Here is a 288,358-nt window from a genome sequence, read left to right on the forward strand (position 1 = left end):
CTGGCAAGAAGCTCTGAGGCTATGGGAGAGAGTTCGTGAGAGAAGAAACTGAGATCTTATTAGAAATTGGCAAAGAGCTCAAAGAGAGATGGCCCCATAGGATTCAGTGTTACAGAGTATATCCTCAACATCAGCAACAGAGACACCTAATATTAAAATATACTAACTTATGTGACACTTTCTATTGGACATTTAATTTGCATCCCAAGTCCATAAGATAAAGTTTCTAACTCATTGTATTTACATTTTCTAACTATAATTGAAACCCAGTCTAAACATTTTTATACTTTATTTCTTGGCAGAATATTTTCTATTTTAAAAACCCTTATAATTAAGACTAGATCTCATTCTTTCTCCCATATGCCATGAATTTATTTGATCTTCAAGATTATTTAGATTATTACTTAGGTTTCTTGGCATTTCTGTGCATTTCTTTACAGCTGCTCAGTGTGAAGTCTGAGTCAGGGTCACCCTGCTCTACAGGGCACAGAATGTCTAAATGTCTACTTTTTGCCAGGTTCAGATTGGGTGGGAAGTTAAAGCCACACATGTCTCTAGCATCCATCAGTTGATGCTAGTCAAATTTGTTAAGCTGGGAAATATGTTTCCCAGAAACTCCTCGCCTGTGTGGGTCCAGGTTAGAAATTTGAGTAAGATCTAGAAAGCAGACATGAAACGGATCTCTTTTCAGTCAGATGTCTTCAAGGACAGATTTAGAGATTCCCATCAGGCCCAGTTTATCCTCTCTGTCCTCTGTTCTGTGTTCAGATCTTCCCTACTTCAGGTCCTACTGACCAACAGTGGCTTCAGGACAACTACCAGATGCACTTGACCATGACCCCACAGAGAAGGTAGCTGTAGAAGAGCTTTCTATAGACCTAGCCACAAGCTCTCACTGAGGGGACTTGCTTTAGCAGCTGGATAGACTTGGCTTCTAGAGTAACTGATTGGCAACTCCCTCCTTTATCCTCCAATTCTACATTCCAGACCTTCATTTCCCAACTCCTCCCACAATTGACTGAGATATAATAACTATAATAAGTTTTCCATGACACTCATTGCATCTCTGCTACCTCCACTGATGAACTGTAAACAATAAAATGGGAATTGGCCCATCTTCATTTTTTGAAAAATTGGCTCTCACTGTCATAACTCTTTTCTCATTCTCTTCTCTGTTTCTTTGGTATTTAGATTAGTCTTTGTGATGCCTCTTATACAAACTTTTCTGAGAGTTAACTCCATGATACTAAAAGAACAGCAATAATAACAACAACAAAAACTTTAATGAAGTTTATGCCTATTATGTGATGATTAAAATTTTCTTTACAAAAAGGTTTAAGGTCAGAGTTCTGTTGATTGATCCATATGATACTTTGACTAGTATGAACCAGTTACTGAGAGAGAAAATAGTGACCGAGACAGACATAATCATTACTCTCATGAAATTTAAGTTCTAGTGATTGATTACTGGTAATTAAATAGTCAATAAAATGCCATGTAAAATGTGTAACTACAGTGAAGTTAAAGGAGAAGAGTAGCATCCCAGACCAGTGGAAGGATGGGTCAAAAATATTTACTAAAAAAAGTGAGATCTAGCTTGAAATACATATATTCCAGGGAAAAGAAACAGAATATTCAACAGCCCAAGATAAGAGGGAAATGGTGAGTTCCTTAGAGAAACTAAATGTGTTTAGTATGCTGAGAACACTGTCTGAGTGGTAAATAGTAACTAAACAGGAAAATGGAGAGTTAAGCAGGGACCTTTCAAGCTGTATTATTCTAATAGGGACTGATTATAGGACATTAATCAAAGAAATCATACAATTGTATTTTCTTGTAGAAATATCACTGTCTGCAGCATGAAAAATTAGTTAGAATAAAGGGTGGATTAACTAGGGATGAGAATAAAGACAAAGCAATCAGTTAGGGAACTACAGTAATAATCCTGTGGATGGTAGCCCCAAACTAATAGATATTCAGAATAGAAAATGTATAGGACTTTATGATTCATTGAATGTAGGGGAAAGTAGAAATGAATGATGACTTCCAGCTTCCTTACTTGGGCAAATGGAGAGATGGTGGTACCATCCACTGTGATAAGAAACATATGAGGTCATGACATTTGCAAGGGAGGTAGAAAGGTAATGTGTACAGCTTTTTATATCTCAGGCTTGAGGTGCCTATGGAATACCCAAGTGACATTATCTTCAAGACATAGGCATAAGAAGAGATCTTTGTAGTAGATACAGATTTTGGATTTGTGATGGACACTTTTTTTTTTTTTTGGCCCACCTGAAACCTATTCTCCCTGGCAATGGAATCTCCATTTCTTTCTGAGAAATCACCACTACTCCAATCTTAATCCATATAATTCAAATAGACTGATAGCATTCACAGGCTTCAAGGGTGAAGACATGACCCACACCTGGGTTATTATAGTCATAATGACTGGTTCTGGAATGGGCAAAGGGCTTGACTGATCCAACAAAAATCAGTGTAGAACTTCTAATAAAACACTGGCATTATTTATTTATTTGCTAATTATAAGTGACATGATATCAGAGAGTGTTGTTTATTTAGTTCACTTTTCTATCCCTAATCCTCAAATATTGCTTGGCTTACAATAATTTTTCAATAAAAAATTGTTAAATGAATGAATACATTGAGCACCTTAATAATAACTATGCCTAGATTTTTCAGTTGTGTGAGTCAATAAATACCCTTCTTTGAAATTCACTTGGTTTAATTTGAGTTTCTGCCACTGGCTTCTAAACAAGACCTGATCAAATGAGGAGTTGTTATCAAGTACAGCAGTCCCCAACCTTGTTGGCATGAGGGACTGGTTTCGTGGAAGACAATTCTTCCATCGGGGTTGGGGGTGGTGGTGTTAAGGCCCTAATGCGAGTGGGGCGGCGGGGGGAGGTGGTTCAGGCGGTAATGCGAGTGATGGAGAGCCATGGGGAGCGGCAGATAAAGCTTTGCTTGCTCGCTGCCACTCACCTCCGGCTGTGCGGCCCGGTTCCTAACAGGCCACAGACCGGTACCGGTCCACGACCTGGGGGTTGGGGACCCCTGATCAAGTAGATGGAATCTAAAGTCAAACAACAGAACAGTCTATCCCTGGGAGAGTCTGCAGACTATGAAGGAGAGAGGATCCAAGTCCCTGAAAAACATCAAATTTTCCAGGCAGAAGGATATCAGAATGGGAGCCTGGATAGGAGATCAGTATTATAGAAGGCAAAGAGAACAGAATATTTCAAGACAGAGGGCATGAAAAACAGTGTTGTATTTTATTTGACCTTTTGATAAAATCTAAGGAAGAACTGACTAAATTTTCATCTTGCACCTGCTTGCTTAGTGTGTTGTTTTTTCTTTTCCTTTGTGAGTGTTGTTTCAGGGCTCCTTCTCTCGAATATAAAATTAATTTTATAATTTGTTTTCTAATTGCCCGCATCCTTTCCACACTGGGATTGAACCCCTCCAAGGAACTTCTGTGCTTTGCATCATTTTCTTGTAGACAATCCATTTGGATTGGAACACCAGTGGAATGGTACAATTACAGAGACTAGAATCACTTCCCCATAACCTAGCTCGCACTTTTTTTCATGTAGTTTTGGAGCCTGATCCATGAACAAAAATCATCCACCTCAGTCACTTACAATGACTTTGGAAAGAGTTTCTTCTTTTGGTAATTTAGAAACCATAGGGACCATGTAAGGACTCTGTAGATGAATACCACAAATTAAAAGAAAGAGGAAAACAGTGCAAAAGCCACTTCATAATGCAAAGTGTTAGCTTTTAAAGATAAGCAGCTGGAAGTTCCGTATCAGGCAATCAGAGCAAAACCCCTATGTATTAGTGCACTAATCCTTTCTAAAGATTTTTAAAAGTGTTTTACGATGGGTTGTGCATGTTCTCTCCCTTGTCTGAGAGCCTTCAGGTGCATAATTTCTAATAAAGATGACCGTGGCTCACTCTTCCTCATACTCAAGGAAATAGTTCTGCTGAATAACATTTCTCAGCTTATTCATCATTTCTCCTTGAGGACTCTGATACGAAGGGTGCACATGAAATTATTCTGTCTTTCCAAGTGATAAATTTTATGTTCCTTTGTGTTCCCCAAAGATAGCATTAGGCTTTGAGAAGGACTCCTTCAAAACCTGAGTCCACTGCAGTCAGAGGTCAGACTGAAACTAGGGTCCCGGCCACTACTTCTCCAGAGGTGACCACCAGAGTTCCTTCCACTCATTTAGAGATGAAGCCTGTCAGTAGGAAGGAAAAAATGTGTCCCCATGGCCCATTTCCACCCTGAGTCTTTTTAAAATAGAACAAAGACTGCCAGTTGGACCAAAGTTGAGGTCCTTTAGTTATGTGCTGGGAACTCGAATTCCCTGGGAATAGTGCCAAGACCACCAGACTCATTGAACTCACAACTTTTTACCATCACATTATCAGAATGGATTACACTCCCTCTGGTCAATATTAGATTCTCACCAATGTGAGTCAGGTGAAAGGTTACCAACTTAAAAATTATTTTGTGTTTTTGGATTTTTTTTTTCTTGGTCTCCTTCTGACCCCTCCCCATTGTCCAGGTAATTAACTTGTGTTTATCACTTCTTTATACAAGTTTATGTGTCACCATATACTGGATTCCAGGCTACTGGTTGACAAATGTCTGTTTGTCTCTATATGGTTATAATAATTTTTTTTAACATCTTTATTGGAGTATAATTGCTTTACAGTGTTGTGTTAGTTTCTGCTGTATAACAAAGTGAATCAGCTATATGCATACGTATATCCCCATATCCCCTCCCTCTTACATCTCCCTCCCACCCTGCTTATCATGGTATATCTCTTCATCTCTTTGTATCATCTTTAATTACTTTCATCAGTGTCTTATAGTTTTCTGCATACAGGTCTTTTGTCTCCTTAGGTAGCTTTATTCCTAGGTATTTTATTCTTTCTGTTACAATGGTAAATGGGAGTGTTTCCTTAATTTCTCTTTCAGATTTTTCATCATTACTGTATAGAAATGCAAGAGATTTCTGTGCATTAATATTGTATCATGCTACTCTACCAAATTCATTGATTAGCTCTAGTAGTTTTCTGGTAGCATCTTTAGGATTCTCTATGTATCATATCATGTCATCTGCAAACAGTGACAGTTTTACTTCTTCTTTTCCGATTTGGGTTCCTTTTATTTCTCTGATTGCTGTGGCTAGAACTTGCAAAACTATGTTGAATATTAGAGGTGAGAGTGAGCAACCTTGTCTTTTTCCTAATCTTAGTGGAAATGGTTTCAGCTTTTCACCATTGAGAACAATGTTGGCTGTGGGTTTGTCATATATGGCCTTAATTATGTTGAGGTAGGTTCCCTCTATGCCTACTTTCTGGAAAGTTTTTATCATAACTTGGTGTTGGATTGTGTCAAAACCTTTTTCTGCATCTATTACAATTATTATATGTTTTTTTTAAACATCTTTATTGGACTATAATTGCTTTACCATGGTGTGTTAGTTTCTGCTGTATAACAAAGTGAATCAGCTACACATATATCCCCATATCTCCTCCCTCTTGCGTCTCCCTCCCACCCTCCCTATCCCACCCTTCTAGGTGGACACAAAGCACCAAGCTGATCTCCCTGTGCTATGTGGCTGCTTCCCACTAGCTATCTATTTTACATTTGGTAGTGTATATATGTCCATGCCACTCTCTTACTTCATCCCAGCTTACCCTTCCCCCTCCCTGTGTCTCAAGTCCATTATCTATGTCTGCATCTCTTTATTCCTGTCCTGCCCCTAGGTTCTACAGATCCTTTTATTTTTAGATTCCATATATATGTGTTAGCACCTGGTATTTGTTTTTCTCTTTCTGACTTACTTCACTCTGTATGACAGAATATAGGTGCATCCACCTCACTACAAGTAACTCAATTTCATTTCTGCTTATCGCTAAGTAATATTCCATTGTATATATGCGCCACCTCTTCTTTATCCATTCATCTGTCGATGGACACTTAGGATGCTTCCCTGTCCTGGCTATTGTAACTAGAGCTGCAATGAACATTGTGGTACATGCCTTTTTTTGATTATGGTTTTCTCAGGGTATATGCCCAGTAGTGGGATTGCTGGATCATATGGTAGTTCTATTTTTAGTTTTTTAAGGAAACTCCATACTGTTGTCCATAGTGGCTACATCAATATACATTCCCACCAGCACTGCAAGAGGGTCCCCTTTTCTCCACACCCTCTCCAGCATTTATTGTTTGTAGATTTTTTGATGATGGCCATTCTGACCGGTGTGAGGTGACACCTCATTGTAGTTTTGATTTGCATTTCTTTAATGATTAGTGATGTTGAGCAACCTTTCATGTGTTTGTTGGCAATCTGTATATCTTCTTTGGAGAACTGTCTATTTAGGTCTTCTGCCCATTTTTGGATTGGGTTGTTTGTTTTTTTGATATTGAGCTGCATGAGCTGCTTGTATATTTTGGAGATTAATTCTTTGTCCGTTGCTTCATCTGCAAATGTTTTCTCCCATTCTGAGGGTTGTCTTTTAGCCTTGTTTATGGTTTCCTTTGCTGTGCAAAAGCTTTTAAGTTTCATTAGGTCCCATTTGTTTATTTGTGTTTTTATTTCCATTTCTCTAGGAGGTGGGTCAAAAAGGATCTTGCTGTGATTTATGTCATGGAGTGTTCTGCCTATGTTCTCCTCTAAGAATTTTATAGTGTCTGGCCTTACATTTACGTCTGTAATCCATTTTGAATTAATTTTTGTGTATGGTGTTAGGGAGTGTTCTAATTTCATTTTTTTACATGTAGCTGCCCAGTTTTCCCAGCACCACTTATTGAAGAGGCTGTCTTTTCTCCATTGTATGTTCTTGCCTCCTTTGTGGTAAATTAGGTGCCCATATGTGCATGGGTTTATCTCTGGGCTTTCTATCCTGTTCCATTGATCTATATTTCTGTTTTTATGCCAGCACCATACTGTCTGGATTACGGTAGGTTTCTAATATAGTCTGAAGTCAGGAAGCCTGATTCCTCCAGCTCCATTTTTCTTTCTGAAGGTGCTTTAGATATTCGGGGTCTTTTGTGTTTCCATACAAATTGTGAACTTTTTTGTTCTAGTTATGTGAAAAATGCCATTGGTAATTTGATAGGGATTGCATTGAATCTGTAGATTGCTTTGGATAATATGGTCATTTTCACAATGTTGATTCTTCCAATCCAAGAACATGGTATATCTCTCCATCTGTTTGTATCATCTTTAATTTCTTTCATCAGTGTCTTATAGTTTTCTGCATACAGGTCTTTTGTCTCCTTAGGTTGGTTTATTCCTAGGTATTCTATTCTTTTTGTTGCAGTGATAAATGGGAATGTTTCCTTAATTTCTATTTCAGATTTTTCATCATTAGTGTATAGGAATGCAAGAGATTTCTGTGCATTAATTTTGTATCCTGCTACTCTACCAAATTCACTGATTAGCTCTAGTAGTTTTCTGGTAGCATCTTTAGGATTCTCTATGTATCGTATCATGTCATCTGCAAACAGTGACAGTTTTACGTCTTCTTTTCCAATTTGGATTCCTTTTATTTCTTTTTCTTCTCTGATTGCTGTGGCTAAAACTTCCCAAACTATGTTGAATAATAGTGGTGAGAGTGGGCAACCTTGTCTTGTTCCTGATCTTAGTAGAAATGGTATCAGTTTTTCACCATTGACAATGATGTTGGCTGTGGGTTTGTCATATATGACCTTTATTATGTTGAGGTAAGTTCCTCTATGCCTACTTTCTGAAGGGTTTTTACGATAAATGGGTGTTGAATTTTGTCAAAAACTTTTTTGTGCATCATTCAGATGATCATATGGTTTTTCTCCTTCAATTTGTTAATATGGTGTATCACATGGATTGATTTGCATATGTTGAAGAATCCTTGCATCCCTGGGATAAATCCCACTTGATTATGGTATATGATCCTTTTAATGTGCTGTTGGATTCTGTTTGCTAGTATTTTCTTGAGGATTTTCTCATCTATGTTCATCAGTGTTATTGGCCTGTAGTTTTCTTTTTTTGTGACATCTTTGTCTGGTTTTGGTATCAAGGTTATGGTGGCCTCATAGAATGAGTTTGGGAGTGTCCCTCCCTCTGCTATATGTTGGAAGAGTTTGAGAAGGATAGGTGTTAGCTCTTCTCTAAATGTTTGATAGAATTCGCCTGTGAAGCCATCTGGTCCTATGCTTTTGCATGTGGAAGATTTTTAATCACAGTTTCAATTTCAGTGCTTGTGATTGGTCTGTTTATATTCTCTATTTCTTCCTCGTTTAGTCTTGGAAGGTTGTGCTTTTCTAAGAATTTGTCCATTTCTTCCAGGTTGTTCACTTTACTGCATATAGTTGATTGTAGTAGTCTCTCATGATCCTTTGCATTTCTGCAGTTTCAGTTGTTACTTCTTTTTCATTTCTAAGTCTGTTGATTTGAGTCACCTCCCTGTTTTTCTTGATAAGTCTGGCTAATGGTTTATCAATTTTGTTAATCTTCTGAAAGAACCAGCTTTTAGTTTTATTGATCTTTGCAATTGTTTCCTTCATTTCTTTTTCATTTATTTCTGATCTGATGTGATCTTTATGATTTCTTTCCTTCTGCTGACTTTGGGGTTTTTTTGTTCTTCTTCCTATTTGCTTTAGGTGTAAGTTTAGGTTGTTTATTTGAGATGTTTCGTGTTTCTTGAGGTAGGATTTTATTGCTATAAACGTCCCTCTTAAAACTGCTTTTGCTGCATCCCATAGGTTTTGGGTCGTCGTGTTTTCATTGTCATTCGTTTCTATGTATTTTTTGATTTCCTCTTTGATTTATTCAGTGATCTCTTGGTTATTTAGTAGTGTATTGTTTAGCCTCCATATGTTTGTATTTTATGCAGTTTTTTTCCTGTAATTGATATCTAGTCTCATAGCGTTGTGGTTGGAAAAGATACTTAATACGATTTCAATTTTCTTAAATTTACCAAGGCTTGATTTGTGACCCAAGGTATGATCTATCCTGGAGAATGTTCCATGAGCACCTGAGAAGAAAGTGTAATCTGCTGTTTTCGGATGGAATGTCCTATAAATATAAATGAAGAACATCTTGTTTAATGTATCATTTAAAGCTTGTGTTTCCTTATTTATTTTCATTTTGGGTGATCTGACCATTGGTGAAAGTGGGGTGTTAAAGTCCCCTACTATGATTGTGTTACTGTCAATTTCCCCTTTTATGGCTGTTAGCATTTGCCTTATGTATTGAGGTGCTCCTATGTTGGGTGCATAAATATTTACAACTGCTATGTCTTCTTGGATTGATCCCTTGATCGTTATGTAGGGTCTTTCTTTGTCTCTTGTAATAGTCTTTATTTTAAAGTGTATTTTGTCTGATATGAGAATTGCTACTCCAGCTTTCTTTTGATTTCCATTTGCAAGGAATATCATTTTCCATCCCCTCACAGTCTGTATGTGTCCCTAGGTCTGAAGTGGGTCTCTTGTAGACAACATATATACAGGTCTTGTTTTTGTATCCACTCAGCCAGTCGCTGTCTTTTGGTTGGAGCATTTAATCCATTTACATTTAAGGTACTTATCCATATGTATGTTCCCATTACCATTTTCGTAATTGTTTTGGGTTTGTTACTGTAACTCTTTTCCTTCTCTTGTGTTTCCTGCCTACAGAAGTTCCTTTAAAATTTGTTGTAGAGCTTGTTTGCTGGTGCTGAAATCTCTTAGCTTTTGCTTATCTGTAAAGGTTTTAATTTCTCCATCGAATCTGAATGAGATCCTTGCTGGGTAGAGTAATCTTGGTTGTAGGTTTTTCCCTTTCATCACGTTAAATATGTCCTGCCACTCCCTTCTGGCTTGCTGAGTTTCTGGTGAAAGATCAGCTGTTAACCTTATGGGGATTCCCTTGTATGTTATTTGTTGCTTTTCTCTTGCTGCTTTAAATATTTTTTTTGTATTTAATTTTTGATAGTTTGATTAATATGTGTCTTGGTGTGTTTCTCCTTGGATTTATCCTGTATGGGACTCTTGGTGCCTGGAGAGAGTTCCTGGACCTGTTTGACTATTTTATTTCCCATATTAGGGAAATTTTCAACTATAATCTCTTCATATATTTTCTCAGTCCCTTTCTTTTTCTCTTCTTCTTCTAGGACCCCTATAATTCAAATGTCAGTGCGTTTAATGTTGTCCCAGAGGTCTCTAAGACTGTCCTCAATTCTTTTCATTCTTGTTTCTTTATTCTGCTCTGCAGTAGTTATTTCCACTGTTTTATCTTCCAGGTCACTTATCTGTTCTTCTGCCTCAGTTATTCCGCTGTTGATTCCTTCGAGAGAATTTTTAATTTCATTTATTGTGTTGTTCATCATTGTTTGTTTGCTCTTTAGTTCTTCTAGGTCCTTGTTAAACGTTTCTTGTATTTTTTCCATTCTATTTCCAACATTTTGGATCATCTCTACTATCATTACTCTGAATTCTTTTTCAGGTAGACTGCCTACTTCCTCTTCAGTTGTTTACCTTGCTCCTTCATCTGCTGTGTGTTTCTCTGTCTTCTCATTTTGCTTAAGTTACTGTGTTTGGAGTCTCCTTTTCACAGGCTGCAGATTCGTAGTTCCTGTTATTTTTGGTGTCTGCCCCCAGTGGCTAAGGTTGGTTCAGTGGGTTGTGTAGGCTTCCTGGTGGAGGGGACAGATGCCTGTGTTCCGGCGGATGAGGCTGGATCTTGTCTTTCTGGTGGGCAGGACCGCATCTGCTGGTGTGTTTTGCAGTGTCTGTGACCTTATTATGATTTTAGGCAGCCTCTCTGCTAATGGGTGGGTTTGTATTCCTGTCTTGCTAGTTGTTTGGCATAAGGTGTTCAGCACTGTAGCTTGCTGGTCATTGAGTGGAGCTGCATCTTTGCACTGAGATGGAGATCTCTGGGAGAGCTTTCGCCATTTGATATTATGTGGGGCCAGGAAGTCTCTGGTGGACCAGTGTCCTGGACTCGGCTCCTCCACCTCAGAGGCTCAGACCTGACACCCGGCCAGAGCACCAAGACCCTGTCAGCTACACAGCTTAGAAGAAAAGGGAGAAAAAAAGAAAGAAAAATATAAAATAAATTAAACTTATTAAAATAAAAAAGTTTTTAATAATTAAAAACAATTTAAAAGGAATTTAAAAAAGAAAGAAAGAAGAAAAGCAATCAAACAAAAAAACAAATCCACCAATGATAACAAGGGCTAAAAAGTATAATAAAAAACCCAAAAAAACCAAAGAAATGGACAGACAGAACCCTAAGACAAATGGTGAAAGCAAAGCTATACAGACAAAATCACACAAAGAAGCATACACATACACACTCACAAAAAAAAAAGGAAAAGCATATAGAGAGAGAGAGAGAAGGGAGAAAGCAACCTAATCAATAAATCTACCGATGATAATAAACTCTAAATGCTAAACTAAGATAAACATAAAACCAGAAACAAATTAGATGCAGAAAGCAAACCCCAAATATACAGTTGCTCCCAAAGTCCACTGCCTCAATTTTGGGATGATTCGTTGTCTATTCAGGTATTCCACAGATGCAGGGTACATCAAGTTAATTGTAGAGATTTAATCCACTGCTCCTGAGGCTGCTGGGAGAGATTTCCCTTTCTCTTCTTTATTCACAGCTCCTGGGGTTCCGCTTTGGATTTGGCCCCACCTCTGCATGTAGGTTGCCTGAGGGCGTCTGTTCTTCTCTCAGACAGGATGGAGCTAAAGTAGCAGCTGATTAGGGTGGTCTGGCTCACTCAGGCCGTGGGCAGGGAGGGGTATGGTATGCGGGGTGAGCCTGCAGCGGCAGAGGCTGCTGGAACATTGCAGCATCCTGAGGTGCACCGTCTGTTCTCCCGGGGAAGTTGTCCCTGGATCACAGGACCCTGGCAGTGGCAAGCTGCACAGGCTTCTGGGAGGGGAGGTGTGGATAGCACACAGGCTTCTTGGTGGCTGCAGCAGGAGCCTTAGTGTTTCATGTCCGTCTCTGGTGTCCGCACTGATAGCTGTGGCTCGTGCCAGTTTCTGGAGCTCATTTAGGCAGTGCTCTGAATCCCCTCCTCTTGCGCACCCTGAAACAATGGTCTCTTTCCTCTTAGGCAGTTCCAGACTTTTTCCTGGACTCCCTCCCAGCTAGCTGTGGCGCACTAGCCCCCTTCAGGCTGTGTTCATGCCAACCCCAGTCCTCTCCCTGGGGTCTGACCTCCGAAGCCTGAGCCTCACCTCCCAGCCCCCTCCCACCCCGGTGCGTGAGCAGACAAGCTTCTCAGTCTGGTGAGTGCTGGTCAGCACTGATCCTCTGTGCGGGAATCTCTCTGCTTTGCCCTCTGCACCCCTATCGCTGCACTCTCCTCCGTGGCTCCAAAGCTTCCCCACCCTCCACCCCCTGTCTCCGCCAGTGAAAGGCCTTCCTAGTGTGTGGAAACTTTTCCTCCTTCACAGCTCCCTCCCAGAGGTGCAGATCCCATCCCTATTCTTTTGTCTTTGTTTTTTCTTTTGCCCTATCTAGGTATGTGGGGAGTTTCTTGCCTTTGGGAAGTCTGAGGTCTTCTGCCATCGTTCAGTAGATGTTCTGTAGGAGTTGTTCCACATTTAAGTGTATTTCTGATGTTTTTGTGAGGAGGAAGGTGAACTCCACGTCTTACTCCTACGCCATCTTGAAGGTCTCCTCCTAAAACTTTACGTTTTTTAAAAAGAACCTTTGGAATGGATCAGTGAGTGGTATCCAGTTGAATGGATCTTTGCTGGGGAAATCCAGGCACTGTGGTTCCATGCCAGTCCCTTCCTCCATAACATTGCCTTAACCACCCATTTGCTGAAAGGTGGGTCTTGTCCACAGAACTGTGGACAAGAACTGATGTGTAGAAAAGGTCCAAGAGGTAGAAAGCAAAGCTCAACATGAAACGACCCAGCTGAAAATGTTGGCTCAAACAGGTTCTCCTGAGCCCTTAACCATGGTTTGGAAGGTGAAAAGTCCCGAAATCTGCTGTCTGTAAGGTGGAGAAGCAGGAAAGCTGATGGGATGATTCAGGCTGGGTTCAAATGCCTTTTCTGTGGAAACTCCAGAGAAAATTTTCGTAGATCTTGGTACTATACAGGTTCTGCTTCTTCTCCCAGAAGCCAGGCCTCATCTTAGAGAAACACCAACAAGGATATCAATCTGGTCCACCTGGGCTCACCTCCATCACGAAGAAGTTCACTAAGCTTGTGTGCAGAGCGTAGAAGCCACCTTATCCTATCATATGGTTTTTGTCCTTCAATTTGTTAATATGGTTATCACATTGATTGATTTACGTATATTGAAGAATCCTTGCATTCCTGGGATAAACCCCACTTGATCATGGTGTATGATCCTTTTAATGTGCTGTTGGATTCTGTTTGCTAGTATTTTGTTGAGGAATTTTGCATCTGTGTTCATCAGTGATATTCGCTTGTAGTTTTCTTGTTTTGTGACATCTTTGTCTGGTTTTGGTATCAGGGTGATGGTGGCCTCATAGAATGAGTTTGGGAGTGTCCCTCCTTCTGCTATATTTTGGAAGAGTTTGAGAAGGATAGGTGTTAGCTCTTCTCTAAATGTTTGATAGAATTCGCCTGTGAAGCCATCTGGTCCTGGGCTTTTGTTTGTTGGAAGATTTTTAATCACAGTTTCAATTTCAGTGCTTGTGATTGGTCTGTTTATAATTTCTATTTCTTCCTGGTTCAGTCTCTGAAGGTTGTGCTTTTCTAAGAATTTGTCCATTTCTTCCAGGTTGTCCATTTTATTGGCATATAGTTGCTTGTAGTAATCTCTCGTGGTCCTTTGCATTTCTGCAGTGTCAGTTCTTTTTCATTTCTAATTTTGTTGATTTGAGTCTTCTCCCTTTTTTTTCTTGATGAGTCTAACGATTTATCAATTTTGTTTATCTTCTCAAAGAACCAGCTTTTAGTTTTATTGATCTTTGCTATTGTTTCCTTCATTTCATTTTCATTTATTTCTGATCTGATCTTTATGATTTCTTTCCTTCTGCTAACTTTGGGGTTTTTTGTTCTTCTTTCTCTAATTGCTTTAGGTGTAAGATTAGGTTGTTTATTTGAGATGTTTCTTGTTTCTTGAGGTAGGCTTGTATTGCTATAAACTTCCCTCTTAGAGCTGCTTTTGCCGCATCCAATAGGTTTTGGGTCGTCGTGTTTTCATTGTCATTTGTTTCCAGGTATTTTTTGATTTCTTCTTTGATTTCTTCAGTGATCTCTTGGTTATTTAATAGTGTATTGTTTAGCCTCCATGTGTTTGTATTTTATACAGTTTTTTCCTGTAATTGATAACTAGTCTTATAGCATTGTGGTCAGAAAAGATACTTGATATGATTTCAATTTTCTTAAATTTACCAAGGCTTGATTTGTGACCCAAGATATGATCTATCCTGGAGAATGTTCCATGAGCACTTGAGAAGAAAGTGTATTCTGTTGTTTTTGGATGGAATGTCCTATAAATATTAATTAAGTCCATCTTGTTTAATGTGTCATTTAAAGCTTGTGTTTCCTTATTTATTTTCATTTTGGACGATCTATCTATTTGTGAAAGTGGGGTGTTAAATCCCCCTACTATGATTGTGTTACTGTCGATTTCCCCTTTTATGGCTGTTAGTATTTGCCTTATGTATTGAGGTGCTCCTATGTTGGGTGCATAAATATTTACAATTTTTATATCTTCTTCTTGGACTGACCCTTTGGTCATTATGTAGTGTTCTTCTTTGTCTCTTGTAATAGTCTTTATTTTAAAGTGTATTTTGTCTGATATGAGAATTGCTACTTCAGCTTTGTTTTGATTTCCATTTGCATGGAATATCTTTTTCCATCCCCTCACTTTCAGTCTGTATGTGTCCCTAGGTCTGAAGTGGGTCTCTTATAGACAACATATATACAGGTCTTGTTTTTGTATCCACTCAGCCAGTCAATGTCTTTTGGTTGGAGCATTTAATCCATTTACATTTAAGGTAATTATTGATATGTATGTTCCTATGCCCATTTTCTTAATTGTTTTGGGTTTGTTATTGTAGGTCTTTTCTTTCTCTTGTGTTTCCTGCCTAGAGAAGTTCCTTTAGCATTTGTTGTAAAGCTGGTTTGGTGGTGCTGAATTCTCTTAACTTTTGCTTATCTGTAAAGGTTTTAACTTCTCCATCGAATCTGAATGAGATCCTTGCTGGGTAGAGTAATCTTGGTTGTAGGTTTTTCCCTTTCATCACTTTAAATATGTCCTGCCACTCCCTTCTGGCTTGCAGAGTTTCTGCTGAAAAATCAGCTGTTAACCTTATGGGGAGTCCCTTGTATGTTATTTGTTGCTTTTCCCTTCCTGATTTCAATATTTTTTCTTTGTATTTAATTTTTGATAGTTTGATTAATATGTGTCTTGACGTGTTTCTCTTTGGGTTATCCTGTATTGTACTCTCTGTGCTTCTTGTACTTGATTGACTGTTTCCTTTCCCATGTTGTGGAAGTTTTCGACTATAATCTTTTCAAATATTTTCTCCGTCCCTTTCTTTTTCTCTTCTGTTTCTGGGATGTCTATAATTTGAATGTTGATGCTTTTAATGTTGTCCCAGAGGTCTCTGAGACTGTCCTCAATTCTTTTCATTCTTTTTTCTTTATTCTGCTCCCTGGCAGTTATTTCCACCATTTTATGTTCCAGCTCACTTACCCGTTCTTCTTCCGCAGTAATTCTGTTATTGATTCCTACTAGAGTATTTTTAATTTCAGTAATTGTGTTGTTCATCACTGTTTGTTTGCTCTTCAGTTCTTCTAGATCCTTGTTAAATGTTTCTTGTGTTTTCTCCATTCTGTTTCCGAGATTTTGGATCATCCTTACTACCATTACTTTGAATTCTTTTTCAGGTATGTTGCATATTTCGTCTTCATTTATTTGGTCTTGTAGGTTTTTACCTTGCTCCTTCGTCTGTAACAAATTTTTTTGTAATTTCTTTTTTTTTTTTTTTTGATGGGTGGTGCTGTATTCCTGTGTTTCTGGTCGTTAGGCCTGAGACGTTCAGCACTGGAGTTTGCAGGCACTTGGATAGAGCTGGGTTTTTGTGCTGAGATGAGGATCTCCGGGAGGCCTCACTCTGACTGATATCCCCTGGGGTTTGAGATTCTGTGTTAGTCCAGAGGTTCAGACTTAGAGCTCCCACCATGGGAGCTTGGCCCCGACATCCGGCCTGGGAACCAAGATCCCACAAGCTTTGTGGCATGGTAAAAATAAAAAAGGAAGAAAGAAAGAAAAAAAGGAGCAGTACAATATCAAAGGGTAAAAAACATAATAAAATTAGAAAGATAAAAAATGTATTAGGAAAAATAAAACTATAATTGAAACAACTGCAACAAGGCAAAATAAAACCACAACAGAAAAAAGAAAAAAAAGGGAGGGGGGCAACAAGGCAAAAGGAGAGATCACTAAGAAAGTATAAAGAATAAAATAAAATTAGAAAAATAAAGATTTATTAGCTCTAATAGATAAAAATTTATTTTAATAAATATTTATTAGATTTATTTATTTTCTTTTTTAAAATAAAAATATAAAAGAGTCAACAACTGTGAATCAAGGTAAAACAGAACCTCAATCTAAAAGAGGAAAAAAGAAAAGAAGAAAAAAATAAAAGCCTTGGCTGTGGGTGTGGAGTTTAGACAGGGGGTGGACCTTAGGCAGGGGCGGGGTTTAGGGTGGGGCGGGACCTATGCCGGTGGGGGTGACGTTTGAGCATGGGGCGGGGCATCTGCTTAGGACCTGCCCAGAAGGGGAGAGGCAGCACTTCAAAAGGAGGGCCTCTGCAGTGTGCAGTTCTGGAGTTTGGACGTAGGGCCCTGGGTGAGGGTGTGTGGGTGGGCCTTAGGCCCAGCTCATTGGAGGGGGTCTCTGAGTGTAGAGGTAGGGCCCCGGGTGGGGGTGTAGTGGCGGGGCTTGGGTTTTGCGTGGCAGGAGGGAGACTCCAAGGGCAGAGAATGAGGCCCAGGAGCCCAACAGGCTCCCGGTGCCTAAGTGGACAGGGAAGGCACTGGCCCCGTTCCCTTCTGTTCCTTTGCACCCCTCCCACACCATCTCCCCCAGGGTCTCCCCTGTCCCCGCTGGACCCCTAACCATGGGTGGGTCCCACTGGGTGTAGGAACTCCTCCCCACCCCCAGCCACCTCTCAGGGGTGCCCTCCCAGAGGTCCGGCCTTTACTTTTACTCCTCCCCTTCCCTCCCTCCCACTCCCTCAGGACCCGCACGGCTGGAGGATCCTCGGTGGGCAGAGGATCAGGCCCGGGATCTCAGCAGGTTCCTGGGGGCCCAAGTGGGCAGGGGAAACCTGGCCATGCTCCCTTTTGATCCTTTTCCCTCCCACTGGTTCCCCAGTTTCTACCTTCGGGCATGGGATCCCTTCCCCCCCAACCCCCCAGCCGCCCCTCGGGGGCGCTTGTCCTGTTCCACCTCTGCTTCTCCTCCCCCTTCACTCCCCGCACGCCCCATGCCCTACCCCCTCGCTGGGGGTTCCTCCCATCCCCTTAGGTGTCCGTGGTCCCCCACGGTGCCTGGTAGGTGCCCTAGTTGTGAGGAGATGCGAGTTCCATGTCCTCCTAGTATGCCATCTTGACTCCACCCCCTTGGTTATAATTATTTAAGTTGAAAAATTGTAAGACTTATTTAAGAAGGGTTAGTTTATAGGGAAACTTTACAAATAAGAATAAAAAGTAACTTTAAAACCTAACTCTCATGCTGCATTTTTATAAGGAAAAATTTCTGACTCCTCCTTTGGGTCTTGCCTTTTTGAAAAATTAAAACTTAACACAGTGGCTTCATTACCTTGGCTAGTTATGTCAATGGAGAATAGCTATGCAGGATGGGAAAGTAAAATCACGTTGAAGGACATACTCAGTTCAATATACAGCACCTATGCCTGCATGAGTAATGATATATCTCAAAATATTTTTGCAGCAGATGTTATCAAATTATTCTTCAGTATCACATGAATTACCCCCTTCTCTCTAAAGATGCATTTTTTTTCCAAAAAAAAAAAAAAATGAGCATGGGAAATAGTCATCCTTCACTGGCATGGGTTTTGACAAGAATTTTCATTATTATAGTCAACAAATATTTGTTGAGAACCTGTTCTGAGCTGGAAATACAGATGGAAAACTAATTATGTTTTTATTTTAACTGAATGATGCTAAGCTAAACCCTGCTGGTAGATTGAGGGGCACAGAGAAGACATAGTGGGGGATGTACTGAAGCTCTCAGATTCCAAGGTCTGAATAAATTCAGAATATTCAAGCTTTAACAGTACCACCTAAAGCAGCTACCCAAAATACCTAATTCAACTCACAGCAACAAAAATTTATTAATTCCTCAAAAGAAAAAGTGAATTTTTTTTGCCTGATGTTCATAAAGTTTCACAGTGGGGTTTTTGTTCATTTGTTTTGTTCTGTTTTGATTTGTTTTATAGGTCAAGGAATGTGTTTGGGATTTTCCAGACAGAGTGGCAGTTCTCCAGTCTTTAATTCTCTGTTTTGAAATAAGAAAATTGCCTCCATATTACTATCAAACATGGAGCAGGATCATCTCTGTGTTGATAGAAATAGTTACTCAGCAAAGGTCACACCTGCCTGAAACCACTGTGCAGGGATCTGAAAGGGCGCTCACTCGGGGCTGAGGAAGCCCCAGCCATCCTCCCATTAGCCAGATTATCAGCCTGCTCCCAGAGGGAGCTTTCTTCCTCGAAGAAACAGGCCTAATGTTTTCTAGTTGGAACACTTCACAGAGAGCCAGGGCGTCTGGCTTCTATTCCCAGCTGCACCATCAGATCATAGAGTGACATTCTGTAAGTGAACGTCTTTGTGGTGATGTGGAGATGGTTATCCTTGTGCAGGGAAGAGTTAGGATGCATGGTAAATGCTTACTGTGAGCATCTTGCCTGAAAGGTGTTGCATGCTCTTTGAAAGAGGAAGGTTACTGCATGATGTCATTGCTTCCAACATATGCTCAGATGTTAAAAAAAAAAAAAGAAGGGAGGTTAACGAAAGCAATACTGTTGTCTTGGAGGGTGTTTCAGGGATTGTAGGAGGGATGCACAGATAAGTAGGTGGCAGATTGTTTTCCTACCATAAAGCACAACTTTTGCATCATGTCACTCTGACAAGTGGAATTTAAAAGATATTTCCAGCAAGGTGTGATGTACACTGGAAATGTCTGATGAAAGAACATGGGGAAGTGATTGGGGACCAGGAAATATGGACTTGATTTGAACCTTTGGATGAAAATCCTCTTTTCTGGTTTGTTTTCATGACTTGTAATATTACAGTGATGACATTTGCATTCTCCAGCTCAGGATTAGCTAGAGAGGAAGTAAGGGCTCAATTGCTTTAGTGAGCACATAAACCATGACCTCTCCTGGAAGATAATTGTAATTAAGGGATAGTAAACCCTCAGTCCATTTGCTTCTCAACATGGGTAACAGAATTATACACAATTGTGACATTTGCCTGAATACGAAGAGGAAATTTTTCTTCATCATCATCTGCATTCTGGTTTTGGGTTGAAAGAAATCATAATTTTCACATGGTGATGTCAGATCCATTCCCACAACAGAGATTAGACAATACCACAAACACAGATTTATGGTTTCATAGGAGAAATCTCCTGTTTTCAAACATTTATCTTTAACAATAGGCTACTGGCAGGGAGGGAAGGCCACCAGTTGCATATGAAAGGTATGGTATTCTGTTGTCAATGATGAACGATACACAGCCACAGACACTGGTTGCTTCTGTTGTCCCTGCTCCCACTCACGACCCCCATTTCTCCAGCATATTTAACATCAGCCATTATAGATTTAGCACACAGAAGATCAGTGGCATCACAGCTCATTTATGTAAGAGAATTATCAAACGTTCATCACCGTCAACAATAAAAAATATGATAAAATACCTTCTGTTTCTATCAAGGTAATTTCTATTTTCAAGGACTAAAGGAATCTTTTAAAAAATATTCAGTAGTTGAGGAAGCTGAAAGAAAACATGACTTCACTTTCCTCCTCTCTAAAAAGATGACGACTAAAACACCAAAACTTCTTCTAAGTTTAAAATTATTCCATTTTACAATTTTTTAACTTGCTAAAAGTTTCAGATTCTCTAATAGTATCATGACGCTGCACTTAGTAATTTCAGAATAATTACTTAAAAAAAAAAAAAAACTACAGCCCCCATCTTAGCATTTTATGGCCATTTATTGCTTTTTCGTTTGTTTCTTTAAATACTGTCTTGTTCCAGAAAAGACTTAAGGGGATTTGTAAGTATGTTCACAGTATAGTAAGATGAAATAAATAGGTGATAAAAGTAAGGCAAAGAAAAACTAAGGGATGCAGTTAGAATGAGGATAGTGCTAACACTTACATAAAGTTCACTCCATTTCCCAGAGATGAGTGATTTGGATCTCCACTTTCCAAAACCCAAATGAAATGGGGAAATAGTGCCAATTATAGATTTTAGTTTCCCTAAAGCAGTAGTTCTCAAAATGTCATCTGAGTACACCTAAGTGTCCCTTAGATCCTTCAGGGGCTGCAAAGTGAAATTATTTTCATAATAAAACAAAAACATTATTTGCCTTTTCTATCTTATTCTCTCTTGATCACATGGTGGAATTTTTTCCAAAGACCACATGACCATCATTCTGATGCTGCCATTACTTTTAAGGCTAATGGAATGTGTGCTTGTGTATGCTTGCATTTTAAAATTTTTTGTTTCAATTCCTAATGTGGTAAATATTCATAGATACATTCCACATAACAAAAGCACTTTGGTGGCCTCAGTCATTTTTAAGAGTGTGAAAGAGTCCTGTTCTAAAATATGAATAATTTTGTTTCTTTTCACTTTCCTTATATTAAAACCTGAAAATTGTCATTCACAGAAATTTAATATTAGTTATTCTATCTGATCATGGGCAAATGAATAACTTTCAGGTTATTTATGATGTACTGTAATCATCAGGAGAGCAGTGGATCTTATTGACCTCTTGTTTTGAGGGTATTGGTCAAAGCTCCCTTGAGGAACTGATGAAAGCCATGAACCCTCTCAACTAAATACAACAATAGAAACACAGAATTTTAATGTCTTCAAATTGCTTTAAAATACAGTTTTAAGGTAAATTTGAGTAATAAGATACAGAGAAGCTTAATGAATAGTGGTTCCTTTTTATCCTCTCTCTCGTCATCTTTGTTTCTCCCCAGAGTATAAATTAAGGTAAAGTATTTCTAGTTATACTGTAACTCATTCTACACCAGAAAGGAATATTGTTTCTGGTCATGTTGATGAATGGAAGGTTTTATAAGCTCAGCTTTCCTTCCTTAGATCCTAAAAATAATAACCTCAACTACATAGCATAAATCTATTTCCTTGGAATATTCTGATGATCTCAAAAATAGAAATGCTGAAGTCTCATAGATTTAAAAAACTTGGCTACATGCAGCTAGGTGAGCTGATGTAGGACTGTAGAGACTCTCATTAGGACGGTTTACTTCCAACTACAGCTTCTGAATTTGCTAGCATGTATTTATTGAGTGCCTCCCATAATATAGACCTGGGCACTATAGGGACTGTTTGAGTACAGTATGACATTTGGCTGAGACTCAGCTAATGCATCAGATGTAATTCATTTATGAATAGACATTTTATATGTGGGAGATCGTGTAACATGATCAAGCAGAATGGTTAAAAAGAATGTTTCTAAATTCAGAAATCTTGGTGGGTGATAACATTTATTGGCTGTATGACTTGAGCAAATATTTTAATCTGGTCTGTTGAACTGGCATAAAGAGCATTCCTGATACATAGAGTTATTGTGAGAATTAAATTTAGTAATGCATATAAAGTGCAGAGGAGTGTGTGTCATATAACAAGTGCTCAATAAATGTTATTACAGAAAGTGCTGTGCGATGTGGTGCAATGAAAAACGCAATATGAATTTGGAGAAGGAAAGGATCACCAGAGGTCAGAAGGGTCTGAGGGGGAGTTCATGAAAGAGGTAAGACTTCAGCTGTGGGGCTACTAAGTGGAGTGGGGAGTTATAAAGTTCTTGGTGCACCATAAATTTAAAATCTAATGGAGGAGAGAGGATCAGCCCCAGTGCGTATAAGCACAAGTGTCAGAAACATGGAAAGAATGCTTAGGTCTCTAGAGATATACATAGAAGTGCTAAAACACAGGCAAGTGAAAAGGATAAAGAGTGGGTGTGAGTTATTAAAATGACTGGAATACAGCTAAGTACATTGCACCACTTATGGGACCATACTATTCCATTCATCCCTCCCAAATTAAATTTCACTTTTCTCGTAGGAATCTTTTGTGGTTAATGATTCCAAAGGGAGGATTTATCTTTTATTTTATTTATTTCTGAGCAAACACACCTTATGCACACACAAAATACACACACATGCACACCCAAACCACAAAAATGAAGCACCAAAACTCTGTGACTTTTAGACATTTATACTTTTTGTCTCTTCATTCAAAAAATTTTTTAAAATATGGAAGGAATTTTGGAAAAGGCTCACAAGTACATGTTAATGGGAACAGATATTTCTATAGAAAAATTTCAAGGCTATTCTAAAGTAATGGCTTTGCCGATTTTTTTAATGGTCATGATGTATCCTGGCTTTGTTAGTACACTTTTCCTGATTAAGTACCCCCGTTACTCTAATTAAAATAACATCATCTGGTTTTAATACTGCACAATAACTCTTCTACCCCTTAATCCCAGGGCTGAAACAACATTCAGTCTGGACCAAGCAGAAGTCATGCAGTATTAGTTTACTTGCTGCTACAATTTATGGATTTGTTGGTGGAGGATCCTGAGAGATAGTGGTGCTGGAGATTTTAAAAAGTAGGTAGAGCATCCAGAAGAAAGAACAACATACTAGAGTTGTGTGCATACATGCTAGATTCTCCTTTCAAAATGGATACTTCAGGTTCTAGAGAGAAGACCTTTTTGAAGAGATAGCATTGAATGGACCTCTATGAATTAAGGAAGCAAGCCATTTGAACGTCACGTGGGAGTGTGGCTATGGAAACTACAATAGGCAAAAGGACCGAAGGAATGGTGGGTTTGATGAGAACAACCTTGATGAGTTCGCGGAATAGGGAAAAAAATAAATAAGCTTGGCTGGAGTGGAGTGCAAGAAGGGGAGAGAGACGGGAGACAAGGTCAAGAAGATAGGCAGAGGCCAGACCATGTTGGATTTAGAGGCTATTCTGAGGGTAATGAGAGACTGGAGTATTTGTAGCAGAGAAATGTGTGATATTTCATTTTTTTTCTAAATATACAACAAGAAAAGATCCCAAGCTCAATTAAAAAAATAGCAACTGATATGCAGATGTGGGAGTGGTGGGAATTGAAAAGAGTAAGACTCCAGCTCCCCTAGGCTCTAATCAATTGCTGCGAGGCAGAAATGCAGGCCCAGCATTTTCCTATAGTTCAGGGTGTTTATGCTTTGTTTCGTTTTTCATGAGAATCTAGAAGTCCAGATTTTTTTGGCGGGGAAGGCGGTGGGTGGAGACAATATAGTTTTAATTTTATACTACTATTGCTTTAATATTTTTACACAAAAAATTACTTGTAAAGGCATAGCTCTACCCTTTTATGAGCATATGAATAATGAATACTCCTTTTACATACCATTAGCAATTAGGTTTTCAGATAAGTTAGCTGTCATATTGAAAAGAGCACAGATATCAGATTATGGGATGCTAAGCAGATAAGAATAAATGCTGGACACATCTTCACAAAACATTAGTGGTTCAGTGGGTTGTCCTGGAAACATGAGTAACAGAGTGAAAGAGGAAGGAAACAACCCTAACCAACAAGGACCTACTGTATAGCACAGGGAACTCTGCTCACTATTTTGTAATAACCTAAATGGGAAAATAACCTAAAAGGGAATAGATTCATGTGTATGTATAACTGAATCACTTTGCTGTACGCCTGAAACTAACACAACATTGTTAATCAACTATACCACAATATAAAATTTTACAAAGGTATGTTTAATTAAAAAGTCAAGCTGTATCACATGTAGATGGAGTGAGAATTCTGAAAAAAGTTTTTTAAAAATTAAATTTATGTATAATGTGCTAGAAGTCCAGGTCTTTATGTAAAAAACTTTGTTTTCTAAATGCTAGCAAATAATACACATTTTCCTAAAATCAGTATACAAGCCAGTGTGCTAGATACAAGTGGTTAGTAGACAACAGTAAACAAACTTGGAAGCCATATGAAGCCCTGGCCTTGATGATTCACCATCTTTATGATGTTACATCTTGGCTTTCATAGACTATGAGGGAGAACAGTGAAAAGGAAAAGCAGATTATCATTTAGACCTGGGTCAGGTGTCAGTCAGGGTCCTGGCAGGAAGCAGATGGCAGACAGAGACAGATCATTGAGTAGAGGTTGATGAAGTACTATTTATAATAGTGTGGGCAGTGTTAGGAAAAAGCAACAAGGAATGTTAGTGTGCTCAGGGCTAGGATCAGCATGAGTTAACATCGCTATGCCTGAAGGAGTCATTCCTGAAACCCGGAGAGGAGTTAGGAGAAGGATGCTCGTCCCTGCCTGTGGCTTTTGGTTGAGGAATACAGCCACTACCAGGCTCTGCCACGTCAGGGCAAGAGCCAAGAGGAGATCTATGAGCCTTCTATTCTCATTCCCAGACCTTCCTCAGGTGTCTCCCAGTGGCCAGACCCAGAAAGGAGCTAGAGATTTAGGGAGCCCACCGACTGCAGTTGATGTTGGTCAATCCTGTGGGACACAGGAGGACCAAGACCATCTAGCACAGTCAGGCACTTCTTTTAAAAAGTGATTTCAAATACTTTACAACCTTTAATAATTATTTCAATCCAATAAGCAATAAAGAGCTTTCCAGCTTAAGATATTTTTGAAGTTGTGGCTTTTTTTTAAGACTAGCAAATTGTGGTCATTATACACAGTCTTTTATTACCTGACCCTGATTCTTCAAGTTTTTGCTTTTCTTCAAGGAAAGAAATGCTTCTCAACAGTAAGCATTTCATATTCCGGTGAAAATTACTCATCCAGCCCAGGGTTTTTAAGAAAACAAAATCTGAACTCACAATCAGCCTTACTTTCCTATTTAAGGAGCCAAACGTAATGAATGATTGAATGAGTGACTGAAGAGAGGGAGGGAGGGAGTGAAGGCAGGCATCTGTGAAGCACTGTTTATAATACAGGAAATCACCATTCTTCCAGAAGCTGTTAAATTCTCTAGGCCACACTAGGCAAAGAAACAAAAAACTGTAGTAATATTTTAAAAGAATACATAAAAGAACTTGGCCCACAAGTAAAGCACAGGTGTCAAGTCAAAGCATATTGGACATAGTTTGGGCAAATCTCCACCTTCACTTCCTCTGGCCCCCAACCCAGTGACGTTGGCAAGTCATTTGGTTCAGTTTGTATTTCCATTTCCCTGACAGATGATTGGACCTTCTTTGAATATATGCAGTCAAAGACTGATTAACACATTTGTATCATGTTTAGTAATTCTGTGTATTATCTAAATAGAGATAATGTTTTGGTATAAGGGAAATAGAACAGAGTATAAGCTCAGTGGAATCTTAAACTGAGTTTTTTACAAAATAGCAAGATGTTCAAAGAAGTGATGATTATTTTTCTGATATGAATTATGTTTCACAGCAGAATGTGAGGTGAGGTGGGATGGAGATTCAATCACTATTTTAATGTGTTAGTCATACCAAAGCTAATTTCAGCCATATATTCTCCAAATCCTGCTTTGAAAAATCCCATTCCTGCTTTCCATTCTTATTGTGAAATTTTGAACATTTAAATTACCTTTCAATTGTCCACCTATCAAGTGATAGATCATTTATTTGTAAACTTTATAAACTGTTACATAGCCATAAGCTGTTCTTGGTAACATTGTCCAAAATACTAGACAGATTTGTCCCCTGAAAGGAAGTCAGTGGGAAGGAATATCTGCTGGGGAGAAAATGATGATATTCTCCAGTTAGCCCAAATTCCAGCACTGACTACTATGATTTCAGGGGAAATAAGGAAACTGCTTTAGGAAGTACCCAGCAAATCTTGGAGTGAAGAAATGGTTATGAAAGGCATCCTTTAGCATCAACGCTGATACTTAAGAGCTCTGTGACAGTAGGCAAGCCACAGAATCCCCCATAATCCTGAAAGGGGTCATTATTTCCAAATGGAGGCAGCATAGGCTAATTGATAAGACTGCAGAGTCTGGCATCAGAGAGTCAGAGTCTCAAATCTTGGTTCCACCCCTCTTTGCTGTAGAGTGATTGCACACTACAACCACTGTGATGATGGAGACACATCACTGAGCCAGAGCCTGAGCCATAGTCAACATTCAAAAGAGACCGGAGTTGCAAGCATATTGTAGGGAATCAAGCGTAGTAACACATTTGATGACATTTCTGAAGCAAAGTAAGAAGTGCTACGTAAATAGTAACGATTATTATCATCACTATCGTGTATGTCTCCTGTGGGAGAATCCTTATGAACACTCTTCTTTGCCAATTGACGATGAGGTAATAGCTGGATTCTCAGTAAGATGACCTGAAGCATCAGAAAGGAATGTTGGACTAGCACAATGTTCTTTTTGGATAGTCTCTTCAAATCACTGTTTTTTCTGTGAAGGCCCTGCCTGTAACAGCCAGTTTTCACCCAGTCAGTCCTTCTCTTCAGGTGCTCCTTTGACTTATTTCAAGGCTACCAGAACAAAAGTTTATCCAAGGAAAGTTCACATACCTCCTGCTCCCTGAACATTTTCTTGAATTGCCTCTGCCTGTCTCTTTCTTCCATGTGGTCACTCTCTTCAGCCTATCCCACTCTTAACACTGAGTAGGTTTTTTTCCTGGTTTTTCCCTGTTAAATAACAGATACCCACTCTGGTCTGTAACTTTAAAACAGTGTTTTGAGTGACTTCACACTCATTTACGAAATAAATACTGTTTTCAAGGGTTTTTTTTACCACTTTTATTTTAAGGAAAGTTTGCACAGCATCCCCAATTTTGTCCTTAGCTAACGTTGATTTTTAACAGTCCCAAACTGAAGTCCATAGTGTATTGGGACGTTTACTCCCCATAGAGAACACAAGATCCCTTGAAATGTAAAATACACGGTTTTGCTGTGTATTCCTCTCAGACATTATAAAAGGCAGCGTCACTATATTTGGGTCTTAGAAAGTTATAAGACGTGGACGTATGTTAAATAGCTTGAATGTTTCTATGAAATTTCCATAGACATTGCTTAGTCTTCCTGTTATCTAAATAAGCTTTAAGTAATGGCATACAATTGGGCACAGAATAAATAGCTATTGGAACAGGCAAAAAACACAGTTGCCAGGAGCAATAGGCAAGGTAGAGAAAGAAATGGAAGATGAAATGATCTCCATTTCAAAGTCTGCCTGAAAAGCTTAAGTAGGACTTAGAATATTTTATATGCACTAGCTGATCTGATGTTCTCCATCTGTTACTAGGCCCTGGAGGCTGACTGGCCATTAAACACAGAATGATGACTGGTGTAGCAGGTGCAGTGAAGTGGGAAGGTGTGGAACAAATAAAACAAGTTCATGACATCTGTAAGAAATGTTGACCCCCAGGAAAATTTAAAAGGTCGTGCACTGTGGTATTCATGACGTATGTGTGAGAGGTATGATGGCAAGTGTATTTCTCATGAAAGCACTTCAATTACTTGCATATTGTTATTTCTTTAGAATCCCCAGGTCCTATACTATACAACTACTTAAGACTCAAAGAGAACTATGACTTGCTTTGATAAATTGCCCTTTAATGCAATGCATTGGCCCAGTGTCAATAGGAGTGTTGCCTCAGCTACACCCTTTGCTAAAATAGTTTTGTAAACCTACTGCTGTGAGTCAACTATTCTCTTCCTGTAACTTTTCCTTGGCACCCTTTGACATCTGCATCAAATTGGAGCTTCTTATTAGCACCCTTTAGGATTTCCAGCATGCCTCTCGATGCATCTCTTTCTTATACTCTCTCTCCTCAGTCTCTGGCTCCTGTTTATTCCCTTTTCTATATCTTCCTGATGCCCCCTCATTCTTCCATTTGTCTGCAACTGCTTCCTTTAGTGCATCCAACAAGTTCTCTCTTTTTGTTGATGCAACCCCTCCTTCATATAATTTTTTCTTAAGTTCTCAAGATGGCTGGTGAGAAACTTACAGAGGGCAGTTTTCTAAAGAATTGTCAGTATTCTACTGAGGGAAATTCTTTCTTAACGACAACAGCACTGTACAAGAAAGAGGTGGTTTTTTTAAACCTTTGTTTTCCCATCAATAATTTCTCTATGTTTTTGATGCTCATGTGAAGCTAAAGAGGTTTACTCTTTCTCTCACAACCCTCATCCAGTTCAGCAGCATATCCAGTTGCCTCTACCTCTAGCATATCCTAAGTCCGATATCTGCCAGGACCTCTACCTTACCTCACCAGTTAAGTCACCAGCAGTTCTTGCCTAGAGGCCCTAGTCTCTTCTCCATGCAGCAGCTTACGTGATCCTTTCAAAGCATGTCAGCTCATGCTACTCCCCTGCTCAAAAGCTCTTGCCAACTTCATATCTCTTTCAAAATAAATGTCAATAAGGGTCTTCATAATCTGACTCAACTCTGTCTGACCTCATCTCCTTTCTCTCCCCCCCTTACCCATTCGATACCAGTCTCCCCCTCAACTTCTTCCCATTGTCAAATGTTTGCCCTTGCTCTTCCTGTGCCACTGTTTCTTCAGACCACCCCTCATTTCATTCAGGTTTCTACTGATATTTGCTTCCACTAAGAGATCTTTCCTGCCTGCAAAGTCTAAAACAGTGCTACTTGTCTCCCTCTGTTCCTTTACGCTGCTTCAGTTTTCTTCATTGGGCTCATATCTGTCTCCTGTAGTATTTATACAATGGTTATTTAGCAATTTTCTGCCTCCTAGCTATTGTCCTGAAAAATAACTGGAGGGCGAAAACAATGAATGGATGAACTTCATTGGTTTGGTTCTGTTTCTGCCCACTGTGTCTACAAAGCTGCCCAGCACAGTAGATGTTCCTCTTTGTGAGTTCGTGTTGAGTGAAAGAATGTTAAGTTGGGATTGTCTTCTCTGCCCCTGGGCACCCTTCGCTAAAATCATTTTCAGAAGTATCTGTAGCATTTTAATTTCAGGAATGTGTTGGTGTGCTTCTACGATTAGAACAAATGCAGGGTTGAGGGAATAATTCCACACCAAGTGGAAGCAGCCACTCTGGTCACCCCTAAAAAAGGTCAGCTTGCAAGATACTGTGGAGGCCACATTGCCCAACCAAACCTATTCTCAGTTAAGCACTGGTGATGCTTTGAACATGCTGGGTGCATAAGAAAGAAGCCACAATGGGGCTTACACCATGGCGAATTTCTAAACTTGACCAGTTTTACCTGAAGGCAGCAATGCCTCAAATACCACTCACTCTCTCTAAAAGTAGAGGGAGAACATAGCTGGATTCTCCCTGCCTCCTGACCCTACTTGATGGTAAAATATACTGCAGTAGCTAATGTCTTGGTGGGACATTTTTCCCAAGTAAGTTTTTAAGTATATAGGTCATGGGTTCCAGACAACTAATTTGGATTGGTTAACATTTTCAGCAAAGCAAAAACAAAGATTTTTCTCCATCCATCTTCCTTCACTCAGATTCCAAGCATCTTTGCTATGGTCTTTGACAACACCATGTCCTAGATGTGTTAATAGCACATTGCCTGAGATACCTGCTCTATGAAGTAGAGATAGGCTTATTTTCTAAATGTGGTGACAGTTTTTACTTAATCTTGTGCATCCTAAAGATTTATTGGATTTCATTAGAAGTGAAAGTCTGTCATTCCAGTGAGACACTGTCCAGGCCATAGCTGTTGAAGGAGTCCCACTTCACCCAGGCATCAAGAACTTCTCTGGCACTCACAGACTTAGAGAATGAACATATGGTTACCAGCGGGGAAGTGTAGCGGAGAGGGATAGATTAGGAGTTTGGGATTGCCATGTATACACTGCTATATTTAAAGTAGATAACCAACAAGGACCTACTGTAAAAAAAATTTTTTTTAATTAAAAAGTGAGTTAATTTACAGTGGAAAAAAATAAAGAACTCATCTGGCTGAGACAGAGCAGAATATGGAATGAGGGAGAAATACTTTAGCTAGTAACTTGAGAATTCTGAATTTTGATTTGCTTTGACTCCTTATTCAGAAGAGGAAGATAGCAAATGTATAGTATCATATCATCTGCAAACAGTGACAGTTTCACTTCTTTTCCAATTTGGATTCCTTTTATTTCTTTTTCTTCTCTGAATGCCATAGCTAGGACTTCCAAAACTATGTTGAGTAAAAGTGGTGACAGTGGACATCCTTGCGTTGTTCCTGATCTTAGAGGGAATGCTTTCAGCTTTTCACCATTGAGAATGATGTTAGCTATGGGTTTCTCATATATGGCCTTTATTATATTGAGGTAAGGTCCACAATGCCCACTTTCTGGAAAGTTTTTATCATAAATGAGTGTTGAATTTTGTCAGAGGCTTTTTCTGAATCTATTGAGATGATCATATGGTTTCTTTTTTTTTTAACATCTTTATTGGAGTATAATTGCTTTCCAAGGGTGTGTTAGTTTCTGATTTATAACAAAGTGAATCAGCCATATGCATACATATATCTCCATATCCCCTCCCTCTTGTGTCTCCCTCCCACACTCCCTATCCCACCCCGCTAGGAGGTCACAAAGCACAGGGCTGATCTCCCTGTGCTATGCGGCTGCTTCCCACTAGCTATCTGTTTTACATTTGGTAGTGTGTATATGTCAGTGTCACTCTCTCACTTCGTCCCAGCTTACCCTTGCACCTCCCTGTGTCCTCAAATCTATTCTCTACATCTGCATCTTTATTCCTGTCCTGTCCCTAGGTTCTTCAGAACATTTTTTTTTTAGATTCCATATATATGTGTTAGCATACGGTATTTGTTTTTCTCTTTCTGACTTACTTCACTCTGTATGACAGTCTCTAGGTCCATCACTACAAACAACTCAATTTCGTTTCTTTTTATGGCTGAGTAATATTCCATTGTATATATGTGCCACATGTTCTTTATCCATTCATCTGTCGATGGGCACTTAGGTTGCTTCCATGTCCTGGCTATTGTAAATAGTGCTGCAATGAACATTGTGGTACATGTATCTTTTTGAAATATGGTTTTCTCAGGGTATATGCCCAGTAGTGGAATTGCTGGGTCATATGGTAGTTCTATTTTTAGTTATTTAAGGAACCTCCATACTGTTCTCCATAGTGGCTGTATCAATTTACATTCCCACTAACAGTGCAAGAGGGTTCCCTTTTCTACACACCCTCTCCAGCATTTTTGCTTGTAGATTTTTTGATGATGGCCATTCTGACTGGTGTGAGGTGATACCTCATTGTAGTTTTGATATGCATTTCTCTAATGATTAGTGATGTTGAGCATGCTTTCATGTGTTTGTTGGCCATCTGTATATCTTCTTTGGAGAAATGTCTATTTAGGTCTTCTGCCCATTTTTGGATTGGGTTGTTTGTTTTTTTGATATTGAGCTGCATGAGCTGCTTGTATATTTAGGAGATTAATCCTTTGTCCGTTGCTTTGTTTGCAAGTATTTTCCCCCATTCTGAGGGTTGTCTTTTTGTCTTGTTTATGGTTTCCTTTGCTGTGCAAAAGCTTTTAAGTTTCATTAGGTCCCATTTGTTTATTTGTGTTTTTATTTACATTTCTCTAGGAGGTGGGTCAAAAAGGATCTTGCTGTGATTTGTGTCATAGAGTGTTCTGCCTATGTTTTCCTCTAAGAGTTTTATAGTGTCTGGCATTTAGGTCTTTAATCCATTATGAATTAATTTTTGTGTATGATGTTAGGAAGTGTTCTAATTTCATTCTTCTACATGTAGCTGTCCAGTTTTCCCTGCACCACTTATTGAGGAGGCTGTCTTTTCTCCATTGTATATTCTTGCATCTTTTATCAATGATAAGATGACCATATGTGCATGGGTTTATCTCTGGGCTTTCTATCTTGTTCTGTTGATCTATATTTCTGTTTTTGTGCCAGTACCGTACTGCCTTGATTAATGTAGCTTTGTAGTATAGTCTGAAGTCAGGGAGCCTGATTCCTCCAGGTCCGTTTTTCTTTCTCAAGATTGCTTTGGCTATTCAGGGTCTTCTGTGTTTCCATACAAATTGTGAAATTTGTCGCTGTAGTTCTGTGAAAAATGCCAGTGGTAGTTTGATAAGGATTGCATTGAATCTGTAGATTGCTTTGGGTAGTATAATCATTTTCACAATGTTGATTCTTCCAATCCAAGAACATGGTATATCTCTCCATCTGTTTGTATCATCTTTAATTTCTTTCATCAGTGTCTTATAGTTTTCTGAATACAGGTCTTTTGTCTCCTTAGGTAGGTTTATTCCTAGGTATTTTATTCTTTTTGTTGCAGTGGTAAATGGGAGTGATTCCTTAATTTCTCTTTCAGATTTTTCATCATTAATGTATAGGAATGCAATAGATTTCTGTGCATTAATTTTGTTTCCTGCTACTTTACCAAATTCATGGATTAGCTCTAGTAGTTTTCTGGTAGCATCTTTAGGATTCTCTATGTATCGTATCATGTCATCTGCAAACAGTGACAGTTTTAATTCTTCTTTTCCGATTTGGATTCCTTTTATTTCTTTTAGTTCTCTGATTGCTGTCGCTAAAACTTGCAAAACTATATTGAATAATAGTGGTGAGAGTGGGCAACCTTATCTTGTTCCTGATCTTAGTGGAAATGGTTTCAGTTTTTCACCATTGAGAACGATGTTGGCTGTGGGTTTGTCATATATGGCCTTTATTATGTTGAGGTAGGTTCCCTCTATGCCTACTTTCTGGAGGGTTTTTATCATAAATGGGTTTTGAATTTTGTCAAAAGCTTTTCTGCATCTGTTGAGATTATGTATGGTTTTTATCCTTCAGTTTGTTAATATGGTGTATCACATTGATTGATTTACGTATATTGAAGAATCCTTGCATTCCTGGGATAAACCCCACTTGATCATGGTGTATGATCCTTTTAATGTGCTGTTGGATTCTGTTTGCTAGTATTTTGTTGAGGAATTTTGCATCTGTGTTCATCAGTGATATTCGCTTGTAGTTTTCTTGTTTTGTGACATCTTTGTCTGGTTTTGGTATCAGGGTGATGGTGGCCTCATAGAATGAGTTTGGGAGTGTCCCTCCTTCTGCTATATTTTGGAAGAGTTTGAGAAGGATAGGTGTTAGCTCTTCTCTAAATGTTTGATAGAATTCGCCTGTGAAGCCATCTGGTCCTGGGCTTTTGTTTGTTGGAAGATTTTTAATCACAGTTTCAATTTCAGTGCTTGTGATTGGTCTGTTTATAATTTCTATTTCTTCCTGGTTCAGTCTCTGAAGGTTGTGCTTTTCTAAGAATTTGTCCATTTCTTCCAGGTTGTCCATTTTATTGGCATATAGTTGCTTGTAGTAATCTCTCGTGGTCCTTTGCATTTCTGCAGTGTCAGTTCTTTTTCATTTCTAATTTTGTTGATTTGAGTCTTCTCCCTTTTTTTTCTTGATGAGTCTAACGATTTATCAATTTTGTTTATCTTCTCAAAGAACCAGCTTTTAGTTTTATTGATCTTTGCTATTGTTTCCTTCATTTCATTTTCATTTATTTCTGATCTGATCTTTATGATTTCTTTCCTTCTGCTAACTTTGGGGTTTTTTGTTCTTCTTTCTCTAATTGCTTTAGGTGTAAGGTTAGGTTGTTTATTTGAGATGTTTCTTGATTTTCTTGAGGTAGGATTTTATTGCTATAAACTTCCCTCTTAGAACTGCTTTTGCTGCAACCCATAGGTTTTGGATCGTCGTGTTTTCATTGTCATTTGTCTAGGTATTTTTTGATTTCCTCTTTGATTTCTACAGTGATCTCTTGGTTACTAAGTAGTGTATTGTTTAGCCTCTATGTGTTTGTATTTTTTGCAGTTGTTTTCCTGTAATTGATGTCTAGTCTCATAGCATTGTGGTCGGAAAAGATACTTGATACAATTTCAATTTTCTTAAATTTACCAAGGCTTGATTTGTGACCCAAGATATGATCTATCCTGGAGAATATTCCGTGAGCACTTGAGCAGAAAGTGTATTCTGTTGTTTTTGGGTGGAATGTCCTATAAATATCAATTAAGTCCATCTTGTTTAATGTATCATTTAAAGCTTGTGTTTCCTTATTTATTTTCATTTTGGGTGATCTGTCCAGTGGTGAAAGTGGGGTGTTAAAGTTCCCTACTATGATTGTGTTACTGTCGATTTCCCCTTTTATGGCTGTTAGCATTTGCCTTATGTGTTGTGGTGTTCCTATGTTGGGTGCATAAATATTTACAATTGTTATATCTTCTTGGATTGATCCCTTGATCATTACGTAGTGTCCTTCTTTGTCTCTTGTAATAGTCTTTGTTTTAAAGTCTATTTTTTCTGACATGAGAATTACTACTCCAGTTTTCTTTTGATTTCCATTTGCATGGAATATCTTTTTCCATCCCCTGAATTTCACTCTATATGTGTCCCTAGGTCTGAAGTGGGTCTCTTGTAGACAACATATATACAGGTCTTGTTTTTGTATCCATTCAGCCAGTCTATGTCTTTTGCATTTAATCTGTTTATATTTAAGGTAATTATCGGTATGTATGTTCCTATTACCATTTTCTTAATTGTTTTGGGTTTGTTATTGTAGGTGTTTTCCTTCTCTTGTGTTTCCTGCCTAGAGAAGCTCCTTTAGCATTTGTTGTAAAGCTGGTTTGGTAGTGCTGAATTCTCTTAGCTTTTGCTTGTCTGTAAAGTTTTTAATTTCTCCATCGAATCTGAATGGGATCATTGCTGGGTAGAGTAATCTTGGTTGTAGGTTTTTCCCTTTCATCACTTTAAATATGTCCTGCCATTCCCTTCTGGCTTGCAGAGTTTCTGCTGAAAGATCAGCTGTTAACCTTTTGGGGATTCCCTTGTATGTTATTTGTTGCTTTTCCCTTGCTGCTTTTAGTATTTTTTCTTCGTATTTAATTTTTGATAGTTTGATTAATATGTGTCTTGGTGTGTTTCTCCTTGGATTTATCCTGTATGCGACTCTCTGCACTTCCTGGACTTGATTGACTATTTCCTTCCCCATGTTAGGGAAGTTTTCAACTATAATCTCCTCAAATATTTTCTCAGTCCCTTTCTTTTTCTCTTCTTCTTCTGGGACCCCTGTAATTCGAATGTTGGTGCATTTAATGTTGTCCCAGAGGTCTCTGAGACTGTCCTCAATCCTTTTCATTCTTTTTTCTTTATTCTGCTCTGTGATAGTTATTTCCACTATTTTATCTTCCAGGTCACTTATCCGTCCTTCTGCCTCAGTTAATCTGCTATTGATTCCTTCTAGAGAATTTTTAATTTCATTTATTGTGTCGTTCATCATTGTTTGTTTGCTCTTTAGTTCTTCTAGGTCCTTGTTAAACGTTTCTTGTACTTTTTCCATTCTACTTCTAAGATTTTGGATCTTCTTTACTATCATTACTCTGAATTCTTTTTCAGGTAGACTGCCTATTTCCTCTTCATTTGTTTGATCTGGTGGGTTTTTACTTTGCTCCTTCATCTGCTGTGTATTTCTCTGTCTTCTCATTTTGCTTAACTTACTGTGTTTGGGGTCTCCTTTTCACTGGTTGCAGGTTCATAGTACCCATTGTTTTTGGTGTCTGCTTCCAGTGGGTAAGGTTGGTTCAGTGGGTTGTGTAGGCTTCTTGGTGGAGTGGACTGGTGCCTGTGTTCTGGTGGGTGAAGCTGGATCTTGTCTTTCTGGTGGGCAGGACCACATCCAGTGGTGTGTTGTGGAGTGTCTGTGAACTTAGTATGATTTTAGGCAGCCTCTCTGCTAATGGGTGGGGTTGTGTTCTTGTCTTGCTAGTTGTTTGGCATGGGGTTTCCAGCACTGGAGCTTGCTGGTCATTGAGTGGAGGTGGGTCTTGGCATTGAGACGGTGATCTCTGGGAGAGCTCTCACCTATTGGTATTACGTGGGATCAGGAGGTCTCCGGTGGTCTGATGCCTGAACTTGGCTCTCCCACCTCAGAGGCTCACGACTGACACCTGGCTGGAGCACCAAGATCCTGTCAGCCACACAGCTCAGAAGAAAAGGAGGAAAGAAAGAAAGAAAGAAAAATAAATAAGGTTATTAAAATGAAAAATAAAATTATTAAAATAAAAAAATTAAAAAGTAATAAAGAAAAGAGAGGAGAACAAGCAAACCAATAAACAAATCCACCAATGATAACAAGCACTAAAAACTATACTAGGATAAACATACAAATCAGAAACTAGTCAGTCGCATACAGCAAACCCCAAGTCTACAGTTGCTCCCGAAGTCCACCGCCTCAATTTTGGGATGATTCATTGTCTATTCAGGTATTCCACAGATACAGGGTACATCAAGTTGATTGTGGAGATTTAATCCGCTGCTCGTGAGACTGCACAGAGAAATTTCCCTTCCTCTTCTTCGTTCACAGCTCCTGGGGTTCAGTTTTGGATTTGGCCCCGTCTCTGCGTGTAGGTCGCCTGAGGGCGTCTGTTCCCCTCAGACAGGACGGGGTTAAAGCAGAGGCCAATTAGGGAGTTCTGGCTCACTCAGGCCAGGGTGAGGGAGGGGTACGGAATGCTGGGTGAGCCTGTGGTGGCATAGGTTGGCGTGACATTGCAACAGCCTGAGGCATGCTATGTGTTCTCCCGGGGAAGTTGTCCCTGGATCACAGGACCCTGGCAGTGGTGGGCTGCACAGGCTCCCTGAGGGGTGTGGATGGTGACCTGTGCTTGCACACAGGCTTCTTGGTGGCTGCAGCAGCAGTCTTAGCGTTTCATGCCCGTCTCTGCTGTCCACACTGATAGCCGTGGCTCACACCCATCTCTGAAGCTCGTTTAGGCGGTATTCTGAATCTTCTCTCCTTGCGCACTCCGAAACAATGGTCTCTTGACTCTTAGGCAGTTCCAGACTTTTTCCCGGGCTCCCTCCTGGTTAGCTGTGGCGCATTGTCCCCCTTCAGGCTGTGTTCACGCCGCCAACCCTAGTCCTCTCCCTGGGATCTGACCTCCAAAGCCCCAGCCTCAGCTCCCAGCCCCCATCTGCCCCAGCAGGCAAGCAGACAAGCCTCTCAGGCTGGTGAGTGGTGGTCAGCACCGATCCTCTGTGCGGGAACCTCTCCGCTTTGCCCTCTGCGCCCCTGTTGCTGCGCTCTCCTCTGTGGCTCTGAAGCTTCACCCCCGCCTCCCCCTGCCCCCCGTCTCAGCCAGTGAAGGGGCTTCCTAGTGTGCGGAAACTTTTCCTCCTTCACAGCTCCCTCCCAGAGGTGCAGGTCCCGTCCCTATTCTTTTGTTTTTGTTTTTTCTTTTTTCTTTTGCCCTACGCAGGTACGTGGGGAGTTTCTTGCCTTTTGGGAAGTCTGAGGTCTTCTGCCAACGTTCAGTAGGTGTTCTGTAGGAATTGTTCCACATGTAGATGTATTTTTGATGTATTTGTGGGGAGGAAGGTGATCTCCACGTCTTACTCGTCTACCATTTTGAAAGTCAATCATATGGTTTTTATTCAGTTTGTTAATGTGGTGTATCACACTGATTTGTGGATGTTGAAGAATCCTTGCATCCCTGGGATAAATCCCAATTGATCATGGTGGATGATCCTTTTAATGTTTTCTTGGATTCACTTTGCTAGTATTTTGTTGAGTATTTTTACATCTTTGTTCATCAGTGATATTGACCTGTAATTTTCTTTTTTTGTGATACCTTTTTCTGGTTTTGGTATAAGGGTGATGGTGGCCTCGTAGAATGAGCTTAGGAGTGTTCCTTCTTCTGCAGTATTTTGGAAGAGTTTCAGAATGATAGGTGTTAACTCTTCTCTAAATGTTTGATAGAATTCACCTGTAAAGCCATCTGGTCCTGGACTTTTGTTGGAAGTTTTTAAATCACAGTTTCAATTTCAGTACTTGTGAATGGTCTATTCATATTTTCTATTTCTTCCTGGTTCAGTCTTGGAGAGTTGTACCTTTCTATGAATTTGTCCATTTCTTCTATGTTGTCCATTGAAGATAGCAAATATAGAATAATTTCTCTGGACTTCAACTTGCTTTTAACATGCAAGAAGGTTTAAATTTTGTACTTTCATTTCTTCCAGGGATTTTTTAATGGAAGAGGATTTATATTCAAAAGTGTGGCATGTCTGTTTTGTCAGAATTTTATGATGGAAGTGCTTTTATACATTTTAATATCAGATATGCATGTGTTGTGTAATCTCACTACAGAACCTCTGATTGACTGTACTGGATAATATGATGGACATAATTTTGATGGCAAAAAGAAAGAGGAGGTTGTTGGGTTTTTTTGTTTGTTATTTTTTTTTTCAGTCCTGAGTGTAGTGTGATCCTAGGGTTGACTGAATTAGTGAACTATTTTCATCCATTTTATAATTTTCTAGGGATAAAATCTCAATTGCTTGCCACTGGTCCTGAGAGGATCCATAAGTAAGGAATGTTGGCATTGGGGAAATGACCTTATCACGTACTACCCTAGTAGATAGCTTCTCAGATTTTGGTTAAAACCCATATCTTCACCATAGACAAAGGGTTATGTACAATTGATTAAGAATATAAAGATCTGGGGAATAATATGGGGAGTGGGTCTTCTTTTCTAATCCTTCATGTTAGTTTAATGTGGAGTGTATAATAATCTTTGTCTCAACTTCATCCCTCACTCACTCCTTTCATGTGGTATGAATTATACAGTTTTAGAGAATTTAAAATGAGATTCTTGGATGAGAAATGCATAGTTCTGTCCTTTCTCTACTCTTAGTCTTTGGCACTAACTTCCAGAAGAAAGTGTATCATTCTGTTGTGCCCATCCAGATTGTAAGTTTTACAGGGGCAGTTCCAACAGGTAGAACTGATGTTGTCTAGTATTGCCTGAGAAGGGGCACAGAATCTGTCTCTTTCTGGTGTCCTCTTGCCCACAGATACATGCCACACTTTCCAATATTAACTTTATCAGCCATAGGGTAATCTGTCATCTGCCTTTCTTTCTTAACCTTTTTCTCAAATGGTCTGAATTTGGGGAAGGAGAAGGGTGTAATGGATTGTTTCACCTCCTCAAATCCTGAGGCTATGATAGGGTATTTTGTTTCTTGGCTAAAAAAGGAAATCAGGACAATTCGTCACTTCTCAGAGCATCTCACTGAGCTCAGTGGAAAAGAAAAATATCACCGATATGATTGTTATAATCTAAAAATACACTGTAGCTTGGAAATATAAATGTTCTCGATTTGAAGAAATGGATAACTATTTAATAATATACTAAGTGACTAATTAGAATAATGTGGGGAATTATTTCACCAGTGCTTGAGATGTCTTCAACCAGGACCTCTAGCTATGGGACTGTTTTAGTGTCATTAAGCTGCCATAGCTGTACTCAGTCCATTCCACTATGTCACAGAATGTTTATTTTCCACATTTCCAGCCCATTAACATCTCTAATACAACATGGACTCTTGCAACTACTCCTGGTCTCATAATTGGTGAATAATGTTTGTGAAACACTCCTGACATCTTTGTATTCAGGAAGCAAAGAAAAGACCTTCCTAGGAAGTAGATTTTAGGTCATGCAGGGCCAGTCTATAGCTATATAGGGATAAAGATATTTTGTATTTTCTTTGTGCCATAGAGGAATGAACCAATACCCTAAGCATGTTGGCATCTCTATTGTGGGAAATTTTAAACTGGAGAGAAGATTATAGGAAATATGGTAGGTGACTTCAAGTGTTTTAAAGAGGTTTGTGGAGAGTTTGTGTTCTAAAATGTTCCAGAAGGCAAAGTAAGAATAAATGGGTGGTAAGCACAAGCTGGAATACTTTAGTTTAATGAAAAAAGAACTTTCAAACAAACAATTACAGCTTTCCTGCCATGAAATAAGCACCTTCAGTAATAGTAAAACTGCCTTGGATCATCTCATGGTGATGTCATCCAAAGGATTTCAACTAAGACTGCAACATCAGACCCAGTCCACCTGAACTCACAGAATCTATGATTCTGTAAAAGTTTTTCCCATAAGCAAAACACAAGGAAGTTTGAATTCCACTTTTGGAGGAGAAAAATTTAATATATTTTATCTTATTATACATTTCCCCTAAATTACAAAGTCAATAGCTGCAAATATATTCTGCTACAGAGCTTTCTGTAAGAAATATCTCTATAAGAAAATACATCTCATTAACATTTCCTGTAAATAAATTACTTCAAATAATAATTTTTGAAGGGATGTACATAAGGAAAAAAAATGCAGAAACCAGATTGCTATATAAGAAATGTTTGACTAAAATGTTCCATTTTCATGTCGCCAAGCTTATAAAAACCTGCTTGTGTACAGACTTTGGTTCTTGGATAGATTAGCTAATAAGTTTTAACAGACATGTGGGGAATATGTAAATCTTAATCATACTTGTAAATGTATGTGGGAAGCTGAAATTCTTAATAGACATGCAGGCTCAGGTTGAGTTTCTACTGGGAGAACTTGAATGTGAGACTGCAACTGGGATTTAAGTAAAAGAAAATTAAGGAGTGACTTAAGGTCTATAGAAGAAAAGGTCAAAAGTAACAACTATAAGATAACTTTTTTGCTTTAGACATAATATTTAGAACTGAGTAACGTAAAAAAGTAATAAAATGGATTCAAAGAATTTAGAACCTGTGGTTTCTATAGATTAGCAAAATGTACATTTTACAAGTTATTCCATTTATAGTTTTTTAATCTCAATGACTGCAGAAAACAGAAACTGTATCTTTGGCAAAGAAACAGCTGTTGCAGAGAGAGGCTGGTGCAGAAAAAAATCAGATGGTGCCAGCCAGTTAGAAAGAAGCTTACCGAGGGCAATGGAAGCTTACTATCCTACCTGTCTTGGAGTCCATTTAATGAGACCTCCTCATATTAAGATTATTTTAGGACCTCAAAAATAGAAAATAAATATTTTGAGGTCAAGTAGTTAACTCACGCTGAACTCATCTGCGTAGTAAATATTGTGATAGCAAATCCCATGGAAAACTTCCATTTAGGTTGTGCAGCCTTGGGCTTCAAATATGAAAAGTGAGTTTGTGCTTCAGACATACGATCTATGTGTTGCCAAAACCTGGACACTTGACAACGTTTTCCCTATTTATTTCCTTGCTGTGCTTCAGTGCAGGACACATGTAGCTCGTCTCTTTTATCAGCTTTACCCTACTATACTGCAGAGTATGTAAAGAATAAATGTCCAATTCTATCAAAAATAGGGAATGCCAAAGCTTTAAAATATGTGATCTAGTAACTTTTATTTTGGGCATCTTAAAACTTTTACAATCTGAAAATTCTGCTCGGTGCTATTCACAAATAACGTGTATAATATAGAGAATAAAATGGGTAGGAATCACATACAATCAAGAGAGATGCAATTTAGATCCTTTATAATCTGAATGGATTATTTTTGTCTTATTATACTGGTTCTTATTAATTATAAGTGAAATTAAAGTTTTGAAAAATGTAAATAAGCAGTCTGAGGAAAAATGAGTTTGTTTTTTTCTGAAGGACTAGACAAAAGACCTGTGATTATTTTGATATTATTTGGAAAATATCGACTGCTTTTTTTCTTATCTATCTACGAAGGTCTTTAATTGAGTGGTAAGAAGTAGTGCTCCAAATTAAAAGGTGATTCTGTGTTGCAAATTAACTCTGCTCCACGCTTTCGTTTCCTATTTAACAACCCCTCTTTTCATGTTTTAGAGTCTATTGTATGCCAGGATATATGGGGAGTATTTTGTTGTTAAAGTAAAGTATAACTTTAAAGAGAAATATGGCTTTCAGGTTATTTTTATAGGCAATCAATCAATCACCAATGTGAAGGAAACTGATCCTCTAGCACAACCTAAACTGCTGGAAAGTCACATGGTATTCGTCAGTAATTTCACTTTTTTTTTTTTTTGAGTCATAGCATTTTCACAAATGTATACATTATTTACATAAACAAGGTGCATGGTGGAAACACACTGATTGTACCACACTTGTCACCCTTTCTAATCTGCTCCATTTTCTTTCTCTTTCTGTGATCTATCATCTTGTGACACTCCTCATTTTAGCCCTTCTGAAATCGCCATGCTATAATGTATTATATACACAGATTCACAGTCTGCTAGTGATGCTCCCTCAGAGGTGGTCATATTTTCTGGCACACGTGGAGTCTGGCTTTGGAGGAGTAGGTGGCATCTTTCCATACTTTACAAGACAGGCCTTTTGCGCAGTCACACCGCTGGAAGATTTCCAGCCCGTGAGAGCCCTTCTTGCGCTGCTTGGTACAGACTTCTCCCTGATGGAGCACCGGTTTGCAGATTTTGGTCCAGAAGTGACGAGCACAGCAAAACCCTTCAGTGCAGTCTGATGATCGTAGACAGGGGTCTCCTTCATGCCCTACGGAGAGGATGACCAAAAGATTTTACCATGACACTTTAGAAAAAAATCTTCTCTTTACTTTGGCATGGTGTGCTTTTAGATATTTCTCTGTTCTTTTTTTGTTTACTAGGTGAGTGAAAATAAGTAAACAGAATTGCTTCCAAATTAATTAATTTGGTACCTTCTTGGAAAGAGTAAACAAACTGATTCAAGGAGAAGGCTGTAATTGTCTGGGACTCCTAAAGACCATGTATCAGTTAAAATCTAGCCAGGAACACAGAATCTCTGAGTATTCAAAAGAGAAGATATTTAATGCAGAGAACTGGTCACATAGGTAGTGAGTGGCAGGGCTAAGAAGTCCCAGAGGATGGTAAAGCAACACAACAGGAAGCCACTACCACATTTAGTCTGGAGGATCCAAAGGAGCCGGTGGTATCTGAGTGGGGCAAGGGCAGGAACTGGAATTCCAACAGGCCCACCTGGCAGGAGCTGAGGCCCCAATGAGGTACAGCTCTGCCAGAAACACTGCCTGAGGCAGAGAGAATCTGTTGGCTCTTCCCTTCCTCTACCTCTCAGTCTCACCACAGCCAAACCCATGTGGTCGGAAGCCATCTGACGGGGAGCCCAGGAAATGAAGTCTATAAAAAGCTGAGATACAGAGTGGAGCAGAGCAAGGGCAGATAGCCCCAGGGTCAACCAAGAACCCATCATAAAAATGACGTAGGAGCACAAATCTGGGTATTTAATTCAGAAAAACAAGTCAGCAAAGAACACCCACACGTCACAGCTGGGTTGATGTGTAATCTTTATAAAAAAGTACTAGTCAACAAGCTTCTTTGTGACCTGCCAGACTGTAAATACTTTAAACTTTTTAGGCCATGTGATCTGTGTCACAGCTCCTCATCCTGCTGTTGTATCATAAAAACTGCCACAGATAATGCCTAAGTGAATGGGCAAGTGTGTGTTACAATAAAAGGTTATTTACAAAAATGGCGGCAGGACAGACTTGGCTCACAGGCCATAATGTGCCAAGCCTGTTCTAAAAGGTTAGCTGTCATCACAGATGTCACCAGCTCCACTGTGTGATGTGGATGCAACTCACTAGCTGAGCTGTATAAGATTCATCACTGGCTGCCATCAGAAAACTCCACATATAATTAGATAAAAGCAATAAATTTGAAACCGTACTGTGACATAGATATCTGTCAGAATAAAGAAGGATACTCACGTACTAACAAATGCATGTGAATTTGGTGGACTAGAAATAGGAGATGTGGGTAAAGCACTTAGGCCTTCAGGGAGTGTAGACAAGGGATAACTGAAGAGGAATTGTCAGTCTCTTTAGCCCTATTGATTTGACCATTAGTATTCCAGGTTGGACTAATAGGTCAGATATTCTCTAGGATACTAGCTCTGCAGAAGGTGAAAATGTGGGGAAATGGTTTTGCGGGCAAGTAAACCAGGGAAATACAATGTTTAAAAAAGTTAACCAGTTTTCCTCATTGCTGGACTTCAATATATCAATGTTTATTATAAAGTCCCAGAAATGGGGAGATACCTTATTACAAAACTCTTGAACACAGGGCTCTTTCATTCACAGAACGTCTTGAAAGAATAGTGCTCCACAGAATACACTTGCAAAAACTTCCTTTAAAAAATACGTATTTCAAAACAAAAAAATATAGGTATTTCTATTTTTCAAAATTTTACTATTAGTAACTGGGTTCAATAATTTCATACTTTAAAATTTTACTATTAGTGATTAGGCTTCCCAAATATTTTGACACAAGGAAGGGCATTTTATGGGCATATGTAATCTCAATTATGTTTGGTAAATTGGTTTATGCACAGTATATTATCTGGTTGTTAAGTGAAATACAATTTTTGAATCTGCAAAGATGAGAAAAAGACTCTAAATCTTAGTGATTTAATCATATGGCAGCAAACATTTTCCCATTTATTTTTTGGAATGCTTTATGCTTGAATATGGAAGAGAAATGCTTGTATAAAAGATGTATTCTAAACATCCTGTAAAAAGGCAGGACTGTTTAGAAAATGGCATGGTTAATTGGGGGTACTGCAAGTCTTGTAATATGTATTTTCTAACAATTTAAGATCTCTAAGAAACCTCTAGCATCCTCAAAATTAAGAATTAAGAAATTCAGTTAAAATCTTGCTATTAAAGTAACTTCCCAATATTTTTTTTCAAATTGCACACAAAACCAATGGAATTAATTATCGATATTTTTCTTTTACTTCATTATAAAACAAGAAAAAGTAAACATAGAGCTACAGATATCCCTACCTTTTATATGTGACATCTTAGTGTGTGTTCTTCCTAGATTCTGCCATCCCAAGTCGTGGTTTGAGTAGTGACCGTGGTTTCCATCTCTGTGCCGAGTGCCGTCCAGAGCTGGGATGTGAGCAGTTAAGATGCTCTCAGTGACGGGGATACAGATGCCTGGAGATGGTCAGGTAATCAGTTAGACTTATTCAGTTCTCTAAAGTGTGATTCTTATCCAAGTATTCTCCTGATGTGAGGTATGAAGCCATTTATCTATCATCTATCTATTCATTTATTTACATATTTGTCCAGACTGAGAATTGAATAGTTTGGTCCTGAGCCAGGCTTTCTTGATTTGAATCTTGCCACCCTCAAGACCAAGTGACCTTGGGCAAAAATCAGGATGAAAACAGAATTCATTTCACTAAATTACTGTGAATACATGTGAAGTGCTTAGAATAGTGACATAGTAAAGTATTAAATTATGATTGGCTCTTAATACCTTAAAATTGTCTAATCAGACATCTGATCAGAAAAAGATCAAGGTTCCTTTTTCAGTCAACAGTATAATCCTTGTCTACACTGTAAACGCCTCTAATGGTGTGAGGTCTTCTTGCCTTCACCTCTTCTTGTCCAGGGCACTTCCAATAGGACTGTGCCCAGAGGCCAGGAATAAGTATATGAGCCTGATTATGTTGTTTTGTATGACTAAGTGTATGTTTCTGATCACCTTCTGCAATTATTTAATGGTTTTACCATGTGTTGTTGGTGGTTCTTCATTTTATCATTAATGCTGAACTGTCTGCCTCTAAGCTCATTGAGATTGGGTGAAGGCCAGGGAATAGACTCCTGTGTCTCCTTTGGGAGGAAACAATCACTCCATCAGCATTTGTGCATGCCACGGGGTAGGGCCTTCAAAACAGGACACCTTGAGTATAAGAGTAAAAGTATGAAACTAGTATGGAAATGGAAAGCAGATTCACAAGTGTCTTGCTAAATCATAGCATGTTCCTTTCTTTGGTTCCTTTGCACATATTTGCTTAAGTGTTCAGTGGAATAGAACATCTAGCTATTTATATGCAGCATTTCAATATGGCAAATCCTAGATCAGCATAGATTATAAATTATAGGAGATGATCAGAGCCCAGGAAAACTAAGATTTGAGAGGGAATCCAGGTAATCTTATACATATCTAAACCCTGATCCCATTCCTGCCTATTTTGAAAGGCTCCTTACATTTCAGGAGTCTGACTAAGGGGAAGGCAGCCTAACTTGGTAGCCAGGCCTCCTACATGAAAGGAAAGAGGCCCTTCAACACTGAGCAAGACCTTTACCATTATTGCAGCGGGCGCCAGGACAACACATGCCATCTCTGTGGCAGCGCTTCTTTTTCCTTCGACACACCATGCAGGCCGAAGACCCTTGGTGGGGACTGTGGCAGTATCTCCCAACTTCACATTCCTTATCACTGCTACAAGGGTAGGCCTGTCGTGAAGTGGAACAACACCACCAAAAGCAAAGATTAGATCTTGTAACAAGTTACTGCACCAAATCATGATGGAAAATCAATCACAATATATCCCTCCTCAAAGGAAATATACCATTGTAATAATGTGCTCAGCAGAGATACTACGTAGTAACGGTTACTTAATTGAGGACTTTATAAATATTTACTGTTGATGGTGATGAAGATAAAGTTGACACTATTCATATATTTTCATTGACACAAATTAGGGGTTAGGATTTAGACTTTATGTTGATTAGTAGAGCCCTAAAGGGTGACTCTGGGAGCTCAAAACCAGTTCTGAATGTTATATTGCCACTATTTAAGGTGTAAATGAAACAGCCTAGCCACTCCGTTTTTTATCCACTAAACTAGGATGAGGAGAAGGTTAAATAAAGCAACAAAGGGCTGTGGTAGCAGCTAAAACACATCTCCTGCCCAATTATGGAACAGATAGAGGAGCAAAGAGGGGAGACGCTTCTAAGAAGAGTTGGAAGCAATGAACCTTGTGGCACAAAGAAATCAAGGAGCAGCATCTTCATTCCAAACTCAGTGGTGAGCAGCAGCAGAGCTCTGAGTGGTCAGAGACGCTGAACTCCAATTATTGATACAGCATCATGTTCTCAGGAAACAAGAAAGCAGGCTCTTAACATGCAAAAACAGCCCTATGATTTACTGTACCTTCAACTTATACAGAAAGGACTTCTGTTCCTACATTTCTCTACCAAGTTGTATGTTCAGAAGGCTACTTAAGCAGTGTCATATATTATCTCAAAAAAAAAAGAATATATATATATATAAACACACACTCCAGTTATATACTCCTTGTCTCTTGCAAGTTACTGGAACACTTAAAATGTCCCTGTTTTCAGAGACTGAGAGTTGAGAAACTGAAATATCACACCACACATCAAACTTACAGTACTCACATTTTGAGGCATGTTGATAGGGAAAATTATTTGTAAGTCCTTTTTTTTTTTTTTTTTTGTAGTTCATTTTATTCCCTGCTTTTCAGAGTAATGCATTTTTTTAAAATTGAAAAATACAAAAATATAAAGAAGCTATGTAGTTGTTTTTAAGCAAGCATAAATGATATGACTATAAAACTATGGGATAAAATTTTTGTGACGCTAAAATAAGTAGTGTGGTTTGAGCGCTTCACTTTTGAAATGAGGCTTGATGACCTCACCCCTGCATGCATTGCTTATTCTTTCCCCCCTCTCTCGTTCTCTCTCACTCTGTTCCGTCGCCTTTTCTCCCTGTGCCCTTCTCCTGCATACGTGTGTATGCATTCTGCCCCCTGTGTTTTCCATTTAGATCTGTTCATCTTAGAAAGAGGAAATAAATACGAAGTTGATATGTGACTCTGAAAACCTTACATTGTTGTTCTATGAAAAAAAATACACTTTTAGCATCATGACAATTTACTGTTTACCCTCAGAAGAGAATAGAAAATAGAAAAACCTCTAACTTCAAACTGAAAGTGCTTTTGAAAAATTGCACAGTGGCAATGTTTGACGCCCACATTATAACTGGAGCCAGATAAAGCTATAAAATTAATTTGAATACTATTGTCCCATTTTATAACTCCATCATTAGACTTAAGAGAGACTCTGAATGAGGTTGAATTCAGAGTATTAGGCCATTTTCAAGAGTCTAAGACAGATGAAAACAAAACAAATGTCACTTCCCGACTTGCTACACTCTTTCCCCCCTGAGCGCTTTACTGCCTTCATATTTAAACCCATTAATTTTAACTGAAATACAATTCACATGTTTCTGATTCATTTACATTTATTTCACCAAATTGTTTTGCAAGAAACATCTGATGTCTCACAAGTTTCTTTTCCTTCCTCAAAAATAGGACATGTTCTTTCAATGGAAGTAAACACATGCCACCTAAAACATCATGTGCAATTCAACTCAAACAATGACTCTTCAAGGGATTCTGAATATAGAATAATACTTGATTCCATTCCTAAAAAATAGCCTGTATGGTAGAAAGCAAGTTGTTTGCTAAAAGTAGCAGTTCATTTATGCAGAAAATTGTGGAAGGCACATCATAGTCTTCCCGTTCTCAGTTGGTGGGAAATGGAAAATATTGAAATGGAAAATACTTGAGATGGAAAATATTTGATGCTATTACAAAAAGTAATATGCACAGTAGTACTTTGTGAATGGGATCACAGTAAAATTCTCACCAATTTTTAGAGGGAAGAGAGAAAAAATATCAGTTACTTTTATTATGTTCCAATATATCTTTTAATTGGCTTGAAATATAAATGATATAGGCAGAAAAAGTATGCAGGATTTTTTTTTAAATTGAAGGTTATGGTTAATGTGAACTTGTCCTTGGAATGGAATCCCAGAACATAATATTAAGAGGAGTGCTATGACAAAAAAAAATAAATTTTAATAACTGAAATGAAAGGTTATATTACACAGCTTCTAGTATGCTTATGGAACTCCTGGCTCCAAAAAACAGCCTTTATATATGAATAAAATCAAGAATGGATGAGAAAAATTGATTGAAACAAGTTTAGGGAAAGCAAGTGATATTTCAGAAACATCTGAAATCTGTGTTCCCCCAGGATGGATCTAGTCAGCCATAAAGTTTCCCTTGGTGTAACCATTAGCAAGAGAATACAGAACAGGAGAAAATGTGATTCTGACCCATTAATACCAATTCTCATGTTTTCAGCCTAATGCATTATTTTTTAGTAAAGAGTTTTCAACTCAAGTATGAGGCTCTGCAGCTTGCTATTGGGTTTTTCCTACGTTAACCCTTTTAACATGTCTGGAAATGGTATCATATTAGGCGAGGGAGGGAGATTGGGAGAGAGACAGAGATAGAGACGGGGAAAAAAGCACATAGTTAAAGTAGTTATGGAGAATCCTGAAGAAGTGACCTGTGGCAATTAACAGACCACTGAAGGGAATTATATACATTAATAAAAGTGTCATTAAGAAGCTTTCCCATGGAAAAATACTTTCCCTTTACTTTGGCCTCCAAAGGTCCCATTTAATGATGATTTTTACATTTGAGTACCTTAGTCTAAGTTTCCATTTAACAAAAATAATAATATGCTTCCCTGGTACTTATTTTATAAATGAATAAGACTGATTTTCTTAACCTGCTATGGAAATTATTTATTAATAGTTAATTTTTATGGTTCTTCATTTACTTGAGTTTAGGAACAATGACAGTCTGTGTGGAAGACTGGAAATCAAGTGAAAGAATTAGGGAGAGACTTTATACATGCCTATCCTGTACTAAAAGTTCCAAAACTAAATCAGAAATTTGGTTGCCTGAGCATCCAGTAATACTCGCCTTCATGCAGAATCATTCATGACTTAGCTTTAGTCACACTTAGGGGATAAGTTCATTTGCAATATCTAATAATAGCAGATGATGGGCCATAAATTAAGAAAACATGAGAGCTGTCCATGATCAGGCCAAAAAACAGAGAAGTTTTGCCCAACCCCCTTTCTAGGCTAAAAATACAGTGGTTCCCATAAATAGCAGTGCTAGTTATCATTACCACCATGACACGGACTAAAATAAGAGTGAACACATTGGACACAGCTTGAAAATAAGTCTGTCAGAAGTAAGCATTTCTTTTTTAGTATAAAGGATATTTTTGCTAATCTAGAACCTTTATTTATTACAGTTTTAACAATGAAGTGAAGAGAGATTAAGTAACTTCTGCAGATAAATCACATGTGCTCAGCGGCAGAACACTTGGGGATCAGAGCCCTGCCCTGGCTTTTAGGCCTCATTGTAAGGTGTCGTGACTGAGAGCATTTAATAATGACTATTAATGCACACATAGAAAAGGTGTTTGAGTGGTGACCTATGTGCTGAATTTAGAGATCAGGAAAATAAACTTGGCCACTTCTCTTTCTAGAAGCCTCCAAATACCAACAGCATGTCCTGCTGCAGCTGTTGGAAAAAACAGAATACTGGCGGAAAACACAAGACTGTAAACAACATCTTCTCATTCCATTTTTGTGACAACAGTTTTATGTCCACTTAAACTCAGTGTAATCAGAGTTATAAGCAAAATCCCATCATGCAAATAATGATAAATAATATTCTAGTGAACAAAATAAAATGTTACTGCATCTTATTTAAACTAATTGAGCCTTTTTTTTTTTTTCAATTATTCTTAAAACTGCAGGGAGAAAAGGCCTGTTAAATCAAGACTTAGATTTAGGCCTGAATTTATTCTTATTTTCCAATTACTGCCCATCCCTTAGAACCCCCCAGTGCAACAGTGAAGTGATTATGAAATGAGAAAAAGTGTTTCAGGTATCTCAGCAGCACTGACTATTCAATAGACCTTTGGCCACAGCTAAAACCTTAGTTTAACTCCCAAGCTTTCAAAACAATGACATGTTCCTGTTTAATGATGGGGGGAATGAAGAGAGAAACAACATAAAGTGTTCATGTCGGCTACCCACCCATTTGGATTCTTGCAAGACTGTCTTAGTTTTGTTGTTGTTGTTGTTTTAATTGGGACAATCCTTTGTCCCCTGTAAGCACTGTTTGTAACAATCTCGGAAGTTTTCTGGAGCCAGAAAAACGTCATCAGCTGGGCAGGCAGAAGAAAGCCTGCAGGGGGACAACCCAGCTGTGGGAATGAAAAACATTTGAGGCAAGTGGATAGAGGGAGGTAGCAGCAAAGGGCTGGGGATTGGAACATGTCTGGGGTCTTAAAGAGAGCACAGCAAAGGGTTGGCAATTACATTTGGGAAACCAGATCACACTGGTGTCCTCTAGGTTCTTAAAGATTAATTTCCCTTGTCATGACATTCCACATGATAGATCTGTATTTCAGTGAGCATGCAAAATACGCTATCCTTTAAGGTGGTCATTTCAAACTCAAACCCTAACATTGCAACTGCAGGAGGTGCAAGGAAATATAACTCAATCTGGCTAATGTGCAGTTGTACACTTCATGCCAAAGGCTATGCAATTTGATCTTTTCCTTTGTCCACAATTACCTCTAGGGGATAGGGGTTTAATAGATGCATCTTTGAGGATTCCTGAACCTAAGGCCAGGAGAATTGAGCTATATTAAATTTGAGAGGAAATCTTCAGATATTTCATGGTGTTCTGGATCTGTGCCATAGGTTCTTAGGGTGGCTGCTTGGGTATTCATTCAGTATTCAATAATTATTTATTCAGCTTTTATTTATTGAACACCAGCTATGATCCAGACACTAACAACTATGTTCTATGATCTACAAATGTTTTGCCTGCATTACCCCTAAACTAATTTTAAAAAACATGTATCATCGCATTTGACACGTAAAATGTTTCCGTATAAGTTTAAGTTTGTTTTATTAATACGATATATAACATTACACATTTTATAAGGTGAAGTTCACAGTAATTTGTCATGATTCAATAAAATATTGATCAGCGCAGCCTGATCCTAAATGCATCCTGATCCTAAAATAAATCACAACATATTTACCAATAGATATTCTTCCTTGAACAAGTTAGTCTTAGAAGACATTCAGTTAAATTTTAAAATGCACAAGTCATAACAGCTATTTTGAATGTTCTATATCCAGAACTTTCCAACTGGGGCCAAGATTCACTTTTTAAAAATTAGTAATAAGAGAAGGATATTTGAAGTGATGAAAAGGAAAAACCTACAACCAAGAATATTCTATCCAGTAAGGCTCTCATTCAGATTCAATGAAGAAATCAAAAGCTTCACAGATAAGCAAAAGCTAAGAGAATTCAGCACCACCAAACCAGCTTTACAACAAATGCTAAAGAAACTTCTCTAGGTGGAAAAAAAAGACCACAACTAGAAACAAGAAAATCACAAATGGGAAAGCTCACCAGTAAAGGCAAACATACAGTAAAAGTAGGAAATCATCCACACACAAGTATGATATCAAAACCAGCAACCATGAGAAGAGGAGAGCACAAATGCAGGAAATGGGAAATGGATTTGAAATTAAGAGACCAGCAACTTAAAACAACCTCGTATATATATAGACTGCTATATCAAAACCTCATGGGAACTTCAAACCAAAAAATGACAACAGATACACACACAAAAAAGAACAAGCACTCCAAACACAACACTAGAGATAGTCATCAAATCACAAGAGAACAAAAGAGGAAGGGAAGAAAAAAAGACCTACAAAAACAATCCAAAACAATTTTAAAAATGGCAGTAAGAACATACATATTGATAATTACCTTAAATGTAAATGGATTAAATGCTCCAACCAAAAAACATAGACTGGCTGAGTGGATACAAAAACAAGACCTGTATATATGCTGTCTACAAGAGACCCATTTCAGATCTAGGGACACATACAGACTGAAAGTGAGGGGATGGAAAAAGGTATTCCATGCAAATGGAAATCAAAAGAAATCTGGAGTAGCAATACTCGTATCAGAAAAAATAGACTAAAGACTGTTACAAGAGACAAGGAAGGATACTACATAATGATCAAGGGATCAATCCAAGAACAAGATAAGGGAAGGAAATAAAGTGCCTTTGTACATTTAGGATGCCCTGATCAACCATTAAGAATATCTTTGTCGGGCTTCCCTGGTGGTGCAGTGGTTGAGAATCTGCCTGCCGATGCAGGGGACATGGGTTCAAGCCCTGGTCTGGGAGGATCCCACATGCTGCGGAGCAACTAGGCCCGTGAGCCACAACTACTGAGCCTGCGCGTCTGGAGCCTGTTCTCCTCAATAAGAGAGGCCGTGATAGTGAGAGGCCCGCGCACCGCGATGAAGAGTGGCCCCCACTTGCCGCAACTAGAGAAAGCCCTCGCACAGAAACGAAGACCCAACACAGCCAAAAATAAATATAAAAAATTAATTAATTAATTAATTAACTTAAAAAAAAAGAATATCTTTGTTAAAACCAATATTCCAAATTCTATTTTAGTTTTTCATCCCAAAGTGGATTTTATACCTCTGGCTAATGCAATATATCAAGATTTGGAATGCGTGACGGTTTTGCTTTTTTTCCCCACATAAAATAGCAAAAGACTTATTGTAAACACAGGCATATTCCAGACAATTCTAAGAAAAAGAACCATGGAAGTTGAGGATCTGGAAATTGAGTCCCTAAAACAATTCATGCTGTGCACACCGTGGAAAACCTTTGAATGCCTTTTATACATATTCATTTCAAGGCTAAGTTTGTTAGACATTTGATTTTTGATATACAAGTTCAAAATTGAGAGAATTTCTACTAATACTGCCTGGATTATAAATTAGGAATGACAGATTTCTGCCAGGGGTTCATTAACCTCCCCAATGTATTCAGAAAGCCTCATTTAAATCCTAAGAAACAATAATTCTGTGAAATAAAGGCAGGGTCCTCTCCAACTTTAGTTGCTTCACCCTGTTCTCTGTATGTCATTAAGCAGAAAAGAGATTCCAGGGAATTCTCTACTTTGAACATAGACCACCTTCTCAACTGTAACATGTCCATTACTGCTGTTGATCACGGGGTGAATGGGAAGAGGAACCCTTCCCATATGGTCTCAGCACCTAGAGAAATCTAAACAGTACATGGCTTTTTATTTTTGCTTGTTTTTGACCATTTCCCCCTCATTTGGAATATATAGGACAGAACACTTCTATCCCATGTTCAAAAAGCATTTCCAGAGTGCTTTGGCAGCAGTGGTTGGAGCCCTTTATACTCCGCATATAATTATGAAGCCCTTTATAATTCTGCAGTTGGTTCAGTATAACTGTCCTAACCAAAACAGAGGAAGAAACTACACAATTTTACGTTTTCTTTTAAATCCAGAATTGAATGTCTATAATATAGAATTTTCATTGTAGCCTTACAAATTTGCTTGACCTCATGACCTGCAGCAAGGTAACATGGTAGGAAGAAATTTGGAGTTATATTGCAATCTGAATTATGCCTTCACAGTTAATTTGTTGTACGAGTTACTTAACTGAGTCTCCGTTTCCTCCTTGATAAAATGGGTATAATACTACCTTCAGCAGCATTTCCCTCCTTACCTAATCTTAAAAATCTCATGAGGTGTCTTTAAAAACTACTTATTCACAGGCTTCTCATAGAGACTAATTCTGTAGGCCTGGATGTGGTCCAGGGATCTATATTTTTTAATGAATCCTATCCTGGTGATTATATGATAAGGTAAGACAGGGAAATACTGCTTTATAGAATTGTTGCAAAGATTAAAGATGCTCTTATACATTTATTATACAGACAGTGTCTGGTCTACATGAGATATGAACTCCGTAGTACTTCCCAGATAGACATGGGTCTAAGGGGGGGATTGGTTCCCTAACATCAATATGAGTCTAAGAGACTCACTGACAACAACTATTTCCAGGCAGGTTCATCTTCACTCCTAGTACTTAGCCACTGTGTTTAGGGGTGGGCTTGAGGATTTCTAAAACAAATAAAAAAGTAAAGTAACACATAACAAACACACCAGTGCACTTTGGGAGAAACACAGTGTGGATTCATAGCTGTCAACACACCCATTACTGCTGGCTTGTTTCATATCCTCGTGTGGTGTACACCTGTGTCGTGTTGGCAGTGCATAGCTTTGCAATTTTCTTTGCATCGTGTATCCTGTTGGTCTTTACAAAACAAGTACTCTTCCTCCCTGTATCAAGTATGATAAATAGAGGATGTATGATTTTATTATTTTCTATTCTTTGTATAGCATCAAATTTTCCTTTCCAATGAAAAGCACATTGAAAATTCAAATACTGATGTACAGGTAGATATGAAAACTTAACATACTTTCAAACTGCTGTTTAGAAGACCTTCTTTATGATTATAGAGTAGGTCAATGTTGGTAAAGATTTCTGTGCCCAAACGTAAACACTTATGAATTTGAAATGTTTCATGAGTTGGAGTAAGTTTTCACTTATAGTATCATGGGTTTAGAAATGAGAACATGAGAACCCCACGAAGATGTGTGTGGCGTGTGTGTGCGCACGTGGAACACACCGACACGGAACCCACCGACACAGAGGCTCGACTGTACTAAGCCATTCCACCTAAGGGACTTGAGCATCCTTGAATTTTGGCAACAGTGGGGGTTCCTGGAACCAATTCCCTGTGGACGCCGAGGGACAACTTTAATATTATGAGATTGAAAGTGAAATTTCTTATTACTTGCTAATTTTATGCCTCATGGTTTTCATATTAGGAAGGCTTGGAAGAACGTGGGTTTCCTGGAGACAGGGCTTCTTGCAAGTGTATCAAGAATACAGATTGAAGTTTCATGATTAAAAATTCTCTTTTGTTTCATAAATGTCACCTTATTAGCAGAATAAGACCATCAATGCAACATTCAAATGATATATATATACACACACACATATAAACAATCCATTGTTCCAACAGTTATTTAATTGAGCTAATGTTTATTGTTTTGGCTGATTTCATTTAGTATAAAATGTACAAACTTTATGCTTCTCTAATCTCATTTAATTCTCTTTTACTTCTTCTAAGAATTAGGCTAGACTAATAGACAAATGGCCTCTCACCATATTCTAATCTGATTTTTGAGGAAACAATTGATGGAAGCTGATAAAATTGAAAATATTGCTCTTTTATAGTTGGGAAGATGGAAAAAAGCACAGCAAAATATAGCCCTCAATATTCATTTGCAGTGAAAAAAACTCAATTTCTGTTTAAGAAAGAACTACTTTAAGCCCTGTGTAAATATTGCTTGAGAATATAAAATGTACCATTTAAATTTAGAGTCATAAATAAGAAAGCAGGCAGCATTTTATCCTCTAGGTGTGCTGGGAGGAGAAGCAAACATTTGAGATGAAGCACGGTCCCAAAAGATCACCCAGAAGGTTGGAGCAAGAGGTTTACGCAATAGCAATAGCCACAGAGATTGAATCAAAACCTAAGAAACCTTTTGATTAAAAAAAGTAGGGTGAAGAGGTGGTTCACAGTTCTAACACAGAACTCTGCCTAAGTAACTCAATCTATTTCTGCCTTTGCCATTTGGAGGAAAATAAACAGTAAGTCCGTGAAGAGTCATGGACTAGAATCATTACGCTATTACACACTCCTGAGATACAGAGGGGCAAGAGGCAAGTTACATGTGTGACAGGAGGAGGCACTTCAACTCCTGAACTCTGGATGAGTTACTAAGAGAGAAGTTTGCGTAAGTTACTAAGCTTGTCTGTTACCAAGAGAAAGGAATAGGAGTTATCTCATATAATCAGTTATTTTACCATCCTTATTCTTTCCTATTTTCCAGTTTGATTCCTTCCCTAGGTATTTTAAGCTGATATTTATATAACCTGTAAAATAGGTAGGGACCTATGCTACATGCCTGTGTTTCATTTTTATTTATTTGGAATGTTCAGTTGATAAGGCAGATCTCACACAGGAGTTCTTCATGCAAAGAGCACTCTAAGTACACCTGTGTTGTCATTTCCGGGTTCCAAAGATCAGGACAATGTTTGAGAGAGTTTGAATCAGTCTCAGAGTCTCTAACATAATTACGGGTTTAAAGCATCCAGGGGAATTACTGCCTGACTTCCTGACAGATGAAATTAAAATATCCAAGGCTACTCATTTATTTCAGGTATTCACAAGACGATTGGGTTGAAAAGCCCCAACCTGGAGAGTATTTTTATTTTTAGTGTCAGATAATAGCAATTATATGACCATATGTTGTTTATTAAAATAAAACATTTTTTCCAAAAAATAATCAATATCTTGATACACATGTGGTCTTACTTCTCAGCCTCCTGCCCCCATGAACAAATTTAAATTCTTATTGTGTAGAAGGAGGAAGGGACGGTCAGCACATAAGGACAAAGAAAATTTACTTCTAGTGAACAATATAGCATAGAGAAAGACATCACTCATTGGCTTATAATCTACTTCTATCAAAAAATTCTATTTAAATGCTTTGCTAGAGGATTGGAAAGGAAGGAAGTTATGAGCCAGATGACAGATACGTTGGTTTGTGTGACCTTGGTATTCAAATCTCAGCCTCAGAAATGTGGTTCATTTAGGATGACATATTCAATGTGTTAATAATCTCAAAGAAAACACATAGAAGACATCGGTCCCCCACACCACCCACATCTCTGTATATCTGCTTGCTGTGGTGACCAGGACACTCTCAAAAGTGAGAGAGAGATCAGATGATTTGTTACTAGATGAAAAAAATGAAATCATGTCTCAGGGCTTAAGCCACTTCATCCCATTGGTCCTTCCAGACCCTGCAAAGAGTATGCTCCTCTGTATTTCTGCTACTCCTTTTCTTGGCCCTTGTTCATTCCTAAGGATCCCCAGATGTACTGGCATTGGACTCTTTTTAACACCTCTGTGTCTGGCCTCACATTCCAGCAGAATTTTCAGCAAATATGGGGCTTTAAAATGTGAGATGTGGGAGGGAGAGTAGGAAAGAGAAGTGGAGTGCAGCTAAGAAAGCAAGGATCACCCCAGGGATTGGGGTAGATATGTCCTGCCTCAACACAACTCAAGTGCTGTTTTGGTCAAAAGGAAGTCTAGGCAAACAAATCAAACAAAATTCATCAACCAAGTTGTTAATAAAGGTTTTAATACAACTTTACTAGCGTCAATCTGAAATCCTATACTTTTTTCAAATTTTTTTCCCTCACATCCAGCAGTAAAGTGTTTCTGGAACTATGTTTGGGATGCTATCTGAAATCTATCCCATTTGTTTTTGTTTGTTTTAATCAAAGAAGGCAATTTTGTAGCAATAAAGATGAGCAGAAAATATTAGCATGGCATATGACCCCTGTCTGCCCGCCCAGCCAGCACTGCATTATATATTCCAGTGATAGGGGCTGCTTGCACATCCCTCAGTCAGCCACACACCCTCATGTCTATGGATCTGCAGACACTTTTCCTCTGCCACAAATACCTTTCCTCCATTCACTTCATCATCAGAATAATTCCAACTCATTCAGAGATTATATCAAATAACTTCACTTTTTGGAAATCTTCTGGGCTAGTTCCTCACTCCTAGCTGATTTGGATGTCCAATTTAACCTGCATTCTGCTAACACCTCATGCTTATTTGTCCCATGACACAGACCATGTTCTGTTAAATTCTTCCTCTGCCTTCTTTATACTCTTTGATTATGGAAATCATCTTTCATGTCGATATTCTCCAATGGTCACGTGGAATAAGTTAGCATTCCACATTTTGTCCAGTAATGAATTAATGAATGAGATATTGTTGCAACAGTGGTTTGAAATTTGTACCATCGATTTGATAAAAATGCTCATACAAGTACCCATCAGCAGATGGTAAAAAGAATGAACTTGAAAATCAAGAGATGATTTTGTATATATTTTGAAATACATTTTAAAAAATCAACTAAGTCCTACATAAATCATTTGTAACCTGTAACTGTTTAACTTAGGACGCCATATGTGTTTAAAAAAAGAAAGAAAATTGATGGATGAGTAATTTTCCAACCAGCAACTTGGCTGCAAATATTTCATGTTGAGCTTCAGATTCACGTTTTCAAGTGCTATCATCAGCTCCTTTACATTACATTCCTATAACTGATGATATTTTTCACATATAAATTATCTAAAGTGAAAAGTAGGCTCTTTATATCTAAGTGGTATTGATGGTCTCTGCCACAGCAGTAATGCTGTCCTAGCAGCCATTCATAGTAATGACTCTGTATTTCATCTCTTTCCTAACTGTCCTCAGGAAATTGTTTAAGCCTCTTGGTGGGTGGGAGCTATGACACTGGGTACTTCTGAGGATCAGATGAACCTGTTGACATTCCACCCTAAATACTTCTTTCTAAATTTTCTTTGCCTTTGTCTCTCAATATTTTTCTTATTGGAGGTCATATCTGATAGTGTTCCTAGTTAACCTCCACCACTATGAGATATTTTTGTAAAGAAGCAAAAAGGTGAGCAACTAATGATGGCTTCCTTTAAACATCCTAAAGGTATGTAGGTGGAATACTAAAGGGATTCAATTTCTTGATACACCTTAGTCACTGCAATATAACAACCAGCACAAAACAACTAATGCTTTCCAAATGCTCACCCCATGGAATGCCACCACCAAAACATTTATTTAATGTCTAACTTGTTTATGATCTTAAACAAATTGAGTTAAACAAGGTTCTCACCATGTTAAATTAGTTAAATCTCATTGGCATGTCAATTTTTATCCCAAAATGTGGACAGCGTGTCTATGTTATGAACCAAATTCATTTCAAATCATGTCTACCATTCTTACACACACCTAACAACTCCCCTCATTATGCCCACACATCAGAATTTTGGGGACACCCATACGTTTTTCAGGCCCTGCTCCCAAGTTTAAGAACTTAGAGAAATTTGCAAAGAACTTATTCAGCTTAAACTAGATTCATATTTGGTATTTGTAGAAAGATTCTATGAGCCTATTGCGTGCGCAAAAAGGAAAAAAATAAGAACTCTACCTTCTAGGTCAAATTTCCTAAGTGAAATGTTTGTTACATGTTTTGAGTCCAAGCAGAGATGTCACTGTGTGTTTGAAAAGGTTAAGTCTTTATAAGACTCCTGTACAGTTTAGCTGCACAGTCTAGAGACTAGAGTGATTGGATTCCCTTGTTCTGTAGGAAAAGGAAAGACACAGCCACACCTGGGCACAGCAGGTAGCAGATAGGATGGATTACAGTCTGACTATAACATTTTCAGGGTTTAAATGAGATCACCAGAACTTTATTCACACAAACAAATCAAGTTGTTTCCACATTAACGTTGGATGAGGTGATTTTTATTACAAAACCCAGCACTCGCCAGGCTCTTTTCTGAGGGCGGATCAAAAGCATAAGGACCTGGTCATGTGCTGCTTTTCATCTCCTCTGCGTGAGCACAGCACTGACTAGCACACACTGATCAAATTCTGCCTACGATTTTAAACAGGACGCTTTGGAAAAGCCAAGAACGAGCTCTTGAAATAATACTGTTTATCCCATAGTAACGAGAATTGGAGCTGTACTTTTATAAATGGTACACTGAAAGCTGTTTACAACTTGCAAATGATGATTCCAAGAAACATCAGGATGCCTTTCTTATACTTAGACATTAATAAATAACAGCAAATTTGCTAAAAAGTCCAGTCCTGCTTTTTGGGAACCTTCCAAAAAGAAATCACAGTTCTTTAAAACACAGTTTCATAGAATGAATCAGTTAAAAGAGTAATCAGCCAGTTACTGATTATATAATAATAGTTATTATTAATATTTAACAGTAACTGTGCATAGAGCTATTTGTCTTCAAAGCAGTGAATTTCTTAAGTATTAACAAATTAACTCTCTCTGTCACAACTGCCAACATGTGTTTGGAGAGCTCTACAGAGAAGTTCATTTAACATCTATATGTCTTGTCCTCGTAATGTCTACAGGAGGTCTTTCCATTGTTAGATAAACCTGTTTGGATGTACAGAGATGGGGTAATTATACACACCCATGTCCTGCTGTCTGGCTGGTTCAATGCCAAGTTCTCAACCAATACCCAATCACAGGCAAAAAATGTATTTCCAGTGATAGAGCCAGGATGGTTTTCACTGAGGACAGACTTTGCCGAAAATAACACAAAAATTGTCTGGGAATTTGGATGCATTACCTGGGTGTGGTGAGGATGAGTTCAGCACTCTCCACATAACCTCAGCCCAGCCGTAGATCCTTAAATTCACCATCTCACCAGCCAAAAAGACTCCTCCTGCTAACAGATGCCACAGTTGCTAGAGCTTCTCTACAAACTGCACGTATTTTCATGAGACCCTGAAAATAACAGGCTCCTGGAAACTACAGATATTTTGCAGATGTGCTTTTTACAAAATGATTTCACAATTTGCCTAAGCACTTTATCGATGTGTCACTTTACAGACAAAGACCAAGCACTGGTCTTCATTACAGATTACAAATTTCAATTGTAATCACTTTTCCTTGATAATTTCCAAAATTGTAAACATTCAAGAATTCTACTTATTGGATATTTAATGATATTAAGGAATTATTTTTAACTCTAAGTTTTGATAATATTAATAGTATTGCAGTTATTTTTCCAAAGTTCTTTTCTCTTAAAGAAACAACTCCTCAACAAAATACTACCAAACCAAATCCAACAATACATTGAAAGGATCATACACCATGATCAAGTGGGATTTATCCCAGGGATGCAAGGATTCTTTAATATCTGTAAACCAATCAGTGTGATACACCACATTAACAAACTGAAGAATAAAAACCATATGATCATCTCACTAGATGCAGAAAAAGCTTTTGACAAAATTCAACACCCATTTATGATAAAAGCTCTCCAGAAAGTGGGCATAAGAGGGAACCTACCTCAACATAATAAAGGCCATATATGACAAATCCACAGATGACATCATTCTCAATGATGAAAAGCTGAAAGCATTTCCTCTAAGATCAGGAATAAAACAAGGATATCCACTCTTGCCACTTTTATCAAACATAGTTTTGGAAGTCCTAGCCACGGCAATCAGAGAAGAAAGAGAAATAAAAGGAATACAAATTGGAAAAGAAGAAGTAAAACTGTCACTGTTTGCAGATGGCATGATACTATACATAGAAAATCCTAAAGATGCCACCAGAAAACTGCTAGAGCTCATCAATTAATTCAGTAAAGTTGCAGGATACAAATTAATACACAGAAATCTGTTGCATTTGTATACACTAACAGTGAAAGATCAGAAAGAGAAATTGAGGAAACAGTCCCATTTACCATTGTATGAAAAAGAATAAAATACCTGGGAATAAACCTACCTAAGGAGGCAAAAGGCCTGTATTCTGAAAACTATAAGATGATGAAAGAAATTGAAGATTTCACAAACAGATGCAAAGATATACCATGGTCTTGGATTGGAAGAATCAGTATTGTCAAAATGACTAAACTACCCAAGGCAATCTACAGATTCAGTGCAATCTCTATCAAGTTACCAATGGCATTTTTGACAGAACTAGAACAAAACATTTTAAAATTTGTATGGAAACATAAAAGACCCTGAATAGCCAAAGTAATCCTGAGAAAGAAAAACAGAATGGAGGAATCAGACTCCCTGACTTCAGGCTATACTACAAAGCTACAGTCATCAAAGCAGTATGGCACTGGCACAGAAACAGAAATAAAGATCAATGGTACAGGATAGAAAGCCCAGAAATAAACCCACACACCTATGGTCAATTAATCTGTGAAAAAAGAGGCAAGGATATACAATGGAGAAAAGACAGTCTCTTCAATAAGTGGTGCTGGGAAAACTGGACAGTTACATGTAAAAGAATGAAATTAGAACATTCTCTAAAACCATACACAAAAATAAACTCAAAATGGATTAAAGACCTAAATATGAGGCTGGACACTATAAAACTCTTAGCGGAAAACATAGGCACAACACTCTTTGACACAAATTGCAGCAATATCATTTTGGATCCACCTCCTAGAGTAGTGAAGAGGAAAACAAAAATTTAAAAAATGAGACCTAATTAAACTTAAAAGGGCAAAGGAAACCATAAACAAAACAAAAAGACAACCCACAAAATGGAAGAAAATATTTGCAAACAAAGTGATAGACAAGGGATTAATCTCCAAAATATACTAAGAGCTCATGCAGCTCTATATCAAAAAAGCAAACAACCCAAGCAAAAAATGGGCAGAAAACCTAAATAGACATTTCTCCAAAGAAGACATACAGATGGCCAAAAGGCACATGAAAAGATGCTCAACATCACTAATTATTAGAGAAATGCAAATCAAAACTACAGTGAGATATCACCTCATACCAGTCAGAATGGTCATCATCAAAAAGGCTACAAACAATAAATGCTGGAGAGAGTGTGGAGAAATGGGACCCCCCCACACACTGTTGGTGGGAATGCAAATTGGTACAACCACTATGGAGAACAGTATGGAGGTTCCTTAAAAAGCTAAAAATAGAACTACCATATGATCCAGCAATCCCACTCCTGGGTGTATATCCAAAGAAAACCATAATTCGAAAAGATACATGCACCCCAATGTTCATTGCAGCAGTACTTACAATAGCTAAGACATGGAAGCAAACTAAATGTCCATTGACAGAGGAATGGATAAAGAAGATGTGGTACAGATGTACAATGGAATATTACTCAGTCATAAAAAAGAATGAAATAATGCCATTTGCAGCAACATGGATGGACCCAGAGATTATCATACTGAGTGAAATAAGTCAGACAAAGACAAATATCATATGATATCACTTATATGTGGAATCTAAAAGAAAAATGATACAAATGAACTTATTTACAAAACAGAAACAGACTTAAAGACTTTGAAAACAAACTTATGGTTACCAAAGGGGAAACATGGGGGGAGGATAAATTAGAAGGTTGGGATTAACATATACATCCTACTGAATATAAAATAGATAATCAACAAGGACCTACTGTATAGCACAGGGAACTCTACTCAATATTCTATAATAATCTATATGGGAAAAGAATCTAAAAAAGAATAGAGGGACTTCCCTGGTGGTCCAGTGGTTAAGACTCCACACTCCCAATGCAGGGGGCTCGGGTTCGATCCCTGGTCAGGGAACTAGATCCCGCATGTCGCAACTAAAAAGATTCCACATGCTGCAACAAAGACCCGGCAAAGCCAAATAAAGAAACACTTTAAAAAAAAAAAAAAAGAAAGAAAGAAATATGTGTATGTATAACTGAATCAGTTGTACACTTGAAACACAACATTGTAAATCAACTATACTCCAATATACAATAAAAATTAAAGTTAAAAAAAGAACTGAAATACTTGTGGATGAAATAACATGCTGTGTAAGATTTATTTTAAAATGCTCTGCAGAAAGTGAGGATGAGTTGGGGTATGTGGATGAAGCAAGGTTAGCCATGAGTTAAAAATTGTTTAATCTATGGGATGGGCACATGGGGGTTCACTCATACTATTCTCTCTACCTTCATGTATGTATAAAAATTTCCATGAAAAGAACATTAAAGAATTCCTGCAACATAGGCAGAACTCTAAAACTAATCTTTAAGGAGCAGCCAACTACAAACGTAATCTGAAATCACTCGGTTCCACACAAAAAGCACAGGCAGCATCTTGACAACATGGAATCAAAATTTTTTCCTTCTCCTGATTCCATCCTCGCCTTGGAGGAGCTGAAAAGGCCACCTCAGATCAGACTGCATTAGGCTGACAAGACCTCTGATAATGTGAGTAAACTTCTGAGCTTCTATAAACTGGATTATTCACAATCTACCATATGGTGGTAGCCATGACATCACTGAATTTATAAATTAGTGCTTTAGCCTCTGGTCCTCAAATCTCTGTAGTGAAAACTTGTCCCAGGAGCCCTACAGGAAAACATCCATTTCAAGCCATTGTCATACATTGACATTTACTAAAGTGCTACTAATGTAGGCATTTTAGGGGTGGTAAAGATGCATAAGACATGGTCACTGCCCTCGAGAGACTCATATAGGATAGAAACAAGCCATTGCTTTTGTGAGTAGTCAAAACTCAGGTAGTGGCAGTACACATACTCTCAACTCATCTTTTCAGGGAGCACACAGGAACTCCATTATCTTGGAATGAGCAAACAAAGGAGAAGAGAGTTGATATCAGACTGAGTGAAAAGTTTCTTTCTAAGTACATTCGTGTACTTTCGGTTTTGGAATAACTGGGGTGCATGTATGACCTGGAGGTGTAGGACTGTATCTGTTGATACTAACCACATCAGCTGCAGCTGGTGTTCCCCTCTGCCTACCTCAAATTCACCCCTTGACAGTTGTTTGAAAGGTACCATAAAAATAAAATGTTTTCTTTAAAATGCCACATTGTTTGGCAACACTTGCTAAATGTCTATCTAAATGACAGGGCTCTCTGTTTCTCAGGAAAAATAAAAGTACCTGAGGAAAGTTACTTTCTGAATGGCCTTCCTATAAGCCCACATCTGTATAGCACCTTCTGATTGGCAAAGAGCCTTCATGCACATTCTTTCATTCAGTTGGGAAGTGAGTTGAATAGGATTTTTAAAATAATTTATTGATGTGAAATTCATGTAACAAAATTAAACATTTTTTTAAAAGTAAGTCAGTGGCATTCAGTACATTCACAGTCTTGTGCCACCACTACCTCTATCTAATTCCAAAACATTTTCATCACTCCAAAATACCCCTCCTCTGCCCACCATACAGATTAAGCAGTGTGGGTAGGCATTATCAACTTCAGCTTTGTAGGTAAGGAAGCCTAATCAGAGACTGTTAAGTGGCCTGCAGTTAGTAAGTGCTAGAGCCTGAAACAGAACCCATTTTTTGTAACTCTAAATTCTTTACCAGACCAGTTGTTCTCAAACTTTAGCCTGCATGGAATCACCTAGAGGTGATTGCATGGCTCCAGCCTCAAGGATTCTGGTTAAGTCTAGAGCAGAGCCTGAGCGATTGCATTTCTAATAAGCTCCCAAGTGATACTGACGTTGCAGGAGACCACACTTTGAGAACCATCATGCTAGACTGAGTTGCCTATTCGCCTATTTTCTAATTATAGGTTTTGCTAATTCAACCAAGGACCGTTGTATATTTAAACAAAGTAGGCTTATAGGAGGTGTCCACTTTCTCTACATCACAGGTTTATTGGCTGGATCAACATCAAAATGAAAATGTGTAGGTAAAAGCAGCTTTAAAATAATTATGTATCAGCTTTAAAATAATTATGTAAATTAGTCTTATTCCTTGCTGAAGATCAGTCCTCTTACTTAACTAGTTAAGCTCTTCCAGCCTGTCTGAGGAAACTACTAAACTGTTTCAATTTGTACTTCCAAAATGCCAGAACTAGAGGTGTCTCCTGTCTTGGGTCTGACACACAGTGCCTGGCATGGTATAGTCATTAATGTTGAATGAATTAGTTTGCTTAAAATCAAAGGTAACAGGGCTTCTTTTAGTATTACTTGAGGCACTTACTAGATATATAGCTTCAAGCAACCTGTCTGATTGACATGATGGACACAGGTCAATCCTTACCCATAAGGTTTCCTGCCAGTGTCCTAGTCTGTGTGCACCAAAAGGTCTTAGAAGCACCGATAAGGGCATCCACTCCTCTCCTGCATCTCTGCAGGAGTCGATGCCAGTGTTTTAGCATCAACCCCCAACCACTTTCTTTGCCCTACCCCATGTGTGTACATGTGTATAGATGACAACTGGCAATATAGCCAACATATATTCCAACATCTGCCTACCAGATCTGTGCACGCTCTCCAGGTCACTTTGCTTGGGGTTGAGTGTGGACGAGCATTGTTGGGGGGTAAACGGTAGAGCTGACAATGTCTTGTTTCTAAAGTGCTGGGATCCTTTAATCTTCTTTCTTCCTTTGATGTCTGAGATTTCCTTCTTTATGCACTGACACTGGGACTAAATGAAACACCAGGAAACCATTTACCAGTAAAGGGTGTGTGTTACAAACACCTGCAGAGCCCATTGTACCAGGTGACTTGAATTACACATTTCTAGAGCTCTGCTCTGCGTGGGGGGTGGCTATTTGGACTCTTATTTTGGGTAAAAAGATGACAGCTCTGGTCACATTTTTATGACTTCTATTTATTTTCTATCCATACATAAAGGCACAAACAATGGAGAACGGGACCTTTTTGTCTCTGATGAATATAAAAGCAGCTGCTTGAAAACACATAGAATCTTTGTACAAATGGCTTTTGGATTCAAACAAAAGAGATAATATTGTTGTGGTCCAAATAGCTGAGCACTGGGAGGTGGAATTCTGGGTTCAAGTCCTGACTCTTGCATATCAGCATGTACACTTTGAACACATCACTTAACATCTGTGGGCTTCTGGTTTCCATCTACATAATGAAGGAAATCACCTTTAAAAAGCTTTGTTTTGTTTTTTGTTTTTAAAAAGCTATTTGTTGCAACTAATTAAAAAATTGCCCATTTTCCAGGGGCTACTTGTCATTAACCTGTTTCTTTAGCATTACAGAAATAATATGATTACCTCCTTTTATTGTTTGTTTCCATCTAGTAGAACAAACTAGAGATCTAGACAAAACCTTTGATAAATATGAAATAGCATCAACCTCTCAACAACCTGACACTACAAAAAATTCTAATAATAGCTAATATTTATTGAGTGTTTACTATGGACCATGGGCTGTGTTAAGTGCTTTACAAGCAATAACTTGGGTGTGAGCCTTCCGCACAGTGTAAAACATGTCTTGAATTGCAAAACTTCAGTTCATTTCCAAATTGGAATGTCAAAAAGGTCCCAGTAGGTAATATGTTTTGTGAAAATCAATATAGGTAGGGATGATCCTTTGGAGATCTTCAAAAAAATATTACAAATGCTATTCTATTTCTTTTTCACAGAAGTCCTCCCCATCTCAGTAAATGGCAAGTCTATAATGGCAGTTGTCAGGCCAAAACCTTGTTGCCATGCTGTATTCCTCTCTTTCTCTTAACTTCATATCGATCACCAAATCCATTGAGCTCTACCCTCAAAGTGTTTTTGGAATCCAGTCTTTTCTCACCATCTGCACTGCTCCACTCCACTCCATGCCTTCCATCTTTGCTCTGCCATCCCAGAATTCTCCTACACCATTTTATTCTCAACACAGCGGCCTTAGTGGGCCTGTTGAAATGGAAGATCAATCCTGTGAGTTGCTAACTAAAAACAGTCCGCTGGCTTTGCATCTCCACACAAAAGCCTGAACCCCTTCTGTTTGAGATGAGCTGGCCCTGTGCTTCTTTGTCACTACTCACCCCACTCCAACCATGCTGACCTCCTTGCTGTAATTCCTACACACCAGACATCTTCCAACTTCGGACCCAGCACCAGCTCTTCTCTTTGCTGGAAGGCTCTTCCTTAGAGAGCCACCTGGCCCGCTCTCTCCTCTCCTTCAAGTCTTCGCTTACTTTACTATTGAGGCCCCCGTGACATCTCGCTCTACTGCTCCCTCAGCTCCTTTACCACTTTATTTTTCTCTATAGCATTTCTCACCCTCTGACATGCTGCTTATTTTAATCATTTGCTTGTTTATTGTCTCTCCCCTCACTGAAGTTTAAGCACCATGAGGGCAGGGATTTTTTATTTTGCTTAGTTTATGACTGTATCTCCAACATCTAGAACTGTGCCTGGCATATAATATATGCTTAAAAATGAGTGAATGAATGAATTGATGTATTTTATAAACATAGTTTTGCACATCTAGCATTAACGGGGTCCTTTTCCCTCCTGCTCTCTCTTTTAGGGTCTGTAGACTCTTATTTCTCTAATCTTTTTAAGTTTCTCTTGTAAAAGTTTGGCCCACTACCTGAATATATTGTTTTCCTGAGTTTGACTAGTGAGAGTTTAGTTAGAGTAGTGTATCTTTAGTTCTCCCTGTCTACTAGCAAACTGTCTTTCCCTAGCAAAATTCTCTTATTAAAACCAAAATCTCTAACTATGCTCATTCTCTCTTTTATTGGTAAATTTCTTGAAAGAGTAGTTTACACATGTAGTCTTCTCTTTCTGGCTGCTAATCTATTCCTTAATTCATCATTTAACCTGAGATCTGACGTTACCAATGTGCAGAAACTCTCATTCACCCCTGGTCATACTTCACCTTTTAAGAGCTCGATTCAGAGGGTTATCCTTGATCATGTCATTCTCTTTCTGAAGGAAATGATTGTCCTCTATGGACAATGATTTTCTCCTTAGCTTCTAGCACTCATCATCCTGGTTCTTCACCTTATCTTAAGTGGGTCCTCTTCATTCACTCACCTTTCTAACACAGTAATCCTAAACATCTCTGGTCTCAGATTTTAAAATTTTTTTGTAGAATCTTTCACTCCAGAATTCTGTCCACTTCTGTGGCTGACTGTCTTCTACAGATAGCATTCTCAACAATAATGACATTTCCCATTCACTGCCTAACATCTTCTGGGTCTCTTCTGGCATCCTAAATGTTGCATATTTACATCTGCACTCACTAGGGTTCAATCAAAACCATCTCTTCCTCATGACTTTCCTATTTCTCTTTAAACGTCCTCTAAAAATGTGAAAATTTGGAGTGGTTCAAAAATTCGAAAGGAGACCAACAGAACCTTGTAACTAAGGGAGTAGAGGATGAGATTATAGAGGGAGGGAAGGGAAGCAGTGTTCAGAGCATTCTTAATGATAAAGTTAAACCTGTTAAACTCTAACGTTTAATGTTTAATCACATATGGAAAAACTTTAAAAGCTCTTGATTCTGAGTGGTGGAAGTCAGAGACTTAATTATTCTTTTAAATTATTAGTGTTTTAAAATTTTCTCCAAAAATATGGCTCTTAAGAAAAAAATAATTGATATGTCTATCATTTGGGAAAACATTTTTATTAAATAGAAAATAATGCAGTCAATAATTTGCTTATTTTTTCTAAATGCCATTAAACAAAAATGCATGTTTGGAAATAACTACATGTTTGGTGTGGTGTTGACTAAACAACAAAAGTAAATCTTAGATTTGGATGTGAGTGTAGCCCTTATTTAACTCAACATGAATCTTTTATTCAGCATCTCATCCAGCTTTGGCTCCAGTGAGGGAATGATGACCTCAAGGGGCTGTCTATTCCATTTTGGAAACGAATTCCTAAACTGTTCTTCTCTACATCAAGTAAAAGTCTAATTCCCTTTCCAATCCTATCCAGTTGTTCTGGTTCTGCCTATTAAAATCTACTCAGAATAAGTTTTACACTCTTATTAGCCCAGTTTTATTTAACTGTGATTATCTTAAACCACAAGAAAGTCTCTGCTTAGCTTTGGCCAGTTTCCTTATAGGAAAGGAAGGACCTATCTCTATTTCAAATATTCTCATATCACCCAGTATGAGAGTAGGTATAGCAGAAATTTTTTTAACTATAGTAATTGAGAATTTAATTAACTTTCCAACTTAAGAGATGAAGGTGGAGAGCTATCACTATGACTCTGTTAACAACTTTTTTGTAAATAATCAGACCCTGTGCCCTTCAAAATGAAGAGTAATATTGATGCCAAAATTCTTTATTTGTATTAACATTATGATTTATCAATGGGCCAAATAAGTACTACATCAGTGTCAATATGTACTCAGTGAGTCCATAAAAAACTACCTTCTCAAAAATAAGAATAGCCTCAAATCCTTTGAATATAATGATAACGTGTAATTCTATGAATAGAAATGAGAAGTTAAAAGCTATTGATCAACCACTTCTAGGAGAAATCCTGAGTATTTTCTCATCTTCAAACACTTTACCAAGAATTCTCAAAAGGTTTAACTGCACTAAGATTTCCACTTCTGTTAGGATTTATAGAGAGTTCAAAAAAACAGCCTGTTAGGCCATATTCTCCAAAATTTAATCTTGACCTTTCATGTTTCCAACATGTCAGTTTGCTTATAAAAATAATGCAGAACTTAAAACAAAATCTTCATTTTATTTTTTCAGGATAACATTATCTTTTATCCATTTTTTAATCCCTGATATTTCTCTCTGTGTTTTGCAAGTTGCATCTAATTTCCTGCTTTAGCTTAGTTATTTCTTGGTATTCCTCCTAGGTAACTACTTTTATTTTATGGTATTCCCATTTGTGTTTCAACTCCTTGTTCAAATTTTTCTGTAGACAACCAGCTGTTAAACTTAAGAACACCAGATGTTAGTGTAAGATTTGAGATGCTGTTACCAGGACAACCAGCACTGAGTGCTGGCCTTCCCATCACTATGTTCACTGCTCCAAAGGGGGGATTGAGCTTCACCTTTCTCTATGGAAATAAAACAGACAAAAACACACTTGTAACACAAATTTAAAGAGGTGGCTAGATACCCTTCTGGTATAAACTCTGTTCATACCTTTCCAGTGGTTTTGCTCTACATAAAAAGAACAAAGTAACAAATGTTTAATAAAGAAAAATGTGAGACAGAGAAGGCTTTAACCCATTACCACTTAGAGGATCAATTACATTTTGATGATTTTTCAAGGTTATAGATGAGTTGCCTCATTCAGTAGATAAAAGGGAAAACTTTGAGACTTCCCATCTTTCTTCCTTTCCCTCAGAAGCTCAGAGGTTAGTGAGATTTTTTTCCCCCTGGGTTCATGTGAGGCAGTCCCTCACAAAAACAGAAATCCTACATTTAAGTCACTACATAGCCCAGTGAAGAGTGGAGTGAGAGATTCAGAGTGTTCCCTGCAGAAAGGGGAATACTTTAGCCTCCTTCTGACATTCCAGAATCACAGAATAATGGGACATAGAACTTATGATAATGTAGCACAACCCTATCAGTTTCAGGTAATAAAATCAAATATTTTAGACTTCAAATCTGTACTCACTTTATGATTCTAGTTCATTTATCTTAAGCTCTTGACATCTAGTTTTCTTAGGCTGTGGAAGTCCTGCTATGCGTTATGGTGAGGAAAATCCAAGTTATGGATGAGTGTGAGTACCATCTTTTGCAGATTATCAGCCAAGCCTCAGTTTCCACAAATACACAATGAGTATAATGATAACTACTATTCTATTTGCTACACCACTGAGTGGTCAGATGAGATAACCTGTTACTTAAAGTACATTGTAACTGTTGTAAAGTGTGATTATTTTCATTGATTTACGTAAAATCCCTAAAATAGAGAAGAACCTGCATGATGAAAAGTTGTCTCCTCCTCCGTATATAGCCAAAGTCACCACTGTGCCAGCTAAAATTTCACAGACGCAAGATTTAGACAGTTAGCTATTATCTAAAAGTCCTAGGACTGTGCATATGAATTTTGAAGTTTTGAGTTGTTTTGTTTGTTGATTCATTTTGCCTAATATTATCATCACTTCCTTATATTTTCTATTTGGACTACCTACAAATTTATTTTTATCATAGCAAAATAAGAGAGGAAAGAGAGATGGCTTCTGTAATTGCATCTTAAGGAACAATACATTCTTTAATATACCACTCCATTATTTCAATGACAGTCTAAATCAGATTTGAGAAATGTTCATTTTTATGAGACAGAGAAAAGCAGGTATCTGGCAGTTCATGGTGTACAGAAACCACCATCAGTGTTAGATGGCCATGTCTGTAGAGACTGGAATGGAAACACTTCCAGACAATGTGGAGAGATTTCCCCATTATGGAATATGACCCCATAAGTTCATAATTAATAACACTGCTTTGTTTCAATTGGAGAGACTTGGGAAATTGCACAGTGAGGCAACTTTGCTTCTCAGTGGAACTTCTCAATGGAAATTTTTTTATTCATAAATAATAATGAACAAGACGCTAAATTAGTGTACTAAATTCTAATGTTAATTATCTCTTAAAATAGCAACTTACTGGAAATGTAATGGGTTTTATTTTCTGTTTTAATGTTATACTCATGCCTTTCTCCAAAATGAAGGCTGAGTGGCTTTTTTTGCTTCTCTTTCTTACCCATATTTCTTACCCATCCTTCTAAAGTCAGAAAGGTAAACTTTCTCTATAGCTGAAACTCTCTGAAAGTAAATGTAAGGTGAACACATTTTTAAAATAGGCTCATTGCTGGCTCCACTTACTAGGCTTGAGCATGACACCTGGGGAGGTTTTATAGGGCTGGCAAGGGAACCACCACACCAGACTGTGTCTGTGGGATAAGTGTTTTCTCTCCTATGGAATCACGCCTAGTAGAGTATCAACACACCACCCATGAATTCACCACCACTCATCTTCTGACGCTTAACAATACAAAAGGAGAAGCAAATTATTACTTTTTTCCAATAAAGGTCAACAAATATCTGATGTACCATGGAAACCTTTGGTGAATTGCAGCTAACCCTAGATATGCAAAATGGTTTTATTTGCCATAATCAGAAATACAAAGGGAGCAAATGAAGAACACTGCTGGGTAGTAAGCTATTGTTATTAACTACAGAATACCGATAAAAAGGGAAATCCTACATTTAAGTTATGACATGGCCCAGTGAAGAGTTAAGTGAATATTACCCCTCTGGTGGAGCCCTTTCCTTGATGCCCTCCTCCTGCACCCCAACCCCAGAAACAGAACGCCCACCCCTGTTCTCAGTAGAGCTCATTTCCCTTTATTGCAGCATTTATCACAACCTACTTATTGTTTAGACATTTCCCTAAGAGCAAGTAAGGTGTTTAGCTCATCTCTATGTGCAAGTTCACGTAGTTTCTGGTACATAGAGGAGGATCAGTGAATAATTATTGAATACAGGAATTCTGAACTCCAGAGACAATTTAATCTAAGGAGTAAGAGAATGTAGTCCATATTTGTTAAGATGGTGATCTACTAGCATTTAAAAAAAAGAACGAGAACTCTTCAAAAAATTTAGCTGACCACTTCTACTGAAGTAAAAGAACTGAGAATTGATTCAGAATTGTCTGCATGGCAAAACTTTATTTTTGCAATTTCTGTGACCTGGGATAGAAATGATTGATAACATGACAATGTATATTAAAAAGGTATATTAGATATATAAATTATATACAGGGTTCTTGGAATGGACTGTTGTACTATCTTTTATCTTTGTTGAGAGTTTTATTAACAAAATACTAATTATCCCAAGCTCAAGTATCAATACTAATCTCAATCCTTTTTAAAAGGATCAATCAAAAACAGATGCAAACCTGAGATCTATGAGAATATGCTTAGATTGCACATTACTTATACTTTACAAGATTTGCACCTGTAGTCAAGAAACAAGGGTGATATTGTCACTCTTAATCTCCCATTTATGTTATACCTCCCCCGAAACCAGACATATAAACTAAAAAAAAAAAGTCCTACTGTACTGAATATATGGTAGGCACTGTGAAGGAAGTCTAAATTCATGGACACATGGCTAGCATCATTTTTAAAGGATATAATTTGGTAAAATTTTAATTAAGCAAGAAGGGCAAAAATTATGTGCTTGAGCACAGCTGCTTTTAATTTTTGGTATCCAGTTCAACCAGTTGCCCTCCTGCCTAATAGATTCAATTTTCCTTATGTTCTCCCCATTCCTTAAATAAAACAAAATGAATCAGAAAGGTTATTATTAAAAAATTAAGAAATGAAAAAATGACATTAAATACAGACACATGTTTATATTTCTTTTCTTTATAGTTGATCATATCAAGCAGACAATATTTTGGAAAACCAAAAAACATGCCCAATCACTGTATTTGACTTTCACAAAATGTCTAAAAAAAGATTTTATTTGTCTGTGTGGAAAAATATTCCAAACATATAAAAGGATTTTCCTGGTGGATAGAAATTAAATTTCACAAGTATCCACACCACAAAATTTCATTACATTAAGCCGTTTTTATGAGTGCCTGATTGCCTCCCATAAGTTTATGTTCTTGATTGATCTCACTCTTCTTTCTCAGGGACTCTAGAAAATTGGTCTTTGGTGGCATTAAGCAATGGTTGGCTTGCAGTACTCAATGCAAGGAAATTACCCCTTTCCCTGTCATATAAATCTCTTCAGTTTTCTGGGAAGTCTACTTGATTCTTTATGCCTATTTTTTCAAAGGTTTCTTAAGAGGATACAGAGATTAAGTGGGACCTAGACCTACAATTGGTAAAATTCCCATAAGTAACTTCATTCCTAGAACATAATAGTCAGATTTTAATGGGAATTTCAATTTTGTTTTTAACTACGGAATATGCATAATAAAGAATAAGCACAAAATATGCACAAATCTATGACAACAGTAAGGATATTGTCAAAAGTGAAGGATATTGAAAAGGTTATCGTTGACAGAAGTTCACTTTTAGTCACTCATTCATTCATTCATTCAACAAATATTTTTTGCCCCTTGTGAAACCAATTTGCCCTTCCTACCATAGAGTGCATAGATATTCAATTAAGCTCAAACTCAATGAAGCTCAAGTAATTTTTAAAATGCTTAAAATCTGAGTTTGCTCAAGATGTCATCAATTTATAAAACAATTTGCTCACTGGCATGAAAACTGAACTGAGGGGGCATGAACTTAGAAAAAAAAGGATAAAACTAATCGTGCATAGAAAGAAGAACTTAGATGTCTAGATATCCATTATAAATTTATTTTGTAAACAGTGATTTATGTCTCACTAAATATATGGTCAACTAGCCTTAAGACATACCGCCTGAAGTTTCAGGATGTTTCATATTAGCATTCATATTATTTTAAAATGTGCAAACTTTCCTTCTAGTTATAATTAGAAAAAATGCTTACAACTAATTAATTAAATTCTCTTTTTCAATTGAGTCTTAGCAATAATTATTAAACTGTAAAGGAACAATGAAGTGGACAGGTTTATATTTTTCCTATTTTCTTCTTTCCTACTGGTTTGTCCATTCTATTGTCATACGCCTGCTCTACTTGAGGAAAATAGTTTAATAATATGGTCAATGATATTTATTATTCATTATAATTATGCATATTTGGGGGATCCAAGCATCTGATTTTTTCTCTCTTTTTATCCAAAGTTTTCTCTTTTGCCAAGTTAATATATGAAGAGGTTAATTCCATTTAAATAATTCATCTACTTGTTAGAAGCTTAACTAATATTTTGATAAAAGAGAAGGTTTATATTAATATTAAATACTAAGTTTGGCTTGACACTGCATATGAATCCTCATGCCATCTCATCTCCCCTTTCTCTGGAAAATCAAGAGTTGGCTCAGTTTCTGTGTGTTCTAAAATAGTAATCCTAAATTCATTAAATCTTTCAGAAAAAAAAAAGTGTTTTGACCCTGTTGAAAAGTTGGTACATATTGTGGGTTTTCTCTTTTGCAAAATTTTTAGAGTTGAAAAATATTTAATACTTAATTATAATAGCCATGTTTTAACACCATGTTAATTTTCCTAAATTTTTAATCTTATTAAAACTTCTAAGACCTTGACATTTTCACAACAGAGTGGTTCCAGAATTCCTAAAGAGTCAAACAACCACACAACAATAAATTTTAAAATGTTTTAACCTTATAAAGAAATTTCAAACTCTAATGTTTGTAACCACCAACAGCTTGTACTAAAAAAAATAAAGAAAAAGAAAAAGAAAAAAATCTGGTAAGAGTTAACAGTCACAGACTTTCTTCGTAAGCATGAGTTTTCCCTTTCTTGTGCTTCTGACATTAACAATTTAGTTTCAACAATTTATAAATTAGACAATAAAAACCCCCCTATGCAAATTTATAGATACTTAAAATATGTTTCATAACTTTTTCTACTGGAAAAAAAAAGTCTCACATAATCCTGCCCTTCCATCATTTGCCACAAAACTCAGGCAAATACAAAGAAACCAGTTGTTATATAGCTCAATAGTTAAAAGACCATGATGGCCTGGCTCTATCACTTACAAAATTGTGCGACTTTAGACAAATTACTTCACATCTCTGTGCCTCTGTAAAACCTTACCTCATAAAGTTTTTCTAAGAATGAGGTGATGTGACATATTTAAAGCACTTAAAACAATGTCTGGCACTTACTAATTGCTGTAAGTGTTTAGCTATTGCTATTATTCTTTTCATCAGGACAAAGCTTGAGAAATTAAATCCATAGGTAATCTCCAAGTCTCAGTTGATTAAACCATCTTTTTTTTTTTTTTTTTTTCCTCATCAAACAGTGGACTGGTTCTTAACCAGAGGTCTCTGAACTTGGTTGGGAAAGCATGACATCTTTATTTTCACTAATCTCCAACTCCATGTCCTTGAATTGTAAATGTACACATGGATCACGGTGGCATTAGCAGTATCTGTGACTTTGTCAACAATAGAAATCACAGATATCTTCATATCACATTACAGTCATTTCTGGATCTCAAAATACTGTTTCATCACCATTTTAAAATTATGGGACAGGGACTTCCCTGGTGGCACAGTGCTTAAGAATCTGCCTGCCAGTGCAGGGGACATGGGTTCCATCCCTGATCCGGGAGGATTCCACATGTTGCAGAGCAATGAAACCCGTGCACCACAACTACTGAGCCTGCACTCTAGAACCCGCGAGCCACAACTACTGAGATCGCGTGCCACAACTACTGAAGCCTGCTCACCTAGAGCCTGTGCTCCACAACGAGAATCCACCTCAATGAGGAGCCCGTGCACTGCAACGAAGAGTAGCCCCCACTATCCACAACTAGAGAAACCCTGCGCGCAGCAACGAAGACCCAAAACAGCCAAAACAATTAATTAATTAAATAAAATTGTGGTACCTATTAAACCTACAGCTAGATCTTATTATTTAATATATAAACACATATATTGTTATATAACAACGTTGGTTAATCATATTTAAATATAAATGGTATGCCTTTTAGTTCTATTTATTTTTTTAACATATTTATTGGAGTATAATTGCTTTACACTGGTGTATTAGTTTCTGGTGTATAACAAAGTGAATCAGTTAGACATATACATACATCCCCATATCTCCTCCCTTTTGCTTCTTCCTCCCACCCTCCCTACCCCACCCCTCTAGGTGGACATAAAGCACCAAGCTGATCTCCCTATGCTACGCTGCTGCTTCCCACTAGCTATCTGTTTTACATTTGGTACTGTATATATGTCCATGCCACTCTCTCACTTCATCCCAGCTTATTCTTCCCCCTCCCCATGTCCTCAAGTCCATTCTCTATGTCTGCATCTTTATTCCTGTCCAGCCCCTAGGTTCTTCAGAAACATTTTTTTTTTAGGTTCCATATATATGTATTAGCATATGGTATATGTTTTTCTTTCTTACTTCACTCTGTATGACAGTCTCTAGGTCCATCCACCTCACCACAAATAACACAATTTCGTTTCTTTTTATGGCTGAGTAATATTCCACTGTATATATGTGCCACATCTTCTTTATCCATTCATCTGTCGATGGACACTTAGGTTGCTTCCATGTCCTGGCTATTGTAAACATAGCTGCAATGAACATTGTGGTACATAACTCTTTGAATTATGGTTTTCTCAGGGTATATGCCCAGTAGTGGGATGACTGGATTGTATGGTAGTTCTATTTTTAGTTTTTTGAGGAACCTCCATACTGTTCTCCATAGTGGCTGTATCAATTTACATTCCCACCAGCAGTGCAAGAGGGTTCCCTTTTCTCCACACCCTCTCCAGCATTTATTGTTTGTAGACTTTTTGATGATGGCCATTCTGACTAGTGTGAGGTGATACCTCATTGTAGTTTTGATTTGCATTTCTTTAATGATTAGTGATGTTGAGCAACCTTTCATGTGTTTGTTGGCAATCTGTATATCTTCTTTGGAGAACTGTCTATTTAGGTCTTCTGCCCATTTTAGGATTAGGTTGTTTGATTTTTGATATTGAGCTGCATGAGCTGCTTGTATATTTTGGAGATTAATCCTTTGTCAGTTGCTTAGTTTGCAAATATTTTCCCCCATTCTGAGGGTTGTCTTTCTGTCTGGTTTATGGTTTCCTTTGCTGTGCAAAAGATTTTAAGTTTCATTAGGTCCCATTTGTTTATTTTTGTTTTTATTTCCATTGCGCTAGGAGGTGGGTCAAAAAGGATCTTGCTGTGATTGATATCATAGAGTGTTTCTGCCTATGTTTTCCTCTAAGAGTTTTACAGTGTCTGGCCTTACATTTAGGTCTTTAATACATTTTGAATTAATTTTTGTGTATAGTGTTAGGAAGTGTTCTAATTTCATTCTTTTACATGTAGCTGTCCAGTTTTCCCTGCACCACTTATTGAGGAGGCTGTCTTTTCTCCATTGTATATTCTTGCCTCCTTTATCAGAAATAAGGTAACCATATGTGTGTGGGTTTGTCTCTGGGCTTTCTATCCTGTTCCATTGATCTATATTTCTGTTTTTGTGCCAGTACCATACTGTCTTGATTACTGTAGCTTTGTAGTATAGTCTGAAGTCAGGGAGCCTGATTCCTCCAGCTCCGTTTTTCCTTCTCAAGATTGCTTTGGCTATTCGGGGTCTTTTGTGTTTCCATACAAATTGTGAAATTTTTTGTTCTACTTCTGTGAAAAATGCCATTGGTAGTTTGATAGGGATTGCATTGAATCTGTAGATTGCTTTGGGTAGTATACTCATTTTCACAATGTTGATTCTTCTAATCCAAGAACATGGTATATCTCTCCATCTGTTTGTATCATCTTTTATTTCTTTCATCAGTGTCTTATAGTTTTCTGCATACAGGGCTTTTGTATCCTTAGGTAGATTTATTCCTAGGTATTTTATTCTTTTTGTTGCAGTGGTAAATGGGAGTGTTTCCTTAATTTCTCTTTCAGATTTTTCATCATTAGTGTATAGGAATGCAAGAGATTTCTGTGCATTGATTTTGTATCCTACTACTTTACCAAATTCATTGATTAGCTCTAGGAGTTTTCTGGTAGCATCTTTAGGATTCTCTATGTACAGTATCATGTCACCTGCAAACAGTGACACTTTTACTTCTTTTCCGATTTGGATTCCTTTTATTTCTTTTTCTTCTTTGATTGCTGGGGCTAAAACTTATAAAACTATTTTGAAAATAGTGGTGAGAGTGTGCAACCTTGTCTTGTTCCTGATCTTAGTGGAAATGGTTTCAGTTTTTCACCATTGAGAATGATGTTGGCTGTGGGTTTGTCATATATGGCCTTTATTATGTTGAGTAAGTTCCCTCTATGCCTACTTTCTGGACAGTTTTTTATCATAAACTGGTATTGAATTTTTTCGAAAGCTTTTTTTCATCTATTAAGATGATCATATGGCTTTTCTCCTTCAATTTGTTAATATGGTTCATCACATTGATTGATTTGCGTATACTGAAGAATCCTTGCATTCCTGGGATAAACCCCACTTGATCATGGTGTATGATCCTTTTAATGTGCTGTTGTATTCTGTTTGCTAGTATTTTGTTGAGGATTTTTGCATCTATGTTCATCAGTGATATTGGCCTGTAGTTTTCTTTCTTTGTGACATCTTTGTCTGATTTTGGTATCAGGGTGATGGTGGCCTTGTAGAATGAGTTTGGGAGAGTTCCTCCCTCTGCTATATTTTGGAAGAGTTTGAGAAGGACAGGTGCTAGTTCTTCTCTAAATGTTTGATAGACTTCACCTGTGAAGCCATCTGGTTCTGGGCTTTTGTTTGTTGGAAGATTTTAAATCACAGTTTCAATTTCAGTGCTCGTGATTGGTCTGTTTATATTTTCTGTTTCTTCCTCATTCAGGCAGAATGTAGAATGTAGAACAGAATGTAGAATGTAGAATGTAGAACAGAAAGTTGTGCTTTTCTAAGAATTTGTCCATTTCTTCCAGGTTGTTGTCCATTTTATTGGCATATATTTGCTTTTTGTAATCTCTCCTTTGTATTTCTGCAGTGTCACTTTTTACTTTTCCTTTTTCATTTCTAATTGTATTGATTTGAGTCTTCTCCCTTTTTTTCTTGATCAGTCTGGCTAATGGTTTATTAATTTTGTTTATCTTCTCAAAGAAACAGCTTTTAGTTTTATTTCATTGCTTTTTCATTTATTTCTGCTCTGATTTTTAGGGTTTCTTTCCTTCTGCTAACTTTGGGGGTTTTTGTTCTTCTTTCTCTAATTGCTTTAGGTGTAAGATTAGGTTGTTTATTTGAGATGTTTCTTGTTTCTTGAGGTATGCTTGTATTGCTATAAACTTCCTTCTTAGAACTGCTTTTGCTGCATCCCATAGGTTTTGGGTCGTTGTGTTTTCATTGTCATTTGTTTCTAGGTATTTTTTGATTTCCTCTTTGATTTCTTCAGTGATCTCTTGGTTGTTTAGTAGTGTATTGTTTAGCCTCCTTGTGTTTGTATGTTTTACAGTTTTTTTCCTGTAATTGATATCTAGTCTCATAGCGTTGTGGTCAGAAAAGATACTTGATATGATTTCAGTTTTCTTAAATTTACCAAGGCTTGATTTGTGACCCAAGATATGATGTATCCTGGAGAATGTTCCATGAGCACTTGAGCAGAAAGTGTATTCTGTTGTTTTTGGATGGAATGTCCTATAAATATCAATTAAGTCCATCTTGTTTAATGTGTCATTTAAAGCTTGTGTTTCCTTATTTATTTTCATTTTGGGTGATCTGTCCAGTGGTGAAAGTGGGGTGTTATAGTCCCCTACTATGATTGTGTTACTGTCGATTTCTCCTTTTATGGATGTTAGCATTTGCCTTATGTATTGAGGTGCTCCTATGTTGGGTGCATAAATATTTACAATTGGTATATCTTCTTCTTGGATTCATCCCTTGATCATTATGTAGTGTCCTACTTTGTCTCTTGTAATAGTCTTTATTTTAAAGTCTATTTGTCTGATATCAGAATTGGTACTCCAGCTTTCTTCTGATTTCCATTTGCATGGAGTATCTTTTTTCATCCCCTCAATTTCAGTCTGTATGTGTCCCTAGGTCTGAAGTGGGTCTCTTGTAGACAGCATATATACAGGTCTTCTTTTTGTAATCATTCAGCCAGTCTATGTCTTTTGGTTGGAGCGTTTAAGCCATTTACATTTAAGGTAGTTATCGATATGTATGTTCCTATTACCATTTTCTTAATTGTTTTGGGTTTGTTATTTTAAGTTTTTTCCTTCTCTTGTGCTTCCTGCCTAGAGAAGTTCCTTTAACATTTGTTTTAGAGCTGGTTTGGTGGTGCTGAATTCTCTTAGTTTTTGCTTGTCTGTAAAGGTTTTAATTTCTCCATCGAATCTGAATGGGATCCTTGCTGGGTACAGTAATCTTGGTTGTAGGTTTTTCCCTTTCATCACTTTAAATATGTCCTGCCACTCCCTTCTGGCTTGCAGAATTTCTGCTGAAAGATCCTTATGGGGATTCCCTTGTATGTTATTTGTTGCTTTTCCCTTGCTGCTTTTAATATTTTTTCTTTGTATTTAATTTTTGATAGTTTGATTAATGTGTGTCTTGGTGTGTTTCTCCTTGGATTTATCCTGTATGGGACCCTCTGCTCTTCCTGGACTTGATTATTTCCTTTCCCATATTAGGGAAGTTTTCAACTATAATCTCTTCAAATATTTTCTCAGTCCCTTTCTTTTTCTCTTCTTCTTCTGGGACCCCTATAATTCGAATGTTGGTGCGTTTAATGTTTTCCCAGAAGTCTCTGAGATTGTCCTCAATTCTTTTCATTGTTTTTTCTTTATTCTGTTCTGCAGTAGTTATTTCCACTATTTTATCTTCCAGGTGACTTATGTGTTCTCTTGCCTCAGTTATTCTGCTATTGATTCCTTCTAGAGAATTTTTAATTTCATTTATTGTGTTGTTCATTATTGTTTGTTTGCTCTTTAGTTCTTCTCGGTCCTTGGTAAACGTTTCTTGTAGTTTCTCCATTCTATTTCCACGATTTTGGATCATCTTTACTATCATTACTTTGAATTCTTTTTCAGGTAGACTGCCGACTTGCTCTTCATTTGTCTGGTCTGGTGGGTTTTTACCCTGCTCCTTCATCTGCTGTGTATTTCTCTGTCTTTTCATTTTGCTTAACTCTACTGTATTTGGGGTCTCCGTTTCGCAGGCTGCAGGTTCTTAGTTCCCGTTGTTTTTGGTGTCTGCTCCCAGTGGGTAAGGTTGTTTCAGTGGGTTCTGTAGGCTTCCTGATGGAGGGGACTTGTGCCTGTGTTGTGGTGGGCAGGACCACGTCCAGTGGTGTTTTTTGGGATGTCCGTGAACTTATGATTTTAGCCAGCCTCTCTGCTAATGGGTGGGTTTGTGTTCCTGTCTTGCTAGTTATTTGGCGTAGGGTGTCCAGCAGTGTAGCTTGCTGGTCGTTGAGTGTAGTGGGTATTAGCATTGAGATGGAGATCTCTGGGAGACCTTTGCCTCTTTGATATTACGTGGGGCTGGGAGGTGTCTGGTGGACCTTCCACCTCAGAGGCTCAGGCCTGACACCCAGCCAGAGCACCAAGACCCTGTCAGCCACATGGCTCAGATACATGGGAGAAAAGGAGAGAGAGAGAGAGATAGAGAGAGAGAGAGAGAGAGAGAGAGAGAAGAAAGGAGGGTGGGAGCAGGGAAGAAAGTTATTAAAATAGAAAAAAATTCTTAAAAATTAAAAAATTTAAAGTAATAAAAAAAAGATAAAAGAGAAAGAAAGAAAGAAGAGAGCAACCAAACCAAAAAACGAATCCACCAATGATAACAAGTGCTAAAAACTATACTTAAAAAAAACCAAAAAACAACAACAAAAATAAGGACAGTCAGAACCCTAGGACAAATGGCAAAAGCAAAGCTATACAAACAAAATCACGCAAAGAAGCATACACATACACATTCAGAAAAAGAGAAAAAGGAAAAGAATATATATATATATAAAAAATAAAAAAGAGAGCAACCAAATCAATAAAGAAATCTACCAATAATAAGCTCTAAATAATAAACTAAGATAGATAAACATAAAACCAGAAACAAATTGGATGCAGAAGGCAAACTCCAAGTCTACAGTTGCTCCCAAAGTCCACAGCCTCAAGTTTGGGATGATTCATTGTCTATTCAGGTATTCCACAGATGCAGGGTACATCAAGTTGATTGTGGAGATTTAATCCGCTGCTCCTGAGACTGCTGGGAGAAATTTCCCTTTCTCTTCTTTGTTTGCACAGTTCCTGGCATTCAGCTTTGGATTTGGCCCCGCCTCTGCGTGTAGGTCACCTGAGGGCATCTGTTCCCCACTCAGACAGGACGGGGTTAAAGTAGAGGCTAATTAGGGCGCTCTGGCTCACTCAGGCCGGGGGGACGGAGGGGTACAGAATGCGGGGCAAGCCTGCGGCAGCAGAGGGTAACATGACATTGCAACAGCCTGAGGCATGCTGTGTGTTCTCCTGGGGAAGTTGTCCCTGGATCACGGTACCCTGGCAGTGGCGGGCTGGACAGGCTCCCAGGAGGGGCGGTGTGGAGAGTGACCTGTGCTCGCACACAGGCTTCTTGGTGGCTGCAGCAGCATCCTTAGCGTCTCATGCCTGTCTCTGGAGCTCGTTTAGGCGGTGGTCTGAATCCCCTCTCCTTGCACATTCCAAAACAATGGTCTCTTGACTCTTAGGCAGTTCCAGACTTTTTCCTGGACTCCCTCTGGCTAGCTGTGACACACTCGCCCCCTTCAGGCTGTGTTCACGCAGCCAACCCCAGTCCTCTCCCTGGGGTCTGACCTCCGAAGCCTAAGCCTCAGCTCCCAGCCCCCGCCTGCCCCGGCGGGTGAGCAGACAAGGCTCTCAGGCTGGTGAGTGCTGGTCAGCACTGGCCCTCTGTGCGGGAATCTCTCTGCTTTGCCCTCCGCACCCCTGTTGCAGCACTCTCCTCCATGGTTCCGAAGCTTCCCCCTGCCACCCCTCGTCTCCACTGGCAAGTGGCAGATAAAGTTGGAGATTAATAAGCAACTTGGTGTCTGTGATGGTTTGTTTTATGTGCCAGCTTTGGTAGGCTAATGTACTGAGTTATTTAATCAAACATTGATGTGTCTGAATGTTCCTGTGCAGGTATTTTGTAGATGTGGTAGCATCTGCAATCATTTGACTTTAAGTAAGAGAGATTACCCTCGATAATGTGGGTGGGCCTCATCCAATCAGTTGAAAGGCCTTGAGAGCAAAACCTGAGGGTTCCCAGAGAAGCAGAAATTCGGCCTAAAGACTGCAATGTCTACTCTTTATGAGTTTCCAGTCTACAGATTTCAGATTTTCCTGTCCCACAATCATGTGAGCCAATTTCTTTTAAAAGCTAGATAGATAGATAGATAGGGAGATAGATAGGGAGATAGATAAATAGATAGAGCCAGATATATATCTATCTATATATATATAGATAGATAGATATATCTATCTATATATATATAGATAGATAGATATATAGACATATAGATCTATGTATCTATCTATATCTATAAGTATATTACATCTCTCTCCTATTGGTTCTGTTTCTTTGGAAAACCCTAACTATTCATTTTCACTCAACCTAACTTGATTTCAAATAGAATAAAAGTAAAAGAAGAAATCTTTCTCCTTCCACATTTTTCTTATATTCATGTACTTTATGTCTTATAAATTTCATTTCTTGACATTTAAATACCACTTAAGCAGTTTTGAAGACATAAAATAGAAATATACCTTTATCTTGTTTAGCTAATATCCAGATAGTATTTCTTTCTTGTTTCTTGGCATAGGTAATATCAGCCATTGTGTTAAAGCTACAGCAACATATCTTTTTGTGAGCCTAATGAGTTATTTCTAAAAGTTTGGCAGGAATAGGTTTCCCAAGAATGTCAAAGCCAAGAGTTATACAGGTATTCCCAATTAGAAAGGAATAAAAACTGTTTGGAGCATCCCACCAAAAATATGATTTAATATATGTAACCTACTTGACTTGCTTTTAATTGTTTATATAATTCTTTCAATTTTCTTCCAAAATATATTAATACCACTGAGAAGTTCTTGGTTATATTTGAAGTCCAGTGAAAAATCCAGTGATACACATAGTAATTTAAGATATAAAAATAATTTAGGAAAACGTAAAGGATTTTACATACATAATTTCAAATGAAGTTGGTTTAGATGTTTGTAGTAAGTCATGGATAATTTATATTCTAAGATGATTAAAATTATGACTTAATGACCAAGTAGTAATTTAACACAATAATTCACCAAAAAACAGTAGCCAACATAATGTCTCCAGTAAAAGTTGGCTTTTGTGACATAATATCAGACTCTGAGTTTAAAGAAAATCATGCAATTCATTCATTTTTTTCATATGCCTTTCACACAATGGAAGTTATGTCAGTATATGCATTATAGGCCAAAATTTATGTAGCATTACTCTCAACTCCAGTCATAAAAGCTGCAACTGAATACCAACCTAATCAATTTCCTGGGGGTTTTCTCATTAGCAGCCAACTCTCCATCTCTTCTAAATTCTCAACCATTTTAATTTTCCCAAGAATGTATGTGTGTTTTTTATTTAAACCTCATCTGTTTGTTAGGAAGTAAACTAAATGTCTTGCCCATTGTTCGCAAATAGTCGTGTTTGAAAGAGCATATTGTAAGCCTCTGGGGTTCTTCCTTTCTTTAAACAATATGCATCTTAATGAAGAGCCTGGAAGTCATAATTCTCTGGAGGCTGTCTCAGAAGTACCCGGCTTTTCAGCTGCAGGTTTCTGGTTAATAATAGATTACAAGTAGAAGAAAGGTCACAATAAGGCACTGTCTTCAAAGAATTATCTTCATTATTATAGTCCATTTGTATAATAGAGAAGTGCACAATTATTTTTTTTTTAATTTAGAGGAGGGACTGCTTTATATAAAGCTTTACAATAACTGATTGATAGGGACAAGAACTGAGGACAGTGAAGTTCCTTAGTGGATTCACTCACTCATTCATTCATTCAAATAATAAATATTGAGCACTTATCACAGGTCGGGGATTGTGGGAGGCTCTGGCTTCCCAGTGGTGGAAGTAAACAGACACAGTGTTTGCTCTTAGGGAGCCTGCTGCTTGGTAGAGTAGAGAGTAATAAATACGATAAGCTTAGATAAGTAAATGTGGCACAGTGCTATAGAAGCACACAGCAAAAGAGCCTCATCCAGATGAAGGGTCAGAGAAAGTTCTTCTGAGGAGCTGAAGGGCTGAAGGGTGCCTGTGAGTTAACAAATTGAAGGGAGAGCCATGCTGAGGAAAAGCTTTAGAAAATGGAAATGGTTTGTGTAAAATCCCTGTGGCAGGAGACTGCATGGTGACAAAGAAGGCCGAAGTGTCCAGAGAGGTGAGAACAAGATGGCAGTGGAGTGAGATGCGGCTTGCTAAGCCATGACCCAGATACTGGTCTCTGTTGTAAAAGTACTAGGAAGTTACATAAGGATTTTAAAGAGGAGGATGCATCCATCTTAGGGCACAGATCTTTCTTCTCTGCTGGGGATTCTGTTAATTACCTCGAACACAATAGATAGCACTTTAGTTGATAAATACATATTAAGAAAGGAAGAAGAGAGGAAGAAAGGGATGGAGGGAGGAAAGAAGGGAAGGAAGGAAACCTCAGAGAGTGAGACGTATTAGAGGTCCAAGATTTGGAGATACCTCAGTCAAATAGAGCCCCCATCCACGGTGGGGCGCCTCAACTTTTTACAGAGCTTGTCTCATTTTGGTTGTTATTGTCATTTTTATAGATGGGGATAATAAAGCTAGGATAGTTTAGCGACTTACTTAAAGTGATTCAACCATACCCGCCCTCTCTCTAGCATATTAGTGTGTGTGTGTGTGTGTGTGTGTGTGTGTGTGCGTGTGCACATACACATAAATCTTTTTTTTTTCTCTCCTCTAAGGAGGTCTTGATTGTGATTAAGATTTAAAGTAAGAGTCTAAATAATGGGACCTTGCTTCGTATTCTTAAATTTATTGCAAATATTATATTTACTTTTAATTAAAGTTGTTGTGAAACACAGTGTGCCCACCAGATAGCAGAAATACATAATGCATAAAATGCTCTGCATAATGAGGTCACTGAGTCTCCATTTTCCATATGGCTTTCTGGGCAGTTTGGCTTTGAATGTGTTGGCGGGATTCCCGAACGCTTGTCACATGTGGGATTTACAGAAAATTGAAGAGCTGGCTCTGGTTGTAGTTCCTTCAGGTTAAGAGAAAAGGAGTTAATATTATTGACTCCCCCACTGAAGAGGAGATAAAAAGACACTCCCTCAAGATATACGGTCATATTCTTCCTCCCTTTCCCATGTTGCCAATTTGGATTTCACAGAAGCATGACTGGTCAACTTAGAGACACTCCCAGAGTAAAACAAAAGTACTCAAGAAGAATTTCAGCATTTGACCTAAAACAAATCCCAACTCCTTTCTGGAATTAACTTGAGTGCTAGGTTCCTGGAGGATGAGGCTGATTTATGCTTTTTTTTTATTCTTTTTTTCTTCAGGCGTCAATTACTGCAAAGAAGCAGTTTCATGATCTTTGCTGAGAACCGAAGCCTGGCTTTCCTTCCTCTGCCTTTGCTCAAACTTTTAGGCTCCGGTTTGGGACCCCTCTTCCCTCTCGTCTCACACAGCCTGGAGGCATCCCACGTGCTCCCACTTCTCCTTCTCCAGGACTATTTCCCTGAGCTCCATCACTCCTGGGACCTACTCTCTCTGTAGTGCTAAGGCCTCCCTTTCCTCATATATCTGTTCCCACGTGTCCCAGCCTTCCCCTTAGAAATTCAGCATCATGCTGACTCCAGAATTACACACCAAAAAAGCTTTACTCTGAAAATCAATTACATAACTTGGACCAATCGTAGTGTTTAAATGATGGGGTGGGGAGGGGAAAGGATAGTTTTAAAAAAAGAAAGGAGGGATATGTTTTCCTTTCTGACATACTTTCAACCTGTTTCTTTCTGCCCCCTGGCAATAGAAACTTTAAAAGTTTTTGATACGGGCTTCCCTGTTGGCGAACTGGTTAAGAATCCGCCTGCCAGTGCAGGGGACACGGGTTCAAGCCGTGGGCCGGGAAGATCCCACATGCCGTGGAGCAACTAAGCCCGCTACTCACAACTACTGAGCCCACGCACCAGAACTACTGAAGCCTGTGCGCCTAGAGCCCGTGCTCCGCAACAAGAGAAGCCACCACAGTGAGAAGCCCGCGCACCGCAAGGAGGAGTAGCCCCAGCTCGCCGCAACTAGAGTAGCGACGAAGACCCAACGCAGCCAAAAAAAAAAAAAAAGAAAAAGTTTTTGATACACTTTGCTTGCTTTAGGTGTGAGAAATATTCTACTGGCTTCTGAAGTAAGGGGAAATAAAGCAACTTGGAATTTACTGGTGGTAGCAAAGGACAGGAGCCGACAAGAGGAAGACAGGGAGTCCTCGAGAGAACAGAAATATCCCCAGGAGTGTAAACTGGTCAGAAATCTCCTTCACTCTCATAATTCCAACTTTCCTCTGGAATCTACTATGTGGGACCCCCCCCCCCCGCCCCAGGGGCATAAGACCTGGAGAACTTCCTGTTTCTACTGCAGAGCCGGATGTGAAATAAAGGAGGGGGATGCATCCCATACAGTTTCAGGGATATTGACTTGGATGGGACTTTATGAAAATCCAACCACTATCGTTATTTTCCTTAGAACATGTGTTTTTGAGTTTGGGTTAAACTTTAGTGTGCTTGAGCCAGGTGGCTTGGGTTTGAATCCCAGTTTTACCACTTTTGAGCTGCATGACCTTCAACAGTTTATTTAACCTCAGTTTTCACATTTATGAAATAGGGATCATGTTGCTATCGACTTCACAGAAAACATTTTCTGGCACTATATAAGATTGTTAAATTAAGACTATAAACAAACATTTTGGAAGCTTTCTGAATATGTGTATAACTGCAAGCATGCAGTTGTAGTCCGTTTAGAAAAGAGGGACGGTTACCTATGCTAGGACTGTGGCAGAACAGGCAATGCTGATCGTTGGGAAAGTCCTTAAACCATGCAGTGCAGTTCCAGGATTGCAGGCCAGCTCTGAACACCCATGTGGCCGCCTTGTGCCTAAAGAGGGAGAAACTGATGGCCAAGATTTACATTTGACAATGTCTCTTAGGAAATCTTGCTATAAAATGCAATTGACCACTTCTTTGAGAAGGATCAGAAAGGTAAATGTTCCAAAATGTTAACACAACTATTTGGAAACGGAAGAAAGGAATCAAGTAAGTGTTGTTGTTATGTTTCAAACTTTTAAAATACCCAATTAGGTTTTGTTTTGCTTTGCTTTGCTTTACAGAAGTAAACATTTGTTTGGGTGGCCATTTTAGAATCTGTTCTAGCACTGACTTTTGTCACAGTGTGCAAACATTTTCTTGCTTCGTATTTTCTCTGGGTAAACATACAGAGAATCTGATTTTCCATATGTACTCTGTCATTTGCATTGCTTTGGGGGATTTGATTAGTCTGAGATATACAAGGTCGCTAAGTCAGGATAAACCCAGCCACTAACTTTCTAAGTGATATTGAGTTATTCACTCTAGACATGCAATTTCTTTGTATTACAGATTTACCTCTCCTTAAAAAAAAAAAATACCATGATATGTTCCTCCTCATGTTTTTTATATTATTAAAGCAATAGTGGTTGCAAATTCAATTTAACATATTTCAGAAATAATTCTTAAACAACCTATACCTATACTCTGCTTAGTGCTGGAAGAAGAAAGAACCAGAAGATTAATGGCGCACTCATGAGACAGGGCAGAGGAAACTCCTGCCCTCCAGATCATCAAAACCAAAGACGTGTACACAACTACCTATAATGTAGGCCAGACCACATAAATGTTAAGCAGTGCTTTAAAGTCTTCTGAAAAATAATGCCCTAACTAAACGAAATCACCCTGAACTCTGAGTATGAATGATGCTGTTATTACTTATTTCTACTGTCTTCCATCTATTTTATGGTGTTCTTTGATCCATTCTTTGCATTCTTCTTGTCTGAAAGTAATATTCTTGATATGTTTAATAAGGAGACCCCCTCCTTTGTTCCTAGATGCCTTGGCTGCTGACCAACAAAAGCCATTGAAAGACTTAATGCTCTAAGCTTGGCACCACATCAGTCTGGAAATAGTTTACATGCAGAGTCCTTTGGAGTAAATACTCATTAGAGGTTCCGTTGGCTTATTTGGTCACCCACATTTTGCAGTGGGTGGCCCAGTTGGTATCCTCATTATTTTATTTTCCACCCGTGAAAGCCATCCAGATGTAGCGACCTGACACGACTCCCTTTGGTACTCTAAGTCCATTGTAATGCAGCGTCCATTCCTTTGTGATGCTGGTTAATAGGTTCAGAGAAGTAAGGGTCTCAGACTGGTCATGCCATAATAAATTTTTTGCTAATACACCTTTTTTCAGTGCAGCTCCTGAAATGCAATCTGAGTACTTCAAGAGTAATTCGCCAGTAATCTCGAACACCTGAGGATTCAGAGAACTGTCATCTCCCTTCCTCCCTCCCTCCTCCCCTTCCTCCCTCTCTCTCACTCTTTCTCTGCCTGCCCCCCACCCCACCTCTCCACCCCATCTCTACATAAATGAACAAACCAGTTCACAAGGTTTGAACTTTATCAAGGTTATTCACAAATTACAAAGCAGGACTCTTGCTTTTTCGCTTACTAGGTAGATCTTTACTGCTTAGAGCTTCTTGGTTAGTACTTGGATCAGGGAAATGGAGTCTCTATACTGTCATCGTTCTGGGTTTAGCAGTGAAAGTTCTCAAGAAAGAAAAATCAACTAATGTTTCTTGACTGCGTATTAAGTGCAGAGCAAAGTAACATTAAAATACAAGGTGGTTGTTAAACATGCCTTCCTCTTGCCGAGCTTGTATTCTTGTAATAAGGCCAATATAAGTACGTTGGTACTTTCTTCCTCATGATTGTTATGATAAGCATATGCAGAATGCTTAGGATAATATCTATCTACCAGATGGGGTATTTATTAATGTATGGATTAATAACATACATAAAGTTCTTAGAACAGTTGCTGGCTTTTTCTTATAGGTACCAATATCTCCGAAGCTATTGCATTCTTTTTTTATGAATCAGCATCAATTTTCAACAGGAAAGCATTCAAAGTTTTTACTTTGAAAATTTATAAAACTCTTAAGATTTTTTTCTTCGTTTCCCCTTGGACGATAGGAAATGGAAAGGAGGTGTGATGTTGAAGGATGAGGGAGTGTGAGCATCTAATAGATGCTGGGTGTTATATTGAAGGTTTGCATCCATTATCCCATTTAATACTCAAAATGACCATACAAGGTGCATATTGTTCTGTCTGTTGTACAAAAAGACTAAAACTTGGGCCAAAAAAAGCTAAATAAAGAGCCAGGATTTGAAGGCAAGTTCATCTGGCTCAAAAACTCACGTTTTTCCCATTCCTCGAGTTCTGATTAGACTACTTAATATCATTTTTTCAAAGACAGGAAGAGTGTAGGAAGCATCCTGTCATCTTGTGTAAAGTCATACAGTATCCTGGATTTTAACTGCCGCTAAGATTTAATAACTCTGGGAAAAAACAACCAGCAAGGTATCCTCCTGTGTACCATAAATAGGCCACTCCATGGTAAATTACACACTTGTGACTTATCCTAGAAGGAGCTCCATATCACTGTTGGACACTGTTGCTGACCAAAACCGTGAGGATTTGCACGTGTTCAGGATCTGCTCTGCTAAGTGTGTAACACACTCAGCAGATGCCGTGCTGTTCGCAGACTTACTACCGACGTAAACTCACTGCACTCGTGCACAGATGCAGTTTCTGTCTTTTCTCATACATCACAGTATCCAGGTGTTTGTTTGTTTGTTAAACCTGGACATTTAACCACATAAGACTTTTACAAGTGGTCAAATAGATTCATAAGGGGACAATACATAAAACTAGTCACTTTACTACCACAAGTCTTAAATTACTCATCCACAAACCTACACATAAAATTTCATTTTGGTTGTTGTATTACAGTTTCTGCTACACCAATCTATATTACATAAAGCTTCTCCCATATAGAATGCAGTAAGAGATCTGGAATAAAATTTTAATTTTAACAACATAATTGCTGTATAGCTATACATGTTTATTTTGTTTCACTATCAATGTGATTTGAAACTCAGCACATTCTGAGGCACTAGCAGTATTATATTAATTTCAATTTAGACCATATGGTTGTATATCTATAATATCTATACATCTACATATTTACATATATAGGTATATACTTATAGATATATTTGTGTTTATATATATACACACACATGTATATAATCATGTTATCAAAAATTAAGTTTAAATATTTAGTTTAAATTTAAACTTCTTCACTTTTCTGCATGTTATATACTGACTATATTATATCTTCTTAAACATAAAGTGAAGCCAGTAGAACACATGTAATTTGACTTTTATTCAGCATTACACTAGATATATCATCCCAGAAGTATAACGAGTAATAATTCTGTGAGTGGTTTTTTCTTTGACACAAGTAATATGACTTTTCTATTCTGAATGGTTCACTATGATTAAACAGAATAATTACATAATAAATTCTTTATAAACAAGTTCATAGAACATTCATTTGTTCATCAACAAACGTAAAAACAGACTCTATGTATACAGGCAAATAAATGTACTGTGGTATTGTTGCTATTTTCAATAATGCTACTGAGAGTAAATAGGTGCCGTGTGCCGGGTACCACAGCAGGCACTCGGGGAATGCAAAGATATATGAAGCGCAGTCTAAGCCATCATGAAGTTTATTATCTAATAATATTAAATTTGTACTATACCAATTTTTTAAAAAATTCACATACCTGGTCTCCTTTTATCCTTACAACAACAACATGATGTAAACATTATTATTATTAAGTGACACGAGCAAGGATTCAATACAGGTCAGGACTCCAACTCTTTAACATGCTGCCCGATTGAAAAAAGCAACAGGGTGAGAAGGATCTGCTCATAATTTTGCTGATGCAAAATATATTGTAATATATATCGTAATAATGGATGGAATCAGAGTAAAGCAAAATTGTGCCCTGTGGATTCATGAAGGTATGGTCTGAATTTACTTTTTTAAGTAAATTGAAATAACAGTCAAATTACTGTGATTTCATGTTGACACATTAGTTAACTATTTCTAGCCTTTCATTGGAAAAATAAATTTTTTTTTATAAAACATTACACTTTATTCATTATTCAGTCTAAAATCTTAAAAGCTATTACACAAATGGAAACAGTCTTCCATCCTCTTTAAAGCCTGAATCTTTGTTTGAATTCTTTTATAAGCTGTTGTGAGTATAGGGTCAGGGTACAAATAGACATCTCTCCACTAGCATTCAAAATGCATTGCCATGCATTTGTTCCCTTTGTATTTGAATCTCCTACTTTTTAAACTATGATGTCAAACCGGTCATTTCTGAAACAGAGGAATCGTGTTTTCTCTCCATGCTGATCCTTTCTTAGGGCCATCATTCCATTACCCTTTGCCTCCTACATGGTCTTTGACTGCTTGAAATCCTGTCTTCCTTTAAGGTTGGCTGCAAAGCCCAGCTTTACGATGTTGCCTACCCATGCTTTTCCATGATTATTCCCAAGGGAAGGGACTGTTCCTCTTCACTGAACTCTTGTCATTTTTTACCTTCATGTATCATTCATTCTCTTTATATGACACTTGTTTATGTATATTCTTATCTCCTCAGCTAAATTATAAATTCTTGGAAATCAAAACATATGAAGTTTTTTTCTTCGGGATTATAGCAGCAACTAGAACAATGCTGGTACACACAATAAATATTGGACAAATCAATAAAATAGTGTCAATGAATCAAAACATATGACTCTAATGACACATTTTGTCATTCTATTATCACAGTCAACACAACTAATATTTGAATGTTTGAAGTATTTCAGTGTATGACAATGATAAAACCTTATAAAATGGCATTCATTCTAATCCATGATTATTTAATCTATTTACTTGTCTTCTTCCTCCGTCACTAGGATAAAAACCTCTATGAAAGCAAAGACCTGTCTATTTTGTGTAACATATTATTCCCAGTTATTTATTAACTATTCATAGGAGGAAGGAGGGAGGGAGGGAGGGAGGGAAGAAGGAATGTATAGGATCTATTTGCATAAATTACTGCTCTCAGCACCACTTTTGCTAACTACAAAGTCACCTGTGCCTCATTCCCAAGTTCCTGGTGCTCCTAATACACCAGAACAGAAATAAACCCAGATGAACTGAGGCTGCCGACAATGAGTACACTGTACAGCAAAGAGAGGACTGGAATGTCTTACCCGTCTCCATCTTTCTTTTGCTCATTAATTAACATGACGATTATGAAAGTACAAAAATGGGCTAGCAAAATGCTGATTTAGGTGTTTTATAAATATATAGGAGAATATGAATTTGTGCCTTCCATATACACAGTCATCAAACTTCATAGCATGAAGGTGCCAAAACTTCTGTTTACAGAAAGAAAACCAGCTACAGTGAAGATACTGTTGATAATGTAAAGCAGTGGCCAAAAAGAGAAAGAGGGAGGGAGGGAGGGGGGAAGGAAGGAAGAAAAAGGCATTATTTCAGGGTTACTTAAAAAATTTGATGGAGAAAGGATACTCTTTTCAACAAATGGTGCAAAAGCAATTGGTTATCCATAAGGAAAATAATAATAATCTTGACCTAAATTGCATACCTTATACAAAAATTCACTCAAAATAAATCATGGGTTTAAATGTAAATGTAAAACTGTAAAATTTTTAGAAAAAAAAAGGAGGAGAAAACTTTGGGATCTAGGACTAAGCAAAGAGTTCTTAGACCCGACACAAAGAAAATATTATCCACAAAAAGAAAAAATGATAAATCAGACTTCATCAAAATTTAAAACTTTTGCTCTATGAAAGATGCTGTTAGAAGGATTAAAAGACAGGTGACAGAGTAGTAGAAAATGTTGGCAAACTACATCTCTGACAAAGGTCTAGTATGTAGAATATGCAAAGAGCTCCCAAAAGTCAACAGTAAAAAAGCAAACAATACAACTAGAAAGTAGGCAAAAGACATGAAGGGATATTTCACCTAAGAAGATATATAAATTGGCAAAATGCATCTGAAGAGATGTTCAATGTCATTGGTTATTAGGGAAATGCAAATTAAAACCACAATGAGATACCAATACACACCTATCAGAATGATTAACATTTTTTAAAATATTAGTGACAACACCAAATTTTGGTGAGGATGCAGAGAAACTGGATCACTCACACATTGGTGATGGGAATTAAAATGCATAGTACTCTGGAGAACAGTTTGGCATTTTCTTAAAAAACAAAAATGTAACTATCATACAAACCAACAGTTGCACTCCTGGACTTTCATCCCAGAGAAATTAAGACTTATGTTCATACAAAATCCTATGCACAAATGCTTATATATTCTTTTTTTAAAATTGCGGTAAAATATACATAACATAAAATTTACCATTTTTAAGTGTACAATTCAGTAGCATTAAGAACATTCACAATATTGTGCAACCATCACCACTATCCATTTCCAGAACTTCTTCATTATCCAAAACAGAAACTTCATACTCATTAAATAACTCCCCATTTCTCTCTCTCCTTCAGCCCCTCATAACCTCTATGCTACTTTCTGTCTCTGTGAATTTGCCTATTCTTGGTAATTCATATAAGTGAAATCATACAATGTGTCCTTTTGTGTCTGACTTATTTCACTTAGCATAATGTTTTCAAGGTGCATCCATGTTGTAGCATATACAGAATTTCATTCCTTCTTAAGACCGAATAATATTCCATGCGTATATATATATATATATATACCACATTTTGTTTATCCATTTATCTGTTGATGTGCATTTGAGTTGTTTCTGCCTTTTGGTTATTGTGAATAATGCTGCTATGAACATTGAAAGCAAGCTTCTGTAGCATATGCAAGCTTCTGTAGCAGCTTTATTCTTAATAGACAAAAACTGGAAACAAACCCAGATGTCTTTCAACAGGTGAATAGTTGAACAAACTGGTATATCCATGCCATGGAATTCTACTCAGCAATAAAAAGGATGAACTATTGATACACACAACAGCTTGAATGAAGTTTCAGAAAATTATGCTGAGTGAGAAAAGCCAATCTCCAAAGATTATATACTGTATGACTCCATTTATGGAACATTCTTGAAATGACAGAATTAGGGCAAGAGAGAAGTGGATGTGACTATAAAAGGGAACATGGTAGGTCCCTGTGGAATGGAAATGTTCTATACCTTGACCTATATCAATGTCATTATCCTGGTTGTGATATTGTACTATAGTTTTGCAAGTTGTTACCACTGGGAGAAACTGGGCAAAGAGTACAGCAAATCTATGTTATTTATTATGACTGTTTGTGAATCTATAATTATCACAAAACATTAAGTAAAGAAAGGAAGGAAGAAAGGGAGGGAGGGGGAGAGGAAGGAAAGAAGGAAGTGAGGAAGGTGGGAGGGAATGAGGAAGGAAAGGAATCTCACTCAGATATTCAAATATACAATACAAAATCCACCTGAGTCTTTGATCAGGACTCAGTTTAGATCCCGGCTGATGCTGGATCAGAAAGCAGCCAAGATGGCAGAGCAGAAGGACCCTGTGCTCACCTCCTCTCACGAGCACATCAAAATCACAACTATGCGCAGAATAACCATTGATGATAAAGACTGGAACCTACCAGAAAAGATCTACAACTAGAGACATAAAGAAGGGACCAGAATGAGGGGGGTTCTGGCTCCAGAAGATCTGGCACCAGGAAGATGAGCCCCCAGAGCATTTGGCATTGAAGGCCAACAGGTGTTAATTGCAGGAGCCCCACAGGATTGGGGGAATTAGAGACTTCACTCTTAAAGGGTACACACAAAATCTCATGCACACCAGGACCCAGGGCAAAATCAGTAATTTGATAGGAGCCTGCACCAGACTTACCTGCTGGTCTTAGAGTCTCCTGGAGAGGTGTGTGTGGCGGGGCTGCAGCTCACCTGCGGGACACAGACACTGGTGGGAGACATACTGGGGAACATTCAAATGCGAGAACGCTCCTGGCAGCTGACATATTGGCTCATGAGTGCCAAGACCTGGACCCACTCAACAGCCTGTAGACTCCAGTGCTAGGACACCTCAGCCAAACAACTAACTGGGTGGGGACACGGTCCCTCCCATCAGCAGACTGGCTGCCTAAAGATTAAAGAGCCCACAGCTGCCTGCGGACATGCCCCTAGACATGGCCCAGCCCACCAGAGGGCAAAGACCCAGCTCCACCCATCAGTGGGCAGGCACCCTCCCGACAGGAAGCCTGCATAAGCCTCTAGACCAGCCTCACCCACCAGGGGCAGACACCAGAAGCAAGAAAACTATGACCTGCAACGCAGGCCAGACCATACCCTGGGACTAGCTGGGCCCTGGCCAACCTCACAACCTTCGGGACACCCCAGACCTCATACCCAACTGTGTCAGGAACCCCCCACCCCAATGAGCTGAAACAAGCTCTGGGATCTCTGGGTCCTGTAGCCAGACTCCAGGAACCAGCTCTGCCTGCCAGTAGACTGGCACTAATCCCACGCTCTGGCTTCACCTGCTAGTGGGTGGGCAATACCCCTGCAGTGGGTCTTCGGGCACCCTGACTCTGCCCACTGGTGAGCGAGCACTAGCCCTAGGGCCCCCTAGGATTCTGCAATCAGCCACCTTGTAACCAGACTCTGGTAAACAGCAGCCAGCAGTATCCATACAAGACAGGGCCTGGCAACCAACCAGACTAGGAGCCAACCAAGCCTATCAGACTGCCCACAAAGTCAGCCTGCCACCACAGAAGGACCCACACATCTTAGGGGAAACCCCTAGAACTTGGGTGACCAGAGGGGAGTGCACAGCTGGGACCCATAGGGCACCTCCTACAGAGGACCACTTCACCAAGGTTGAGAAATGTAACCAACCTACCACATACGTAAAAATACCAATAGCAACTTAGACGAAATGAGGTGGCAGAGGAATATGTTCCAGATGAAGGAACAAAATAAAACCCCAGAAGAAGAACTAAGAGAAGTGGAGGTAGGCAGTCTACCCAAGAAAGAGTTCAGAATAAGGATCGTAAAGATGATCAAAGAACTTGGGAAGAGAACGAATGTACAGAGCCAGAAGTTAGAATTTTTTAACAAAGAAAATATAAAGAACAATCAGAGAGGACAAATACAATAAAATGAAAAATACACTGAAAGGAATCAATAGGTCCCAGTTAGCCAAGCTTCCTCCACATTGCCCCCTAATGGTAGCTCAGAGTCACTGTGTGAATGTTAAGATATTTCCAGAATAGAAAGGGTGATTTCAATATCAAGAGTGTACTGCACACAGTACAATTATAAAATGGCACAATTTAAAATTTCCTTCAACCCATATTTATTTGCAGAAGTCCCTGAAAAGTTTTGACAGGCATTATATCTTGACACTATGTAGTAGTGCAGCAGGAGTTTCTCTTACTAGAGGTGTGTTATAGAAGCAGAGGGCATTCTCTGGTTCCTCTTGATATTGAATGAATATTTTGATTTTTACTAAAAATTTCCAATGAGGGAAATAACTTCGAGTCTTACGTTAATTGTTTGAGGCCTTGCTTTAAGGATGCTAATCATTTAGTTTTAATGGAAGACATTATTGTGAAGTGAAAGCAGAAGTTTGAAAAAAAATAATAAATACAGTTGGTTCCTTTTAAGTTCCTGGCACTTTCGTTCAGTTCGTAAGCAATTTCAGGCCAAGTGTAAATAGAATCTCTCTTAATGTTCTTTAAAAAGTTACAAATTTCAACGTAGATACGCAATCTTAGTGTGGGATAGCAGTTTACCACAGAATATTTTCCTCTGTAGACTGATAGTTCAGGGAAGTGTTCTAGACGTTCTGTTTGCATATAGCTGGAAAGACTTATTCTCTCTCTCTCTCTCTCTCACACACACACACACACACACACCCATCAATGAACCCACGTCAGAAGAGTCTACAGTCTCTCTAATTTGAAGCAGCTGGTGCATTCTAAATATGGAGAGCACAAGCTTCTAGAATCATCAGTACCATCATTAAGAATCAGAATCCTTGATTTAAATGTTCTTTATTATTCTCTTTATAGGGGGTTTTACATCACATGGCTGTTAGCTCTTCCCCTATTGTTCCGAGACTGTCATGCATAAATGTCAACAAGAATGTATTTCATTCATACTCTAAAATTAAATCCTTTATCCCACGATTAGCCATAATCACGACCACATATGACTATGATTTACCATAACTAAAATAGATGGCATGGGATTTATTGTTGGCTTATGTTTGAAAAAGTGAAGGCAGATTTTTTAATTAAATAATTGCATGCTAACTATTTGGGACATAATTACTACTTATTTTGTTTTCCATATATATCTATCTAGTTAGCAAATTGTTAAAATGCCCCCGTTAGTAAGATCTAAGGGACTGCTCTGTTTGTGTGCGTGTGTGTTTAAAATATGCTCTGAGAGCATAATGAGAAGAATAAACTAAATTATGAATTTTTTCTTATTGATAATTTTTAAAAATTATCTTTATTGACAATTTATATGTACTGTTACTGTGTGTACCTATGTCAGTGATCTCATTTGAACGGTATAATGACTCTATATAAGTCAAGAGAATATAAAATACTTCATTTCTTTTGCTTGTCCAGCACCCATATCCCTTTCCTTGGTAACACCACCCTGATGTTTTATTTAAGAAATCAGCCTCCCTCATTTACTACAGTTTGTCAGTGGGGGCACCCTTCCTTCTCCTGCCCTCCCTTCATCAAGGAAAGGAAGGCAGGACCTCAACTAGGCCACTCAGACTCTTTCTGGGAATTTGCATCTTGAGTAAAAAATCCAAAGGATGAAATCTTATAAGAGGTCTTTTATTTTGGCTGAGGTGCCCTAATAAGGCCCCAAAGGTCTTGTTTTCTAGAACCCTGGAGTGCCATGGGTTCATGCTCTTCTGAGGCTCAGTTCATTCCTTCATTTGATTATTTCAGCTTTCTCATATCCTTACAATAAATTCCTTTTTAAAAAATATTTTGTATAGGTTGCTTAAGAGTTGGTTTCTATTGCTTATACCTGAAGAACTCTAACTGCTATGCTGTTACCCTCTTCTTGCAGACAAGGAAATGGAGGTGCAGAGAGGTATAGGAACTAGGCCACAGTCACACAGCATCTAGGTAACACAGCTGAACTCAGGTCTGCCTGCTTCCAAGCTCTCTTTTAATCCCCAAGTAACACTGCCTCTGTTTTCAGTTTTGGAAGAATTTAGATGAGAGCGTGTCTAGATGGTCACACAGTCATATTAGATCAGACCAAAAATATAAAATGGATAAAGGAAGGAGCATCCCTTTCTTTGTTACATTTAATCAGATAGTCACTATTTATTATGCACCCAAAGAATTCCTTGCACTAAATAAGGAGTACAAAACCATGACCAATTTTGCAGTGATTCTGGCGGTTCCTGTAATTCCCTTTTTAGTGTTTAATGTCACACAGCTGTGCACAATTCCAGAATTAACATGGGTTCAAGTACAGTCCCTACCTGCATTTAAAAACACATTTTTATTTCACACCCATTTAGCTAGGGAGGATACAGTGAAGTCCAAAGCAACAAGTGCTAACATGTGTGTAAACATCACTTTAAAACTCCCATGAAGAATTACAGTGTAGGTCAGAGTCAAATGCAGGAGGATCAAATTATGCATAGATTGAAAACAAGAATGGGAGGCAGCACTATGATGTTTTCAACCCCAAGCTCAAGGACCTTCGTCCCTTGTGTGATTTGGGTACAGTTTACATCTCTGAGCCTCTCTTTACATCCTTTCCCAGTGTCATTAAAGGGAAGCAAGACTGCCTAATGGTCCACGTAGCACTCTGATTAAGGATGGGGTGAGACTGCGCTGGGGTTGGCGGTGGGCTCAGCAGAACGCAGCCTGCCCAGACCAGCTTGATTTATCCCACCAAACCTCTCTCTGCCTTCCTGCAAGTGACCTGACAAGCCTCCACTAGAAGCTCCTTTTCATGGAATTTGTGAGCTATGGTCTTTTCTAGGTCTGTTTGAAAGTGTTACCCGTGGGGCTGTGGAAGAAATGGAATGTGGTCTGGGAGATTGGATAGATTGGATAATCTATCAAAAAACTTTCTGGCATCTGATAGCTGCTTAACAATATTAATACTTCCTTCCATTCGGGAAACATTTTTGAGGATTACTCTACTAGAGCACACTGTAAAAATTGTTTAGGAAACATCTTTAAAAGCCAAGTGTCGCCAAGCTAATAGTGCCTACTGAATATATGTATCCCCCTCAAAGAAGCCTATTTTTTTTCTCTTTAAAAACAGAGTGGTGATTTAACTCACAAGAAATAAAATTAGTCACAGTTTTCTGGTTTTTTTTTTTTTTTGGTTTTAGTGGAATCAGGGTTCCAACAGTCAAAACTGACGGCATATTTAAGCTGTGTATTTGAAGAGTATAAAGGGGCTATTTACAGTAGTGTGGGCAAGATTTACAGCAGGAATGTCCATTAGTGGGAGCAACATACTAATTTAGAATTTTCTGTTAACTGCATTAAAAAAGTGAAAAGAAACAGGCAAAATTAATCTTAATGATATACTTAGTTTAACCCAACCTATTCAAAATATCATTTTAATATGTAATAAATATAAAAAAAGGTTAGGAAGTTTTTTTTTCATAGTAAGTCACTGAAGGACTTCCCTGGTGGTGCAGTGGTTAAGAATCCATCTGCAAATAAATGCAAGGGACACAGGTTCTAGCCCTGGTCCAGGAAGATCCCACATGCCGCGGAGCAACTAAGCCTGTGCTCCACAACTACTGAGCCTGTGCTCTAGAGCCCACGAACCACAACTACGGAGCCCATATGCCACAACTACTGAGCCCGTGTGCTACAACTACTGAAGCCTGCGTGCCTAGAGCCGGTGCTCTACAACAAAGAGAAGCCACTGCAATGAGAAGCCCACGCACTCAAACGAAGAGTAGCCCCTGCTCACAGCAACTAGAGAAAGCTTGCACGCAGCAGTGAAGATCCAACACAGCCAAAAATAAAATAAATAAAGTCACTGAAATCTGGTGTGTATTTTACATTTACAGTCCATCTCAGTTTAAATAATAAATTCTCAAGTAAAATATAGTCCTACCAAAATAATAAAGCTGTGTTTAATGGGAAAATGTTTTATACTGTCTCTGGCTTTTTAATTTAAATTTAATTAATTTTAACTAAATAAAATAAAAAATTCAACTCATCAGTTACACTGTTATGTTAATCACATCATCAAGTGATCAATAGCCACATGTAGCTGGTGGCTACCATGTTAGATGGTACAGGTTTACAGAAACAAAAGAGGAAGTGCAGTAATCTGAGGTGAGCAAGGCAGGAAACCGTTATGTCTCTTAAGCCTGAAGACGAAGTGGTGGTCGCAGGAACCTGAACAGTGATGCTATGTGGAGAGTCCCCTCCATACACCTTTGGTTAAGGTACACAGCCGGCCTAGGTGGCCAAGTACAGAGGGGACAAAAGGCGTAAGTGCCTGGAACCACACGCCTCTAGGAGCATGCAGGTAACCCGGCTTTCCAAAAATGAAAGCCCTGATTTGTAACATGTGCTCATGGCCATGGTATAAATTCTCCAATCACACCTGAATGAAAGCTAACAACATGATGTCACTGAAGGCAGAGTGGGGCCAGGGGAATGTCTCCCACAAACCACAGCATCTCCTCCTACCACGCAGTCTCCTGACTGGTCTCTTCTGATGGCCAGGCTCAACTGGGAACCAAAAACGAGGGTACCCCTGACATATTTCTTGTAGGTCAGCCTCCTGGTGCAGTAAACAGGTTGGAGAAGGATCAGGAAGCGCACATGGAAAATATACTCAATGTTCAAAATAAAGATCTGTCTTTTTCTCTTTTCCTTCTGCACATATAGAAGAAAATGACCACGAGGAAGCTGAAATCTATGGCATAGACTTTGAAGGCAGGATGTTAAATAGAATAGGCATCAGATTATCTCCTTTTTAGATTAAAAAGTTTTGTTCTCTGTGAGTATAGAATTTATGCAAAGGAAGAATGCCCTTCCAATATCAATCCATGGTGGATATCACTTGGGAAAAATAATTAATATAGTCTCACAAATTATGAGAGAGCACATTTCAGTTTTTTGCCATGGATTAGGAAAAAATTCTGTGAAAATAATTTTTACAGTTATTGAAATGGCACTTTTTTGGTATGAGACAATGTGTTTATACTAATAATTATTCAGTGTATTGACCAAATTGATGTGCTGCATAGATAAAATGTGGTTCAGAGTTAGTTATTTCAACCTCCGTTTCAGGGATCACCCAGGTTTGTATGCCCATATTCTTCTACAGCTGTCTTCACCCTTATACTTCATAATCCTTCCAATCCCTCCTTCTGGCTCCATTCCACTGCAGTACGAATCCAGGCCCTCAGCCTGCTGCACCCCATGCCTCTGTATGGCCCTCTGTCTCCTCCCTTTCTTTCCAGATTACCCCGCCTAGCACCACTGGATGATTCTTGCTAAGACACCACTTCTGATGTCATCCCACTGCTCAAGAACCTTCAAGGCTCTCTTTTGACTACCAAGACAAGTCCAAATTCTTGGCCTGACCTTCAGAGAACCCCATAACTTGAATTTAACCTACATTTCTAAAGTTTCCTATGAGCACTGTCATGCAGCCAGATCAAGTTCTTGCGACCTTCAGAACACGGGCCCAATTTGCCACAGTTCTTTTTTCCATACTGACTCCTTATTTTCTTCTGGCTTCCAATACACACATGTACAGATGCACATACACACATGTGTATGTCAGAATACGACTCTTCTTCATCTGTATCTTTCCAAATCCAACCCATCAATGAGGTTCCTCATCGGGGCTCAAACTTTTGAAGGCTTCATGACCATTCATTCTACATCCTCAGCTTCAAAACCTGAACTCCAGTGATAGTTCATTCCCTTACTCATTTTGCCACTTGGATCCTCTAACTCCAGTTGTTTGCATGGCCAACCTTGCATGGCTCCTTTTGGTCTCCGTCCTGATGCTAAACTCTAAAGTGATCCCATGGAGCCAGAAAGGTGATGGGATTTTGAATCTAAATCACTTGCTAAACCTTTCCCCAGAGTCCTGAGTTAAACAGCAGGCTGTGAAATACCAACAATTTTCACAAGTAAATGTAACAAGATTACCTCTGCTTGAACAGACTTATCCTATTATCATCAGTTACATTCATGGTGCTAGTCTGCCCTAAGCCATGGAATCACCAGATCATTAGATGAAAGATTTGCATTAGGAAATAGCAGAAATGCTCAAAGGTTTGGGTCGAGTGCCAACCTGTAGTTAAGCGCCAGACTTTCCCTCTATGTATCTCTGCATTGGCAAACAACTTTCTGATTGGCACGTGGAATGCAGCTTTGCTCACCTGAGCCCAGTGTCCCTGGTGTGGTCTATAGAATCACTGGAGTAACACCCCTCTCCACCTGCTGCCCCCCTCCCCACCTCCTAGCCGTTAAAGATTTGTCCATGGCTTTGTTTCTGAATTCAGGCTATTACTGAAGATCTGGAAGAGCAATCCTCAATCTGTACTCTGTGACATGTCAATAGGTGTTAGTGGCGATAGGAGTATATATTAAAATAAATTTTGAATACTCTGGCTAGAACAAAGATAAGTTTCGTTACTGCAGAAATTCTCAGAGCCTTTACTAGGCTAATGTGAACTATGAATCATTAAAAAGAGAATACAGTAGGTAGCGTTTACACATATATTTGAGTAGAAAAATCTCCTACCGACCCCCACTGAACTCTGGCCCCAGAACATGAGAATTTACCTCATAGGGTTGCTGTGAAGATGGAATTGAGATACTGCATGGAAAGCACTTAGAACAATGCCTGACAGACGAAAGCTCTTTGGGCTTATTGCTGTCATTGTTATCACATAGCTGTTTCAGTGAGACCTCACCAGGTGTTCCTGTGCCCTCTGAGAAGGAAAGAGTTGCATATGGATTGAATGGGGATCTTTTCAGGAGCTATGAATCTCTCACATGGATACTGCACAGAACCAGTATGGATCTCTCTTTGGGTTCCTTTCAATCAGAAAACGGTTCAAGTGCAAAGAAGTTTATTCTTTTCCGTTCTTCCCAAAGCCTGGCTAAGCAGGGTTCAATTAAATAGCATGGAGTAGCAAGGGTTCAGAGCATAGCCTTCAGAGTCTTGCTTAAATCTTGACTCTTCCATTGGTGACCATGTACCCTTGGGCAAATTGATTAAAGGAGCAACACCCAAAAATCTGTAAAATTTTAAAAATAATGTTTATCTCTCTGGTTGTTGTCAGTAATTCAAGAGATTGTGTCTATGAAGTACTTAGCCCATGCCTGATACATGGTAAAATATGCTCAATAAATGGAGGTTCCTAATCATTCTACTAACAGACTAATTTCTCTAGTTTATTGAAACTGTGAAATTCTAGTTAACTTTGCCCACGTAATCATTGCCCCAGTATCTATGAGGACCAATTTGCTTCACACCTGATCGATATTGAGTAAGTATATTGTTGGCCACTTGGATTGGTGACTGATTAGATTGCTGGATTAGGCCCATGAAGCCTCTTGGGTAGCTCCGTGACGTTAGGAATTGAAGGGGGACGCCATATAAGCTCTCAGGGATCGCTGCTTCGGGCAGCTAAAACAGGCAAGCTAGATTTCTTTGAAATCTCTGAAGCAATTCTGGTACCCCTTTATTTTTTAAAACCTATAAATAATTTCTAATATCATAAAGATTTTTAGTTCCTAGGTAAAATAAAAAGTATTCCCAAGTTCACTGCTTTGATTAGGAAGGTTGTGAATAATATCAAAGTTATTCACAATCCAGTGAAGCTCTGGGAAAAATAATTTTAATTTTAGATGTTTCATGCAACGCTGCAAATGTTACCTCTCCTGTTTGGGCAGGGAGAAAACTGGCAAGCATTGTGAGATGGGGAATTTATGTGAATTAATGGAAATGTTGCGGCTGACCAACAAAGGAACTTCCCCAGCCAAAATCAAAACAAAGATATTAACTTGGAAGGGGGAAAAAAGGCTGCAGCATAATAATATCATGCATTGAAACCTTATCTAGCAGTTGAAGTAATTTGGTTTGAAGAACTTAAAGAGCATTTCGTGGTTTATGGAAACGGCCAGCAGACACTGTGTTTAGCAGCCTCTCCACTATTAAGTTCTCATACCATCCTCTCCTCTCACCAAGTGGGGCCATTTAGCTTCCTTTATCCCTGGATTGTTACCAACCTAAGACCTCATGAGGATAAAAGCCAAGCTATGAGAGTTTGCCATGCAATGCCCTTGCGTTGCAGACTATTTCCAAAGACCAATGTGGCCACAACAGATCTGAAAGTTTGCTTACATTCACTTAAGATAAATTTTCTGAGTTCATTTACACAATTTCAGTCCAAGTTTTAGACAGATCCATCCCTCTTCCAAAACAATCTCCCTCTCTCTCTCTCTCTCTCTCACACACACACACACACACACACACACTCACTCACAGATGATCCTCATAACAAGTTCACAATTAAAGTTTATAATAATTCTGAATTAGATAAGAGTGGGTTATACTGAGTGAACCAGATACTGCAGAAGAAAAATAATTTGAGGGTTAGAGACCAATTCTTTTTCTCTTATAATTCAGCACCATGACTTTTTTGTGTAAATAATAGAAAAGCTGCCAGGGAAGAAGACACTTTGCTAACGAAATTACCAAATTAACCCTTTCGTGGCTACCGCTCGCCCCATCTGGCCCGCAGCTGCTCTCCTTTGAAGTCGCAGTGCTCCTCTGAGGACCGTCTTGCTGACTAACACAAGAGCAAGTACTACAAGGGCTCTTGTTTGACCAACACATGGACACATGCAGTTAACTGCTCAAACAGCTTAAGACAGTAGGAGTTATTTCCTCATTTATTTTTTTAGAAAAATATGCTGTTATTCTACCATGGAAAACTTCTCAGGATTGGTATATTATTTTATCAAAAAATCTGGCTTCATTTGTTATAGATAATATTATTAATACTATAATATTATAATACTATTATAATTAGTACATTAACAGTACTAATTATATGTAAACTAAAATTATTACCTAAAATATTAATTTCCTATAATCCAATTTGTTTCCTTTTTTGTTTCCAGAATTTCATAATATTAAATATTATATTGAGATTCATTATAGTCCTAATGTCATTTTCTAAGACAACGTTTTTGAGAATTAACAAGTCAGCAATTAAAATGTATAGTATTTTTGTTAATCCTTTTATTTCACTTTTCTTTAGCTATAGACATTGTTGTAAATATACTGACCAGAGTTCTGAAATTCTTTTTCCTACTTCAAGTACTTTAGATAAAAATTTATAATTTAAAATTAAACTTTACTCAGAAATTTCACCAGTGTTCCACTCATTGACATTTTTTTTCACTTTCAGATTAGATAAAAGCCTCAATGGATGTTCTATTATTTTTCATGAAATAAGAATGAATGAATTCATTTTCCTCTTGCTTGTTCACGTTTTGCTGAAGAAATTTTTAAAAAACAAATTCACCAATACGAATTTTCATGATCCTACATAATGTAGGAGAGAAAACAAATCATTCTCATGTGCAGAATAAGGTCACTATGGAACAGGATTCTATGTACCTTTAAGTACCCTTTAGCCATGAGAAATGCAAAAGAAATTTTACTTCCATATTTTTACTTAATTAGCCATCTGTCCCAATCTCTTAATTCTGTGATATTCCTTAAAGTGGGGGAAAAGTGCTGAAGAATAAAAAACCAAAAAAGTCTACTTTGGAAAGCTTTCATTTGTAATGAAAATCAAATAGAATGTATAGAGACAAAGTTTATTTGTCATTCCAGATCTTCAGAGTCACAGACTCTCTTAAATGATAAGTGTTCAGATACAAAGCTGGCCCCAACTGCAACGATTTATAGATCAGCTTTGAAAAACAGTCTATGATTCAATTTATGGAAGACACAGAATATGCAACTATAAGGAAAAAAGTATAAACTTAGAGATCTCTTGTTTCCAGTGCTCTGATCAGGATTCCCTTCTATTTCCAGGAAAGGTAACTGAGCACCTCTCATTTTAAGTTTGTAAGATTGTAAATTTAATATGCTATCAAGGAAAGTTTTTGAATGAAGTTCTTTCGAGCCCAGAATTCTATGGTAAACTATGAAATCAGGTGGATGTTGAAGTTGACAGATCTTGGAGGCCACAACTACCCTCACCCTCTAAGACATCAAAGAAAGGGCAGGATCTAGTGATTAACCTCACACACAAAATTACTGGGCCATGGGATGCAGACAGGTTTTCAGAGGTCCTTCGGTGGCCTGTTTTTTGTAGTCTAAAAACCAGTGAGATGAGGAAAAACAGCTGCACAAGATTGGTCCTTTCCTTTCTAAGGCAGTTGTGACAGGAATACAACTAGTAGGTTTCCCTGCTTCTCTGAAAAGTGTCTGACACCTAGTTTAGCTTTTTTCTGTAGGCCAAGGTTAACTCTGAGTTAACTTTGACTAATAATAAATTACATATGATTTTGAAAAGAAATCACTGAGTTGAGAGGAAACGTAGGAAGTTTCGCCATATTTATATACTAATATATATTAAATATTCCCTACAAATTGGCACACAATTACCTTTAGAACATTCCTAGAGTTCTATAACACAAAACAGCCCATTTACTTTCATAAAATCTCTGACTTTTAGAAAATTTTACCTTAAACAAAATTCAAGTTTAATCTCTGTAATGCCTACCTAACCATTAGTCCCAGTTCTTTCTTTCAGTTACAAAGAATAACTGTTTCCATCGTACTAGCTATATAATACAAGAACTCTTTCTGTAGCCTCACCATCTAGCACAGGGTCCGAACATGTAGCACCTCCACATCAGCACTTAAAATATTGCTAGACATTCTTCCCAGGTTAAAAGTTTCAATTACTTTATTTGTGCATCCTCTGAAACGGTTTTCAGATTTTTTATCAGCCAAATGCCACATGTTTTGGTGGGAATATATAGATCATATTTATGCATATAATGTCAATATGCAAATAGATTCAATTCCTCCTGAAATATAGGAAATTACCAAGAGTATCAACAAGTTTATCTGGGGCCAATCAGCTATCCAGACACTCAAGAGATACATTTTTTAATTTCCTTAGCGTTCAATTCTTCCTTTACCATGCCAATGAAAAATCTTCCTTGTAATTTCATACAGAAGAAAATTATTGGACGACAGGAAGACAGCAAGTCCACAAACCAAAACATCCATTATAAAGGTCCTGGTCCTAGCTAAATACTGATATTTCTTCTCAGAACTTTCCAAGACTCAGGTGTATTGAAATAAATATTCATGTCTGCAATTATGTATTATGTGTAATCAGTTACTCAGACACTTTTCAATGGGCATTAATATCAATACTTGTCCTTCTCATTTTAAATAGTTTCTTCTTTTTCTCTTTTATGGTCTACCAAACTGCATCTGACTAAATGTACATATTTAGTGAAAATGGAGTGTAATGTTACCCAGCTATTGTTTTCTTCGGGAGGAAATAATGGAGAGCATGTCCAGATGCTTAGTATCAGGCTCCTGTTTCTAGAATTACAGTCTTAAAGATGTCAGGACTGTTCAAGAACAAGGATGGTCCAGAGATTGTTCAGCATATGAAACACCCTTTTTGTGAACATTTAAGCAGGTGAGGGAGGAGAATGCTAAACAACTGGCAGAGAGAACTTGAAATATTTAAGCAAAGGACTTTTCTTCCTTCTCAGCTGTCAAGACATCCTGTTTTTCCATGAAATAAATGAATCATATTTTCTGATCTATTTTGAATGTACTGAGTTTTTCTGGTCCATTCTGTTTCAGTCTCACAATGTTGTAGCCCTCCGTCTGGCCACAAACAAGTTATTTTGCTTGCATCTTTTCTGGAAGAAGAGTACATTAAGTGTACCCACATTTTCCTGACAAAGTACTGTAATCACTTTGGTTATGCAAGGGCATGAAGGTATGTTTACCTCCCTTCCTTTACTCCAGTAAAGGGCAGCTCTCTGAGATGGATGCCACCAAGCAGTTTACAGTAAATCTCGTTTAACACAGTAGCTCTAGTCAAAAGAGAACAGTGATGTAATTCTAAAAGAAACTCTTCAATGTATTCTCATGTAAAGGGAACAGTTCTACAAAATATTAATAATACTTTTCACAAGTGTATGTTCAATAAATTTGTTGTCAAATTTTCTTAAGATGAGCCATATACAAATAGCTATAGCTAATCAGAAAAACTGTCCTAATGTCTTATTTAGAGAGAGAAATCTGTTTATTTGTACTAATTACAGAAAGCATTAAATAGTACTTCAAACTGATGACCATATTAGAAAGCTTACATTTGAGGCAGTAAATCCCAAGTATAATCACATAAATTGATTATGTGATTTTGCAGCTGATAAAAATAGCTTCCTGAATACTATGGGAGAAACTTTCAGAGGAACAACTGAAGCATTAAAAATGAGGGTCACTGAGTTAACCAAGATGCATAAAGTAACTCTTTAGAGTCATCTACTTTAAGTTTCTTTAGGGTAAAAAAAGCAGGAGTTGGCTTCAGGGAAAGCATACCAACTTTGGAATCAGAAAGACCTGGATTAATAACCTGACCTCAGAGTTTAGCTTTTGTGTCCTTAGGCAAGGACACAAAAAAGGTTACTTTACTTCCCTGATGATAATCCTAAGCCTACCTTCCAGAGTTGCTATGAGAATCACAACTGAAATACGTAAATCACCTAGCACAAGGCCTGGGCCACTGCATGTTTTAGGGTTTTAAGAATGCATTAGATGTGACCCTACTTTATAAAGAAAATCTTTAAATATATATGTGTGTATGTGTATGTGTATACATACATATATATGTTTGTATCTTTTTTTTAGAGGACTTCTTTTTCTAATTCAATCTTTATTTCTTTAGTTCGAAAGTATATGGCTACATAAAAAACAAAAAGCTTGTTTAAAAAATCTAAGTCAAATTTTCATATTTTTTCATCTTCTTACTTTAATAGGGTATAGACATATGTAAATTTTAAGTATAAACTGGAGTATTTTCAATTGGTAAGAGTTCAGCTCTTCAAATAATTCTGGTAGAAAGAAGTGTGCCTGTGAAAGGAAGGGGAATGTTTTGAAACCTTATCACTATGAAAATTGATAAATGTGATAATGAAATATGTAATATGAAAAGAAATACGTAAAGAGATAAGAGCAGACATATTTGCAGAAAAGGAAAGTGTGTAAAGGGTGATAAAATGAAAATATAAACATCAGCAGGCCAAAATATTTTAAAACAATGCATAAGTTTTATAAATAATCAAAGATAAAAACCCACTAAAACTTACTTATTGGACTTAAGATTTGCTATATATCTAATAAATTCTTACTTTTAAGAAGAATGGTCCTTGATTAATGGCAAATTTGCTTTTACTATGGAGTTTTCTTTGCTAGCATTAACAGAATGGAAAACCACAGTTTAACAGTTTTGAAGTGATGTTAACGGCTAGAGATTAAGTTACAGTGTTTCTGTTTAATTCATCAAAAATATAGCACTCATTTCAATGAGAATAAAGAATGCTGTTTATAAGATTTAGACAAAATGATTATGGATTTTTAAGTCTAAGCAAAACTTGCACCATCCATTTTTTTTTAAGTGTAAAGGGTTTTTTTTAATTATGTGTAACACAAAGTTATTTAAGTCAATAAATTTTTAAGGAATTTCACATGTTCCGATTCTTTCCACTGCCAATCACCTTAGTTCCTCCAAACTCATAATCTTCAAGATAAAATAGCCCTTTCAAAAAGAAGTTATCGTGTGAGTCAGCCCACAATTCTTTTAGTTAGGCTTCTTTGATCTCCAATGAAATATGGACACACTTCAAAATTCCCCACCTGTAATCTTTGGGATCCAATTTCCTCAAGCAATCTACTTTAGGACCATGTTTAGGGTCAGGCAATGGATCTGCCTGGTTCTGAATTTGACACCCTCTAAAAATGTATTAGGTTCAAATCATATTCACTCCTAAGCCATCACACCCTAGAACAGTACAGGTCATTGGGATATGCCAATACCTAAGATAAAAAGTTTATTAGGTTTTTCATCGTTTACTTGGCAGCTCTGTCTTGTAGTTCTTTCCCACAGATCTAACAGGTAGTTCTAGGAGTAAAGGAAACCACACAGTTAATCTATGAGGCGTTTCCAACGATGTAGGTTTACAGAAACAGCCCCATCGGGATAGACCTCAACTGCCCTATCCATTTTGCAACACTGGACACTAAACTGCTTTTAGCACCTGAGACTTGACTCAGGATGGAGGCTTCTATTCAAGGAGAAAAAGGGCAGTTTCTACCTGCGTACCTCAATTTGTTATTTGGTAACTATTCGGTGTCTTTCTGTATGCTAGTCTTTTTTCATCTGACTATTTTTCCTATTTCATATGCTAACAGAGGTGGCCTTGTACCAGATTTCCTAAATTGTGACCCCTTTGAGATAGAGTGCACCCACATAAGTCAAAGGACAAAGAGAACGAATGGTCCATTATCTGCCAGACTCTTCAAATGTACTGTCTCATAAAATCCTCTTGCACTGAATATTATCTCAGTTTTACAGATGAGGAAACTGAAATTTGAATTCAGTCTCTTGTCCATGGCCATACAGCTAGGAAGTTTAGATCTCACTACCTTCAAAATCTGTGAGAGTTGAGGTAAGTAGTTATTCTCCGTTTCACAACTACCTGACATGTACTAACTGCAGCTGGTTCTAAGATTGTAGATGTGAAGCTTCCTGGGAGAGAAAACCCAGGTATGACTGGTCTGAGGATTGACCTCTTTTGATTTTTCCCCATATCATATGGACAGGGCTCTTCTCTCTGCTAAAAACAAAACAAAACAAAACAAAACAAAAAACCTACCCTCTGTTTAGAAATATAAAGCCCCAGTGCAACCAGGTTTTACAACTCATACAAAGCTCATACAACATACAAAGCTAAGGAATGCCAAGGATTGCCAATAGCCATCAGAAGAGGTGAGAGAGAACCCTTCCCTATAGAGCCCTCAGAGGCGGAATGGTTCTGCCAGCGCCTCAGTTTCAGGCATCTCCCATACAAACCTGTGAGAGAATAAATTTCTGCTGTTTTAAGCCACTCACTTTGTTAAAGCCGCCCTAGGAAATTAATAGAGATCTTGGTAATCCTAAAGGCTTTCCTTTTCTAAGAATTTTCTAAATAAGCAGCTTAACTCTTATATGATGATATTCGTGCTTTCAAGACTAGATTAAGGAAATAGGTTTTTTAAGGCAACAGAACTGGGGTTTAAATTAACTGGTACTGATTGCTGTGAAGATTAAATAATATCGTTAAAGCTCTTAGCCCCAAACCTGGGAGGTATCTCTTGCTCAGTAGGAACCGTACCTTCTCTTTCTTTTTCTTCCTTCTTATCTTAGATTATCTGCAGGTTTTAAGACCACACAGGGCAGAGAATCATGGCTTGCCACCTTTCACACCATTTGGTGCTTGTCTTGTGTGTTTACAAAAGAATGGACTGTTATTTTTTTAACCTAACAGAATGAAAAGTTATTTGTTTTCCATAAGGAAAAGCATATAACAATGCATTAAAGAAATTTTCTGGAACAGTTAGGAAAAAATAAACATTTTAATTCACAACAGAGAAAAATCATTGTCCTTTGGAATGTGAAAGCCTTATCATTACATCATTACCTTCAGTGGATTACTGCAGACCTCAGCCCTGGAAAACCCTCTGGTCTTTGCTGACAAGAAATATACTCACCCAATCAAAGATAAGCAGTAAGTGAAATGTTACCTACCATGAAAATCTTACTCTGCACTTAATTTTTTGCACTTGGTACATAATGACTTTTCCATCTTGCTTCAAAGAAAAAAAAAAAATCTTTGATTTCAAAACCATGTGTTGGAGAAAAAAAAAATCTGTCCTGAATTATATCATTCTGAACTAGCTACAAGACACTGTTTCTTCACAATGCCTGATTTCACAGTGCATAGATATGCAAACAAATTGTTCAGATCTTTTAAGTCTACATTTTTGTATCCTGGAACTCAGAGTATCACCGTGTGGCTATATAGTTAGCAGACCTACTGGTCTTCTCCCTGCCTTTTACTTGCTTTTTCCATAAGCAGAAGCTGGATCTAATTTCCAAATGAAAGACCTCTTCACCAAAAATTTATTTTTATGAAGGAATGGCTTTACAGTGTTTGCCATTTGGGTTCTTTTATTTGGCTTTTTTAATTCTCTTCAAAATGTGAATGGAAAATGTTTATCTGCTGGAGGGCTTCACATGCTTCTGCTTTGCTGGCTCAATGACTTCTACTGCCAAAAAGAAAAAGAAGAGAAAAAAGAAAGAGAGAAAAAGGAAGAGAAAAACCACTAGTCATCACATAAATGTTGAGCCAAAAGCAAATCTGGCATGCCCTAAAAATGGTATGAAAAATTAAAAATCAGTCTCATTCTAATAGTCTAACTTCTGGACCTGGGGTTCTGGATCTACTCCTTGTTGAAACAGTTACCATAGCACAGTGATTAAAATTACAGGATCTAGATTAACGTAGATGTGTTTGACTTCAACTGTGCCACTTACAAACTATGTAATCTTGAACAAATCATTTGACTTTCCTCAGCTTTCACTTCCTTTTCTGTAAAATGTGTATAATACCCATCTCTTGTCACCATTGTGAGAGTTAAATTAGATACATAAATAAAATGCTTAGCATAGTGTCAGATAAGTTATCACATTCCATAAATGATTAATAGTACCTAATTCATGGCACCTCCTACAGGATTAGGGACAGATTGATAGTGAGCTCTTCCATAGCTCAAGTCCACTAAAACCTTGTTACTTAACAGGTAGGGGCTGTTCAGAGAGCACCTTCTGAGGTTGCTGAGGGAGAATTTGTTCCTTGTCTTTTCTGATGGTTGTTGACAATCTTTAGCCGTCCTTGGCTCATAGATTGCTGCCTTCCTCTTCACATGGCACTCTCCGTGTGTGTCTGCTACCCTGACAGAAACTTCAGAGGGAACGAGCTCCTGGATGGCTTAGTCCTTCTCTCCTGCAGGCAAGTCAGAAGAGGGTTCTGCACAGGACAGTTACGGATCTCCACCAGAGCTTCCTCAGGCTTCATTCTGCCCAGGCATAGTTTACCATCATTCTAGTCCTAACAAATGTGCTCATGCTCCCAGTGTTCCCTGAGCTGACTAGAGAGGCCTCGGGATCCCAGCCCAGCAGCCTTCATTGTCATTGAGCCAAAGGCTACAGGAGGCTCGAGCCTCGGTGGCACTGCCCTAAAGCTCGGCCTTGGCAGGATTCTGACTTAGAGGCATTCAGTCATAGTTCCACAGATAGTAGCTTGGCCCCCTTGGCTTCTCGGCCAAGCATATACGCCAAATGCCTGAACCAGCAGCTTCCTTTCCTGCTGGTGGGGTTACCATGGCAACAACAAATCATCAGCAGGGTACAACTAAGCTGTCTCAGACCAGGTCCATCATCATCACATCACCTGGGACCTTGTTAAAATGCAAAATGATAGGCTCCACCCCAGATTTGCTAAAGCAGAAACTGCATTCTAATAAAATGCCCAGGTAATTTGTATGCACATTATAACTTGAGACGCTCGCTCTAAGAAGTTGGGTGTGTAAGTCTTGCATTCCAAACTGAACTACAAGATGGCGGAAAAAAATGCATAGGGATGGAATTCATATTCCCTATTTGTTTTACTTATTTATTTTCTTATGAGGGATGGTCAAAATTAGAAGTGATGAAGCAACATGGTTCAGCGTAACTTACATTCATAATACTATGTGGATTGGGAGAAAGAGAGCAAGAATCTATAAAATAGAGTGCAAGAGAGAGAACAATTTTAATTAAGCCCACCATTCCAAATTGTAGAACAGAGTGAGTGAGGGATTGGGTATATGAATATGCTACTGAATTACTCAGTTTTAGAGTGCTTCTTACATTGTGATATCGTGGTATTTCACTTCACTGTGATTCAAGGGTTTAGAGAAATACATTTTTCATCTATTAACTACTGTATCTGATGCTCATACACATCACAATTCTAGTGATCCCTTCCAGTAATGAAGAAAAAATGGATTGTATTGGTTTTTATTGATAGACCTATGCTAGGGTTCACAATGATGTCTGCCTAAGAAATTTTCAAGGGTGATTTAGACCAAAGCCCCAATTAAGAATCTATTAACATCTATTCTACCATTAACCACAAGTCATCTGCAGTTGCCAACAAATTCTTTTACTAAAGTTTTAAAATTGACCTCACTCACTATATACTACTATAATTTAATAAACTTATAGAAGATGGGGTGTACAAAACAACTGCCTAAAAGTCACACATATTATAGGAGGAATAATGTCCCCCCAATGATGTCCATATCCTATAACCCCTGGGACTTGTGAGCATGTTGTCTCACATGACACAAGAGACTTTGCAGATACTAGACCTTGGGATGGGGAGATTAGTCTGGAATATCTGGGCCGGCCCAATCCAGTTACATAGATCTTTAAAACTGGAAAAGGTTTCAGAGTGATGCAATGTGAAAGGATTCAACCGTCTGTTTCTGGCTTTGAAGATGGAAGAAAGGGGTCCAATGAGCCAAGGAATGTGAGAAACCTCTAGAAACTGGAAAAGTCCAGGAAATGGATTCTCCCCTAGAGCTCTAGAAAGGAACTCAGGCCTGCTGACACCTTGATTTTAGCCCAATGAGACCAGTGCTGACCTGCTGACATATAGATCTATAAAATAATTAATTTGATTGATTTAAACCACTAAGTTTGTGGTAATTTGTTACGGCAGCAAGAGAAAACAAAAATTAGAAAATTTTAAAATGTGCAATGGCAGAAAGACCTAGAAGATCTGTTTCTTCCTTCTTGATGCCTTCAACACAGTTCTCCCCAAAATATGTGGAGATATTTTGATTCTGCTCTAACATCATTGCATTCTTTGTTTTCTCTATGGTATGTGATGTGCACCATTCTCTTAGTTCACCTCTACACCTCTTGTAGCCTATTTGCATTATTATTCTGAACTTGCAATTAAGAGGTAGAAGCTGTTTTCAAGCATTTTTTAAGTGGGAGGGTAAAATACAGAGATTTTAATTTTATTTTGGTTTTAGTTTCTAATGGGCTCAGACACTCTCTGTTAGACAAATTATATTATGATCTTACAATTATCAGTAGAGTTTCACTGGTTATGCTACACTAGTTAACAAGAAGTTTTTCAATCTCACTTAATAAATACTTTTGTTTCTAGAGCAGTGAGTTCCCACATCTGGCAGCTTACCAGAATCACTGGGGAAACTCCTCAGAGAAGACAATGGTCTCCTGTTTTAAAACAGCATAACTATACAGAAACTAGAATTGTAATGCCAATGGGAATTTAAAATAAATAACACCCTTCTGTGTAAAACTCAGTCATGGCTTCAAAGACAATTCCACCATTTAAGAAAACGTTGGAAATAAAAACTAAAGAGCTAAGAAAGTAATCAAAGAGCTAGAATGTAGCTAATGAGTTGGAAGGTAAATGTCGGAAATAAAAATTAAAGGGCTGGAGGGTAATGGTTTGAGGGCTTGCATTAAAATGACTTAAAAAAAAAAAGCAGCTTTTTCTGTGTTATTAATGATCATCATGGCTGAATATATAAGTTTGATAATGTGGGTAGGGTGTTACAGCATGATTCAGAAGGAGGAATTCCAACATAACAACGTTTCAAAGCAGTCCACTTTTCTATACACCTAACTAAACCCCGGGGAGGGAGTCCTCCCTGGTCTCAGCTCCTCTTTCCATGCTTAGCAGCACCTGGTTGTAGGAAAAAGAATACCTTCGGCAAACAATCTTTTGGTAACCAAGAAGGTTTGTTTGTCTGAATCAAATTTCTAGAGTCTGGTTGAAATCTTTAGTGACTCCAAGATCATGTTAAGTGCACAGTATTTGTCAAGTGTTAAATTCTGTGTGATTCATTTGATGGCTGAATTGAGGGCAGGTGGTTTCCCCTTTTTTGTTTACTCTCTGCTCATCCCCTCCCTGCACTTACCCTCTCTACCTCCCAATTTGACTTCGGTGAAAGAAGTGAAAAGGCAAGTGACAATCTCTGGCTTGTGTCCTGTTTCTATACAAAGCAAATAAAGTGAAAATTAAGGAAACATACAACTGTTACATAAGAACCTTTTGGCAAAAATATTGTTCTCAAATTTTGAATGGGAAGTATAGTGTTTTGAGAGAAAATTGAAACAAAATTTTAACCTTCCTTGGTTATAAGTAAAATGCAGCTATTTTGGAGGAGAAAGTGAAGGGAAATAAGGAGTGTTAATAAGACAAATACATCAAACATTGATAAACAGTGAAAACTTTTCCAAAGGGTAGTGTTTTAGATGTTATAAAGATAAGACGTTCTTTAAAATAGAACTTCAAATTTTCAGAGCTAATGGATAAAATAAATGGGTGCATATATCTTGAAAGAGCAACTATCACAGTAACTTTGCTTTTTTAGGTTAATGAATGATAGAATGATCCTGAATTCATTTTAAAAAGACAGAAGATTTGTGCTTTTTTTTTCTTAAGTTTGTGCTTAAATTTAAGCTCCTGCATGGAACTTTAATATGCCCTCTGTGTCAATGGACTCAAAAGTAATGGAGGCTCTGTTTTCTCTTTATATGGTCATGAAAAATTTAAGTTCTTTTTTTCAGCAGAGGCTTAAGAAAGGTAAGAAAACAGGTTATTTTTTCATATGTATTAATGATCTTTTCTTGCCAAAGTAGTCATTTATTTCAGCACTCCTGAAAATAATGAGAGTGACACCATTAGTATTTTTAAATAAACAGAGTTTTAAATTATACCACTACAAAATAAGAAATGTTTTGAGAAGAAATCAAATATTTGAAGTATGGTGGTGCTATGGCTCACAACTTGAGGTGATTTTCTAACCCAAAGATGCCCTTCCTTGAGCATGCTCATAGAGTTTAATATAATTCTAAATCAATAGTTCTGTTGTCATCTTCAAGTACAGTGGATCTCAAGTTGGCTGCACAATGGAATCACCTGAAGAGCTTTAAAAACTAACCATGCCTGGATTTTACACCAGGAGATTTAATTGTTCTGAGGTGCAACCGGGGCATCTGGTGATTCTAGTATGTAGCTAAGTTTAGGAGCTGGTATACTAGTTGATGAAGTCATGCTGTATGGCAAGGATAGACATATAATGACATACTTGATATTGCTAAGACTCAGGTAAACAGTGGGAGGTGATTGCATGTCATTATACAGGTTTGCTGATTCCTTGGGAAATATCAACTCTCAGAATGAGAAACTGCCCCAACTAGACCCCCATCTCATCTCCTGACCCTTACTCCTTTCCTGGCTGCACCTTGTTTGATTCAACTCCAATGTTCTCTACTAGTAATCGCCCTGCTTATGTTTCAGCCTCTGATAAAACAGGATAAAAGAAAATAGGTATTCTCTAATTACCGCTAATAAAAACTAAGTAGACTACATAAAAAGCAACATGGAATCACGTTTCATGTTTGAGAGACACTTTAAAAGATTTATAATTCAACACTTATTCATTCATTCAAGTAATATTTACTACACGTCTACTCTGTGTCTGTACTAGACACTAGATACACAATGGTGAAAAATAGGATTTTCAGTTTGAGTAGAAATGGGGACTGAGGGGTACTACTGACCAAAAATATTTACAGTAGCAACAATTATAATGAGAGTAAATACAGGGTGCTATTGGAACACGTAGGAATCTTATTTTGTCTTGAGAAGTTCAGGAAAGTCTGCAGGATGAGCAAGAGTTACGCAAGTAAAATGTGTAATGGGAAAAAGAAGAAGCACCATGTGTTAGGCAAAGATAAGCACTCTTGTAAGTCATGGACTTGTAAGTCATGTTAAAGCAGTTAGACTTTACCTTAAAAGGGAGAGACACCATCAGATTTGCAATTTTGAAAGCTCACTCCAGCCAGAACGTGGAGGAGCAAAGGGAGAGGCCAAAAGCTCCTTTAATGTCTCATACACACAACATCTTACACACACACACACGTGCAAACTGAACACTCTCTACACTTCAAGTTATTTATTTAGTGTCAAGTAAGACTTATACTTGTTTCCAAGTTTTAGGGTTTAGTAGTCTAAGAAAATTATAAGTCATATAAAATTGTTACTAGTAGTAATAACATAGAAGGGTTTCCTAGACTTGATATTTTACTAAACAGACATTTTCAAGAGTGTTTAGAAAGATGATGAACAAATATAATCAAAACTGGATTGCATAACAGATATATCAATTCATTACTCTGTGATCAGGAATATTTGATTATTTGTAATGTATTTTCATAAAATGCCAAATAACAGAGAATTTTCTGTTCGCAATCTGATAAATGAAAACGAACATGAGCATCAAGGATTATCAAAGTAGAACCAAATATATCTTCTCAACAACTGAAATGCTTTTATATACGTAACATTTTTAACATGAAGGAATTCTAGATTACCTACTAAAGGATCAGTTCAAAAGGTAGGATGTCTATCATCTTCAAGCATAGAAAAAAAATTCTCCTTAGTTTCAATACTAGAAAGTTATAACATGCCCTTCCTTGGCTAATGCTCATTTAGTAATGTTTTCAGGACTGGAGAATTCAAAAATAAAAATAGTGGAATTAAAAAGTAATGTTGCAACTGAGGAAGGGCCTGGGCTAATCTCCACTGGCAACAATCAGAACCACTGAGAGTCAGGACAACAGTGTGGGTTTGGAAAGACGTACCAGAGAATCTGAACTTGTTCTGTATTTATGAGATATTACTACAAACAAAAAGCTGAAAAAACCATGAAGGGCTAGAAATCTGCAGCTGGAAGAATAGAGGGGAGAAGATGAGTTCTTATTTTCAACATATGTGTTAATTATTGCACAAAGCAGGGTAGGAGTTTGCAGCTGGAAGGGGTAGAGCAAAGGAAAAAAGAAATTTTATTTCAGAATAATTTTATGAAATCATGGTTCAACAGGGGATCTTGCAGCTGGGGGAGGGCAAAGGGACAGCAACATTTTTCAAGTAAGTCACTTTAATATGCAAGCCCTCACTTTGACAGCATTGGAAGGGATGTTCTTGAATCAGTATCAAAGTGGACTAAGACATTTTGTTATGCAAAAAAACAATTTTAGGCTCCTTGGATAACAGAGATTTTTCTTTAAATGAGTACTTGCTAACCAGTTTCTAAATCTCTGTAATTCTGTGGGAATTCTTCTCGAATTACAGAGAATAAGATTTTGGCCCCAGGTGACTGTTCCTCAATTCTTCAAGTTTGTACTTCAAAAGGATTTATTTTCCTCTAAGGATCCCAAAGCATTTTGCCATCTGTGAAGTGTACCATCACTTTATCGCTTTAAATGAGATGTTTTTTACACACACACACACACACACACACAAAGGCAAAGAAAAGAAAAAACCATGTAGGTTTTTTTTTCCCTCCATTTAAATGACTTGATTTACCTGCAAGTAGGCTACCTTCCTACAAGGTGGGAAACGAATAACGATACAACATCTATACTCACTTGTGTGCTTTTAGTTGGTTAAAGCCTCCTCAACTAAAAACTATAAACTATCTAATGATTCCCTTTCCAAGTATAGGTTAACCCTGTATTAAGACACCTAAATATGAGAGTCATTAGGCAATAAAAATACATAAAACTTCTATTTCTATTTTTAAAACTGAAATATCTACTAAATTGTGAAGGAATGAATAAAATGGAGCCTGTAATGCCAAGAGAGCACTAAAATGGAGCCGGGAGGCCATTGGGAAGCGGACCTATGCATGTCTCCACCTGGATGGAACATGAACTTTGAACTGGGCCACAGTATCCTGAAAGAACACTTACACAGCAGACTCTCAAATAATAACAACCCTAGCAACCAATCAAGTATAGACAAAAATGGTTCCAGTCAGCCAGCACCAATCATAATTCTTGCAATATGACTTATGTCAGATTCCTGCTTTTTCCATTAAAAATCCTTTGGCTTTCAACCCTCCTGAGAGTACATTTGGGTTTCTACCAGATTCTGTGTCTCCAGAATTGCAATTCTTAAGACCCCAAATAAATGCTTTTGTTGCATTACAGCAATGGTCTTATTTTTCGGTTGACAAAATACACATCATTACTGTCACACAATCTTTCACTGTTATCAATTTAAGCTAAATCCAATATCTAATTTAAATAACATTTCTAAGAGAGGACAGGGGCATTTGTCTTTTCTCTATATTCCCAGTTCTAGGACAATACTTGTCATATAAAATGCTCTCAAAAAATATTGGTTAAAGAGAATAAATGTTGGGTTCAATTTTAGTAAGAGGTGATAAGTCTCAGAACTTAAAGAGAGTGGATCAAGTTGCCTTTCTAGTTCTGTTAAGTTCTAAAACTCCTGAAAGTTTTCTATTTACTTTGCTCCTAACCACTGGAAGAGAAAGACCAAGAATTTGCAAAAGAGAATTGTCCTCAAACTTTTGAGTCTAAGGACCCTATTAGAATTTTAAAAACTATTGAGGGCCCCCCAAAAGCTTTTCTTTATGCTTGTGATATCTATCCATAATGACCATATTAGAAGTTAAAACTTTTTAAAATATATTTATTAGTTCATTACAAAATAATAATATAACCCCATTATATGTTTATGAAAAATAACTATATTTTCTAAAACAGAAGAAAAATGTAGTGAGAAGCATGGAATTGTTTTATATTTTTGAAAATCTCTTTAATGTCTGACTTAGTAGAAGACAGCTAGATTCTCTTATCTGCTTCTGCATTTAATCTCTTGTGATATGTTGTTTTGGTTGAACTAGATAAAGAAAATCTGGCTTCACACAGGTATGTAGTTTGAAAGGGGAGGAATATTTTAATAGCTTTTTCATATAATTGTGAATATTCTTCTTTGATTACTACACCAAAACTCAACAGATGGTAGTTTCTTAAAGGTTAGTTGCAGTATAGAATCCAAAGCCATATTAATGAAACTTTCATACTCTATTACACTAAAATCCTTTGGTCTACTTTGCACTATCATTCTGCAACATCATCCATTGATCACTTAGGAAATGTTGGTTCGTAAAGTTATATAGACCTTGAAAGCTCATATCTTATCGTGGCAACAAATATCATGAACTGTTTTCCTTGAACTAACAGGTTCACTTTGTTCTTTCTGAGAAAACACTTGCTAAATAACTTGGTAAGTCTGAATAACTACAGCTTGTTTTTCAGTCATTCTTTCGGGTAAAAAAAAAACAAAACAAAAAACTGCTGTCCCTGAAAAAAAAGCAGCAAATTCAACTTGCAACTCAAGTATTGCAGTCATATAATGAGATTCAACAAAAGTGCTTTATGCATACTTACTATTACATTTTACAGAATGCTTAAAAGATATGTACTCAAGATGTAATCAAATTAATTAATTTTTACTGCTTCATCAAGGACTCTCTTAAGGGAAAGTGGCATACATATGTATGTATGTATAATTTTATTATGAGTATGTTGGTGAAGAATACAATGGCTACTAGCAGTTTGGTGCCACTACACTGATTCATGTTAAGGCACCAGCAGTTTTACTCACCATTGTTTTTTGCACCATTGATAACATAATAAAAGAAAGGCAAATAACATCTTAGTGTTATTATGAAAAGAGTTTTGAATTTTTAGACTTCTTGAAAGGGTCCTGGACATACCCAAGAGTTCATGGACCAAATTTTAATAACTACTGGCATAAGGCGATTTTTCATGTCAATAAATTAGAAAAACTAATTTTCTCTTTTGCTCTTAAAGAGAAGAGTTACAGCACCCACCCCTATTCTCTTTAGAACAGGAAGTTGCTAACCAGATATAACTTACCATTCACATAATAAAAATCATTTTAATCACACTCTCCAAATGCAACAGGCAAAATGCATCCAAAGCTGAACGGCTGAAGTATCTCATATCCCATATAAATAATATTGCTGAAGGGAAAGTTTAAACACAGATTTTAAAGATATTTCAACCTGTTTTAGTACAGCTTAAGAATTATCACCTACTTTACAAGCAAGAAACCCACGAAGCAAATAGATTTAATAAAATTCCCAGTAGAACAGTTCAGCAAAAATTTTTTGTAAATGTGATTAAATTCATCCAATATTTATGTCAGCTTCAGTGTTGAGACCTTAAAATTATTATTCTCTTCATTTATAATAAGTAATTTCATCTCTATCAAATCTCCTAGGAAGTTACAGTAACAAGATAGAGACATGTTTTGCAGAAGGGGTTGCTTATTGAAGCCATGAAAGCTTTTCTAAAAGAAAAAAAAAAATGTTTCTACATTAGGGTTAGATAGAAAATACCCCCAAATCATGACATTTTCAGAGATGGTGAGTAAGCAGAGGGATATCCAGGTTCATAGATCAAGGGAATATGCCGGAAGGTGGGGATGTGTGAGAATGGGAAAGAGGTTCATCACTGGTTAGGGAGGAAACTCATAAAAGCTTTAACTACATTCTCTAAGGTCTGAGTCCTATTTTTACTCAACTTTCCCTAATACTGTTTATCATAGTGTCAACATACGACCTCTAAACATCACTTTTAAAATGATAATCTCAGACTATATGCTCAGAGATATTTACCTCTCTCTTAACACTCATCTGCAGATATCTTACCTGAATGGATGATCCCTAAGCTATACAAGAATTTTCAGAGCTCTCTTCTGTATTACCTTTTAATTTTTATTTTTTAAATATATTAAAATATATTTGATACATGCAAAATATATTTAAATATTTTAAAGTTGGCAAGCACAACTATGAACCCACCATCCAACCCAAGAGCTAGAACAATATCAATAACTTGCCTCAATTTAGTATACCTCCTATATCCCAACCCTCTTGACTCCCTCTAAAATTAACAGTATCCTCCATAATATTTATATATTATAAATATAATATTAACATAGATTAAAGAAAATAATATATAAATAATATAACTGTTACATTTCAAAGCTTCATTTGTGCTCACTTCTAGCTATAGTTCTAGCTAGTCTAGCTAGCTAAACTATAGCTCACTTCTAGCTATAGTTTATTTTTCACTGCTCCATAGTACTCCACAGTATTACTCTACTATAATTTATATATACGTTCTTTTGTTGATGAACTAGGTTGTTTCCTGGCTTTTTATACTACAAGCCATGCTGCTATAGCCCTTTTTATACATATCTTGCGGTACACGTAAATAAACACTTCTCTGGGTTATATCCTTAGGAGTAGGATTGCTAGGTCAGAGAATATAGGAAAGTTCAGAATTACAAGATATTGTCAAGTGGTTGTAGCAATTACACTCCCATGAAAAATATATTAAAATTCCACATATTCTCTTACACACTTGGTAGTATCAAGTTCTTAATTTTTCATCATCCAATATGTGTAAAATGGAACGTCAATATCTTAATTTGCATTCTCTTTATTACTAATTAATACTGAAGCTCTATTCAAATTTTTATTGGCCATTTTATTACCCTTCTGTCAAGCACCTGTTCCTGGGTTTTTTTCCCATTTTTATGGATTGTGTACCTCAGTTTTAATTTCTTATTGATTCGTAGGAATTTGTTGAATATTCTGGACACTAATCCTTAGTCATACAAGATTTGGGTTGGCTACATGTGCTGTGTACATCTCCCAGTTAGTGACCTGTTTTCTACTTTCTTTATGGTATCATTGGGTAGGCCAGTATTACTTTAAATGTAGTCAAATTTATCATCTATTTTCTGGTTGGTGCCTTACTTAAAAAATCATTTCTTTCTCAAGATTTGAAAGATATTATATTTTCTTCTAAGTGTTTTTCAAATTGTTTTCTTTTTGCATAAAAACACTAATTCATTTAGAATCGATCTTTGTATATAGTAGTGTTACAGTATCAGTTTTTTCCTTATGGATACTCAATTTTTCCAACATCAGGTTTTAAACAGTTCCTTCTTCTCTTAATGATCAATGTTTCAATCTTTTTTTGGCTCTCTAGTCTGTTTCATTGGTTAATTGGTCAATACCACAGCATCAATTAATATAGCTTTATATTTTTCATCTCTCTTGAGACAAAATATTTAGTTCTGTAAATGGGATTACAGAATAACCTGAAACTTTGGCAAAATAAAATACTTTTAGTAGCTAAAATAAAATACACTTTTTCTCAAATGTCTACGTACCAGTATGACAGATAAATCATATCGGTAACATGAGTAAACACCAAAAGAGAGAAATCTAATACTCATGATAAAAATTGAGACCATGATAAATGGCATAATAACAATATCATAATACCTCTTGTGTGATATCATTTCCCCTTCCTTTTTTTAATTAATTTTACTTTATTTTATTTAATTTATTTTTTTGGTTGCATTGGGTCTTCGTTGCTGCATGCGGGCTTTCTCTAGTTGCGGCCAGCGGGGGTTACTATTCATTTCAGTGCGCAGGCTTCTCATTGCAGTGGCTTCTCTTGTTGCGGAGCACGGGCTCTAGGCACGTGGGTTCCAGTAATTGCAGCATGTGGGCTCAGTAGTTGTGGCTTGTGGGCTCTAGAGCACAGGCTCAGTAGTTGTGGCGCACAAGGTTAGTTGCTCTGCAGCATGTGGGATCTTCCCGGACCAGGGCTTGAACCCGTGTCCCCTGCATTGGCAGGTGGATTCTTAACCACTGCGCCACCAGGGAAGTCCCATTTCCCCTTCCTTTAAACAATAAATAAAGCTTGCCCTTCCAAAGAGTCAAGTTAGAGCAAAGTTATTTGAAAATTTGAGGTTGGGAAACTAAGTCACATCTCGATATAAGACTATTAGAGAACATAATGGCCAATCTAAGAAATCATTTTCCTTATCTGCTAGCTATGTATGTACTATAACATAAAGAAAAATTAAAAGAAGACCCCCCCCAAAAGGAAAAAAAAAACCAAAACCAAAAAACATTTGGAAAGTATCAAGAAAGCACAGCTAATACATGGGTTTGGTGTTGTCTGGTCACTAAAAAAATGATTGAGGGATCCAGTCTAACAAATAACAGGATTTTCAAAATGCTTTTGTTTTTATAGGGTATGGTCAATAAATGCTTCTTGATTAATTTTTCCTGCTCTGGCAATGGCAGACTTGATGATTGAATTGGTTTTTAGGATACCAAATTCTTTAATACTCTAAATGTATACAGATGAAACACTTCCTAGACTATAAAATGAATATGTTTCTCACGTTTGTGTGAAGGTATTTTCTTAGGAAGGTCTGTTCTGCCCTGTACGTATCTTGTCCTGCCTCAGTTAAATTCCTAAGTCATTTTTCTGTGAGCTACTGTTCACTCATACTTTTGTAGAAATGCCTGTTTTGATCTATGGATATGTTTTTAAGACAGAGCTAAGGGGCTTTCCTGAGGGGCTGGATGTGAGTGTAAGGGAAAGAGAGAAGTTACACATGAATCCAAGCCTTTTTGGTTGAGCAATTAGAAAAAGAGACTTACCATCAAATGAGATGAAGAAATCCATGGGTGCAATAGGTTTGGAAAAGGGAGAAGATGATTTTGATATGGTCAGTATGAAATATCTATTAGTGGAAATGTTAGGTTAACACATTATTCTTATTATTCTGAAGTTCAAGAGAGAGGTATTGCTGAGAGATATAAATATGGGAGTCATTGGCATATAGTGGTATTTAAAGCCAAAAGATCATTAACTCACAAAGAAAATGGCTATAAATGGCAAGGACTAAATATCATACTGGTATTAGACCAGTTCCCATGCTCAAGAAATAATAAAATTAGTTTGTCGTGATTTATTCTAAGTAAAGCTGTGTTTTTTCCTTGGGTAAATCTATTTCCCTAAGTACCTAATTTTATAATCTGCTTTGTAATGTAGTCCACATTCATCATTCTATAGAATAAACCTCCACTTTTTTGAAAATCAGAATATCTCTTCCATATTATATTATTCCTTTTAGATCCATGGCGATAATTGAATTATCTTAAGACAGTGGGATAAAATCACTTCTGGGTAATAAATTTTTCCTTCTTGAGCTGAGCCGAGTAATCATATCTGCTTATCTAAATGCAGACCCAACCAAGTTTGTAGAACCTACTAGAGTGAAAATGAGTAGCTTTTAATAAATAAGATATCAGTTTCAAAATTATGTTTTGTGAGAGAGAATCAAGAGTCAGGGCAAGAACACAATCTATAGCTCTAAATTATGATACCACCTACTTCCCTCATTATTTCCCCTTATGTTTTTCCTACTTAGACATATTCATTATAAGCAGGTGTTAGAGGCAGCTGTTACTAAGATGGAAAGGAATGGGAAAGTTCTTAAATATTGCTTTCTTTATAAAAAAAAAAAATGCAGAACATCTGGGTTCTGGACTTCCCTGGTGGCGCAGTGGTTGAGAATCCACCTGCCAATGCAGGGGACACAGGTTCGAGCCCTGGTCTGGGAGGATCCCACATGCCACGGAGCAACTAAGCCTGTGCGCCACAACTACTGAGCCTGCGTGCCACAACTACTGAAGCCTGTGTGCCTAGAGCCTGTGCTCTGTAACAAGAGAAGCCACCACAATGAGAACACATGCACCGCAACAAATAATAGCCCCCGCTCGCCGCAACTAGAGAAAGCCTGCGTGCAGCAATGAAGACCCAACGCAGCCAAAAATAAATAAACAAAATTAAAAACAAAAATCTGGGTTCTGCCCAGAACTAAGAAATATTTTTGGTATGACTGAAATGATTATGCAAAAGATTACGCAGAAGGAACAGCAACTAAATTTCTTCCTTGTTGCCTGCATTTTAAAAATCTCCTTTTACTTTCACAGTAGTTTTTGTAAAATGCTATGAAAAGTTTAATGCATTTGTCTAGTTTTGCTTATCTTTAAACCCTTGAAGACTACTTAACATTGGAATGTGGTTGCTCAATATTTATTAATTATTAGAAAACTACCTTATAATGTACAATTTTTAGCTTTGTTTATTACAGCAGTAGTTTCCTTCTCTAAAGAACTTTCCCACCCTTCTGAGATGTACCCCAAATCCTAAGAGGTGAAAGGAGGAGATATGGATGACACAACACAATATAAAAAAGGAAATCAAAACCAAAAAGTTGGCCTAGACTCCTAGAACAAACCCTGTACCCTGGGTCCCAGCTAAATATGAGTTAGAGGGTTAGGTTACCACCTTAGTCAGAGCTGTCATTGTTAGGCCAGTATATCTGTTGTCACTGGAAAACAGCATAGCCAAGTCATACTTCCCAATGGAGGAAAGTGTGGTGTCAGAATCTCAGGAAGGTCCAAATCAGGACACCTGCGTGCCAGATCGGCCCAGCTACACATGCGGACTGGCCAGAGCTGCAGGACGCCGTCTGCTCAGCACATGAAATGCCAGCTTCTTTGCCGAAGATGGGTTTGAAGGATGGGATTCTTTAAAGAGAAAGCTCACCACTCGGCTGTGACATCCTTAGCCTTTCTCACATTTTAAAATAAACAATTTTAGGAAGAGGGGATTAAAGGCTTATGTCTGAGAGATGACAAATATGGTATATTGCTAGCTCCAGAAGACCTGCCTCAGAAGTCCTCCTTCAGATCGGCATTTGGCTTTTCATTCTGGTGACTGATGAAGAATGACTGTAACTCTCAGAATATGCCAGGTGTTAAGCATGTGCAAATTCCAAAAATGCTCTATGTTCTCGTCACTGGGTTTGCAACAATCAGACCAACAAGGGAATATCTCTCTTCCCTATTCCCTTTAAGCCATAATGAGACATGTGGCCCATACCTTGACTTCCTGATCTTTAATGAAAATCTGGTCAGAGAAAACATGGTGGACAACCCAGAGTCTATTGAACAATTAGTATTAATTGTCTTCCCCCCGCCCCACTAAAACTGACATCTAGAATAGTATAAAGTAAGACTCACTTCTTTGCAATTTGCGGGGCTGAATTTCCCACAACTTATCTTTAGGTCCTTATTTAGCAATCTATTGTTACCTTTAAGTCCCATTAGTAATTATTAGATATTTAAAACGTTTATTTTTCTTTTAATCGATATATATACTCTACTCCCCTTGAAGCTTGTGCCAATTTTGGTTTCTTCTTCAGAGATAAGAAAACAAGGACTTCAATAGTGTTTCCAGAGTTTATATGCACAGTTCTATAAAGTTGTTAAACTCCAAAAAAAAAAAAAAAAAGCCAGTATGGAAAAACAATCTCATTCAATTTTACAAAAAAAAAAAGAAACTTAAGTGTTCTCCCCACTTCGCTCATCAAGGTAAAACTCTTCCGTATTAAAACTGTAGTCAAATAACTACAGTTATTGAAGCTGATCTATCATGGGACCACAGATACCAAATATTGAGCTTGCTCATAATGTATATAGTCACTTTTCTAGCATCTTCCTTCCTGCCTAACTGCCTCCCTCAAATATTTACTGAGTGCTCTGCACATGACAGATGCTATAGGGTATTGAGAAAATTAATTTAATGTTATTAATATAGTGAAATTAATGTAAATTTCTTGGCATAAAGTAGGTTTTCAACAAATGTTAGTTGCACTATCTTCTAGAAGCAAGGGCCCATGTATTGCCTAGATATCCAATCACAGTACCAACCACACTCATGCTGGCTGTAGGATATTGGTAGGAATGTGCTGGAGGTGTACAGTCACAATACATAATATCAGATTGCATTATCCATGGGTAGGCAATGACTACAATTTGGAGGTTGGCCTGTTTATCCTGTTTGGTTTTGTGATTAAGTCACAAGTAGCTCTCAGTTATGTTCTTCCTTTCCTTTCCATGCATCTTAGCTGCAGATTATCACTCCTTCAAATCCTTATATTAAATCTTATTATGGTGATTGCTATTGGCTCTTCATTGAATGTGCAATTCTTAAATCTGGTAGCAGGGATTTGAAATCAATAATTTGTCCAGTGCTCTGGCCCTCTGCCTTGATTCCCTAAGATATTTTAAATAGCCCTTGAAGATTAAGAACATCTTGGTCCCACCACCAGAGCATTTTCTCCAGCTAGTCTCTGACTCTCCCAGAAGTGGACTTTTTAAAAAAAAATTACTGGTGAGGTTGGGCTATATTTTTTTTTTATTGATGTCTACTGAGAATCAGAATTATATTTTTTGGTCTTAATTTTTTAAGTGACAGGCCATCAAATATAGTTGTTATTTTGTGTCAAAAGCTTGTATTTTCTAACAACACACACACTCCAATCCAATTTGTAATCAATCACTGGGGTGGCTATGGCACAAGACCTGACTGTTGGTCACTTGTGTTTTTAACAATGAGAACCAAAAGAGACTAAAATTTAGTCACAATGTGTTGCAGCTGGTGTGGCCAGGACCCCACTGGAAATGTAATTTCAAGAAGATTTTTCTTGTTAAAAAGCCATTTCCTTCTGAAGAGTGTTGGGAAGATAGCAGTAGGGCAAATAAGCAAGTAAGGAAATTTACAAGGATTTCCAAAGAGCATTTTGGAAGCATTGTATTAATTTTGAACAATTGCCAAAACATTTTTACTGAGTTAAGCCGTTTAGCCTTTTCTCTGAAACTTTAATAGGATATGTTTGCATTAAAAAATAACTTATGACAGACATTTTTTTTTTGGCCTCAGTGCATGCATTTTTACTAAGTGGCACATGAAGTAACATGTGTCACCAGACTGGACTCTATGCCATTGCACTGCGTACGATGTGTTCCTGCCTCTTCTTTCAGGAAAAGAGTGGGTTTTGGGTGGGGAACGTACTGCTGGTTTGCACTCATTAACTGCTTCCTGAAAATGATGGTTTCCTGGGAATGGTAACCATGCTACATCAATTTCGACCAGGTTCTTCTAATAGAGAGGACCCGGTCACAAGATGATATTACAGGTTCTTTTTAAGACTATCAACCAAACTAAGGGTATACCACCTTAAAGCAATCAACATTGAAACGTTTATAATTATAACCACAATACTGACTCCGTGACTCAGAATTCCTTTTGGAACTTTTTGGAATTGTTTTCAGAAAGTACACTACATTTCTTTGACTGACATCCTCACCTTCTGTGGGATATTTTGTTTATGGAAACAACACAAAGCCACTCAGAGCCAAGGATTTTCAATGTGGTGTGTTGGTCAATATATATAATCTTGTTTATGGTCATAAAATTATGGCCTAAAATAAATAAACATGTAAACTACTTCTGAAGTTAGTTTCAAAAGAAAGGTCTAAATGACAATATCAGAGGAACGAGTTTTCTGCAGTGACTAATTTGGAAAAATAATGTTTGAGCATGCTTGTTAAAAAAAATCTATGACATCATTTTAAACTTGCACATTTATCACATTCTTGCCTTGATATATTTCAGCACACATTCTATTCTGTTCCTCCGCCTTACCTGTAGGAAGATCTTGTCCACTTTACCTAACACAACCCCTCTACCATCTGTTCTGAAGTCACCAGACTCCTACCCTCCTACTAGTGCAACCTTGTTATTTCTTACCATGCTTCTTATTCCTTGTAAACCTGCCTCTTTCCACTTATGTTTCCTTAGTGCTTTGTAAATGAAACTAGGATCAGACTTCCTCAGGGAGCAGTGAGGCATTAACAAAGGAAAAAAAATCAAAATTTAATTCCTTCCAAAATATTTGGAAAAGAAAAGGCAGGCACCACCTCTTTACATTACCAACATAATGTCTAGCATGTCAGACCTTTTCTTGACCGCTGATGAATACAGTCTTACTCTTCCAGGGCATCCTGACTGTTTGTTCATCAAGGGAACCAGAGTATACTCCACGAAAAATGACTGAAATAGCTTGACTACATTTTCTGTTAATGAGGAAGTGCTTTTACCTGGAGATTGATAGCCAGCTTTGTTTTATCCATGCTTCACTTACAGCAGAGAGCAGAATGTCCCCATTCTTAACATAATTAAAGTTAAGATAACTAGATAACTAGGAGATACAAGTATTCATCCTTAAAAATCTTTAAAAAAAGGAAAACTCATCAAATTGTTCAGCTCTCATACTGTATTGAAAATAGAGGCCTGAATTGGACAATATCTGGGATCCTCTTTCAACCTGAAAATTACAACTGGATTCGTCAAATACACTACACTTGTTTTTACGGCTACTTATACCAAGGGCCCAGCATAACATATGTGTCTAATAAATGTTTCTTGACTGTGATCATAGCATCTAATACATCTAAGAAGTAAGTAAGCAATTAACAAGTTGACTGGCTTACCAGAAGAACTTAATCACCTCTGAATTCTAAAACATACCAATAAAAAGTCTCTAGCTGGATTCTCTGGCCTCCAATTTATATGAGGATGCAACATAGCATGATTAAGTAGACAGACTCAGGGAAGACTGCTTGGCTTTAAATCCCAGCTCCGCCATTCATCAGCTGTGTGGCCCCAGGGACAAAGTAAGAGAAACAAGATAATTGATGACATTGTGTGCCAAGTTGAGAAGTTTAGACTTCATGCTCTAGAAATGAACATTTCTAGAGGACCCTTATCAGATTTTTATTTTAGAAAGCTCACTTTAGAAGTAGTGTGGAGGATGGTTTGGAGAAGCACAAAAATACCACAAAATTGTAATGTTACACTGGGAAATGACAATGGTCTGAATCAACGCAATGGCAGTTGGGATGACAATAAAACAACAAAAGAGATCGATATTAAAAAAGAAGTAGAATCCTATCAATTAGAGCATAATTGCCTAGGAGCAGGGATGGCAAGCAGGAAGCCTAGACTGTTTCTAGCCTGGACAAATGTTTGGGTGAGATTCCTGCACATGGAACGTGAAAGATCAGAACTACTACACTGTTCATTAGGAAACGCCTACTTAGTAAAACAAAAATATGTTTTCACCAGCTTTGAAAAATACCCACTTTCCTGTTTGAAGAGTTTGTGGCAAAATATATTTTGTCTGTCACAGTTCACGTGATCTCACACCCATACAGCTTGACTTTATAATTGGCTATTTCTCTGAACTTTATCCACTGTGAACCCTGTAACCTATAATGTGCCCAAAATATGACACTCAAGTTTAGTTTTAGAGCTTTAAAAATACACTTACTTCTATTATTGAGGCCCTTATAATGCCTTTCCAAGATGTTTTTAAAATATATAAACAGTAACACATCTCATACATGATAGAATAAAAACACATAGGGCTCTTCTTGAATGTCATATGCAGAATATTCTAATAGCAGGCTGTTTGTAGCCTGCAAGAATAAAAATAATAATCCTTATAATAATACCACTAAGTTCTAATAAGAAATGTGGAAGAATTACTACTGGTACTGAAATTTTTGATGAAATACAAGAAAATCAAGACAAATAGGCAAAGAAAGGAAACAAAACCAAAAAACACCTTCCGCCTTCAGTCTTTCTTCCCTAAAAAAATAAAGGCAATCTGTCAAAACAGAAACTGAATTTATGATTCCAGAATCATAAAATCCAACTCGAATAACTCATTCTTGGGTTGATTCTGTCTAATTCAGATTTGTCTTTCATAAATTCAGAGTGGAAAGGTCTTAATTTTGTTTTTCATAACACAACCTCTAATGATGTAATGTAAATAAACAATACTTTATTTTTTGCAGAGAGATAGGAAAAGACACCATTGTCACAGCTCCCACTTTACTGATAAGAAAACTAAGGCGTAAAGGTGTTAGATGATTTCTTCAATGTCCAGCATATTAAAAAATAGGCTAACCAGGTCTTCTGAATCTTTATCCCAGGCTCTGTCAAGCTCATCTGCTGTCCTGTGTAGAAACTGTAGCCATCCTCAACTGCATATTCTTAGAAATAAAGTATGATGATACACATGGCATACACCCAGAAAGAACAATACTAATGTGGGATAACAGATTAACATGGAAATTAATTAACAGGAAACATCCAAGGACCAAACACGGCATTGTTATAAGTCAGTTACTCCTGGAAGCAGAGAGAGAGGCAGAGGTTAGGCACATCCCAAGGTGAAGAGTTCCACCACATCTAGGCCAGAGGCTGACATGCAGTTGCAGAAGGGAAAGTGGGAGAGGTCTGAGATGGTGGATGCTTCTCTCCGTGAAAACCCGCCTGCCTCTGCTTTCTATCTCCCCGCACTGGGGCTGATTCCTCAAGTACTACCAATCTCTGAGCATAATGCCCTGAGTTCCCTCAGGGTGAGGGCAGTAGCAAATGAGTCAGTGGTTTTTCAAACCACGGGTTTTGATCAGTCATTTCTATAAGTAATGACCAGTATTTAAAAGAGAGAGAGCAAAGAGAACAGAACAAGAGAATAGTGCAGAGTAGAATAGAAGGAAAGAACTTAAAGACTCACTGCATCTTAAAAGTATTTATTGTTGAAACTTTTTTTTCAAGGGGGTGTGTGTGTGTATGTGTATACGTATGTGTACTTGATCCAATGTAAAATATATTTCTTTGGTACAGACTCTCTTTAGCCAGGCTTATTAAGGTATTATGAATGAAAAAGCAAGCAAGGATAACATAGTCAAAGCCACATCCTTTCATTAATTTTGCTTAAATCCTACTGACACCGTTGGAATCATGACATTGTATTCTTTGCTAATACATTTTGACATACACAAATTTAGAGCTGAAAAAAGAGCTCTACCAATAATTTATCTCCCATCAGTTTTGTAATCAACTGAATTTAATTCTTCTACAGAGCTTTGTTATTATTCGAAAGGCTTGTGTTAGAAGTCAGAAGATCCAAGTTCCCGCAGAAGTTCCTTTGTCACAGGCATTATTTGTGGTACATTGGGCAGATCATGACCATCTCCTAAATTGGTTGCCTCGTATGTAAAATGAGCGAGTTAAACTAGGTGATTGCTAATGTATCTCCCGGCTATAACTATGCCCACGTTAGTCTCTTGTACAAGTTCTTGAAACTTGTAGATGATAAAAGGTTCTCTTGTTTCTTTCTATAAAGCTCTCCATCTTAATTAATAATGATTAGGCATATTTGAAGAATCCTCTTATTCAGTTATTAAAGAGGCAAGCACTTTTAAGAGTCTATCAGGTGGAAAATAAATGTTAAGGAAGCGTTTTACACTAGAAATTAGTAATTATTTATAAAATAGCAAGTAGCAAAAAATTACTCTTTAGTGCGTAGTTCAAGCTATAAAAACAAACATTATATACTGCTTAAAATATGTATTGCATATTATAATATGTAACATTTCATGAGCATAAATAATAGATACTTGCATATTCTCATCAGACACTAGTTGATGTAACAAGTCCATCATAGAGAAAAAAAAACTGGAGGCCCTTTATATCCAAAGCATTCAAATAAATAGAGTTCAAGAAACAAAAGCACCTGTCTTGATAGGAATCTACACAGGTTTATTTCATGTCCAGTAAGTGATGAAAGGGAAAAGAGCATGAGAAGTTGGGGCAATCAGACTTGATTCTTGGGGGCTGCATTAGTCTAACCCGGGGCACTTTTTAGCAGACTTTTTTGTTAGCAATGAGAAATCATAAAGACTTGGTTGCCTGACTCCTGACAATTTGTAGTCAACCGTAAATGGTTTAATTTTTGATATGGAGATTTTTTGTTTGTTTCTGAAAGTACTTCAAAACAGTTGAGCAGGCAGGGGGGCTCAGGAGTTTTTATCAAGAACATCTGCATATGTGACAAATGATTTCAAAGAAGGAAATAATATCAGCAAAGAAAAGAACACAGAACAGAAAGAAAAGAGGACTGGGGAGAGAATGTGAAGGAATGCCCACGTTTATGGGCAGAAGGTTGTGGAGGAATCAGTGAAAGAAATAAAGAGGAACAAACCAGAGAGGAAAAGAAAAATATGTAATATTACAGAAGCAAGGGGCTATATTAGGTATAAAAGACAGACAACAGAGTACAGAGGATGGTTACTGGAAAAAAGACTTTGGCTTTCAAGTGGCAAGTTAACACAGCGCTTGTTCACAGTGCTAAATTCCAAAGGGTTAAGATGAAGTTACAATGAGCAAGTGAAGACTATTATTTGAATGTGAGCTGTCATTTCAGTTGGTTTTAAATGACAATTTTCCCCGTCCTCCCACTTGAATGAAGTTTTTTAGTTCATTACCAGATAGAAACTCTTATTGGCAAACAGTTTGTATCCAGTATGTTAAAAGAACTTCATCACATACTTCAGTGAGATGACTTTCACTCTCAATTTAACATTACTAAAATATTTCCAAATTACCTGAATCATGAAAAAAGAACTCAAAACAAACAAACAAGTAAAGGGAATGGAACGAGAATAATGAGCTCCAAATTTCTGAGTCCTCTTAGCAGGACAGTCTGACACTCAAAGAGAGTTATGTCTTCCAAATTCTCAGCAAGCCCTTTGGGCTCCAAGCACTGTGCAGAAAGTGTCAAGAAGCTTGCCTTGGCATAGGCTGTCTTACTTTGGAGAATATCAAATGAATGCTGTTGGCAGCAGACTATAACATGTTGTTCAATTATTGTGGTCCCCATGTTTAAATAACTAATATTGCCATAGTTTTTAGGACCTCTCCTTACTGTGGTTGTATTTTTAATATCTGCTATACTCTTGCTTCTGTATAATTTCATCAATTTTCAATTATGTGCTATTTTGCTTAAGTTTTACAAGACAGCACTGACTTACCATCCCTTTTAATTCTAACAATCAGTGCAAGAAACATGATAGCATGTGTGTGTGTGCGTGTGCGTGTGTGTGTGTGTGTATTTTGTCCTGTTTTGTTCTGTTTTACAATTCTTGGCCTTGGTATAATTGAGTTCATTTGTTTCCTTCATGTACATCACATGCATTCATTTAGTTACTCCTTCCCATCTTGGTGGGGAAAATTAAGCAGCCACTTTCTATTTCGTGCAGGAGCACTTGACCTTACTTATTTCTGTAATGGTAATAGTAATAATGACATCAGTTCAATGACTAAGTGCACTTTCCTCTTCCTCCCTGTTGCCCAGTAAGATGAGTATTGTTACTATTATGGTTGCTACTGTTATCCTATTTTACAGATTTTTAAAAAAAGACCAGAGGTTAAGCGGCTTTTCCAAAGACATTAAGCTAGCCAGCTGAAATTTGGAAAAATTCCCCTAGGAATTCTGTTAGGAAGCTGGAGTGCTGCAGTGCTGCTACAGATCAACTGATGCTCTGAAAGGCAGCTCGGAGGGGTCAGAAGTAAAGAAAAAACAAAAGCAATAGCAGGTTCTAAACCTAGACAGTTTCCCCCAATCTGATCCTAATGTGAGGGATGCCAGCCAGACCAACTTAAAGCCACTGGAGAGAAGCCATTGAGAAGGCCTCCACTTTGCTGATGCCAGTGGGCACGTGGTGTCACTTAGATGCAGGATGATGGGTACTGGGGACTGTACGGTGGTTACCATGAGAAAAAAAGAGAAAAATAGGATCCATGCAATAGCATTCCCTTCTATTTGGGGCAACGCAATAATTTAATGGGAAAGAGTAAGAGAAAGAAAGAGGGGTGTGTGTGTGTGTGTGTGTGTGTGTGTGTGTATGTTTTCCTTGTTGACAGTGAATTCTCCCTGGCAGGGAGGCAAGTAAAGGCAGAGATGAAACTAGTGTACTACTATGTGCATGCCTTTGTACCCATGAACTGCTATCAAACTTTGGTTACTCAGAGTAGCAACTGGCATCAACAGAGGGTTTGGGTTTTGCTATGATTTTAATGAATGTAGAGTTATATCCATGTCATTAGAAAATAGAATAGGGAAGAATAAAATAAAGGTCCATGTTTCCTCTTAAGTCCACACTGTATGGATATTGTATCCATATTGTATATTGCAGCATATTGTAGCAGCATGGTCTGGTAGTTAAATATGCAGGCTCTGACACTAGATCGCTTGGGTTCGTATTCTGGCTTTCTCCACTTACTGCTGTGTGACTTGTACAAATTGCATAACCTCTCTGTGTCTCAGGAGAATTATTGTTTTATCATTTATAAAAACAAGGATGATGTTAGGACTTGCTCCAAAGGCTGCCGAGAGAATTAAAAAATTAATTCAAATGAAGCATTTGCAGCAGTGCCTGGCACAGAGTAAATAATCAATAAACGGAACCTCTTACTATACTTTGATGTGTGCTATAACTGTTTGCAAGCCAGTTTAAGGAAATAATATCTGAAAATCACTCTTCTCTTCTAGTCCTGGGAAGAAAGAACATTATTATTCCACATGGTAAAGCATACTATGAAGAGCTAACATTTTTTAGGAGATATTTGGATGGATCCACTACTTTAAGAAGTCTCTCCCCCTAATTGTGATGCTTTGTTTTGCCACTTAATGTACTTATTCATTCACTGATTTTATTTGTTTGCTTTAGACAGGTTGGGACAGTTAAAATGTTGCATGATAATGAAATATTTAAATATGAGCTATTGTGTGTGCCAAATTATAATACATAAGTAGAATCAACCAATTAAATTAGATGCTGTAATATATTTTAAAGGATATCTGATGCGTATTTGTCCCTTTTTATCTAACTATGGAAGAGAGATAAGTAACTTTTTAAAATGTTTACTACTTTTGTGTTTTGCTGATTTTATTTCTACATTTATTTGAAGCACATAGATAAATCTAAGCTAGTATTAAGATCCCACAAATATAGTCTCTTATTCAGGTTCATTGGTTGTGGATAAAAGTTAGAATATAATAATTCTGTTTTTAGTGCTGCATAAGCTGAGTTAAAATACAGCAATTTATATCTGATATTGAAATCCCTTCTGCCTTAAAGGTTTCTGATTTAATTTACCATCACTAAGACAAGGATTTATGGGATGAACTCTCCCTAAGGACCCTGATTAGATGTTGGTGTTATTCGTGGCCAGCCTTCCTTGTTTCGAACCCAAAGAAGTGGGCAATAACCCAAAATTGTTAGCATGAGAGACTCAATGGGAAGCCACAATTTAAAATATTTGGATGGTGACTTTCCTCCTGTGGACAGATGTTCCTATCAAAAAAAAATCTCCCATATTTTATATCAGTTGACCTCTGTGTTTGGGAGAATGGTTTATATTTATCCTAAAAAAAAAACCCCAACAATCAGAGATAAATATGTCATTCTCTCATTCCCAGAAAGTGGGGACAGGGAAAGAAAAAAATTAACTTCTGCTTTCCTTAAACAGTAATACTAAACTTTTGTTATATATTCCATATTTAATCTTTCTATGTAATCTTAAAGCAATCCTACACAACACAAAAATCTATCTATTAATTATTATTAATTTTGTTTTGAGGGTTGCTTCAGATTTTTTTAAAAAATGACTCAATAAGAGGAATATAAATATTGCATAAATCTTTTCAATGATTGAATAATTAACTAGGAGCAGATTTATCTCTCTCCTTTTTATGGATGAGTACAAGTGACTAGAGGTATAATGAAATAAAACGACTTAAAAGGGCATTGAGGGAGTCACAGACAGAAATAAGATTGTAATTCATTTCAATGTTACATCAGTACCAAAGAATGAACAGCCAGAAGAGACTGAGTCTAAAATAGTAAGTATATTGAGTATTATAAAGGCCTCTATAATTTAACAGATCATTTTAATGTACACAAAACGATTGTGCAGGGAAAAGAAGAGGAAGCGGCAGTATTCTCCTAGAACAGAATATACGTTACCTTTCTATTACATTGCTTTCTCTACTTTAAAAATTGTAAGATTTGAAACATCCCGGGAAGGAATATGTATCAGAGGGGAGTGCTAAAGAAGACTATGGTAGGGTCAGAGTCACAGCTGGAGTGAGTTTAAGTAACCTTGTCCTTTACTCTCTCTCCTCTAGCACAGAAATAAAATGATGGATGCCTCTACTTAGATCATCATTAAAATACTTTTCTTGCTATTCACGAGGTAACCTTCACTTGTATCAACCATCAATTCTCTACTATCCACCGTGAAAGAAAAGAAGTAGTGTAGTGTAGAGTATTTCAAATATTTTTCATTTTGAAAAATTTAATTTAAAAACTGATTTGCTTTCCTGATTATGTTTAGTGTCAGTTGATGTCCAGAGGAGATAGCAAATATTTATCCTCAAGCAGGGGAAAGTTGGACTGGGGTTTTAAAAAAAAAAAGTCATGGATAATTTTAGAAAGTGAAGAAATCACCTACAGAAAATAGGGTATATAGTTTTTTCAATGAGCATATTCATGAGTGTTTGTGCATACAAATAGATACAGCATTTTTATTAAAGAAAATTCAATATACAAATATGAGTGTTCTCTAACCAACGTCCTCAAGCTTCTGTTTCAATGTATTTCAAGTGTTCTTTTCTCACAACATAACTTCATCCAAACCACCGTCCTTCAAGCATCAAAATTATATCAGAAAATAATGGAATCTGAATTTACATGACCAGTTTCACCTTCGTTTTAGAGACACATGCCAGGAAGCTTATCTACCTTTAAAATATAATTATTTTCCACAGTTCTCATCATAACTTTTAAAAATATTTCAAAATCATACAGCATGTGTTCAAATTAATCTGCCAGTCTAAGACAAAGTAAGGAGTAAAGACTAAAAGAAGCTATTACAAACACATTCAAAAGGTTTTTCATTCTCAAAAAAAAAAAAAAAATCACTGTTAATTTCAAGGGTAAATTGATTTTATAAATTGCTTTATTTTTTTTAAATCTGTCTTTAAGGTGGCCTGTAAAAATTGATACCTCATGCTCCAGAGGTGATGTTGAACAACAGTGTACTTAATCAGAATATATTTAAGTGCATGATATTGAATATTTTGTCTAATAATACTTTTGATTTAGAAAATTTGCAAGTCTCTTTAGAAATTGAGATATATAAATATTTATATATATGTTAGTAACAGTCCTACAATCTCACTTATCCCATATACATATACATACACACGCTACCTTTTAAAACACATTAATAATAGATGCAAAAGGAAAGTCAAATTAAAACAATGTGAATAATTCTGCAAAATAATTTTTGCTACTTCTGTATCGATTCACCTGAATGAATTCAATTTTCTATGTCAGTTTCCAATCATAACTCATAACTGCGTCTTTGAAAGCAAACCTAAGAATGAGAATTTTAACACCTCTGGAGAACAGTTCATTTTCTTTGAGTGCCCTCTAAATCTTTCCTGAAATTCAAAGGCTACTCCTCCAGAAGTGATTTACAAATGATTCACCTTGCTGACAGGACAAGTAGAATTCCTACTAATTAGAATGTTTTCTTCATATGAAATCAGCTACGGTGAATCAAGAAAACCCTGGTGCCAATTTAGTCTCATTTTCACTTTTGTAGATTAGTGAATTATTAAATTTCTTCAGTAATTTCTTCTGCAATAGCAATAAAATTTTTATTTTAATTCTCTATTCTGAAAGTAAATCAGGAAAAACAGACCATTATTCAATTTTCACTTAAGGAAAAGGAGACCAAAGACTAAGTTTCTGACATGCCTACTTGAAGTTATATCTTACAGTCTCTGGTTCCTGTACCTCTGAAATGCATACAGTTCAGTATCATCAATCAAAGATTGGGGACGGGGAGACAACCAGACTTATTAGGCCTAAGGATGACACTACATAATTAGCTAGTTTTATCAGTTGGCATTTTACTGCAAATTTTCTCAATCAATCATGTTATGATGGATAAAAATTCAGTTCAGCTACATTTTACTTCTAAAGTTTTTCTCCATGAAAGGATGTGGCATCTTCCGTTTTGAATAGTCTTTCTAATTTCCATTCCATTATTGAAAATAAGAGTACTAAGAATTTTGGTAACCACATAACTAGTGGTAGAAAGAAGATAAAGAGACCCATAAATATTCAAAGAATTCCTCTTTCTACTTCAAAGAGGAAAGATTTTTTCTATTTCTTCCTTCATAACAGTACACATTTTAGGTCACCCAATAAACAAGTGAGAAGCCAGAATGTACAAAAGATAATCCTTTTATTTTACAGCTATCTTACTGTGAGTCAACTTAATGTTTCAATTCTATGTTACCATTGTCTCTAATAAGTTGTAATTTTCTCACAAACCCAATGTCAAATTCTAAGGATCCTGTATTACAGTTAAGTAAATATAATGAAATATATTCCATAGGACCACTAAGTTATGGAAAGCATACAAGACATCCAACTCAAAAAAGAAAAAAAAGAAAAAGAAAAATTCAACTCATTTATAAAATAAATCAATCTTCAATTTGAAGACATGCAAAACAGAGTCACAACCTCTTTAAGGAGCAGATATTTGGAGAGATAGAAAAATAAGCATACATATTTTATACATATTTATATACTGATATGCTACCAAAACATAAAGGATAAGCCAGGTTCTGGGATGCATCCCACAGTCTAACCCATGTAACCCTATGGCTAGCGGCAGTGCTGACATAACTGGTAATTTGACTGAGGAACAGCAGGTGTTAGGGCCCAATGGTGACGGAAACAGAAAGCCCTTTGCAGAAACTCACAGAATGTACATGGATTAGAATCAAAAGGAACCTCAAAGATTATTGGGTCCATCCCTCTGTTCTTTGCTAAACTAAACCCAGCTCTTTTCAGCAACTGATAAGGTGGAATTTGAAGTCAGTAGCATTAGAAAAAAATCTGATGATTTGGACTGAGAGCATCCTTTCTAGTCTTTGACCCATGACATTATGGACTTCTAAGAGAAGTCCATTCCTATTGAAAATGGCAGGGTGTTTCCCAAGGAAGAGGAAAATGGAATGAGAGTGGTCTTGTAAGTGTGGATGGAGGTATGTACACATGTGTAAGAATATGCACAGGACATGTATGCATGTAGTGTGTATGCAGATGTATAGTTTATTTCCCTTGAGACTTAAAAAAAAAAAATTACTGTGGTTGCAGGCTTTGTATTCCTTTGAGAGGATAGCTGAAATGTTTGACATTTCAAAGCCTAGGAAGCATTCTGGAACTGCAAAACGAGCAAAACTTTCCCCGTGAGAGGGCACTAGGGGGCCAAGCGGAGCAGAATCTTCCCTCGCTGTCCATCCAGGACGGCCTTGATTGTCAACCTTCGCTCTGCCGCCTGCGCTGGGGGCAGGGGCAGCGGAGGACGCGCACAGCAGCTGCAGCAGGATCCTCTCATAAAACAAGGAAACCCAGAATCTGTGGGGCAATGAGCCGCCTTCACGGGTTGACAGTTGTGCTGTGGATGTGCCCGTGCTGCTTGGCAAACTGGCTTTCGGTTTTGGCTTCGCAAAAAAGGAGTGGAAGGGGGAGCTGTAGTGGTTCCCAGTGCCCGCAGGGCCCCCTCTCCTGGCCGCTGCGTGCTGGCCACAACGGGCGCAGGGTGTGCGCACTCGTGTCTCTCTGTGTCTGTTTGTGTAACTGTTTGCATGACTGTCAATCTATCTGTCTGTGTGACAGAGAAACAAAGATGCTCGCGGAAAGTTCCCTCTGGAAAATAAACCTCGGGAGTTTTCCTTGCTACGTCCCAGGCACCCTGGTCCTCTGTAACTATGATACTGCCATTGTCGCTTCGTTATTTTGTTTTCTCCGGGATGATTTATATCCAGGAGTGAGAAATGCACGTTTACTTAAGCTTTCTGTATGTGACCTTACTTCACGGAAAGGAGAAAGTGGCTGGGAAGGAAGGAGAACCTGAAAAACGGTAAATTCCCTCTTCGGATTGTGAAATGAAACAGTTAAGAGCCCAGAAACTGGACTCAGACTGTCCGGGTTCAAATCCCGCTCTGCCACTTACACTAACTGTGTGCCGTGGGCAAAGAGCTTCTACTCGGTGCCTAAGTTTGTTCATTTGCCGGATAGCGATAGTAACAGCGCCCACCTCATAGGGTTGTGAAGATTAAACATATGTAAAACGCTTAGAACAGTACCTGACACATAGTAGTTGCTGTGTGTTAGCTATTAACATCATCCTCGACATCCACCGTGTTAAATGTGGAGAAGGACCATTCCGGCCCTTTCCCCCATCTGTACGCGCTAGATCTCCGCACATGCCCATCATATCCCAAAGCAAAGATGAGAAAGTACCCCATCCCGCCCGCTCCACACCCTCCAGCACTCGCAGCCACCCAGCCACCCCCGCCAGTGCAGACGTGCATCTGCGAACCCCTCCCCAGCCGTCTCGCGCGCCACACCTGGGGGCGCCCTCGGGGGCAAAGGCAAATGAAGTGTCCGAGAGTGCCGGTCCCTACCTCTCCTGGCTGAAGAGTGCATTGGGGGTATTTTCCTACCTGCCCCAGGTTTTTGCCCTTCTTACTGCCGCCGAAAGCCAGTCCTTGGTATGTGCCCGCAGATCGATTGGCGGCCTGGGCAGGCGTCTCCCCGCCCAGAGAGGACTTGATGGAGTTGAGTTTGGCCCGCGAGCTGCCGAACTGTGAGCTCTCCACCATCAGCACCGCGGCCAGTAGGAGCAGGCAGCGGGAGGAGTCCTTGCCCCGCATCAGCGTGGCCATCTCCTGGCGAGGGGTCCCCAGGGAGGGGCAAAGCCCGCAAGGGTACGGATACAGAGGGAGGGAGGAGCCCAACACGGGGCCCTACACTCGGGGCGCCGGGACTCGCAGACTCTGTTTCCCCCAACCCCACTTGGCTTTGGGGGCCCAGCACCGTGTGAACTCAGTCTCACGCCTCAGACCGGGAGGGAGCGCGACCCAAGCAAGACCTGCTTCTCCGCCAGGGCAGGAAGTTCTGCAGTAACTGGAAGCAATCAAAGGCGAGGCGCCTTCTTGCCAAGGAGGCGTGACCCGAGGTGCAAGAAGACCCAGCGCCACGGCCCGCACCGCTTCCGTTGCTCCTTGCCCCGCACCTCCGAGGTCCCGCCCGGTTCTCCGCGGTCCAGTCCTCCTCCCAACTGCTCAGGAGGTCCACATCAGTTCCTTCTCCTTCGGCCTCAGTTGCGTTTTCTCTCCTTTTCCTTCCCTACCCCTTATGTCTCAACCTTTGCAGGACATAAGTCCTCCTTTTCAAAGTTAGCGGGCACTATATGGGGGATCAGGAACCGCCCCCAGACAAGACCCCTGAGGTCTGAGGCCAGCCAAGGTCCCGCACGCGCGCGCGCACGCACAGGCGCCCCGAAGCGTTGTTCTCCGGCTCACAGCCCTGCAGCAGCCAAGCGCTGCCAGGGACGGTGCGATGCCCCGGGAGCTGTCTTGCGCTCCACGAGGTCTCCCTCTCTGCGTCTGCTCTCTCATCGCCGCCCCCTTTGCTTTTTATAGCTTCCCACAATGGGTTTTTTTTTTTTCCTCCGCCCCCAATTCAATAGTGACAAAGAATGAAAACGTATCTATCACCCCCCGCGTTCCCGCCCCCCTCTTCTCTTTTCCCTGCGGCTGCTCCTTCTGAGGCTTCCCCTTCTGCTTCTCCCTCGCCCCCTCCCACTGACCTTGCACCGTACAGCGGCTGAGGAAATGGGATTCACCCCCAGAGGAACAGGCGGGGTTCTGATTATTCCTGACAACCAGCCACTCCAGAGGATGGAAGAACCCTTGCAAACAAACGGATGGCAAATGTGGACGTGGAGAGGGGCGAGGTGCCACCTCGCTTCGGGACCGCCAGCACCCCTCCCCAACCCACCTCCAGCCCCTGACTCCTGGAGGAGCACTGGGAAAGCCCTACAGAAGACTGAAAGAAGTGAGCATCTGGGCGTTAATGGTCTGTGTATGCTCAAGTTGGGTTTTAGCCTGTGCCTCCCAGTGGATGTGTGAGACTGGCGCTGTACTGGTGCGCCAGGGAGTGCCCAACCGACCCAAATGGGGCTTTGGGAAGAAGAGTACCAGAGAAGGGGGAAAGATGCTCCTATTCTCCCTCTGAGAGGCGTGTAGGACGTTCTGGTCTCCCCCTCTTCACACTCCAGTCCCCCTCCCCACCACACAAGCAGCGTTTGCCTACTTCTCTGAGGAGCTGGGAGCAATGGGGGCCCCCTGAGTACCTTCCGAGCTTTGAATCTCACAGCTCTACCGGGCACCTTTACCGTCCCAGGCAACTCGTCCCTTTGCAAAGAGGAAATCCCAGACAGGAATGAACGGGGCGGCAAGGGAGTCTTGGAGGTTCTGCTTTCTGCCCCTTAGCCTCTGGGAATTACATGCGAAGCCTTTCCTGCGAGACCCGAGGCTCCCCGGGTCCGGTTCGCTTCTGTGGGAAAGAGGCTCAGAGAAGGCCTGGAGCGCGCGGGTCTGCGGCGCTTGGGGGCGCCAGTGGCAGCCGCTGGGCAAGGCGAGGAAGCGTTCCCGGAGACAGAGATGAGAGCTGTCCCAGGCAGTCTCTGGGACTGGAGATGTTCAGCGGCAGTAGAGAGCCAAGGCTTCCAAGGCAACCCAAGGGCTTCGGAATTTGTTGCATTTCTCCTTCTCTGGTGCGCTAACATCTGTGCACAGAGAAATCGAGGCCGTGCGGCACAACTTGATGGCTAACAGCTGGGGGAGCAGGCTGTTCTTTCTAAACACGCTCTAGGATCTTCAGACCTGAGTTCCTCAGCTTTCGCACCTGATCCTGGCGCACACCAGCGCGGACGGCGGTGCACAGTCAACAGTTGCTAGGGGAGAACGTTAGTGACTCCTTTCTTTTCCACCAAAAGGGCTGAGAAGGTCTAAAGTGTGAACTTGTAGCTGGGTTCCCGCGGGCTGCACCAGCTTTGCATATTTCTCTGCCCTGTTCTGTCTGCCAGGAATTCTTCATTTTCTGAATGACTTTTTTCTTTTTGAATGCACAAGCAAGAGGTGATTAAAACTTGAGGAACCCTCAGGCATGTTTTCTTATCTTTGGATTGCCTTGTGCTTCCTCAGGGTAGAGATTTTCACGTTAAAAAAAATTTTTTTTTTCAATTTTTAAAAATATGCCCAGGAATGGATTTGTAAGGATTTGTAAGCATTCCAGGCACTAGTGGAGGGCAAGGAAACTAACTTACACTCTACAGATAAGTACTTGGGATTCAATGCTTAGATTTTACACACAAAGGTGTATCTTTTGCCTTCATTGTGATTTGCCAAACAGAAAACATGAGAGAAATGGAGAAAATTAAGTTAGGATCCTACTGGTTTGGATATTTTTCAAGAGTATTATAGGGCAAAAGGAAAAGAGAGCTAAATATGTAAGCAAGAAATCACTCTCCCTCCACTTGAAGAGTGTGGGAATCCACCAGCTGCTGAAGAACCAACTCCAATGAATCAACAGAAAATCTGAAGATGCTTTGCCTGTTTCTGTTGGTTCCCTCTTTCTTTACCACCAACCAAAATAAGATACCACATACTCAGAACCCAACTCCTGTCATATGCTAAAAAGAAATAGTGTACAATTCAGCACATGTACTCTCAAGAAACCCTTCAGCTCTAGATATCAGGATAAAGAGATTATCTCAGAGGTTTACACAGGACCCTACAAGTTCCAAAAGCAAACTTTACAAATATGGTTAAAAATCAAAGTTCACATGAAAATTACTTTCACAAACATTGTCCCTTTTATATAAAACAAAATCACGCTATGGAATCAAATGCTAAAACATACACAACTACACCTTAGGCTAAAAAGAAGATAAAAACTAATTTCATTCATGGTCCAAATGCTCTCTGTAACATTGTATAGAAGACAGAAACAGACAGACATAACCCACATGCGGACAAGTAGGTATGCACATACAAAATCAGCTAACTGCAAATAAACATAATCCTTTGGATTACTGTTTTAATCCCACATGTGTTTTCTCATGTGTGTTTTCATAAATATGAAGATACAAGCTTCATATTCTACTTGGAAAAATAGATTTTTTATGCCTTTTGCATAACATCATTAGGGAGTAAATAAATAAAAGCAACACTGTACAGAAGTAAAGATAGGGTCCTCTTGTCCAGAAGAAAGTGCCTCTGTGGACACTTTCTCCTTTGGCCATAATTTCCCACTTCTCTTTGCTCCTCAGCTGTGGGGTGATTTTGGCTCCATAGAAAAACCACAACTGACTCAGCAGTTTCTTCTGGGTCCTGGTTTCCTTCTGAATACTTAGGGCCAAGGTAAGCTAAGTGTACACCTCATTGCCTTATTCTTGTTTTTCATCCTATTTTCTCTCTCCCGGCATTAGTAACCACTTCCCACAATAGTCTATTTATCAGTTGTTCATTTATTCACTGTATATTTATTAAATTTAGGGCCTTAAGGATACAAAAGTGAGTAAGTCAGGGCCTTGGCTGTGGAGAGTCTTATGGTCCACTGTGAAGGCCTTGACTTACTGAAATCTGCCTCTACCCCTCTCAGGAGCTGCTGCTATTAGCCCTCCTCTGTTCTCATCCACCACTGAACTCTGCCAATCTCAGCCTCTCACAGGGTATCTGGAGCTTCCAAGCTGGATTGAATTCATATGACTATGGGAATAAAAATATTAGGAATGTCCCCCAGAGTCTTTCCTTTTCTCATAAGTTACATGTACATTTTAACAGCACACAGGGAGACAGTATTCCCACATTTGTGGTTAAATGCAGAGAAATGACACTAGCTGTGGTCATTTGGGTCATTTTAGATAAGTAAGAAGTACAGTACTCTGGCAAACTTGGGAAGGGACGTTAATTTTTAGTAGGTCCCATAGACCCACAAATCTTCTTGTTCACACAAGATGCACATGAAACATCTCCATCATTTTTCGGTGTTAAAGGATTTGGAATATATGGCTTTGTGTGTTTCCTCTCTCCATGGTAAACCAGCCTACCTGGTCTTCAATTCTAGTAGGACTCACACTTTGGATCTTATCACATGAGAATTTTATGTTTCTCATTGTCTAAGGAAAAACAGTACCATGTGTTAGCGTCAATTACATTTTAAATAATTTGTGATAAATGAATATTAGCACTGGTATTGTGAACATTTTTAATGTCTCTTGATAGGACTAATTTACATACCAGATATGAAAAATTGCACCTCCTATTCTATCCCTGCCATAGTTTCACCTGTTAACTCTCTTCTGACTTGATCTCCTGGACAACAGGTCCAGTGAATGAGAAAAGACCTCGTCACTCACATTTGAGGCACTGGCTGTGCTTGACCCAAACACGCACAAGTGAAATGGTTCAAGGTTATTTCAGAGTAAATCAATCAGAAACATAATTTCCTAGCCAATGGCTTGTTTCTTAATCCTTGACACATCAGTCATCTTCTCAATACTTTACCTGCCACCCAAATGATAGAAACTTACTAAACAAATCCCTCCCTTAAGAGACTGAACCCAACTAATAAAAAGCATGCAAATAATATAGTCAGAAACTCAGGTAGACAAACTTCTGTTGACTCTTGTGCATATGGGTGGCCTTAGGTAGAACTGAAATTAGAAGCGTTTAACACCAAACGTTTAACACCAAACCTTTCCCTTTATGATGCACAGTTTCTGCTGGTTCTATACACTGCATATCCTTCTTGGTGGTCCATATACCCCTACTGCTGAGCTCTGGCAGGCTGTTTCAAGATTCATTTTTGGAAAGAGTACTATACTTGGTGGTTTGGAAAATATGTTTAATTCTTGAGAGAGGCTCATTGCAAGAAATCTCATCTTGAACAACAAAACACACAACTTGTAGATAATCTAGACCAGTAGTTTCCAAATTCTTTTCCTTAGACCTCCAGGGTTCTGTAGGAATCTGACAAGGAAGTTAGAACTGCTGTTATTTTTGACAGGACCTCATGCGAGAGGGCTCCCGCAACATGAATTTTTAAGTGTCTATCTTGTTACTGTTTTTATTTGGGGGAGGGTTGTGTTGGCTGGTTTTTTGGCTTTAATCAACCATACAGATTTGGATGCAACGAGTTGGGCAAATACTCTATGAGTACTCAACCTGCCAACAAGACGGATTGATTTCTATCCTGCTATTATTGCAGATTATTGCCAAAACAAACATTACTCAAATGGGGAAACTATTGCAAATCTGGCAATTTTTCTAGTCAGATATGGTCATTTGAAGTAAGGCATATTAAAAAATGGAAGGGCAGGGTAGTTAATCCAGTCATGGTAAAATGTGTTTGTTCCTGGTCAGTTATCTGAAACTATGAGTAGTAAACATAGAAAAACTTCAACTATAAAACAAATTATGGCACAGATTGAAAAATAATGGGAAAACTATTGGCACAAACTAAGGAAATATGTTCCTAAGTGGCAATTTTAAATCTGTGTTTGAAGCATAACCATGCTTGGTAACAGGGAATGTAAATTGTGTTCAGTTTATCTTCAAATGATCATTCTGCAATAGGTCGTACCTTTTGATACTCTGGGAATAGGCTCCAATGCTCAAAAACATCTTGAGGTATGAAAAACTCAAAGTATTAAACTTCAATCAGTTTAAGGAATTTTAAAGGTAACTGGCTTGGAAGATATAGTAATAATAAAAAAATAATAATAACCAAAATATACTGAATGCTTACTCTGTGCTAAACTTGTTAGGTACTTCACATTTATTGCATGTATTATCTCTTATTTGTATGCCTTAGTCATGCCTTTAAAACAATGTCCAATATTAAAATAATACTGAGCAAAGAGTAACTTGCAGCACAGCAGGCCCTCATTTGTACTTACAGATGCCCAGTTATGGCAACAATGTGGAGTGCACCTAAGAAAAGGAGAATTCATCCAAACAAAATGGAGGTGGCTTTGCATCACTGCAGCAGGACGTAACACTGATTCCTCTAAAAGAGCCAAGATAAATCACTTGATAAAGGGCTACAAATAACACCAAGAATACAAGTAGATGAGCACATATATTGCAGCTTCGACCAATATAGTAAAGCCTCTTGGAAGCTGAATGATCATAGAGCAGAAAACCAAAAAAAGACTCTCTGCTATAAGGATGGTGTCCTCACCTGCCCAGGCTGATATAACAAAATACTAGAGACTGGGGGGTTTAAACAACAGAAATGTATTTTCTTACAGTTCTAGAAGCTGGAAGTCCAAGATCAAGGTGTCAGCAGTTTGGTTTCCTCTGAGGCCTTTTTCCTTGGCTTGCAGATGGCCTTCTTCTCACTGGGCTGTCCCTCTGTCTTTGTCCAAATTTCCTCTTAGTAAAAGAATACGTGTCATATTGGATTAGGGCCTACCCTAAAGACTGCATTTTAACTTAATTACCTTTTGAAAAACCTTATCTCCAAATGCAGTTACATACAGAGGCACTCGGGGTTAGGGTTTCAACATATGAATTTGGGGAGGGGGCACACAATTCAGCCCCTAACAGATGAATTTATAGACAGTGCATATAAAACATTTGAGGAAAGTGTAACATTTCTGGAACTCTGCCAGAGTTCCTAAACATAATGTGGGAGATGTGTCATATGTCCACTTAAAAGTGCTATTTTAAAAATTTTCCTATTACCATTTTACCTCTAACCTGTGTTAATGATATTAACTTCCTCACCTTCTTCTGTGTGAATTATGGCTAAATATGAATGCAGCTGACCGCGTCTGAAAGTGACTGTCAAGGTTCCACTGGGGCCCTGAAAAAGAACACAAAAAATTCAAGCTATTTGCCAAGAAGATAAGATCATTTCTACATTTAAAAACAGCACTTTGTTAATGAAAGATGGAAACAATAAAATCCAGGAGTATATACGATACAAAAATGAAACTGTTGTAGATCAAAGAAAAAGGAAGTGGCCATCAAAAATAGAGTGATCTAGCAATCAGCAAGTTGTTCTGTTACTAACTTAATTTGTCCATTTATTTAATTTGATTTGTTCAATTTACTCAGTAAATTAATAGTTACTTGGAATCACAGTACTTTTAATTAATTCAAGGCAGTGCTAAATATGTGGAAGCAGAGGGAATATCTAATTTCATTGAAACTGCTCATGGAATCATTTTTTAATATATGTGCACTTTGACCACTTAGTTTTAAATTATTAAGAAATCTGAGTTAGAATAATTTCATTTAGTTTTTTTTTTTTTAGTTGTTGGTCTTTCTGAAATCCATAAAATATGTCTACAGCCATACCACCCTGAACGCACTCGATCTCACCTGAAATCCATAAAACGCTATTTTGGTTGTTAGTGTCAAGAATATAGGTGCAGATTTGTATACACCTAAGATCAAATAATATCTCCTAGAATGTAACAACTGTTTCCATGTTCTAAAACTGGGTTAGCCTTGTTCTCCAGTACCAATGTTGTATATTTTAATTAACAAGAAAATGGCATTCTTAAATCTTTGATCGGTTTGCCTTTTAGGTATCAAAATGCATTATATAAATATAATCTTATCATGTTATAGAATTATTCAAATTTTTAAGCTATCCTATTGTTCTATAATATTGAATATATTTTCCCCCTTCCAATTTACACTGGAGCTAGCACTGGGGTCAGGGGTATGCCAACCGGGACCCTTTCTAACATGAAAAGTCAAGATACGTTTATAATCTTTTAAGCACCATTTTCAAGTTCACAGAATTACATGATTTTTCTTCTATATGTTTGCATAATTCTAGGAGTTCACTCATTAAAAAAGCTCACAGTTACAAGTTCTGATCAAAAGTTATTCTTGCTACAGTCCAACACTCTTAATTGTCTTTAACCAAGTGTAGATACACCTAAGACTGTTAATTTTAAGTTAATTTGTACACTGTCACTCATTTGTAACACGCTTTCTGAATATAGCAGACATAATCAACTGATTTCTTTTCCAATGGCCATTTGATGTTAAAATGTCCCTAAGGAAACCACTCTAAGTAGTGCCTCTGAGTGAGACCATATATATGGGGGATGGAAATTGCAACCCATCATGATATTTTTCTCTGATAAGAGTTCCTGTTAACTGTTAGAAATGGGCTTTAAAAAAATAAGTGATCTTACATAGTTATTATTAGTCTACAAGACTAAGAGAGGTCTAAGTTCATGTAGCAGAGGGCAGTAATGCACATATATTCATGGTTAGAAAGATGAAGAGCTAGAGATTATTACAAAGTAACTTTTCTGGAGAAAAGCTTTTAAAGGCCATTCTTGTACCGCTATTATTAAATGGAAGAGAACTGACAAACGAATTCATCTACTCCTCTAATGAAGAGGTTGCAATACCTTTCAAATCTCAGATTGCCAAGATTGAAAAAAATAAAATCAAAAATCTTCCCCTTACCCAACTATACACAAGGAGCCATCTTCCTTTGTCAAGGCCTATTCAGAGGTTGCCCATGTGGCACTGAAGTCTGCTGTAAAAACTCTTCCACACCACTCAGAAACAAAGGCGAATGAAGTGCTGCTAGCAGTCCCATGAACGTGCAGAATGCACTGGGAATAAACAATACCTGCTTAATCTCACTTACCACCACTTTATCCTCAAACTTTCCCTGGCTACCTAAAAAAACAAAACAAAACAAAACAAAAAAAGGCAACAAAATCTGAAGACCTCAGTACTTAACCCTCCTTTAGTTCCTGTGCCTGCTCACCACTGTAAAAATATTTGCATCTTTTTGTCTTGATTTTTTAAAAGATTATTTCAACAAACTGCTTCCCCCCTTACTCACTCTGTCCTAACTTTACTCTTTGTTCTACTTCCTGCAATAAACCACCAAATAAAGCAGCCCCTGACACAAGGGGATAGTGTTATTCGAAAAGTCTGTAGGTAAAACTATGAAGGTAGAGTCTGGGAATACATGATGGAATAGTTTTTAAACTCCTGCTTTACAAAACCAGAAAAAGATACTAGGATAACAAAACCAAAAAACACAGACAACATCTACAGTATAATTAGGCAACATGGTGAGTGAACAAAATCATCAGTAGTTATAAGGCCCATACAATATCAGTTTCCATGAAAAAGATTACAGTAAGTCCCCTACGTATGAACGAGTTCTGTTCCAAGAGCACGTTCATAAGTCCAATTTGTTCATAAGTCCAACAAAGTTAGCCTAGGTACCCAACTAACACAATTGGCTATATAGTACTGTAATAGGTTTATCATACTTTTCACACAAACAATACATAAAAAACAAACACAAAAAAATAAAGAAAACATTTTTAATCTTACAGTACAGGACCTTGAAACGTACAGTAGTACAGTACAACAGCTGGCATACAGGGGCTGGCATCCAGTAACTAAACAGGCAAGAAGAGTTACTGACTGGAGGAGGCTGAGGAGGTGGGAGATGGTAGAGCTGAAGGATCATCAGCAATAGGAGATGGAGGGCAAGCTGCAATTTCACTCCCACCTGATGGCACAGGGTCTGGTTCCTTGCTGGATTCAACTCTATCTACCCTCTTGAAAAAACCATCCAGTGATGTCTGGGTAGCAGCTCTTTTTTTCTTGTCATAGATGACAAGAACTGGATTGCATTCTGAACGCACATTCACATCTTTGAAAGTTCGCAACTTGAAGGTTTATATTTAAGGGACTTACTGTATTGAGGGAAAGCAATGGAGCTCTGAGAACAAGCACAACCCCAAATCTTTATCTGGTCCTCATTGGAAAAAAAAACAACCAATCTTAAAATAGTATACAAAACCAGGAGGGAATGGGTTCTGCAGGTTCTAAATCAAGGAACAAAGCCCCTCAATGAAGAACAACTTCTGGAAATAGAATCCAAATTGAGCAGGCCAAGAACAATCAGGACAAAAGAAAAAGTCTAGATAAAAATGAGCAAAGGGTGGAAGTAGATCTCAAAAATATGAGGCCATTTTTTAAATCACTCTGTAAAAACAACAGAAGAGGGAGTACTAGAGCAATGTAGCTAGAAAAGTTATTTTGGCCCAACCCTGTCTCTAAGAGCAAAGAAAAACTTATTTGAATTAAAAATGGGCAACAAAAGAGGATTGTGGCCCAATCCTATATAAATGTAATATGTAAAAAAAGAGAATAAGGATTGGAATAGCATCACTAACTGCAAGCAGAAAAAAAACCCAAAACCCAAAAACCGAACAAGCAAACAAAAACAATACCCAGTAAACACATAAAAAGAGTAACCTAATATTCCAGAACACACTAAAGGAAATTAAGAAAAAAATTGAAGCTATCAAAGAACATCATATGTCAGAATTCGAAAAACTCTAATAATATGTTTCAAGAAGAGAAATATTTGAAAAGATACGTAGCAAGAAAAATCATTTCAGAAATGAATACTGAATGAATCTCCTAAAGGGAATCTTTAGGAGAAATATCAGATGAAAAGGAGGGACGTGGATAAATCAAGAAATAAGGAAAGAGATAAAAAGAGTTCAAGAGGGGAATTCCCTGGTGGTCCAGTGGTTAGGACTCTGAGCTTCCACTGCAGGGGGCTCAGATCTGATCAGGGGGCTCAGATCTGATCCCTGGTCTGGGAACTAAGATCCTGCATGCCACGCAGTGTGACCAAAAAAGAAAAAGAAAGAAAAAAAAAATAAAGAGTTCAAGAAAACTAATAATAAATATAGAAATAGGAAAAGCTGATTCAACATACTTATAATAGTTTTCCCAAATAAGAAACCTAGGCAGTGGAACAAAACAAACACTAAATAATTTAAGAAAATGTTCTAAAATAACATGAACCAAAAGATTTGAAATTACATATGATAATGTTACACAGGAGAAAGTCAACCCAGAATGGACAACCCCGTAACATATTCTAGTTAAACTACTGAACTTGAAAAAAAATGTCCTTTGGCCAGTAGGCAAAAAGATCGTGTCACTTTCATCAACCATGTTTTATACTAGGAGACAATTAAGTAACATATTTAAGATATTCAAAGAAAGAAAATGTGAACCAAGGGTTTTGAAACCAGGTAAACTGATCTTTATATACAAAAGTTCCAGACAAAATGGTTTGTGAATCTGAGGGGTCAGAGAATATTATCACATAAGCCCTTCCTTAGAAATCTACCAGAAAATAAGATTTAGAAAACCACAGTGACTGGGGAGATACTGAAATAGTGGTACTAAAAATGCAATTACCTGTAGAGCCTAGACTACAGGATGGCCTTCAGTGAGAGACACAGTATTATATAATGGCTTTATGCAGTAACAAGTAACAGAAGAGAAAGAGAGAGAGAGATAACAACACTTGTGAATATGGATGTGAAGAAATCTTCAATAGTCGTAGTAAACAAAACTCAACAGTCCTTTTAAACAACACACCATGACTAAATGAGGGTTTGTTCAGAAATGTAATGTACTTAGGAAAGCCATTAATATGCTCCATCAGTGTAATAGGGCTAAGAGAATAATATGATCATCTCCATACATGCAGAAAAAGCACCTGGCAATAATCAATACTATTCATGTTAAATATTAACCAATAGAATGGGAATTTATGGAGATATATTCAGTTGACCCTTGAACAACACAGGTTTGAATTGCCCAGGTCCACTTATACGTGGATTCTTTTTCCAACAGTAAACACCATAGTACTACAGGATCTTGGTTGGTTAAATCGTCGAATATAAAGGAACTGTGAATACAGAGGGCTGACTATACATTATACTCAGAGGTTTTACTTCATAGAGGGTCAGTGCCCCTAATCCTTCTACTTTGTTCAAGGGTCAACCGTCTAGGTCTAAGTCTAGGCCTAGGTCTAGGTCTAGGTATATATATATAGGTTTAGGTCTAGATAAAGGGATAGAGATAGAGATAATAGGGATAGAGATATCATTACAAAAGTTGGAATCTTTACTTAATAGAATCATTGATGCTTAAATGAGAAAGTCAGAAGTAAGATGAGGATGATCACAATCTCCACTACTACTGAGCACTGTGCTATTGGTAATAGTCATCAGTTGAGCAACAGAAATCAATCAGGCATAAGCCATAAGAACTGGAAAGAAAGTAAAACTACCTCTATTTGCAGATAATGTTAAGTATATATCTGGAAAACTAAAAAGAAAAAAGGAATTTACTAAAGAATCAGTTTTTAAATTTAATATTCAATCATCTCTAGTCTTTATATATAAGAAAAAATTGTTTAGACATTATAAAGGAAGTGAAGACCCCATGCCAATTGCCAAAATCTAATCATACAATTCTTAGGTATAAACATAACCTGATATGTACAAAAAATATATTCTTGAAACCTAATACTCCTGAAAGATAAAAAAAAAAGTGGACTTAAGCAAATGGAAAGTAATACAATATTCTTGGAGCAGAAGACTCAACATTATAAAGATGTCAGTTACGCCTGAATTAATAAACTTAATATAATCTCAGTAAAAATACATCATGTTTCTTTGAAAGTTGTTTTTAAAATTCATTGGATTAAAAATCTTTCAGGAGAGTAAACAAGAAAGGTCAGGAAAACTCTGAAAAAGAACAGTAGTGATTAGAGAGACGGAGATAAATCTACCAGAAATTAAAACCTCTAAAAGAGGCATTGGTTTGTTACTGGCACATAAACAGACATACAGACCAACATGATACCACAGAAAACTCAGGAGTATACCCAATTGCATATGGACATTTAGTATATGATAGAAGCAGCATCCCAAATCGGTGGGCTAAAAGATGATTAGTTTAACTAGATAATAATATTTTTTTAAAAAGGTAAAACTGAATCTATTCTTTACACCCTCACAGCTAAATTCCTAATGGATCAAAATTTTAAATGTAAAAAAAATAATAAAATAATGCGAGAGGTAAAAAGAAAACATGGATGAATTCCTCCATAAACTGAATTCCTCCATAACCAGGGAAATGCTCTTCTGACTTAAAATCCAGAAGTAATAAAGATTAGAAAATTTGATTTCATAAAGATCATTTTTCCATGGCAAAAATCACTATAAACAAAGATAAAATATTAATGACAAACAAGAAAAAGTAATTGGATCTTATATCAGAGATAAATGGTGACTATCCCTAATGTGTAAAGAGCTTCTAAAAGATGGAAAAGTAAAAGTCAAACAACTCTACAAAAAAAATAGCCTAGAGATACAAACAGAGAGTTTAGAGAAAAAAACTGGCTTTTGAAAATATGAAAAAGTGCTTGCACATAATAAGAGAAATACAAGTTAAAACTACACAAATATATGATTTCTTATCTATAAGACTGCAAAAATCCAAATGTTTGATAATATCTCTACAGCAAGCCTGTGAGAAAACAAGCACCCACGTTGATGGGAATACAAAATGGCAGTACCCCATATGGAGGGGAATTTGGCAACCTACCTTTGACTTAGTGAGTAATCCCACTTTTAGGAATCTTTTCAAAAGATAGACTAGCAAAAATACATTGACACAGGGTGTTTACTGTAGGATTGTCTGTAATATCAAGGGTTTGAAAAGAATCTAAATGTCTATAAGTAGAGCACTGGTTAAATAAACTCAGAACACATCCACAGTGGTGTTCTATGTATCTGTACAAAGGAATAAGTAATATACTTAATATATTAAATGGAGTGATCTCCAAGATGTATCATTAAGTGAAAAAAGGCAAGATGGAAAATTGTGTACTATCATTTAACTAAGAAGGGGTAGTTACAAATATATATCTGTAACTGTATCTCTATCTGTCTTTGCTTATGATTTAAAAAATAATAAAGACAAATCACCACACAAATAAAATGGAGGACAGGAATAGGGTGGAGGGGACCATGCATAGTAACTAGCTTATTATTTTTTGAAAATGATAAAAAAAAAAGAAAAAATAAGCATTTATTCTGCTTTTCCTAGTCTCACCATACCTCAGGGTAACCAAATAAATTATCAAAACATTTTCTTCATATAGGGGTTAATAGATGACAGAATTAGAAGATCATCACCATTGCAATCCTTAATGAGTTATGGAATCTAGGCAATCATCATCAATGTTTGACATTACAGAAACTGAGACAGCCAAATATGATACGCTGCTTGATGGCAGTAGTACACATTACAGTTGACCCTTGAACAACATGGGTTTGAACTGCACAGATCCATTTACAGACAAAGTTTTTCAATAAATACATACTACAATGCTACGCCATCTGAGTTTGGTTGAATTGGCAGATGTAGAACCAAGGATAAGGAGGGCTGACTGTGAAGTTATATGTGGACGTTCAGCTCTGCAGAGGGTTGGTGTCTCTACCCCGGGAGTTGCTCAAGGGTCAGCTGTACCACCTATCAAGCTGTCTTGCCAAAAAATTGGATCTGAATTCAATCAAGCCTCTAGATTGAAGTATGAATTTTCAGATATATAGGGAATGGAGGAACATATTAAATAGCACCACGGGGATGAAATCGGTAAAATCCTGATCATGTGCAAAACTCTATTTAACAAATGATTCAATTTTTATGAACCACAGCAACAACAACAACAAAATGCAAGGAAAAAAGGATGACAAAGGAAAGATGATTAAGACACATTAAAAAATCATAATGCATGGATCATATTTGGATCTGATTTAGGCAAACAAATTGAAAAAATTATATGATGGATACTTGATAAATTTAGGAGCTATTGTTAATCTTTAAGTTGTGATAATGGTTTCTGTAAATGAGTTTTCTTAGACAGTCCTTATCTTTTAAAGATACACACTAGAATATTTACAAGATGAGATAGCTTTATGTCTGGGATTTGCTTCAAAATAATCTCAGGGATGGGTTTTGAAATTGTTGAAGCTGAGTGAGGTATGTATATGAATTCATTATACTCTTCTGTTTTTTTAGTTTTGAAAATTTCCATAAATAAAAGTGACAACAGCAACAACAATAAAAATTTTAAGGCAAAATCTCCAATTATAAAAGCAGGTGGCCTTTGGGGCAAAGTATCTTCATGAATATTGATTATATCATTTTATATTCTTATAAACTCTTCAAGAGAACTGAAAACATTGAAACATTAGAGATGTAACTTAAAGTCCTCATGAGGAATTAACCTCTTCTAAATGCTTCTGCCATGGCAAGTTGGCTTCAGTGCCCCTATCCGTTTATATTTCTTACCAGGAGATATATCTAAAACAAGCATGTTTTGACTTTTTTTAGGTGGCATCTAATTTCAACAATACTTTTTGTTTCAATAATAACACTTCAGACAACGTCTCCTGATTTAGTTTGGGAAAAAAAAAAAAAAAAACCCAGTGTATTCAGATCCCAAAGTGTCGTATTTTACAGTAGGGAATAGATAAGTGTAATGCAGGTTTAGAAGCTAGAGACGAATAAAAGAGACTGTCCCATCAATAGTTGTATAAGAAGATAATTCCTATACAAAATAATGCTACTGATACTAGAGTTTACCTTTGAGAGGTAAGTTTTACAACTGAATTAAATTTTTTAAGAGGAAGTTAAGTGTCCACTGAGTGGACACTTACTGAATTGGAGGCCTAGACCCCCATCTCTTTCTCAGAGAACCATTTTCTCTGAAAACAGACTCCCATCTACAGTTCTTTTTTTTTTTTTTTGTATTGTATGGTATGTGAATTTTTTTTATTGAAGTATAGTTGATTTACAATATTGTGTTAATTTCAGGTATACGGTAAAATGATTCAGTTAAATATTTTTTTCAGATTCTTTTCCATTATACATTATTACAAGGTAATGAATATAATTCCCTGTGCTACAGAGTAAATCCTTATTACTTATATATTTTATGCACAGTAGTTTGTATCTGTTAATCCCATACTCCTAATTTCTCCCTCCCCCTCTCCCTCTCCCCTTTGGTAACCGTAAGTTTGTTTTCCATGTCTGTAAGTCTGTTTCTGTTTTGTATATAGATTCATGTGTATTATCTTTTGGATTACACATGTAAGTGATATTATGTAATATTTGTCTTTCTTTCAGCTGCAGAACAAGGTTTCTGGCAGTCATATTGCTGCAACACCATCTGCCTCTCTGGCCACACAGTACTTGGATTTGGTGTCACATCTGATCTAATAGGGCCAGTGACCCCCTTCCTTCCCTGTGAAACTTGGAATTAGCATTAAAAATAATAGTCTAATTTTACGTGTGTTCTTGATAAAAGAAGATGCAAACTCAGAATCTGTTGGTAATATTTTCTGTCTTGTGAACAAGAAGGAAAGAAAGTTAGTCTTTGGTGAGAGATTGATGCAGATGAGCAGAAAGAGGCGGAGACGAATGATGGAGAGAGGGGGCTTATGAGGCGATGTTAAAAATGCGAGATTAGGTTTCCTTTGCTGTGCAAAAGCTTTTACGTTTCATTAGGTCCCATTTGTTTATTTTTTATTTTATTTCCATTGCTCTAGAAAGTGGGTCAAAAAAGATCTTGCTATGATTTAAGTCAAAGAGTGTTCTGCCTGTGTTTTCCTCTAAGAGTTTTACCATATGACCCAGCAATCCCGCTACTGGGCATATACCCTGAGAAAACCATAATTCAAAAAGACACATGCACCCCAATGTTCATTGCAGCACTATTTACAATTACCAGGACATGGAAGCAACCGAAGTATCCATCAACAGATGAATGGATAAAGAAGATGTGGCACATACATACAGTGGAATATTACTCAGCCATAAAAAGGAACAAAATTGAGTTATTTGTAATGAGGCGGATGGACCTAGAGTCTGTCATAGAGTGAAGTAAGTCAGAAAGAGAAAAACAAATACCGTATGCTAACACACATATATGGAATCTAAAAAATATGGTACTGATGAACCTAGTGGCAGGGCAGAAATAAAGACGCAGACATAGAGAATGGACTTGAGGACACGGGGGGTGTGGGCGGGAAGGGGAGGCTGGGATGAAGTGAGAGAGTAGCACTGACATATATACACTACCAAATGTAAAATAGATAGCTAGTGGGAAACAGCTGCATCGCACAGGGAGATCAGCTCGATGCTTTGTGATAACCTAAAGGGGTGGGATAGGGAGGGTGGCTCAAGAGGGAAGGGATATGGGGATATATGTATACTTGTAGCTGATTCACTTTGTTGTACAACAGAAACTAACACAACATTGTAAAGCAATTATACTCCAATAAAGATATAAAAATAAATAAAATTAAAAAAACAAAAAAAATGAGAGATTAGATAGTTAAATGGATGGATGGATGGATGGATAGATGGATAAGTAGGAAAAGAGATATATAGAGATAGAGATAAAACCATAGAGATAAATGAGTAATTATCACATATAAAAATATCTCCAAGTTATATAGTTAAATGAGAAAAGCAAAACGCAGAAAAACATACTCTGTGTTTGTGTGTGTGCACACAAGCTGAACATTTAAATGACACATACTCCTAATATGTTGGTTTCACCATGGAAAGGAAAGTAGGATTGAGGGAAATAGGTTGGTGAAGGTACTTTTTATTATATACATTCCAATATTACTTAAATTTTTATAGCTCATTTGTGTTTTTTGTTTTGTTTATGTAAGAGTTAAGATATACTTATATTCACATATTACTTAAACGGGTAGAAAAACAAAATTTATAACTGTTAATATCCAGGAAACACTGAGCAAGAACTCAAGGCCTAAAGGGGAACATTCTTTACTTCAAAACAATTAGTAAAAGATCTAAAATTCTATCAAATAAAAAAATGATCATTTCTTAACTTTACCACTAAAAGAAACAAGTAAAAGCATAAGACCCATTTTTGGAATGTAATATTTTATTTCCTTTCATAGACCTGCTCTCTTGTGTTTACTTAGGCTTACACTAAATAAATTGCTCTTCGCTAAGCATTCACAGTCCCTGGAAGAAAGAAGCCATAAATTGTGTCATTTAGTAGCAAAGGCAGGGCTGGGAATAAATACTCAGGACAGAAAATCCGAAATGTATTATAGTTATCAAGAGTAGGGACCCTTCTGGTTTTGTAATTTTTTTCCAAAATACTTTAGCTCCATCCACTGGGTTTCATATTAACAAATGCTTATGAAATGATTATATATACAATTGCCAAATGCCAAACACACATAGTAAAAACTAATCTCAAATAAATTTCATCAGCTACTAAGTTACTTCACAATGATGCCATCAGACCTTTTCATTTATTTAAGATTTTGGTCAGTAACTGGTCCACAGTTGCCCAGCACATCAGTGGCCAGGTCCAAACTAAACTTTATCTCGACTTCACTTAAGCTCTGTTTCCAACAAATTCCACTCAGCTAAGGTCTGCACGTTTTCCTTCTTGGACACTAGAGGGAGAGGGAGATTGTTTGCAGTTATCCACTTTTAGGCATATTTTGCAGCAAGGCCCTTTTATCATCATCCAGTCGGTGGCTACATACAGTCACATATGGCAGCTTCCCACCCTCATGCCCGGTCAAAAAAAACACATTTTTGAGAATGCTCTACTAACATACATGGGAGAAACACCAGTTTAGGAAATAGTTCACATTTATTTAAAAAATGACATTATAAATGGAAGAAATTTAAAATAGGTAAAACTAACATCAAACCAAAGGAGGCCATAGCTCAGAATTTGTTAATCTAATCGTATTTACAGAGAAAAATACATTAAAAAATGTAATAGCTAAACTTTTAGAACCTCAGAGGATACAACCCATCTGTAGTCAAGTATTTTGGTAGAAGATATATAATATCCTCTGTGTTTTCATCTCCCCCAACTCCTCCTCGTTCATTCGCTCCCAGGACACCAGCCTCATTGCTGGTGCTCAGCCTTCCAGACATTCCCACCAGGCACTTCCTGCTGGCTGCTCCCTCTGCCCGCAGCTTCTTCCTGCCAACATCGTATGGCTCATCCCCTCAGCGGTTCAAGTCTTTGCCCAGATGTCATCTTCTCAGTCAAGTCTACCCTACTTAAAACTGGACCATTACCGCCACATAGCCTTCCTTATTTCTGTTAACTTATTCTGTATTTTATTTTTGCCATAGCATTTGTAAGTTTCTATTACTCTACATATTTTACTTATTTATTATGTTGATTACTGTCTATGTTCTCCACTAACATGTAAGCTCAGTGAAGGTGAGGATTTCAGTCTATTTTACCTATCAGTGTAGCCCAAACACCTAGATTAATGCCTGCCATGTGGAAGGTACCAAATGTTAAAAGACTTAATTAAATCTTCTTCAGTTCAATTCAATAAAACATTATTGCTTTGTACTTGAATTTAATAATATTTTTCATGATCTCAACGTCTGTTATTGAATGAGTTTTTTTTTTTAACCAGAAAAACCTGCAAAGATAATAACATTATCTTTCTTTGACACAGAATCTGACTCCACAAGCACTGATGGATAGCTATCATGTCTTGTCTTCCTTGTGGTTTGGCACTTGAAATCCCTTCATTTTTTAAAAACATCTAGGAATAATAAACCCTTTTGTAACTTTTTTCTCTTCTCTTATATCTGATACAATTTATCTGTATTTTTCCATTGGAGTTGAAGAAGTATAAACGATGACTTAGAGCTGGAATAACCATAAGAAAATTGTGAAGTTAGACCAAGTAAATCTTTGATGCCGTGCCAACAAAAATCATCTAATATTCCATCTCCCTTAAACACTGTCCCTCAGAAAACTTTTATCACTAGCCATCAGCTAATCCTTGCTAGAGCACCAACTCTGAGTGGCTTAAGCTACTACTGCTTTAAGGGGATATTTGTGTTTAAACAAAACTGGAAAACTCCAAGACCCCTAGGATCCAAAAAAGTACATCTGTGTGTCAGATAGTAGGAGGAAATATTTGGGGAAAAAAAGGAAATATCCAGGCACTCTTTGAATCATATCACATAAAAGGTCTCAGCTCCTAAGACTGTCACTGGATGAATGATTCTTGAATTGGTAGATCCAATGTGGAAGATAATGCACTATCAGTGCATAAGAATGTGTAGGTCAACAGACCATAACTGACGAGAACAAAGCTATAATAACTGGGGTGGGAATGCAAAGTCAGAATAAATACAGAAATGGGAAATACTGGGTAGATACAGGGAATATCTTTGCTTATGTTTCCCAGCACCACCTGTCCTTCTCCTCAGAGTAAAAACATCTTGGTTTTCCTTGGTGAAATTACCCATTCCCCCATTCTTACTTCATGTGACTTCAGAGTAGACACAGGACCCAGGCCTTGCAACTCAGAGCATTCTATCCTTGGCCATAGAAGCAGATTCTTAGCAGTGGGGTCAGATATTTGCTGGTAACATTGAGAATGAGACATTCTCCTTTTGTCAAGATTTCTTAACTGGCAGGAGGGAAGACAGGAGAGCACCTACTCAAGAAAGTAGTCTCTATAGGGGAAAGCAGAGTTAAGAGACAAAGAGAGAAAGATTACTAGTTATGGTTTGAGTCAAACCTGAAATCTAATGTTAGAGGATCCCATTATGAGAACCGATAAGTTTCTCTTTTTGTCTAAGCTATTTCAAGGTAGGGGGTCTTGTCACTCAGAGTCTAAAGAGTCCTACATAAAAATATACTGAATTTGGAATAAATAAGAACACAAGCTGAAAAAATTTCAGTCCAGAAACAAATAGAGGACATCTGTTACTTGAGCAAATAAGTATACTGTCTATTAAGTTCAAGCTTAACACATGCTAGAGTTCAGGTTTGACCGGGGCCAAGAAGATGTTTGAGAATTTACTAGAGAACATCTGACATGATCGTCTTGTGTGATAGATACCATGTGAAAAAAATTGCTTATGATTTTCTAATATGGAAATATACCTTAAGATTAAAAAGTTATTTTTCAGATTGAAATGTATTTTATTATTCACATACTTTGGATCTGGTAACTTTACATGAAATGGAACTGTAAGGAGAATCTCTTCCACTCTTTTGATTTATAATACCTCTCAGGTATTATTAAATTTACAAATACCTTTTGATTTTTAATTACCTCTCAGAATTATTAGGTTGCAATTAGAAAATCTGAAGCACGTGGTAGAAGAAATGTGATAGCACCTGAGGGTAAGACGCAAAAGCACAACTCAGCTTGGTCACACTGGCCCAGACCTGAGAGCTGAGAACCAGACCACTCCCTCTGCTTTTCATGGGACTGCCCGTTTCCTGTTCTTGCCTAGCTTTGTGCTTCTGTTTCATTGCGCTGCTTCTTTCTGAAAACCACCCTTCTTTGCTGACTTGTGGCAGTCCTCTCTCTGTAACTGGATTTGGCTTTTTTCAGAGCCAACTTCCAGTCATACCTCTTTGTTATCTTGGGACTCCGTTTTTCTTAGCTGGATGATTCACTCAGTTTGATCTTTCTAAATTCCAAATTCCTGGCTAAAAGAATCTGCTTGGTTCTCTTCAGGGGCAGGGTCACCTGGTACAAAGGAGCTACCTCGGTTCACCATTCCCCATAATGGAAGCTTCTAATGGGCACAGGTACTTTTCAGAAAGGATATGAACAGGGAGGCAAGGGTTAATTTTTCTGTTGCTGAGAGTAATACAAAAATGATCCTGATTACCACGCAAACACTTACATATTCCTTCTCATTGGGGAAACAGGGTAAAATTATGAGAGATAGCATTACGAAATAATAATGATTTGAATCATTAATTCATACTTTAAGGGTACTATTGCATGATTTGGGTTCCATACAGAGGACTTTGGTATCTATTAAGAGTAAACTAAAATACAGGTATCTTAGAAGTTTCATTAGACATGTTTGAAATTATTCTGTCCATTATGTCTTATAAAGTTTAAAATCAACAGTATCACCTCTATAACATTCATAGGTGTGTGGTATAAATATATTTCAGAACAAAATAAAGATTTTTAGAAACAAACCAGATATTACATTCACTCTGATAATTGTTTAGAGATGTTGGTTCCACTGGAAAGTTCAGGAGGAAAAAATGAAATGGAAAAACATCAACGACTAACCTATAAGATCAATTGAAAAAGTCAAAATTGTTTCTGATGTTACAATGGACATAATTTCTCAAGACATCATAAAATAATTCAAAACATATTCATACAGCTATCGATAATATTTATCTAAAACAAAGAAATTGTAACCATACAAAATCAAATGTGTCTGATTTAGCTTTAGGAAATCTTTATGACCTAATATACAAAGCAATTTTGGAGGAAACTAAAGTAAAAAATCTAAGCTCTCAAAGGTCTGATATTTTTTCTGAAGTGCGACATATTGAAATAATCTCTACTAAAAGGAGTACTGATGAGGCAATTCAGTAAATGATATTAGTTCAGGAGATGAAAGAGGAAAATGACGTATTAACAGTCAATAATATAAACGATGTAAAATAGAGGGTGTACAATACTTGCTGTGACTGTTTAGGGTTCCCATACTGTGTGGTATTTCAAGCTTATAAAGGTGATTATAACAATATTTTATTAATAAAGCAATTTGAACATTAAAAGTATGCTTATGTTTAAACACAGAAAAAAATTTTGAGGAAAAGATTGATTAAAGGAGCTTCAAAATTTTTATTCCATGAGGCACATATTCTGTTCTCTACCTGCAATCTTATGTATGCTTAATCTTCTCAGTGACACAAAGATCAAGGCTCCCAGAGCCCACATTGAGAGATAGGAATTGACTCACTCCTGTAATGACAAGTCAGAAAATTGAGAAAGTTCTGAAGTAAACTCTTACCAACCCATCTCTCTATACTATGAGGTGAGTATTTAAATAATCACTGTAGGAAACAACCCAGAATCGGTTGAAATTATTACAGTCCAATTTCTGAGGAAGAGAACATATTTTTCCTGATGAGAGACACATGTCATTTGTAGGATTAGAAAAACGTTAGGATTCATTCTTATTTAAATTAATTAATAAAGTGCAAAATCGCAAGAAAACAAAGTAGATATATCAGAATTTTATAACAGTGGTCACTTCAACTAGATATAGCGTTTCAAATGACTGAGTAATAAATTTAGCTTTTGGGGGACCAAGAAATGCTTCCAAGCAGAGATGATATTTGACTTGAGATTTAAGGAATGAATAGGAAAACGTGAACTGGAGGAAGGTGACAGAGGCCACAGGAACGATGAAGACACTGAGCTGCAAATGTGCACGGCAGGCTTCCTGAGGGTGTAGAGCACCGAATCTACTAGGGACAAATGAGAGGAGGCTGTAGAGTCGCAAGTCCAGGAAAACAGTATCTCAGGTCTGGACAAGGGAGCCCCACTGATTTATTCCACAGTTTCAGGTATGTCCAGTTATGTTGCTCTGCAAGTTTTATCTCCTTAAACCTGGACAACTCCAAGAATATCACTTGTCCTTGCTCCAATGCACTCTTCATCAAATATTAAAAAGGATTTTTAATACTCAGAATATGTGCTCACAGGGCTGGCTCTTCTACTGTAACCATGCCTTCTCAGGGCATGTGTGTTTTCAGCCACTTGGTATCCTCAGTGCCTAACACCATGCAGCACACTGATGGTGCTTAATAAATGTTTAATGAAAAAACAAACACTGAGCAGTAACTTTCTGCATATTTCTAGTAGGCCTTGCACTGAAAATTAACAAAAATTGGGCACCAAAACATAGCATGTTATGTAATTGTCATGGTTAATAATGAGATAACTGAAATGCATTGACAGTTCATGGTCTAATGTATCTTTCTGATTTATTTGCCTAAAAATAACAAGACCTTGGTCTGCAAGTCAGGCGAGCTCTGCTACTAACTAGTGTGTGACCCTGGACAAGTAACTTAACCTCATCTTTAAAACAACAGCTAACATGACTGTCCTTTTAAACTCTGTAACATAACAGGATGCAGAGATCATTTTACTTTAAATATAATCTTAAATATATTAAAATATTTGTTTATCTCACTTGTTTGCTATTATTCAGAAAATAATTTAGTTCTGTACAATAAAATCAATTTTTCCCTTTTGCCCAAACTGTATGTAGAAAATTATTTTACTGCTGTTATTAATATGCAGTCATACCATTAATCATATATATATATGTGTGTATCTTGCTTTTTTCTCTCTCTTATGAATATAGGAAAAACTTAGTATTAACATTCTAATGCAATTACTTTTGGGAATTTATAAAGTAAAATATTAAAGAGTAAACGTTGGAAATAAGGAAGAGAGATAAACAGAATACAGTTATTAATTTATATATTCTCACCTTTATCTTTTCAAAAAAAATTAATGTAGTTAAACAAAAACATAGTACATAGTATTCCAAAGAACAGCCTTTCTGTATTTGCTGAATTTATTTATCAGAGGAACAATGGAGAGAAAATAAATCTTTTAAATTCAGGCTAGTTCCCTAGGGACAATTAAATCTAGGATATTTATATAACAATTTAGGTAGAGAGGCACCATATAGTTGGACAGAATTTGTCATTACAGGAAAAGTAAATAACTTAAACACACCCAACAGGAAAACATTCATCAGAAAAGGCAGAACAGGCAGGAAACTTTTCACCAAGAGTTTAAAGCTGCATGTGAAGCAGAATTAATTCATTGCGAAGAGTTTAGAGATTAAGAAACATAATAACAGCAACACTAACTTGTAAAAGTAGAAAATATGAATGTATTACAAAGAAAACTTTTTCAAAATCATGGCTTAGCCAAATAGCCATATCACTGACCACTTGTTGTGAAAATGGACATGTAGACATGTTTTCTTTATGTGTTAGCTAAACGTAATAGCAATAACTCAAGAACTCAACAATTCACTTCAGTGAACACTTGCCGCATATCTAGTCAAGCAGCAGGTCAGGATACAGAGATGTTTACAGCATAGTCTTTACACTCAAACAGCCCACAGTCTCGGAAGGGAGGCAGAAATGAAAAATAAGTTACAGTACAGTACGGTAAAGTGAAAGATTAACAATATGTGCAGAGTGCAGAGGTAGCACAGAAAATTAATAATTATGAATAATTACTTCTATAGAGATTTGAGGGAAGGGAAGTGTAGAAAAAAGTTTCCCAGAGGAGGGGAATTCTGAGCTGAATAGTTCAACCAGAAGTTCACTTTCCTGTACTTCACTCTCTATATTCCTGAAAAGACAATGCTTGTTTGGAAAAATGAAGAAGGATCATCACAGCAGGGTTTGATTTTATTTTTTGACAAGAAATAAAGGATGTGTACAAGGGGCCAGAAATCATAGTAATTAGAGGAGGAGGGCCAGAACTTAAACAATCATAATAACCAAAGAGAAAGACTTTTAAATCAATTTTAAATTGAATTTACAATAATTATGAAGCATTATTTTCCTCCATATCTTCCCAAAGGATCTAAATCTGCCAAATACCATCCATAAATTTATCCTGCACATTTGTTTCTAGTAGAGTGAAAACTGTTTATGTAAGCTGTCCCACTTTCGATAGATGGTCGGGGCATGATATACATGCCTTTAAATATTCAAAATTCATTTTCAGAATCAAAGACCTATCACATGCTCTCCTACTGCATGCCTAAGAGGGCCTCTGAGGATAAAATAAAGGAAAAATAATTTAGGGACAATATTGTTATGACACTAGTTCAAAAAATATAGTTGCAAGTCCTAGTATTTTTTATTTAAAGCTATCATTTTATGGAGTGCCTATTGTGTGACAGGCACATTAAGGACTGCTTACATATTTTTCCATTTAGTCTTTATCACATCCTTGGAAGTAAATAATATCCAGTTGACAGATGGTGATGAGTCTTGAACCCCAGAATTACCAGTCTTCAGAAGCTTCACAAAAGAATGGGGTTAAATTTGAGAATGGGGGAAAGAAAATACGGACGATTTTTCAGGTAGATTAAACAGTCTGAAGCAAGGTAACCAAAGAATTTGAAGTGTAAATTCTGCCTCTTTTATACACAGGAAGACAGCAAGCACTCGCATACACCGATAGTTGGGTCACTCAGTGCTCTGCTCTCCTCCCCACTGTGTTTGACTTTCCTAAATTTCAGAATCCTTGTGTGACTAAAGTCATGTCAAGCCCATTGACTGAGGAAGCCCAAAGATCCTGGATACAGGGGATGTAAGCTGTTGGTGTGGATCATCCCTAAAGAGTTCAGTCTCCAGCATGGCATGGAGCTTTCCTGTTTCACCTGTACAAGTTCAAATGTTTTGGCCTGTTCAACCTGCAAAACTAAAGCATGCCATGAATAATGGGAACATTTCTCTCCCTGCTATTTTTAAGGATTCCAAGGAAATCCATAAGACATCTTGCTTCCTCTCAAGAAAAGAGGAAAGATAGATTTATTTTGACAGACTATCTCTTCTCCAAATACCTATCATAAATTAGTCACTGTTTCCCTAACGCAACTCCAAATTCCCCAAACCAGAGCAGACAGTTTTATTTGCTATCCCTCATGTACTTTCATTGTCAGCATCAAGTCCCCAAAGCGGTGGTGTTAAAGCATGCCTTCCGTGACCAAATTGTATTTCAATGAACCTCTTTAAATTACTGCTCAAACTCCAGAATTTCATGGAAAAGAATTTGAAATTTGTTGGTCTGGAGTTATTACGTTCTTAATTTTATAGGGAGATGGATATTTTTGCACGAGAGTAACAACCGCACAATAGACAGTAAATTCATTACTAAGAGGTTAAGTATTTTTAATTTTATATGTTTGCATTCTCTTTAACAAGGATTCTTTGGTTAAACATTTTATGAAGTGATAAATTATATTATAAAACATGCCTCTTCCCCCTTCCCACCAATTTCCATGTTTTGCTATTTAACGTTGACTTAGATTGTCTTAAATCAACATAAAATTCTAAGTTTGGAAGGTTGGCAGGTCCGACCCCAAATCCTACAGTTTTTGTAACAATCACCACTTCCTGTCTTGTAAGCTCTTGTTGATGACTGAGCTGTGCAGCTACGGCACTTAGAACTCCACTGTAGAACTTATTTCGGAGTAAGAAACTTGACAAGTATCATTTGCACCACCTCTAACTCTCCACCTCAGTGTGCGCTTACATGTCTGCAGTATTCTTTAGGTTAATATGTTTCCAGTCTAACATTTTCATTAATTCAACTGAGGTAGTTTCAGAAAGGGTCCCAAGAAAGTTAACATGATTTGAAAGACAGTTACCCTCAAAATGATCTTGTTAGTTTGAATGAATTGAGCTATCAATCTTAGGAACTTAGTGTTTTAGTCAGTTTGGGCTGCTATAAAAAAATTACCATAGACTGGGTGGCTAAAACAACAAACATTTATTTCTCATGATTCTGAAACCTAGATGTCAGAGATCAGGGTGCCAATGTGGTCAAGTTCTTGGTGAAAGCTGCCTTCTTGGTTATGTCCTCATACAGGCTTTCCTTGGTGTGTGCATGCAGACATAGATTTCATGTCGCTTCCCCTTTTTATAAGAGCACTAATCCTACACTAATCCTACATCTTTTTATAAGAGCACTAAGGCTACACCTTCATGACCTAATTACCTACCAAAGGCCCCACCTTCAAATACCATCACATTGGGGATTATGCTTTCAACATATGAATTTGGGGGATACAAACATTCAGCTCATAGCACTTAAAAAATAGACCTTTTAGGGCTTCCCTGGTGGCGCAGTGGTTGAGAATCTGCCTGCCAATGCAGGGGACATGGGTTTGAGCCCTGGTCTGGGAAGATCCCACATGCCGCGGAGCGACTAGGCCCATGAGCCACAGTTGCTGAGCCTGTGCATCTGGAGCCTGTGCTCCGCAACAAGAGAGGCCATGATAGTGAGAGGCCTGCACACCGCGATGAAGAGTGGCCCCCACTTGCCGCAACTAGAGACAGCCCTCGCACAGAAACGAAGACCCAACACAGCCATAAATAAATAAATAAATAAATAAAATTTTAAAAAATAGACCTTTTAAATTTTTATTTTCTGGAGATGGAGAGGGCATGCAGTGAATACAAATGGAAGTGGCACCAGTAATATCTACTCCCAGTCTTCCCTTTCTGTCTCAAGGTTCTATCCCAGGAACAGTTCTGGCTATTCCTCCTAAGAATAATTGTGCCTTTTGATGCGTGTGATGTTAAGGCCTCTACTTAGCTATGTTTGGGTATATGAATCCTCTTTGCTCCTGCACAAAGATAAATGCAAAGTAGGGTTGTCTCTTGGGTTGTCAGCTTAACTATAAAGATCTAGAATGTCAATTGTGGCTTCCCTAGTTTGTGACCAGAGCTCAGATACTCCACAGAGCTTCTTCCCAACATGACCATCCAACTAATTCGGCAGAAGAAGATGTGTTCTTAGCAGTCCACCCCATGCCTTGGCTACAGTAGAAGCACGGGCTTACCTTTCATCTGCTTAGTACTTCTAAGATCAATTCAGGGAAGCAGAGGCTGTATTATTATAGGTTCAATGACTTTATTAAGGAAGGCAATATTTATCAGTACTTAGCCAAATGTTCCCTGAGAGAAGTCGGGAGTAGAGTTGCCTCTCCATGGGATAGACAGAGAATGCCAACTAACTCATGTAAATCTTACATATTTATTTTATGTGTATTACTATTCCTGGGACATTTGCCATAGCCAGATACCTATATTCTTTTCTCAACCTCCAATATAAGACAATTAGAGAGACATTTAAAAAGTATCTTACACAAGGTCCATTGTCAGAAATAGTAGCATAGGACTTACAACCTTTTGAGAAGGATTCCACCACAACTAGGAAGTATTATAGAGTTTTTAAAAAAATTAATTCAATATTAAAAGAGTTCATAATTGCTTTATATCAAGATTTCTTTATCAATTTAATTTAAATGTTTAATTACACGGAAATTACACTTAAGATCCAAAGTAATATATAAAAAAGTAAATTTATTAACCAACATGGAGATATAAGATTTTCAAATATCCTAATTTTGCTAAGTTAACCCTTTAGTTTTGAAGCTACTTCCATTTTTCCTGTATATGTAAGAAATGGAAGATCTGTAATATTATAATTACTACTCTATTATTAATTCATTCTTTCAACAAACATGTATTTCATACCTGCTGTATACCAAATTCTGTTCTTGGCCCCTTAATATGGCATTGTTTGCTCTTTGGTTAGTTACAGTGAGCGTCCTGGCAAGTAATACTCTTATTTACAGAATTTTCAAATATGTATTTGAAAAGTATGTATTTGCACCCCTCAGGTATAGCTGCTATCTGGCTTAAATATTAACAAAAAGAATCATAAAGAACTTCTATCATTTATTGAGTACCTACTATAGTCCAAGAATGCCTTTAAAGACTTTAGATAGATGATCAAGCATATACTCAAATTTAAAAATGAGAAAATCAAGTCAAAGAGAGATTAACTAACCTGCCCAAATTTCAGCTATTGAGCACAAAATTATAAGATGGCCATAAATAATGCACCCAAAGTCACTGATGGTACATTTCAATTATAAAATCACATAATCACATTATTTTATCCATAAGAGAATTTTGGAGGAGTAAGGAGATTGAGTCATCATTTTTTGATTTGAAATAGCTAAAGTTCTTAGTCAGTCTCTCTGCTGGCTACAGAGTTTAAAGCTGAGGCTAATGTCAAAACTTATGCAGTAAATTGTGAAATGTGATAGACTGAAGAGGAGGGTAAAGGAAGTTTTCTAACATCGAAATTCCTAGTGAAGGCAGCAGCATTCATTCATTCTATTATTCAAAAACAACTGGCCAGTCACTTTGTGCCAGAAATACAACAGTGAACAAGAAGACACGGTCTTAGACTTTGCTAAAGTTTCAGTTGTGTTATTAAAGAATAGAACAAGCAAACATTAAATCTGCAATTTAGATGACTATCATGGGAAACGTCAGGATACCTTAAGGTGGGAAGAGAAATTTTAGGACACTTTAAAAGAAAGTAAGTGTCAAAAAGTTTGGAATGTTAGAGAAGTTCTCCTTGATAATAAAGTGATATTGAAGTTAGGATAAGATGGAGAGCGTCAAATCAGGTAAAAAAAAAAAAAAGTGCTGGAGTGGTGCATTCCAAGCCAAGGGGACCACATGAGCAGATGAGGAAGCAGCTTTTTCTACTAGTGTGACATAGAGAAGAGCAGGGTAGCTGGAGGCACAAAGTAAAAGAGGTGGAGCATGTTGGGAGGTGTGGAAGAAGATCGCAGGCAGAAGCCAGATCATGCAGGCTATATTATGGAATTAGCGCTTTATTATAAGAACAGAGATACCATTGAAAGGATTTACCTAGAGGAGCAACGTGAACAAAAATAACTGGAAAATCTAGTCTCGCCATATTGTGCAGAATGGTTTGGAAGAGAACAAGGCAACTAGTTTGGAAATTAGAATAGTCCAAGGGAACCATAAAGGACCGAAGTAGAGCAAATGGAGTACAATGGACCAAAAACGGACAAAAGATAGGATGGACTTAAGGATAAGAATGAGCTGGTCCACAGGAGGAGGGATACCATGTCCCTAGAAGACTGGAAGTAACAAAGTTTGTTTTTATAGATAAACTAATTAGTAAGAGGTGGGAAGTAGAGGGAGATGACCCTCAAGGAATTCAACAATCTTGGTAAATTGGACCTTGAGGTTGTCAGTTGAAGATGAGATGGAGCAGGGTTAATAAGAGACCTCAGGCAAATGGTAATACTTGAAATAAATACTAATGGAAACAAAAATAATAATAGCTAATGATTTGGGGCACTAGAGATTGTTTCAAGTGCCTAATTTTTTAAAAAATCAGAGCAGAGCAGCTCTATAAATTAGAGAATTTTACCAGCCCTACTTTGGGGATGAGGGAATTTAGGGAGCAGAAAGTGAATTCATTTTCCTCAAGTTCCTGTGATCATAAGCGGTAGAAGCAAGATCACAATCCAGGCAGTCTGGTTTCAGAGTCTGCATGCCAAATTACTGTATTGTGGGCAGCACAACTCATCTGCCATAACGACAGCATGGAGGGTCCACATCCTAAATGTGTGCTGGGGTCCATCTGCCATGACAGTGCCAGTGCAGTCTGGGGTGACTCACAGTTCTTTCCTGAAAGTTTTCTTTTCACACTGAATTTGATGTGTTGAAATAGGTGACATTTTCTGAAGATGTATTCTCCCTTCACTCAGTGTTTGTTCTCCTCTATTTTTCTATCCAGAACTTTTCTCTTATTTTCTATCTTATGCAAAATTCTCAAAAGTAATACAATGCACTTTATTTTATTTACCATTTAAATTTGTGATTTAAAATTATATATACATATGAAATTGTCTCTTAGTTTTTCTCTCTCTCTATCTCTCTGTCTCTCAGTTTCTCTCTCCCTCTGTCTGTCTCTCTCTCTCTCAGAATATCCAGGCATCGGTAGAGTCCATGAGAAGCTGAATATGTAGTTAATGACAGCATGATTTCTTGGGTTGTTAAAAGAGCCTTTGAGCAAAGACAGAATTTCAAAATTTTTCTTCTAAAAGATGAGTAAGATAATAATTCAGTGAAGGTTTTACACATAATTTATCTATACTTTCCACCAAGTCCTTTGCAGTGTATATATAATGGTTATATGGTTTACAATCACAAATTCATATATTAAAAAATTGAGCTTTTTAAATTGATATTTAACTTTGAATTTAACTCCTGTACTCCAATGTCCAGTGAAAGTGGAAAACTCATTTTGTTCAAATCAAAGTAACCTCAATCATTGCTGGATATTTCTCACACGAAGAAGGGAGTGGTTTTAATACAGACAATGCAAGGAACTAAAAACTGTCTAAAAACTGAAAAATAGAATCATGTGATTGTTCAGTGTTACTCTCTCATCAGTCTCTCCTTTTCATTCTCTTCAAAACAACCTGTAATCACCCCCATCAAGACATGAATCCCAGGAAATGACTGACAAGAAACTTATCAAATTACAGCTGACCCTTGAACAACACAGGTTTGAACTTCAAGGGTGCACTTATATGTGGATTTCTTTCAATAAATGCTACAGCACTACATGATCTCAGTTGGCTGAATCCAAGGACGTGTAACTATGGATATGGACGGCCAACTGTGAAGTTATATGTGGATTTTCTACTGTGCATGGGGTCAACGTTCAAAGGTCAACTGTATATGAACTAACGAATGTTCTAACCCCTGTGCCTAAACAGTGCTTAGCAGATAAAGGTCATTCAACATGTTTTTTTGGATGATTAAGTGAATGAATAAATAAAATAATTTTAAAGACAAGAGTTACTCAAATTCTTGGATAAAATATGTATTCACTGTAAAAAAGAGTGGATTTGTACGGCCTACCATTGTTTAAATCATTATAAAATACCATCCACTTCACCACAAAAGATAATTGGATATAAGTAAAAATATAGAAATGTAAAACAACAATGGAAAACCTGCAAGGAATTCAATGGTTGTCAGCAAAACTGTTCTTGATTGGTACCTAATTACTCTGGGTTTTTTTGTTTGTTTGTTTGTTTGTTTTTGTAACATGTACCTGTGGGAGTATACAATACCCTCCCCTCCTATACAAGTGCTTTAAATACATTTTATAAAATAAAATTGGTTCAGTATCTTTAGTTCGGCATATTTTTAATCAATACAATCATTTAAAAAGGGGTGTGCTTTACTTTTTTGAATATACATAGTTATAAAATTTCTCCACATTAAATACTGTGTTTCTGCTTGTTTTCATTATTATAAGAAAGAGATGTGGTCCTATCAAAATATTTTGTTAAAGGTAACAAGTTTAAAACTCAGGTAATATTTAAAATATCCCATCACATGTTTTTAAGTGTCTATACTGACAGATGAATTCTATCAGTGAAACTGAAGTAGACAGACATTGTAGTACATTATCTCCAATGTGCTCTGGCCACTCATACACTGTGGCCTCCAACACGATGCAAAACCACCATCACCGGGGCTTCCCTGGTGGCGCAGTGGTTGAGAATCTGCCTGCCAATGCAGGGGACACGGGTTCGAGCCCTGGTCTGGGAGGATCCCACATGCCGCGGAGCAGCTAGGCCCGTGTGCCACAACTACTGAGCCTGCGCGTCTGGAGCCTGTGCTCCGCGACAAGACAGGCCACGACAGTGAGAGGCCCGCGCACCGTGATGAAGAGTGGCCCCCACTCGCCGCAACTGGAGAAAGCCCTCTCACAGAAACGAAGACCCAACACAAGCCATAAATAAATAAACAAATAATTTTTTTTTAAAAAATTAAAAAAAAAAAAAAAACCACCATCACCCCTTTGGGAGAGCCTTTCCTAAACTGTACTTTATCCCTACAGCTACAATATATATAGGCACAGCTATAGCTTACAGACCTTCATTTCCAATTTTTTTTACCAATAAAAGTAAGGTCCTTTTTCACTCCGTATTTTTCTCTTCTTATGTCCTTGTTAAAGAAAAACAACTTTCCTCTTTTTCCTTTGGAAACAAATTCTACGAAAATTGCCAAAGATTGCTTTATTTTAGTGTTGTATCCAAAATAATTTTCTGCTTATCTGTAGTAGAGAGACACAGAAAATTTCAACTAATTCATCTATGCTATTTATACATTTTATACAAAACAGAAATGTATAATCTCCAGACTGCTGGAACATGAAAGCATGTGTCATTGATTTTAAAATTTACATTTCAGGTTTCCCTTTTAAGGCAGCTAATCAATTAGTAGAAGGTCAGCAATTAACCATCTGATTTAACATTTTGGAGTAGTCAAATAAAGCTGGTAATGAAGCAAAATGAGAAAATGTAAATGTAGGATGTGGTGAGATATTTGGATTGGAGTGTTTGTATTACAGGATAGCACAAGCTTTAGTCAAGTGCAACCAATTAAACACGATGTTCATTCCCTCTGGATATTGCACAACTCTGTCTTTGGATCCAACTGTGTATTTAAGTCTTTGACTGATGTGCAGTGGAGAGGGAGCATGTTGACAGAATATGAGTTAGCTGCTTAAATTGCATAACCATTACAGTTATGTGATTCACCCAGTTGGACATCCTTTCTGAATGACTCCTGAGTGATATTTTAAAATATATATTGTTCTAGGGGAAGGGATGAGATAAATCGTTGTATGTTCTTTTCTCTAAGCTCCAAAAGCTGTTCAGTAAAGATTCTGTCTCTTTGATGGACCTCAAACTTTCCTGACAGTTGAATATACCCTGTAACAGAGTATCTGTAAAGCAAAAATGTATACAACATACTTTCTTCAAGCCCACATGTAACAAATAAAGATATCAAATGAACTGACATTTCTGCATTACAGTTTAAAATAACATCCTGTGTGACTTCTATATGCTGTGCTGTTAGCTCAATTTCAGATTTTCTAAACACTGGCTTTGCTTTCAAAGAATAATGTTCCAGTTCCTGTAGTGAGTGTATGGAGAGTGATTCTAAAGCTGGGGGGAAAGTTAAGAATGTGTGGGTTTTGGCTTCAGAATTAGCCATGCTTTAGTGATCTCCTGCATTAAACTGTTTCTTATTAATAGATCATGCAACTACCCACCACCGTTCCCCCTCCCCCTCCCCACACACATATCTGACACATTCTCATAATCGACAGCAAATGTTCATTCTGAAAGTTTTACTTTTTTTTTCTTAAGCCCACCCTGACTTTCATGGTGATACAATGAAACCATCAACTATCAGAATTTAGTGTTTGGAGTGAGGCATATAAAATTAGTGACTGTATCTTGAAAGTGTAGTTGATACTTTTGAAGTAATATAACATTTGTTGAATGTATTGTTCCCTCCAAAGAGAATGAAGATTTATCCTGAATAAACAGAAGGGAAATATATAAAGTTATGTAGATAATTAGAGAAATTATGACAAAATATATGCAATTTTTACTCTTAAAGACCTCTTTACTTTGGATAAAGATTTTGAAAGTGCTTTAAAAATAAATTTTTAAAGGTTTTCAAAAGCTTATTTTTCCTTTTAAATCATTCTAAACTGCAACAGTTCTCCTCATATATTTAACCCCCATTTAGATCTTATGATTTCACTCTGCTCCAGTACAAAAATGTGGCTCTTATTTAACATGTAGCCAAGCATTTACTCTATTCTCAATTCTCATCTTAACTGCTTTGCTTCCCTTTATAATGTTGGTCTTTCTCTCATGAGACCCACTCCTTCCCTTGGCTTCTCTTCACAGTCTCCTGCCTCTCCTCTCTACATAGATTCTTACCTAAATCTTTCATGAATTGACCTTATTTCTCACACTTCCTAAATATAAATGTTCCACATCTTTCTGTCTGCTTCTCTCTTGCCCTCCCTTCCTGAACTTCCATTAACATTACTTGCACTTAAAACAAATATTAAGCTGTAAATACATGGATCTTTATCCTCTCTCTCTCTCTTTCTCTCTCCTGCAGTGTGTATGTGTCCCTGTATTTCTTAACTCTTTTTGTGACAATGCCCGAGAGAAGTAAATTAGTGGTGTGGTGATACAGATTTACAATGAACACATAATTAGAGTAGATGATTTTAGAGATCATCCATTTACTTTATGGATGATTAAATAATGTAGAGGGATTTATGATTTCCCTTTGCTGGAGTTTAATACCCATTCATTAAGCATGGCAGGCGCTATGCTAATGCTGATGATTAAGGTACAGTATCTGCTCTCAAAATGTTTAGGCCAATAGAAGAGATATATAAAAATCATTACAGTATAATTCTATGTGTAAAATAGCAGATATACGTACAATACACAGACATTTTATGGGGTGCGGGGGGGGGGGGCAGGGAGTATGATGAATGGAGAGAGAAGCCAAAGACCACAATCAGAGGAAGGGATACTATGATAGGAGGTCAGAACAGGTGAACATTTTCCAGGAGGATAAAGGGAGCAGGGAGGGCACCACAACTACTAAGCCTGCGCTCTAGAGCCCGTGAGCCACAACTACTGAAGCCCGTGTGCCTAGAGCCCGTGCTCCGCAACAAGAGAAGCCACCGCAGTGAGAAGCCCGCGCACCGCAACAAAGAGTAGCCCCCGCTCACCGCAACTAGAGAAAGCCCGCACGCAGCAATGAAGACCCAACATAGCAAAAAATAAATAAATAAAATAAATAAATTTTAAAAAAAGAAAAATTATATTAAAAAAACCCAAAATACACCCAGAAATTAACAACTTCTTACCCCCTCCATTTCTACCAGCAAGTCCAAGTCATAATTTTTTTTCTTTTAATCTTTAATCATTTAAGAATATTATCTTATATCCTCTGTCTTTTAACATCTTTTTTTTTTTTTAAAGTGGGATGAATATCAGGAGTCCCACTTTTTTTTTTTTTTAATTAATTTATTTATTTATGGCTGTGTTGGGTCTTCGTTTCTGTGCGAGGGCTTTCGCTAGTTGTGGCAAGCGGAGGCCACTCTTCATCGCGGTGCGCGGGCCTCTCACTATCGCGGCCTCTCTTGTTGTGGAGCACAGGCTCCAGACGCGCAGGCTCAGTAATTGTGGCTCACGGGCCCAGCTGCTCCGCGGCATGTGGGATCTTCCCAGACCAGGGCTCGAACCCGTGTCCCCTGCATTGGCAGGCGGATTCTCAACCACTGCGCCACCAGGGGAGCCCTCCTCTGTCTTTTAATTCTAAGGAATTTGACATTCTGAGGAGTCTATTTCTATTCTTTGTGTTATCTGCTGTTTTGTAGTGAATCGTGCTCTTGTGTTAATTATAATTTTAGATTGTGACCTTATGGTCTGTGGGACTTTATCTCTGGAAGAACTACCTGGCCTATTTGAGAGCGTGTCCATCCAGGGAAGTTTCTGTTTTGCTTAGCCAGGTCCTTCAAAGGTATAAGTTACTTGGGATGGTTTTTCGTGTTAATTTCAAGATTGTACAGGAAATTAAAACACGAACCCTTTTGTGGAAGAGTCATAGATAAATACTATCAGGAGAGATTGTTTTTTTTTTTTTTTTTTCTTTCCAGAGCCTAAGTTATGATGGTCAAGTTCTCTTGTTATCTACTCTTGCAGGTGTTAAGCTTTTCTTTCTATATCATCCTTACCCAACTTAATACTGCTATCTCAGTTTGAATCCCAGACATGTAGGTAGGACTTATCTACATTCCCTGAATGGTTGTTAAAACCTTAGCCCCTGGCTGGCAAACTAGCATCTTGTCTCCAACTCTCATTCCTGAAAGCCACAACCTACACTCCCACTTACCTCTTTTGCTACAGTTCTCACTTTGCTTTTGTAAACGACATTTAAATAAGGCATTTTATATCTTATTGAACAAATCTAAGTGTGTTGTAGCTAAAGGCTTTTTCAGAGAAATTACTAGAGAATCTGGCTGTAGGTAGATTTGCATTTATATTTTTAAAGTTTTTAAAATTAAAAACTATTATATATATGTGAATCTACATATACATGTGTATATACATATTTCACTGTGGAAATTCAAAAACAAAAGGCAAAAGAAGTATTGATTTCATCTAACTAGTTCAGCTACTTAACAAAGTTGTCAGGTACCCCAGATTCTTCCTCTCCCATCTTGCCATTCTCAGTGTGTTGGCTTTTCACTCTTATGTGTATAACCTCTTGGTTGCAAAGTGGTTGCTGCATCTCCAGGCATTTCATACATATTCTAGACAGCAAGAGGGAGAAGAGCAAAGGGCCACCCTAGCTGCACCTGTCCTTTTTTTTTTTTTGACAGAAAAATTTTTCCCAGAACCCTCAGTAGCTGAGTTTACTAATCCTCTTTAACCAGACCTCCTTTATATGGCCACTTTTAGCATCAAGGCTGGGGAAGGGGTATCAAGTATCCTAATTTCCATAGTATTTAGGTTCTCAAGCCATAGTGTGCATCAGAATCTCAATTAAAAAAAAATCACCTTAAGTGCTTAATTAAATACTGATTGCTGGCCCCCACCCTCAGAGTTCTGATTAGGGAGGTTTGGGGAAGGGCCTAAGAATTCACACTTCTAACAAGTCTTTAGAAAAAGCTACTGCTGTTGGTCCCAGAATCACACTTTGATAACCCCTGTTCTATACTAAAGGAGGGCAAACGTGAAGGGGTTTGGAAATGGTTTTGGAGTGAGGCGACTTATAGTAACTGCCACAAACATCTACCCTTTATTGTCAGATCAGAAAGTACATTTACTTGAAGACCTGAGGAATCATAAGGGGGAAAGTCAGGGAAAAGTTTTGCATAATGTATAAAGGCCTCATGGCAAGTGAAAACTTAGCATAGAGAACAGAATGCCAGAGCACCAGAGTATGAGGAGGAAAGAGGTGAGAGGCGAGTGCAGGATCCACTAGCAGGGACCTCTGGGGTTACAGAAACTCCCTTAGGGCATGAAGCTAGTAAGAAACAGCTCCAGGATTTGGATGCAAATGTCTGGCACTAGGCTCTACTGCCTCTTTACTGAAGAACAAGCGAGAAACTTTAAACAAATCTTTACAGAAAGTTTTGCTGCCCAGGAAAAGTTTTATCAACTTATTATTATAATTTCCAAACATTAAAACAAGACAAACTAGAGGGATAATATAAATAAAGATAAAATGGTTGATATCCCTCAATCAAAACCATATTCCTAAAAATCAATAGGAAAAATACAAAAACCCAAAGAGAATATGGATAAGTGATCAATATTGGAAGAAAAAATGGTTAGAAAATATGAAAACATGTCTAATCAAAGAGACAGACATTTAAGTGGTTGCCCATCAGACACAAAATTTAAAAGGTTGATAATACCCATGTAAGCTGGGAAGTGAAGAAATAGGAGTCCTCAAACATTGCTGATAAAAAAATGTAAATGGATACAGCATTCCTGGAAGCCAATATTGCAATGTATGTCATAATAAAATTAAATATATGTTTGACTCTAGCACTTTGAGTTCTGAGAATTCATCCTAGGAAAATAATCAGACTTATGCACAAAGATGAATGTACAAAATTATTTTAGTGTTCTTTCCACATAAAAGATGAAGCAAAAATTCCTCTTTATGAAATTCCAACTCTAATATTGAATACTGCAGAAATGAGAAAATAGGCATTCGGGGGAATAGATTATATTATTTCCCTGAATAGAAGGTCATATCACAGCATAATCAACATAATGTCACACTTCTAATCGCAGCTCTATAGTTAGAAGAAAGTTGGGAAGGTCAAGTCTTTGTAGTTCTGGGGCAACTCAGGCTCTGGGTTGTCTTTTTCCAGCTTGGGAGAGGAGTGCTCACCACAGAGGGTTCTTCAGAGCCTACTGTGTCTAGCCTGGAGACCACCAGGGAAGCACTAAAGATACTCACATGGGGACAGACCATTTACAGAAAGATAATCCATTACTGGTCCCAGGTCACAGATATTCAACACAGGGTTGTTTATAATAGGAAAAACAAATAAGACTGCTTAAAGCTCAAAAGTAGGAGACTAGTGGGCAGTTTAACTATAAGTGATGATATAGAATGTGATCTAGAGAAGGTCAGGCATGTAGAGTCTACTCAGGTGGTTTGTGGCTTGGTGTGACTTGGCTTCATGGGCTGCTGCACACATTGCAATTGAGTGAAGCCCTTCCCACAAGGGTGTAGCACAGACTGGGAGCATAGAGCCTGCCACAGAGCGATATAGGGCCAATGGAGTATTATGCATTCATTGAAAATGGTGTTTATGAAGAGCTCCTAAAATGTGTAAAACTCCTCAGCTTATAAAGAGCCTAAAACCTGCATTCAAATTATCATGTATTAAGAATATTTAAGTTCATAAAAAAAAAACTACTAAACAGAAATATGAAATTGGAAATGGAAAGTATGAAAGTTTCTCTCAGCACATTTCTTTAAAACGGAATGATGTTATGAGGATACTTATTACAATGCTATTTTTAAATCTACACCAGTTAAGAGATTAGTTAACATACAATAAGAATAAAAAATAACTGGCATAAATAAAGAGAGAAGGAAATCAAAATTATCATTTGCAATTGACAGGATTTTATACTTGACAATCCCATCCCATGAGAAAAAACATTTTTGAAACAAAAACAGAATTTAGAAATGTGGCAATTTACAATAGTACATGAACAATATTTTTCTAAAATATACAGCAAGAAAAAATATTTCAATAGTAACAGCAAAAAATGTTAAAATAACTAGAAAATTAGGGAAATGTTTATGGTAGTTGGAGCTAGGTGATGATTGTATGAGGCTGTTGTCCTATACTCTTTACTTCTTCGTGTTTGAAAAATTCCATAAGAAAACATTTTGTTAAATGACTAGATAAAACCACTAAAAATTGTGTAAAAAACATGTAAAGAAAAAGATTTAAAATAAAATATACTAAAGAATATAGAAGACTTCACTATTTTAAAATGAGAACTCTTTGTGGTTAGGAAAAGACAAATATTATAAAAATATTAATTATGCAAAAATTAATTTAAAAATTCAGTTTTATCCCAAACAAAATATCAACTTGAATTTTTATCAAAACATGATAGAAAATAAAACCATAATTTAAAAAATAAATATAAAAGAACACCCAGAAAATTGAAAGAACAGTAATGAGGTCATAGAGAGAGTGACCATGTAGCTTATCATCAAACCAGGAAACTTGACGGGAAAAGACATATTAAAAGTAATTAACACATATTAACTGATCTACAACAGGTATAAACTGGGACTGTTCTGGTTAACTGGGCAGAACGATCACCCTCGTTAGAGACCTACCAGATATCAAGATGAAGTTTAACATTAACAATGGCAGACAAGTTAAAGGAGAACTGAAAGAGCCAAACGCATCTGAGAATTTAGTATATAATCAAGGTAACACAACTCAATAGAATTAATACTAGATATTCAGTAATGTGTTGAGACACATGGCTGCTGTTGTTTCCCTTTTGCTCCCTTGTATTATCTTCTCCACAAAGCTACCAGGAGGATCCCTTATAAATGACAATCAGTTATGTCCATCTGCATATTATCCTCCAATGGCTTCCCATCTTATGCAGATGAATGAATTAACAATGAATTTGTAATTTCCTGCCAAGTTCTACCTAATCTAGATATCTTCCCCAGTTGACCACTACTGCTCCCATTCCTCTATTCTCTTTCCCTTCCTGCCACAGGGGCCTCTTTCTAATTTTTCCAGCATGCCAAGCAACAACCATCATTGGGCCTTCGCTCAGGCTGTTTCATCTAACTGGAATGTTCTTTCTCCAGACATCCACATGGCTTACTCTGTTCATTCAAGTATTCACTTAAATATCACCTAGCAAAGAATCTTTTTCTAAAGATCCTACATAAAACAGAAATCCCCCAATTCAATAATATATTTCTATTGTACTGAATTTCCCATACCCTGTTTTATTCTTCTCCATACTTACTTACTACCACATGATATATCAAATGTGCTTACACTGTATTAATTCTCTCTCTCCTCATTACTCATTAGAAGATAAACTTCACCAGTGCAGAATTAACTCACTGTCATATTCCCAGCACTTAGAACAGGCCTGGAATGTAGCTGGTATACAATAAATATTCGTTGAATGACTGAATGAATGAATAAATAAATGAATATAAAGAGAATACTAAGAAATCAATTAAAAAGGAAAAATATAAATGGGAAAATGACTAAGGTCCATAAATAAACAAAGAAAAAGAAATACGCATGGCTGATAATATATATAAAAGTGACTGAACCTAACTCATATATTCAAAGAATTGTAAATAAAAATACCTCTCAAACAGACAAATAGTAAAAAAAAGTATAAAAAAAAAGTATATAAAGCACTGAATGAAACCCAGTTTTGATAATGGATAGAAAAATAAGTACCACCTATCATACAGAGTTGGTGGAAATGACAATTGGTACAATCTACTTGAAGGGAAATTTGGCAAAATTTACCGAAATAAAATGTTCCTAGCATTCTACTTCTAGCAAAGATGGAGTAACTGGTACCAGACTGGTCCCTCTAGTGAAACAAATAGAAACAAGTATTTTCATATACTGGACAGGAGACAGCACAGGACTGTGATCCTTAAGAGAAAGGAAACAAAGGACATGATCAGTATGAACACCTGGGCTTTGAGCCTGGAGGCACTTTCCTGGATCTTGGTGCAGGAAGAACATGGTGATATTCTGAGTGAAGGGAGAGATCAGAGTGTGGGGGAGGCTGAGGTGGCTAGAATTTGTGAGGCAGAGCATTGGAAAGGAGGAAGCAATCTAGTAAAAGAGATTCAGAAATACGGCTATGGGTCTTCTTGAGTGTTTGGCTGAGTGTAAACCAGCTTATGAAGAGAGTGAAACTCCAGAGAAGCTGGGCGCAGACTCAGGAACTACAGGGCTGAGAGATACTCAAACTTGGATTAGCCAGGCTGGGTACTATACTTATACCACAAAGCTACAGTAATCAAAACAGTATGGTACTGGCACTAAAACACACACATAGATAACTGGAACAGAATAGAGAGCCCAGCAATAAACCCATGAACCTATGGTCAATTAATCAACAACAAAGGAGACAAGAATATATGATGGAAAAAAGACAGTCTCCTCAATAAGAGGTTCTGGGAAAACTGGACAGCTACATGTAAAAGAATGAGATTAGAACATTTTCTCACACCATTTACAAAAATAAACTCAAAATGAATTAAAGACCTAAATGTAAGACTGGAAACCATAAAAGTCCTAGAAGAAAACATAGGCAAAATAATCTTTGACATAAGTAGCAGCAATATTTTTTTGGACCTGTCTCCTAAGGCAAAGGAAACAAAAGCAAAAATTTTAAGATGGGACCTAATTAAACTTAAAAGCTTTTGCATAGCAAAGGAAACCACTGACAAAACAAAAAGACAACCTACTGAATGGGAGACAATATTTGCAAATGATATGACCAATAAAGGATTAATATCCAAAATATATGAACAACTCATACAACTCAATATCAAAAAAAAAAAAAAAGAAAAACCAACCTGATTAAAAGATGGGCAGAAGACCTGAATAGATATTTTTCCAAAGAAGACATATAGATGGCCAACAGGCACATGAAAAGATGCTCAACATCACTAATCATCAGAGAAAGGCAAATCAAAACCACAACGAGAGAGACTTCTCTGGTGGTCCAGTGGCTAAGACTCCACACTCCCAATGCAGGGGGCCAAAGTTCAATCCCTGGTCAGGGAATTAGATTCTGCATGCCGCAACTAAGACCCAGCATAGCCAAATAAATAAATAAATATTAAAAATAAACCACAATGAGATATCAATCTCACACCTGTAAGAATGGCTGTCATCAAAAAGAACACAAATAACAAATGTTGGCGAGGATGTGGAGAAAAGGGAATTCTTGTACACTTTTGATGGGAATGTAAATTGGTACAGCTGCTGTGGAAACAGTATGGCAGTTCCTCAAAAAACTAAAAATAGAATTACCATATGATCCTGAAATTCTGCTCCTGGGTATATGTCTGGAGAAAACAAAAACACTAATTTGAAATGATACATGCACCCCAATGTTCATAGCAGCATTATTTACAATAGCCAAGATATGGAAGCAACCTAAGTGCCCATCAACAGATGAATGGATAAAAAATCTATGGTATATATATACAATGGAATACTCCTCAGCCATACAAAAGAATGATATGTTGCCATTTGCAACAACATGGATGGACCTGGAGGGTATTATGCTTAGTGAAATAAGTCAGAGAGAGAAAGACAAATACTATATATTATCACTCATATGTGGAATCTAAAAAATAAAACAAACTAGCAAATATAACATAAAAGAAGCAGACTCACAGATATAAAGAACAAACTGGTGGTCACCAGTGGAAAGAGGGAAGAGTGGAAGGGAAACATAGGGGTAGGGGATTAGGAGGTACAAACTATTATGTATAAAATAAATAAGCTGCAAGAATATATTGTATAGCACAGGAAATACAGCCAATATTTTGTAATAACTATAAATGGAATATAATCTGTAAAAATTTTGAATCACTATGTTGTATACCTGAAACTAATGTAATATTGTAAATCAACTATACCTCAATTAAAAAAAGAAGTTAAAAAGAGAAAATGCGGTACATATTAAAAAAGCACTAAAATATTGGATATTTCCATGGAAAAAAGTGAAGCACTATACTTATCTGACAACATATACTGAAATTAACTTAACATGATCTTAAGTCTAAAAGTTAAGGCTAAAAATATAGAGCTTCTAGAAGAAACCACAAGAGAAAATCTTCACCCCTTACATTAGACAAAGATTCCTTTGTAAAAAACTGATTTGACAGATCATTAGAAAAAATGCTGATAAATTGATCTGTACCAAAATTAACACCTTCTGCTTTTGAAAGATATTAAGAATATGAAATACTGGAGGAAATATAAAATTGTAAAATCATGTTGGACAATTGTTTGTCAGTTTTGTATACAATGAAACATATATCTCCCATATAACCCAGCATATTTACCCAAAACAAATATCATATGTCCTCTAAAATACATGTATACAAATGTACAGAGCAGCTTTGTTCATAACAGCCAAAAAACAAAAGTACCGAAATGCCCATCAGAGGTAAATGCATAAACATGTTCATATATAGATATACTCAGTAACAAAAGAACAAACTATTGGCACATACAACAACATGAATGACGCTCAAAACATGATGAATGCCTGGTATCAAAAAAGATACCAAACACAGGAGACCACTTACTGTATGATTCCATTTATATGGATTTTTTTTCATAGAATTTATTTTTCTTTTTAATTTTTTTAACATCTTTATTGGAGTATAATTGCTTTACATTGTTGTGTTAGTTTCTGCTGTAAAACAAAGTGAGTCATCTATATGTATACATATATCCCCATATCCCCTCCCTCTTGCGTCTCCCTCCCACCTTCCCTATCCCACCCCTCTAGGTGGTCACAAAACACCGAGCTGATCTCCCCGTGCGATGCAGCTGCTTCCCACTAGCTATCTATTTTACATTTGGTAGTGTATATATGTCAGTGCTACTCTCTCACTTCGTCCCAGCTTACCCTTCCCCCACCCCGTGTCCTCAAGTCCATTCTCTACGTCTATGTCTTTATTCCTGTCCTGCCCCTAGGTTTATCAGAACCATTTTTTTTAGATTCCATATAAATGTATTAGCATACAGCATTTGTTTTTCTCTTTCTGAATTACTTCACTCTGTATGACACACTCTAGGTCCATCCACCTCACTACAAATAACTTAATTCCATTTCTTTTTATGGCTGAGTAATATTCCATTGTATATATGTGCCACATCTTCTTTATCCATTCATCTGTTGATGGACACTTGGGTTGCTTCCATGGCCTGGCTATCGTAAACAGTGCTGCAACGAACATTGCAGTACATGACTCTTTCTGAATTATCATTTTCTCTGGGTATATGCCCAGTAGTGGAATTGCTGGGTCATATGGTAATTCTATTTTTAGTTTTTTAAGGACCCTCCATACTGTTCTCCCTAGAGGCTGTACCAATTTACATTCCCACCAACAGTGCAAGAGGGTTCCCTTTTCTCCACACCCTCTCCAGCATTTGTTGTTTGTAGATTTTTTGATGATAGCCATACTGACTGGTGTGAGGTGAAACCTCACTGTAGTTTTGATTTGCTTTTCTCTAATGATTAGTGATGTTGAGCATACTTTCATGTGTTTGTTGGCAATCTGTAGATCTTCTTTGGAGAAATGTCTATTTAGGTCTTCTGCCCATTTTTGGATTGGGTTGTTTGTTTTTTTGATATTGAGCTGCATGAGCTGCTTGTATATTTTGGAGATTAATCCTTTGTCCGTCGCTTTGTTTGCAAATATTTTCTCCCATTCTGAGGGCTGTCTTTTCGTCTTTTTTATGGTTTCCTTTGCTGTGCAAAAGCTTTTAAGTTTCATTAGGCCCCATTTGTTTATTTTTGTTTTTATTTCCATTACTCTAGGAGGTGGGTCAAAAAGGATCTTGCTGTGATTTATGTCATAGAGTGTTCTGCCTATGTTTTCCTTTAAGAGTTTTATAATGTCTGCCCTTACATTTAGGCCTTTAATCCATTTTGAGTTCATTTTTGTGTATGGTGTTAGGAAGTGTTCTAATTTCATTCATTTACACGTAGCTGTCCAGTTTTCCCAGCAACACTTACTGAAGAGGCTGTCTTTTCTCCGTTGCATAGTCTTGCCTCCTTTATCAAAGATAAGGTGACCATATGTGCGTGGGTTTATCTCTGGGCCTTCTACCCTGTTCCATTGATCTATATTTCTGTTTTTGTGCCAGTACTATAGTATTGCTACTATTACTGTAGCTTTGTAATATAGTCTGAAGTCTGTAGTATAGTCTGAAGTCAGGGAGCCTGATTCCTCCAGCTCCGTTTTTCCTTCTCAAGATTGCTTTGGCTATTCAGGGTCTTTTGTGTTTCCATACAAATTGTGAAATCTTTTGTTCTAGTTCTGTGAAAAATGCCATTGGTAGTTTGATAGGGATTGCATTGAATCTGTAGATTGCTTTGGATAGTATACTCATTTTCATGTTGATTCTTCCAATCCAAGAACATGGTATATCTCACCATCTGTTTGTATCATCTTTAATTTCTTTCACCAGTGTCTTATAGTTTTCTGCATACAGGTCTTTTGTCTCCTTAGGTAGGTTTATTCCTAGGTATTTTATTTTTTTGTTGCAATGGTAAATGGGAGTGTGTCCTTAATTTCTCTTTCAGATTTTTCATCATTAGTGTATAGGAATGCAAGAGATTTCTGTGCATTAATTTTGCATCCTGCTACTCTACCAAATTCATTGATTAGCTCTAGTAGTTTTCTGGTAGTACCATTAGGATTCTCTATGTATAGTATCATGTCATCTGCAAACAGTGACAACTTCACTTCTTTTCTGATTTGGATTCCATTTATTTCTTTTTCTTCTCTGATCGCTGTGGCTAAAACTTCCAAAACTATGTTGAATAATAGTGGTGAGAGTGGGCAAGCTTGTCTTGTTCCTGATCGTAGAGGAAATGGTTTCAGTTTTTCACTATTGAGAACAATGTTGGCTCTGGGTTTGTCATATATGGCCTTTATTATGTTGAGGTAGGTTCCCTCTATGCCCACTTTCTGGAGAGTTTTTATCATAAATGGGTGTTGAATTTTGTCAAAAGTTTTTTCTGCATCTATTGAGATGATCATATGGTTTTTATCCTTCAATTTGTTAATATGGTGTATCACATTGATTGATTTGTGTATATTGAAGAATCCTTGCATTTCTGGGATAAACCCCACTTGGTCATGGTGTATGATCCTTTTAATGTGCTGTTGGATTCTGTTTCCTTGTATTTTGTTGAGGAATTTTGCATCTATGTTCATCAGTGATATTGGTCCGTAGTTTTCTTTCTTTGTCACATCTTTGTCTGCTTTTGGTATCAGGGTGATGGTGGCCGTGTAGATTGAGTTTGGGAGTGCTCCTCCCTCTGCTATATTTTGGAAGAGTTTGAGAAGGATAGGTGTTAGCTCTTCTCTAAATTTTTGATAGAATTTGCCTATGAAGCCATCTGGTATATGAATTTTTAAATCTGGCGAAAACAATCTCGAACGATAGAAATCAGATCAGTGGTTGCATGGGGCCAGGAATGGGGAAGGGGCTGACTGCAAAGGAATACAAGAGAGCTTTGTAGTTTGATGGAAGTGTTTCATATCTTAATTATGGTGGTGCTTATGGGGGTGTAAACATTTGTTAAAATTCAGCAAACTGTACATTTTAAATGGATGCATTTTATTGTATGTAAATTATACCTCAGTAAAGTTGATTTAAAAATGAAAACATAAAAGATTTGACTTACTGATCTGACCTATTCATAGTACAATATGTTTAGTATAATCCACACTGTTTTTATATAACGGAAAAAGGTCTATATCTGTGTGTGTGTATGCATACCCCTCCTTTACAAAATAGTTTGGCAGAGATTAAAAAGGGAATGAAATTTTTTATCCAAATAATTTTTCATCATATATAAATTCATGTATCATTTGTATAATTAAAACAACAAAAGTAGCATTTTAAAATTCTAGCCCAAAATGAGAGATTTAGGAAAATATGAGAATTTAGAAATATGGTCACTAACAGAGAGCCCTATTCCGATTCTCCACCCAGTACATAGAAATATTCATGTCCCTTGTTCCAAAAGTTCTATTTACAGGTATTTTTTAATAGATATTTTTGAAGAAAGTTTGCAAACACATATGTAAGACAATGTTAACTTCTTGAAGCCAAAACTAGGGTATATTTAAATTCCATTATTGGGGAATGTGTTAAATAAAATAAGGATCATCTATACACAGAGTTTTAAAAACAAGAAAGGTAGGAAGCAGGGATGGAGGGAGGAAGGAAGGAGGAAAGGAAGATTAAAACTGCTGACAGGAAAGATATAAAAGATAAATTGGCAAATGCGTATAATATTACTGAGATTCAGAGGAAAACACTGAAAATCAGAATATCAACATTGGATTTATTTTAAAAGTCTTTTAACAATTTGTTTCCTACGGAGGAACACAAATGATTAAAAATGTGATGGGCCCTATAACACTAAAGTAAAATTAGTATCATTATGTGAGAGTTATAAGTAGGATAATGAAAAAATGAAATAATTTCTGTTCTGCAAGCCATGATTCTTTCTGAAGAATAATCATCAGCATTGAGAAAGATGTATAAAATTAGCTAAGTCGAGCCAATTTTGATTACAACAGATGAAACCATCCTGTCTGATAATGAAGTTTTCCTGCTCATAATGTACAGTTCATAAAGAATGCAAAAGTATAAGTGGATACGTTATGTTCAAAATTACATACAATGTATACAAAAGGGTCACTTTTGTTTGAAAGCCTTAAAAATTAATTCCTGGAAAAAATCAATTTCCCAGTAGCATACATTGTGCAATAGATGGAGCCCAGGCTACAGCTGACAGGCAATTTATGTATATGACCAACTTTTTAAAAAGTAGCAACAGATGTTTTAGTGATTCACTGTATTATGCGTAGCAACAATTGGTCTCCAAGAATCACTGTGAAAGAGCCCACAAAGTAATGAATGTTATTATCAGTTCTATTAATGAAATTAAGAATAATTCCATGAAAAACAGATTATTTTATAAACTATGTAGATACTGAAGAACAATTTAAATATTATATTCTACATATAGAATTAAGGGGCTCTCCAAAAGAGATTTTTAAAATAATATTTGCAACAAATTTTATATTATTATAGTTTTTTACTCAATTATTAAAATTTTACAATAAAATTTATAACATATGAAATAATGTGACATATCTTTAAGGTATGTTAAGTGACATTCCTAAACTACAGGGAAAATGAGATCAGTTTTATTAATATGGAGATAAGTATCATTAGCTTTCTCACAAATTTACATCATGTATAAATAGTACCACTCTCTGAGAATTTACAGGTTCTATGTGTTCAGCAATATGCAAAAATAGAAATACACTAACCATTCGATATGAATTTACACTGCGGTATACGATTTTCAGTTAGTTTTTTTGAAATAGATATAGAACATATTAGCACTATTTGTGGGACAGTTCATTGAGCTAAAAAGTGACATGGCCAAGCATGAATTAATCAATTCATTTACAGAAGTTTTAGAATATAGTTTATTCCTTTATGCTCACTTCTTTGGAAAGAAGCTAAGTGAATCATGATAGTGTTTAGTTGCCCAGGGGCACAATTTTTTTTTTTTGGCAAGTTACTCAACATTTCTATAGCTTAGTCTTTTCATCTAAAAAATGGAAATTATAATAATATGTAATTTAGAAGTTTGTTTTGAAGATTAAATAATTTAATACATGCTAAGCACTTGGAACTGTTTCGAGCACATAGCGAATAGTCAACAAGTGTAAACTCTGTTTACAAATATAAAGCATTCTAAAAAATAGAGTTATAGGGAGCATTAAAGACAACTGTCACTGACCCAGGCCATCAATCTCGGGGAGGTTTTAACTGGAATGGCGATTCGATCTAACATTATCTCTGCCACACCAATCCATCAGCTCAGCTAAGACTGACAACCAGCCCAAGAATTCTGTGAAATCCTCTAAGGAATAGACTCGGTCTCTCTTTCTAAAACTTTGTGGTTTTTCAGTCACATGACTAAAAACACATGTTCTGGTCATTCTTTTGTTTACCCTGACAGCCCGTTCATTTTCTATAGGAGTGCTTTATTGTGTGTGTACCCTGAGCTTACTCTCTCCTAACTGCATGTTTCTCAATCCCACATGGCGTAATACGTTCACATCATTCCCTCTCCCCGTGAGAAAATACATACATGTACAAAATTTATAATCAACAAGGTTAATTTTGTGTGGGGGGGGCACTACTTCAGCAGAAATTTCCATTTAACATGCAGCCTCTCATTCCTAGTGCTTCTTGGACGCTGTTAAATGCAGACTCACAGAGCACCTGACTTCTGCCATTCCACAAGGAGCAGTAAAAGGTAACATTTCAGCAGACAGACTAGGGAGTATTCGCTTTCAGCTCTGAGATGTGAGTTCTGCTGCCACTGACATTTTGTTTGAATCCTGGACATTTGTACATGGGATTTTTTGTTATGAGGTAAATTTTGGCTCGGTTTGGGTCAACACAAATACTACGGGCAGGCTTCTTCCAGGTATACTTTAAAAGATAACATTCAGTGGGAAATACAGAATAAGTAGCAGAAAGAAAGAATTAGTAACATAGAATTCTAATTTTGACCATGTCCATTACATAAATTATTCTGCTCTATTATAAAAAATGGAAGACAGTAAAACTACTGAGGAACTATTTCAGATGAAAGGAGACTAAAGAAGCATATAATGAAACGCAATACATAATCGTGGAATGAATGCAGTTCTGGAGGGAAAAGTATGTTATAAAGGACATAATTGGATCAATTGACAAAACTGGAATATGGATGTACATTAAAATGTTGTATCAATGTAAAGTTCCTAAAATGGAATATTGCAGTGTGGTTATGTAAAGGAATGTCCTTGTTCTTTAAAATATATACACTGAAAATATTTAGAGATAAAATTTTATGTTGTGAGCAACTTATTCTTAAATAGTTCATGGATAGCTACATCTATCTATACCTATAACTATCACCTCTCTACCTATCAATACATCTATCTATCTCTGTATGTGTGTGTATATATATATATATAGAGAGAGAGAGAGAGAGAGAGAAAGAGGGAGAAAGAGGGAGAAAGAGAGAGATAAGTGTCTAAGAGGTTCTTTGTATCATTTTTGCAACTTTTCATTAAGCATGAAACTATTACCAAATAAAAAGTTTTATTTTTTAACCAAAAACCTTAGTTCATTCCCTTTTCTTGAAAACTTTCCTTCCTCCATATTTAAATGCATTACATTACCAGATACTTGTTGCCCACACAGAAACAGTGGTATAATCTTTAAATCCTCCTTCTCTTTCATGTCTCTGCTTTAATCAACCAGAAGTTATGGTGATTCTACTTCATAACTATTTCTTGAATTTGTGCATCATTTTCCCTCTCGCTGCCTTTACAAAGATGAAAGACAACTATTCCCATCTCAAGTAAGATAATTCTTGAGGATGATCACTTCACTTGGACTACTGCAAGTTAATAATGGTCCTAATCCCTGACTCCAGTTTTGACCTCCACAGTTTATTCTCCACACTGCAAGCAGCAGTCTAAAGCGAAGTGCTAAAGCACAACTCTGATTGCCTTGAAATATTTTAACTTGTTCCCATTGTCCTTAGGATAAAGTCCACCTTATTTAGCATAATTTATGTGACTCGACACTTCCTTCCCCCTACAGCTGTAGCCCTTCCCTCTCATGTCCAGATTCACCACAATGAATATTAATTTCTTGAAAAAGATGTCCTCTTTGTGTCCGGGCCTTTGTCTATGCAGTCTGCTCTGGACACATTGCTCCCCTCTTTTTCTTGCCGTACCCTACTCATCCTTTAGGTCTCAGTTTAAACATCACTTCCTTCAAGATATCTTTCCATCCCACCCCTAAACTATGAGGTGTCTCTACCTTGTCTTCCCTTTTCTTCCTGTACTTCCCTTCTCCTTACACTTAACTCATATCAACTCCTTGTTCAGTTGTATGTTGTCTCATTTCCTTAATCACCATTGCATTCCGAAGTCAAATTTAGAGCCTGACACTAAAGAGACTATTTTCTGTAATGAATGAATGACTGGGAAAGTACATTAAGTTTATATTTTAAAAATAAAACAGTGAACAAATCAAGGTCTTTGTCCTTATAAAACCCAAATACTAGGGAATAAATTGGACAGTATGTGTAATGTATCCTGAGATACAAGAAGAAAAATTAATGAATAACTTACATAAAATATGGAGTGGGTTTTTGTTTATTATATTAATTGTATTGGCTATTCTATGTCCAAGATTATTCTTTGCATGGAATAAAACGAACACTTAAGTCTTATATTCTCCTCAAGCATTATTATTCTGGGGTTGTTATTGGATATGGTGGAGCACTTTAGATGGTGGTGATCAGGGCAGTAGTGCTAAGAGTGCTTCTGATGTAATGGTGTGGTTGTGGTGATGGTGGTGGTGGTGGTGGCTGTGAGATGGGGGTGCTTGTGAAAAAGGACAGTGAATCATGATGACCATGATGAAACCAATGGTGGTAATGATGATGATAAGAAAAGACGAAGGCTGGATTGGGAGTCAGATTAAGATGCAATCCTGATTTAGCCACAAATTATCATCTTGGGGGAGTTATTTAAACTTTCTGATTATTTATAAAATGGGGGTAATACTGATTACTATAAAGTTGAAGTTAAAACTAAATGAAATTATTTAAATACTTAATTCTTTAGGCACACAATCAGTATTTAAGAAGTGGCTATTTTTTTGGTTATTTTATTCTTATTAATTCCTGTACTCTTCATCCTTATCTTCAGCCTTCATCAAACCCAAACCATCTCTGAGAGTTTAAATGCTTTGCTCAGTTTAAATCTTTCTTGAGCCAAATATACCACAGTTCTTTTCAATATGTAATGATCATGGTTTTCAGGAGACTCCACTTTTATGCATACCCCATGTCATAAAAGAAGCAGTGAAAACTCTCTTCTTTTTATTCATTCTTGGTGACTAAGAATTAGTTTCCCCTCACCCTTTGCAACACAGTATTAGTCAAGACTATTTGGACCACAAGCCATAACAGCTTGACTTAAATTTATTTAGCAAAATATATACACATATACACAAATAATTTGTCTATTTAAATAGAAAGTCAGGAAGTAGCACAACTATATTCAAACATTTAAATGTACTTAAATACTCCAACTTTTCTCAACTACAGGAAGATTTCATACAGTAGAAAAGACAGCTTCCAGGAAACCCTGATGCCTATATTTGACAAAAATCTTCCTTAAATTTCCATTCTCCACTTCTTCTACGACAATAGAATTTTTAAGTAGTCATGTGGTTATTCATGTAATAGCTACTATCTCCAGCTTTCCTTAAAGACAGGTGTGGCCATGTTAAGTTATAGCCAATATGATTTGAGCAGCAGTAACTTATACATCTTCTACTTAGGCCTTTGAAGGGATGAGGTGTACAGCCCCCTTGGTTGCTCTCTTCCCACTGGCTGTAATGCAGACATGAGGTGGAAGCTGGAGTAGTCCTCTTTGACCATGAGACAGAAGCTGTATGTTTAAAATTGCAGGATAACTACACAGAATGAGTGTGAGCCCCTAATGACTTGGTGGAGGAGCGCTACCATACAGATCAAACTTTTACATAATAAATTAGTCAACTGCTACCTTGTTTAAGCTAATGCTAACTTGAGGTCTTTGTAACATCACCTGAATTATAATCTCATGAATACACTACCCTTCAAGCATTATTATCCAAAAAAGCAAGAACCTTCTCCTAGCTCCAAAATGAGGACTCCTGGAGAAATGCATTGATTGGCCTACCTTGGGTCACATGCCTACTTTTGAATCAATCAACATTAGCAGGAGAGTAGAAAAATATGGTCTAGATCACACACTCAGTCCTGTGACCGGGAGTGTGATATTATGTGTGTGATCACAAGGAGTGTGATATAATTGGCAGTCCCAACAGAATCATAGTGGATGAGAAAGCAAACATTTCCAAAAAGAATAGAACTGAACAGTCAAAAACAAGAGATGTTCTCTAGACACCAGAGATATGTGAGAAACTTTAACAGTAAAGTATATTTTCTTATATATGAAAACACACGAGGAGAAACAACAACAAACAAACTTTTCTGACTGGGAAAAGTCCACCTTACAACTGAGTCTTACCAAAATTAAGAATAAAATAAGTGTCAAAGTATAGACCATCTTAAGATATCATTAAGGGATGCCTTCTCAGGAATTGTCTTCACTATCTTAGAGGCCTGGTAAGAATAAGCAAGGCTTCTAATCAGTGGCTTATCAATCTGCTCTTTGACTTTAATTTCTTTCCAAACAGCGGGTCCTGTTTTAGCAGGAGGTTTTCAAGATCATGGACCTTGAATTAGAGATGAAGATTCTAAATCTCTCTCTGCTCCACAACTAAGTTTTATCCACTTCATGGTTACAAGTATGAGTCCCTTGTGCACAGAAGGGATTTATGCCCAGCACACATAAAAATTCCTAAGGGTCCCCATGACCTTCTGTGCTCTTTCACAAACTGCCCCAATTGGTATAATGTCATGAAAGGCCTACATAATATCGCACCCTGGACTTGGAATAAAAGGACTATTTTCATACTACTTATTTGTGGACTTAGTTCCAGATGTGCATCTTACTTCTGTTTCTTCCCAAGGATTGACCTCTGCTGGATTTATCATTCTCTCTCCACTTGTCCTTGTTATCTAAACTCATAAAGCCATCTCTCCTGAATACTCTTACAGATGGGTTTATTTTTCCTTTTCAGTAGCAAGTTCATGGTCTACATAGAGTAACAGTTTTGGGGGTTCAAATTAATTCCCAGAACTCTCTGCAAATAAATTGCTCCTGTAAGAGCCTCCCCACATCTAGTCACCCATTACTGTGTCTTAGTCTTGTGGTTATGGCCCATCACACATGTGCATATTTAAGAGTAAAAGGGGAGATAAATGTTGAATCAGATCTGTCGTTTGAAATTCATTTGGTTTCTGATTCACTCATCCAGTTGTGTTCCTCCAAAATGTTATAAATGTTATTTGTCAGAGCCATTTAATGACTAAGAAGCTGTTCAATCCTTCAGTTAAACCTCACAAAAAAGCCTTCTGAAGAACAGGAAATAACTCTTTCACAAGAGTAAATGAAGCTAAATAGGAAAAAGCTTGAAATTCATTACAAATTTTGAACCCAAAATATCACAAAATATTCTCCAAATTTTATTTATCACATATCGTTTGTCTAGACAGTTGCCGGATAACTGATACATGATAACATGTTCATTTCTATATTTTCTTCACCTTAAGGTCTTTACTCACAAAAATGCTAAATTCTTTTCTGCAAGTAAGTACAGGCAGTATCATCCTCCAGAGATTTCTAGCTTTTCCCTGAGCTCAGGAGGTGGAAGTCATTTGATTTTGTCATGTTGCCCTTTAAAAACAACTAAGGCAAGAAAACTAATTCTGTTTGTAAGAAAGACCCATGATGATTCCTTTTGGATTAGAGCAAAATAATAATGATTATTTAAAAAAAATATGGTGGAGTACCTATTCCAAATCTGGCAATAAGAAATCTCAATCTCTGAAATGTTTTTCTGTTCTATAATGAAGACAGAGGACCTTTGTCAGGCACTTAAAACAACCCAAACCCATTGTTATAGAGGGAAGAAACTGAGCACAGATCAAGTGACAGATTCTAAATTCAGATTGATTTTTTTCCCCTAAATATAGGGCTAACTCAAATTAGAATTAACATCACTAATCTTTAAATTCCCCATCATTTAAAATCTTATAAGGACAGATGAATGGATAAAGAAGATGTGGTACATATATACAATGGAATATTACTCAGCCATAAAAAGGAATGAAATTGGGTCATTTGTAGAGACGTGGATGGACTTAGAGACTGTCATACAGAGTGAAGCAAGTCAGAAAGAGAAAAACAAATATCGTATATTAACGCATATATGTGGAACCTAGAAAAATGGTACAGATGAACCAGTTTGCAAGGCAGAAATAGAGACACAGATGTAGAGAACAAACATATGGACACCAAAGGGGGAAAGTGGCGGGGGAGGGGTGGTGGTGGGATGAAGTGGGAGATTAGGATTGACATACACACACTAATATGTATAAAATAGATAACTAATATTGAACATGGGGAAAAAATAAAGAAATTATTAAAAAAAAAACTTATAAGTGTGCCTTGGCTACAAAATTCCACGTTGACTTTAATTCTAATATTGGAGGTCAGACTAAATACCACTTGGTTTTTCCAGTGCTTTGATTTGTTCATTTTTTTATTCACTTGACAGAAATAAAAATTTTAGTTGTCTATATATCCAAACACAAACTCAATATTGAGCAACATATAGAAATTTGAGACTGGAAGGATGGCCAGTCTAGTCTCAGAACTTTAGTAGGAAAATGAGAAGTAATCATAACCCAGAAGCAATGTTTTAATCACTTAATCTTCATTACAATAATAATATACAAATGAAATATACAGAATTAGAATGGGGAGATTTATTGTACATATTAAAGCAAATTTAACATTTAGCTTAATTTGTTAATTCCACAAACAAGGTGTTAGTGATCAGAAAATCAAGACTCCTGAATTTTATTCCTCAAAATTTTATCTCTCTCCCATCGACTTGCCTCACCCTCCCACCCCAGGAACATGAAAAAAAAAAAATCTAACAAATATGAAATAAGGAATAAATTGTGAATTCCATAGCAACAAAGAGGGTAAAAAGTTTGTATTATCATGAATAGAAATCATGGATTCTTTTCTCCTGGGGTAGAATAGGAATAAAAAATGTTTTTTAAAAGACCAGGAAGTGAAAGGTTTACAATTTGTCCATTAGTGTGAGGAAGAGGAGTTTGTAGAAAAGACTAGAACAGCTAAAGTTCTGGAAACAAAACTGAATGCAGGACAAGAGAGTCAGATAGAAGGTGAATATAAAAGTAATAACCTCCTTTAAGGTAGAGCTTTTCATGTACTGTGTCTTTTTTTTTTTTCTTACATTTACCAGTTTATTAAAGGATAAGATGAAGGATACAAAGGAACAGCCAGATGAAGCACATACTGTGTCTTGAGCTCTGGATTTATGTATTTCTAGAGACAGTATGTAAAATCTATAGTTATCTATGCATGGAATAAAAGACTGCTTATTCACTGTGGCTTATCAAAATAGGATTAGGAAATGTTATACTTAACAACACAAATGATCCAAAACAGACCTTTTTCACATAATTCAGTATCTATCGTAAAGAGCCAGACTTCACCCTCCTACCCAAGGCTTATGATTAGCATTAGATTTTAAGGAAAGTTTTAAAATACCATAGATATAAGAATATTCATCAAACTGAAATGTGTCCCAATATATACTCCATGCTTAACATTCATAGCTATCAGATATTTCATCACTATGACACTCTTGTTAAAAAATGTTGCTGGCTGATACTCTGCATGTTTCTGAGGGCTGATAAAATTTCTCAGCCTATTTATAAGGTTGACAAAAGGACCCTTGGACTTTCATATTATAAATATATCTCTAAATAACTACATAGTTCAAGAAATTTTAAAAGCTCACTCTACTCTACTGAGAGATAAAGCATTTGGAAATTTTTTGTCTTAACTGACTCCAGCAGCTCTGTTACGCTCATATAACTAACTGGTAGTAAATAAAAGTCGTAACTTTGATCTAGACCCTCAAGATTTAATAAGCTTCATAAAATCCAGTTGTATAAAATTAATATCTTGAATTTGTAGACAGAGAATTTGCTTTGAGCTTACAGAAAATAAGAACTATTGTGGGGCTTCCCTGATGGCGCAGTGGTTGAGAGTCTGCCTGCCAATGCAGGGGACATGGGTTCGAGCCCTGGTCTGGGAAGATCCCACATGCCGCGGAGCAACTAAGCCCGTGTGCCACAACTACTGAGCCTGCGCGTCTGGAGCCTGTGCTCCGCAACAAGAGACGCCACGATAGTGAGAGGCCCGCACACTGCGATGAAGAGTGGCCCCCACTTGCCACAACTAGAGAAAGCCCTAGCACAGAAACGAAGACCCAACACAGCCACAGATAAATAAATAAATAAACAAACAAACAAACAAACAAACCCAAAGTTTAAAAAAAAAAAAAAAAAGGAACTATTGTGAATGCTGTACTTCATTCACCACACTGATGGGGCCTTTGGCTATGATTAGATCATTAGGGTCATGAATGGAATTAGCATACTTATCAGTGCACTTAGAGCTCTCTCTCCCCTTCTACCATGTGAGGATACAGGATGAACCAGGAAGCAGGCTCTCACCAGACACTGAATCTGCTGGCACCTTGTTCTTGGACTTCCTAGATTCAAAAACTGTGAGAAATAAATTTCTGTTGTTTTTAAGCCACCCAGTCTATGGTATTCTGTTATAACACCCTGAACTGACCAAGGTAAATACTTAATTCTTAAAGGAAGCAAAAGTTAACATCATACTTAATAGTGAGAAACTGGACACAGTTTCCCTAAGATCAGAACAAGATACTAAGTCTTCTTTCACCATGTGTAGTCAACATCTTATTGAAAAGTCCTATCTAATGCAATAAGAAAAGGAAATAAAAGGTATATCAGATGGGAAGGAGGAAATAAAGTTGTCTTTGTACACAGATGACATGATTGTCTATGTTAAAAATCCCAAAGAATGGACAGAACAAAAGCAAAAAACCCTCCTGTAACTAATAAGTGAATATACCAAGGTTTTAGGATTTAAAAGTCAGTTGATTTCCTACATATCAGCAAATAAGAATTTGAATTTTTAAAAATTATACCATTTACAATAGCACCAAGAAAAATGAAATACTTAGGCATATACCTAACAAAATATGTACAGGATCTGTGTACAGAAAACTGCAAAAATCTAACGAAAAATTCTAAGTAAACAGATATCTGTGTTCACAGATTAGAAGAACCAATATTATTAAGATGTCAATTCTTTCCAATTTTATCTATAGATTCAAAATGATCCCAGTCAAAATCCCAGCAAGCTATTTTGCACATATTAACAAACCAATTGGAGAGTCTGTATGGAAAGACAAAAGATCCAAAATATTCAACACAATACCGAAGAACAAAACTGGAGAACTGAGAGTACCTGACTTCAAGACTTATTATAAAACTACAGAAGTCAAGGTAGTGTAGTAGTTGCAAAAGAGTAGACATACAGATTAATAAAACAGAATAGACAGCACAGAAATAGACTCCCCACAAATACAGTCAACTGATCTTTGATAAAAGAGCAAAGGCAATTCAATGGACAAAGGATAATCTTTCTAAACTTACTGTGGTAATCATTTCATTATATATGTAAGTCAAATTATTATGCTGTACACCTTAAACTTATACAGTGTTGAATGTCAATTATATCTCAATAAAACTGGAGGAAAAAAAGGACAATCTTCAAATGATGCTGGAAAAAGTGGATGTCCTCATGCAAAAAATTTAACCTAGAAAGAGACCTTCCACTTTTCATGAAAATTAATTCAGAATGGATCATATATCTATACATAAAATGCAAAACTCTGAAACTTCTAGAAGAAAACATAGGAAAATATCTAGGCAATCTTGAGTTTGGTGAAGAGTTTTTACATACGACACCAAAAGCATAATACATGAAAGAAAAAAACTGGTAAGTTGGACTTTATTAAAATTAAAACTTCTCTCTGTGAAGACACTGTTAAGAAAATGAAAAGACAAGCCACAGACTGAGGAAAAACACCTTTGTAAAACACACATCCAATAAAGGACTTTTACCCAAAATATACAAAGAACTCTTCAAATCCAACAATAAGGAAACAAATAACCCAATTAAAAAATGAGTAAAAGATCTGAACAGACACCTCACAAAAGAAGATAGGCAGATGGCAAATAAGACCTCAATATCATTTGCCATTAGGTAATTGCAAATTAAAACCATGATATACCACTACACATCTACTAGAATGGAAAAAAATTTTTTTAAACTGACCATCTTTACCATTTCTGGTAAAGATGTGGACCATTGTTCATCTCTGGTGGTAGTGCAAAAATGGTATAGCCACTTTGGAAGATAGTTTGGCAGCTTCTTACAAACCTAAACACAGTCTTCCCATATAATCTAGCAATCATTCTCTTAGGTATTTGCCCAAGTGGTGTGAAAAGTTATGTCAACACAAAAATCTGCATGTGGATGTTTATAGCAGCTTTATTCATAATTGTCAAAACTTGAAAGCAGCCAGAGGTCTTTCACTGGTAAATGCATAAACAAACTGAGATACATTCATGCAATGGCATATTGTTCAGCAATAAAAAGAAATGAACTCTCAAGGCATGAAAAACATGAATGAACCTTAAATGCATATGCTAAGTGCTTTCATTTCTTTAAATCAGCCTGAAAATACTACATCCCATATGATCTCAATTAGATGACAGTCTAGGAAAAGTAAAACTATAGGAACAGTAAATAGATCAGTGTTGATGAGGGACTCAGGGAGAGGGAGGAAGGTTGAGTAGGTGGGGTACAGGGTAGATCTTAGGACAGTGAAACTATTCTGTACGACACTATAATTTTGGATACATGACAGTCTACATTTGTGAAACACCACAGAATGTTGTAACACAAAGAGTGAACCTTAATGTATGCAAAGTAAAAAATTTTATTTAGGCAGTCAGGGGATCCCAGAAGGGAATGTAGAATATGTCAGAACAATCTAACTGTATTACAAATATATGAAGCAATCTCACTGAAGGGTGATGGGGATAAAAGTACAGATAGGTCCAAGTAACTCTGGAAATGAGTGGTGTCTCTATGATGAAAGGCAAAAGAAATTGTGCATAATCACTGGATTTTAGTTGATCGAGCTGTTTCCCATGGAAGTATGGGTAAAGAATTCAGACACTGCGATATTCAGACACACTCCACACTATATGCTGGAACTGAACAATTAGGTGAATGGATGGTGGATAGTGGGAGCCAGGTGTCTCACTGTTGGAGTGGGAGTTCAGAGATGAGTATGGGGGGAAGTTAAATGATCCATGTGGTAATGGATTAGAGTTGGAGACATCAGTATGAACTCATGTTTAGTTTGATATAGATACAGATAGTTACATAAAGAAATATTTATAGGTATGTGTATATACACGGATTAAAATTCACACGTATATTTCCTTGTTCAGTCGATTGAGAGGGCCTAGAAACAATGACATCCAGGTAGCAAATACACAGAGCACCCCGACTGTCTATTCGAACACCAATAAAATGAACCAGGACCCCTTGGAGAAATGGCTGACTCTAGGACTAGGGCAGACAATATACAACGTAAGGCTGGAGCATCTTAGAGCACCAAAAAGTAAGAAGGAGCTAATACTGATTTTTTACAAATCCTGCAAGGATGGAAGTATGTCAAAGGGCAATGGAGCCAGATAAAAGAGCCTGCAATGGTCACAGCTGGAACAATGGGAGCAACGAAACAGAGTAGTGCTAGGTTATAACTCAAAGTATTAAAATAAATATCCATGAGTCCAGGATATAGATGACTGATCAAATAAAGAAATAAATGGGGGAGAGGAGAAATCCCCTAATACAAAAGAATTCCAAATAATTTATGTAGCAGCCACATTCCTTAAGTGTGGGCCATTCGTATGACTTCTTTACAAAGAGTACAGTGTGGAAAGTAGGGAGGAGGCTTGGGAGAAGACTAACTTTATAGTGCAGAAATCTAACCAAGACTACCTTAACCAAATGACAAGGGTCAACATCAATAGTAATAAGTTAAATTGATTTAATAGATTCTTCCCATAATATAGCTAAAATGGCACTTTGCCTCTGTGGCCTCCCTCCTCAAAACCCACAACCCCACTCTAATCATCAGAAAAACATCAGACAAATTCCAGTTGAAGGACAGTCTACAAAATACCTGACCGGTATTCCTCAAAGCTATCAAGGTCATCAAAAACAAGGAAAGTCTTAGAAACTGTCTCAAGCAAAAAGAGCCTAAGGAGACATGACTAAATGTAATATCATATCCTGGATGGGATTCTGGAACAGAAAAAGGACCTTAGGTAAAAACTAAGGAAGTCTGAATAAAGTATGGACTTTAGTTATAATACTATATCAATATCGGTTCATTAATTGTAACAGATGTACCATAAAATGTCATAAGAGGGAAAACTGTCTGGAGGTTTTTGGGAAATTTGTGTATTATATTTGCAATTTATTTGTAAATCTAAAACTGTTCTACAAAGCCCCTATTTTCAACCTTTAAACAAAGAAAAAAAGAGATTTTAAAATAATTTTCTATGGAATATTGAGTGAAATTATGGAGACTTTTTAGGTAAGATTACAAAAAAGATAGCTTTGTACAACTTTGAGATAGTGGAGGTAACTGAATGCATGTACTCGTTTATTCATTCAAAAACATTTATCGTCAACTGTAGATAATTAAATAAATGGATTTCCCACTGCCCTAAATTTCTAGCTGAATTTAACAGCAACAGCAGAAACACAGACAGAAGGTGACGCTAAGGCAGATCAGAAATCATGATTTTGTTCAGTATCATTGTCTAATCATGATGAAGTCAGTTGATATTTCAAAAGACAAAGAAAAGTACGTGAAGGGAAGCTGATAAAGGTGGAGGCAGGTGCTACTGTAATTCATTAGCTATATTTGTGATGATGGCCTTTGAAGGCAGAGATGACAAGCATGATTATGACTTTCCTTTGAGGCCTACCGTTCAATGGCAGATTAGTAACCTGATAAGTTTTCTATATTTATCTCCACAACAGCGGTCCATTTTCAAATCAGCCAACACAGAGCATGGTTTCTTTTTATGTTATTGCAACACACAGTGATAGGATGGGGCCATCTGGACAGATTGGCTGGGGTCTGCTGATTACCCAGGAGATTCCTGTAATGAATAGTTTACCTCTGTGGAACTGCTAGGAGGCAAAGGAACTTTTTCCTGAAGCACCAGTTTGTTATTTAGAATGACTTTTCTCAGATTAAACTATTGCTCTTTTAAGGGAGCAGAGTGCGTTATTTTGTTTGCTTGCGTGAATCAATGGAAAGGAAAGGAAAACAGAGCTCAGTTCCCATGCTGTGATGTGTGGTGGGAGGGGTTCTGGGTGGGTGGGCTGCCTTGAGGCTGTATGGATGCTCTAAGTCCCACTCCAAGGAAGTGCACTTCCTTCACTTGGACTGGAGAACATCCAGCCTCTGGAAATAGGAAATGGGCTGAAGTCTGCCAGCCACAGGAAGACACAAGCCACTTTTAGAACACATTGAATTCTGCCTTCGTCCCAAGTTTCCTTTTTTCAAGAAAAAATGATGCTTTCACATCTTCTATTTTGGAATTGTCGCCAGGAAATGTGTATTGAGCACCTCCTATATGTCACACTATTCTGGCAACGGAACACACGAGTTATCATTTTTGTTCTATAGAAAGAAGAGCAGAGTTGGAAGAAGCAAACTCAGAAATAGGTTTCTCCACAGTGCCCACTCGAAACCCCCTTCACATTTTCAGGTATAAGATTTCCTGAGCCAAATAGGGAAACAAAAGCCCATCCTCCTTGTTATTAACTAGGGGGTGGAGGCAGGTCAAGAATATTTACTGAGCACCTAAGGCCACATGACCAGTGCTTAACATACAGGAAGGAAATTTTACTAAAATATTTGTGTTTCTCCTTACATTTTCTTACATCTCATTTTCCCGGAGTAGTTTCTTATGTTAGGTATATTTTCAGGCCATAAAGTAGAAGCTACTTAAAGTCAATGTTTTCCTACCATTTGGAAAATTTTTAATTTTTTGAAGAGAACGTACTGGATATTACAGAGGGAAGAGGGGGTGGGATGACCCTGTGGACAAGGAGAAAGAGATAAGATTCCCAGAAAGTGGGAAGAGGACAAGGGTATCTGGGTCTCAACTAGGATCTGATCTAGGTGGTAAGGCCTCAAAGAGAAACAGCTGTGCTGTATACCCACCGAGGCCAAACTTCAGGGATCATGGTTCCCAGTCTTGCCAAAGATTCACTATCCCCCCCCATTCCCAAGTCAGTTAAGAACCTATGAAGCTCACTGCTTGTCTCACTTAATTCTCAAAACAGCTCATGCCATAAGCGTTGCTATTCCCTTTTATCTCCTGAGTGACTACAAGAATTATCTATGATTTTCTTTTTGGATCTCAGGTACACAGACTTAGTTGAATCACAGCCCATGGATCATGACACACTCTTGTCATTTGTCCATACTGACCCTCTTTTATGTAACTGATTTACAATTTGGAGTTACTTTTTATTATATGATAATCACACATGAAACCACCATTCAAAATAAAAGCTAGGAACTTGACATACACCTAATTACCTCCCCCATTCCATTCCTTTGCTTCCTCCCATGTAAGGTAACCACCACCTCAAATCCTGTTTCATTAGTCCCTTTTTTACTTTATGATATGGTTTTATTATCCATTCTGTATTCTTAAAATGTTTACTTTTATTATATTGTTTTTAATATTATAAAAATGGTATTAAGCTAGATGTAAATTTGGGTGACTGACTTTTTATACTTATATTGTTATGTTTATCTATGCTACTGGGTGGGACTGTAATCTATTCATTTGACAGCTATACAATATTCTATTGTGTGACTATACCACCATTATTCACGGTCCCCACCTCCTGACCAAAAAAAAAAAAAAAATCATTTGGGTTGCTTCCAGGTTTTGCTATCATAAACAGTGACTTTTTGATGTGTATATCTCCTATTGAACATGGGACTCAGCACCTCTATTTCCCACCACTCTACACTCCAGCCCATGCTCTGTGCTACTTTCCAAAGAACATTTCTAAAGCATGCACCTTGGCTGGAACTTGGGAGTTCCACAGAGCACACGGAGGACCTGCTTTACAGAGAGGCCATGTGGAAAAGCAATATGACCCTATGACAGGAAAAGGAAAAAGTATCAAAATGGAGAGAAAACAATGGTGACTGTAGCAAAAATAAGTAAGTCGGTCTCCACCCTGAAGAAGTCTACCAGCGTTCAGTGGTGGGAGCCATGGGTTTGAGGAAAAGCAAAGTAAACTAGCAAGTTAGGAGTCTAACAGCCATGTGACTTATGGAGCTCAAAGAATGGGATGTGGAAGAACCTCAGAGATGAGGGAGTAAGTGTCAGGGTGAGCGCAGGCTTGGAGAAGCCTGGAGGAAGACTCCCACAACCAGCCTCTGCAAGCTTGTGTCCCTGTGCTCAAGCCATGCATTTGCTGGCATGTGGAATAAGGCAATGTGCTCCTTTTTGACACCAACCTCAGAATTATCCTTGGTGTATTTTAATCAACTATATTAGCATGGCAAAATCATCCAACCTACATTTCAGATATTTCCAGGAGAACGGAGGTGGGAGAAAAAGAAGTGTAAAACAACGTGGCAACATTGTATGAATCTACTTACAGAGCAAAATGTATGTAAGTAATTACTGTCATGGGTGTGGCAAAGACCTGAGACTATGTCACCCTGTAGCAATTTTTTTTTTCAACTTTCCCATTGCGTCAGTATTAAATTCCACTCCTAGGCATAAACCAAAAGACCCTTACTCATCTTTCCAGTCTCTTCTCCCACCATGCCCTCACAAGGTTTAATCATGCTATAGTTATACAGACCTAATGCTGCTCCCCAAAGTTGCCATGATTAGTCAAGTTCCCTTTATTTATGCTGTTTCTACTGTCTGAAATGTCCTTTGGCATCTCATCGACTAACTTCTAAGGGTCTCCAAGAGGCACCATGAGGGTCAGTCCCTTCGGGTATCGTTTGATTTTTCTTAGCCCTTCATCATCCCTTTAGCCCCTCTCCCTCTCCCTTCTCCTCCTCCATCTCCCCATCCCCAGCCCAGGCGTACAGAACAGACTGTGACACTACAGATATTTTTCTAGTTTGACCCCTGTCATACTTATTTTTCCTCCCATTAGACTCTGAGTTCCTTTAAGGTGAGGAATACAGTCAATGGCATCTAGCAGACACGCAACAGAAATTGATATAGTCAATGTTTTAAACGCCCTGCCCTGCTTACCTTAACCTGCTGTGACACACAGCTCCAGCTGCTGAGGGTAATGTGGGCTAACAACTGACACCCTGACACCCTCGACCTTCTCAGGAAGACTGGCCTCGGCAGACAGGAGCCAACTTTCCAGAAGTCGAGTAGGAGGAAGGTCATGCCAAACTTTTGCTGGGGTCAGCCAATGACTGACTGATAAAGGGGTACAAAACTCTGTCCCTTCCCTCGGTCAGGCATACACTGCCATACAATGTATGTTTCGATGTCTGGTGGATCAGGCCAAGGCTAGACATTCCGAGACGACATCCTGTCTCCACTCTTTCTGCTTCTGTATTCTGCTTCCCTCGGTCCCTTACTGGTTCTTCCCTGAAGAGCACATCCCTTGTAAAGCATCTGTACCCAAATGGCTGCTTTAGGTTCTGCTTTGGGGGAATATACCTTTGAGAGTGTTGATTTTTTTTTAACTGAGTTACATTAGATTGAATAACTTGTTTAAGGGAAGCTAACATTTAAGTCTCTATTACTGTAAAGTCCCTGGTTTACACTGTATCAAAAGTCTCTAATAAAGTTGTAGTAGTAATTATATGACATAGAAATCTATATATATTATATACAATATGACTTAATATACATAATAATATATATCTGTACTTCACTCCATGAGTCTCGGTTTCTTCATCTGGTAAGTGGGGATAAATAACCCATAGGATTTTTAGGTGGCTTAAAAGTGAGAATGGGTAAACTACCCATGATATAATAAATGTTCAATTTCCAGTACCAAACAATACTGAATAGAGTATTTTGATGATCCAGTGTATAGACAGCAATGCTAAGTAAGATTTAAAATAGATAAAGTCAGTTCTCTTGTATTTGGCAGGGTATCCACTGAAGGTAAATTTCAATAGGACCAAATTTCTATCAGTTAGATCCCCTGGGGAGGGGAGTGATTTCTGTTTGTGTCAGCTTACAGAAAAATGTGAGTTTTGAATTTGTACACTCAAACTATAGAGAATCAGGCTTACTATAATTAATGATGTGCTTACTATTGGGTTCATATACTCAAGATGATATGCTAATCCAACTTTTTTAAATCTGGAAAAAAGAAGAAGCTGGAATGGCTTTTCTCACTAGACCGTTTGTATTAGAGACATTCTTCCCAGTCCATTTTTGGACGAGGCCTGTGAAAGTTGTCTGTCTGCTTTGCTTTTAATCAGGAGGTTTTCCTCTCTTTCAAGCAGCCCACCATTCCCAAGTACTGTAGACCAAAGAAAACTGGGGTTTATTTTGAGTACACTGTAAAACTACTTCCTTCTGTCAAAAAAGGGAAACAAGTTGTAAAGGGTAAAAGCAGAGAGATCTGAGACTCTTTTGTCATCTGCAAAACTGAAAATCTCTAAAACTTAGTTCCAGAATTCTGTCCATTCTAACATGAGGTCTTTTTTCCAAAATATAAAAAGTAAAAATAAAAGCTCACTGCTTGATTAAATTTACCTAAAATAAACTCTCCTTCCATACTCAGGCTTTTTTCCCCACACCACCCTGAGAAGAGAATGTGCTGACAGCCTGGCTGGGGGGACCAGGGAAGGCCAAGTGGCAAAGCAAAGCACAAAGGAAATGGTTCCAAAAGAAAGTTACACCTCCCTGTGTTTGGGGTGCCTGAAATCAGAAGCAAGAAAGCTCAAGTGTCAAAAAGCAAGAACAATTTCTTTGCCTCGAGTGAAATGTAGGCTATTTCCAATGACTGCGAATTAATGTTTCTTAAGCTACTGTAGTCTGAAAATGCTGTCATTTCAGAGAATGGAACAGCTACAGGAAGTGGGCCACACAGAGTGAGCCTAGAAAAAGAGAAGGATATAGATTCAGTCCCGGCCAAGATGCAGAAAAAATTGCCTAGAAAAGGTCAATTTGATTTAGAGATTTATTCAGATTTTTTTGTTTTTAGCTCTCTTTAACTTTGCATGGCTCAGTGGAGAACAAAGAAAAACAACATATTTGGTTTTATTTTCCCAGGATGTGGAATGCTTTAGCAAACAAAACTTCCAACAAACTTAATCAGGTGTTTGAAAGATTGCCCATATTGAAACCAAGCATTTCAATGTAAATTGGTAAAAACATTTTGATACACCCTTGACAGTTATCTTCTAAACTAAATTATTATGATATACCACCCCAGGCTTTTCATGAAATCCTAAGAAAACTGCAAGGAAAAAAAGGCTTCAACTCATATTTGGGAAGTTTGGGGTTTTTGTTTTTCGTTTTAATTTTGCTTGGTCCTTCTTGTATCAGGCATTTTACTGATGTGTATAAATCCCAGATGAAAAAATGAGTGTGTACATGTGAGAGACACACAAAATGGGCCAGATTGTAAATAAAATTGGGTGTATATGGAATGTATCTGACGAAATGGAGGACTTACTGAGTGTAAACAGATGGGGAAGATACTTATAAAAATCATAAATGTATAGTAAACTATTAATGCAGGAACCACTTTATCAGTTGAAACTTTTTTTGCTTCAAAGTATTTCTTGGGCTTGCATGATTTTCTTAAGAAATATTAATTTGTGATCAACTAAATCTTATCTATTCTCATTTCTTCTGTACAAATTAAGCCTCTAGAACTAATAATTACATAGGGATTTGGTCAGTCATATTATTTTCCTCCAACCTGGATCTTAAATAAAAACATTTCTTAATGTAGCCATCATAAAAACTTCAAATCAGGAGGAATTTTAGAGATCATCTCTTTCTTCTCTGTGATGCCCCACAATTGACTTCAGTGAGTAATTAGTGATATTCAAGCAGAATCTGCAGTTTCATGAAGTATATATTATATGTCGTTGAGAGGATCCAATTAGCTCTTAGTTATTTTCCTATCTGACAAGCCTGAGACAAGGTGATTTTAGAGCCTTCTTTCCAGTGCATGAAGTTTTTTTGCAGTGTCTTTGGCCAGAGGTTATCACAGTCACAGCTTGCCCATTTCTAGTGACAAGGAATCCACTTCCTCGGGAGAAAGATTACTCCAATTCTAAATAACTCAAATTCCTTACGAAACAAAATGTTTTTCCTGACTTGAGCCCTGACCCCACTTCCTGCCTGTTACCTCTCTCTCCTCCTTTTTTCAAGCCTTCCTCAAGGACTATCTGCTCTCACTGTCTCCCCTCCCCTCCTAGCCTCAGCCTACAGCTGGCTCCATTTCCTCCATGCTGAAAATAGTGACTTTTCAAGTATGCTGGGGTGGGTGGGGGGGGGGGCCTGCATTTTTTAAATAAAAATTTAATGGAAATTTTTAAATAAAAACACCTTTTTTTATGGTTAGTAATTGGGTGTTTTTATTGTAATGCGTATTCCAAGAATTACAATTACCCTACACTCATATAGTTTTTTTCCTTGTTTAATATCTTAACAATAGCTATTAGACCTAAAATTTAACTTAAAATTCCAATTAATTTAGAGACTGGGTGGCGGGAGATTTTGATGGCAAAATTTACTTTTTAAGTATCCGTTGCTCAATTTCCCTTACTTATTCTTTTTTTTTTTTTTTTTTTAACATCTTTATTGGAGTATAATTGCTTTACAATGTTTTGTTAGTTTCTACTGTATAACAAAGCGAATCAGCTATATGCATGCACATGTCCCCATATCCCCTCCCTCTTGCGTCTCCCTCCCACACTCCCTATCCCTCCCCCCTATGTGGTCACAAAGCACCGAGCTGATCTCCCCGTGCTATGCAGCTGCTTCCCACTAGCTATTTTACAATTGGTAGTGTATATATGTCCATGCCAGTCTCTCACTTCGTCCCAGCTTACCCTTCCTCCTCCCCATGTCCTCAGGTCCATTCTCTATGTCTGCTGCATCTGTCTTTATTCCTGTCCTGCCCCTAGGTTCATCAGAACTTTTTTTTTTTAGATTCCACATATATGTGTTAGCATACGGTATTTGTTTTTCTCTTTCTGACTTACTTCACTCTGTATGACAGAATCTAGGTCCATCTACCTCACTACAAATAACTCAATTTTGTTTCTTTTTATGGCTGAGTAATATTCCATTGTATATATGTGCCACATCTTCTTTATCCATTCATCTGTCGATGGACACTTAGGTTGCTTCCATGTCCTGGCTGTTGTAAATAGTGCTGCAATGAACATTGTGGTACATGACTCTAAATAAAAACGCATCTTTAATATGAAGATTATACTTTGTAAAAACTAAAAAGTTTTTATAATACTCACTATTGGCTATGGTAGGAGGAAACAGATGCTCATTTCCTACTTGTAAAAATATATATCAATACAACACTTTTGTAAGGCAATAGGGAGCAAAGCAAACTATAACCACATCTAATCTTTGACTCAGCAATCCCAATTCTGGGAATTTATCCTACAGGTATATTCCCAAATACGTGAAGAAATATGCATTCAAGAATGTCCTTGTTGTAGTAACAACGATAGCAAAAATATCAACAATGGAAATTTTAATAACAAAAAAACAGGAAACAACCTAAATATCTATCATCAGGGTACTAAGTAAATTAGATATGGAAAATCCACATAGCAGTATATATGCAGTCATTAAAAGGGATGCAGTGGTTTCTGCTAATAGAAAACATATTTCTAATATGTACTCTTAAATAAAAATAACCAAAGTTTAGAATAGTGTGTATACAGTAAGCTCTCATTTATGTGTAAATATATTCTATAAAGACATAGGTACATAAGTGTACATATATGCACATACTTCAGGAAGGACGGTCTAGAAACTAGAAATTAGGTGGCACTCTCTATGGAACAGAATCAAGGTGAGGGTGTTGAAGGGTAGTCTGAGTTGAAAGCCTCACTTTATTTTTTATCCCTTTGTGCTGTTTGTATTATTACCATGTTATATGATCTCTTTTATAATAACAAGAAGTAAAAAGCCCTTTATTTTAAGTTTTTGCCCACACATAGTCTGCAAAATCTCTCTGCAGCTTAGCCTGTTGATATGACATTTCACATTTCCTTACCTGGAAGAGTTAAGTAATCTTAAGATGTGAAAAGTCCAGGGGACTTTTTCCTTTTACAGATCATTTATTAAAATGTTGAACAAAAGTTATATCAGCCCTGATCCCTGAGAACCTCACTGTTTACCTTTTCCAACAAGAAAATGTCCATTTATCACTACCCTTTATTTCCTATTTCTGAACCAATTTCCTATTTGTGACAAAACATTTTCCCCAGTTCCATAGTGACACAGTTTTTTTCCAATGGCTTTTGATGCAGAACTTGGTTAAAGGTGTCTGAAAGTGAAAATACATTACATTTTCAGTTTATCCTTTATCCACAGTGATGTATGCATAGTCTTTCAAGGGAATATATGATGTGGTCAGCTACAATTTCCTCTTATGGAAATGACTTTGCTTTCCCCACCATAGTTTAAGTATCCAGTGATTCCACTGTTATTTTTAATTTTCACTAATTTGAAGACCTTCATGATTTGATCATTTTCATGAAAGTGAAATAGATTAATGCATATTTTCACAGTCCCTTCTGGACCTCTTTTCATAGATGGATGCTAAATTGATAATCAATGAAGCCTTAAAATTTTGGTATTTGTCACTTTAATTTCCTCATTCTGCTCTCTGACATTTGAACACTGAGAGTCTTCAAACTTATCATTATATACTATCTATTTCTGATTATTTCCAACTAGTTTGCCAATTAAAAATACAAGTTTAAATAATACTTGGAGGAATAAGAGTGTTAGACATTAGTCTTCTCAATAGATATTTATTGGGAATAAAGTAAGTGCCAGGCACTGACTGTACATGGGAATAACTACTGCAAGCAAAACAGCCATGGTCCCTTCCATTACTACATTATTAAGCTTGTAGCTCAATAGACGAGACAGACATTTATCACGTAATCCCAGAAATGTATAATGACTAACTTTGATAAATGCTATAAAAGAAAAACCAATGCAAGGAGCTATGAGATAATCTAATTCATCTGGCAGTGAGAGTGGTGCTGTGTTAGAAAGCCTGTAAACCAGTCTGAACCATCATCAGTGGGTACACTTGGCTATTTAAGACCCCACTTGTATACTTGTCAGCTTTCTTCTGGACAGCTGCTGAACAGCTGGGCTTGTGCATTTGCCTACTCTTCCCTGATCCAAACACGACTCTTCTCCTGACCATAGCTGAGTGACCCTACCAACTTCCTCCCTCTCTGACTCTCTTCCCATGTGCTGTATCCAAGACCAGGAGCTCCATGTCTCTCAAATGAGTATACGTAGTAACACATCCCTCACAGCTCTTACATTGCTTGAGAAACCGAGCTTTGGTGTTCACACTTTTAATGCTTGACAACGCTTAATTTTAAGTAAGCCATTTATAATGATAGCTCAGCAGAAAGGCATGAACTTCTTGACCTAACAGGAAAATCTTTTTCCTAATATCTGGCTTACTACCATTAATTCTGTCCTTATAAAACCAACCTGGCACAGAAATCTTTCTCTAAAAATTCTGTGTAGTCGAGTCTCAAGAAAAGAACATTTTCATGTATCTTCTGGCCGTTTTTTAAAAATAATCTCTAGGCCAATATTTGATTCCTAAATATAGATTAACAAAACTTTGGCTCCTACTTAAAGTGGGAAAATGTCTATAATAATTGTTTTAAAATATGTTTTTATACCTTTTTTTTATAGAGTGACATGAAAGGGAAACTTTTTTCTACACTTAAATTTTCATATAAGATCCTATAGATGACCAGTCATGTTCCTAAATATTCTAACCCTGATTAGACATAACACTAACGAATTCATAGGAGAGAGAGAAAAAAAAAAGGAAATTTCTATGTCCTGAATGTACCAAGGTAGATATTATAACAAATAGCATTTATCCAAAAATGCCCCCTCTAAAATGTTTTCTTTTTCCCTCCATTATATCCATCATAGTTACCAATTTCCTCTGTTCTTTCTTGGCCTATTATCTCTTGATCTTCTACTCCTTTCCATCCCTCAGTCATCAACCTACTGGGGCCATTGTTCCCTCATGCTTAGACTATTACAAGAGCCTCCCTGAACTGCTCTCCTGCCTTCTTTCTCTTCCCTTTCCCCATCAACTGACCATGCTCCTGGATTAATCTTTCAAACGTGATGCTCTTCTGAGGGATTCATTATTGCCTCCAAGAGAAATTATCAGTACAAATGCCTTCGCTAGCTATGTAAGACCCTTCACATTCTACTTCTCACTTATTCTTCCTGGTTTATCTTTCATGGTTCTTCAAGATCTACTAATTATCCAGCTCTGTTTAACACCTTGTGACCACTTAATAAATGTTTGTAAATGAATAAAAGAATGAATGTGTGCTTTTTCTTACATACCCTGTTTATCCTACTAGCAGTGTCTTTACATTTCTTCCATGTGTCTAAAGCCTAAACTTCTTTTAGGCCTGGTTTTTAGAAAATTCACAGTGATGTCTCTACAGTGATGTCACTTTCCTATGAACTAACAGGCTTCACCCCTACTTTGGGAAATAATGTTCTAATAGATAGAAGATAAAAGCTAGGAGTGATCTTCACTAAATTTCTTTAGCCTGGAATAATACAATATGGGTCTGGGTATTAAAAAATAACCAGCTAAAATTCGAACACTGTTATAGGATAAGCATTGTAGTAATATCACTGATGACCCAAATGTTTCTTTTTTATGAGTCTATGACTCACTTCTCTCTGACCAAAAATTTTGGCCAAAAATACAGAGAGGAAAAATTGTTCGAAATTGCTTACATCAAAATGTAAGTTATCTGCTGGATTTGTGGGCACTGCAGCCTTCAAATAAAAGTGTGTAGGGATATAAGAAGAATGAGTTCAAAGGAATCTTTAGATGTGTGAAGAAATGTATACTCTATTCTTTTCCCCACCCCCAAGGAAATAGTACACAGCCAAATCTTTTTTTGTGGATAGCCTGGGGGGCATGTAGTTTAGGGTCATACATTTTAAGTTTGCTTGAATTTTAAGTGAGCCATTCAACTCCTGGTATGTCTCATTTTATAAAGGTAATTATATCCTGCTCTTCCCACCAGGCCTAGAAGGAGATGTTTTACCTTCTGACCTTTCCCCGCCCCAGGTATTCTGATGTTTGAGTAGGAATGAGAATGCTAAGGCAGTCATTCCAGATTTTATCCTATAGCAAATGAAGTAACTCCTCTCCATCAGGATTTAGAAAGATCTACCTTTACCCGTGGTAAACTCCTTTCCCAGATTACGCACCATAGGAATGACCAGGGTGCCATACAACCATATAGTAATAAACCATTCCTTCCCACCCACTGCCCTCTGAAGGCTCCTCCTATGTTATAGTTAGGGTCATATCACCACTTGGATCAAAAGCCTTCTGTGGCTTTCCACTTGGGACATTACATGTAGACTTCGCATAAACCCAACTATCCGGCTTACCATTCAAGGCTTTCACAGTGTGGTTCCCACACACCTGATCATCCTAAACTCTCACTAGTTTCTCACTTCATCATACCAGACTTTTTGCATTTCCTTGGACAGTGCATGTGTTTTTATGCTATTCTCTCTACAGGAATGTCTTTTTCCTATATTTTTACCTGTTAAAGTCCTAAGAGTCCTTCAAGTTTCAACCCAATTATCACTTCCCTCAATCCCACTGTCAAAGTGATCACTCCTTCTCTATCTCCTGATATTTTACAAACACTTTTATCATGAAATCACCAGAAATACACTACTATTTTATTTAATCCACTGCAATTTGGAATCTATTTCTTACAACATGTTGGGCCATACCCTAACTGACACAATGGCTCTAAAAGTTTAAGGGTCAAGTCACTGGCATTTTGAAACAAATATATCACTTGCCACTAAACTGTCTTTCACTATTCTTTCTATACTACTGATATATTTTCATCATATAATATTACTGTGCCAAAATTATCATAAATAACATCAAGCTGGTCCTTTTATTTTGCTTCCTAGGTTGCAAATGTGGCCTGGTCTCATCACAGCTCTCTCTCTCCTGTGCTGCCACATCCATGTAACCTGATACTGTCTCCTAAATTCTGTTGTTTCAAGCAGCCTTTGAGATCATAAAGACAAAAAGATATGTGCACTGTTCACAGTGTTCACTATCCAGGGGCTGGAAACACTGCATCTAATCCAACATGGTGAGTAGAATCCTAGAGTCTACACAGATTCAGGGAGTATAGAGAAGGGGAGGATTAGTTCTCCCAGGTTCTGAAGGTCAGGTAGTGGTAAACCATGAGAGTCAGGGAATGTTTCAGAGAAGGGAATGTCTGAACTGGGAAATTTCCCTTAGGATAAAAGGAGATCCAGGTAGAGGTAATATCATGTACCAAGGTACAGAGTGTAGTGGCAGCATGGGAACCTCAAGTGATTCTGAGTGGATGGCGTTTAGGAAGCAAGGAGACGCTTGGCAGGATATAGGGCCAAATACACAGGCTGGAACCACATCATAAAGGGCCTGTAACTATGCCAAGGAATTCAGACTTTAATTTTTAAATTAAACAATAAACATTTAATGGTTATAATAAACATTTAATGGTTCTAAGCAGAGGAGTTACAAAATTAGCTTTGTATTTGGAAGAGATTGAGACCAGAGGAAAAGACACCAATTAAAATTTCCTGGCAGGTAATCTAAGAAAGCTGAAGAGCACCAAAATTTAGATGGAGTCAAAGGAGAAGGAGAGAAAGGAACTGAACTGGGGCATATTAAAAGTAGCAACAGGAGGTCTTGGAGGTGGGTTGCATGTAGGGAGTATCAGAGAGGATAGCTAAGAGAAAGCCTGGCTTCTTAGGTTGGGTGGCCGATGGTGGCAGAAAAAGATCCTAAGTTCAGCACTGGACAAGCTGAGTTTGAGGAATCTGTGTTTACCTTTGATGTGCTCATGCTGATCCCCCAAATGGCTTACTTTTAAAGCTATGGTGGCGATGGGGGGTTAGAAAAAATAAGGAGTAGGGAGAAATGAGTCCACATAATTCCCTCATTCATTTGTTCTGATTCCAATATCCAAGCTTTTGAGATGATAGGTTTTGAAGCTACAAAAATAAACATTAATATAAAGAGAAAGAATAGTTTTCCTTCTCATAATCTTCAATATACTTCTTTCTGGCTCCCAAATGTAAGCCTTTCCAATCAGTCCTCCTTCTGTTGAAGGAAGAATGGGAGAACTGGTACTTGTTAGATGTTAAAACTTTACATAAACTATATTTTAATTCCTACAGTAAACCTGCATCAATTGGTATTATTATCCCAGCTTCACAGATGAGAAACCCAAAGCTCAGAGAAATTAATAGACTTTCTCAAGCTTCCCCAGCTGGTAAGTGGTAGAAGCTGCATATAAATCTACAACTGTCTGGTTCTAAAGTCCATGCTTCTTCCATTACATGATGTTGACTCTTCAAGGAAAATCTTGGCTCCAGAAATCAGGCTCAGGAAAACAGTTAGTTATGAGAAAACTGAAGAGTCTCTCTGTCCCTTAAGCTATAACATGCTCTAAAAAGCATTCCTGTACGAAAGCATTTCAAACTCAATTTTAGAAATGATCACACCTGTCTTATTCCATCCAAGAAATGCTTTTGATAATTTGCTGAAGCTAAATGAAAAACTATCCAATCAAATAATAAATGATCAAGCAGAAGAATGTAATAGTTATGAAAAATTCCTTCCAAATCTATGTGGAGTTTCACATCTACCAGTTGGGAGGTACTCCACCCATACTCCTTTAATTGGACAGTCAACCTGCCAAGGCTAACTTCCAAGTTTCCTCAACCCTAAGAGAGGTCTCAGTTCTAATAGAACTGGGGTAATTGTAAAAGACAGAAGATTTCTCTTGGAATCCCTGTATTAAAAATCAAAATGCCTTTAAATCAAAAACAAATACTACTTAATTGACAGATTGCTGCATTACATTACATAGCATTCTCTGTTCTTACTTATCCTATCCAGCAAAGCACAGCAGTACCTTGCTCTTATTCCTGGGAAACTTCAAAGTGCCCTTCAAGTGACCATGGAGCGATGTAAGTGGTAAAAGAACTGCTTGGAAAGAACTTTGCATTCCCTTAATAGCTCTAACCACACTACACAACATATGTCAAAATGTTAAAGAGAACAGAAACTCCTAATGCTTTGTGCAATGTATACAGTTCCTGAGCTTTGATGTTTCTGTTTCTGCCCCTTTAGTTGTACAAAATTGTCTGTTTTTTTTTTTAAATCTTTTATGTCTCATTACTGACCTGTCAAACATTATTTTAACTTAAAGAGTAGCTGACGCCTTGCAGTAAACCTTGAAAAGCCCCCTGTTTAAAAACAATCTGCCTTTATGCTATACATATCTAGTATGGTTATGTTTTTATTACAAGGAACATGTCACTGAGAGAAATCTTATCCACAGGTTTTTAGGTCAGAACAAATGTAACCACATTAAGAGTCCAGACTCAGTGTCTTGCACTGACGCTAAGTGCCTGGTGTCTCACTGGGTTAAAATGGAAATTCAGAGGCTTTGAAAAGCTTGGGGAAGTCAAAGCATCTCCACATCCTTTCAGGCCTCTTTTTCACACCCCAAATTATTCTCTTACCACCACTTTCCTATTATTCATTTTCACAGATGTAAAGTGATTACCTAACTCCTAATTTTTCTCTTTAGAATGAAGGAAACATCTCACTCAGGTGTCATTTCATTTGGCTCAGTAAAGATCACTCCCCCTCCACCACCAGGACCACAAGCTTCCACGTTGTTTTTTTCATTGTTTTGGCAAGCGCTGACTTGAGTTCCCTGCCTTCCCCTCCCCCCTTGCCAGTTTTTGTCCCCCTAGGGGAGAGACTGTTTGAAGTGTTTCCCAACAGCCTTGCTGAGGCGGAGGTAAGGATGCACAGAAATGCTGTGTGACTTAGGAGCTTGAAAGATCTGGACATCAGAGGGGAGGAAGTGGGGATCTGCATAAAAGAGGTTTTCTTCATGACTTAACTGAATGGAACTGTTTGGGAGGAAGTGATACATGCTCCCATTCATGGGTGGTAGGGTTATACTGAAAGGCAGAAGGTAGCAGGAGATACTATAATTGGACTCTCTCACAAGTGCTTAAAAGCCACTGCATTATCAACAATGGCACTTTTTCCATTTATATCCTGCAATTGTTACTCATTGTTTATGAAAATACTATAGTATTTGCCTTGTGTTTTTTTTTTTGTCATTAGGAAAATTATTTAATTGAACAAGCTACAGCCACAATTTTCAGAATCAGTCTTGTGTGATACCCTAGAGATACCAGATAACATTCACTGAGATGATAAAAGACGGTACTTTTTAAACAAGTCTGAATAAGGCATATACTTCAAATAAAAGTACATTGATTCTTATTAGAAACTATGGCTTAATCCATTTCCACTTAAAACTTCCCTTATTAGGATTCTGAATAGATGATTCAAAAAGATAATTTTTAATAACGGTGCCTGTATTTGAGTAATTTTCTTTAAAATTCAGTGGCTTAATTTCCCCCATTTCTAATGACAAGAATTCTTCAGACCTCAGGATAATATCCTCGACCTTTCTAACTCTGACAACATACTCCAAAAAGATAAGCTTTGAGATCAGGGTCACTGCCTGTGCTTGAATCAGATCTGAATACATTTTCTTTAACTCTCGACATCATGGAAGAAGTTTCTAAACCATTTCTCAGTATTGCTTACCATTTAAATTAGAACATTTCATTTTGAATCTACAACTTTAACATTAAAGAATTTGTCAGATGAATGCTGTACTGAGAACAACACAGGTCAAAAAGTTAGAAAACCTGGTTTCTAGGCCTGATTCTGTCGTGTTACCTTAACCTCTCTTAACCCTAGGACTCTCCTATGTGAAATGAGAGTGTTAGACTAAATTTCTGAGCTCTTTCTAATCTACATTAGACATTCCATCAATCAATTAATCAATCATTCCATGAAGAAACAACCTTGGAGAAAAGAGTAAAATCATATTTATATGCATGTTTTTGAAAAGTTCTAAGGTTAGGCATTTAGTTTCCCATTCATTCATTCTTCAGTCTTTTTTTTTTTTTTTTTTGAGTGCTAGTATCTTTATGCTCTGAGTTATAAATATTATAACATTCCCAAAGAACTCACAATCTAATGAATTAACATTTGCATATTTTTCTTTTTATAGTCTCTCCCTTTTCCTTAGGTAATAAGAATATATTTTTAAATCAATGCTTTTTTACTTCGTACCTGCTAATGGAGGTTTTGATAAATAAAACCTGACTGCTTAAATGACATATGAATTTCTAACTATTTGAGAAACTAATTATATCCCTGAAAAATTTAATTGTGGATTGAAGAGGAGTGGATATATTAGTGATTTTTAGAATATCAGTTAAATTTTTAATTTTTTGTTCTTTATCTCTCAAACGTACAAATATTCAACCACACGCACACAGAGAATGTTTCATGGATTCCCAAAGGTCCTTTCTTCCAGAGTCCCTTTCCTCTCATCCTCTTTTTAATGTCCATCTTTATATTTTTAAATCTATATAAATGTACCCAGGGAATTATAAATTGATTTATTTTTGCTCTTTCCTATAAATATGTCCAATTAGTTAATTTTATGATTATTAAGTATCAATTGCTTCTGACATAGGTGACTTAACCTACATTATTCTTACATTTTTCTGTTGGAGATTTTTCCCCCACAGGAAATTGCTCAGGGTGTACTTCACATGTTGTATATCCATAACATACTAATAAATTTGGTTCTCTCTTGCTTCTTCATAATTATTGTGCCTCAACTGTAACCTTATTAATTTCAACACCTTCCATTTTCACTTACTTCTCTTTCTTGAACTCTAGATAAACTTCTAGAAAACAATCAAAACATTTGTTTCCCTTTCATTTTCCAATTTAAAAAAATGAGACAGTAGAGCATGTCATAAAATCCCCAGACAGGAACTCACTGACAATAGGAAGAAGGCACTGCATGCTTTCCATAATCTGTAAGCGACTAAGTAAAGATGTTCTATGTTTCACCTACTTGGGAGGTGCCTCTGTCTGACAAGGCAACATTGATGAGAATGCAGAAACAAAAGGTGATTTTTTTTTTTTTTTTTTTTTTTACAAAAGGTGATTTTGATGAAAACCACAGGTTGACAGAATTTAAGATTTTAAGGAAGATTAGAGGGAAGTAAAAAATAGCTAAAGAAAATTAATGTTAACATGGTTTGAACAGCCTTGGAAAATAACACAAAAGATGCACTAAGTAATATACTAGTGACCTGATTATCAGCACATTTCTAGAGCTGTATATGAAACCCAGAAGGTCTAAGAGCCTGAAGACAGTACACCAACCTCCCCACAGAGCCTGACTGCTTACATTGCTGTGCTGATGTTTTGTATCCAACTCAGTGAACAAGCACAATTCCTGACATAATCAAAACACAACCTTGTTTTTGTGTCCCACTGTCCCTTTAAAATGTATTCAGTGGTGGCAATCTCCTGACCTGAGGAAACCTTGAGAAATCACATGCCTTTAACAATCATGTTCACGTTCAAGTATTAACAGTGTTAAGATCACTCTAAGTTGCAAACACGGGTTCAGTTTGGTAAGTAAAATGCCAAATCCTATGTAATGTAATTCTAAACTTCAAGTAGAATTAAATATTCTCTCCTTTCCAGCTGGCTGGAAACTGGTGTCAACCAAGGATGGGTGGTCAGTTTTTTATTTGCTTCCCTCTTCCCCCTCACCCATTGGCACCCTCTTCCAGGTCTCCTCAGATTGTCCACTCCTCACAGGCTCTTGCTGTTAGAGTCTCTCATCCTCCCTTTGCAAGAAGATTCAAAACAGCCCCTCTCTTGCATGGGTAGCACACATCTGGTTCACTGAAAACACATCGTTTGCCCCACACTCAATAGAAGTGGGCTGCAATCCAAACAGAATATGTTTCCCCTTCTCTGGATGAATCAGGCATCTTCTAATGATGCCTCTTAACCATAGGGAACGTATTTCAGGCTTCTGAATGATCCTATGGAAGCCACATCTCACTAGGCTTGAGATGAAGGAGGTAGCACCCTGACCGCTCCCCTCTTTGGGGTAAATAGGGACTGACAAGCAGCAACCGCACTCTGTAAAGACTGATCTTCCCCTCTCATCACTTTTTTTACATTCCTCAAGGGTTTTTACGTTATCTAAACTGGTTCTAGGTCATCTGTTGGGAAATTTCCTCCTCATAAGCTAACACATTAGAAATTCACATCTTTGTACTGTGATACCTTGGTCAAAATATACATTCTTAGGTCCAATTTCAAAGTCACGAACAGGGCTTCTGTCCTTGGAAGTCAGCTTGTTTGGTTCCGTCAGTTTACATGGAGGGAGCAGCACTTGTTAATGGCTTTACACCAGGATTAGCAGCTCAAGTTCTTCTCCCATAGCTGGGAGCACGGATGAATGACCCTGGCTGGGTGGGAACTGCAGTATATTAGGAGAAGTTACCTGTCCAAAGAAATAGATGCCTCTTGGCCATTGTTAGTGCAATGATACCAGACATTCTAATTTTTCAAGAAAAGTGGAAAATGCAAATTTTTATATGCCATCTCCATTGTATAAATGTAGGCTTAAAATATTCTAAGAACTTTGTTCAGGCCTCACACTAAAAGATTAATGGGCTGGGTTCTGATAGAAGACCAGCAGTTTGTGATTTTTACAATTGGCTGTACCCTCAACTATACCCAGCTGTTCATGTTCTTGATGACTAGATCCTCAGGTGAGAGTAGGGCAACTGAGCAACTCCAACTCCCACTCTGTCCTGACAATAAAGCTCAAGGTAGAAATGGGGTGTTCTCTTCATATACAAATAATACACCCAGTTAAGACACTCTCAGTGCTAAGCTGGAAGAGGGTGGGATGGTGGATAAATGTACTTTTGTTGTTCATGATGGGAGCTATTTTTCACCTTCCTTGGGCATTTACAAACAGCCAGATGAATAAAACAAGCAGAACAGGGTCCCTTTAATCACACTAAACCTGGACTAAGCATACTCCTCTTCCTGCTTTGCTTTGACTTTTCAAATGTTGGTGGTGATATAAGTGTTGATGGTCATTATCTACCAGGGGGATTAATCCCCACTGGACAGTTGCATTTGCAACTTAAATTTAAAACATGTTTTTCCGATGCTTTGAACCAACAATCTCATGCTGCTGAATCTTAGGTGCCCTCCCAAGAACCTCAAATGGAATATTATATTATGTACAAAAACAGACTTCCCTATCATCACTACCACCCCCTCAACATACATACGCACACGTGTGCGCTTGGAGAAAAAGTGATATTAAAGCAACGCTGCATCAGCTGTGGGTACAATGGGTTCATTTTACTGCTGTCTCCTTTTGTCTGTTTGACATTTTTATAAAAAAAAATATTGAAAATGCAGTAGAAACTTGGTTATAACAAATAACTATCAATGTAATCAGAATATTAGATTATTGGGCATACAAAATTTTTTTATTTATAGTTAAACTCATGATATTATAATCACCTTGCCATGAAAATTGCACTGAATATCTAGTGTTGAATCATTACCCCAAAACAAATGCTTACATAACTACCCACTTTCTACTGGTTTACAATTCAATAGACACAGACACAAAGTTACTTAAATTTTATGTGTTTTGGTTTACTATTACTATAGACAAGAAGAACGGTTTAATGAATTTTTTCAAGGGTATGTCCTACTGTCCACCTAACATTTCATTGTTTTAAAATGCAGTATAGTGCCTGGGAGGAAGTAGGGACTCAAAAATGTTTATTAAATAAGAAGTGAATAAAAAAGTAGCTAAAACAGAGTACTAATACTATACATCGACTCCTTACTTTAGGTTAGTCTGAGCTTAGAGTGTAGGAAAGTGCATCTCGTGGTTATTGATTACATACTTTGAAAGTTACCATAAATACCACATACATATACACACATATATAATACAGACATTGAATATATGTAAAAAGACTTCTTTGCCAACTTAGTTTTAAAGAGTTAAATTTTGTTTAGGTGTATTTAATTACAATGTAAAATCAAATTGTTTGAAGTCCAAATTCCTAATCTTTACCACTGTGTGCTAATTTATAGAACTGAATTTGTAATCTTTGAGGAAACATTGCACGTTTGAATGACACATACCTAAACAATAAACTAAAATTTTATATCTTCATTTCTACTACATGGCTAGTAAGAATTTCTTCAAATTTGGGGTATTGAAGGGTAAGATATTTTTTATTAGAGTCAGAAAATAGAAAGGAGGAAACTCTAGCCGAAGTGTTATCACATTAAAAACAGACCCAGTCCTTTTGATTTTCTCTATTTTTTCCTTCAAGCAAATCAAAGATGCCTTACCTACTTTAAGAGATCAGACTGCCTGAGATCTGTTTCATTTAAGGACCAGACCATTTAGGAGGTACCAGAAATACATCTTCATTAGCAGCCACTTCAGGAAATAAGGAGATGCTTATGATAACATATTGTTTGAAAGCTATGAATAGTAGAGAAACTCAAGAAAGTCTGGTTAACAAGCATTGTAGAAGGGGATATACGTATTTGCTAAAGCCAAAACACTTTTTCCAGAAATATATTTTCCACTTTAAGAGAATAACTTGTATGTTCATAGTGAAACCACCAAGAGCCAGGAATTTTCCAATTCATTTGTCATTATAGGAAATGGTGTTCTTATTGCCATCCAAGAAATTTTGCTGATGGGCAATATTTTCTGCTGGACTGTGTCCCAGGAAATGGTCCTCTAATTTATTCAGGAAGAAAAACTTATGTATAAAATATCGGCCAAAAGCCGGTATCTTATTGGTCCTCGTTCAAAGATAGCATAAATAAGGCAAATATGGTCTCTGTTCAAAAGGGACAATAACACTCTATGATTTTTATGGCGTTCTCTTTCAAAGACTTCAAAGCCTCTGATAAATAACATGGCATAAGCCATTCCATAGACAGGAGACAGATAAGGGAAAAAATACCATTCTCTTTACTTCATGGGCATAAAATCTGAAAAGATGAAAAGAGAAGCAACTCCAAACCAGGCTTCTCTTCAGTTTAAAAAAAAAAAAAGCACCATATAAATCTAACAGAATGAATGCAACCACCATGTGCCTAATTTATGTAAAACTACTTATTTTCTTATTTACTCTGATAATTTTGGCAAAAACAAATTGTTTCCTTGAATTTCCATTTCCCCTGTAGCTACATTCTCCAATCCAGCCTCCAGACTGCCTACCAAGGTTTCTAAAACACAATCTGGTTCTTTCATTATCTTAATTAAAATGGATCCACATGGTCTGCACTGAATTAACTAGAGGATCCACTGAGTAGCATTCTTCAATTTATGCCACTCTTCATTCATTCATTTATTCAATCAGTATCTCTCCCTACACTCTAATCATACTAAGGTGCTCAATATTACTTGCACAATGTGATATACTTCTTTCATTTCTTATTCCATTTCTCCTACTGGAAATGTTTTTACTCTGTTCATCTGACAAAAGAAAATTCTAATTCATATCAAGATGAAATTCACACATTTTGCACTTTGAGAATCAATTTTTGAATATTTTATCTGAGAAAATAAATCATTTCTTCCTCTGTGCTTCCGTAACAATTTATTCAGACCATCATTAAAATACATATTCCATTATAATTAGTTGAATGTGTTTGTTTCTTTCACTGGATGTCAGGGACCATGGCTTATTCATATCTGCAACTTACTGCACCCAGAATGTTGCCTGGAAACTCAATGGGCATTTGTTAAATTGAAATAAATTAGATACAGATACTTATAGAATCCACTATTTCTTCAACACTGAGATTTTTGACATCAGTAGTGTGTCTTCATCTCTGTACTAGGAGGTGTGAGCATTCATGGCATATAAAGGAGAGAGGTCTTAACTTGGAATTGCTTATAATTAGAAGGGAAGACAAGTAGATATCAATAATGCAATTCTACATCCAATGTAGTAGTTATGTTGAAACCTGATTCAAATAGAGGCCCTGTTCTTACTATTATTCCACATTACCAATTAAGAAATTTTATATTCTTCTGAGGCTAACATCATTCTTTCTAAATTAATTCTCCATTTGTAGCAAATGAAATATTTCCCCAGTTTTAGCACCTATATTGAGGTTCTCTGTTTCAAATAATGTTGGTTATCAATATGGATGCTGTGACTTATATATGTGCCTCTTACTGATGAATTCAGAGAGTGAGGCAGTATTAACCTTTTTTACTATAATTGCTCTGAGGCACTGAGATGTTTCTAAGAGCACAAAGCTACAAATCAAACAATTTTGAATCTCTAAATGAATCTTCATACCCAGACTACTAAATTTTACTCATTCCATCAAAGAGGGATGGATGATTTCAGGCCTTGAGAGTGGTTGTGACTTTATAACTGAGTCACTCTTTAAAACAAGTTTTCAATGATGAATAGGACAAATACTTTTGTAAAACTCGTTGATTCCTCAATGACTATCCTGTGGAAATCTGTTCTAAAGTAATTCTGATCTGCATGCAAATACTGTATGTGGTATACAGTCGAAAGTAAAGTAAATGGGCTAATATGACCTTTCTTTGAGATGCATATGGGACAACTGATAGAATTAATTGAACTTTCTAAACTCTATAGAGTGACTTATGTTACTAAGGATCTCTGGCTTTAATGCTGAGCTTTATTTGTCAAAAGGCCAATGAAATAACCATACTGAATCCAAAGCATTCCAGGTCATTTCTGTAAGAAAGCACACAATCTGCTGCTGTGGTATATAAGGAAGTTTGGCCCATTTACCTTTAGATATAAATAATAGAATTTCCTTAGATAAATGTGATGCAATGTGAGTTATATGCTCTGATATGTAAAGAATGGTTAATTATAGAAGCCAACAAGTTCTAGGAGAAATATCATTTGGAACATCAATATATGGGCTACATGCCAAATGAAATTTTTACTCTGCTAGAACATGCTTAGGTCTCAATATAAGGAAGGAAAAATAAAATGGTATGTACAACTGTGCAGGAACTTTACATTTCAGAGACACGATAGGAAAAGAAACACATCTCAAGAGACAACTTCAGAAAAAGGGGTGATTTCTGAGTCTTTCCAAATTTCCAGAAGACTGTGAGACAAATTTTTTTCTACAAATACAAAATTCACTGAGGATCTCAGGAAGAGGCAATGAAGCAGCTTGGAGGAGGAATTCTCAGTCTGCTCAGTAAATCTGCTAAGTTTGTAAATCTACTGAGGTCTCCAGAACATGTGTAGCCCATTCTAGATCTAGTAAACAGAATGATAGAATGTCTTTTATATATTTATTTTTGCATTAATTTAGAAGAAGACACAGATGCAATAAGAGTCCCACTTACGCACATACCTTTAATATTGTCTTTCGGCTCAAATGAGACAGAGTTGTAATAGCAAAAAACAGTTCATTTTTACTAAGTATGTATCACTTACTCTTCATATATGTTAACTACTCGAACATTCTCATGGGGAAACATGGATACTTATAACTGCTCATAAGAAAAAGCATGTTTTACATAAATTATTACACTAAAGAAGACATAAGGAACACAAGAGGATGCATTTGGAATCAAAGAACATAATACATTTTGTATCTTTCATAATTTTTCTATAGAGCAGTACAAGCAAGAAATTGTTTCTCAGCTCTTCCCTCTCAGTGATTGATTTGAAAATAAGTTTAGCTTGCCTCAGTGCTGGTCACAGTTATTTGCAGGGTTTTTCTTATGTCATAGCCTTAAAAGGTGCTAAAATTGATTTCCTTCTATGCAAAGATTATTTTGGTACATTTCACATGTATCCCAACCTCCAGTGACATTTAGTTATCATTAAATGACTACAGTGAATGGAAAATAAGAAAGGGGAAACATTCCAGTTCTTATGTATTCACTCAGAAGTCTTCAACTCCTTTAGAACCAGGAATCATTTTCTCCATTAACAGAACAATAGCATTCTTAGGCTTGAAAAATAAAAAATATATAGATCTTTAGCAAGAGAGTTGGAAAGCTACAGTATTTCTGAAACAAGGTATCATTAATTATACATTCCATCTCAAACTCCATGCCAATTTTCTCCTTGACAAACTACAGATAGATATTTCTTAGCTCAATATTTTATATAAGAAATAATAGATTTGGGGCAAGATTATCCTATAAAAGACCAATGTTACAAACTTGGTTGAATCTTGTCCTTGTGACCAAGTCTATCCAGAATGACATACTTTGGTAGAGTTTTACTCAGCCTTTTACTTTGGGCAAAAACTAATGGTCAATATCTGCTAAGTGATTTCCTGGTACTGGTCCTGGTGCTCTATACAGATCTGCTGGTAAAGCCATAGCTCTTTTGGGAGAATAAAGATTGGGAGAAATGGCCTACTAGCTAATCAAATAATTTTAAAGAACAGAAAATCTTTCTGTGTTTTAATTCCACCCATTTTCTTTTTACACATTTCATTGGTTTGTTTGATCACTACAACTATGTCTGATATTGAGACTAGAATGTTCCTTCTATATGCTTACACCATGATTATGACTATCAGGACTCTTAAGGGGAAATTGGTTCTGCTTATGAACTATTATTATCAAAGATTGCTTAAAATCATTTACTTTAAAACCAAAATTATTTGGGTCAGTTATCTTTCAAAATGTAACTGATCCTATCAACACCATATAACAAGATAATTTAGCTAGTTACACATTCACTCGTAACTAATTCATCCTGGCAGATTCACCAAGGAAATTAGTTTCTTAAAACCAGAGGTTCCATCAGTGCATTTGCTGAGATATTTTCTTTTTCTATAGCCATAGTGGGTGGCTGGTAACTTATGTTTTGAAAATGTTCCAATCTAAATCACCTAGGTCACACTGCATGGTGAAGAACTTTAGAGACTTAATAATTCGTTTGTTCACATGCTGAAAAAGACTCAGAAACTGTTTCTCAAGTAAACTCGGACCCACCTATTCTATTGGCCCACCTCAATGTGGAAATTGGGTGGCCATCTATTCAAGAAGTAGTGTTGGTTTTTGATCTGGTTTTCATAAAAGGTTGTCAACCCTCCTGCTCAGTTAGTTAATTTTTAAAATACAGAGTCTGTCCTTAATCAGTAACAAAGAATTATTTATTGCCAGAGAACATACTTTCAAACTGTTTGCTAGCTAACTTCTCTCAGAAGCCATTTGAAAGGAATTTCATTTCTGGAGATTGTTTTGAAAAAAATGAAGTGTATGTCTCTCTCTCTAGACATCCTAATTTTTAACCCCTGAATCATGCTGTGCTATTTACTTAGCCTCTGACAAGATATTTCCTTTGTTGTACTTTGACATTATCCCTTGGCTTACATTAATAGATGCCCTAAAAATGCTTTATGAAATGGACTACTACAGTTACTCAATAATGCTATTAAAATGTCAGCCACTACATAAACCAGAATCCCCTATATAAAGACCCACTCAAGGCATGGGCCTTTGTGCTTGACCTTACAAACAACTAGTATGTCCTCTCCTTAAGTGATCATATGATTCCTATAAACTAATCACAGCTCCTTTTGCTTCAGCTGCCAAGGAGCTCAGAGTTAAATTTATTAATGAAAGTATGTTATTATTAAAGTCTTTATATGCATTCCTTAATTCTAAATTTTCTATGAGTTTGCTTTTGTCTTCTACATTTTTCATGGCCTTGGCTTTATAATTTATGCATATATTTTTGGGTTTTGTGTATATCATTGAAAGATATCCCAAAACATTTTGTAAAAAAAAATGGGTTCTAGCTAAAGAGAAATAAAATAATCAGATATCCCACTATATTTTAAGATACTGAAAAAGATATAAGTGTGGGGGGGAAGGTTAGTTAAAGTGGTAATGGAAAAATCACTAGAGCACTAAAGGTGAGTAAAATGAAGGTAGTAATTACTGAAATTAGAAGTAAAGAATATGAGGATATTACATAGTGAGATCTAAGGAGACTCTGGCAACAAGATGAAAATAAATACAGATTAAATGTAGTAAGTAAATGGAAAGAAATGTAAACTAAAAGGCAGAAGTCTGCAGGCAGGAGAAGAAAAAATTGAATACTTTGACACACACAGCAGCAACAAAACCATTCAAGTAACGTGCCAACTGAACAATGCACACTGCACCTGTGCATCATCTGTGCCATATTCTGGGAACCAAAACCAGATCAGGTCACCATCTTTCATGCCATCGTGTACATAGGTTCATTATGTATATTTTAATGAATGTTGTATTCACAACAGTTCTCAACACATCACCAAACATTTAAAATCCAGTTGTTACAAAGTTACTCTTACCTAATATTCTCAAATCTATGAATTCACTTAGTTAATCAATAAATTCAAATTCAATAAACATACTTTTCCTCTTGGAATGCTTTGAAAAGTAACCCCTAGCATCAAATTCAGAAGAACGAGGCAGGGTTGGTGGAGGAGACCACAGAGGGAAGAGTGGTGATGAGCCCTTCACAAGTCTGATTGAGGGAGCTGGTGCTTCGTTTTCCTATGTTCTTCCCAAACAATGCATTTGCATTTCCCTTTACCCTCTCAGTAGTTTACTTTCACCAAGCCTTTCAGCAAGACCTTGAATTACTAGAACAGTGCTTGTCAAGTGTGGTCCCTTGACCAGCAGCAATAGTGTCATCTGGGAACACATTACAAAGGCAAATTCTGGAGCTCTACCCCAGACCTACTGAATCAGAAATTCTGGGAGTAGGGCTCTTGCAATCTGTGTTACAATGGACCCTCGAGGTGTTCATAATGCATGATCAAGTTTCAGGACCAGTGGACCAGAGGAACACATGGATATAAGGAGATGTCTGCTCATTCACAGTTATTAAATGTGAGGTGATAATAACAGGAATAGAGGCAGAGTTAGAAAAGGAGGATAGAAAACTATAGAAAAAGAAAATAAGCAAGTGACATCTTGCCATTTGCTTGTTCCAGAGGCTCAAATGAATATTTCAGTGTTCATATTTTAATTTTTTAAAATTTACTTTTTGTACATTTTTGTCTATGCTGTTCTTCATACTTGGTTTGTCTGAAAAGAGAAAGTCCAACACTAGGTTTACTGGGCAAAACTGGTACTAAGACTTCACATACTTTAGACTTTCTTAACTCATTATCCTCATACAGAGAGCATAACTCACCTTCAATTCCTAAATCATACTGCAAATGATCAAGTTTCCTCTTAGCTTTAACTCCATACAGGGATCAACATCACCAGTGCAATTCCATCACTCTTGAGGTAAGACTCTGCAGCTGTTAAAACAGTGCATGCCCTGTAACAACACGCCAGCGTAGGGCAGGAAGCAAAGAAGGATTCTATTTCTAATTGAACCTCTGGTGGGAATTGAAATACGTGGTGTTTGATTTCTTGTACTAGAATTCATCTGCTTATCATAAACTTTTCAGTGGCACCCTTTCTCTCACCCTCCTCCTTTCTGTCACTCTTAAATACTTCCACCCCCTCAATTATTCCTTAACTTTGGTCTTTCAATAACTGGATCTGGTGCTATCTTTTCTGAAAGCAGGTACCTTCACTATTGAAATGTCTCCACACCGTTAAGGGGAGGAAATTTGCAACCTGCTCCCTTATCAGTAGAGATGATTTAGAGAAAAACAATGAAGATAGTTCTAAAAAGAATGGATTATATATGGATTATTTGGCCTGAATGAGCGAAGATTAATGAGTGGATTGACCACATAATTCCCAGATTTAAAATCTGGGAAACTTTTCAGAGCAAAGGGAGGGAGTGGCTATTATAGATTTTGCCAAGACAACTGACCCATGCTGGGACCGTTTTGGGCAAACCAGGAACATGCTCGATCTATTCATTGGAGACTTTTTGGCTGACTTCAAGTATATGAGGGATTTTAATGAGAAAAATATTTATCGTTTACTCTCCGTATCCATGGAAAACCGAATAAGAATAAAAGCAGGACATATTTTTTTGTGTATTTATAAGTTTATTGAGGACCCTGCTATCACTGGGCTCATTATCTACTTATTAAACATATGATTATATAAATTTAAACTTTCATTGTCCAGTTATTAGTTACATAATTAGATCATCTTGACTTTCAAAATGTTAATAGTAAAAATAGATACTGTGGGAGGTGTAGAGTTGCCATTCATGGGGACTCACTGACTCTGTGCATAACTAACTGTCCTGAAACCCACTAGAAGCTCAATTTGTTTTTGGGTATCATACTAAAATTATGCAGTTATAAAGTTCTCTGAAAGCAAAAAACTAAGATGCTCTTTCCAGATTCCTTCCTAACATACTATACAGTTCAAAATATCTCTTTAGTTATTTGGAGGTTTTCCATATATAACAATTCTCTCAACTTGTCTGTACACTGCCAAGGGTCGGATTATAGAAAGCCATTCAAGAAAGTGTAGACAAAGCAGTTCCACATCGTTTTGTTGGTATTCTTTTTATAAATATTTTGCTCTCTGTAGACATTTTTCCTTTGAAGCACTCAAAATCTCTACACACTGCAAAACCTGGCATTTATCTGATGGGTCACATTTAATAATGAGATTTGACATTATCAGATTTAATCATGAAATCTGACACTATTAGAATCCTGGCTTTCAGAAGCAAGAGTTACTATAACATATTTGGATGGATGAAAGAAAGGAAGGAAGGAAGGGAGAGAAGGAGCGAGGGAAGGAGAGGGGGAGGAAGGAAGGAAGGGAGGAGGGAGGAAGGAAGAAAGGGAGGGAATATGGCAGGAAATTTTTCTCAAACAAAACTTCCCCAAAATATTTTATGTCTTTAAGAAGTACTAAAATATATTAATATATTTTATGTATGTTAATATATGTTATTATTTCTTCCAGATCTCTGATACAAGACAAAAATTTTAGAACTATGAATGATGGAGCACATACTCCCATAAAATGAGAAATATCAAGGCTTATTAATAAATTCTATCTCTACAAAAAATTAAGGTAATATAGCTGATTAATTTAGTGACTTCTAAATTTAAAAAAAATTTTAAATTATTGTCAAGAAGGAAAAATGAATTGTTAGTTCAGATTTTTTTTTCTTTTTGCCTCTTATTTGACCTAACATTGGATAGATACATCCTAAGAGTTGTCTCACACACAGCGTGACCACCCATGCGCTACTCTGTTATCTGTTAAATATATACTTCCCTCTTTTCTCATGATAGCATTGCATGCAACTCATGACTAGTGCCAAATAGTTAATACAGAGAAGTGGTTTCCAGGCAAAGTTCCTCACAGGGAGAGATCAATTCTGTCTGAGATGTTCTTGGAAGGCATTACGAAGAAGAGCTTTGCTGAATAGGGTACATTCTACAGAGTGACAAGGTTAGAAAAGTGGGATGTCATTGAGAAAACCAATTTTCCTGTAGTAGAGATTTAATTGGAGGTAATGGTAAGAGACAAAGCCAAACATTTATTGAGGTAAGACTTCCAGCCGAGGGGTTTGCATTTTATCTTCCGGGCTGAAGGAAGCACTGAAGGTTTGTGGAAGGGGATTTCAGGGTCTATGAGAATTAGACTGGTAGCAAGGTACACAAGAGAATAATTTTGGGAACAGGTAAACAAGTATGGATTTTACTGGTCATCAGAGAGTGAGGTTAATGAGGATCTAAATTAGGGTATTGGTGATGGTAGTGGGTAAGAAAAGGATAAATGCAAAATATAGTATAAAAGAATAATCTAGGTGATATTATTACTGACTGAACATGAGGGTCTAATAAGAGGAGAGAATTTTAAAATTCTAAAGTATGAGTCTTCGTAAGATGATTGAGGTACCATTGATTGAAACAGGCAAGTTTGAAGAGGAAGCACACGGTGAAACATGGAAATGGTACGTGAAAGAAGAGTTTGATCTGAGTCATTGTAAATACATTGAGTTGATAGGAAATTCCAACAAAAATACTGAGTGAACAGTTGATGATGTGAACTGGTGGAGATGTGATGTTTGAAGCTGAGGAAATGGATCCGACCTTTGATATACAGATTTTGATATACAGAGCATATATGAAGGACTAAACATTCCCGGGGAAAAAGGATCCAGTAAAGGAAGCAGAGTAAAGAGAGAACTGTGAATAGCGTCAGGAAAAGAGAAAGCACGCTAGGTATTTCTAAAATGGAATTTAATACAGAGAATCAGTTGATATTAGATGGTTGCAAGAACAGAAAAGGGATTGCTGAGTTTGCACAGAGATTAATAACTGTAGGAAGCAGCTACTGCCCCTTGGGCTGGGAAAACAAAGGAAAAGAGGTGGTGATGTCAGAACCTTGAATTTGGATGAGGGGCCCAGAAATCCTGGTGTTTGGTCCTTTGGCGAAAGCTCCTTGAAGCTGGTTCTTAGATCTCTGGCCGGGCAGGTGCCAAGAACTCTGCGGAGGGGACACAGTTCAACAGGTGCCCAGAAGAATGTGCTCCAGTGTGTGAGGGAATACGGGAACATCTCATACTCCAGTCTTTAAAGGAAGCATGTTGTTACCAACAGGTGCTGGCAGTGGCAAAAGAAGCTGGAGGCTGCAGCCAGCTGTCCCCTGTTACTGGAACAATGCTGCTACCGACTGGAAAACCAGAAAGGAAACCCTCCTTCTCTCCCTTCACCTTCCAACCTCTCTCTAGGGCCCTCTACTGGCAGGGCCTAACAGAAGCCAACTGATAAGGCAGTCTGGGAAAAGTTATTTATAGAGCTCCATGCCCAGCCTTATAGAGCAGAGTAGAAAAAGGGGTCTTGAATTTGAGAGACAATAAGTAAATAATCAGCACATCTAGAGAGGAACATGTTACAGAAGCCTAAGGAAGAGTGAGGTTTCAATAAGAAAGGGGAGGAAAACTCCAACAAATGCTGGAAATAGGTCAAAGATAATGGACTAGGCAAAGACCTTTGCATTTAGTGATTAAATTAAATGAAATGTTCTTAAATAGCTAAGTGTTGGAGAAAATTCTCATAAAAAAACAGCGATTACTCTCAATGTCTTTGATTAACCTGTGTCAGTTTTCCCATTAAAGAACTTTAAAAATATTAAATTAAACTTTTATTATATCAATAGTAGATGATAATATTCCAAAATATTTGCAACAAAAACAAAAATGATGCATATTTTAAATGAAAGTATTAACAATGAAGTATGAAATATTTTTATTTTACCAAAATAGTACTGGCTTGCCCAAGAAATACAGTTATAAAATATATTAGTCTCTGTTTTTTTTATTGTCACCAATACATTTTTAGGAAATTCTTATTACATTCCTTCTGAGTCAGTGACAAGATAGGACTAGCCCACGCAGGAACCAGTGATTTAACATTATGTTAGGATGCTACGGGCACAGCGGTGCAGGCCTCAACGTGAAAGAGTGGCATAAAGAAAATTCTCTTTCTCCCTCCTGCAGAGAAGAGAATTCTATCCCACCATCATCTCTGCTCTTTCCCTTCCCCCCCTACAGAGCCTAAAAAATTTGCCTAGAATGTACATTCCACAGTCCTCTGAAGTATTATAGTAATATTAATAAATTCCTTACATGACATTTGGACAAAAGCCAGTACTAGATACAAAAACTGAGGTGTCTTTCAGGTCTGAAATGGGTTTTTAAAAATTCTCCATGTTTAAGAAAAAGGAAAGCTAAATTTTGGTAGCTATAAGTGCAATGATTTTCATATTAAGTATTAGAAGACCAGCTTACGCTAAATACTGTGGTCATTCCGTGTTTATTTGCATGACAGAGCATGGAACTAGCAGCATATTTTGTTGCTGGAGCAGATCAGAGGTTAAAAGGTGTAAAATAATACATATCCATAGCATATCCATGGCAAGTAGAGCTGTGCCCTAGTTAATCAATATTGATTCCATAAGTCATATATAAGATAAAATGTACATATTTTTATATATAATAGTTACTATCCACTATTGCTGCATTGTACCATTTCTGAATAAATACTCAACCATATAAGCCAGGTAATATTATTCCCATTTGCCATATGAAGAAACAAAAGACAAAAGAAGACATTGTCCAAGCTCATATAGCTCTATGAAAGATTTAGAAAAAACTCTAATGTCCAAGTTCTTTCCACTGAGCTGTACTGCAAAAATGCCTATCTCCCACTTTACCCAAAACAGAGCAACTGATACTTCTGGTCTTCTGTTGTTCGCAATGCTGTGTGTGTACTAAGAGGTATCACTGACTTATCTGTTTAGAAAAATGATGCCCCTGTATTCCTGTTTTAGAACCATTCTGCCACCAGCTATATAGATACAGTCCAGCAATAGAAAGTCCTTCAGAAAGTTCAGGCTGAGCTATGATGGGGGAGATGACTGCTGCTGTGTGTGAGGAATCTGGCTCAAAAAATAAGAGAGGAGAGACCACTGATAGTTTTTAAAAAGAAGTAAAGTTTTCCATTGAAGCCAAGAATCTGGTATCAAGGGCATTGAGAACTTAATGTTGCATGGCTATGGACTATTTCTTTCAGAGTCATCAGGGAATCCCCACCAACTATCACAGTGCCTGGCATAGAGATCAACCAAATTTGTTGAATTAATGAGCTGAAAAGAGTCGACATGCCTTGAATTTCTAAAAACTGTTCGGAGATTCAAAGATAAGAAATTAAGACATCAAAGAATGGCACATTTTCCTGAAAGTTGTTCCTCAGGAAACTGCATTCCCAGCATATAAGAAGAAGCTGATGGCTGGGCAAGGATTTGTAATCATGAGGGTTTTTCCTGAGCTTGTATATTTCTAAGGAAATCACATATATTCTTTAATCTCAGAGCAAACAAAGGTGTGGCTAAAAGTATAACACATATATTACTTGCACCCTCTCAAAAAGTGAAATATATATATATATATATATTTCATGGATATATTCTGACTGAATGACCCAGTGAGAAACAGCTGTTTCTCCTATGATTGAGAGAACACATTTTGTTTTGAAAATATATTTTATTTTTAAGGCTCCTTTGGGATTTATTAGACTGAAAAAGTGGCAGGGGAGGGGGAATCTGAGTGTTTTTAAGGAATAAAAAATATTTTGGCAATATCCTCCAACATCTAAGATACCTGAAATTAGAATTGCTCTCAGAGGACCCAGATCTATCCATGCAGCCAAAACTCTGATCCTTAGCCAACTGCATGTATGCTGCACTGAGATCCAAAGTCAGTCCTACATTCCAGAACTACACTGTCTCTTAAAACAGCCTGAGTCTCCACCAGAGCAAATCACAGCAGCTGGGCACCAGGGATATCTGTTAGAATGTGCAAAGGCTGGAAAATACTATAATTTGAAGGTATGTTGACCAATATGGCTGAAACTCAGCATAAAATAATATACTACCAGGACTGTAAGAAACAAGCTTCAAAACAGAGCCATGAGACGCTGTCAAGTTACAGTTTTAAAAAATATTGTGGGTGAGTAATTGTGGCAAATGGTCCATGATTATGTTCAAGCACTAAGCTCTGGCCATTGATTGACAATAAAATGTATTTTAGTATATGTTAAACATCTATTACATGTTACACATTACACATATGACATATATATTATAGAGAAGGACTTACATCATCACCTTTCAAATGTATGTAGATACAGTTGTGTTTAATATGATACAAATTCAGTTTTAAGTGTTACTGTATATAGAGTTACTTTTAAATTATTACACATCTTCCTGATCATTAGATATTAAAAGTGTAAAAAAAAATGGCAAAAGATGTGAAAAGTTTTTCTTTGTGTGTGTGTGAGATCTCTCTATATGTGGAATCTTGTTTTAATTGAGATATAATTTACATATATTTTGTATAAGTTTAGGTGTACAACAAAATGATTTGATATATGCATATATTGCAAAATGACTGCCAAAATAAGTTTAGTTAACATTTATCACCACATATAGTTACAATTTTTTTATTGTGATGAAAACTTTTAAGATCTACTCTCTTAGCAACTTTCAAATATATAATACAGTACTCGTAACTACAGTCACCATGCTGTACATTACAAAAAATTATTTTGTATTAGTTTAGGTGTACAACATAATGATTTGATATATGTATATACTGCAAAATGATTGCCAAAATAAGTTTAGTTAACATCTATCACCACACATAGTTACAACTTTTTTTATTGTGATGAAAACTTTTAAGATCTACTCTCTCAGCAACTTTCAAATATATAATACAGTACTCTTAACTACAGTCACCATGCTGTACACTACAACCCCAGATTTATTTATAACTAGAAGTTTGTACCTTTTGATCACCTTCGCTCATTTTGCCAACCTCCCACCTCCTGCCTCGGGCAACCACCAATCTGTTCTCTGTATCCATGAGTTTGGGCTTTTTAGGTTGCATGTGTGAGATCCCACAGTACTTGTCTTTCTCTGTCTGACTTAGTTCGCTTAGCATAATGCTCTCAAGGTCCCTTCTTATTGTCATGAATGGCAGGATTTCCATCTTTTATATGACTGAATAATATTCCTGTGTATGTACAATTATATATAATTTTCTTTATCTATTCATCCATTGATGGATATTTAGGTTGTTTCCATGTCTTGGCTATTGTAAATATTGCTGCAATGAGCATTCTTTAGATAAATACCCAGAAGTGGAACTGCTGGATCATGTGGTAGTTCTATTTTTAATTTTTTGTTTTCCATACTGTTTTCCATAGTGTCTGCACCAATTTACATTTCCACCAGCAGTGCACAAGTGTTCCCTTTTCTCCACATCTTTGCCAATACTTGTTATTTCTTGTCTTTTCATAATAGACATTCTAACAGATGTGAGGTGATACCTCATTGTGCTTTTGATTTGCATTTCCCTGATGATTAGTGATGTTGAGCACCTTTTCATGTACCTCTTAGTCCTTCGTATGTCTTCTTTGGAAAAAAGTGTGTTCCTCTGCCAATTTTTAAATCATTTTTTCTACTGAATTGTATGAGTTCTTCATATATTAACCCCTTATAAGATATATGATTTGCAAATATTTTCTCCCATTCTATAGGTTGCCTTTTCATTTTCTTGATGGTTGTGTGGAAAAGGTATCTAAATCTAAATAAACAGATTTTCCCTCGGTACTTTAAAGATATTTGTCTTTTATCTTCTGAGATCCATTGATGTTTCTAAGAAATACTCTGCCACTGTGATTGCTATCTATATGTAATCCGTCTTGACTCTCTAGTAGCCTTTAAAACGTTCCTCTTACTCTCTCTCCAAATGTTCTGCAGTTTCTGTGATGTTTTTAAGGAATGAATTTGCATTTATTTATCTTACTAGAGACTTGATATGCTTTTACAATCAAAGGGGACTCAAAATATTTTTACAATTCCTAAAAACTTGGAACCATCACATCAGGACTTTTTTCTCTCTCCCATTCTCCCCTGGGACTCCTTTTAGACACATAGCAGAGCTTCTCATTTTGTCTTCCCTGAAGATAATTCGTCTTTTTTTTTTTTTTTTAGGACAAATCATAATTTGTCTTTTTAAAAAAATATCTGAGCTGCATTCTGAATGGCTTCTTCAGATTTATCTTCTAATTCTCTGGTTATCTATATCAATCAATGCTTTAACTGATCCACTGAGTTTTTATTATTTCAATCCTACACTTTTAGCTACCAAAATTATATTTGATGCTTTTTACAATCTTCTTGTTCATTTTATCATATAGTCTTAAAATTTTCTTATGGATCTTACTGAATTCATTTTATCCTCTGATCTTTTAAATATGTTTGCTTTAAAGTCCCTTTCAGAATGGATTCTGGTTTTTCTAGTTTCTCAAGTACAAATACTGCCATTTGTTGTATGTGTGCCTTTTCTCTCTTGGCAATGAATTTCCTCATGGACTTTATAATTTTTTTCTATAAGCTATCAATAGTGAGGATTATTTTAAATAAGAAAAATGAGTCCTGAATTGAAACACTCAGCTATTTTATTTATCAAAAAAAGTAAATATTGACTTCTGGTTTCAGCTATGACATGACTTCAGCTTGGAAGTAATCATTCCAGGCCAGAAAAAAAGCTAAAAAAGATGAAAACTACTAGAGCTCATCAATGAATTCAGTAAAGTTGCAGGATACAAAATTAATACACAGAAATCCGTTGCATTTCTATACACTAACAACAGAAGATTAGAAAGAGAAATTAAAGAAAAATCCCATTTACCACTGCATCAACAATAATAAAATATCTAGGAGGCAAAATACCTGTACCCTGAAAACTATAAGATGCTGATGAAAGAAATCAAAGATGACAAAAACAAATGGAAAGAAATACCATGTTCTTTGATTGGAAGAATGAATATTGTTAAAATGACTCTACTACCCAAGCCAACCTACAGAGTCAATGCAATCTCTATCAAATTACCAATGGCACATTTCACAGAATTAGAACAAAAAATTTTTAAATATATATGGAGACACAAAAGACCCTGAATAGCCAAAGCAACCTGGAGAAAGAAAAACAGAGCTGGAGAAATCAGGATCCATGACTTCAGACTATACTACATAACCACAGTCATCAAAAAAGTATGGTACTGGCACAAAAACAGAAATATAGATCAATGGAACAGGAGAGAAGTCTATGGTCAATTAATCTACAACAAAAGAGGCAAGACTATACAATGGAGAAAAGACAGTCTCTTCAATAAATGGTGCTGGGAAAACTGGACAGCTACATGCAAAAAAAGAAATTAGAACATTTTTTAACGACATACACAAAAATAAACTCAAAATGGATTAAAGACCTAAATGTAAAACAGCACACTATAAAACTCTTAGAGGCAAATGTAGGTAGAACACTCTTTGACATAAATCACAGCAATGTCTTTTTTGATCCATTGCCTAGAGTAACAGAAATAAAAACAAAAATAAACAAATGGGGCCTAATTAAACACAAAAGCTTTTGCACAGCAAAGGAAACCATAACAAAACTAACTGACAACTCACAGAATGGGAGAAAATATTTGCAAACAATACGATCAACAAGGAATTAATCTCCAAAATTTACAAACAGCTCATGTGGCTCAATATCAAAACAACCCAATTAAAAAATGGGTAGAAGACCTAAAAAGACACTTCTCCAAAGAAGACATACAGATGGCCAAAAGGTACATGAAAAAATGCTCAACATCATTAATTATTAGAGAAATGCAAATCAAAACTACAGTGAGATATCACCTCACACCAGTCAGAATGGCCATCACCAAAAAGTCTACAAACAATAAATGGTGGAGAAAAGGGAAAACTCCTACACTGTTGGTGGGAATGTAAATTGGTACAGCCACTATGGAGAACAGTATGAAGGTTCCTTAAGAAACTAAAAATAGCGCTACCATATTCCAGCAATAGGCTCACTCCTGGGCATTTATGCAGAGAAAAACATGGTCCAAAAGGATATATACACCCCAATGTTCATTGCAGTGCTGTTTACAATAGCCAAAACACAGAAGCAACCTAAATGTCCATCAACAGATGAAGGGATAAAGAAGATTTGGTACATATATACAAAGGAATATTACTCAGCCATTAAAAAGAATGAAATAGGGACTTCCCTGGTGACACAGTGGTTAAGAATCCGCCTGCCAATGCAGGGGACATGGGTTTGATTCCTGGTCTGGGGAGATCCCACATGCCATGGAGCAACTAAGTGCGTGTGCCACAACTACTGAGCCTGCGTGCCACAACTACTGAAGCCTGTGTGCCTAGAGCCTGTGCTCCACAACAAGAGAAGCCAGCGCAATGAGAAGCCCGCACACCGCAATGCAGAGTAACTCCCGCTCGCCGCAACTGGAGAAAGGCTGAGTGCAACAACGAAGACCCAACGCAGCCAAAAATAAATAAATAAATTAATTAATTTTAAAATTTTTAAAAGGAATGAAATAATGACATTTGCAGCAACATGGATGGACCTGGAGATTATCATAATTAAGTGACGTCAGACAGAGAAAGACAAATACCATATGATATTGTTTATATGCAGAATCTAAAAAAAAATGATACAAACAAACTTATTTACAAAACAGAAACAGACTCACAGACTTAGAGAATGAACTTATCGTTACTGGGGGTGGGGGCCGGGTGGGGGGAGAAGTGGGGAAAGGGATAGATTGGGAGTTTGGGATTGACATATACACACTGCTATATTTAAAATAGATAACCAACAAAGACCCACTGTATAGCAGAGGGAACTCTGCACAATACTCTGTAATAACTTAAATTGGAAAAGAAACTGAAAAAGAATAGATACAAGTATATATATAACTGAATCACTTTGCTGTACACCTGAAACTAACACATCACTGTTAATAAAATATACTCCAACATAAAATTAAAAAAAAAAAAAAAATCAATGACTTTTCCTGGACACATAAGAGAATTGATATCACAGGGCTAACCTCTACCTCCATATTGAGAAACACATGCAAATATAGAGAAAAACAGCTGAGATCAACTCAGCTAAAGCAAAAGCCACTGGATCCATAAACTGGTAGGAGAACTTAAATGTTTATTTGATTAACTGCTTGGAGTGTAGACCACCTTGAGAACGAGAAAATCCTAGAGCTTGTAGTCTTGGTAGGGGTGCAGGAACCCTTTCTTGGGTTTTACCTCCAGGAACAATACCATGTTCTCATGGTAAACAGCCAAGAAAAATAATCTTTTATCTTTGGAAAAATGAGGAGAAAAGTAACAATTTGAAATAATTCCAGTGTATTCTCCGTATCAAAGGCCTACTCTCAAGTGAAAAAGACTTTATCACCCTGCCCACCACAGGGACAAGACCCAGCTCCACTCACCAGTGGCCAGGTAACAGTCCCTCCCACCAGGAAGCTTGCACAAGCCTCTTAGACAGCCTCATCCACCAGGGGGCAGACAGCAGAAGCAAGAAGAACTACAACCCTGCAGCCAGCAAACGGAAACTGCAATCACAGAAATTTAGACAAAATGAGAATGCAGAGGAATATGTCCTAGATGAAGGAACAAGATAAAATCCCAGAAGAACAACTAAGTAGAGATAGGTAATCTACCTGAAAAAAATTCAGAGTAATGATAGTAAAGATGATCCAAGATCTCAGAAAAAAAATGGAGGTACAGATTGAGAAAATACAAGAAATGTTTAACAAAGACCTAGAAGAATTAAAGAACAAGCAAACAGAGATGAACAATATAATAACTGAAATGAAAAATACACTAGAAGGAATCAATAGCAGAATAACAGGCAGAAGAATGGATAAGTGAGCTGGAAGAAGAATGGGGGAAATCACTGCCATGGAACAGAATAAAGAAAAAAGGATGCAAAGAAATGAGGATAGTCTACGAGACCTCTGGGACAATATTAAATGCACCAACATTCACATTATATGGGTCGCAGAAGGAGAAGAGAGAGAGAAAGGACCTGAGAAAATATTTGAAGAGACAATAGCTGAAAACTTCCCTAACATGGGAAAGGAAACAGTCATCCAATTCAGGAAGCACACAGTCCCAGGAAGGATAAACCCAAAGAAAAACACGCTGAGACACGTAGTAATCAAATGGACAAAAATTAAAGACATAGAAAAAATATTAAAAGCAACAAGAGAAAAGCAACAAATAACGTACAAGGGAACCCCCGTAAGGTTATGAGCTGATTTCTCAGCAGAAACTCTGCAGGCCAGAAGACAGTGGCACGATATATTTCAAGTGATGAGAGGGAAGAACCTACATCCAAGAATACCCTACCTAGCAAGGCTCTCATTCAGATTCATCTGAGAAATCAAAAACTTTAAGACAAGCAAAAGCTAAGAGAATTCAGCACCACCAAAACAGTTCTACAACAAATGCTAAAGGAACTTCTCTAGGCAGGAAACACAAGAGAAGAAAAGGACCTATAAAACAAGCCCAAAACAGTTAAGAAAATGGTAACAGGAACATACATATTGATAATTACCTTAAATGTGAATGGATCAAATGCTCCAAACAAAAGACACAGGCTCACTGAATGGATACAAAAATAAGACCCGTATATAGGCTGTCTACAAGAGACCCACTTCAGGCCTAGGGACACATACAGACTGAAAGTGAGGGGATGGAAAAAGATATTGCACGCAAATGTAAATCAAAAGAAAGCTGGAGTAGCAATACTCATATCAGATAAAGTAGACTTTAAAATAAAGAATGTTACAAGAGACAAGGAAGGACACTACATAATGAACAAGGGATCAATCCAAGAAGAAGATATAACAATTCTAAATATATATGCACCCAACATAGGAGCACCTCAATACATAAGGCAAACGCTAACAGCTATAAAAGAGGAAATTGACAGTAACACAATAATAGTGGGGGACTTTAACACCTCACTTACACCAATGGACAGATCATCCAGACAGAAAAGTGATAAGGAAACACAAGCCTTAAATGACACAATAGACCAGATAGATTTAAAGGATATTTATAGGACATTACATAGGAAAACAGCAGATTTCACTTTCTTCTCAAGTGCACACGGAATATTCTCCAGGATAGATCACATCTTGGGTCACAAATCAAGCCTCAGTAAATTTAAGAAAACTGAAATCATATCAAGCATCTTTTCCAACCACAACGCCATGAGGTTAGAAATCAATTACAGGGAAAAAAAAGTAAAAAACACAAACACATGGAGGCTAAACAATACGTTACTAAGTAACCAAGAGATCACTGAAGAAATCAAAGAGGAAATCAAAAAATGCCTAGAGACAAATGATAATGAAAACACGACAATCCAAAACCTATGGGATGCAGCAAAAGCAGTTGTAAGAGGGAAGTTTATACAGATACAGTACTATCTCAGGAAGCAAGAAAAACCTGAAATAAACAATCTAACCTCACACCTAAAGAACTAGAGAAAGAAGAACAAACAATACCTAAAGTTAGCAGAAGGAAAGAAATCATAAAGATCAGAGCAGAAATAAATGAAATAGAAACAAAGAAAACAAGAGCAAAGATCAATAAAACTAAAAGCTGGTTCTTTGAAAAGATAAACAAAATTGATAAACATTTAGCCAGACTCATCAAGGAAAAGAGGGAGAGGACTCAAATCAATAAAATTAGAAATGAAAAAGGAGACGTTACAACGGACACTGCAGAAATACAAAGCATCATAAGAGACTATTACAAGCAACTCTATGCCAACAAAGTGGACGACCTGGAAGAAATGGACAAATTCTTAGAAAGGTATAACCTTCCAAGACTGAACCAGGAAGAAATAGAAAATATGAACAGACCAATCACAAGTAATGAAATTGAAACTGTGATTAAAAATCTTCCAACAAGGCTCTCCTGGTGGTGCAGTGGTTAAGAATCCGCCTGCCAATGCAGGGAACGCGGGTTCGAGCCCAGGTCCGGGAAGATCCCACACGCCGCAGAGCAACTAAGCCTGTGTGCCACAACTACTGAGCCTGTGCACCTAGAGCCCGTGCTCTGCAACAAGAGAAGCCACCAAAATGAGAAGCCCGTGCACTGCAATGAGAAGCCCGCGCACCGCAACGAAGAGTAGCCCCAGCTGGCGCCAACTATAGAAAGTCCGTGCACAGCAAGGAAGACCCATCACAGCCAAAAATAAATAAATAAATAAATAAACAAACAAACAAATAAATAAATAATCTACAAGGATGTACTGCACAACAAAGTGAATATAGCCAATATTTTATAATAACTATAAATGGAATATATATATATAAAAAAAAAACTTCCAACAAACAAAAGTCCAGGACCAGATGGCTTCACAGGTGAATTCTATCAAACATTTAGAGAAGAGCTAACACCCATCCTTCTCAAACTCTTCCAAAAAATTGCAGAGGAAGGAACACTCCCAAACTCATTCTACAAGGCCACCATCACCCTGATACCAAAACCAGACAAAGATACCAAAAAAAATGAAAATTACAGACCAATATCACTGATGAATATAGATGCAAAAATCCTCAACAAAATACTAGCAAACAGAATCCAACAACACATTAAAAGGATCATACACCATGATCAAGTGGGATTTAACCCAGGGATGCAAGGATTCTTCAATATACGCAAAACAGTCAATGTGATACACCATATTAACAAATTGAAGTATAAAAACCATATGATCATTTCAATAGATGCAGAAAAAGCTTTTGACAAAATTCAACACTGACTTATGATAAAAACTCTCCAGAATGTGGGCAGAGAGGGAACCTACCTCAAGATAATAAAGGCCATATATGACAAACCCACAGCAAACATCATTCTCAATGGTGAAAAACTGAAAGCATTTCCTCTAAGATCAGGAAGAAAACAAGGATGTCCACTCTCACCACTATTATTCAACATAGTTTTGGAAGTCCTAGCCACAGCAATCAGAGAAGACAAAGAAGTAAAAGGAATACAAATTGGAAAAGAAGAATTGAAAGTGTCACTGTTTGCAGATGACATGATACTATACATAGAGAATCCTAAAGATGCCACCAGAAAACTACTAGAGCTAATCAATGAATTTGGTAAAGTTGCAGGATACAAAATTAATGCACAGAAATCTCTTGCATCCCTATACACTAATGAATAAAAATCTGAAAGAGAAATTAAGGAAACACTCCCATTCACCACTGCAACAAAAAGAATAAAATACCTAGGAATAAACCTACCTAGGGAGACAAAAGACCTGTATGCAGAAAACTATAAGACACTGATGAAAGAAATTAAAGATGATACCAACAGATGGAGTGATATACCATGTTCTTGGATTGGAAGAATCAATATTGTGAAAATGACTATACTACCTGAAGCAATCTACAGATTCAGTGCACTCCCTATCAAATTACCAATGGCATTTTTCACGGAACTAGAACAAAAAATCTTAAAGTTTCTATGGAGACACAAAAGATCCCGAATAGCCAAAGCAGTCTTGAGGGAAAAAAATGGAGCTGGAAGAATCAGACTCCCTGACTTCAGACTATACTACAAAGCTACAGTAATCAAGACAATATGGTACTGGCACAAAAACAGAAACACAGATCAATGGAACAAGATAGAAAGCCCAGAGATAAACCCACGCACCTATGGTCAACTAATCTATGACAAAGGAGGCAAGGATGTACAATGGAGAAAAGACTGTCTCTTCAATAAGTGGTGCTGGGAAAACTGGACAGCTACATGTAAAAGAATGAAATTAGAACACTGCCTAACACCATACACAAAAATAAACTCAAAATGGATTCGAGACCTAAATGTAAGTAAGACCGGACACTATAAAACTCTTAGAGGAAAACATAGGAAGAACACTCTTTGACATAAATCACAGCAAGATCTTTTTTGATCCACCTCCTAGAGTAATGGAAATAAAAACAAAAGTAAACAAATGGGACCTAATGAAACTTCAAAGCTTTTGCACAGCAAAGGAAGCCATAAACAAGACGAAAAGACAACCCTCAGAATGGGAGAAAATATTTGCAAATGAATCAACAGACAAAGGATTAATCTCCAAAATATATAAACAGCTCATGCAGCTCAATATTAAAAAAACAAACAACCCAATCCAAAAACGGGCAGAAGACCTAAATAGACATTTCTCCAAAGAAGACATACAGATGGCCAAGAAGCACATGAAAAGCTGCTCAACATCACTAATTATTAGAGAAATGCAAATCAAAACTACAATGAGGTACCACCTCACACCAGTTAGAATGGGCATCATCAGAAAATCTACAAACAACAAATGCTGGAGAGGGTGTGGAGAAAACGGAACCCTGTTGAACTGTTGGTGGGAATGTAAATTGATACAGCCACTAGGGAGAACAGTATGGAGGTTCCTTAAAAAACTAAAAATAGAATTACCATATGATCCAGCAATCCCACTACTGGGCATATACCCTAAGAAAACCATAATTCAAAAAGAGTCATGCACCCCAGTGTTCACTGCAGCACTATTTACAATAGCCAGGTCATGGAAGCAACCTAAATGCCCATCAACAGATGAATGGATAAAGAAGAGGTGGTACATATATACAATGGAATATTACTCAGCCATAAAAAGGAAAGAAATTGGGTCATTTGTTGAGACGTGGATGGATCTAGAGACTGTCATACAGAGTGAAGTAAGTCAGAAAGAGAAAAACAAATATCGTATATTAAGGCATGTATGTGGAACCTAGAAAAATGGTACAGATGAACCGGTTTGCAGGGCAGAAGTTGAGACACAGATGTAGAGAACAAACGTATGGACACCAAGAGGGGAAAGCCGTGGGGTTGGGGATGGGGGTGGGGGTGTGATGAACTGGGCGATTGGGATTGACATGTATACACTGATGTGTATAAAACTGATGACTAATAAGAACCTGCTGAATAAAAAAATAAATAAAATTAAATTTAAAAATTAAAAAATAAAAATATAAAAAAATGAAAAAAAATCAGTGAATAGCAATATAAAAGAATAACTTTAGCTGTTGGCACAATAGCTGCTCTAACAAATTCCAATTAATTTAGAAATATATGTGTATCAAAATTACCCACAAGAAATGTATCAAAAGCCATTGTGTGTGAAACCAGTGGCCCCACTGACATGCATTATATGTGGTTAGTCGGCATTTGCTATATTATAATGTTGTGATAACCGACCTCCAAACCTCAGTGACTTACAACCAAGGTTTATTTCTCACTCATGTGGCATGTTGGCTATGAGGTAGCTGTGGCCCCAAGTCTTTATTCCCAAATCCAGGCAGAAAGAGTGGCCCCAATTTGGGAAATGCTTTTCTACAGGAAAAAGAACAACGGCAGCATGATGTATGGCTCTGAAACGTCTGCTCAGATCCGGGATGTGTCCATTCTGCTCATATTCCATTTGTTACAACTAGTCACGTGGCCGACACTGATATTTGAGGGGGAAGAATATTTCTCCCAGAGGGAGGGGGTCCCTGTAAGCACCATATATTTTAAACAAGCAATTCAGTTATCACACAATAGATATACTATAAATAGACACAATTATGCCCAAAGTCTCATTTTCCTACATACTCATTTTTATGAATAGCCTGAAAAAAGAAGTGGGAAGCCTGTTAAGAAATGTTTAAGTCACATGATGTAAAATGATATGGATGGAGAAGAGAATGGCATTTTTTAATAAATCTTGCATGTTAGAATGCTGGTGGTCACCAGAATGGACATTCAATGCTAGAGGAAAGGTGAATGGACTTCTAACATTTTCAACATGAAAGAGTTCTCTTTGACCATAGGTCTAAGCCCAACTGCACCATTTACTAGGTATAAAACCTAGGAAATCACTACATTTACATTAAGCTGAGCTGTCTCAGATGCCAAAGTGCTGTGAAGGTGTTCACATATATGTCAGAAAAGATTGAGAGAGTGAGGAAAGGCTAAACAGAGAACTGAAGGAAAGAGATGTACTGATCTCAAATCTAATTTACTGCATAGAACAGCCACCCAGAATGGGAAGGAAACTTCAGAGGGCCCCCGATGGCCTGGGTGGATTATCTCTTTGAGAGGATCTTTGGGTCTGTATTAACAATGTGATTGCCTGAGCATTGATTTCTTTGCCTTAGTAATAATAATTGCCATCAGTTTAGTGATGTGCAGAAGGAACAAACCATTTTAGCTACCTCACTTCCGTAAATTAGTAAATGTACTCCCTTAATGCAATTTTGCAGAGTATAGAGACGTCTACTAGGACCTAGTCTCCTCTGGACATTTAAATATAACAAAGTTTTCAAATCAAGAAAAAGGCGTGGAAGAAAACGAAAAACTATAAAGAAAAGTACCAGCCTTGGGGAAACTAACCCACAATACCCAAAAAACTACATCACCTGCTAAGTTAAGGATACGCCATTTGTAAGATATTAAGTTCACATACAAGTAAGCATTGGAGACATTATGACACAAAACTCAGTTTTCAAATAAATTGGGAGCCTGGGACATATTAACATTTTTAAAACCCTAAAACATAAAATGAGTTCACGAATCAAAATGAGTGCCAATAAATTCATAAAATATATTGGCAAGATGCCATTGCGTGGCTTGGTTATTTGTGTTTTCGTGTATAGACACAGGTGGAGAAATTTTTACCAAATAACAAAAGAAACAAAGGAAGAGTTTAAAGGGCAGTTCTTTCATTGAAAATAATCAAATTGTGCCAGACAGAACATCTTTATGGCTTCCTTCTACCAGCAAGTTACCTCTGGTTTGAGGTCTCCCTTTGGCTGGATCCTTTGACCAGTGTTAGATAAACTCTAGTTTGACACCTGAGTCCTTTGCTGGCGAGAAGCCTCACCTCTTCTCTCTTTACTTACTCTCTGTTCCCTCCTATTTCCCGCCCCCCCCCCCTTTCTCTTATGTTATTTCATTCCTTTCCTTCACCAAGGCTTTCAGTCTGTAAGGCTAAACATGAAGTCAGGGAGGTTTTGATAGTCTTTTTATAAGATTTTTCTAAAAATTGTTTACCTAAAAAGTTAAATTTTGGACAAATTTGAACTTTGCTATAGTTTAAAATTACGAAGTCACTGGCTGAGTCTCAGAGCTCTTTTGCTGTGTAGAGATTTCTGTTCTATCCATGGTTAATGGATTTGGCCTTTGGTATTGTGTTCCAAAAGAGTCCAAATTTGGAAAACCTAGACACGTGTATATATATATATATGACTACAAATGTCTCTGCAGCTCCTCCAGGAAGCAATTACAAAAATATTTCCATGGTGATTGGATGCACCTGATTTTGATACAGCCCTACTTAAAGCTTGTTTTCAGGAAAAAAAAGACTGAGACCCACAGAGGCCCACTTTTCCCTGATATGCCTGTGTGTTTATAATGGATCAGAAAAAGTACGTAGTATGGATAAAACATTTCCTATTTGGATCCTTTTATAATCTCCTACAAATCTTCAGGAAAATGCTAAGCTGAAATCTCTGTCTTAAAGGACAAAGTGTCTCAATGGAAAATACCAAAACATAGATAGGAGGAATAATTTAAGGGACATGGGGGTCTCATTTGGTGAAAGAACATCTCTTCTATATCTCTTAATGTTATACTTTGTTGTCCTTTAGCAGAATTTGTTTGGAATTACTATCGTGATGACCCATTTACCATATTTTAAATACATTCTGTGTTAAGGACAGTGTGTACTATTCAGGAAACAAACTCAAGGATAAAAAAGCATATGGTAAACATATGCTGGTGTCATACGTGTTGGTGGTTTCACAAAATAAGTAATATATACGTGAGCCAAGCAGATTGTGACTAATGGTATGTGCTGTCCAGGCATTCCATGATTTTGCACTTTGTTTCTTCTATCAGTTGTCGAAGTATTCTTGTAAGCCCCCATTGCATTTAAAAATATATTAACATTTAGACATCAGTTCAAACACCTTTTTTACGAAAAGAACTACTCTTTGAGAATGTAAACAAAAATCTACAATTTCACTTTTTGTGTGAGGTTTTCTTAAATATAAATAATAGCCACACCTGTTTTCAGAATTAATACTTTCACAAAACAAACAAAAGAAATCTTCTCAAATGTAAATACTTTTCAAAGAAACAAAGTGTACTGCAGTTAGAAAATCAAAATCCTTTACAATATATGAAACAGTCTTATTTAATTATTATACCTTCCAAGAACTAAAAAGAACTTCACTTTTTAAGAGGGCCCTTTTCATTTCAATGTCAAGCTTTATTTAACAGCATTAAGTGGTACTGGAATACTATCTGGTTTTTAAATAGTCATATCAATCTATTTCTTAGATTTGAAGGAAACAGGAAGACAAACATGTTAGATTTGTGTTATTTAATTTTTGTTTTCTTTTGAAATCTGAAAATTTTTACCTTTTTCAACTTGAGCAAAAGACTCAAAACTAAGAGAAATTAGAATAAAAGAGGTCTCTTGGGATATTTGTACATCTTCAATGAAGTTGAATGACACTGAAATTATATTTCTGAAACTTCAGAATATAATAATGCAAAAACATATACATCTAAGAATCACAAAAGCATTCAAAATATTAATTCCATAACTATTTAGCATATTTACTAGTCATTTCTAACACACATGAAAATGAATTAGGAATATATTTAAACTATCATTGTTAGAAACCAAAATATTGCTTTGACATAAAAGCACAAAAAATTAACTATTCCAATATTTACTTCGGGAAGTTTTGATAACAATTTTTTTTGCATTTGTTTAGGAGAATGTTGTTGCCTTATCATTTCCTTCATAAATTATTATAACTTATCTAATTCCAACTTGATACTCTCTAATCAATCTTCCACACTTCTACCAAAGTCATATCAGGGTATGACTATGTCCTTCTGCTTAAATGGTTCTCCATTCTTTCAGGATAAAATTCAGCTTGCTGGAGCACACCACTCATGGGTTTACATCATCTGACTTCTGTCTCCATCTTATATTATTTCCTGTCATACCCCATACCCTTTCCCTACCTATTTGCTATTGCCCAAATGATCACTCTCACTCACCTTTTTATGTGTTTATTTGTTTACATGTCATTTCCTCAACCTAAAATATTCTTCCTTCTCATATTAACCAGATCTAATCCTCATAATATTTCAAGATTCAACTCAAGAATCATTTCCTCCTAGAAGTCTTTATGGACCACTTCTCCCTTCCCCTACTCAGAGGTCCATTTCCAATTACCAACTCCCTCACTGACATACACATAGCAAACTTTAAAATACAAAAAGCCAACAGATTGCAATGCAGAAAAATTAATTTCTGAATTAATCATTACCTAATGCCAAATCTATTATTGCTTTGGTTTTCTTTTTGGGACTACCCAATATGCATGCATGTACACACACACACAGACACACAAATGTGACACCAGCACTGGTGTCAGAGGCCCAATGAGGAGCAAAGGCCAGCAGGTGAGCACTCAGTATAACTATCCCGTTTCCACCGTTTGTTAGAGATCCCCACCCTTAGTTTAGCCACTGAGATAAGGTTATTTCACTCTGACTTCCTTGGGTTACTATCCATTCTGCTTACTTATGGCCCCTTTTTTTTGGAGGTGATATTCTCTGATTAATACACAATCATCATTTTATACTATTGGATCTTAAACTCTCTTACAAATACCACCCCAGTTACTTTGTGATGGTTAGAATCACTACAACTCCTACTTTCCTTGTGAGAAACACCCATATAGACAACTTCATGATCTTCAAAGCTGCTCAAATCACTTTCTAAACATAATTAATCACTAATTCAGTTAGTATCAGACAAAGCGAAGTCTGATGCTACAGGTTCTGCTGCTAATTCACGTCTATTTTAACTTCTGGAGCATCAACTAAGTTCTGGAGATAAACTAGACTGTAAGAAGCAAAACCAGCTGCATTTCAATGTTGAGCTTACAGTTTTGCCAAAACGAATCCCCATTTTATAAAACTGTCATCTGATTATTTGAGAATCGGATGCAAGAATTAGGTTCAACACTGAAAGAAGAAAGTCCTCAACCAGTAGCGAAAATAATTTGCAACCCTGAAAGGTCCTACATACATAGTTTCAAGGTAAATAATACATTTTCACAGGCACACAGAATTAGCCCAAGGCCCCAACTGTGATTTACATTGGGTGGGAACAGTTAAGATGTAGCTATGGTCATGAAGAAAGAGGCTATCTGGAGGCCTACCTGTGTCAGCATCAGGCCACACAAGCCCTTCCTGACAATGCATGCCGGTGCTGACATACTTCTCCGTGACTGGCCCAACTACTCTTGTGGCCTGGAGTCAGACTGGCATCCCACCTGAAAGTTTTAACAAGTACGGGAAAGAGGAGCTAAGCATTTGGAAGCACTTACTTGGTTTTTGTTTCTGGAGCAAAGCACTCTAGTACTCTGGGAAAGGAAGGAATGTGTCTTGTTTTTAGATAGCGAAGTGTTGAGATGCCAAGATGTGAAATGGAAAAAAAGATTAAGGCCTAGAAGAAAGTCAGTTTTAAGTGTCTGCCAAATAGAAATGAATTTGATCATCCTCTCTTACTTTCCATTTTGGTTTTGAATCTGACAGAAACTTTTTTGGTTAAGGAGGGATCTACCTAACTGAGCAAAAAATTGGGTGTTTTGGTTACAGAGAAGCTGACATAAAAGAGCTGAAAATTACTTTGCTATTTCTAAGTAATTATCCATGTATCACTATGTCATATTAAAAACCAACAGAGATGTTATTTTAGTATGGATTGACTTTATTTTTCTATTTAGGACTGAGTTTTCTTTGTAATCACTAAAAATTTAAAGATGAGGAAATAATAATTAATTGAATAACCTCACTTTCCTTCCCCTCGTTAACCTTGCCAAACTTTAACCAACAGTGTTCCCTGCTCACAAAATCCATAAAGATCCATAAAGAATTGGGTTTATTCACAGTGCAAAGATGCTTCATGAAATGCACAGCCTTGGCTCTACGTTTATTAAAACAATCTTCCTAAGTTTTAATCTTTTAAAGATTCCAGGCCCAAAAGAAAAAAAAAAAAAAGAATCTGATACATAAAGGATAATTTGAATACTCTTGAAATCACAAAAAAGGAAAATAACTTTAATTGCCTTTAGGAAGGATGGTTTACATTGCATTTAGAAAGGATGATTTTCACCTGTGGTAACTTTTATAAGCCATTTATATATCCATTCAACGTATATTTTCTGATTATTTTTTTACATTGGAAGTAAGTCTGGAAATGTTTTAAAGAGAAGACTAAAAAAGTATATAATCATCCCTAGAATTTTAGAATGTCACCAACATTACAATTCTCCACATGACTTTATAATTTTATTTTTGCCATTCAGTTTTCTTCTTCCCCACAAGTAGAATCAGGTAAGTGGAGATAAGGGGCAGTGATACACATATTGATAGTGTTAGGCTTAAGAGATGAATGAAGATGGGAAGCTGTGGAGTGCTGAAGAGGAAAGCGATTCTTTTTCAGATCATGCTGCTTCTCAACCAGCAGAGCACCAGACAGAGGTAAAACACAAGTACGCTTGGAAGGAATAAACCACATTTTTGGACCATATTTCTTTTAGATAATTTTCACCTTCTCACCGAATCTACTTCCACAGCAATAATTAGTGCAACCAGCTTTACAAATAAGGAAACCAATTCCCAGAATCAGTAAAAGTCATAAAGCTATTAGGAGCCAAGACTCAATTTCCCGTGTGTTTTCTATTATGCCACGTTTTCTCATTATTCTATGTTTTTCTCAATGAAAGAATGATGACATCATAATGGAAATCAACACAGTTTTGAAGAAAGCTTCCAGTGTTCAAATCTGGAATGTTCTCTCAGAGTAACAACTGAATCCAGAACATTCTCTCACAGAAACAATTGAAATCCGTAAGGTCTTCTCAGAGTAACAGATCAAAACTCAGTAATAAGTGCTCTCAGTGCAATCTTGTTCCAAATACCTCTGAGCTAGCTAGAGAAATTAAGGACGGGGAAGAGCTAATCTGAGTCCTCCTAACCACGCAGGAGGGCAGATCAAAGTGAGCACTCAACAGCAGATACTGTAAAAAAGTGAAATGAGTTCTGCAGACAAAATAAGAAGTGACACTATTGTTCTCCCCCCATTTTCTCAACCTTTGTCCCAGCTGTCTTCTCCTATAGCAGATACCATGAAGATGACACTTTAGGGACCATGATTTGATAGCCCTGATGCTAAGGCTCTGGTCTAGTGAAAATTCAGAGGTCAGGTTGGATTTCTGCATCGTTAACATTCAAATAAAAGGGTCATGGTATACCAACTGCATCCACTCCGCCTTGAAACCAAGGCACACGCCCCTTGCACGCCTGCCAGGGCCTGTTCCTCACTGCTCCATCTCCTCCTGTCATATCAATTTCTCTTCAGATCGAATAAATCTTTCGGCTTTTACTAAAGACTTCCATGGAGAGGAACAAGTGAGGCTCACAGCAACTTTTTGAGGCCTTGCCCTGGCAAGGCTACTTACTGATGTCCAAACGAAAGAAGTATTGCGTTTTTTGCTTCTAATAGCAAAGCTACTTGCTGGTTTTTGCTAGTTTTTTAACATATGTGTGTATATTAAAGCAAGTAGGATTTTCTGGGAATCTGTGTACAAATAGGGTGCCCGGTTTCAATCGAACTGGATCCCGCATGCATGCCGCAACTAAGAAGCCCACATGCGGCAACTAAGAAGCCCACATGCGGCAACTAAGACCCAGCGCAGCCTAAATAGATAAACAAATAAATAAGTGAATATTTTTTTAAAATGCTGAGTTTAGTTCTCACTGGCTCATTTCCTACTCAGATCTGCTTGTAGGAGGGAGGGTCTAAGCATTATTGATTCACCTACTTTTTCTTGCTTAGAGAGAGTTGTAACAGTACTAGGAATTAAAAGACCCTTGCAGCTAGGTCTTGATCAGTAAAACAGTACTCAAATTGTTTCCTCATAACAGAACATTCTAAGCCAAAACACTCAGTGTAGCTCTAACCACAGCAATATTCTTTAAAAATACCTTCCATACAAACTTACATAAAAGTAGAAATAGATCAATTACCTGTTGAGGCACTTTATGCAAAATGTGTCATCTCAGTTACTGCAAGAAAAAGGAAACAATCAAAGATCAGTAAATATCTAAACAATGAAAAGATCCGCTCTTAGGTAACTATCTCCAAAGAAGGCATTTTTTGGTTGCCAAAAGCCAATTACATCTCAAAAGTCCACCCAACCCGTGCAACGCAGAGACATTCACAGCAGCCACAGGAAGTGTTTTGTATTATTGGAGGAAAGAAGAACTTTATGGAGGTTTGTACTAATGTTAACATAACTAAGCTAGAACTACGTTTCCCAGAATCCCTTCCCTGTATGTTTCTGGTGTAGACATGGCCAAAAGAGAAGTTTTTGTGAGATTTGAAAGGCTGAAGTGAAGCTGCAAATGTGAAGCTCAATGTGGGTTCCAGGTATCCCTGGAGGTTGTGAACTCCATCACCAATCTGCTGGCTCGGCTTGCTGGGAAGGGGCAGCAACTGCGCCTAGAGCTCCACCAGCTCCTACTGGCTCTCCTTCTGCTTCTCAGAGTCTGTCTCTCACTACTTCTATAAAGGACCTGCATTGTCAAGGTTGGAGAAAATGAGAGACAGAAGTTTGTCCTCATGGGTCCAGCATGTCCTCTCACATTCTATTTTTTCATCCTTTGCTTTGGGTCCAGCTTTTCTTTCTAACAGCTGACCACAACTTCAGACCACCACCAGACAGAGGGGCAGCAGCCTTACAGAAATTTAGTCACCAGCTGCCACAACTGCATAATGTCTATTCCCTGTAATAAATCCCCTAGTCCTATAAGAACTCACAGTGGTTCCACTTCCCTTATTGATCACTGACTGGTACAGAATCATGCCCAGGGAACAGGGAGGGACTGGACCCTCATCAAGGAACTGGTGAGGAGTCTCTGGCTGAATTTCATTACCCATGCTCCAGTGAAGTACCCCCCCGCCCTTTGAATCTTGAATCCTGTGACTCACTTTTGACTAAATGCATATGGCAGAAATGATGTTTCATGACTTCTGAGGCTAGATCATAGGAAACTTGCAGTTTCTGCCTGGTTTTCTTAGAAAACTCATACTGGGAGAAGACAGACACCATGAAAGAAGTTTGACTACCCTGAGACTATAATGCTGTGAGAAATCCCAGTGACTTTACTGGTGTTCAAAAAAGGTAGATAAGGCAAATCACACCCATAATAGAATGGAGTTCCTGGGTGGACCTAGTCTTGTTGGGAAATACAAGCTATAACAGTGCATTCATCCGCACGTGTAATGACCTTGTCTCCCTAGTTCCTCATCTCTCTGTACTGTTGCTGGTATTCTTATGTTCAGTCTCTCTTCACTCCAATCCAATTACACATCACTACTAGATTTAGTCATCTACAAGTATCATTTATTTTATCATCTTACTATTAAATAACTCTTCAAAGGGCCCCATTATACATGGGGATAAAGTCTAAAATCTTTCATCCATCTTCCATCTCTATTTCCATCTCCATTTTCTACTACCTCCCAGAATGAATTTCCCCACTCCAGCCAAAGTAATTTTTTAATACCCCTAGTTATGTCATGGCATTACTGCCACCGTGCGTTTCGTTACCTACCCTCCCAAAGGAAGACTTACAATCTTCCTATTTACCTGCATGAGTTGTACCCATCCTTCAACATGCAACTTAAATACTACTTCCTCCATGAAGTTTTCCAGTTTCTCTCTTTTCTCTTTCTGTTACATTTATTATAGAAATCTTACTTATGTTTTTCTGTATATTTTGATTCCCCAGTTATATAATAATTATATTGAGGAAAGATACTGTGTGTTATTCATCTTCATATTTCTCCAAAGAAAAGCATTCGCTGGGTTGGTAAATTTGTTTATTTTCCCTCTTTTACCTTCTTCAAATAATGTACGTTAAGAGAAAATAAATTGTCTCAAACCATACTGAAGCAATACTGACAGCTTTCAATGAAATTGTTAGTAAAAGTATCACTAGCTCTGGTATTCACACTCAAAAGATAACTACGGAGTAATTTTACGTAATCTTTATAAGCATGAAAATCTCTTTTTAATTAAAAGTATTATGAACTCCTCTCATGTTAGTGATTGTACTTTTGACACAATGCATAAGAGAAGATACTCTGCATTCCATGTCACTTTAAAATGAGTTTCTATTTTATTAATCCCAGTAGCATGCAAATAAAATTAAAAATCATATTACAAATCTCTTCGGCATATTTAGTCTATAGTTAATAATTGACATAATATAGATTTTTAAGGCACCTTGCAAAAACCTAATGTCCTCTAATTCTCCACTCTCCTGTTCTGCTTTTGACATCTCTTTAAGGGATTATTTTTGAATCATCATCACTGTCTAAATGTCACTCTAGAAAAGTTCAGTTTGGTTTGGCAAGACCCCAGATGCTGAGAACTAGAGGAGTGATTATGTGAGTTATAGTATGTCCATGAAATTAAGGTTATGGGCACAAAAATATCATATTAAAATAATAGGAAATTATTTTTATAATATTCCAAAAAAATTGTACATAAAGTATGAACAGAGATACAAAAGAAATGCATGGGAGAAATAGATTAAAGTGTTACATTTTCTTTGTATTTCTCAGTGAGAGTGTGGGTACTTATTTTTTAATCCATATTTTTACAGTTCTATAATGAATACACATTATGATTTTACTGGGAAAAAGTAATACATTTAATTTCTTAAAGGTCAGAAATATTACTTAAACATTCTTTGCTTTGTGGCTCTACCAACAACAATAATCATAGTCCCAGAAACTACTCATTCATTCGGACCTAACTCACCATTAAAGAAATTGCACTCACTAAACGTACTGCTTTATCTATAAAGTAATACTTTAAAAAGCTATATTACATACAGTATGTCAAGCACCAGGGGTTTTTAGTTCTATATTCTGTGATTTTGTGAACAAGCCTGTGTTTTACCTAGCAGTAGGCTTGACAACTTTAAGGCTTTGATCATATTCCCTCTTTGCTTTCATGTTTCTAGCCTAAACCATCCGAATTTCTTGAATCGATATTCATATAGAAACCCCTTGATCATTTTACTTATTGTTCTCTGGGACTCATCCAGCTCTATTTTGTCTGAGGAGTGGTGACCTGGAGAATTTATAGTATTCCAGTTCTTAGACAATTGTAAGATGATGCTTTCTGATTTGTTTCCAATTTTCTTCATGAGGCAGGCCACTGGGTTGGTGCCTTGGGGAGCAGACTACAATCATTTCTAGGTTGCTTTCCTAGGTTATAACCAATACCTTGAAGCCATCAGTTCTATACTTCTTCCCTTTAAATAGGCCTCTTACCTGTACATACACATTAAACCTCATCTGTCAGTTTTTTTACATTCACGTAATTGAGAATTTATCTGTAAGTTTATTTCCATGAGCCTAACATCTCTTACATTGATATTAACTTCAGTAGAGATTTTATTATTCAGACAATTTACTAAAATGTTAATAGTAATAAACCAAAGTAAAAAAGAAATTGTTAGAGAATTTCCCCACTATCATTCTCCACTTAGAGAAGTGCTTATTTATTCCTGCCCTTTGTTTCCTGTCTCTAAGTACTTAACTCACAATAAAAAAAAAAAAAAAAAACCCTCCACAATGCCGTGGTAACTATTGGAAAAGTTTTTTTCCTCTGTCATTTTGTCTTCTATTTAATAGTTTATTTTTACAGCGTGTATTGAAGTAATCTCAGCATGTATTACAGATTCTAACAACTTATCAGGCACCCTACTGAAAGTCATTTTTTATGCTCTCCTACTGAAAGCACTTAAATCCAAGGGACTCCAACTGAGACACTTTCATTGGCAACTTACATTTGATTATTAGAAAGCCTTTTCACCCATAACACAGCATGTTCTGAATCTCAGTGATTCTGGAATGAATTAAAGTACACTGGAATGAAATTCCTTCTCAACCTTCTCGTTATAGCTGCCTTTTTCTTTTTTGTTTGAGGTTTTATTCCTAAATGAAGTGTGAAGATTGTCTAGGGTTTAGAAAAGACATAGATGTAAGTATAGATGTAGTTATAGATATAAAAAAATAACTGGAGAGGAAATATTTTTCCAAGTCAATATTCAATTAAATTCCATCAAGTCTATGATCAAAATAATCTTGATTCACCATGTGGCAAGAAAGGGACAGTCCTAGTTCTACATTTCACTCTTTAAAAATTAAGACGAGATTAACATTTTAAAAAGTGAGTGTTGACCTTACATAGTACCTTACACAAAAATTAACCTTAGATATATAACAGACCTAATGTAAAACCTAAAACTATAAAATTTCTAAGTCAATCACAAGAGAAAAAAAATCTTTGTGAACTTGGATTAGGTGAAGATTTCTTAGGACACAAAAAGAAGTAAACACAAAAGAAAAAACTGATTTTGGAATTTATTAAAATTTAAAACTTCTGTGCTTCAAAACATACTGTCAAGAAAAAGAAAAGGGAAGACTGAAGCTGGGAGAAAATATCTGCAAAACAAATATTTGATAAAGAGCTTGTATCTAGAATACACAGAACTATTACAGCTCAGTAATAAAATAATCCAACTTTTTAAAATGAGAATATTTCAACAGACATCTCACCAAAGAAGAGACGGCAAATAACCATAAAAAGATGCTCAATATTAGTACTTATTAGGTAAATGCAAATTATAACCACAATTGGATATCACTACTCTCTAGGATGGCTGAGTTTGAAAGACTAACCGTACCAAGTATTGGCTTCTATGTGGAGCAAGTGAAATTCTCACACGCTGTTGATGGAAATGCAAAATGGTACAGCCACTCTGGAAAACTGATTGGCAGTTTCTTATAAAGTTAAATATACTTAACTGACTATATGACCCCAAAATCTCACTCCTAGGTGTTTACACAAAAGATGTAAAACCATATCCACACAGAGACTCGTGCACAGATATTGTATTAGTCTGCCCAGGCTGACATAATAAAATACCATAGACTGTGGGTGGCTTAAACAACAGAAATTTATTTCTCACAGGTCTTGAGGCTGGGATGTCCAAGATTAAGGTTCTGGCAAAGTAGATTTCATTCTGAGACCTCTTCTCTTGGCTTGGCAGCCGTCATTTTGTTGTGTACTCACATGACCTCTTCTTTTGGTGTGCTCAGTGGGGGAGAGACAGAGAGAGAGAGACAGAGAGAGAGAACTCTCTTCTTCATAAAAGGACACCATCTGTATGAACTCATTTAATCTTTATCACCTCCTCACAAGCCCTATCTCCAAATACAGTCACATTGTGTGGAGTTAGGGCTTCAACATATAAATTTGGGGGTGGGACACAAAAGTCAGTCCATAAAAGATATACAACCACTTTATTCAAAATAGTTAAAAATGGAAAGAACTCAAATATTAACTGGTGAATGAATAAGCAAACTGTGGTGTATCCATGTAATGGAATACTACTTGGTGGAATAAGTAAATTACTGATACATGCAAAAATATGGAGGAATCTCAAGAAAGAAGCCAGATCCAAAAGGCAAACACTATGTAGCTCTGTTTTTATGACATTCTGGAAAAGGCAAAACAATATTCAGGAATTAGATTAGTGTTGTTGGGGGCTAGTTATGGAAGAAAGGGATTGACTACAGAAGGGTACAAGGGACCTTTTGGGGATGATGAAAATACTCTATTTTTTCCTATGGTAGTGACAGAGTATATACTAATGTATACTTACATTATATTACATTACATTTACATAGTATAATTACATTATACTATGTAAACCCATCGAACTATACATTTAAAAATGTGAATTTTACTATATGCAAAACATACCTCAATAAACTTGGTTTCCATTTTTTAAAACATGGAAAATTGAGAACTCCAAGAAGCCTATGTATAATCCTCACAGCTCTAAACCATACCAGAAAGGCAGGTTTGGAGGCATTGTTCCTTAGGGGATCCCTTTTTCATTCAAAACGCATGTGCCAATTAACATGTAGCTGTCAGTCATATATAAATGAACAGCACAGTTCTCAAGAAACTCAATCAAGAAGCTCAGTTACTACTGGAGTAGAATTACTACATCACTACTATTTCCACCAAATAGTGGTGGGCTATCATTTTCACCAAATTACCGAGTATGAAAACAAAAGTAAAACGCTTGCCCAACATTTCCCCTCCCAAAATTTTCCTCCTTATACTTTGGATAGGAAAAATAGCTGGTATTTAATATTCAGAGTTGCTATGGACTGAACTGTATCTCCCCCACAAATTCATATGGTAAAGCCCTAACCCCTAGTGTGATGATATGCAGATGGGACCTTTGGAGAGTAATTAGGTTTAGATGAGTTCATAAGAATGAGGACCTCATAACGCTATTGGTGCCCTTATAAAAAGAGACACCAGAGAGGTTGTTTTGTCTAGCTCTCCACCACGTAAGGTCACAGGTAGAAGGTGGCCATCTGAAAGTCCAGAAGAGAGCCCTCACCGGGGAACCAAATTGGCTCCCAGTCTCCAGGACTGTGAGAAATAAAATTCCTATTGTTTAACTATCTAGTGTATTGTATCTTTTTTTAACATTTTTATTGGAGTATAATTGCTTTACAATGGTGTGTTAGTTTCTGCTTTATAACAAAGTGAATCAGTTATACATATACATATATCCCCATATCTCTTCCCTCTTGCATCTCCCTGCCTCCCACCCTCCTTATCCCACCCTTCTAGCTGGTCACAAAGCACTGAGCTGATCTCCCTGTGCTATGCCACTGCTTCCCACTAGCTATCTATTTTACATTTGGTAGTGTATATATGTCCATATATATAGTGTATTGTATTTTATTATGGCAGCCCAAGCTGTGTACTAGAGCCCTTTGGCTTTTAGAGTTTCAATAACTATAAGGAGACTTGGAGAGGCACTACAATGATCAAATACCTTGACTCAAGGAGAGACCTTCTGTAATTGACATTAAACTATGTTAACAAATGTACTGGGGTCAGGACATGTTCTCATTAGAATAGCACGCTAGAATAGTAAATATTAGAAATCATCAACTCCTGAAGATACCTGATGCAGTGGTGACCAGTATGGAATAGAGAAATCGGAGGGACAGGGAATGGGGGACAATAATTTTAGTATGTATACCACATTAGGCAATTTGATACTTAGGAAAACAGATGGGCTTTAGAGAAAAGAAAACCTGGATTCAAACCCTGGCCCTTTCTCTTGTAAGCTGTGTGGTCTTGAGCAAGTTATTTCAACTCTGAACCTCTATCTCCTCATCTGTAAAATGGAGACAAAAATCAATCCCTACTTCAGGAGTTGCTATGAGCATTAAATGCAATAATATACACAAGAAATACTTATTTATAGTAGGTTAGTTCTTCCTTCTTTTATAACAAATGCTGATCATAGATAAATAGTCATAGAGACACAATCAAAAAGCCAAATAACCTCTGTCAAGTAAATATAAGCTGGAAACCATGTCCTAGCATTACCTCTTTCAGGTAATATTTGACAAGGGAATTCTTGAAGCTCAAGATCAAGGTACAGTTCCTGTCATATGACATACAAATAACAAACATTTATGGTAGGGGAAGCTGTAGGAAAGCGGTTTCGTTCAAAAGGACTAATGCCTAATGATAGAATGACAAGCCTCCATGTTGGAAAAGTGGAGAAGAATTTCAAGTTGTGTGGGAATACAAGAACCTTATCAAAGTACCTCAAATACCATCACCCTGCCCTCTACATATACCCTACATTTACTTCTAGATTGATACTTACTATAACATTCTTAAAAAGGAGAAAGTAGGGAAACCTAGAGCATACTGAGATATCCCGCAAAGCAGGAATTTGTTAAAGTTTCTAAAACAGTTGATTTGTATCCAAGAATGAGAAGTAATCCTAAATATTCTAGAATAGAATCATCAGCCAAGTTCAAATTATATCTAATAAGGCCTGCACACAATACACAAGTCATAATGGACCCACCATTTAATCTCAACCAATGGTGCAAAGAAACTTCAGATACTCTTCTAACTCTGAACTTTAGTAAGAGTCCTGAGGCCATCGCATTGGCTTCACTATCTCTGTGAATGGTCAGCACTGACCTCTAGTGGCAAGTGTGGTTAATCACAGCTCTGTCCTTCTTCAGGGCCCCGAGGGACAGCTTTCTTAAGGAAAACAGTTCTTGATGCTGTCGGCCCTAAGTGCCCAATGAGATCATATCTACATCTTTTTTTTCTTTTTAACTATGATTACTTCTCCCAGCTCACGATGGAAATCTGAAAGGGATGGTTTGTTGAGCTTGATGGAAAAACTCTAAGAAGCAGAGGATAAGGACCCTGATTCTAAGATTTAGAATCTGGATATATAGCCTCAGGAGCTCACACACATACAAACAAAACAATGGAGATTCAACGATCTAACATATGCATCTGTTTATTCTATTTACAATGTTCCATGGGGGAGTCTGTAAAGACTTTGGTCAGCTTAAAAAGAGCTAGGAACTCCTCTGTGCACAGAAAAACAATTAGACATTACGTGAAGGCACAAAAGAAACAAAAGACTATCTTTACTCTCAAGTACACTGGAAATTAATAGGGATGAAAGGACTCACAAGTTTAATTTATTTTTATACCTCTAATAGAGCAATCAAACATACAAGAAATTGTAAATTTAAAAAATATGGGGAAGGAGAGAGAAAGCAGAACAACAGAACAATGAGATAGACAAAAAGATGCATCAGGTACCTATAATTTTAGGGCTTTCAATTTTTTAAGGGGTAGGTAATAGAAGTGATCTAAAAGATAAATTATCATTCCAAGCCTATCATTTTAGAGAGAAGGAAATAATGGGTCCAGAAATGTGATTTGACTTTCCTAAAGTCCCAAGTCAATAAGCAGAAAACTGCTATTCCAAATCCTACTTCAGTAGTTATTCCATTGCATGATATGCCCTACCTTGATAAGAACTGAGCTTCTGTTCAATTTGAACTGAGAGAAATCTTGACTATAAAATAGGCTATTTTAAAGGAAATCATTTCTCCTACAGCTACACTTGGAGATAAGCTCATTGAGTGAAATAGTATACATTTACCATTGCCTAATGCAAATGGATAAAGGATGAAGGTAACACTGGGTAATTTATGCTTGCTTTTATTGCATTGTTTATGTAGTTTAAAGTTCAATTTCATGAATTTAAATTTCCTTATACATCACAAATGATTCCAAATATACCTCATTTAAGGTACAATATTCTTTTCTTTCTTTCTTGGATATAAGTTTCAGCTAAATTCAAATTCTGATAGAGCTTCTCTGTCTCTTTCTTTCCCTTTCCCTTCCACCTCAGGCAACAAAGCCAGATGGGCTATTTGATTCTGTTTCTTGAATATCAAAAAGTGAGAAAGAGGAAAGTTAGAAATCTGTGGAAAATTCCTTTTCTTCAAGATTTCCATCTAGGGGTTTCAGATTGTTTGGATAAGTTTCAAATAAACATCCCTCTTCTTAGTGTAGTTGATGCATATTTTTTAGCCTCCAGAGGGGAACACTGACCTGCTAAAATTGTCATTTTTCAGCTAAATTATAATTTGCTAATCTTAAGGCCATCTGACAGACTTCATGGCTATTCTGACAGACTTCAGTATAAATAAAGAATGTTTTAAATAAAATTGAGAAAAGCTTATTTGGGGAAAGTAATATAGCATAGAATGAGGGTATGTCTCATCTAATACTCCTATTTACTTAATTTTGTAGGAACAAACTGCATTATAATATGTAATAAACTCTGTTGTGATCAACTGATAATTATGAGTAATCAAAAGCTACCATACTGACATAAAGGAACTGTTATTTTTTTAAGAGTTAGAAAATTGTAAGTACAATTCTATATAAGTAACATATAATTTTATAAATGCATAATACAAAACTCTACTGAACATAAGTTTTTCATTTTTGGTGATTAAGAATTTGCAGTGTCTCAGTATTATTCTGCGAATATCAATTATCATTGGACATGGACTCAAATTTTGGTCAAAATAAAGTTTTTATTAACAGAATATTGGACAAATAACTATCAGACTTGATAAGTTTAGACCATTGGCTCCCACAGGGACTTTCATCTGTAAGTCAGGACTTTCACTTGTAAGTCGATTACTCAGAGTAGTGCAGGGTGAAATAGGATGTCAAACGTGGCTTTGCAAGAGAGCCTGAAACTACCCAGCAACTTTTTCCCAGCAATTTTGTGAATGAAACTTCCTATGTTTGACAGTGCTTTCACTCTAGAAATCTATCCAAAGGACACTGTGAGGCAAGCAAACATACATAGAAATAAGTATAAGGATCATTTCAGTATTATTTAAAATGCCAAAAAATTGGACGAAGTTATATGTTCAACATAGGGGAATGGTCAAAAACATTAATTAGTGTATAGCCGTATGATGAACTATTCTGGAGCCATAACAAATTATGTTTCATGAAATTTAAATAACATGAGAAAAGACTAATAATAAAACATTAGGTAAAAAAGAAAAAGTCCATGTTCAAATCTGAAGTTAGTTTTATTCAGATATGCATAGAAAACAACTCTAGGAAAAAATACACCAAAATATTAACCATCATTTTTATGGCAGTGGATTATTGATGATTTTAATCTTTATCTCCAGAAGGCTGTTTCTTCAAGACATCGGAGGGCAGAAAAAGAATAAATGTGGTCACATCTTATTTATGGCTACATCACTACACTCCTCATTTCTTCAATTGAAATTGCATACATGTTTCATTCCTTTTCTTTTTTTGCTCTCAGCATGCATCCCATGCCAGACTGCAAGTGTACACAATAAGAAGAAAGCTGTAGTGTACATAATTCTTTATAGATTTTACATTCCTTTCATTTTTTTATTTGACCCTAACAATCTCAAGAGGAGGCAGGATATAGGTACTTATAGACTTTTTGGATTTTTCTGTTATTAATATAAACCTTTTAGTATTTTAGTGTTCATAGCAAGAGTTACTAAAAGGAATAGTATTATTAGATTATTTAGCACTAGGAGTCCTAAGTGTAAGTCTTAGTTATTCCACTTAGACAAATTAGATTCCAACTCAAACGTCACCTTTTCAGAGAGGTGCCTCTTGATCCCCCCCCTCTTATGTGCACCCCCCGAAGCCAGTCTATCACATTACCTTGTATTGTCTTCATAAACTTAACGGTATCAGAAACTATTTGTTTATGCATTTGTTACTAGCATTAAACAAGTATCTCCTGCCACCATAACTCCCAAAAATGCAACTCTACGGATGCAAGAATCCTGTTCCCTCACTACCCCACCCCCGCACTGCTTTTTCAGTGTCTGGCCTAGAGGAGGCATTTAATAAATACGTGTTGAATAAATGAATGAATGAGCAATAATCTCTCTCAATTTTTCCTCTCCTGTAAAAGGGGGATAATCATACCTACCTTAGAGGTTTATCATAAAGACTAAATTAGACAACACATGAGAAAAATTCATATCTTAAATGTCACTTTTTAAAATCCTCTGTTTACTTATGATCTCATGTGGCGGTCCTGCACAATTTTTGCCATATCATGATAATCGTACCAGCATTATATCCCAACAGCTTCCCAGGAATTTTTTTCAAAAAGGTAAGCTCACAGTATATTCACTAATTAGTATACCTATTAAATAACCCTCATTAAAACTACTAGGGGCCATATCCACAAGCAATAACATCAGTACTGGTTCTAACTACATAGACCATGTGACCTCTGTAGAGACGCAAAAGCCAGGTAAGCTACTCTAGGTTGTTGAGGTCATGCCTGACAATATTCTTTAAATGCTAAGAGAAATAAATCACAAGGCACCAAATAATCCATTGTTTCTTGAGGACTTACCTGTCCTCAAGGTTATGCTGGGCAATATACTAATAAATGAGACAAGTGTACAGCCTGGCAAATGTGTAGGTTATTTCCTTTATTGCCTCAAAATGATACTTGTTCCCAAAGAAAATAAAGACCATGTTCGACTTTCATGATTTGTGGGTCCCAAGAAGATTTATAATTTTATAACTCACAGTGTAGTCACATCTTAGAGCCCCAGAGAGGCAAAAGGAACTATACAAAGATACATAGCTACTTAGTGGCTAAGTCATAGATACTATTTAATTCAGCTAAACTCAAATGCTATTAACTGAGTGTAAGATAGGAACATATGCAGAGTGTTTAACATCTTTACAACATAGTTCATTGAGCTACTGCTTGGTTGAATGAAGTTTCCAGCTGCCTCTGATTTACTCAAGCTTGAAAGTAGAGATAACGACAATTGTACTTTTTTATTTTATTTTTTAAACCTGGTACCTCCTGGAGCCTTACTCTATCAAGTAACTTTAATATAGCACCCACATTTCTTATTCTAAATATTTTGCACAAAATAACATAAATACTCCTTGATTTCCTGGCTTCACAAAGAAGAGAGCTCTATCTCCCTAAAATATCTTTATTTCAAACCACTGCCACAATGGTGCAAATCTCTTAGCTTTGGCCCGAGTTTCAAGCTGACTAGGTATAATTTGACTTGACTTTCTGCTAAATTATATTTAAACTCTTTCTCTGTTAGACTATTTTATTCCAAATGAATTTTGAAAAAAAAATCTGACATTTGTGGTATGTATGACTATATGGTTACTGACAAAATAGAAAGGCATATAAAAGGTTTGTTACACATCTGGAGAAGATAAATTCTTTTCAATACCGGAAGAAGCATTCTACATTATGTTAACTTCCCATTTTGACAATTAAACACCATGTGCTACTATGTAAAACAGTAAAATAAAAGTGAAAAATTCAGGATTGTTTATAGTCTGACTTCTGGTTGTATGGGCATAATACTATAAGTGACAGCTTTTTGTGGGAAACTCATGGCTCTATGGAATACAAACATCCAGAAATCCCAAAAATATGTTGCTTATAGTGTTATACAATGAAGTTTGATGACTATAACAAAAAGTCAAACTTGACTATTATTTTAATGTTAGCATTTCTGCTGAATTCTTACTGTTTTTATTAGGTAAACTATAAATGTATAAAATAAGTATTAATCCTTTGATAGACTATTTAATTAAGTCAGAATATTTCATTCTCTAATCATTTAGATACATTAAGAGATTACTGAAACACAAAACCACCAAAAAGTTAGTCAAATGTTCATTCTTTTTTTTTAAATTGAAGTATACTTGATTTATAATATTGCGTTAGTTTCAGGTAAACAGCAGTGATTCAGTTACATATATATTTTCAGATTATTTTCCATTATAGGTTATTACAAGGTATTGAATGTAGTTCCCTGTGCTATACAGTAAATCCTTGTTGCTTATCTATTTTATGGATAGTACTTTGTATCTATTAATCCCATAATCCTAATTTATCCCTCCTCCCCTTTCCTTTCCCCTTTGGTAACCATAAGTGTGTTTTATAGGTCTGTGAGTCTATTTCTGTTTTGTATACAGATTCATCTGTATTGTTTTTTAGATTCCACATGTAAGTGATATCATATGATATTTGTCCTTCTCAGTCTGACTTACTTCACTGAGTATGATATTCTCTAGGCCCATCCATGTTGCTGTAAATGGTAGTATTTCATTCTTTTCAGTGGGTGAGTAATATTCCACATCTTCTTAAACCAGCCATCTGTTGATGGGCACTTGGGTTGTTTCCATGTCTTGCCTATTGTAAATAGTGCTGCTATGAACACTGGGGTGCATGTGTCTTTTCAAATTAGAGTTTTCCTTAGTGGCTGTATCAATTTACATTCCCACCAACAGTGCAAGAGGGTTCCCTTTTCTCCACACCCTCTCCAGAATTTATTATTTGTAGACTTTTTGATGATGGCTGTTCTGACCGGTGCGAGGTGATACCTCATTGTGGTTTTGATTTGCATCTTTCTAATAATTAGTGACGCTGAGCATCTTTTCACGTGTCTGTTGGCCATCTGTATGTCTTCTTTGGAGAAATGTCATTCTTTTATTTCTAACAAAGAGGAAAGCTTTTAAGTTACTTCAAATCAACAATTATTTTTGAGCTCGACTATGTGCTCAACATTGCTCTGGGGAAAAAAAATGTTGGTTACTGAAAACCATTTTCAGAACACTCCAGTGTGGGGAAAATTCTGAGCTATTTGGTGGTTGTTGGAAATTCAGTCATTTCCATATCAGTCAGTATCTCCTCAGACAAAAAATCTTAGAATTTGTATGTGAATCAACTCAAAATGAAATTCATAGTGGTAGAACCTTTACAAAAACTTCTTCATTGTATTAAAAACGTATTCTATCCGCCTGCCAATGCAGGGCACACGGGTTCGGGCCCTGGTCTGCGAGGATCCCACATGCCGCGGAGCAACTCAGCCCGCGCACCAAAACTGCTGAGCCTACGCGCTAGAGCCCAAGAGCCACAACTACTGAAGCCCGTGCACTTAGAGCCCGTGCTCCTCAACAAGAGAAGCCACCGCAACGAGAAGCCCGCGCACCACAACAAAGAGTAGCCCCTGCTCGCCACAACTAGAGAAAGCCCGTGCGCAGCAATGAAGACCCAACGCAGCCAAAAATAAATATATATATATAAATAAATAATTTCATTAAAAAAAAAACTTATTCTACATTCTAATTTGATTGTACTGTGAAATATTTTTTTCCAATTCTGTAACATGATAAAAGATAGCATTTTATTGGTAGGTCCCACTCCTAGCCTCAGTATTAGAGGACACTGAGCTGCTGAGGTAGTCTATGGCTTTCAGTAAAGACCTTCAGACCACCCCCCTTGGAACTAATTTCAAAGAAGTTTCCTCTGCTTGCAGGTCACTTTATACTGTTTTCTTATGTTGGAGTATAGTTTACTATCAACCAGTTAGGAAATGGGATCTTAAAGCTGCACTTACTATCACACCTATTTGGAATCTTGTGCTAAACTTAGCATCTTTGCCTGTTTATGCATTTGTTCACTTCCTCCTAGGAGTTTTTAATCACATTCCATTATAGACAGGGACTATATCTGATTTACCCATGTATCCCATTAAAGTCTAAAACATTGATTTGCAGAAGGTGCTCAGTAAATACTTTGTGAATAAAAACTTAAATTATTAAATAAGACAAAAATAGATTATTACTGGGAAACATTTTTTGTAACATTATTCCATAACTTAGTGGCTTAAGAGAACCACTTATTTAGCTCATGATTCTGCTGGTTACAGTTTATGATGGACTCAGCTGAGTGGTCTTGGCTTGCACAGGCACCTGCAGCCAACTGGCAGGTCCACTGAGAACTGTGTGGTCTATGGAGAACTCAGCTGGGACAAATCATTTCTGTTCCACATGGTCTCTCATCCTCCATCAGAATAGACTGAGTTTGTTCTCATGCAGTGCAGGATTCCAAGAGACAGAGAGCAGAATTGTGCAAGGCCATTGGAAGTCTAGGCTCAGAACCGGGGTACAGTTATTTCCACGGCTTTCTATTGGCTAAAAAAAATGTCATGAGGCCAGCCCAGATTCAAGGGATGGGGAAATAGACTCCACCTCTTGATGGAAGGGGCTGAAAGATTTTATTGCAAAAGGTGTGCATACAGGGAGGGGTGAAGATTTAGGTATATTTTTGCAAGCAATTTATTAATTGCGTCACTTACAAACATCTATCACAAAAATGGTACAGAGTTCCCAGAGCAAATGATTACCATTCTAGAATTTCTAAAAGAAGTTAACTTTCCCATTGTTTCTGTGTCTTTAGGAAAGTTTTTTTTTTCTGTCTTGCAGTTAGCACCATTAATATCTTAAATTCATTAATGCATTTGTTTTTTCAACAAGTATTTATTAAACAAAAACCACGTGCAAGATACCATATTAAGTGGTGGGGATACTAACAAGATGCGTCCTTTCACAATCCAGTGGAGGAAGACACACAGAGAAGTAACTATGACATACTGTGCTTTCCTAGACATTGCTCTCAGAGCATACAAACAGAGATAAAGAAAATTAACCCTCAGCTACAAATGGCTTCTGAAAAGCAGCAGTGGTAAACAATCTTTGCCAGCAGGTCAGAGTTCACCTAGAAGAAACAACTGACAGCTCACTTGTGGCATCAGCAAAGGCCTGGGCTGGGAATAGCATGACAGTTCAGGGACCAGGAAGTGGCTGAGATTGGAGGTAAAACACAGTCAGTGTACTAGAGTGGAAGAAGATAAAGATAAATTATAGAGCAGAATCATGTGATAAAGAACTCGAAACATCCTCCTAAAACTTTTGATTTTTATCTTCTAGTTAACGAATAAAAGTCACGGAATGACTTTAAGCAAGGAAGCCATTGTGGTCAGTTTTGCATGTTACAGAAGAAGTTTCGACAGTGGTGACAGCTAAGAATTAAAGAGGGACAAGAGTGAAGGATAAGTTTAGAAGACTAGGTTCTGGAGGGCATATATAGCTCCGATGAATATGCAACTCTATGCAGAAAGCAGAGTTTCTAACTTTCTTAGAACAACATTCTCTCCCTTCAGAGCTCCAACCTCTGTTTGTACAGCTGTGTGACTATTTGACTGAGCCCCATCTCTCTGATAGACTAAAAGCTTCACTAGGGCAGGTTGCCTCTGGTTTTGCTCTCCATTGTATTCCTGTTGCCTCACAAGTGCTTACCTCATGGCAGGTGTCTGGGTTGATTCATGAGCAAATGCATAAATTGAGTAATTGTGGGATTTTTTTAAGAAGAAGGGAAGTTATTTTAATATTTCTAAATAATGTACATTAAATATTGTAAGGCTGGGAAATCAGGTGCTCTCTTGTTTCCAGAGGGCAGATATGGTTTTAAAAGAGTCTTCTTCCATGCTTCTTCCCAGTCTGCTTCCAGAACGGGGCCAACAGATCACCCAGGAGGAGACAGTGTAGCTCTGTCACAACGATCACCTAGGCTCAGGCTCCAGCTTCTCCCTGAATCAGTGCCAGCTGTGGTGGTGGCTTTTGAGATGCACACGGCTTTCCTGTGAGGTCATTACTGATGGAAATTATCAACACCTCTGTCCCTTGGGGAGGGTAAGAAGCCAGCTCCATTCAGATAAGCATTCCTCATGCTCCTGCCTCGGAAACACTCTCCTGCTCCTACTGAAGATGTTTCAGTTTGAGGAAAAAGGATAAAGGATGACACTGAAGGATGAAAATCAGAGCAGACCCAATACAGCTCCATCAGGAAGGGAATCATGGAAGAGTTTCCATGTGTCTTAATACTATCCTTTTTATCATCCCCTCCACTTAATTTAGTCAGTCAATGAGATGCTATTCCAAGTAGGTGCCAGGCAGCTATCAGGACATGGTCACTCATTCTATCTCCCATAGAATGGAAATTACTAGATTGTGAAAAGTTTTTTAGCCTGCTAATGCTATGATACCAGTTTTCAAGACTAGTTTATTTTACAAAGACAGTCATTGTGTAGTTTTAGATATTATCATACTTTTGTGTCAATACAGACTAATTGTGAGCAAATGGATATATATACAAAGATTATCAGATAATACAAAATGCATAGGTAAGAAGGGGAGAATTCATTACGGAAAATATGAGCAAGGAACAAAGTACTTTGATTATTTGGCTATCTTGATTTCCTCAGTGGGAAGTTTATAATGGTTTGAGATAGCCAGCCTACACATGAGTTCCAATAAATGATTATAAGGGAGATATCTGGCTTCATTCAGCAAACATTTACTGCACTCCCACTATGTAGTAGGAACCATGCTCTGCACAGGGATCTAAAATGGTACAAGACATTCCCTGATCATAAGGAGTTTACAGTCCAGCAGAGTTGTTTGTCAAATGATGGGTGAGAGGGTGGCTGTCTGGGCAAAAAAAAAAAGCAAAGAAGATGATGTATTACTTGAAATCGTAATAACAAATTGTGTTTGGCAAAGAAATTCCAAGAATATTAACATAATTGGGGTGTTTATGAGAAGGAAAAGTCTCATATTACTGCAAGCAATTTTCAAGAAGCTGAAAAAGAAAAGCTGGCATTTGGGGGAATGTAGAATCTTAGAAATATATGGAGGAACCCTTTGAAGTTTTAGTAAGTGGGGTTCTGGTTAATGTTTCCATAGCAAGGCTGGGGCACAGGTTATGAAGACAGCATCAGGGAAACTAAGACCTCAACCACTCTTGAAATTCAAGAGAGCAGGCTGTAACCCAGGTAAGACCAGAAGATACCACAGGTGTTTCTCCTGGGCCAGAAAATGCAGAATTCAAATGGCTATTTATAGGTAGAAATAAATTCTTTACAATTAACATTTTCAAACAACACAACAGTATACAAATGTAATGTTATTTCCTACTCTAAGTGATAAAGAACACAAGTGAATGGGCAGTGGAAGAGAGTTCATGAATGCATAAAGAAGAGAGAGCTCAAGAGAAAAATCTCAGCACGGTGACAAGCCTGCTGTGCAAAAGCCCATTTAGCAAGAACAGCTCAGACCTTCATTTCAAATTTTATCAGAAGCCACTGGTCCTAGAGTATCACTGGCGCCTACTGAATTTTCACTGGGGGACTTAACAGAAAACATCTGTTCTCTTACTTAAAAGTGAATCAATTGATTAAATCAACGTTTGCTTTCTTTCTTCTATTAGAAGCATAGCTATTTCTCTTTTTCTTCTCTCCTGATTCCTTTAATAACTTACTTCTGCTTGTGAGTTAAAATCTGGGCTAGAGGTTATGTCTCTTTCTGTGCCTACATGGGGAAATTTACCACAGGTCAAGCTGAAATGATGTCAGAAATCCATGGATGTAAACAATTTGGTAAGTAATGTTTCATATGTAAATTAAAGCTTATATAACCACAAAAAATGACCTCAAGCAGCAAACACACATGTGAGAGTATGTGTGTGTGTGTTTGTGTGCGAATACACAAAATCCTCCCTGCCTTGGGAAGACCCTGACCATAGTACTGAACTTTTATTTTGAAATTTGACCTTTGTGTTTAAACTCATTTCATAGTTTTTACAAAGGAGATTCCATAACATGAGTGGATTAGGTCTGTTTTGACTCAGGGTTTTTAACTTGAAAATGGAATCTTTGTGATGAAACTTCTGTGGTTGAACTCCACATTGCCTCATATATTTTTCTGAGTCAATAGGACTATCCTTCTGTATCGGCATCCACTAAACAACAGGATCCATATGAAGCAGTACCTCAGGAAGCAAGAATAAAAATAGCAGCCAACTGTACAGCATGGATGCAGTCATTCCCCAAACGGACCCTTGTCTGACATCTACAACTTGCCAAGTGCTGTCTGTTCTAGGCCCAGGGGATGCATGGACAGATAGCATAGAGTTTGCTATAAAGGATTTCACGATCAAATAGGGAAGAGAAATAAATCTGCAGTCACAATAGCCTGAGATAAATGCTGTGCTAAGGGATATATAAAGTGACATGAGATAACAGAGACAGACGGGAATAACTCTGCCTTCAGAGAAAGTGGAAGAGGACTCAGGGAAGATTCCATAGATTTGAACAAGACCTCAAGAAGGATAAGCCCCATTGCTCCCGTATTTCTATAAACTTGGCAAGTCATTTCACTGCTCTGTTCTTCAGATTCTTTATCAACTAGCCAAGAGAATTCATAGTAAGTCACGTATTTAAAAGACATGTAGAGAAAAGTCTACCTCTCAAGCCTGGTACATGTGAACTTGAAGGTTAGGGCTAGGATGAGAGGAGTGAGAAGAAACAGGAGTAATAATAAAACACAAGAGGATGGCATCCTTAGGAGCGAAACAGAAAAGAAACAGTTCCACATGCCGTTTTACCTCTTCTTCCCTTTGCCATCTTGGATTTGTAGGTAGCATCAAAACCACTGAATAGAAAAATGACATAATATGAAGAGTTGTTATAATCCTCCTCTTGATCGATGTCAATCAATAGGGTGTATAATAAACACAATGTTTTAAAAGTAAGGAGAAAATTACCCTGGTATTAAGGCTCAGAAAATTGCATGTTATATAATAACAGATTACATATATTACATATTATTGCATTGCATTACATATTACACCAGCATGTGGTAGAGATGGGCAGGAAATACCAGGTTAGCAAGCAGACAAGAAGAGCAGAGGTCTCTGGAGAAACTGGGTGAATGACACTCATACAGTTGCTGTGGGGATAAAATGAAAGATGTATGTGAAACACATCGAACATTCCCTGACACAGAGTGAGCATGCAGCAAATAATTTTTATTGTCATCTCCCACCACCTAAAAATATAGCTAATAAGAAGGGAAAGGTCCCCTCCAACATTATCGTCATCAGCAGAGGCAAGCTGAGATGATTAGTGAGACAGGAAGAAAACAATTACAAGAACTTTTCTGGGGCTGCCTCTCTATTCCTAGTGCCCCAAAGCAGATGATAACAATATGTCCCTCTCAGGAGGCTCCAGGAGACTATCCACCATCCTAAGATCTTGACCTGGCAACATCTTTCAGTAGGTGTCATAATAAAAGAATAAAGAACAAAATCAACTTAGAAAGAAATGTGCCAAGAGAAATTCCACAAAAGGGAAAACACGAAGAAATAAAATGAGGAAACACATGTGAAACTGATCAACTGCTGTACCTATGGCTACACGTTGGCCAACTGTTAGGAGCACTGGTACTGAAGGGAATAACACGTCAGTAATGATTCCTGCCCAGAAATAATATAAAACACAATGCAGAGACATACTGGCTTAATTTGTTAAAGGATGTTGGAACTAAAACAGGAAAGAAAATAGTTGTTTCCCCTCACTGAAATGCCCCCAAACTAGTCTGTGGTAAGTATACCACCACCCTGGCATCTATCACAGAACCTTTGGTCATCTCTTCATGGTGTGGGCGGACACTTGATATGAGCACAGCTAAACATGACAGAGAAACGTAAATGAAAGGAATTTTGTTTTTCACATCAGTGTCTGAGGTGGAAGAGCCAGACCAGGAACGAGATAAAGTATTATAATCTGACAAAGTAAGCTCAAAGCTTGGGATGCCATCAAAGCCAAGCACAGTAGGAGAGAAATTTCAGATACATAATTCATACATGGAACTGGAAATAATGAAAAGCTGGTCAGAGCCTCTGAAAAACAGCCAAATCACTAAATCTTGAGCCATTCAGAAAATTCTTAATGAAGCCTCATCCAAAAGCAACTCCTAAAACATATGTTCCAGTAATTTGGTGATTTATTCAGCCAGCATATATTAAGGAGCTATCACGTACCCAACAAGTTGCTTAACTCTCGGAGATGAGCTTCTGCCTTGAAGGAACTTACAGTCAGATGTGGGAGACAAGAGACCCACTTTCCACAGCCTGGGTGGTTTGGGTAAGGCATGCATTTAGATGAAGTCATACGGTAGGGTACACCTCTTATGAAAGAAATGACGGAGCTCAGAAACAAAAATTAAAGGCAACACATGCAAACTGAAGGGCTCTAGGAAAACTCTGCCGAGGAGAGGAAAGGACATACAGTCGGCTCTCCTATCCCTGGGTTCCACATCTGTGGGTTTCACATCCATAGATTCACAAACCAACAATATTTGGGAAAAAATTCCAGAAAGTTCCAAAAAGCAAAACATGGATTTGCCTTGCACCTGGCAACTATTTACATTGCATTAGGTATTATAAGTAATCTAGAGATGATTTAAAGTATATGGGAGGATGTGCATAGGTTAGATGCAAATACTACACTATTTTATATAAGGAACTTGAGTATCGTGGATTTTGGTATCTGAAGCAGTCCTGTAGCTAAACCGCCGTGGGTACCGAGAAACAACTATAATCTTTAAAATGTTGTGTTGACACAATACTGTCCTGTATTTCAAAGCTTTGAAATATTATAGAAAACTGTTGAGTAAATGAAGAACTTATAAAAGGAAATCACAACCCTCACCTCCTCTGGAAATGTGGGACACCATGGCTGGGTTAAGATGGCTATATAAATTATTCTCTTTCTTACTGACTTTCAGCTTCAATAAGAAATGCCTTACTAACATCACTAAGAATCACAGTTGGGAGAAATAATTCTTCCTAAAGGAACCTGCATACATGTTATCTGGATACGAATATTTGCCAGAAATTTGGGTGGAAGTTACTCTCTTTCTTCTCCAAATTTAGTAAATTGGATCTCTTTTCAATTAATCTTCAAAAAAAAAAAAAATGAGATCACAACGGCAAAGATTTGATGAACAATGGAAATCAGATCACAGATACTCCTCTAGAAGAAAATGCCAAAAATGAATTTTTTTCTGTGTATTTCTACAAGTCAAGCAGAAGTGCAGGATTTAAGAGATGAGGAGAAAATGTCCCTAGAAAGACTGGCGAGGTGAAAGATGTGCTGGAACTAGTCCCAGGAAACAAGTGGTTGCAGGTTTAGTGGTTTACCTGGAAGGACAAAGGAACGTACTGAAATATTCTAAGGAAAATAATAGGGGAAGACAGGCTGATGAAAACCCAGACCCCAGCTTAGGCAGAAAGTGTGGGAAAGGAGGAAACGAAGAGGCATGTGGATACTTCTAGGGAAAAAATCTTATTTTGAAACTCTAGGCAAAATACCTTGCTGCAGAAAGGAAAACGACTTTTGGGAATTATATAAATGGCCAAGAATTAAGATTTGCGAGCCAAAAAAAAAAAAAAAAAAGAAATTACAGCACACAGGCTCCCTGAAATATATATTTTTCATCTGCGTTAAAGCTGAAAAGTATTACTGAATATATTCTTTTAATGAAATAACAGGTTAAAAAGTCTGAAAGTCCTTATGATGAAGTTAAAAAAAATTAATGAGGATTACTTTTTTGCTCTTATATTCATCCAGCATATCATCAGAATTTATAGTCCTTGTACTAAAATTCCTGGAAAACTATGGCATGCCACAAGCTAGGAAATTATATTTCTGACTCATTCTTTAGAATGTATAAATACATGTGCACATGTACAAGTACACATATAACCATTTGGTGATGGGAAGATAAATGGTATGGGGAAGAAAGAGTCTAAACTGGTTATGAGTGGGTGTAGACTTTGGAAAATAACTCAGAGATCAGGACTGAAGTAGAGTGCTCCTTACAGACCTTTATCCACTGTTAGAATCCCAGAATTTCAAACTCTACGTGAGCCTTAAAGATCTTCCAATCCAATTATTTCAAAATTGTGCTATGAGGATTTGCAAGAACCCAAGAATATACCTCAGTGATCTATAAACAAGGAAATGTCTGCCAAACAGACAAAAAAAGCTTTAAATTACCTAAGAAACACGTTCATCACTTTTATTTTTATAAGATTTTGTGTAAGATTGAATTTAATTAAAAAAAATAAAAGAGTTCTGCAGCTAAGTAAATAAGGAAATTCTCAATTTAGCCCAACTCTCATTTGATAGGTCAAAAAACTTAGACCCAGAAAAATAAAATAACCTCCTCAGAGTCTCAGTACCAGGTAATTGCATAGTTAGGACCATATCTTACTTTGGATTCTCAAATCAGATACCAAGACAAGACTTGGTGCAGGTAACTTCTTTGGGAATTGATCCTCAGAAACAAAAGTGACAGAATTGGGAAAGTGAGACAAGGAAGGAAAAAGTCCAATATAGATTGTGTGAGTAAGTGGGTTACTTCTGCAGACATCTGGGGCTCAGTCTTGCTGGGTACCCTCTTAGAAACCATATAGAACATGCCTCTGAATACTCCCACCATAGAATTGGAAGACTGGGCATCTATCCACCGTCCCCCATCTCCACAGGTTGAGGGTTGTTCATGGGGGCCTTAATTCCCCTGCACTTCCGGGCAGCAGAGAAAGCTCCCAGGGCTCCAGTGAAAATCCTCAGGTGAGACGTGGAGAACAGGAGGTGAGAAGCAGTTAGCGTACTGGAAACTGTCCATCACAGCTGCAGGTGAACTCAGGTGGGTCTAGGGGATACGGCACACAGCACCAAGAGCATCTACTGCTGACTTGAACCCATGTCTTCTCATTTCCAAAGCCTTGCCTCACTAATGTAACATGAAAGAAATCTGTGTAAACTGCAAAGCGTTCTTATTCTCTTCATCAAGCACTCCTTTTCTGATGAACAAGTTTCAGACACGCAGTGACCAAAAGCTACTGGCACTTTCCAGGATGCCACAGAATAAGCGTAACTTCACACACACTTCAGTTTCACATAAACTTTTCTCTGTTTCAACTTCAGTCTGTTGACTGCTTCTCTGAAAGAGGGATCCAGGATTTCATCAAATGAAAGAGAATTAGGTGATAACAGGGATCCAGCCAGCACTTTTCTTCCAGTGGAATATTGTTCTGTGACAGAGCCAAGGGAAAGGAGTTCTGAGAGATTCCTCCGGGGTAAACAGAGCTGAAAAGCTCCAGTGTGAGCTGTGCATGAGTTTAGCCCATGAGTCTCACCAAAGACTGTAATAAAGAACCGTCCAGGAAACCACAGTTATTAGGGATGATAAAGTAAAGTAAAATGCAGGGTGATTAGATGAGAAAGACCCTAATAATGAGCATGACTCAGACAGCTGTCACTTCCCTTTCTCCCTTTACCTAAAATCCTGATTCTTTTACCATGATTGTGCTGATGCCCTGAAATATAAGCACACACACATTTTTTTTGTCCTTCTCTCACTACAGTTTTACATCTTCTTTTTCAGTATATGCACAATTTAAAAATATTTCTTGGAAATGTCTTATATTTTCAAATTATTATAGATTGAAATAATAATTTTGGTTTCATTAAGTGGTCATGAATTTTTATTAGTAGTACTCTGATGACTCAAATATTTTAGAGGAATAAGGTTTATAGAATCCTTCTTCAATAACACAAATCACCTTAGGGTTATAGAAGATTCTTGTATTCTAATTAAATATGTATTTATGATACAAACTCTCATTCCCATATATAAACTTATACCAGAATATCCAGATTCATCTGTACATGCATATAGCAAAGCCCATCACGGAGGCTACAATGAAAGCAAATGTTAACTCTATATCAGACATTGTACCATGAGCTCCAGACATTTGCTGAATTCAAAGAACTCATTGATATTATCTCAAACTCATATCAATGTAACATTTATCAACAGCTTCAATATTGGAAGGCATAATGCTAGAGTCTATAATAGATACAAAAACGGATCAGAAATAACACTTGTCCTCAAGCAATTTACACCCTAGTAAAAGCAAAAGGACTTCATGTAAAATAGGTTTTATCACTGAAACATTATAAATAGATAGTATAAGGGTTCAAATATAAAACTGTTTGTTATGTGGCTTGAGAAACTAATCCTATGGTGGAAAAAATGATAAATCAAAAAAAAAAAAAAAAGAAAAGTAGAGAGCCTTGGAAAACTTGCAACTACATTCAGAATTCTCTGCAGTGTGAATTGCTAAATTGCTAAATTTGGTTTGTTCTCTGGAAGACTGCTTGAACCCTAGAACTATTTGGCTTTGTACATTTGACTTTCCATTTGCCCCCATAGCTTCATCTCTTTCTGCCTCTAGGCTTTTATGAGATGTTAAGGCCTGAAGAACAGCCTTGAGATAGGTCCAATTCATTTCAGGTTCACGATCCACACTGACTTGCAAATACTCTCGTCTTCCTTAACGTAAGTCATAGAAAGCACATATCTGAGTCCAATGTGTTTTACGGCTAATGAGGCACAGACTGCCCAATGGATTGGGGTGAGGTGCACGGATTGAACAAAATTTTCTGTTTTGTTATCAGTACTACATGCCCAGAGGAATACTTATTTTAGCATTCTTCTCCTGTGATTAATTTCTAAACCTGCACAGACTTCACCAATATAAGCCTAAAAGTTTGCCAAAATGTGGATAATAACATCTTGCTGTTACTACCTTGAATGGCCAATGTATAAATACCTGCTACTCCAACACGTTGAGTTGCTTTATGGAGAAATGTCTAACTTAAGGTAGAACATTACTATCAAAAGGGCACTTAAATTTGGGTAAGAGTTATTGATTACAAAACACATACATATAGTAAGTTCCTTCAAAGTAAAGCTCTTGAAGCACAGGAACCTGATCTTTAACGCTTACGCTTGTCTAATGG

At 37.2% G+C, this 288,358-nt stretch overlaps 1 protein-coding gene and 1 long non-coding RNA gene across 3 annotated transcripts; one reads left to right on the forward strand and one right to left on the reverse strand.

Moving 5' to 3' along the window:
* Nucleotides 1–40,001: 40,001 nt before the first annotated feature.
* DKK2 (dickkopf WNT signaling pathway inhibitor 2) lies at nt 40,002–148,139 on the reverse strand. 2 transcript variants are annotated; one of them, XM_082389147.1, is made up of 4 exons: nt 146,141–148,139; nt 46,192–46,342; nt 44,879–45,034; nt 40,002–42,591 (listed from the first exon to the last, which is right to left on the reverse strand). In XM_082389147.1, exons 1-4 carry the CDS (start codon nt 146,399–146,401, stop codon nt 42,341–42,343), a joined length of 819 nt encoding a protein of 272 aa, XP_082245273.1. In that variant the 5' UTR covers nt 146,402–148,139; the 3' UTR covers nt 40,002–42,340. The 2 variants fall into 2 exon arrangements, with proteins under 2 accessions (XP_082245273.1, XP_082245274.1); XM_082389148.1 differs by having other exon boundaries at nt 146,180–147,277.
* Nucleotides 148,140–160,018: 11,879 nt separating this feature from the next.
* Nucleotides 160,019–193,320, forward strand: LOC309627305. The gene is made up of 2 exons (XR_014243666.1): nt 160,019–169,327; nt 178,405–193,320. It is a non-coding gene; the product is annotated as an uncharacterized lncRNA (long non-coding RNA).
* The last annotated feature ends 95,038 nt before the right edge of the window (nt 193,321–288,358 follow it).

Source organism: Balaenoptera borealis, assembly GCF_965194805.1.
Source record: "Balaenoptera borealis genome assembly, chromosome: 4".
In the NCBI taxonomy this organism is placed as follows: Eukaryota; Metazoa; Chordata; class Mammalia; order Artiodactyla; family Balaenopteridae; genus Balaenoptera; species Balaenoptera borealis.

What these genes read in the sequence shown, in the direction of transcription:
- DKK2 (XM_082389147.1), bottom strand. Translation starts at nt 146,401, where the DNA reads ATGGCCACGCTGATGCGGGGCAAGGACTCCTCCCGCTGCCTGCTCCTA. An exon ending in TGGCGCCCGCTGCAATAATG is followed by an intron (nt 45,035 to 46,191) that starts GTAAAGGTCTTG and finishes GACCATCTCCAG; the next exon opens with GCATCTGTATCCCCGTCACT. An exon ending in TAAGATGTCACATATAAAAG is followed by an intron (nt 42,592 to 44,878) that starts GTAGGGATATCT and finishes TCCTCTCCGTAG; the next exon opens with GGCATGAAGGAGACCCCTGT.